Consider the following 263,482-nt stretch of genomic DNA (forward strand, 5'->3'; position numbering starts at 1 on the left):
GCTAATTTCATTGAAGTTTCTATGTGCAATTTCTTAGAACCACTGGATGTTGCTAGAGCATCGACATCCCAGAACATAAGTCCATACCTGCCTTCATGTTTCATTTACAACCAGAGAGGTTCAGTAAAGAGAGCCAACAGAAATAATCCAGCCATGCCCATTATGCCACACTAGGACAGTAAATCTTACATTCAGATAGTTGTTTGCTGCTATATCAGTGCTAGGCTTGTGTTCAAAATCTTGCATATTGCACCTTTAATGATGGTTCAGGTCCACCTCAGTTCAGAGCCAGCATGCACAGTAGCAGCACGTTGGATTTAACTCACTTCAATTTAATGCAGTTGTTGATATGATTCATTATAGCTTTTCCTGCTGTGTTCTCTGTCTAGCGGTGACTGAGACATTACATGAGCTACATCTGTCTTCCTCAGGCAGTCTCAGAATGCAAATTCTGGCACTATTTATTCACAATATTTAAAGGAATGAAGTGTTAGCTTCAGGGTGGACACAGAGCAATATCTAAAAATACACACAAAAAGATAACCTAGCCAAAATTAACAAAAAAATACAACAGTTTACCTTCCTATCCATTTCAACAACAACAAAAATGGCTGTCTAACTCTACAAAATCCTCACAAATCTACAGAAAACGAGGACGCATGCAAGTGTGACCATTTGGAAGGTGAGGCAGAAGGACTGATGTCTGGCGTCCAGGTGGTGCCATCTTGGCTCCTATGTTCTATCATCATTGGTCCGGAGCCAATCACCTGCAGGCCATCAGCTGGTTCACCAATCACAGGATGGCACTGGCACACTCTACTTTGCATCTCATACGTGGCATTCAGCCGCTGCTTCATATGTGGAGATAACATGAAATGAACATAACAGAATCCGACAGCAGTAGTAACATACAGTGACAACATGCCTGATGTGACAAATGTCCACACAGCCAAGCTTTTGGCGGATGATAAGCATCACCCATGGCTAAACCACAGAGCTGTGAGTGGACAGTTGGCTGTGTCATTTTCTCACTGATCAATCATCTCAAAGTAGAAAAAGCTCCACTTTAACTCCCAATAAAAAATAATGATAGTGCCTTCATGCAACCAGCTCTGGTCTATGATGTTCCCAACTGGACATTTCTGAAACACAATATATTCTTTGACAATGCCTTGAAGATTTAGACTGCACAGATGTCATTATGACATACACTATATTGCCAAAAGTATTCGTTCACCCATCCTAATAATCAGAATCAGGTGTTCCAATCACTTCCATGGCCACAGGTGTATAAAATCAAGCACCTAGGCATGCCGACTGCTTTTACAAACATTTGTGAAAGAATGGCTCGCTCTCAGGAGCTCAGTGAATTCCAGCGTGGAACTGTGATAGGATGCCACCTGTGCAACAAATCCAGTCGTGACATTTCCTCACTCCGAAATATTCCACAGTCAACTGTCAGCCTTCAGATTAGCTGAAGAACAGTGCTTCAGCAGAGAGCTTCATGGAATGAATTTCCATGGCCGAGCAGCTGCATCCAAGCCATATATCACCAAGTGCAATGCAACACGTCGGATGCAGTGGTGTAAAGCACGCCGCCACTGGACTCTAGAGCAGTGGAGACGCCTTCTCTGGAGTGACAAATCACGCTTCTCCATCTGGCAATCTGATGGACACGTCTGGGTTTAGCGGTTGCCAGGAGAACGATACTTGTCGGACTGCATTGGGCCAAGTGTAAAGTTTGGTGGAGGTGGGATTATGGTGTGGGGTTGTTTTTCAGGAGCTGGGCTTGGCCTCTTAGTTCCAGTGAAAGGAACTCTGAATGCTTCAGCATACCAAGACATTTTGGACAATTCCACGCTCCCAACTTTGTAGGAACAGTTTGGAGCTGGCCCCTTCCTCTTCCAATGTGACTGTGCACCAGTACACAAAGCAAGGTCCATAAAGACATGGATGACAGAGTCTGGTGTGGATGAACTTGACTGGCCTGCACAGAGTCCTGACCTCAACCCGATAGAACACCTTTGTGGGATGAATCAGAGCGGAGACTGAGAGCCAGGCCTTCTCGTCCAACATCAGTGTGTGACCTCACAAATGCACTTCTGGAAGAATGGTCAAAAATTCCCATAAACACACTCCTAAGCCTTGTGGACAGCCTTCTCAGAAGAGTTGAAGCAGTTATAGCTGCAAAGGGTGGACCAATGTCATATTGAACCCTATGGATTAGGAATGGGATGTCACTTACGTTCATATGCGAGTCAAGGCAGGTGAGTGAATACTTTTGGCAATATAGTGTATGTTACACACAAAATGTATCCATTAAAGACAAAATACATACCATGATGTGTGTTGTATCTTGCTTTAGTTTCTTGTTTGGCTTGTTTTTATTCAGGTCTTTTAAGTTTACCATAGAAAGTGATGCAAATATATATATATATATATATTTTACCTTGTTTAGATGTGCATGTGGTGTTTTTTACATGCTGGAAGACACATCATGAGTGAAATAAGCAGTCAATGCCATGACTGAGCATTTCCACATTGAAACTTGCAGCATACTGATGACAGTCTTAAAAACAAGGATTCAGATTTCCAGGGTTTCATATGTATCAAATCTCAGGAACCAATCTTGTCAACTTCCAGGGTGGAACTTTCTGTATCATTCTTCTTCTTCAGAATTGTGTTATTGTTCGAGCACGTATGTCTGTATTATTCCAGTATTCCAACCTGGTATTGTGTAGTGTAAAGTAGTTTTAAAAGATTAGAGCAGAGTTTTAGGTGAGCTGAGGTCCTCGTCTTGCAGTGAGTAAGGAGGGATTTGTGGAGAGAGAGGCAAGGACTTCAAATATCTGCACATTCTACAAGAAGCAATGGTGACAAGTTGCTTATTAATCATTTTAAAGCAGGAAGGGATTATTTTAAGGAAAAAAAGGTCTCAATATGTAACTTTAATACACAGACATGACTGTTAAATCAACAACTGCGAGAGACTTTAACACAAGCCAAAAACCAAGCTAGTTATCATGTTGCAATTGAAATGTAAGACTGGAACACAATCCACAATGACAAACCATTGGCCCTTCTACATTGTTAAAATCATGGATGTCGGGTACATCTCTACTCTATGTCAGAATGTACCAGACAGTACTGTTAAAAACGTTTTTAGGGACATATTAATGCATCATTCAAATAACAGCACAGGGAGTATTGGGGGAAACACAGAACAAACAAACTGAGGGACAAAGAGAAAACAAATGCAATACTCCAGACCAACTTAAATCATCTAGCAATGTGCTTGACAGAAACATTACAATACTAAACGATAGAAGATCAGTTAAAAGAAACTAACCTAAAAGGTTTTATAGTGGAATTAAAATTACACTATAAAATTAAAATTAATCAAAGTCTCAAATGTCCCCACAGTGTGTTTTTCAGCTCAAATTACTGAAAATATGGATTCCAGCCCAGTTCTAAATGGGCTGTTTGGCTCTGAAACCAATGAATTTCTGCTGTTCCTGCCTCCTTCAGGGAGAACACACTGTCTGACCTGTAAAGCTAGGAAGCTTACTAGATGTCTGGGAGCTTTAGGAATGGCAGAGGTACTGGTCTTTGTATTTTAACAGCCTTAATTTTACACCCCCTAGTTAATAACAACCACAAAACACAACAAAAATGGATTTTGTCATATCAGACCGTTAACAAAAACACATGCACAAGTCATTTTTTTCAGTGAAAAACATAACAGGTGAAAGAGTTAAAAATGTATTTTATTAATTATTATTGTCAATATATATTTGTTGTTGTTATGTTGAGTATTTGTGAGTTTTATCTCAATGAGTTACTTGTATTTGCCATTGTGTTATTGATTTTTGTCTGTGGGAATTGCCTTTCTGCACTCTGCCTTGTCTGTACCTCCCGGGGTAGCTTCACCCGTATACCCTCCGTTGCATTGCTGAGGGAGCAGAGCGCATAATGAAAGGTGACCACAAGGAGATTAATGTGTTTTAATCTCTTCTGCCGGACAACATTCAGTTGAGTTGTCTTTCTTGACGCTCCAGCCACACTCACACGCCCGTTACACATGCATAACGTAATATCAAAATTGATTAAATTAAATTAAATTAAATTGAATACATCTTAAGACGTGAAGACGGGCCACTGTAACGTCCGGAATCTGGTATAAAAAAAAAAAAAAAAAAAAGTTGTATATGACGTCAAACGTCTGCGCCGAACATGACCACGTGGGGACGTTTTTGCAGAGGTAGCAAAACATCCGCAGTGACGCTCGCCTGTCCGTCAGTGAGCATGGAAAAACTTTCTTTTCTTTCTTTTTGACAGTAAACAATCGCAAGAAAAAGCCGCAGAGCTTTCGCTATCTCGATCCCTTCTTTTAGACCATGCCCCACGACCCGGAGCCTCCTCCGGCTAAAAAATTCAAGCCGGGCTCAGTGTTTTTCCGCCTCGATAAGAATAAACCTGGAATGCTGCTGCCAAGGAAGGGAAATGTAACCACTCCTATAGACGTCCAGAGAAAACAGCTGCCAATCTACCAGGCCAAACCTCAGCTGCTGAACCAACTGAGACAGCTTCACAATGCTATTCTGATAGGTAAAGAGCTGCAGCTACAGTTAGCTCACACTGCCACATCATTAGCTAATTATTTAAAGGGAAACTCTACTCTGAAATCCACATTTCTGTAGAGTTTTAATTTATAGTTCTGTTTTGAATGACTCCAACATTAGGCTCAAAATATTTTACTAGTGTGTTACTCATAAGTGAACAGTTTGTTCAGAAAATGGCATTTGTAGTCTTCTGACTCACAGTGTAACACTTAATGCCTAACTTCTCTGTCATGCATCAGGGGAGACCGGTTCTGGGAAGACCACTCAGATCCCGCAGTATCTGTATGAAGCTGGTATTGGACGACCGGGTGTGATTGCCATCACTCAGCCCCGTCGAGTTGCTGCTGTCTCACTGGCAGGAAGAGTGGCAGAGGAGAAGAGGACTCAACTGGGAAAACTGGTATTGACAGTTGATTGATTTCTCAGGTCTACATAGTGTAGTCTTTAAAGGTCTCATATAGTGCCCCTTCTGTCAGCAACTCTAAATACTGCAAAAATGGTTCACTACACTGGGATTGTATACCTTCTGGTTTTAGTCCTGTTATGAATGAGCTGTTTCATTGTCTAGAGCTCTAACAACCAGTGAGCTGCTGCGGTCTATGTGCCTATCCAGAAGAAATTTTTCTGTGCGTCCGTGATTAACGCCACAGAGAAAAATGATTGGGTGGACAAGGACAGTTGACATAGACATTAATGAGTGTGACACCATGACTTCCCATTGCTTTTAACTTTCTCTGTGAGTGATGATTTTACTTCAAAATATTGCTGAATTTAAGTCATGCGTTGGTGAGTTTGTCAGACAACATTGCGGCTGTATAGTCAGTAGTTTAGGAGAGAAATACCAGATGTAAATACTGGCTGAGTTGAGGATACACTGAAGCACAGCGTGTGACATAAAGACACAGATACCCACACAGTCCTTGTTTACAGGTCTTAAAGTTTCCACCATCTCTGAAAGGTCATCAGCTTTACAATTTCCACAGAGCTCTGATGTGCGGGCAAAAGATCAAAACTAATTGTAAGGTTAACCAGATAAGCTGCACAACATCCTAACGCTAAAATTTTTCTATTACTATGGTGACATTGCCATAAAATATATATATATATGGATCTCGACTTGCACCTATGTTGAGAGTGCATGAAGACTTATGTGTTCTCTGTTGCAGCCTCATGACTGATACATTTTGAAATCAGCAGACGCAGCTCTAGAAAGTAAATAAACTTGCTGAGTTATGAGGCAGTGGGCAGTGAGAGGACAATTATACCAAATCTGAACTCAGTGACTGTTGGTGGTGATATGCAGCATCTAGGTCAAATTATTACTGACTTTTAAAGCTAAGAGGCTTTCTTAGTTGTGAGGGGCTTGAGGAGTGGCTTAAGTGAATGTCTACACATCTTAACAACTTTTAGTTTACATCTCAAAATTTATGATAACCAGAAAACAATAAAAAAGAATTTTCACCACATGGGACTTTTACAACATAGGTAACATAACACTCAAATTCATGTGACATGTCACATCCTGTAATGTTTTGTAGTAAATGAAATTTGTTTTTAGGTTGGTTACACGGTGCGTTTTGAGGATGTCACATCCTCTGAGACGAAGTTGAAGTTCATGACAGATGGCATGCTCCTGCGGGAGGCCATCGGAGACCCCTTGCTGTTGCGCTACTCTGTTGTGGTCCTGGATGAAGCTCACGAGCGCACCGTGCACACGGATGTGCTGTTCGGTGTGGTTAAGACCGCTCAGCGCAGGCGCAGAGAGCTTAACAAGATTCCTCTCAAGGTAGGTGGACAGTTCTGTCTTGTTTTCTTTTATAGTTGTAGATTGTCATTAATGTAGGTCATGGTAATCCTAAGTGCTTCAACATAAGGCAACCAGATTTCTTTTCTGATTCTTTAAGATGTTTCCCCTCTCATCCAAGAGGCCTTCTTAGTTCTAACCTACTGTTGAAGAGTGGTAGATATTTAATTTCACCCCCAAATCACATGGCTCATAGCTCGTTACCAAATGAGTGCACAGACCTGCTATATACAGTATATAGGGGAGACAAAACCTTCTTCACATGAGCATGATACAACACTGGAAAGCTCCACCTGCATCTTAAGCATAAGGAACACTCATTTAAAGACAGTAGTGTTCACACTGTGGACAGAGGAGACAGATGGTTTTTAAAAGGGGAGTGAAGGAAGCTGTCTATGTTAAACTGGAACAGCCAATGTCTAAACAAAGGAGGAAGTCTAGTTCAGTTTTCTTTTACTGAAGTGTTTAGGATTTTATCGTTATCACAGGGCAAAACAACTCACTGCATTTGCTCTGAATTTATTCCTATGCCATAATTTTCTCTTTAAACATCTAAAACTCAGCTTCTTTCTTTTGTCTGAACTGCACAGGTCATAGTGATGTCAGCCACGATGGATGTGGATTTGTTCTCAGAGTACTTCAACAAGTCACCTGTATTGTACCTAGAGGGGAGGCAGCATCCTATTCAGATCTACTACACTAAGCATCCCCAGTCGGACTATCTGCAAGCTGCGCTCATTTCTGTCTTCCAGATCCATCAGGTAGTCCTCAATAATCCGCTGTATATCCAGTTTAAAGCAGATCAGGTCACCATTATTTATATAGAACTTACCTAACAAAAGACGTCGAGCCAAAGTAGTCCTTTGCAGATGTTCTCACAGACAGCGGACAACACTGCTGTTATACTGCTTTATAGTCTGCTGAGAAGAGTGTTCAGCACAGGTCATATTTACATAACCACCTATCTATCTATCTATCGATCTAGCTATCTGTCTAGCTATCTACCTAGCTACTAAAGATGTCTGAGCTAGCTAAAAAACAAACTTTAGACGTTAGTATTGTACATGGTAAGACCAACAAATCCAGCAATTTCCCATGAGCAAACACATCGACAACAGTGAAGTGGAAAACCTTCCTTTTAATAGGTGACACCTCCAGCAGAACCAGGCTTTTGGAGGGCAGACCTCTCTCTTGCCCAGTCAGGGTGAGGGTAAAGGGGAGAGAGAACAGGGTAGCAGAGAGAAACGCAACAAACAAGAGCGCATAAACACTGAAAAGGTTGGTGAAACCAGTAACTGTCAGAAATATATTCATTCAGAGAGCTCCAAGGACAAAGAGGATGAAGTACAAACTACAGGAAAAGACACAAAGTTAGTAACATTCAGTAGTGGCACCTAAGTGCAAGCCAAGTGCAAATCAAAGACAAACACACACTAGAGTCCTTTTATTTCAGCGTTATGAGGAACACAGGACTGTGAGTAAACATTCTGGGTGCATGTTTGTGCACTGTGATGATTCTTTCTGACACTCGGTCTTGCTGCTTGCGTGCAGGAGGCACCTCCGTCCCATGACATCTTAGTCTTCATGACAGGCCAGGAGGAGATCGAGGCCCTGGCGAGGACATGCCGGGACATCGCCAAGCATCTGCCGGATGGCTGTAGTCCCATGGTAGTTATCCCTTTGTATGCCTCGCTGCCCCCAGCACAGCAGCTCAGAGTCTTTCAGCCAGCTCCTAAGGTAAGTGCAACAGTAAACACATGGGAGATCAGCAAAGTAGTGCAGACAACAGGACAGGATGTCTCTATGTGCACGGATGTTCTCAACAGTGTTTTCAGTTTTAGACATTTGATATTATTGTATACATCTTGCAAAATGTTTGTCCTGTGTAACTTTTTTCAGGGCTGCAGGAAGGTCATTCTATCAACTAACATTGCTGAGACGTCAGTAACAATCTCTGGGATCAAATACGTTATCGACACGGGGATGGTGAAGGCCAAACGTTTCAATCCTGGTGAGATGATCCAGTCTTCATACACACAAATCCCATATCGGCAGGTGGAAAGTAGCTAAGTTCTTGTATTTTACATAAATAATTCCATGTGATGACACATTATTGTTCAACTGTACTACATTTCAGAGGGAAATTTTGGGTTTTCGCTCTTTAGCTTACGACCATCGAGACCACTTGCTCAGACAAAAAAAAAAGTTATGATGGAGTTATAAAACACAACACCAACCTTGTTTTTTTCTTTTCCTCTTTTATCCTTTGACCCTTCACAAAACATTGGGGTCCTTTCTCCTACTATAAATGTCTGAGTTGTTGGCAGTTCCACCAAAAAGGTTTCCCCCTCTAAACTTCTCATAGGGGTTCATGCAAAGAACTTTTTGAGGTCAAATTGTTCAATTTTTCACCGTAAAACTAAAGAACAGTCGCAAAAATTGAAGTAGATTTCTGAAATAGAACTTCTTAGATTTATCTTGTGACCTTTGGAAGAGCTAAACTCCTAGGTTGGGAACTACTGGCCTTAACTAACTTACTGTATGTAATACTTCTATTTTATTAAAGTAGTATTTAAAAAGCAGGGCTACCTTGTAATTCGTATTTTTACTTTGCTGGCTAGGGATTTTATTTAACTAAAATATCTCAGTACTTCTTCACTGACTGTAGGCGGCATATTAAAGTGATACAGATTACTGCCGTTCTGTAAACAATTAAGCTATTTACATTCATGCAGTTATCTTCTAGTTATTTTATCTGTCTCTTGACTCATGTTTAATTTGATTATTAATCCCACAGTGGGGACATCTGCAAAAAGTCCCACTGGGAGTTGAACCCAAGATCTCCTGTGTACTAGACAGGTGCTTTAGCCAACTAAGCCATAGCCTTGAGGCAGAAAAGTAACTACAAACCATAAAATATGAAAATGGCACAAAATGTCAATTATATGTCATTTGTTTGATTGTGTATATTATGTAACTTTTGCTGTAGGTCCTGTTTCAAGGAGGATTAAATGTTTGCTTGTTCAGATATATTGTGAAAGGCAACAATTTCCAACTTAATTTTTCCATGACTGTACACAGTGTTTTTGTTGTAAGATGTTCTCATTGTATTCTTGTTGTGTCACTCTCAGACAGTGGTCTGGAGGTGCTGGCAGTGCAGCGGGTTTCTAAAGCACAGGCGTGGCAGCGAGCAGGCCGAGCTGGAAGGGAGGACTCGGGCTCCTGCTATCGTCTCTACACTGAGCAGGAATTTGACAACCTCATCCCCATGACTGTACCTGAGATCCAGAGGTAGGACTTCACACAAATACCTGATGCAGGAGCCTCACCTACATGTTGCTCTATTTAGGTCAGTGTGATTGAATGGACTGTTCTTCTGTTATTTCTGTCCTCTGTGTGTGTCCTGCAGATGTAACTTAGCCAGTGTGATGCTCCATCTCATGACTCTGGGCATTCCAGATGTGATGAATTTTGATTTCATGTCCAAGCCATCTCCTGGTAAGATACTATTGACCATTAATCACTCTGCATTTCTGGTCATCCTGGAGGAGATGTTGTCATAGTAACACATTATGTTCATTGCAGAGGCTGTCAGGGCTGCTGTAGAACATTTGGAGCTATTGGGAGCTGTGGAGAGGAAGGAAGGACAGGTTTCTCTCACTGCTCTGGGAAAGAAAATGGCCAGCTTCCCTCTGGAGCCTAGATATGCCAAGGTAAGATGGGCTGTTTCTAGTCTTGTCATGGGTTTTCTGTCTAATTGGCTGTATTAAAAGATGGAATTAACCCTCTGTGACATCATTCACTAGTTTCCAGGAGGGCGGTTGTGAGGTTCTGTGTGGTCGTTCCAACCATCCCCATCTTGGCAGTGCCTGACTCCTACTTACTCTAGGTTAACCTAAAATCAGCAACAAGGTGGTGTGAGGGGAAGTGAGGCAGGTCATGCAATCATCCCTGGACTATGGACTGACATATGACGACACCCACCGTCACTCAAATTGGCCATTTTGTGTACCACAGATGGAAAGTATGTCCAAATCAAGACACCTACTATTTCCTGCAGCAGCTACTTCAGTTACAACTTTGTCAGTGATGAATTATAAAGGTGTTGATGACAGAGAATTTCCTCCCACAGTCTCTCCTCACACCAAACATTTGTTCTTAGCACAACTTGTTTTTGTATGTATAACATATTTATCATCGTACAAATGTGCAGTAGGTACACTTGCAATGCAGGCAGTCTGTGCAGTTGCATATTTTAGGCTTTATGCGGATGTCTGCGTAGGGGTCCACGTGGACCCTTGTCCTTAATGGGGATTGTGTTGCTTTTGAAGCAAGCCCCAAGTTTTCATTAAAGGAACTCCAGTTTTTGACACTTAGGCATTGACTTTAATGGTTTCCACTTGATGCTTTCTTACATCAGTCCCATTTTTGTGAATGCGATATCTCTTGAATGCCTTGAAGGAATTTCTTCAAATTTTTCACCACTGTTCACTTGCACTCAAGGATAGTTGATTAGATTTTGGTGGTCAATGGTCCTTGTGACCTGACCAAACACATATTAAGTCATTATTCAGGAATTGGTTTGCTAATTATGACAAAATGTCACACAAGGGTTGGAGTGGATAAAATTCTTAAGTGAAAATATTTAATATCCAAAAATCAGCTTCATTGTGACAAAACATTTTTCTGGCCATTATTCAACACTATACGGAACAGAAGGGGAGATTATGATTATACTTCACAGTTGGTTGGACAGTGATTTGGTGACACTCGCCTTGGTTGACCGTCTGTTAAAATCCTTTCAAGTCTTTACTAAAAGGTTATGAATCTGGACAGACATGAATGTAAACCGTAACGTTACTGGTTGGTGGACGTATGCAAAGCAGTAACGTTAGTTGTAGATTCAGTCAAAGATGATGGGACAGACTGTAGTCCACAGTGCCACATGGTTCTCATGCATAGCAAAGAGTGTGTTTGATACAGTGTAACATGTCCCTACCTTGTTTGCTTTGTCTCACAGACCATCCTGCTGTCCCCGGACTACTGCTGTTCAGAGGAGGTTTTGAGCATTGTGTCACTGTTGTCAGTGGACAGTGTACTGTACAACCCTCCAGCGCGACGGGAAGAGGTGCTTGCTGCACACAAGAAGTTCATTTCTAGCGAAGGAGACCACATGACGCTGCTCAACATTTACAGAGCATTCAAGAAAGTCGGTGGTAACAAGGTGGGTATAGCTGGTTCAGTAGGGGAAGAAAAAGACTTTAACTAAGCAAACGCTGCTGAACTACTACTGCTGAGCTACCTTATAACCTGCTGTATGTCTCCTGTTGAAGGAGTGGTGTCGGGAGAACTTTGTCAACAGCAGGAACATGAATCTGGTGAAAGAAGTCCAGGCTCAACTCAGAGAAATCTGCCTTAAGGTACCCATCTGCTCATCTCTACAGCGTGAATCTGAGAATCCTGAGTGGTTTCACCTGCAATCAATATCACAGTTAAATGTCACATTTACTGTGGCAGTGATTTATGTAAAAATGCAGCAATGTTGCCTGTCTAAGTACAGCCACACTGCCTCTCAACCTGTGTGAATGTGTGTGGTGAGCAGTCATCCGGTGGTGTTTACGTTTAGATTAACTGTCCTGTTAACGTGCTGACTGGAGCAGCCACAGGCCACACAAGACAGCTTTTCTGTGCACCAGCTGTTTCTCATCTGCAGCTGGACATTCAAGTTTTGTACACACTTGATTTGTTACATGTTTTTATTGCTGCTTGAACAATCCAGAATTTGCTTGTGAAATTATCCTGCAAACGGAATGTGTACTTAGACTTATAGACTTAAAATGGGTAGCTTATAGCCTGTGTGAAGAATTCAATTTTTAAACTTACAGATGGGAGTGAAATTAGGTCAGATTTACTTACTCATCATGAGCTCTGTGTGCAGACATGAGACATCATGAAAACTAATGTGATATGAGAAGTAATATTATTTGTTATGTAAAGTGTAACTTTGCTCAATAAAATAGCCAACCATGTCATTAAATTGTAGAAGATTCCCAAACTGTCAGTTGTGTTGGTCTCATTTAGGATCAGAGTAGCTCATTTGACCTTAGTGATGACTAAACTCTTGTTTTCCCAGTTGAGTCTGAAGTTGGAGTCGTGTGGTTCAGAGACGGGGAACGTTCGCCGCTGCCTCGCCCACGGGATGTTCATCAACGCTGCAGAGCTGCAGCCTGATGGCAGTTACTTGGCTCTGGACACTCACCAGTCCGTGGCCATCCACCCCTCCTCCGTTCTTTTCCAGGCCAAGCCAGCATACGTGGTGTTCAATGAGCTGCTGCACACGTCCCGCTGCTACATGAGAGACCTCTGTTTGGTTGATGCCGACTGGCTGCTGGATGCAGCACCAGAGTACTTTGGCCGCAAGCTCCACCTCACTAAGAGCTAACCAATGGAGCAACAGGACACCTGCCACAAAACACAATGTATTCAATGGATTAAAACACTTTTTGTGTACTAAACTTCTCTGGATTCCACTACCTCCCAGTTGACGAGCATCTGGCATGTGTCACTGCAGTAGAAATCTGCATATAGAGGCCTCACAACTCGAGACTAATTCAAATTTTATAAGCTGTATTTCTTCTGCCTGACAACATTTCATCCCAACATTCGACCTCGTTTGACACCTAGACAGGAGATTTTTTTTTGAGGCATTGTGCTTCAGTTCTTTCAGCATTTGCATGCATTTTAGCAGCTCAAGTATCCTCAGAGGAGCACAGTTAGCATAGAACTTTAAAATGTTACTCTTCATGTGTTCATTTCACCGATTATTGTACTGAACTTGTTATGCCACCTGCATAACAGCATTCAGATCGCTACAACAGACTGGCTCATGGCTGTTCTTTTCAATGTATTTGTGAATTATAGTGAGGACCTGGTTTGCCTCAAATATGAGTTAAACTTTGCCACCACTTAGTTCTGGGGTTTACACAAAGGGATCTTAAAGGGTTTTCTATTTGCAAAGACATTAGATTAGTTTGACACGGAAAAACACCAGCGTTTCAAGTCAAAATATTATATTCTCACATCACCATGACATAATTTCACTGTACTGGTCTACATGCAGCACTTAGCTTGTTAGCTTGTGCATGCTTATTTTTCTCATCTATAACTTTATTATCACTTCTTCCCCATATAATATGCACGTCAGGAGAAGTAGCATGCCTTTTTCTCCAGGTTCTGCTCTTTGCTGTTGTGTGTTGCACAGATCCTTACTTACCCCAACGTAGACCAACCACACATGTATACTGACAACAGATGTATGCAATGCATGGAGATTATAGTCAACGATCTGATCACTCAGGTCCTCCATACTATTTAGAATGTAAGTCACACCATGTTGAGGAATAGGATAGATGCTCCACTTGTCTTTTTCCACTCTGGACTCAGGATTGTAAAATATACTCTGTAATCAGAATAAATTGTACAAAGAGCTTCTAACTTTGCAATCGGATGCATCTGAGGTTGCTGTAGAGAATTGTTAGACTATGCTGTTTTTTCTGTTGCTGAATTTCTTAGAAATCATTCTGCCCATTTGGTTTCCAGGTGCACCATTTAAGATCCGCATGTACTTTACATGATGAAATGCACGCCTTTGATGAGGAAATGATTTGTTACAGACTTACATAACCACACTTGTTATAATTTCTAATAAAAAAAATCCAACCACCTGCCTATGAACACCAATATACTTGAGTAAAGTTTCAGTAAAGCACAGGGGAATTTCCATCTGTTTGGTTGAGACACGGGGCTGCACAGTGGCGTAGTGGTTAGCACTTTCGCCTTGCAGCGAGAAGATCCCTGGTTCGCGTCCCGGCTTTCCCGGGATCTTTCTGCATGGAGTTTGCATGTTCTCCCTGTGCATGCGTGGGTTTTCTCCGGGTACTCCGGCTTCCTCCCACAGTCCAAAAATATGCTGAGGTTAATTGATTATTCTAAATTGCCCGTAGGTGTGAATGTGAGAGTGATTGTTTGTCTCTATATGTAGCCCTGCGACAGACTGGCGACCTGTCTAGGGTGTCCCCTGCCTTCGCCCGAGTCAGCTGGGATAGGCTCCAGCCCCCCCCCGCGACCCTAGTGAGGATTAAGCGGTGTATAGATAATGGATGGATGGATGGATGGTTGAGACACAATCAGTATAATAATAATAATAATGAACTTTATTTGTGTAGCGCTTTTTAGAACACTCAAAGACACTTTACATGTAAAATCAGCAAACATTAAAAATAAAGGAATATAAAACAAGTCATAAAATAGAAATCTAAGTTTGTATTATGTGTTAAAAACAGTTCTGAACAGATGGGTCTTGAAGAGTGATTTGAAGGTGGTCAGGTCTCTGCAGTCGCGAATGTGTTGTGGTAGGGAGTTCCAGAGTGTAGGGGCAGATATGGAGAATGTTCTGTCCCCCCCAAGTTCAGGGATTAATTATACTGATGGTATAATTTTTGAAGATATATATGGACTTTCGATACCAGTAGATGTAACTTATTTGAAAAGAACAGTGTGTTCTTGAAATAACTGCCAAAAATGAATAATCTGTCTTAACATCTGCTGGCCCAACAATCAAGAAGTTGTAATTCTCCCCATCAGGCTGAGGCAGACAGCTGCCCTCCCTGAATCTGGTTCTGCTAGAGGTCTCGACCACTTGTAAAGAAGTTCTTCCTCTCTGCTGTCGCCAAGAACTTGCTAACTGGGAATCTTTGGGTTTGTTGGGTTTTCCCCGTATAACTTTGTTGAATCTAAGCTAGGGCAGAGAAATGTGGGGAAAATATGTAATTGCAAGCATACTAACAAATACTACGATTTGTAATGGATTTAAAAAAAGACTTTAGTTCAATGTTCACTGTATATTAGATTTAAAATGTGGTGAATCATTACCATATGAGACACTTTCAAAAACACTTCTAAATTCTAATGTAGTGTATTATGTTTTTTTTTTAAATATGGAATTGCACAGGAGAAAGTAATGTTATTACAAAAGCTGTAAATGTGTTAAAAAATTCCATAAGAAAGTTTAATTTTTACAGGGTCGCAACCCTAAAATTTACAATAATCAGCTGAATTTACATAATAATTTTGAATGGTCTCAGCATTTAAACCTGTTAGTTAAATGGGTTACATTAATCCTATTTCTCTATTGGGAAGGACTTTGTCACCACGTGTTGTTTTAAATGTACAACAATGATGACTGGGCTGAATTTGAAACATGTTGGGAAACAGCTCCACCCTCTGGCAGCAGGACGTCATATCTAAATGATGCAACTGATTCACCTCCTTAGGCTGATGGAACCTACTTTACTGTGACTGATGCAACTCCCTCCTCCAATATGACACTGTCCACTGAAGGCCAGACTCTGATGTTCAAGGATTTGATCCTTGGGGAAAAAATGTGATTATTTCAGACATTGGCAACCTGTTGTTGTTGATGCTGATTTTATTTCTCTGTTGTTGACAGATGTTGCATTTATTTTCTATCAAATGCAGGAAGAAAATGAGCTGAGTTGTTGTTTCAGGGTGAGAAAGAAGAATAAAACCTTTCCATCATTCTGAGGGCAAACCACAAATCAACGAGTTACATGCTTCAGCCACAGGGGGCACGGTTATGCAGATTTTGTCAACATTTTCTTTATAAAATTTTTTTTTGTTTGTTTTTACAGTTGTTCTAGATTCTGTCATTATTGATGTTACATAGATTTTTTTAAAATTTAGTCATCATAAAAAAGATAAATACAGAATGTTTCTAATTTCTTTCGCTTTACCAGTACTTCTTCCGGTGCAGAGGTCGTAGTGACGGTAGGTCAATGTGCCCTTCCACACGTGTTGTGTCTTGTAGAAGTAGCTGTAAGTGGGGGAGTCACGCTTATATGTGTGTCGGCAAACTAATTTATTCTGTTGTCATATACCTGATTATTTTCAGACAGTCATGCTAAAGTCAGTAGTCCGCTCGGTGGGAGCTGCTGTCCGCCTCTCTTCAGCCACCACGTCCACAGCCCGGGCTCTGCCGCTGAGCTGCCCGATGCTGCGTTCTCTGAGCCCGGCAGTAACACGGCCCTTCACCCGGTCTCTGTGGATGCTGAACAGCAACTCGTCAGGATACAGACCCAAACTGTTCAGCTCCAAGGTGCTGAGCCCGTCGGTGTCCTGTGGATGTGGAGGACTGCACACAGAAGGTAATGCTTCATTTTACACGTTTTTAGACCAGCTAGCCGGCTAGCTAATGAAAGCTTAGCTTAACGATAGCTATAGAGGCAAGACTTTAAAAATAATGCTCAGTTGATCGCGACATTTTTTTCATTGTTACAGACGTGCAGCTGTTAAACAAGTAATTTGCCTCATTAACACTCAGCATCTTCTCATTGTAAAGAGCTAGCTTCACCTTGACAGACCATGAATGTCTGTTTCTAGAAAGACTGCCAAACCAGCTAACTATGAACACAAAGATGTGATCAAAACTAATAATTGCCATTAGAGGCCTGTTTCTGTGTGATATTAACGTGATACAGTCGGTATCGAGTCTGAGGTTTAAAAAAGGAGTTTTTGATAGATTAATGTCAAATGTTGAGCATCTGTAAAAGTCAAACGATATTTATAACAGACGCAGTTACTGTTTAAGTTTAATCCAAGTCAATTGTCAGTTTATGTTTAACATGTTGGAAAAAGTTCAATTTCTTACTTCAGTTGTGAATAATAAACGTATCCTGACAAAAGAAAGTTTAACAGCACTGCGTGATATCTTCCCATGATGAAGTTATATAACCTGTCCTATACTTTCTTCAGGTGACAAAGCGTTTGGAGACTTTCTGTCTGATGAAATCAAAGAAGAGAAGAAGATCCAGAAAAGCAAAACTCTACCCAAGATGTCTGGAGGATGGGAACTGGAGATGAACGGCACAGAAGCTAAGCTCTCAAGAAGTGTATCTGGAGAAAAGTAAGTAGGGGTCTACCACTTGTTGGATGTTGCTTGTTTTCCAATTATCAGTATTGCTGTTGTTTATGGATGCTCAGTGGGGAGGAAGGCCGCCCTCAGCACTGAAGACCCCTCACATCCCCTCCACCATTTCTTCATGCTGCTGCCGTAAGGCAAATGCTGCAGAACCCCACTGGCCAGGAAAAACATCTACAAAAACTTTGTCACCCCTCTGCTGTAGCTGCGCTTAATAACACAAAATAGACTGTACTGCGTTTTTAGTTATTTTATGTGCTTTACTTGTTTTTGTTTATTGTACTTTTTTTTATGTGTGAGGGTGTTTTAAATGCTTGGATGTGATTTTTAAACTTTGTCTTACAGCTGTGACAAAAGATGAATTTCTGTTTTTACTTGGAACAGACAATAAATTTATCTATCTTACTAATACCTAGTAAAATAACATAATTTTTAAAATTTCAACTTTGGATCTGATGCAGCCATCTCTGTCTATAGTAACTCTGTGGTTTTGAACAATGTCCCAGCCACAACACTTTCTGATTAATTACACCTCTTAACATATACATTTTAATACATAAAAGCATTTCACATTTTCATATTTCATTTTATATTGGTTTTAAAAACACTACTTTTTGTCTCTGTAATTACTAACAATACATATTGTACTGAAAAATCCATGTCGTTCGAGTCTTAAAAGGCAGGCTGCCCCATTTACGCAATGATTGTAGACAATATAATGCACTGAATGAGCTTACGGAGGTACCTTCTCTTCACAGAATCACTGTCACATTTAACATCAACAACAGCATTCCTCCAAACTTTGAGGAGGAAGTAGAACAAGGACAGCAGAAACCAGCAGAAGAAGAGGTGAGACACAGAAAACATTCAGACAGTATTGATGTAATTGTTTAAGAGATGTACTTAGAAATATAAGCAGTTCATTGGCCCAAAAACTTGACTCATTAAAGTTGTTAACCTTGAAATTTGAATGTCAAATCACTTATGTTTCTCTTTATAGTCTGAAATTGTGTCAACACCCAACTTCGTTGTTGAAGTAACGAAACAAGCTGCAAAACATTCCCTGGTGTTTGACTGCCATTTTCCTGAAGACGAGGTAAAGAACACAAAAAAAATGTCATGTGAATATGTATCTTACGATAACTGAAATTTGGTAGTGCTTACCAATGCCACTGAAATTCAGTGGTTTTCTAAACCATTTTCGATACCACAGTATAAAATACACTAATGAAATGAAAGTGCTGTATCATCAACTCTTTAATTTAAAAAGACTTGAAATGGAGCTTTTGACGAATAAATCGTAAATATGAAGAACTGAAACTTAAAAAAAATTTTTTTGATTAGAATCTTTACTACAGCTGCAGTGGCAGTATAGCCACTAGCCTATGTGTAATAAATGTATAAAAAAATGTGAAGATTACAGAAACCCATGACATGTAGTGTTTCAAGTATTTCAAACAAACCACATTGTGTTTTAAGTCACTCATCCAGTTTTCTTGTGAAGACTTTAATGTAAATTTTTGGAGTATTTTCTAAGCTTCTGAAAAGCTTTGCATGTAGTTGGCCGTGTGTGTTGGTCAGCATTTCTTCTGTCTTTCCTGCTCAACATCGTCCCCATGTCATATTATAAAAAGACCATTAGTGAGACCACAGAAACTGCTGCACACATTATGCTAACATAAACACATATACACCACTACATGCTGGTAGCCTGCTGATGTTATCAGCAGCACCCAGCCCACATTATAATCTGTAGCCCAAATAAGCTAATAATATGTTTTGTGTGGAGCACTGCTGCAACAGATGCAGCTATCACAGTTCAACAGATCACAGACAATAATGATAATATTTCAGGATTTGAACATTGTGCTGACAGGTTGGTAATATGTGGGGCAGTGGTGGTGCAACGGTTAAGTCTCTGGACTGTTGATCAGAAGGTCAGTGGTTCAAACCCTGATGTGGCCAGTGTCGGGCCCTTGAGCAAGGCCCTTAACCTTAACCCTTCCTGCTCCAGGGGCGCTGTACTGTGGCTGACCCTGCGCTCTGACCCTGATTGGGATATGCGAAAAGCAACATTTCACAGTGCTGTAATGTATTTGTGACAAATAAAGGCAATTATTATAATTAATTATTTATATACAGTAACAGCTGAAACTCTATCAGCTTGATTTCTGTGAACAAATCTGGATGTCTGTCTTTAAGCTGCTGGTGTTGCTTGTGTACTATGTTAAGCAACAGTAATGTGTCTCAAGGCGACCTCTCAGATAATTAAGTGTTGGAGTCAAACAGACAAGCTGAATTTACATTTTGTAGATGAGTCATGGAGAAGGAGAAGAGGAGAGCGATATATTTGCCATTCGGGAGGTTAGTTTCCAGCCAGAGGGAGATACAGAGTGGAAGGAGACCTGCTACACACTCAACACAGACTCTCTGGACTGGGTAAGAGCTGAGACAGTCAACAAAAATACCACTAGTTTAGTAAATAGCTAATGAATCTGAGGGTAGTTGTGCTCAAGGCGCTGTTCTTTTCCAGGCGCTGTATGATCACATGATGGACTTCCTGGCTGACCGCGGGGTCGACAACACCTTTGCAGATGAACTGATGGAGCTGAGCACCGCCATCGAGCATCAAGAGTACATTAAGTTCCTGGAAGACCTCCAAGGCTTTGTCAAATGTAATTAATGTTAGACATAAGCTTTATTTCTGCTATTCTTCAACACACATCCTGGCAAAGTTGAAAGTACAATGATACAATAAAACTGAAGCACCGAGTGATTTATTGATGCACATTCAGTGCCACAAGCTACTAAGGACTTGCTTCAGTGTCTGTGACAGTTGTCACGTTAGTACTTGGCTGCAAATGTGTTCTCTTTGTCAAAATGTGACTATTTTTCTGTAAGTTAAGATAGTTTAAATATATGAAAGCCACAAATAATGAAGGTCATAATGAGGTTCAGAAATCATGACTGTCAGAAATGTCTAAGCTGCAGTGGTATAATGTGACATTTGTGAATGTTCCAACCATTGTTATGCCACTAAAGAAAGAATTGGTCAAGTGAAATCAAAAGAAAACCTCCATATATATATATATATATATATATATATATATATATATATATATATATATATATATATATATATATATATATATATATATATATATATAAATATATATATATATATAAATATATATAATGTTTTACAGTTTGACAGTCCTGTTTGAGCCTTACTTATGGCTGGTTGACTGATACTGATTAGACTTTGTCAAACTGATACATGTCTTAATTCCACGTGTTCAGAGGATGGAAGGTCAACATCTAATAAAACAGTTTAATACAAACATTTTTTTTCTTGTTTGTTTTCCACACCAAATAATTCAGACCATGTGTTCATGCTGCATTTAATAGAACAGAAAATAAACTTTACGATTCTAATTTGAATTTAGCCCAATTTATGACTGGCAGAGTTTACATTTAAGCTTTTAATATTGGGGCAGAGAAGAAAATGAGAGGTGGCATTTCTCTTCCTCAAAAAAATTCTGTCACCTTTGAAAATGTCTTCATTCAAGAGGAGCCTGTAAATATTTAAAAATTTCTATTAACTAGTTGACCTTCATTCAGGTAACGTGTAGTAGCAGGTTGACGTACTTATTCATGATATGTGAATGTATTTCACTGTTTATAAATTACAGCCATTTGTGTGTAAAAGCTGCATATGTTCAGTTGTTTCTCATAGAAAACTCTGCTTTAGGCTTTTAGATTTGGGTGATGACCTGTTGGTGTAAGTCTGTCTTAAACAGCTACAGTCTCACTGTGAAACTTGCAGAAGGAAAGTGAGAAGCACTGAGTTTGTTCCTCCCTCATTAACTCCACTGTGGGGTCTAGGAGCAAATCCTTCAGCCCCAACTGGTCCAGTAGAGCTGCTCAGTGAGCAGCAGTTCAGTCAGATGTACTGTGCAGCTCCCAGCTGTGAATGTGATCACGGTGGTAAAGAAAAAGAGGTCTCTGAGTAAAACAATCCTTCAATAAAGAAAGGTTAACTTTTAGTACTGTACTGTAGAATAGGCTGGCTAAGCGAGACTAAAAGTTAAATCACTTTTAAATAATGGTGTAGATCATGGCTCTAAGCAATGGTGGAAAACTATTGAGCTGCATTAAAGAAATGTACCTTGGCAAATGTACACAGGTATTAACAGCCACATGTACTCCAAGTATAGCAATAGTTCACATACAATTTAAAAATTGTAGCAGGCTGTTATATTATCGGTATTACTGAGGTATCAGTGTGTAATCAGCATTTTGAAATTTTCAAGGAGGAGCTAGTAACCAAACCACATACAATTTGTGCGTTTAATCTATGAGTGTATCATAATTTATATTGTTTTTTCATTTAAAACTTTAATTCCTGTGTCTCTAAAATAAATGCAATAGCATCAGAAGTACAACATACATGTCTGACATGGAGTAGAGGCATAAAGTAAAAAATGGAATTACTCAAGAAAAGTACAAGCAGTTGCAGTGTACTTCAGAACTTGAATAATTGTATTTTGTAGTTACATTCCACTCTTGGTTGTTTAAAAATAAAATGCTATCCAGGCTAAGAACAGCCTGACATATTGGCAGTCCCACTTCAAAAGCTTCATTTTATGTTTTTAGAAGTTGGTCCTCCTGCATTCTAAAGGAGTCTGAAGCCAGCCGTTTTCCACTTTCTTGACTGTCTGTATGACTCAACCCCAAATCAGATTTTCCCCCTCATGCTAAACGGTTGGCAGTGTGTTCTTTAAATCCACTGTTGCAGTTTCTGTACCCCAAAACATATGTTTGGTGGCAAAGAGCTCAGTTTGAGTTCCGTCTCTCCACAGCACTGACTGGCTTTGCGAGACTTTAGTGCTGATATGGCAGGTGAGGTTTCCCTCTGAAGATTTTCATGCAGACCCTGTTTGTGAATCATGGCTGCAGAACAGTTGACCATCACCACTGCTGTGGCAGATAAACCTTCCTGCAGATCCTCTGCAGTCATGTGGGGTATTGCTTTGTCTTTCTGGCCAGTAGATGTGCAGTTTTATCTGAAGATGTTGTTGCTCTTACAGATTATTCTCTTGACTTTCACAGTTCTTCTTAACTGCCATGGCTTAGTGATATTTCATACAGCGCAACCTCGAATTAGAAGTGCTTTTGAATCATTTCATAGCTTCCTTCTGCTTTTCAGGCTAATAATTAGTTTCATTTTCAGATCCTCGGTCGGTTGCTTAGAGAAGGCTGTTTAGTATTAACACAAGCAGGGACACGGAGTTTGTTTGAACACTGGAGGGTACATTAAATACGAGTGAAGGCGTTCTTGGGCATCAACAGTTTTGAGCATCAAACACTTAATTTTTTGTATTTTAGTGAATTTTCTTAGCCATTTTGTGCCTTTTCTGCATCACTATGGAGAAATGTCCTTAAAAGAAAACAATTTACCCAAAATTGAGCATTATTCAAGGAAAAATTACAAACATTTGCTACTTTCACCTTTTAATTGGGGAAAGTACCTTATTTAAGTATATGACCTGTACAATTCCAGTTGGAACAAATTCATATTTAGGAGTAATTTACTTATGAACTTGTGTTCATGCTACCTGTTCTGTCCTCACCAGATGTAACGATATCTAGCTACGACAGACAGTGCACATGAGATTTCAGTTGCTCCAAAATCTCTTTATTTTAAACTGTAAAACTGCAACACACAAAAACACAGCAGTCAGAGTGTGAATTACAAATACATGACTTGAACAAAAAGACATCCACACGCCACACCCCACAACAAACCATCATCAGGGCTTCCCCAACTCTGAATTTGTTGACCAATTTAACTATTGGAATTAGCCTGACTAGCATCAGAAAAGTCCGCTAGCTTAAATGCTAAAAAATGCTAACACTTCCAAACTGTCACCATAAAACTTGCATTTACTTAAAATAACTTCTTAAAACTGAAATTTCTGACTTTTAACTTATTTATAGGTTCCTATGTAAGATTGTATTCAATTTAAACTTAAACTTACAGCCTTATGTGGGCCAAGACGATGCGGGAACGACTGCTCTTCGACCATGACAGTTACACTGAACTTCCTGTACTGAGCTTCCTGGAGTGAACATAAAACTCGCCACAAGTGGGCACTGCGAGCCCACACAAAGGAAACTTATCTTTATATTACACTAGTCATCACACTCCCCGCCTGGTATAAACACTTTATACCATTTAAACTAATCAGTCTTTCTTCCACTGTTTGGAGAGAGCAACAGAATGAGTTGAGTTACAGGTCGAAGATAGACACGTGGAGACCCTTGTTTTACCACTTTTACCTTCACCTTTCTGATCCTTTTGTCTTCACTTGGGATGCACTTAGTAATGAGTCCAATGGGCCATTCGTTGCGCTTCACCAGATCATCCTTTACTAAGACAACATCTCCTTCTTGGATTTTGTCCTTGTCATGAGTCCATTTATTTCTGACTTGTAGAGTTGACAAATATTCTTGTCTCCAGCGTTTCCAAAAAGCATCTGCGAGACTTTGAACATGTTGCCATTGCTTCCTGTACATATCCTTAATGTCATATGACCCTTCTGGAGCAGGAGCAGCTCCTGCCTTTTGAGTTAGGAGCATGGAAGGGGTCAAAACGGTTGGAGTGTCTGAATCTGTGGTGATGGGAACTAATGGGCGGGCATTAATGATAGCCATAACTTCCGCCATTAACGTTGCGAGGACTTCATGCGTGAGGCGAGTAGGACTTGACTGCAGTAACATGGCGTCAAGAATGCGGCGAGCAATGCCTATCATCCTTTCCCACGAACCACCCATATGTGATGAGTGGGGGGTGTTAAAGGTCCACGTGCAGCCTTCTTTACTCAAGTAGTCTTGGATTTCTGAGTCGTCAGATCTGATTTTCAACTCTTTACAAGCCCCAATAAAGTTAGTTCCACGGTCTGATCTGAGAACTTTGGAAGGGCCTCTGACAGCAAAAAACCTTCGCAAGGCATTAATGAAGCTTGAGGTGGACATAGACTCGATTACCTCAATGTGAACAGCGCGTGTGCCTAGGCAACTGAATAAAACTGCCCAGCGCTTGCTTTCTGCACTACCACCCCTTGTCCTGCGGGTGACAACAGTCCATGGCCCAAAGACGTCTAAGCCCACCCTAGTGAATGGAGGCTCCATAACAAGACGGTCCTCAGGTAGGTCAGCCATTTTCTGATCAGCAGGTCTACCTCTAAGCTTGCGACATGTGACACACTGATGGATTACACTCGAGACTAGTTTCCTGGCACCAATTATCCAAACACCTGCAGATCGTAGAGCTCCCTCTGTGAGGTGGCGACCTTGGTGAGCGACAGCTTGGTGATAATGTCTCACAAGCAGAGTTGACACATGATGCTTTTTTGGAAGTATCAGTGGGTACTTTTCGTCATATGGAAGATCAGCTAGGGATGTGCGACCTCCTACTCTTAACAGCCCACTTGAGTCTGTGAATGGATTTAGAGTCCACAATGGGCTTGGTTTTGAGATTTGCTCCCCTTTATGCAACTTCTTTATATCCTCTCTGAATGCACATTGTTGGACACTTGCAATGACTGTCAGTTTAGCCTGAGTTTGCAGATTTGTCGTGTTTGGGTCTGTAGCTTTTGTTTTGATTCTGGCTACTGTGATGAGTTTTTTCATACCCCTTATGAGATGTTCCCACGACGAGAATCTTTCGAAGCGGTGCGAGCTGAGAGGTTTGTTGCTAACTTGAGTAGCACAGACGGTGACGTCTTGGCGAATCTCTGCATCTTGTTCTGGATCGACAAGTTTGAAGTTGTTTGCATCCGGTGTACGAGGCAAATCTGACAGTTCTCTTGTCAGGAAAGGTGGTCCAGTGAACCAGTAAGTTTGGGGCAATAGAAGTGCTGTTATTGGACGTGTAGCAATGTCTGCCGGGTTGGTTTCTGATGAGACATGATGCCACTGTGATGGCACAGACGACTTTCTGATTCTCGAGACTCTGTTTGATACATAGACATAAAACCTTCTTGAGGTGTTGTAGATGTAACCCAGCACGATCTTACTGTCTGTGTAGAACTTGACAGCGTGCAGGTTAATGTCTATTTCTTGAGATATGAGTTCTGCCATTTCCACACCAAGGACGGCTGCACACAGCTCAAGACGTGGGATAGTGTGCGCTGGCCTTGGTGCTAGTTTCGATTTCCCCATGACAAATCCAGTGAAGTACTGTCCATGCTCATCTTGAACTTGTATGTAGGCGACAGCTGCTATAGCTGTTGATGAAGCGTCGCTGAAGACACAAAGTTCTCTGTGTTGCATTGAGGAGAGAGACAATGGCACATACGATCTGGGGATGTTTATGTGCTCTAGCTCCAGAAGTGAATCTTTCCATGCAGTCCATAGCCTTTCTTTGTCAGGGGACAAGGGATCATCCCAGTCGCATGGTTCGGTGATGAGTTCTCTAATGAGTGCTTTTCCCTGTACAGTTATAGGTGCAACAAAACCCAAAGGGTCGTACAAACTATTAACAGTAGATAGTACACCCCTTTTGGTGAAGGGTTTTTCCTCTTTGCACACTCGGAAAGTGAAAGTATCCGAATCAAGACTCCAGCTGATGCCTAAACTTCTCTGAACAGGCAACGGGTCACTGTCGAGGTTGAGACTTTTAATGTCTTTTGCCAAGTCACTTGTGGGGAACGCCTCCATAACTTTGCTGCTGTTTGAAGCGATTTTGTGTAGGCGCAGATTTGACTCGGCCAACATTTTCTGTGTATTTTGTAGGAGAGTGACAGCTTCCAGTTCTGTTGGTAGTGAGATAAGACCGTCGTCCACATAAAAGTTCCTGGTGACAAACTGTGATACATCCTTGCCATGTTCCGTCTCTCCTACCTCAGCTGCTTTGCATAGCCCGTAGATGGCGACAGAAGGAGAGGGCCGATTCCCAAACACATGAACTTTCATGCGGTACTCGATAATCTCCGCTGTGATGTCATTGTCTTTGTGCCACAGGAATCGCAGATAATTGCGATGGTCTTCTCTCACTTTGAAACAGTAGAACATTTGCTCCACGTCTGCTGTTACTGCAATAGGCTCTCTGCGGAATCTGATGAGCACTCCTAGCAAGGCATTGTTAAGATCTGGGCCACTCAAGAGGACGTCGTTGAGTGCTAAACCCTCATGTTTGGCGCTTGAGTCAAAAACCACACGAATTTGATTGGGTTTCCGCGGATGGTACACCCCAAACATAGGGAGGTACCAACACTCTTCATCAGGCTGCAAGGGAGGTGCAATTTCTGCTTGCTGATTGTCTAGGATTTTCTGCATGAACTGTAGGAAGTGCTCTCTCATTTCAGGTTTTTTGTCAAGACTGCGTTTGAGTGTGAAGAGTCTCTTTAAAGCTTGTTCTCTGTTGTTTGGTAGAGCTCGTCTGGGTGTCACAAATGGAAGGGGCGCAACCCAGCTGTTTGTTTCATCCTGGTACATTTCATTTTGCATTATTGTGAGAAACTGTGCATCTTGTTGTGAAGGTGCTAACATTTCATCATCTTCTCTTCTGAAGAAGACTGTATCCCCAAGATTGCCTGTGTGTTTTGTTCGGTACATATCTGCGAAATTTTGAGTTTCATCTGTTCTCTTTATCCTTTTCTCTTTTACTTGAAGGACGTTAGAGCAGGGACTTAGATACGATGGACGTCCGTTTTGCAAGGTGTTAGTTTTGTAAGCTGTGACAGTAACTGGTTTGTGAGCGCCGCTTATGCATACGTCACCCACAATGACCCAGCCAAGGTCAAGACGTTGAGCGAATGGTGCATTACTGGGACCATTGGATTGCTCTCTAACCTTGTGCAGCCTCAGGATGTCTCTTCCTAGCAGCAGAAGGATCTGTGCATTTGGATCCACAGGATGAATCTTGTGTGAGAGCGCCTTCAAATGTGGGTGGTGTTGGGCAACTTCAGGTGAAGGTATTTCTGAGCGATCCTCTGGGATCATGTCACATTCTAGCATAGAAGGCAGCGGGACTTTAACTTGACCATCAATGGACTCAATAGTAAAGTTTTTAGCTTTTCTCCCATTTACTTCCATGACGCCTGAACATGTCTTCAAAGTATACATCTCGGTGCTTTCATTTACTCTGAAGATTTCAAAAAAGTCTGAGCGAGCAAGTGACTGATTACTCTGTTCATCCATGACCGCATACAAGTTTATCGCCTTCTCTCTTTGTCCTGTTGGATAAACTTTAGCGAGACATATCTTCGCACAGGACCTAGGACTACGCTGTTTCCCACATACCTCAGTGCACATTGTAGTAGCAGAGACGGGTGGTAGACTTGATTCAGGCTCCCCGCCGTGCTGTTCCACATCTGCCGGTGGTTTGAAGTCGGATGAAGGAGGTCCTGGATGCAGAGCTGTATTGTGCCTTTCACTCTGACATTCTTTGCATGTGACTTTGATAGGACAGTTTTTAGCTTGGTGTTTACTTGATGCACAGCACTTGAAGCATATCTTTTTTTCCTTCAAATATGATTTTCTCTCTTCAAGAGGCTTGCTGCGAAAGCTGCGACATTTTCTGAGAGGATGTGGCTTCTTATGCAGAGGACATTCCTTGTCCGGTTCTTCACTTGCTTCTGTTAAGTCAGTACCTTGTGCTATTTTAGTCTTTTTCACTGATATCATTGGGCGAGTACTGCTTTTAACTGGTTTGTCATACTTGGGCTGAGTTGCTGATAGAAAAAGGAAGCTAGGGTCATTTCTTATGCGTGCCTGCTCTTGCACAAATCTTGAGAAGATAGAAAAGGGTGGGAATGTCGCACTATGATCTACCTTGTATTTATATGCATGCGAGATCCACTTCTCTTGTAAAGAATATGGCAACTTCTCTATTATAGAATTAACTCCCCGAGCTGTATCTAGGAAGGCTAGCCCTGGAGAATAGCCCTCTGACTTTGCTAGTTCAAGTTCTAGTAAGAGGTCCCCTAACTCTATCAATTTAGTATTGTCTCTGGAGGTAATTCTAGGAAAGTCCTCAATCTTCTTAAAGAGGGCGTGTTCGATTACCTCAGGTGCACCGTACGTTTCTTCCAGGCGCTGCCACACCATGTCGAGAGCAGCAGGTGTGTTGTTGATTAGAGCCGCACTGATTCTCTTTGCTTGTTCAGTTGACTTTGGCCCAAGCCACTTCATCAGGAGGTCTAGCTGTTCTTTGGATGACAGGGCTAACTCTGCAGTGACGTTTAGAAAGGATGCTTTCCAGCCACGATAATTTTGTGCATTGTCATCAAATTTCTGCATAGTGCCTGTAATAAGTTCACGTCTCATTAGATACTTGGCTACATCACTCACGTTTGATGTCAGCTGAGCGCTGGGAGGACATGAACTAGATGGCTGATGCTGGTAGTTTGCAGTTGGGTACGTAGTGCGAGGATTGGGGGTTGATACAAGGTTGTAAGAGAGGGGATTTTGTTGCTCCAGTGTTTGCTGGGGTTGAAGATTTGTAGTTTCTGCTTGGTAGAAAGGGTTTGTGCTTGATATTGGAGGCTGTGTTGATGCTTGGTTGTCTAGCTGGAAGATTTGACTATCAATGTAGTTTTGAACCTTTTGCCTGGAGTCCACTGAGCTGTTGGAAGAAGGCTCTTGGCAGAGTGGTTGCAAATCTTCATATTGAACCGCTGCCTCTAGGATGTTTGCTTCCGCCGCTGCAGCTGCTGCTTCTTTCCTTACCTTTAATATGTGCAGTTGAGCTTGTATATGAGCTTGTTGCTTTATGGCTTCAGCTTCCTCTTCCGCATAGGCCAACTGCGCTTGTGCAGCCCCAGCTTTGGCTCTCGCTTTGAGTGCTGCAACGCTTGCTGATGACCTCGTGGACCGCTTGGAGGAACCGGAACAACGAGACCTTGTTTCCCATAGCTCTCCTTGACTGTCAGACTGGCGGCTTCTCTGGGGACTTTGAAGACGAGCATCTGATGGCTGCAGCATGATGACTGGGTGGCTGAAGTAACAGCTTCTGGCGCCGTCTGCTGATTATAAGGCTTTTTACTGTTCTGTCCTCACCAGATGTAACGATATCTAGCTACGACAGACAGTGCACATGAGATTTCAGTTGCTCCAAAATCTCTTTATTTTAAACTGTAAAACTGCAACACACAAAAACACAGCAGTCAGAGTGTGAATTACAAATACATGACTTGAACAAAAAGACATCCACACGCCACACCCCACAACAAACCATCATCAGGGCTTCCCCAACTCTGAATTTGTTGACCAATTTAACTATTGGAATTAGCCTGACTAGCATCAGAAAAGTCCGCTAGCTTAAATGCTAAAAAATGCTAACACTTCCAAACTGTCACCATAAAACTTGCATTTACTTAAAATAACTTCTTAAAACTGAAATTTCTGACTTTTAACTTATTTATAGGTTCCTATGTAAGATTGTATTCAATTTAAACTTAAACTTACAGCCTTATGTGGGCCAAGACGATGCGGGAACGACTGCTCTTCGACCATGACAGTTACACTGAACTTCCTGTACTGAGCTTCCTGGAGTGAACATAAAACTCGCCACAAGTGGGCACTGCGAGCCCACACAAAGGAAACTTATCTTTATATTACACTAGTCATCACACTACCAATCATTAAGCGATACCTTTAAAAAAAAGCCAATTTCCCATCTCAGTGGAGTTTACTGATAAAACATAATTTTAAGTTATCAAATGCGAACAGGCTGATGCAAACTGTGTTTCTTTATTTGTTTATCTATTTATTTTTAACCCAAACATCCCTTACAGGAAAATCAGGAATTGTTTTTAGAGTGTTTCAGTACAAGTTTTATCAGCTAAAAGGTGTTAAATTTTATATACGTTAAGTTGAAGAAGAAAAAAGTAGCAGTGCATTGCCATTTATAGAAAGGCACATTTTTAATATCTATTTGCTGCAACGTTGTTTCCTTTTCTTTCAAAGAATAAATAAATAAAATAAAGCTAAATGCATAAGTTTGGCACACAACTGCATTTTATGGTACTAGTGGAAGTTAATCTGGAGCAATTCAGCCACAGTAAGTCCTACAATAGTCATAATAATAGTCATACTTAGGTTGACCTATTAATAATTCACCCCCAGTGGCTTCCCTTAAGGACTTTACCTCCAGGACAAGTTGACATAATGATAGTCTGTGGTGTTGCACAACAGTCCACATATCGTGGCCCAGAGTAGCTGAGCTGAGGGGGACAGCTGACAGACGAGGCGCTTCCTTCAGGAAATACTGGACCATCTGAAGACAACAGCGGAGGGGGAGGACAGGGAGGACAGGGGGGAGGACGCGGGAGTCAGCTGAGGAGAAAGTTCACAGTTTGGTGGACAGACTCTGCTGAATGAAAGCAGCATGGCGGGGAAAGCGGAGAGCCCGCTGCAGGACTCCTCAGAGTCGGACTCTGATCCGGAGGTTGGGCCGTGCCGGGCCGGTCCGTCCTCCGGTCCTCCGCCCCGCAGCCAGGTCATCCACAGCGGACACTTCATGGTGTCTTCGCCGCACAGCGACTCTGCGCCGCGGAGGAGGAAGAGCGGTGGATCCCTGAGATACGACTTTGACACGGTGAACAGGACGTGGTGCCAGACGTATCGGTACGGGCCGCTCAGCTCCGGCAGCCTGAGCATAGACCCCACCCTGACCCGCCTGTTCGAGTGCATGTCCCTGGCCTACAGGTGGGTCCCTGCGGTCCAGTCAGGAGACACAACTGCTGCAGCTGCTCTTTAATGCCAACTATTAATCAGTGCAACCATCTTTCTATCCATATTTATCCAGTGTAGTTCCTTTACATCTGCCCCAAATCTGAGTGCCTTATTTTGAGCTGACCTGCAGTTCAACAAGAATAATCCTCACAGTGCATTTTTCTTTGTCTAAACAGTCATCTAAGTGTTAAAAATGCATCCCACTTAGTTGTTATAGCATAGAATTGCTTTGCTCCGCTGTATTTAATGCATGTTTTCTCAGCTGCAAACAACCCACACAGCTGTCAAAAGTTCTTAAAATGTTACATGTTCCAGCAGATTTCCTTTCAACACTGATCATTAGGTTTGTGTGTTTGGTCAGCCTCTTGCACAACAGCCTGGAAAGTCTTCACTCAAAACTGGACTTTGAGTCTAGTTGGCAGGACTGGAAAGATTACAATGTAACTGAGGGAAAGGAGATCAAGTCCTGAAATGATGCCCTAGACATGTTTTTACAGCCAGCCTCTTGTTTATTAGAAGATATCAGATAGCTACAGCTATTATAGATAGAAATATATTACACAGAGAGTTGTATTTAAAAAAAAAAAAAAAAAAAAATTATTTCTTGCTATGTAAATGTTCTTCATGTCGTCATCAAGTTTTTAGGTTTCTGGTTGCAAATTACAAGCGATATGTGTTTGAGGAAATTGTAAGCTGTTTATATGCATTGTCATCGACCTTTGGCCCAAAAAGAACATCATTCCTGCCAGTCATTGTGCCAGTTTTGTATTTTTTTTATAGTTTGATGGTAGTTACAGAGTGAATTCTGAAACAGCGATGGTTGCGAGTAAAACTGACCACTAAATAAGCATTTCCATGAAGAACTGTACAGACGACAATCTTGTAAACTGTATTTATTCATCGAAGTGCTTTATATGTACTGTATCATGTGGAACCTACTGCTCTGCTGCACAGCGTTTGTCATTGTCAGACTGGTGTTAATTGATTCTTCTCCTAATAGGTTTTTCGCTAATTTGCTGTCTTTGCTGTTTGGGAGCAAGTCACATGCAGCCATGTCACTCCATTAAAAGCATGTTGAAAATGATTCTCCTGGCTTCCTAGCAACTCCCTGAGCACTTCACATTAGGAGCCCTCTTCTCAGCACTCAGCAGACAGAGGGATACTGGAAAAAAGAGCAAACAGTCTGGCAGTGTAGTAGGGAATAAGCTGATTGGGTGCTATTAGTCAAAATCAGGACAGGTTTCAACAGGGCTGAGGCAGTGAAGCTACTAATTTTTTTCCCTATTGTTCTTCTAAAGAAAGCTTTCTGCATGTCCGTTCCTCATGTTCCCTTTTTATAGTTTGTAACATAAAGAGTACAAAGAGCAGGGCCTTGAAAGGCTGCAAAAATAAAATAATATTACATTTATTTTCACAGATGTTGAGACAGATATGAGTCAATTTTAGTGGACTTTTTTTCATTTCTTTTCTGCTTAAATTTTTTTAATGTGATTTTTGCTGCAACCTAAGCCAAACAAGCATGTTCTTTTACATCCTGGCAATATGATTTGTAGGCTAGCAACACAGTGCTTCATCTATAATGGTATTTACTGATATATTATCAGAAATGACAGCTCCTTTGATCGGGATGCTACATTTTGCAATATTGCAATTTTGATAATATTTCAATTAATTGTTCAACTCTACTTTGAACATTTCAGATTTTCCATTAAAGGCTTTTTTTGGTCTTTTTTCTTGCAGTGGTAAGATAGTCTCTCCCAAATGGAAGTCTTTTAAGGGTCTGCGGTTGCTATGGAGGGATAAGATCCGTCTCAATAATGCGATCTGGAGAGCTTGGTTCATTCAGTGTGAGTGCACCACTCTTAACTCCACTCATTGCTGCTGCTACCTACAGGGCTGAAGCTGATGATTATTTTCATTGTCAATTATTGTGTTCATTAAGTTTTCAATTAGTTGTTTGGTACTTGAAATATTAGAAAAGATTAAAAAAAAAAAGTCAGTGTTTCCCAAAGCCCGACATTACTTCCTCAAATGTCTTCATTTGTCCACAATCCAAAGATATTCAGTTTACTGTCATGAAGAAACAAACCAGAAAATTTAGACTGCTAGATTGCTTGAGTCAAAAAATATGTTTGTTTTTTTTCTTAGGAAATAATCGATAGCTACTTGATAATTCATGTAATAGCTGGTACCTACACTGTAACTCCAGCTATGTACATCATCTTTTAGTGTGAGTGACCGAGTATAAATGAGCAGTTGAAATAATAATCCACATTTCTTCCTGCAAACACTAAAGCAGCAGGAAAATGTCCACAGCAGCTGTAAATGTGCTGATTCTGTTGCTCTGTGTCTGCTGTGCTCAGATGTGGAGAAGAGGAAGAACCCAGTGTGTGGGTTTATCTCTCCACTGGAAGGCTCAGAGGCAGATGCACATCGAAAGCCTGAAGTGAGTGATTTAATGAAGTGCTTAAGTACGGGCTAGCATCTTTACCACTGTGTACATTTTACCTGAAAACATTTCTGTTTGATTTTTGGATTGCGTGCTGATTCAAATGGACCTGTGTATGATTTCCTGACTTGCTGTTTCTCTAATGTCTTGTCAACAGGCAATTATATTGGAGGGCAGCTACTGGAAGCGAAGGATTGAGGTGGTGCTCAAAGAGTATCACAAGTGGAGGATTTACTATAAGAAGAGGGTGAGCACTCATCTTTTGCTCACTACATGTTCATTGTGTTTCTGTCTGAAATAGCTCAGTAACTATTGAAATGATAGCTGTGATATTTGGTTCAGACATTCATGGTCCCCAGAGGATAAATCTTAATGACTTTGGTGATCCACTGGCCTGAGTGCCACCACAATGTGAGTGATGTGTGTGGTTTTGAAATGTCACAACTATTACAGAGGTCTACAAACTTTTTAGCCCCTGAACCCCAAAATAATGGTGCCAGAGATTCAGGACCTCCACTGGGTGAAGCATACAAACACAAGGACAACATGAAAGAACGCAACAGCCTTACAACCATAATATCTATGTACAGTGATTTACTATATGGTGTTGGCAGAATACATCAGTCAAGAGTAATCTCAATGCATAAGTGCTGTAATTAGTAAACTTGGGTGCTTTTCAGACATGAACTCTTTTCAGTGAACCTGACCGTATCTGAACGCTTCGACTTCATGTGTCAATGAGCAGCCTGCTCACTGTTCTGTAAAGGTTTCATCAGCAATCTTCCTAATTAAGATCAAGTAACCTTTCACTTTCAGCACAACACAACTCTGAACTGCATGCCATCATGGTTTTTCCACATTTCAGCACCACTATTGGTCCAAAAACATCACAGAGAGCAAATGTTTATGCCAAAATCACAAACACTTACTTTGCTCTAAAATGTATTTGCCTTCCTAAAAATAAAACTTCACTGCAATGAAATCAGAGACTAATACTAATCACTATGAAATAAATGACAGTCGCTGATAATTAAATGTAATTCAGATTTTGACAAAATCTTAACATGAGCTGAGGCTTAGTAAGTTGCTTCCAGCTGTTTGTAGGAGTCTTTCCTCTGACTTTAGTTAAAACCCTCAGCATCAAGCAGTGCCAGTAACGTCATTCATTACTTGATTATAAACAATCCCAACATGGAAACAGGATCTACTGAGATCTAGCAGCAGGTCACATTGTGCATTTTTCTTCACCTCAGACAGGTGAGCCATTTTACACAGTCACAGTTTATCAGCTGCAGTTAAATCATTTATTACATAGTGGCTGTACTCAGCTTGATTCCTGAGCTCCACCAGGCTGTCAGGATTGTGTTATTATGTAATATACATTACTTGATTTTCTATCCAGTCTCATGTGATTGACAAATATCATATGAGTGTTATGACTGTCTCAGACTTTAGTAGAAATGTCTAAATGATACAGAGAGGATCACTACCAGAAAAGAGACCTAAGTCTGAATGACAAAATGGCATCGCTTTAACTGATGGATGATGTAGCCCTGTTACGTATCCCTTTTCTGAAAAGGGCTGTATGGTATTGAGGAGCAGCAAGTTCACATTTTTTTCTTTTGTAACAATTATAGTTAAAATGGGCTATTTTAGATAGATTTAAAATGTTTCTTGACTTTTGGAAATCATGTTGCGAACCCTGTTGGTGTTTCATTAGGTCCTGACCCTCACTTTGAGAACCATTTTCATATTTCCTATTTGGTGACCGTTGGGAGAATAACTTTGGTGAATTCCAACTCTATGTTTCCATATGGGCTGCACTTTATGTTTAGTGCTAATTAGCAAATGTTGCTATGCTAAAACATGGGACTCAAACGGTAAACAGTGCTGCATACATGACTCTTGACTCCCAATCAAACTGCTCACTGTTTCTCTTATTTTCTTTAACAGCTTCAGAAAAAGAAGGATGATATTCTGTCAATGCTGCAAGAGGTATGTAAAGTCCCGTTATTGTTATTAGAATGTGTTTATCTGTTATTTGTGGAAACACATTAAGGTAAACAAATGTTGACTGTGACCTTTAGCGGCTGAAATTGACCCACTGATCCAGCCTACATGGTGTGTGTTGATGACATGCTAGCATTTTCTACTTTTGAATGCAACTAGAGTTAACATATGATCATTAAAGTCATCCAAGTATCCTTATTTAGCATGTGGAATTAGCCTCCCTCAATTAACTGGAGAATAAAAGAGAGCAGAAAATCATTGAAATAGGCAACAGCTTCCGCCATTCATCACATTTGGCATTTGTAGACAATTGACACACACTGATTGTCAGGGGTGACAATACCTCTAACACCCCTTCATGTTTTTTTTTATATCTCCATTCAAGCAAAATAGCTGCAAAGTTTAATGTCATTTAATCAAATCTGACCTACTTCCAGCAGTGCTTTGTAAAAGCCGAGCTGCAGAGGAACACTGGGTCAGAGTGACGCAAAGAGTGGCAGAAACAAGCAAACAAAGGTTTGGAGGTAAAGAGGAGAGTGAGCAGGCAGTGAGAGGGAGGGACTGTGGGGAAGCACCTCATTCACTCAGTGAGTGATGCAGCAGTCCACAAGATGAGCCCCGCTTTATATTTGTTTACATTCTGTAAAATGAGGTTTGCCATGTTCACAAATAGTTTCTGTTTGTAGGATTACTTTCATTTAGACAATGGTGGAATCAATAGTCAAATACTTTAAGTAAAAGTACAAATACGCCAAACTAAAAGTACTCCTGCTTGAAAAATACTACTTAAATAAAAGTACCTAAGTATTAGTAGCAAAATGTAGTTCATCCCCTGAACACCAAAACCCGCCAGTGTGTTTGAAAATCATGTTACCTTGATCACGCCATTTATCAGAGCAGGAAACTGTAAAAACAGAAAGAATCATTGAATTTTCAACTTTCTGGTGGTCCATGAACGTATCAAGTGGTGTGCTGTTTCATCAGGAAAATTTATTAGATGTCAGCTTAAAATCGTGATATTACATCAAAAATGCTTTATTCTATGTCACACCCAAAATACTGTCAAAAATAAACCCACTGGTAACCATTAATCATGCAACAAAAAAATGCAAAAATTAAAAAATATCTTTTATTTATTAGTGTTGGTAACACCAATGGACACTTGGAAAAATGTTGGACATATTGATTTCAGTTTTCAAATTCTGTAAAACAAATGTGTCCTTTGGACTGATATGTTCTTATATATGTTCTCATTAGATTATTGATAGTAAAGCCTCAGTGTGTGAGCAGCCTTTTACTATTGCAGCTGCTGCAGGTGGAGCTAGTTTACTGTACTTTATATAAAATTTTATCATAAATGAAAGTGTACACTCGGATCTCAAATTTATGGATGTTTCATTGCTAACAAAATGTAAACATGGAGCCTAAAATATTCAGCCCACAGAGTAACTCGTTATATGTGGTGTGGACTGGGACAGGAATACCTCAGAACCTGTAATTCAGTGATAGATGTCAATGCATCATGTGGCACACAGCAAAACATCGCTTGTAATTGTTATTTCAACTGACTTCATTTTCTAAAATGTTAGCAAATGTAAAACAGATACCACGTTGCTGCCAATGGTGATGTTATATTTCCTACTTTCTGTAAAAGTTCACATCTGTTCACAAAAAAAAAAGTTCCTTTCATGTTCCAGTTCAGATTTATTTAGTTAAATGTGACTATATATATATACATATATATATATATATATATTCATTACTTCATATGAATTCATATTAGAAATTTAAGTGGGACTTACTGTATTTGTACCCTCTAAGTACCGTATTCTTTTTAGTTTTTTTACACCCATCACATCTCTGCTTATGACTCATTTCACATTATGGTAAATTTAAAGCCATGTTCCACCAGTTTGCAGAAATCCCCTGAAAAAGTACCAAGAATGAGAGATGCGAAAGTGCTCGTATGCATGGATCATTTTTTCTCTCACCTACGCAACAGCAGTTTACGTTGGCAGGAACCTCAGGTCTGTTTGTACGCACGTGCAAGCAAACAGAATTAGGTCAGGGACAAAAGGCTGCCACTGTTATTGAAATTGTGAGACATCAAAATAAAGAAATGAACAAAGCCGATGTTGATGACTTGTAAGGGGCTAGTGTTTTTGAACAATATGTCAAGACTGCACAGTTTCCGGCTCAATCTGGGCTTCTGTATAAATGTGGCTTCAGATTTACGAGTCGAGGGTAAAGACGAAGGAGGAGATCAGGCTGAAGCAGAGCCTCCCAAACGGAGGGAAAAGGCCAGTACTGGAGCTTATTTTTTTGTGACTGTTCTTTTTGCTAGGGTTCAAAGAGAGAATTGGAAAATTTAGCTGTAACTTGTTTCTGGCTAACTAGAGCAGATGCAGTTACTGTATGTGTGTAATTTACATGAAATCTTTTGCTATTTTTATATTGGCATTTGAGAGGAGTTGATTTTTGAAGATAAGCACATCCACTAATTTTACCCAAAAACTAACAAATCAGTCTTTTTTTATTGAAACAAATGTGTTCTACACCTTCTGTAGAACAGATGAAGAGAAGCAAATGCCACTAATGCATCACTTTGCTTTAGGCCTGTTCAGTCCTTTCTGTAGGGAGCCCTCTAATGGAAAGATGGAGGATTAACTTCATAAAGCCTGTACGCGTTTTAATTTGTTGCTGATGTACTCCAGGGTCAGATCTGCCAGGCCAAACGTTCCAATCAGATCCACCAGGAGCCTGAAGCTGCCCCGGTGGAGGCCCACATGTTTGACCTGGACTGCCTTCTGTCTGACATCTCCGACACCCTGTTCACCATGACGCAGAAACCATGTGCCTGGGCAAGTGACCGACACAACAGTAAGTAATTCCCACTTTGAAAATGACTTTCAGCTGTGGCTTTTGACTCAAATTTAGCAAATGATGAATAATTTGTTTTGATTGCTCATCATCTGGTTGAAAATAGCATTCTGTGTTCACTTTATTTCCTATTTTAACTCTGTTCAGTGAGTTCTTGGAGCGGTTATTGCTAGCCCATTGTCATCTCTGGAGACAGAACATACAAAATCAACTGCATATATGTATATAATATAGTGATGTGAAAGTTTAGACCTTAAACTTTATGTGTTAAAGCGCCTGAAAACTTGTTTCTCAGTTAGTGTCTTGCTATGAATGAAAATTGCTTACGGTAATCAAAAAACACCTTTGTTACGGAGCAAGCTGGAGAACCCAGGCGCAGACACAGAGAGACTGGCAAACAGGTGAATAATGGAAAGAGTTTTATTTAATAAGATAACTAAACTAGTACATAAATGGAAAGCTGAACTGGGGAAACAAAACTAAACGTAACTATTCCAAACCCAACAAACAAACACTACGAATACAGAAACGGAAGTCAACCAATACTAAACTGGATTAACAAAACTAAATTAAGGAGGGATACTCACAAGACAGGGGAATTGATAACAGAGGGGAAAACAGGTTGGGGAAATCCAGGAGCAGGCAGGAGATAAGACTGATACCATGGGCTGGTGGAAATCCGGAAGATCAACAAAGTCCAAATGGGGGAAAGGAGTCCAGAAGTAGGGAAGCAGAGTCCATGAGGGAGCAGAGTGTGTGAAGGCATGTGAGTCGTTATGGGAAGCCGAGTCAGGAGGAAAGCAGGTATCCAGTAGTTTATGGTCCAACAGGGAATGAGTGACTGAGCAGAGTTTAAATAGTGAGCAGGTGATATTGAGGGCAGGTCAGCTGATTACTGCAATGTGAGTCACCTGCAGTAATCAGCTGAGTGCAGGCAGGTGAAGCAGGGAGAGACAGAGACACAAGGACGAGAGAGACAAGAGGGAGAGAGATGACAGACAGAGGGAGCCAAAGGGACAGGTCAAAACAGAAACAGATCAGGAACCAAGGGAGAAAGGAGGAAAAAGAGGAAGAAGGGGGAAGAAGGGCAGGGGCTAGAGCAGGATCATAACAACCTTTTTTTCACGAGATTGACTTTTCCTTCTAACTTTTGAATTAATGAATGAATGTTTTTATTTCAGACATGTGAGAAAAAAAGCCACAAAAGCAAATTAAAATATTCAAAACAACAACAAAACAAAATCAAACAAACAAAACAAAGGAAAGCAAAAAATAACCCAACATATGCGAAAAAGAGAGGGCTGCACAGTGGCGTAGTGGTTAGCACTTTCGCCTTGCAGCTAGAAGATCCCTGGTTCACGTCCCGGCTTTCCCGGGATCTTTCTGCATGGAGTTTGCATGTTCTCCCTGTGCATGCGTGGGTTTTCTCCGGGTACTCCGGCTTCCTCCCACAGTCCAAAAATATGCTGAGGTTAATTGATTACTCTAAAATTGCCCGTAGGTGTGAATGTGTGAGTGATTGTTTGTCTATATATGTAGCCCTGCGACAGACTGGCTACCTGTCCAGGGTGTCCCCTGCCCGAGTCAGCTGGGATAGGCTCCAGCCCCCCCCCGCGACCCTAGTGAGGAATAAGCGGTGTATAGATAATGGATGGATGCGAAAAAGAGTAGGACGAAGTATAAGCTTATTTCCTCCTACCCCTTTTCCATCTCCACCATCAGTCACTCAGTACCCCACTCCCATAGTTATTTATGTACATATTTACAAACAACATAGAAAATAAATAATATAAATAAACAAATATTAATAATCAGTGATATACCCATGCCAAACTTTAAACATGGTCATCAGTTATTTAGTTGAGTATTTTTGAAAAAGATGGACGTTCTGGAAAATGTGCTTATTGTCATGCTGAGCGCTAGACAAGAAGATGACACAACTCTCTTAATTGTCTGTGTTCAACATAAGCCAGCATGCAACAGATGTTTAGCTTAGTTTAGCATTAAAACTGAAAACAGTGGGACCTGGTTACTGCCTAAAAGTAATTTTTTTTAAAAAGTAGTTTAATAGCATCCTTTATAGCTTAACTAAGGTTCAGGATTATTCAGTGCAGTTCATTTCTGGAATTTCCACTGATTGTCGCGTAACCTCACAAAGGACTTTTGATTAAGTTTTAGACATTTTGACCAAAAATTGGTTGTTTCTGAACCTAAAATATTTGTTCCCAGTGAAAAGCAGATGCCAGCCAGATCCGAAGGGGAAAACAAATGAGCAAAATGAGCAAGTGTGTTGTTTTTCCAAGGAAACACAACTTTAAGTGTCATGGCCAGGGGACTACAGATGAAAACTAGCCTTCCGGCTAATTCTGGCTTTTTTTTAAACATGTGTGATCATGTGTTGTTGATCATGATCATGTGAAATTGTGCTGTCCCCTTTCAAATAAACTAAATTGAATTGAAAATTGAAATATGGGTATCTACTGTCTCCATCTTGGCAGTAACAGACACATTCTCACTCCTGACTAATCCAAAAATAAGCAAAAAGGTGGAGCGTGAGTGGAACAGGGAATTGGGACTGCAAACATCTTTGGGCCATGGACTGTCCATGCACTTAATTATGCATAGCCTTCATACAATTTAATCAGGTGACTTATGTAAAAAGGCCCACCCTGTACAGTTGTGAACAGGGACAATACAAAGACCCACACATTTTACTGTGCCAGGCTGTAAACGTGTTTATTTCTGCTGTAAAGCTGGACATTTTACCATTAGTGTCTATGACGGCTTACTCTCTTTTGGAGCCAGTCTCAAGTGAAAATTCAAGGGACTTCACTTGTTTTACTCTTCTGTATTAGTTTCAGTGGTAGAGTTTTGCCTTTTTGTATGAAATCAGCAAGATATAAAATGTTGATTAATGATTTCAAGAGGTGTTGGTGGGTAGACTTGCTTTCAGACAGAGCCAAGCTATCTGTTTCTCCCTGTTTCTAGTCTTAATGCTAAGCTAAGTTAGCAGCTACCAACTCTAGCCTTATGTTGACAGACACGAAACTTTCTGCAAGAAAGAAAACAAGCATATTATGTTAAAATGTTCTTCTAATATTATATAAAAATACTAGAATTTTCTGGCCTCTGCCACATTTTTGAGACTTGGTGCTGCTGATGGTCACATGTATCAGCAGTTCAACCAGTGAAACTCACCCTACAAATCAGGAAATTCCTTATGATGTAAGATGACCTTCCTAAAAAACACACAATAAGACAGAGTCTCTCTCATGTCTGATATTATGTTCTTCCTCCTCAGCATACACCTGCAATGCTGATATTATTCAGCCTGGTCTGACTCCTCTGCAGCCCAACCTGGATGATTTCATGGACATACCAGGTATTCGTCTGTCTGTCTGTCTGTCTGTCTGTCTGTCTGTCTGACTGTCTGCCTGCTTGCCAGTCTGCTTGCCTGTCTGTCTGTCCGTCTAGGAATAGACAGCAGATATTCATCCAAATACTAGTTAATTAGTCACTGACAGTGTCATTACAAAAAACATTTTCATGATAACAGCTAAAAATGTCTGGACTCAAAGCGTGTAATTAGAGGTATCACAGTTTTTATGTCATCAGATTTGTAGCCTGACTGTCAGTTTCTCTATTTCTGACAAACCATAATTTTAGGTTCTCATCCTGCTTGACACACTGTCAAAAAGTCCAAATAAAATGTGAATAAGAGCCTAAACCTGAAATCAAATTGAGGTACTCAATGCAGACTTTGTTTATAATGCTTTTTTTTTTGTACATTTGTGTCGCATAATTAGTTCTTGAGTGACACTCAGGGACCTCAGAGGTTACAGAGTGGTCAAAGGCAGGGTTGAGCTGTGAGCACTAGAATAGGGAAGTGGAACAGGATATGTTTAACCGCTATTGCTGGCTTTGGCACCACCTATTTTCCAAATGTAGAAAATAAAGAAAGTGATGGGCTGAGATATGTGAAATATGATGATGGTTCCTCCAAAAATTAGTGCTAAATGTTCAGCTATAGTCAATATTTCTTTAACAGTGTGGAATGTGAAAGGGGTCGCTTGCTGTGACAAACCCACAGAGAAATATCACCCAGATCTGCAGTTCCCTCATTATGCTCCCTTGTTGATGAGCACATGGGCACATACAGTAGGGACACCACAGATGTGTGTTTGTCTTCTAGTCAACTCGGAGTCTGCTGGCAGGACTCCATTCCATCCATGCACAGTAGTTCAGCTCATACATATTCCACACATGCATATATATATATATATATATATATATATATATATATATATATATATATATATATATATATATATATATATATATATATATGCATATATATATGCATATATATATATATATATATATATATTCTGCTCTTGTAAATGTTGGGCATTTACAAAGAGGTTCATGTGGACTCTCATGAATTTGGACTGATGGCAAACTTTATGTCATGTGAACTCTAGGGAACCTTCACACACACACTGCTGCTTTAGGCTGCACACAAACATGCAGCAGATCCTTGCTTACTTAGTCAAGTTCACAGTTTTGATTATGCTCCCTTGCAGACACAGACAGTTGCGGACATCCCAGACGTGTAGTTGATATTTTTATATTACCTTATAGTCTGCTTGACGTACGCTGCTCCAAACATGCATCATAGATTGGCATCTGCATATTTTGAATACATACACGACTGTCCTTTTAGTGTAGCTGCCTGCAGTGGAGACATAAATTTTGGGCTGCCAATGTCAATAAAGGGGCCTGTGCTGACTCCAGTGGGTTTTGGCAGATGACAAAATTCACGTGACATGAACAACCTGATGTACTCGTAGATAATACTGGCCTGAGCTTTGCTGAACTGTTTTGTTTTGTTTTCTGTGTTTGGTTTTTTGGCTCAACTTTTTGGTTCACTGTCACCACTCTCATGTTTTTTGCTACAGAAAGTAAATTCCGAGTGTACACTACCTACTCAGCACCAAACAATAGACAAAGTTAGCAACTGTGTTTTACGTTGGTGGAGACCAAAAAACAGAGATCAGAAGAAATTAATATTGCATTCATATTCACCAGATGGACATAAACATGACTCCAAATGAATTTCAGTGTTACTTTGTTTCTGTTTAATGTGAGAATATGCAACTATTGGCTAACTCATCAACTTTAAAAATTATAACATCATTTCATTTGTTAACAGGTTGCATCAGCAGCCTCAAGTAGAAAAAACATAGTTAAGGCTAAATGCCTTAGTGAACTATGATATAATGTTTCACACAGAAGTTGAGAGATCAAATGTGAGTAAGATTTGATCCAACATTATTCATTTTCTGATACTGACTACTGAGTCCTTTTTCAAGTGAATTTTTATTGATACATCCCTTAGGGTGTGATAGACTAGTAAAGGTTCTAATGCTCTGGCTGGCCCCGTGAGAGCCAACAGCTTTTGATAGCAAATGGCTCTCTTGCGACAAGAGAGCAGAAAAGCTTCAGGCAGAAGAGGAGAAGCACACTGAAATTTAGTTCCTTGCTCAGGGGCACAATGACTGTGTTTTTTTGGCCTTTGTGTTACTTTCAGTGGAGCAGTCCAGCAGTCCTGTGGCTACAAGTCAGCCGTTGTAATCGACAGGCAACCTGCTGCCCATTTATGTAATGTGTGTGTGTGTGTGCACGCACGCGTGCACATGCGTGCATGCATGCGTGTGTGTGCATGCGTGCATGCATGTGTGCCTGTGTTTGTTCTCAGCTGTCTGCCTCACTTTTGGTCACAAGGTCCAGAGAGCTAAAGATTGTCAGAGTAACACGGCCGTGAGATTAATTCATGCATAGTTGCCTCTGTGCTTCTACTAAATGGACATACAGCATAATGCCAGATGTTTCTTTTTTCTGAGATGAAAACACAAACATTCTGGTATGTATTTTCAGCACGAGATATCATGCTGAACACATAAATGCTAATGACAGCCAACAGTGGCCAGCGATTTGCAATATTTGTCTGCTCAAAAGTATGTGACCTGGCAGATACAAAGCACACACCTTTAGTGACCAACACATACAGAGACCTTAACATTGTTTGATGTTATGGCTCTGTGTTCTTATTCTCTGTTTGTATTTTTGACACTCAGCCACGTGTGTAATACTGAGCAGCAGACTGACAGGAAAAATTCCTCTGATGTGATGTGACATCACTGAAGGTAGCAAAAAGGGGCATCATTTAAATGTCAGCTAATTAAAAGTTCAACTTTTCATCTAGATTAAGTTTAACACCAAAAAGTCATCAGTAGCCTCTAGATCTAATTTTGAGGAACTTTTTTCTTCACATTTCTACTAGAATTTAGCTGTCTAACATCAAATGTTTGTAATAACTACATAGACTCAACACTTCAGTCAGGCCAGATACATCTGGAGGTGACTACACAGTAGATTATCTCCTACCTGAATAAACAACAATGTAATATGCACTGACCAGCCACAACATTAGAACCATGGGACCTCTTGGGGGGTCAATGTGGTGTCAGAACTGTAAAGTGGAAAGCTTTGGGACCTGTGGCCGTCATGGATCCTGCAGATGCTTGATTAGATTGAGATCCAGGCTGCTTGGAGGCTCAGTCAACTTCTTGGGCTCTTGGTTGTGTTCCTAGTTTCCAGTTTTTGCAATGTGGCCTGGTGCATTGTCTTGCAGGGAGAGTGTGATGTTGAGTTTGCAGTAACGTTTAGGTAGATTGTGTGTGTCAAAGTAGCATCTACATGAATGCCAGGACCCAAGATTTTCCAGAAAAACATTGCATGGTAATTAGGTGACATTGTTATTTCCTTAACCTGTCAGTAGATGTAGTGTTATGAATGGCCAGTATATTCATCTGCATCTTAAGTACAAGGTGTTGCTTTTCTTGATCCGTTTAAGTGTTTTTTATTAAATTGTTTTGCCATAGGTTAATTCGATTTTGTTTGCCAGGTTTTATCTTGTTAAAGAGATTTTTTGGTTAAATGAAAGACAAAATGTGAATTGCTTATTGCAGTCTTGTGTGTGGACCAAGAACGACTGAGAAATCTGTATATTTTGTGCTGTAAATAGTTGATTTTTCAATATATGTCCAAATCAGCTGATGTTATCTTATTCCAGATATACTGGTATCCGATGTCCAATAAGTAACAAGAAATTGCAGCACAGAAATGTCAACATTATGTCTGGGATCATCCAGAAATGTTATCAGCATTACATAGTTTTTCCAGCAGAGAGCACTATCCCACTTGAATGGTGTCATACTGAAAAAAAATCTCAGTTGTCTGTATGGGGATTAGTTCGATTTTTTTTTTTTTTTTTTTTTAAGCAAATACTGTCAGTCAGTGCAGATAACCCCCAAATTTCAATATTGGTATTGTCCTCAAAATGGTAAAATTCTCCCAGTTGTGTCAGTGTTGTGATTAGCAGTCTCTGTGTGTTTTGTCAGATATCTTTATGAACTACCGGGGCCAGCCCACTGACCAGACTGCTTTTGCTGACTGTGGCTATTATGATAGTTTGTCCAGCACAGCGTTTGCTCCAGGTCCCTCCCCTGTGGTGACAGATCCTCAACTGATGATCGACACCCAGCTCGCTCAGGTACTGCTGCTGTTACTGGCTCCTCCTGTTTGTTTTTTTTTGCTGCAGGAACATTTCATCCGCAACTTCTGTTGTGAAATTGACTGAATCTTTCTTTTCCAGCCTAATCTAGCATCCAACAATTTGCCCTCCACATCCAATACCGAGGCAGACCAGACCAGACCTGGCCAGGATTGCAGTGAATACCACACATCCCCCATCATATCAAGAGCTATGCCATATGGACATCAGTCATACCAAGATGCACCTGCTTCTATAGCATTTGCCAGCAGCACCGAGCAGCCGGACCCTGCAAGTGTTCCTTTTTTGTACCCACTACCATGCCACAAATATGGCTACTACACAACACCCAGCATGACCTCCACTGTCATCACTCACACTGCCTCCACCATGGGAGCTCAGGGCTCTGTTCACCAGACTCATGGCTACCCTCATGCGGGGGACACATACTCCCAGACTCCCTGTCACTCTCTCAGTTACTCAGCTGCTGTATCTGACCTGGTCCAAGCAGCCCTGCCCTCTGTCACCACAAGTCACTGCTTCTCAGTCCCAGAGCAGGTGGCTGTTACAGGGGTCAGAGGGAAGCACAAGCAAAAGACAGGAGGACTGAGGCCAACTGGTCCCTGTGCAATGCCATCCAGCCCTCCATCTACTGCCCCTACAGCCACTAGCTGCCTGGCTAAGCTGCTCTCCTCAAGTACCCATGAAAGTGAGTCAGTTCTGACATGTCTTCTGTCTCCTGCTACAGTTGGAACTAGTTAGTGAGACTGTATTTCTGTCCCCCCCCCAAAAAAATGACTGTTTTTTTTTCTTTCAGGAAAGCCAGCATTAGAATTTGATACTGCTTTAGCAACAGCCAAAGGTCAAAGGTCGTCATCTCCCAGCTCCTTGGTGAGCCTTTCCTAAAGTATCACAAGTGTCATTTACTGGCTTGGCACAGCATCTCTGCAACAAACAACTTTATATTTTTTCATTTTCAAAAATTGTTTTAGTCATTCATTCAGCAGCAGCAGCAGGTTTAACCATGAATGTTATCACTGCTATCACTATGCCCTGTGACTACTTAATAGGTACCTGCTATATATCAGAAATACTTCAACACCCATTCAGTGTTTTGTGTATCTTAGCTATCTTTGCCATATCCTTTGCCAATTTGTGCTATAATCTTAAGCATTACCATGTCTTTCATAAAGGAGTTAAAATCTGTAGAGCTGGTAGATTCTTTGTGCTCCTGTGACCTCTGCTGCTGGTCTGATTTAAATTGAAGTTGTCTAAGCAAATTGATTTTATTCATACTTGCAGACACTTATAACTGCATATTATGTGTTATTCAGCAGACAAGCAGCGGCTCACACGTTGGTGCATCTACATCACAGCTGCAGTATGGAGCTGGTTGGCCTGAAGGGATCCCAGCATTGACACCTCTGCCCTGCCTGAGCGCCTCCCTGGGCCACAGCGGAACACATGGCAGCGCCTCCAGAGGCTTGACAGTGTCGGCCCTCCTCGCCCACGGCTCCACACACACCAGCACAACTCTGCTCATCCCCAAGACAGAGAAACTATCACCTGTCCAACTATACAGCACAGACAGAAGCAGCTTAACCGGTAGGCCCTAACTGCTGCACTGCAACATGTCTCACTTATTTAATAAATATACAGTACTGTAGTATGACTCATGGATGTTTACATGCTAAGCCAAGGTTTTAGTGTAGAGACCAAAATGATCCCTGATAGACAGGGATAGACTCTGGGACTCCATGCTAAACTTTAGTATTGAATATATGGAATTTGAGCAGGCATCTCGTAATACACAAGAAGAGTACACAAGAATTTGAAGCAGCTGTTAGAATAAGTAAATTTAAAAAATATATGACATGCAGCTCAATCTGACAGTTTCATGGAAGAGAACATGGATATTTATCAAACAACAACATGATTTAATGAGTGAAGAAGATGTTATACTTCAGTGCATTTCTGTGCACAGGCAGCAAGGGACATTTTGGCTTTGGAAGGATCAAAACCAATTTTTCAATTGGATATGCCTCAACTGCAATACCTACTCAAAACTCATGGGACTGCATGGCAGCTCATGGGCCTGACAGCTACTGAAGAAGAAAGGAAGAACAGAAGAGCCGCCATAATTTGAAAGCGATAATAAAATGGACAGTCAGCGCGTTAGAGTGCACTTTGTGTGTGGAAGATCTGCAAACACGAACAACACAAACACTCTCCACATTCACTTGCCTACACGGACAAGGTCATGCCTTGTCCCGGTCAAGCCCTTCAGTCATAAGAGCACTTGCAGCTGTAAAAACTAGTGTGCAGCAGATGAATGAGATTAAAGATGAACAGCAGTTTTGAAGTTCAGTGTCATGGCTCCAGCTGTCGCCATCTTGGTGGTCCCTGACTTCATCTAACTCCTAGCTCATCGAAAAATGAGCTAAGAGCTCTAAAATTAGAAGAGCAAAAGTGAGTCTTTGGACCATGGACTGTCCTATGACAGCACCCACCTGTCATTTAAAGTGGCCATGCTCGTAATTATGCATAGCTTAAGCCTTAGTACAATTTAAATGACTGAGTTATATAAACATTCATCTTCTGTGCAGTTGTCATGAACATGGAATTCAGCTGTAGAGATTAAAACTGTTGTTTTTTTTGTTTTGTTTTCTAACCTGTAAACATGCTTACTGCTGCTATAAAGTTGGATATTTTAACACGGAGGGTTCTGAGGACTGACTCAGTTTTGGAGCCACTGTCATGTGCCCATTTGAGGTAGTTTTTGGCACATACTTAATTTTTTCTTAATTTTAAAAAATAATCCTTGTTGCATGAACAACAAGGATTTTTTTTTGCTGAATAAATCATTAATCTGCAGCATATAACATAAAATGAAAAAAAGAATAACCAAGTCTGAAAGGTTATTGTTATTGTTATTCGGTTGAGTGCTAAAATTACAAAATGTATTTAAAGGTAATCAGGAAAGCCAAACCTGTAACTGAATAAACCAAATGGTAAGAGTAATGTAATTTTACATCACATTATAATTAGGGCTGGGACCTTAACGCGTTAATTCCGACCAATTAATTATCGCGGACAATAACGCGTTAAAAATAATAACGCAATTAATTGCACCCTCCTCAGTTCCCTCATTTCTGGCACACCGGTAACTCTGATGAACACTCCAGCCCAGTAGGTGGCGGTAATGAACCTAAAGTCTGTTTGTAGCCATGAAGAAGAAGCACAGGAAGTACTGAGTGAAGTCAGGCACGGGTGAACAGTGAAGGAAGACGAGGTTGAGCTTGTTGGGCAGAAAGTTTCCTTTTAAAAATCTTCCCGATGGCAGCTTGGATAAAAGCCTGGTTGTGTGCAAATTGTACAACAAAGAGTTTTCTGATCACTGCGTCACTTCAAGCTGACAGTATCACCTCAATGTAAAACATGTTGCTGTTAGCACCAGAGCTAACGTTAGCTACGAGTCACGTTAACGGCTAACGGTGTAGCCATCCCATAATAGACCACTTTTCTAGACAGTGCTTGAGTTTACAGAAATTCTTAAAATGTTGAATAAAATCGCTATAATTGCACTTAGATTTGCAGTAATCTGTGAATGTAGCAGACAGATGAAAAATGCAAATAGAAATGAAACATTTTTGTTTAAATTTTTACTCCGTCGAGGCTCTGCCTCCTTGGAGGAGGAATAACCTAAACAACAAAAATATCTCTTTTAATAACTTAATTATAAACTTTTTGTTTATAAAAAATTACATAAAAATTAATATTCCTATAAAAAAGAACCATCAAAATTCCACCATTCATCAGACCCAGAAAAGATGAAAACAGAATGAATCTCTGGATTTTCAACTTTCTGAAGCTCTTTGAACTACTTATGCTGATTTTATGTGCCATACAGTGGAAAAAACAACTAAATTCAGGCTTTGTCATCGAAATCACTTTTTTCTATATGTCCCTTTTTTTTAAAAAAAATAATTTTAAATCATAAACACGTATGTCTATTCATTGATTCAACTGTCAACCACAATTTTATTTGAATTGAAAAACTTCACTTATTGTGTCAAATATTGCTATTTGACAAAACTGCAATTAATTGCGATTAATTAATTACAAAGCCTGTAATTAATTAGATTAATTTTTTTAAAATCGCGGCCCACCACTAATTATAATTAAAAAAAATTTAATTAACAATATTATCTGTTTAAACTATATATTTCATGTAATTAGGGTTTAATATATTTTGTCAGTTCTGGAGTTCTATGATTATCACACAGCATATTCAAAAACCTCTGCATTTTTCAACGGCACATCGACACATGGATGATTTGGGATTCTGCTTTATGTTCTCAACAGTTGTGGTTGAATCAAGCAAAACGTTAGGTCTGATACAGCTTAAAGTAGCAGCCGGAATTACACCCATGCATGCCATAGCATGTATGACTAATGTAATGGAACTCAAACTTCATTACTGACCTGAAGAGATTTGAGTGCCTAGAAGACATTTAATTTCCCGCAAATAAAATAAGTAAATGTTATCTTTTATATCTTTGTTTCTTTCAGTCAATTTCCCAGCACATCCAGGCCAAACATCACCACCAAACCCTCTAGACAAAACCTCCAACCCTGAGTCCCCACATTCAGGCTTCTCAGGACATGGAAAAATAGAATCAAGTAAGGTAGGACAAACTTTCTCATTTATTTTACATCTATTTTACATTTATTTTTACATCTCTGATTTTACAAATACTGCAGTCTTTTGAATTTAAATTTAGTGCAGGAAAGGGATTGCTAGCTCAGTATGTGGATGTGGGTGTGGAGTGTGCTGTACATATTTCTGAGCTGTACTGTCTGCAGCAAACAGAGACCAGGAGGATAACTCACATCTCAGCAGAGCAGAAGAGGCGTTTCAACATCAAACTGGGATTTGACACTTTACATGACCTTGTGACAACACTGAGCTCTCAGCCAAGCATAAAGGTACAGTGAAAAGCTGTGCAGCTACATTACAGATAGATGGTGGTGGAGGGGGAGGGTTGGAGCATCAAAGAGTAGCTGAGCTGCTACAGAGTTTAAGTGCTGAACTGTAGTGTTTGACTTGTAAATGCAACCGAGGAAACATCATCAGGTAGAAAGCAACCGCAATAATACTGAAATTTTGTGAATTGTTATGGCATATGACTGACCTGCAGTAATCCCTCTGTCTTCTGGCATAGATCAGCAAAGCCACCACACTGCAGAAGACCGCTGAGTACATTAGTAAGATGCAGCAGGAGAGAGCTCAGCTGCATGAGGAGGCTCAGAGACTCAGAGAGGAGATCCAGCTGCTAAACTCTGCCATCAAGTGAGACCGATAGCTCGACCTCTGCATATGTGTATATGTATACATGTATGTGAGCAGGGATGCGAGTGTATGTACTGGGTGTTATTTTGCCTTAACGTTCTATCGGGGTCATTATAGAATTTAATTTTAAGAACAAGTTCACAGTAATTTGGATTTTGCCCATCAGTACGTGCATTGTTCATAATGTTCCTCTTCTTCTGTTTGCATGAAGATGCTCTCCACTACTGTGTTGATTCAGTATGTCTCTTTATGCAGTGCGTGCCAGCAGCAGCTACCAGCCACCGGCGTTCCCATCACACGGCAGCGCTTTGACCATATGAGGCAGAAGTTCAGAGAGTATGCCCGAACCCAGACTCTGCAAAACTGGAAGTTTTGGATTGTATCCTTCTGAATGTAAATCTGCCAAAGGTTCAATAATGCATCACACAGCCACACACTTTAAAACCTTAATTAAAATTTGACAAGAGTATAATAAGTGTTGAGTAAATGTCCCCACTCTGCTGTGCAGTAGCTGGCTGTAGCATCATCTGGCATCTTCAGACTTTCAAGAAATATCAAATTACCTTTTGTTTTCAACCCCCTATTCTTTGAATCCAAATGAACTAATTACATCAAGCATTACGCCAATCTGGATGGATACTTTGAAAGATGCTATTTTTGTTCAGTTTAGCAGAAAAAATATTCTTAGAGCTGCAGCCTTTTAGTACAATGCATGCTGTAAATTTCTAGACCTGAGCTTTGTGTATATTCAAATTTTAACAATGTAGTTATAGTTCAAGAAACTAAGCACATTATTTGGGGTGTCTCAGAGTAACTATGCAGATAAAATAACTGTGTAGTGCATAAAAAATTATCATATAAATTTAATCCCTAACTCTACCTATTACTGCTGCCTTTATCTTGTAGGCAAGATGAGATGAGATGGCAACTTTTTTATCTTAGTATGTTGCACAAAAACACCTTGAGGATGTTTCCTCTTCATTCATGAAGAGGAAGAGGAAATTGAGGTGTTTTTTTCATTATTCCTGAAGACACTGTGCAATTATCTCACTACAAATGTACTAAATTGAAAACATCTAGTTCACCAAGAGTATTTACTGCATATTTTCTGGCCTCCCTATAGGCAATGACAGTTGAGTTTAGTTTTTTTGGTTAACTGAAATAACCAATACAGAATAACTCCGATGCTTTTCTATATTTTTCTTGTTGTTAACTAATTCCACTAAAATTCCAAAACAAGAGAGACATACATGCTGCAGACAAGTATTATGTATGCTTCCAAAGTCTGATATATCTCAGTCCTCTGTGCTACAGAGCTGCACTGTTGTCCAAAACTATTAAAAACACATTTGGGATCTAGATGGTTGGACAGAGTGACATGTTGCTTTATTACAGTGAAGGTGGGCACTTTTGTTTCCGTCATTTTATGCCCTATCGACTGTACTAGAGCAGTAAATAATCACTGGTGCACCAAATGTATGTTAATCTGAAGCTGAAAATCCACAGCAAATTTACCATTCACTCAAGAAACTACAGGAAGTTGCTGAGACTTTAAAAATGAAGCTACATATTTATGATCTGTTTTTAAAGATTTATGTCTGCAGTAGGAACCAATCAGATGGTTGCCACATGTAAAGTAAGGAGGTCTGACAGTATTATCAAGTCTGTATTGTAGGATTTGTTATTTCTGGGGTTTTGTTGACAATGTTTTTGTGAAATATACAGAATAATACCAACCTCATCCTTTTAACACATCTTTCCTCAACTCAGTGTTAGTTCAGTATCATCATTGAGCCACTGTTTGAGTCCTATAATGGAATGGTGTCCACTGCTAGTGTTGAGGAACTGTGTCGATCCACTCTGTCCTGGCTGGACCAACACTGCTCTCTGCCTGCACTCAGGCCCAGTGAGTCCAGCGTAAATCCATCCATCCGCCCATTATCTATACCAACTAGGAACTAGTCATATTTCACCTACAAATGTTACCATATTTCCTTTGTATCCCTTCAGTGGTTCTGAGTTCACTCCGTCTCCTGAGTACAACCACGGCCATCCTGACGGACCCCAGCTTACTGCCGGAGCAGGCCACGCATGCTGTCACGCAGGGCGACCCCGTTGCTGCCCTGGACCACTCCTTACAGCCCACCGCTCAGCAGTAACATAGACCCCATGTTGAAGAACAGCGGAAAACCATCATAAGGCACAAGAGACTACAAGTCAGAGGAATGATTAATAAAGACTCAGCTCAGAGACTGCTAATAGCGCAGAATCATATTTCCGATAAAACTCTCCAACTGCAAAAAGAATGTATTTTAGTACACTCGAGAATCAGAGGAGATACTGTTATTTGATCAATGCTTAAAAATAAATGTATGGATAGCATAGAGTATAGGGGGCTGCACAGTGGCTTGGCAGTTAGCACTGCAGTCTTGCAGCTACAAGATCCTTGATTTGCATCCCAGCCTGGGCCTGGGATCTTTCTGCATGGAGTTTACACATTCTGCCTGTGCATGTGTGGGTTTTCTATGGGTTTTCTGGCTTCTTCCCACAGTCCAAAAATATGCTGAGGTTAATTCTAAATTGTCCATAGGTGTGAATGCGAGTGTGATTGTTTGTCTCTTTATGTAGCCCTGCGATAGACTGGCGATCTGTCCAGAGTGTCCCTGTCTTCACCCTAAGTCAGCTGGGATACACTCCAGCCCCCCTGTGACCCAAATGAGGATTAAGCGGTATATAGATAATGCATGGATGGACATAGAGTATTTGTAATATAAACTCATTTCTAGGCTTCCAATATTTTTTTCTCTAAAGTTCACATAAAAGCCATGATGTCATTTATCCGTTACATACATGTTCAATTCAATTCAGTTCAATTAAATTTTATTTATAGCGCACCAGTTGCAGTTCAGATTGTCTCAAGACATTTTACAGAACCCATGTGCCTAAACCCCCAGAGCAAGCCCTAAGGTGACAGTGGCAAGAAAAAAACTCCCCTTTAACAGGAAGATACCTTGAGTAGAACCCAGCTCATATGGGAGGACCCATCTACCACTGGCCAGCCAGGTTGAGAGGGACAGAAGAGGTAGAGGAGGTGGTGGTGGTGGTGGTGTCTATAGTACATACATAGGTAATGAGAGAAGGGCTCAATACATCGAGAGAGGTCCACCAGCAGCCTAGGCCTACAGCAATAACTAGGGGCAAGGAACTAAGGAACGTCTGAGAAGAAGTCAGTTGTGCCCCGTACATGTCGACTCCAACTGACCCACTCGGGGTCACCCAAGTCAGCCCTAACTATAAGCTTTGTCAAAAAAGAAGGATTTAAGCCTGACCTTAAAAATAGACAATGGGTGGCTTAGATCATAATGTTTTGATCCAGTCCAACACAAAGAGACAGACACACATGCTCACACATCTACTGCCATTTTAAAATCACCATCTAACCTACCATGCATGTCTTTGGCCTGTGGGAGAAAACCTAGCAAATGTAAACACCACACAGAAAGGCCTCAGCAGACCAGCAGGTACGAGCTTAAAAATGTAGACAACAGTGCCAATCACTGTCCACTGTGCTGCTCCATTATAACTGTGAGAATGACTTCATTTTATACCTATATATTTCTAAAGTAATTTGAAGAAACCACCTGCATTTATTCTCATTTTCTTTGACTTCTCAAGTTATCCTTTCTGTGTGTGATAGTATACACTGAATAAGTGCAATATCTCCTGCTACTACTCACGTTATCTCATGATGTATTGGGTCCTACACACCACTGCCAGTGTTGGGAAAAGATGAGGAAGTGTCTTCTTGAAAAAAGAATATCTAAAGTTTTGTAGTTCTCAAAGTGGAGCCTCTCTACCAACATGACAAAAAGTTAATTATACTATATCTACTGACCTGCTCATTATGTCAGAAAATGACTGTTTAAATAGGAGATTTAATAGGAGTTATTCAGATGTGCAGGTTGTAATAACCATTCCCATACTTACTATGGCAAAACACAGTGCACTGATATTAGGCCTTTTCGCTACTTGACATTTTCATAGAAAATGTTACTAACAGTCGGATTGATACATAAGTAAAACCACAACCCCGCAAACAATGAAGCCAAATAGCCATCATGATTATCCAAAGTTGTTTAAATCAATCCAACGGGACTTTAAGAAGGAACCTTCTTAAATTCCAGTTGGATTGATTTAAACAACTTTGGATAACCATGACCTGAATGAATGAGAAACTACACAGACATCTAGCCATCCTGAGTTTTTTCCACTAGTATTTTTCCATTTGTGATATGTCAAAAAGTCTTCTGTGAAATTTGGCTTTTGGGAGACATGACTTATAAATTAGAAAGTAAACTTCCCCGCTGAAGATAAACCCCCTCTAGAAGCATGGGGGAGTTGCCCCTCTAGAGGTCTCTGTCCCGCTGCGTTTGACTCCGTGTCTCTGCTGCAGCGGGTCCTCCGCTCCGGCAGGCGGCGCTGTGCTGCGGGCCGCTCGGAGAAGCGCAGTGTAGGGGTTTTGTTCTCGCAGCTCCTCGGTGCGCTGTCCACTTCAGCACCACAAGTCGAGCGGAGGCAGCGGGCTAGCTAACGCTGAAGAGGAGGCACCGAAGATAGGGCTCAGCATCAGCACCAGCCCCGAGCCGAGTCCCAGATATACAACACACCGAAAAATAAAACCGATATCCGCCAGAAACGCCGACAGCGACGAGGCAGAAGCACGCAGAAAAGGTAAGAGTTTCCGAAGATCTCAAATGGGATCAAGTTGGTGGTTAATAACAAGCATCCCCGAAGAACAACACGCTCCCTTCCCTTCCTGGTTCATAAACGCTGGACGGTGTTTACGTTAGCTTCATCCTGTGCTCAGTTTGTTACAAAGAGGCACACTTTAGTAAAATGAAGCTGCTCAGCCTCTTGTCGCTTTGCAGATGGTGCTGTTTTATAAGTCGTCGATATCCGTTGCCTGCTCCACTGTGGCCAGCTGCTGTGTTTTAGATCCTCTATGTCCGGGCTGCGGGACATTTCATGTCTCCGTCACCATTTTTGTGAATTAAGGGACGCATTGTGCGCTTAAACCGCCTCCGTTCAGTTTCCATATCGTGTGCATTTCCCGAATTAGCCAGCGTGTAAAGGTTGACACAGACTACACAGCAGAAAATATGTAAATCTATAGAGCTTTGTCTAAATATGTGGATATTTGTTTTAGGTAACAGAGTTCTGCAAAATAAGCCGGAATTTGTATGGACTTTGGTTTAGATGGGTTTTGAGTTGGCTTCGTGAGGCTTTCTAATGGACACTTTATGAGGTGATGGGGAATACTTTGTAAAATTCATACAGCACAGAACTGTTTTGTCAATAAACTGAAAGGGCTGTATTACATCACAATTATTCTAGTTTTACTTTTAAGAAATCCTTTAAAATCATACTGCTTTCACAATCACTGTATATATATTTTTTATCAACTCTGATACTGTTTAGGCTTTATATTCACAATCATCTCAGTTTACAGGGTTCACTCATTTTATTAACATTGTGTGAATCCTCTCCTCTGGGTCATTAATATTTCACACACATTGCACTCAAAGGTGCATAGGAGGAATGTTTTTTTATTATTATTTTTGTGTACATTTTATAGGGAGTGATGGATTTTTTTAAACAAATAAGACGAATCTATAAATATGTAGCTCACATATAAAATTCAGAGCTAATGTAGCATTTTGTCTGATGGTCTCTGCACCTCATCTAGGTAATGTTCAATCCCACTGTACAATATAGCAAATATCAAAACAAATGTATCAGCGAAATCTAATATTTTAATACTGCATTTATAATGCTGCAGATGGAGATAAGACTACTTCAAAATATGTGGTAAATCCCTGTGGTGACAGTTGTACAGTTGCTCTGACTTACCTCTTTATGGATGAAATGTTATATTGTAACGTCACACTGGTCATGAAATTATTAGTCATCTGATCCATTACTTGATTTAACAAAAATAAATCAGCAATTATTTTTGACAAAATGTAAATAGTTTGAGTTTAAAAAATTCTCAAATGTGAAAACTTGCTGCTTGTTTCTGTTTTACACCATTGTAAAACTTGGAACATTAGTTTTTTTCACAGTTTGTCAGACAAAAACAGCTTTTTGAAGATGCTCCCCTACAATTTTGGAAAATGCGATAGACATTTTTCTGTGTTTTCTGACAACGTAAAAAACAGACACTAGAGTAATTGAGAAAATAATTATCAGTTACAACCCTATCTGATGACAAAAACTCACAATCCATCATGCTGCTGCAAATTATATTACAATAGGCAGCTGTGAGGGAAAATTCACGAATCACTCTGCAGTCCATGCCCATATAGTGAATGGCTGTTTGGTTCAGCCGCTATGAACACCCCATGAATCATAATCAGTGCTCAGTTCATGACATGCTGCTTGGTTGAAAAGGAAAAGTCAGCAGGAGCTGTGTGAGTGGCAGGACAGTGACAACAGTGATCTGATACTCAGCTGCATGGGACTTGAGCACCACTGTGCTGGCCTGGACAAACTCAAATGCTGAGTGTATCTTTGAAAGCAGTCTTCCATTTTGTCACAGTGCTGCCGTTGGCGCGATAGGCCCAGGTGAGGTAAGAGGCTGATAGAGGGATTAGCTTGTATTAGGATGTGGCTGCTCATAGAGGTGTGCGAGAAATGTCAGTCACTCTCGCTCTATCTTCCTCTGCCGTCTATCTCTCAGCCTCCTTTTCCACAAAGCATCTGTCTCCTGCCTGCTCTACATTCACATTGTTCCTAGATGAGCAGCGATACCCATCGCCACCCCCCCCACCCCCCCCCTGCAGTGTCTCAGTGGTTCTCCATGGTGTCCCTCCTTCCCATCGGTGCATACCTCCCTGCGCTTTCCCCTTCTCTCATCCCTCTGGCAGACACACTGCTCCTCCTCCTGTCCTACTTCCTCCTTCTTCTCTCCCGAAGGGCGAAGCCTGAAGGGTGGGAGGTGGGTGGGGTCAGAGACTGGGACAGCTGAACAGGCGGCAGTTGAATGATGGAAAAATAGCATTTTTTTATTATTATTTTCAGGCCTGAATGTTTCTTGGCATTAGCCAAGCATCAGAGCACCAACAGCCAGACATTGTCTCATGATGTGGTCTGCAATGTTAGAGCACAGTGGAGGTGTCTCTGCTTATTCAGGAAGCCATGCCAGATAGATTTGGATCCTTAAGAAACATTAAAAATCATCCTGAAACATTACATTCAGATTTACCTTGAAACCATACCTCAGCTGACCGGTGCCAGGCTGTGGTTTCACTGCAGGTGGTAGTGCTTTATGTTTTATTTAAAAGGCTTGTCAGTCTGTGTTCCTGTCTCAAATTCAAATCCACATATTTGTAGCTAAGGAGTTCAGTTTTACTGCTGCATCATTTGGCCATGGTGTCTTTTTTGTGCATTTTCTAAGCAAACTTGTCTGCAGGTGATGATGAAATGAGCAGGAGATTGAGCAGCGGGGAAATTAAACCCCCTTCAGTATTTATTACAAAGACACTAGAGACATTTAAATATTAAAAAGAGCCTTTACCTTGATAAATTAAATGGCACCATCTTAGTTTTTGTTCCAACTCAATTCCATTTTCCGGCTCTGCCAGTAACAACTTTTTGACCATTCACACCAATTTTGTAGCACTCCACATTTCTTATTTAGTCACAGTGTGTTCATAAATGATGATTCTGATAATGACTAGCTATAACTGATCTCCTACAGATGTGTGAAAAAAGCAAATAAGTTTGTCTCAGTGGTATCAAATTCAGTTCCTGCCATTAACCCGCTTTACTGTAAGTAAGACAATGCACAAATCTAATAAAACTGCACCAGACATCCCTGGCTTAAAGTAAGCACAGCATAATGTTACACTTAAAACTGACTGGAGGAAGCTGAAACAACGTAGAAAGTCAGCATAGAATTTTTAAACTGCTTCATTTATTTTAGTCTCTTATTTTTGACCTCTAAACTAGATCTGCACTGTAATATTTTTTCTGTGGAGGACAAAATCTAGTCTCCATCCTGTGTAAAAGCAAATTGCAGAAGGTAATATGAAGTTTCAGCACTCTCAATTAGTGAATATTGTCCAAAGTATGGTCCCTCTTTGTGTTTCCCCAGATAGTGTTTCATTGCTGAACTGTGGTGGAGGGATAATAACCCGTTTGATTTATTTGGCTGCGACTGCTGAAGCCTCAGCTCAGCTTCAGATAAACTTTGGAAGGCATTTTTACACAGAAGGAACACTGTGCATTAGTGAGTCATGTACCCCATTACTTCACGAGGAGACACATTAAAAAAAGCATCTCACATAGGCCAGTATAAACTAGATGAAGAACTGTAACAGGTAACATTAGGCAGCTTTCCATTGCAGAAACTCAGGGCAGGAGGAAGGTGGCACCAACATTTACAGGAACTGTGACATAATCGTCCCTTTAAGCTTTTCTGTTTCCAGTGCAGTGAAGGATCTGCTTGGACTACAACATTAAGTTTGATTGCACCAATATAACAGCTAATTAGTAGTTATAAGCAGATAGAAAAATGGAGGTTTGTTATGTTAGCCTATATAGTGAATTTTATGTTGTTGATGCTGATTTTTATGAGGAGACTCCAGTGCAGCAAAGACACCGAGAGGACAGAAAAAATGTTGCTCATTGTCCTCTTCAGGTTTAATCAATCAGTGTTGAGACTTGTACAGCAGTTTTTTTAGGGCCTCTCTGAAGTCCCTGCCCTGGAGTAGGTTATTTTTTCCCTTCTGAAACATCTCTGAAAAAGGTTCTATACAGGTGGTTCTTGCAGTTGCACTAAGGTTTCAGGCCCTAAATCAGCCGGAAGACTTAAAGACAGAACTGTGAATCTATCCCTAAATAACAATTAAACCAAAAGTGAAACATAACTAAATGTGTGACACAATTTGCCAGTGGTGATTTGCAGGCATTAAATCAGAACATTAATTTTACAAGTTGAAACTATCTCAGCAATTTCAGTTGATTATGAGACATCTTGTACTTGAAGAACTGTTAGCAGCAGCTATAAGATCCTGTTGTGATACAGATCAATATCTAGCTCAGTCTACACTGGCTGTGGTCCTTGAGAGGCTGTTAGGGGCTACTTGTTGTGGTGTGCTGTCACCATCATCAGAACCTGCAGCAGCCCACTCGCAGACACAATGCAGCACGTTCCTGTCTTCCATTAAGGTTACCTGAGATAAATTATCCCCGTAAGCGAATCCCCCACCCATCCTTCGACTTTGCAGCAGGGCCTGTGTCACAGCACTCAGGGTGACAAAATAACCCACCACTCTAACCATGTTGAGGCACATCCATTTTTAATCCTCCCTCTTTGAATACGCACAAAAACAGGTACACACACTCTCTCTGGGTGATTTTTCAAGGAGTTTGCTTTTGATTTTTTATCCCGTTTCTCACATCGTTGCAGTAGAGCACATGTATCATCATGTGTGGTTTGTTTAGTATATTTTCAATACAACTGTCCATGGGATATTGTATTGTTTTGGTTACATTCTGCTTCCCTTTGGGTCTAAGTTAGCTTACACTGCATCCACAACAAATATTGAGGCGGGCTTATGTAACCGTAGGGTATGACTCATCTTGATAACCAATCAGACTGTGAAACTCTTGTATGGTGATGAAATTACCTTCATACATCTATTTACAGTCCTTTCTGATCACATGTCCTCTCGAAATCACACTTGACATTCAGAGGTCATTAACTCTTAATTCCAATAGTTTGAGTTTAAAATGCATGTCTGTAATATAACTTCAGGTTTGAGGTCAGCCTCCCACTATGAAAAGCATTTAGCAACTTGGAAGATCAAGAGATTGCCTGCTTCATCTCCTGATCAAAGGGAACTTAGCCCCAGATTCATCCTCATCAAGAAGCAGAAAAACATTAAAATTTACATCAAGGACTACGATCTGAATAATTCAACCTAACTTTTTTTTGTGAAAATTCAAGGCTATTTCTGATGAACTTTGTCCTCTGCACTATGATAATTGTTAAATAAGACAATGATTTATTCATTAATTTTGTCTGATGTATTATGACTAAATTAAATATTAGCCTGATTATCCATTAAAATCTGGGCTTCCGTTTGCACCAGACAGACGTGCTTTTTATCAGATGTACAGATTATGTGCATGAGCATGTGCATATCAGTGTACGTGTGATACAAAGAGGGATGTGTGATAAAACACGTACAGTACATGAAATTGCATTATTGAAGTCAATGCTGTCATGAGAAACGACTGCGCTCTTTTCGACTCTGGCCCGTTTGAAGCTGTCACACAGTTACTGCTCAAAGGGCACTGTTTGACTGCTTCTTAGACATCTTTGGGCTCTGTGTGTGTGTGTATACTCGGCGTATTTGTGTGTGTGGTACTGTCCCCTAGGGATCCCCTTCCTCTATCCCACTGACTTCAGAGCTTCTTTGAAGTTCGTTCTTAGAAGAGAGGTGAAAGGGAGGGAAGTGAGAGAGAGAAAGAGGGGGAGAACCTGAGACAAAGATGAGTGGGGGAGGAAGAGCAGTTGAAATGCTTAATTTTTATGCCTGCACTCACTCTGCCTTCAATGAGTCTTTTTCCCCTCATAATTTGAGGATGATGTCATAGTCTGCATGGCACTTTTTTGTATGACAAACTGTAACTGTGTTAGTGAAGTGAGAACAAAATCACAGGAGAGAGAACAAGAGAGAACGAGAGAGAGAGCACCACTGTGTTAGGAATTTACAGCATATTAGGGTGGTCATGTAGCTGCCTCGGTCAGCTGATGAATAATGGAGGGGATCAGTGTCTGGTTCCATCAGGTGATCCCAGCGTACTTTTCAGGAGCTCTGTGTGTTTATCAGTGTGTGTGGGAGGGTGAGAAGAATGGAGAGAGCAGCTGCTGCACCCAGCACAGCCTCGAAAACACAAGACCATCTGCCATGCTGACTCCACACACACGCACACACATACACACACACACAAACACACGCACACACACACATAAAATCTATCTATCTATCTATCTCTCTATCTATCTATCTATCTATCATCTATCTCTTATTCATTTGTGATCTTTTCTAGATTTAGATTCTAAATTAATTTTTAGCCAACTATTTTCTAAATATTATTTTTAGATTGGCTTTTACTATTCCAGCTGTTGTTTCTACCTAATAAGTATAACAATTATTTTTTTATTTTAGCTATTATATTCATACCGCAACATTAAAGTTAGCTCTTTTAAATTACTTATCAAATAGATTTTTGAACAATTTTTATCTAACCGTTCTAAAATTATTGAGAGCAAACTATTCTAACCATTATTTTCAGATCACTAGTTTAACCATTTATAAATTAGTTAACTATTTTAACAATTTTTTTTTTTAGCTTGCTATATTACATGGAAGCTAACTGTAAAAATAACTATTTATCAGATAGCTATTTTTACAATTCTGACTCATAGTGTTAGCCAGCTATTGTAGTCATTATTTTCAGCTAACATGTTTAACCATTTATCAGTTAGCTAACTTTTCAAACTTATCCATTTTTTTTAGCTGACTATATTCTGATTATTGTTTTCAGTTAAACGTTTTAACTGCTTGTTGAATAGCAAACTGTTTTAATCATCAACTGTCCTAACCATTGTTCCTAGCTAACTAGTCTAACCAATATTTTCTATTTGCTTTATTATTTTATTTAACTAACGACATTCTAACCATTACTTTCAGCTAACCTTTTAAAACTGTTTATAGTTTTATAGCTATTTTAACCATTAATTCTAACTATTCTGAGCATTATCCATCCATCCATCCATCCATTGTCTTCCGCTTATCCGGGGCCGGGTTGCGGAGGCAGCAGGCGAAACAGGTCATTCTCAGGCCAGACAAGATATATAATCCCCTCTGGCGAATTCTGGGTCTGCCCCGGGGTCTCCTCCCAGGCGGACGTGTTCAGAAAACCTCCAGAGGAAGTCTCTCCGGACGCATCCAAATCAGATGTCCAAACCACCTCAACTGGCTCCTTTTGACGCGACGGAGCAGCGGATCTACTCCGAGGTCCCTCCGGATGTCTGAGCTTCTCACCCTATCTCTAAGGCTGAGCCCAGCCACCCTACGGAGGAAGCTCATTTCAGCCGCTTGTATCCGTGATCTTGTTCTTTCGGTCACTGCCCAGAGATCATGACCGTAGGTGAGGGTTGTGACGTAGATGGACTGGTAAATTGAGAGCTTCGCCTTACGGCTCAGCTCCCTCTTCACCACGACAGTTTGATACAACGCCCACATTACTGCTGATGCTGCACCAATCCGCTTGTCCATCTCACGTTCCATTTTCCCATCACTAGTGAACAAGGTCCCGAGATACTTGAACTCCTTCACTTGGGGAAACAACTCCCCCCCCAACCCAGAGGGAGCAATCCACCGGTTTCCGGCAGAGAACCATGGCCGCGGACTTAGAGGTGCTGATCCGCATCCCCGCTGCTTCACACTCAGCTGCAAACTGCTCCAGTGCGTGCTGAAGGTCATGATGTGAGGAAGCCAAGAGAACCACATCATCTGCAAAAAGCAGAGATGCGATCCTGAGATCCCCAAACCAGACACCTTCCTCACCCCGACTGCGCCGAGAGATCCTGTCCTTGAACACCACGAACAGGATCGGAGACAAGGGACAGCCCTGGCAGAGTCCAACACCCACTGGAAACATGTTTGACTTTGTGCCAAGTATGCGGACACAGCTCTCACTTTGGTTGTACAGGTACCGAATGGCTCGTAACATTTGTTAAATAGCAAATTCTTTTAGAGATTAATAGTGGACAACATTTTAACCATTATCGATTTAATAGTTAACAAATGTAGTGATTAGCTATAGCCAGCCAGTTTAAGCATTTCTTTTAGTGAACCTTTTATGGCTCTGTGCTGGCTACAGGCCAGGCTAGAGGCATTGTGTTTAGTCTGACTGTTCATCCTCGCTTTATGAATTTACTATTTCTTGAACACCTTTAGGGAATTTATCAGATTTGGCATAGACATTCACCTGGACTTCACTTTTTGCCATATGTCATACTCTAATTATGAATAATTAAAATTCCACACAAATGTCTTATACATAAAAATGATGGAGTGATGATGTTTCATATTGAAAAGGTCAAAGATGAATTCTGGGCTGTCATGGATTTAAACTACAGCTTGACTAGTTGGCAGAGGCATATAGCCTTAAGACAGCAATTCTATCCATCCATCCATCCATTATCTATACACCGCTTAATCCTCATTAGGGTCGCGGGGGGGCTGGAGTCTATCCCAGCTGACTCGGGCGAAGGCAGGGGACACCCTAGACAGGTCGCCAGTCTGTTGCAGGGCCACATACAGAGACAAACAGTCACTCTCACATTCACACCTACGGGCAATTTAGAATAATCAATTAACCTCAGCATATTTTTGGACTGTGGGAGGAAGCCGGAGTACCCAGAGAAAACCCACGCATGCACAGGGAGAACATGCAAACTCCATGCAGAAAGATCCCGGGACGCGAACCAGGGATCTTCTCGCTGCAAGGCGAAAGTGCTAACCACTACGCCACTGTGCAGCCCAACAGCAATTCTAATTTAACTTATTTTTCTAGCCATTGTTTCCAGCTAACGCATTATATTTTTTCTAAAATCATTTATTAGTTATCTACTTTTGGCAGTGATTACCCAACTGTTGCAGCTGTGTACACATTTATTTCAATAATTTTTCCATTGCATTGATCTGATACTTCTCTGGTTTGTACTACTTGATATTCAGATTTAATATAAGGTTGTATGTTTTATTATTATCAAACTATTATTTGTATTTTTGTACATTACATAAAACATTTAATTATAGTTTTAGGAGTTGTGTTTAATAACAGCATCTATGACCAAATGATCCATGGGTCATCATCTACTCTGTTATCCTCTCCAGTACCCTGTTAATGATGCATCAAACTGCAGTTTGAGTGAAAGCGTTATCTCAAAGAGGACAAAATTAAAACTTCCAATAAGCAAGATGGCAGACAGCACAGGCAAGACTAAAATACTACTGCTTCTTTTAGATTGACAAATAAATGAGTGCATATAGTACATTGACTTGCATTCTCCTTTTTTCTTGTACAATTACGCATGTGTAAAAAAAAAAAGAAAAGTAATTGTATTTGAGCTCCTTTTAAATAACAGCAGACTATATATTTTTATATGGGGTCAGGAGATCATCGCTCCCAATTTTGCAATATTGTAGAAGACGAAGACATATCAGCTAATTAACCTCCAGTGTGGAAAAAATGTAGAAACTAATGACTGAGCTATGTTTTAATTAGGTTGTTTGCTTTATCCAAAAGCCACATAAGACAGAACATTTAAATTAGCACCCTAAGGCTAAATTCAGCTCTTGAGCTCTGCAGCAACTGATTATAGACACACAATCACAAAACACATGCACACACAGTAAATGTGTTATTGATGACGATGCTAGCCACGCAGTGACGGCAGGCGATTGTTTTTGTCTCTTAGTATTCCTCAGAAGGCCTACTAAATCCAACAGCTGCATTACATATTGTAGATAAAGCAAAAGATCAAGTGGGAGAAATGATCCTCTCAGTAGCCCATCCAGTACTGTCATAATCCTGAGTGTGTGAGGCGGTGGAGAGGATCGGGCAAAGATAAGATGATAACTCAGGGAACAGCTATCACTTGAGGAAGTGAGACAAGCCTTAATAATGGCTTGTTTGGTAAATTACTAACCACTCTCTTTCACCCATTAAAAACAGTATTTACAACTGATTTAATCCCCCACGAGCCTCCGCCTGTAGGTTTATTTAAGTCATGTTGAATCTTTGAGACATTTATTTGAATGGGATTTTTAATAAACTGGGTTTTAATTGCTCTGAAGAAACGGTATGGATTGACAGTAGTTTACTATGAGTGAAACCAGCAGATAGCAGTAAATGACAAAATGTCACCGGCATTGAGCTTCACTGCATGGCAGAATTCCATTTATTTACCCCAGAGAGATGGGAAAAAGGCCAAGGACACAGAGGAATAAAAGCAGGAAAAGGTGATGTTGCAAGCAAAAACTGTGCTGAAAAGATGAATGCAGACTCTGACCTTTTCCATCTTTTCTTTGCAGAGCATACTGGGAATTCATATCAGCCATGCCTACTGCAGACATTGTGCCACCTTCTGCTATTTAGAGCAGGCCAGACCTAAAATACAGTTTGAGTTTGTTCCCTTTATGCTCAGCTCAGAGCTAGGGCATGTACTAGGGGATGCGCATAGTAGACCGACCTCGGTGCTCGGTTTTAAATTACACTCTGTTTTGTCGTCAGAATAGTGTGTATTCAAATCAGCTCATCAGCTCAGTCCCCGATGTTACAGAATCATACAGCTGTTATGGGGGAGGATGGATCAATCATTCTCTCTCTCTGTGATTATGTAAAACTGTGCATGTGCTGCCTGATGAACGTCTCTGAAGGACTCAGCGTTACATGATTGTGTGCTTGTGTGCGTGTGCGTGTGTGTGTGTGTGTGTGTGTGTGTGTGTGTGTGTGTGTGTGTGTGTGTGTGTGTGTGTGTGTGTGTGTGTGTTTTGGGGGGTGGGGTGGGGGGTGGGGGGTGGGGGGGTGATCCATAGTTGAACTAATGAGCAATTGCCTGTTGTAAATAATAAATAGCCTGTTTAGCAGAAATATCTGCTGAGTACAAGCAGGTGTATTATTCGCAGCTACTTCCCCAGCAGCTTGACTTTTACTTTGTTCTTTGATTGCACTCATAACTTAGACTTTATTGGCCACTTAACACCATCTGGTCACTGTTTATTTGCACAAATAGGCTTTTAGAAGTAAGGATGTTCAGACACATTGAAACACATTTGCACATACATAAATGTTATTAATTGCTGCTGTGGCAGCCAAGTGGGGATTTGACTGCAACTTTTATTTTTATTGTTTGAAAATTCTTAACTTGACTTAGTGTATTTATAACATATAATAAATAAATAAATAAAATAGGCAAGCAATAATAGGAACAGGGAATAAAAGGAAAATAAATGCCACAATCACACTGTGCTGCTGATAGATAAGCTACAGAAATTACACGTCCTTTTAATGATGGGAAACAGGTAGCCAGGCTAATGCTACTTTCAGCCTATGAGTGACAAAGTTATAAAAGATTGTTAATATCACAGTCAAGAAAAATGGATATGGTTAAATAGCACTGGGAGCTGCTTAACAGCAGGAATATGTTTTTTTTCAGACAGGAAACAGGAGGTTGTTGTTAGAGTGAAACTAAGTGAAAATTGTTGAAACAAAAGTATATTACTTACTCATGCTTGATTAGATCGTTTTTTTCAAAAGCACCAGTCTATTCCTCAAAATAACAGGGAGTCCCGCTATGTGTGGACATTCATACTACCAACAATCTGAGAAGAACTGGTAGCAGGCTTGTGTTAAAATGGTCAAAATAAGTCGGAGTAGTTGCACACAAAGAGGAAGGACACCATCCATAACATGTACTTTGAGTCTGTAAAGAAAGACACTAAGAGCCCAACATGGCCGTACCCCTGACAACGCCTGCTGTGATCTGGTAACTACCCTCTTCTGAGAGAGAGTTTGCAGGTAATGGCTGTGGATAGTGGATAGTGAATTATTTAGGAGCTCTATCAGACACTGTCTGCCACACAGTCCCAGACTGTCAAACCTGATATTGGACTGATATGCATGCAGGGACTGATGTAAGGTGGCATCCCTGCTGCTTCATAGACAACAGCTGAGACCGAGTAGTATGAACAGATCATGTATGGTTCCATGCACTGTTTCATTGTAAATGTTGTGACATTTTGAAGGTTATCATACAAAAAGCATCAACTGTAATTGTAGCCAATACACATAAAGTTGCTTTATAGTTAAATGCTTTTATTCTAACTATGTTCTAGTCTCACTGGGAATCAAGCACGACTTAAATGTCCCCACAAAGGAGAGTGTGAAAGTTCGTGTTTATTCAGGTAGAGTCTTAGTTAAGGATAATGATGTCAGATGTGCTCTGTACACATATTTGAACGCCTTCGCTGGTGAGTGGTACATGGTGAAGAAAACATTACTGCTGGCAACAGAGGACATTAATATCTCATTCTGTCACCTCCATTTATGTCTCCAGACCTCTGTTACTACTTTGATCAAGCAACCACAAGCAATTACTCTGACTAATTGTGTCAGGTTTACAGAATGAAAGCATCGGTAGCAGGGAGGCCTGTTCATTAATACCTTTGAAAGGAATGTTGCTGTTGCCATCTGTAAGACACTGCCCAGATTACTACAGTTTGAAAGTAACTGAGTATTTTCACACAAGTACCATGCCCAAGTATTTTTTTGTGCTACTTCTACACTGTATTTTTCATTATCTTTATTCAAGGCTGGATGACTAACTGATTTCAAATCAAAATTACAATGTGAAACAATACAATTTGTAAGTTGAAAAGGATGCTATTTGGGATATATGTTACACAGTGCATCTGACCCAGGATTTAAAATGTTCTGTCAATGATTTTATGAATTTATGGTGCCCTCCCTGTGTGACAGGCGCACTTTTGATGGTATCTCACGTGGCAATCTTCATCACCTGTTTTAAATCTTTTACACAGTAAAAATTGAACTGAAGCTTGGCTTTAAAAAAAAATTGTCACAGACCAAACTGCTGCCAATCAATCAAGTGCCATGCCATTCAGCTTAGACAATCATTTCTCTCCATATAATCTGATCTTTAGCCTTCTGAATTGTGACTGTTGCCCTTTCCATGTGTAGCCATGATGTAAGTCCATCTATCATTTTCATTCTTTGTCTGCCTTGTCCTCTCTTCCCATTAATTTTTCGAGTTGTGACAATATATTTCAAGGTCTCTTTCTTATGATGTGTTCAAAAAATGTTGCTTGCAGTTTCCTGATTTTGTTCAGTAGGCTATAATTTGTGTTTAGTGTTTTTAAAACATCTTCATTGGTTATTCTGGTCGTATAAGATATACGTAGCATGCGTCTGTAAAACCACATCTCTGCTGCAGTGATTTTGTTTGACATTTTAGTATTCATGTTTTAAGATTCACATTCGTACATCAGAACTGGTAGGATATAACAGCTGCAAGTCCTCATACGGATGCTAATTGCTTTTTTCTTATTTTTCAGTATATTTTTAATTTTCGTAAATGCTGTTCTTGCTATTGCTACTCTACATCTTATATCTGTTTCACACCTCCCATCTGATGTTATCCATGAACCGACATATTTGAAATGATGAACCTGCTTCAGTATTTCTTGGTCTAATTTTATGTTACAGGTTGGGATGACATGTTTCTTTAAAAATTACCATTACTTCTGTTTTCTTTTTGTTTAAAGACAGACCAAAGTTTTTGGCTCTCTGTATTAATTATGGATACTATGGTTTGCAAGTTTTCTTCACTGTTCGCTATCAGCACTGTCATCTGCATAACGTACATTATTTGTTATAATATCCGATGGATACTCCCAGAAAGCCTTGTATTTTCTTCATGATGTTTTCACTGTACAAGGAGAACAGATCAGGTGATAGCACATATCCCTGTCTGAGTCCTCATTTTATTGGTTATTCTTCACCTTGATATTTTACTGTGTCGAAAGCTTTGGTGTAATCGAGGAGAACTATGGTGTAGGATCTTTGATTTCATCATGAATGCGTTTGGTGTTGTTTTTTCTCTGCAACTCTTTGATAAGTTTGCATTTTTCTGTAAGCCACCTTTATTTAGCTTCTTTGCACTTTGTTGTAATCTGAGTATGTAGTAGTTCATAAGCTTCTTTATCCTTTTTGACTTCACTTTTTTGTTCCACGAGGGTCAAGATTTCATCTGTCATCCATTTCCTTCTCCTTACTCTCTCTTGTATGGGGGATAACCTTCTCTGCAGTTTTTGTTATATTTTCCTTCTTGTTTTTCCATTGTTGTTCCATATCGCTGATGTTTTGCAGTAGTCCATATCAGGTTTTTTACCTCAACTTGGAACTTACTTTTGATGTCACTGTCTGTTCTTAGAAGCCCCAGATTTAATTTCAATTCTGGTTTAGATTTTTTTTTTTTTTTTTTTTAGCTTTTTAAGTTTTAAGTGAACCACACTTATTATTGGCCCATGGTCACTATATGCATCTGCACCAGGATAGGTTTTGCATGTTTTAAGGGCATTCTTATACCTTCTTTTTATGAGTACATAATCTATCTGATTTCTGACATTATCTCCAGGACTTTTCCATGTCTATAGTCTTCTTGGGTCCTGCTTGAAAATCTGCGTTGCCAATTATGTAATCGTTTTCTGTTACCCAGGCTGCTAATCTTTCACCTCTCTCATTTCTGTCTCCAAGTGTTCATTGCACAATATTGTTAGATTCCACTGTCTTTCCAACTTTTACATTGAAATCCCCTTGTAGGATCTGTCAGAAAACCTACAATGCATGATTTTTTTCAATACAGAAAAACAGAGAAAATATCAAGGGCTTGTACACCCCACTTTTATACACTGTGGTTTGTGACCACCTCCAAAAACCAGTGCCATATTCCATGTTAGTAAGCTGTTACCAATTCCACCACTGAGACATTTCTTCTTCAAACATTATACATAATTTCCTTTAAAAAAATTATGTGAGGCCCTTATGATGTCAGATTATTTAGTATTTCATGATGAATGCAACAACTGGAGAAAGTGCTAAACTGCTGCTTTTGTACTTCCACATTAATCATCTTGCAGCCTCTCACATTTATCTGGAAGGGCCCACTGGGAATCACCTATACTAATTGCATGCAGTATAGCTAAAGTAGTTAAAAATTGCTCTAACAATAAAATGTTACACAGTGATGCATCAGTGTTAGTCTAATCATGCCATATATAATAATATATCAGCCAAAAGTGAAATTTTTTACTACCAAGCTTCTGCATAAGTAAATATTGCTGATAATACATAATTTCTTATTATTAGAGGACTGTAACATGCGTATATCATAACAGTCCTATGGTCTTTGGTTATTTTATTTCTTTCCTTCTTCCTCAGTGTTTAAATCGGTTTGTTACATTACCACACTACACAATCTACGTGGTGTACTGCAAACGACGTTGGCTTTATAGACAATTGGAGCTCTTTCTGGGGAAAACCTGGTCTGATTAGGAGAGACGGCATCCATCCCACTTTGGCTGGTGCAGCTCTCATTTCTAGAAATATGGCTGATTTTATTAGAACTCCTAAAGCATGACAACCCAGAGTTCAGACCAGGATGCAGAGTTGTAGTCTTCCACACCTCTCTGCAGTTTCCTCTCAGCTGTCACCCTCCAGGAATTCAGTTAGCTTTACTGAGACTGTGTCTGTCCCCCGACCACCAAAATTCAATAAATTAAGCAAATCAAAAATAAACAAAAGACATAGTAACCATAAAAATCTAATTAAGATTAATACCACTATTTCAACTGAGCGAAGAAACAGGACAATTAAATGTGGTCTGTTAAATATTAGATCTCTCTCGTCTAAATCTCTGTTAGTAAATGATTTGATAACTGATAACCAGATTGATTTGTTCTGTTTGACTGAAACCTGGTTGCAGCAGGAAGAATATGTTAGTCTAAATGAATCAACTCCTACTAGTCATACTAACTGTCATGTTCCTCGAATCACGGGCCGAGGAGGAGGAGTGGCAGCAATTTACCTCTCTAGCTTAAAAATGAACCAGAGACCTAAACCTAGTTACAGTTCATTTGAAAATCTTACTCTCAGTCTCTCTCATCCAGATTTAAAAGCTCAGAAACCAGTTTTATTTGTTGTTGTATATCGTCCTCCTGCTCCTTCCTCTGAGTTTTTATCTCAATTCTCAGACTTTTTATCTGATTTAGTGCTCAGCTCAGATAAAGTCATTATTGTGGGTGACTTCAACATTCATGTTGACGTGGACAGTGACAGCCTTACGACTGCTTTTAATTCAATATTAGACTCAATTGGGTTTTCTCAACATGTAAATAAACCAACTCATAGTTTTAATCATACCCTTGACCTCGTTCTGACTTATGGCATAGAAATCAAACAGTTAACAGTATTTCCCCGGAACCCTCTTCTTTCTGACCATTTTATGATAACATTTCAATTTACAACAATAGATTGTATAGGAGTTAAGAATAAATATCATTACAGTAGATGTCTGTCTCACAATTCGGTGACTAAATTTAAGGAAATAATACCCTCTCTATTTAGTCCAGCACCACTTACTGATATAATGGAAGGGAAATATTATAATTTTACCCCCACAGAAGTGGATTATATTGTTAATAATGCTGCAGCCTCACTGCGTACAACACTTGATAGTGTTGCACCTGTAAAAAAGAAAGTTCTATCTCAGAGAGGACCTGCTCCTTGGTATAATTCCCAGCTGCGGACTTTAAAGCAGGCGTCCCGAAAGCTGGAAAGGAAGTGGTACTCCACTAATTTAGAGGAAGTTTATGTAGCTTGGAAAAAAAGTCTAGTAATTTATAAAAAAGCTCTTCGTAATGCCAGGACAACATATTATTCATCTTTAATAGAGGAAAACAAGAACAACCCCAGGTTTCTCTTCAGCACTGTAGCCAGGCTGACAAAGAGTCAGAGCTCTGTTGAAACTTGTATTCCTTTAGCTTTGAGCAGTAACAACTTCATGAGCTTCTTTACAAATAAAATTATTACGATTAGAAAAAAAATTAATCTGGCCCTTCCTGCAAATGTCACAGATGTATCATCGAGTACAGATACTTTAGAATTGGCTGTAAGACCAGATGGATATTTAGAATTTTTCACCCCCATACATCTCTCTGAACTCATTTCAATAGTTTCTACATCCAAACCATCAACATGTCTTTTAGATCCTATCCCAACTAGACTGTTCAAGGAGGCTTTACCTTTAATTAATTCCTCAATGTTAGATCTGATTAATCTCTCTCTAGTAACAGGTTATGTACCACAGGCTTTTAAGGTTGCTGTAATCAAACCTTTACTTAAAAAGCCCACTCTAGATCCAGATGTTTTAGCCAACTATAGACCAATTTCCAACCTCCCATTTCTCTCTAAAATTCTGGAAAGAACAGTTGCAAATCAATTATATGAACATTTACAAAGGAATAGCCTGTTTGAAGAGTTTCAGTCAGGCTTCAGAGTGCATCATAGCACAGAAACAGCTCTGGTGAAAGTTACTAATGACCTTCTCATAGCGTCAGATAATGGACTGGTCTCTATACTTATTTTATTGGACCTTAGTGCAGCATTCGATACAATCGACCACAAACTTTTATTACAGCGACTAGAACATTCTATTGGCATTAAAGGGACAGCACTGGACTGGTTTAAATCCTACTTATCAGACAGGTTCCAGTTTGTGCATGTCAACAATGACTCTTCTGAGCATACTAGGGTTAATCATGGAGTTCCTCAGGGTTCTGTCTTAGGACCAATACTGTTCACATTATACATGCTTCCCTTAGGCAACATTATTAGGAAGCACTGTATTAATTTCCATTGTTATGCTGACGACACTCAATTGTATTTATCTATGAAGCCAAATGAAACTAATCAGCTAGCTAGACTGCAAGATTGTCTTAAGGACATAAAGACCTGGATGACCTATAATTTCTTACTACTAAATTCAGACAAGACTGAAGTCATTGTATTTGGCCCCAAACATCTTAGAGAATTGCTTTCAAAGCATATAGTTACTCTGGATGGCATTACATTGGCCTCCAGTACTACTGTGAGGAACCTCGGTGTTATCTTTGACCAGGACATGTCCTTTAACTCGCACATAAAAACAAATCTGTAGGACTTCCTTTTTCCACCTGAGAAATATTGTGAAAATCAGGAACATCCTGTCTCAGAGTGATGCAGAAAAACTAGTCCATGCATTTGTTACTTCTAGGCTTGACTACTGTAATTCCTTATTATCAGGTTGTCCCAATAGCTCTCTGAAACATCTACAGCTGATCCAAAACGCTGCAGCCAGAGTACTGACGGGAGTTAGCAAGAGAGATCATATTTCTCCTATATTGGTTTCTCTTCATTGGCTCCCTGTTAAATCTAGAATAGAATTCAAAATCCTTCTTCTGACATATAAAGCTCTTAACAACCAATCTCCATCATATCTTAAAGACCTGATAGTACCATATTACCCTAGCAGAACTCTTCGCTCTCAGACTGCAGGCTTACTTGTTGTTCCTAGAATCTCTAAAAGTAGAATGGGAGGCAGAGCCTTCAGTTATCAGGCACCTCTCCTGTGGAACCAGCTCCCAGTTTGGGTTCGGGAGGCGGACACCCTCTCTATTTTTAAGACCAGGCTTAAAACCTTCCTTTTCGACAAAGCTTATAGTTAGGGCTGACTGGGTGACCCTGATGGGGTGAGCTGGTGTTTTCATTTGCACAACTGACTTCCCCTCTTGACGTCCCTTTAGTTTGCCCCTAGTTATGCTGCTATAGGCCTAGGCTGCTGGGGAACCTCTCTGGATGCACTGAGCCCTTCTCTAACTACCTATGTATTTACTATATATACCATTATTGCATTACATTCACTCTGTTTCTTTCTGTGTCCTTTCTCCGAGTGTCCCTGGTCCCAGAGCTGGATGCTGGATGCTTCAGATGTGTGGCTGTGTTTTATGGTCCTTGTGTCCCACCCCCCCACCTCTCTATCTCTACCCCTCTATCTGTATCCCTCTATCTCTACCTCTACCCCTCTATCTCTACCTCTCTACTTCTTCTGTCCCTCTCAACCCGCCCGGCCAGCAGGCAGATGGGTCCCCCCACATTAGAGCCGGGTTCTGCTCGAGGTTTTTTTTTCCCTGTTAAAAGGGTGTTTTCCTTGCCACTGTCGCCTTTTGGCTTGCTCTGGGGGTCAGGCATATGGGTTCTGTAAAGCGTCTCGAGACAATTTGACTGTAATTGGCGCTATATAAATAAAATTGAATTGAAAAAAATTTTGCCATAACAACGACCAGCTTGATTTGCCTTTTACACAACTGCAACTGATTGTTTTCAAGCAGCTGGGTCATCATTCTGTTTGTTTCTTTTTGTTTTTCCATGTATGTACACTGATAAAGAAAGAAATTACTGTTTTGTTTCAGTTTTGCAATTACAGAGGGGGTTTATTAACTTTAAAAACAGTTACAGAAACAACAACACTTCATGCCTCATTTGTAGTCTAAAAAGCAGTGTTTGGCAGCTTTTAGACCACTCTGGAATCCTAAAAAAAAAGTAACAAAATTTTGTTACTGAATCAAAGTTTCCTTTTCTCTCCATCTGCTCAAAGTATTTATAGTTGTGTAGTAAATCAGTATAGCGTTTTGGAATTCATAGTATATTCTTAAATTAAAAAAAAAAAAAAATTCAGAATTTATCACCAGTTTCTGTAGTTTTCCAGTCCTTCTTGCACTTTTATTACAATAGATACACATATTAAAATTAGGCCTGGGCATGTTAACGCATCATTAACACATTAATTAATTAATTACTGCCGACAATTATTTTATCGCGCATTAATGCAGTTTTTTTAATTGTTATTATTGTGAAAGTACATTGCTCACTGGCTCTGAATACACATACAGACTAACCATGGATCACAGGAGGGCTGGATGTTGATCAGAACTTGGGATGGGCATCATCACGTCTCACTCAAACTAACAGTGGAGGGAGACTTCAGCAGACTGGTTGCATGCAGTGTGTGGGAGAAATAGAGATAAACTAAAACAAGACAAGCTAACAAATGCCGCAGCAAAGCAGTTAGCTATAGACTGCAGGCTGATTAGTTTTGTGGAAGATGGCGGTCTGAGGAACGTTCTTAGAATTGCAACGAATGACGGCATGTATGAGCCTCAACCTGCATCACTAGCGGGCGACCCATACACAGTGGCTATAGTCCCCGACAGATGCTCTCTGATGAAAGAAAAAGGTTTCTTTTGGTACCTGTTCTGAAAGAAATAGGAATACAGATGTATAAATATTAACTTGCTGTTGCTGGGAAGGTTCCTGTTATAATGTTATGATGGTGACTTTGGACTCTGAGGGTAACTTGTTTTTCCATAACAAACTAGATAAAACGTTAATGCCCTTGCAGTGGCAAATAGTTTTGATATGATTTTATTTGATTACATTAATGTTTAAGTTGAGATTTACAAGAAATATGTTAACTTCTACTGTGTAAAGGCAATACTGCTGTTAAAGAGCACTTTATTTGTTTAAAGTGTTTGCAAACCAAATGTTTCTGCATTTTTGTTGATATAGCAGTACTTTTAAAATAAAAGTACAGAATACACTACTTTTGAATTCATTAGTTAATTTTATGCATAACAATGCAATTAACTGCAGAAAATCATGTGATTAATCTCGATTAAAATTTTAATTATGGCCCAGCACTAATTAAAATAGAAGGAATATTAGGAGAATCGTACACTGTAGTGACTCCTTCATAGTAATTTTTTGCACCATGCTACAATCAGCTTCCTTAATCTTGTAAGCAATTTTAAACTTCTGCAATCAGGAGAATTTGCTCTTCAGTCATAAGTAAAATTATGCCATTGCCTGTGCCTTATGCTAATATGGCTGATTAAACTAGATGGAAAAAGTTTTCAGCAGAAATCACTTTTCAATTTTTTTATTTCAATTCATTTTTATTTATATAGCGCCAATTACAGTCAAACTGTCTCAAGACGCTTTACAGAACCCATATGCCTGACCCCCAGAGCAAGCCAAAAGGCGACAGTGGCAAGGAAAACACCCTTTTAACAGGGAAAAAAACCTTGAACAGAACCCAGCTCTTTATGTGGGGGGACCCATCTGCTGCTGGCCGGGCGGGTTGAGAGGGACAGAAGAGGTAGAGAGGTAGAGGGATAGAGGTAGACAAGAGGAGGACAAGGAACATAAAACACACAATTTGATACATGCATGATGAGACAGGGGCTGCACAGTGGCGTAGTGGTTAGCACTTTCGCCTTGCAGCTAGAAGATCCCTGGTTCACGTCCCGGCTTTCCCGGGATCTTTCTGCATGGAGTTTGCATGTTCTCCCTGTGCATGCGTGGGTTTTCTCCGGGTACTCCGGCTTCCTCCCACAGTCCAAAAACATGCTGAGGTTAATTGATTACTCTAAATTCCCCGTAGGTGTGAATGTGTGAGTGCGTGTTTGTCTATATATGTAGCCCTGCGACGGACTGGCGACCTGTCTAGGGTGTCCCCTGCCTTCGCCCGAGTCAGCTGGGATAGGCTCCAGCCCCCCCGCGACCCTAGTGAGGATTAAGCGGTGTATAGATAATGGATGGATGGATGATGAGACAGATGATACATGCAAAGTACAACTGACATGGAAACTGATTATAGTTTACTGCTATGGTGTACGGCTCTGGCATTAAATATACTGCATATATAGCTGTGGTAAAATTCAAAAATATGTAGAGGAGCATATCAAGTATAGTAAGGGCAATGCAGAGTAGATTGGTGGAAATGGGCAACTGGAAGCAGTGGGCTAGAGGAAGGTCAGCAGCAGCATCCCACAGATGGAGACTAGGCCAGTTGGTGGGAGAACAACCACACATCTGAAGCATCCAGCTCCAGCTTCTGTATTGTTAAACCAGAACACAGAATAAAGTTCAGCTTTATCTACATACCTATGGGCATTAGGCTCAAGAGAGTACAAGAGAAAAAAAGAAGAGCGGCCATAATGAGCTAGCCGACAAGAACACAAAGAGACTAAACTTCAAATAACCAGGACAGAAACACACATAGAGTAAAACAAAGCTATAGCTGTTCTGGGAGTCCAGCGAGGCCAAACACCCACAGCAGGCTGCAGCAATTCACACAGCAGCGAGCCGCTGAACATTTATGGAATAGGTTTTTTTTGGGGTGAATGTTTGGCTTCATTGCTCCCTGTGGACGTTTGCCGACAGAATTAGAAATGTGTGTGTTTGTCGCATGCAGAGGCATGATGTCAAGGCTCTGCGCTCCTTTGAGGCTGACACTTCACCCTCATTTAGTTTTGTGGGTTGTGATAGCAGGCAAGGGCTTTAGTGAGAAGATGGAGATAAAGTTGGACATTTTACCCTTGCTAGTGTGTTTGAGTCTGCATTTGTCTCTAGCAGTGTAGCATTGCTGTTTACAGGGACTTTATTATTAACCAATCTGATATAAGAGACATATACCTTCTATCTCTCTAGCTGCTACTAGCCATAAAAGGGCATTTGTTGACTCACATTTTGAACAGGTGTTATTGTGAAGACAACTTTCTCAACAGTAGGAAGTTACAGACTTTATAACCGTCTTCAATCACCAGCACAGACCTTATAGTCCTTTGATTGTCTGCAGTGCTGTTATTGGTTCATGATTGTTTAGTAGCAAGGGTGAATGTGAGCCTGCTCTCATCACAGAAAAGTTCAAGGATTCAATGTGTATCTTGGAGAGGCATTTTTTGAAGCTAATTATTTCTTTGCTAATTAGTTAGATCTGGTATCATGTCAAGAACTATGTGTCAGATTGAAGAAAGGGTTTGGTTTAATTGAGTGTAAGCAGAAGATTATTGCCAAACAAAAGCAGCACTGTTTCCAGCAGAAATAAACTAAAACCACAACCACAGTATGCTTCACATTATATTTTACTGTGCAAATACTCTTTTAGGGGAGAAGTCTTTTTTTTATGACCTGCCCTCCTCCAGTGTTGCGCTACGGGAAAAGTGTCTGACCTTGTGAGGGCAAATGGCCAATAGGTGCCATGCTTTGACTGAATGAATGCTAGCACCAGACTGCTCAGCATGCTTGCTATCTCTTTGTCTGGTTCCACAAAAGGAAATGTCCTTTGTAGGTCTGGAGCTCTAACACAGACATGTAGCAGCCAGAATAAAAAAATTAAATCTTTCGGGTTTTCAGAGCACTCGTAGAGACAGGTGGTGAGGGAGTGGGATTCATCCAATGATGTGCCTTTCCTCTTCTACACTTTTGACTCTTATCTGTATTCCGTCCTCCAATCCAATCGATTAACCCTACAGTTGTAGAGCAGATCTTTGTTCAGGTTTAAAGGAGTCAGCTGTCAGGGGAAATTTCATGCCCAATGCCTTTTCCATTAGGGAGAAACAGGAGAATCCACCTCCTTGGGGGCATGCATCTAAAAGTTGTGGACCATGAACGATATAGGCTCTTTTAAAGCTCACGTTATGAATCACAAAGTGTGCAAGGCCATATAGCTCACTAGAGACAGACAGAAAGCAACACAAGACGCTATATTCATCTTATCTGCAGCTCAGTGATGAATATACAATTCAAGGTGCTATAAAGCACTAAAGGCCTTCTTTTCTCCTGTGCAGTTGTTAGAAGTGTGGGGTTTGTGAGGATGTTGGACATTTATTCTGTGGCAGCAAATATGATTACCAAACAGAAAGTGGGAAATGTGAGATGGACACGATTAGAGTGAGTGAGTGAAGAAAGAAATGGATCTGTGATCTAGTTATTGTCAGGGTAAGTGTGTTAGAATCTGACACTGAATTCATGCTGCAGGTTGACTGAAATGGGGGAAAGTGAGCCTTGACTTGAATGGATGGTGCTGAAACACCACGACAAGGATTAGTGTAACATTTTGGAAAATACCCTTATTTGCTTTCTTACAGCTTTTAAAATGAGAAGGTAGATATCATAGATACATATGAGGGCCAGCCACTGGCTAGCTTACCTTAGCACAAAGACTTTTAACTATGGGAAATGGGTAGCCAGGCTAATGTTACTTTCAGTCTATGAGCGACAAAGTTGCAAAAGATTGTTAATATCACAGTCAAGAAAAAAGGATATGGTTAAATACCACTGAGAGTCGGCTAACAGTAGGAATATGTTTTTTTTTTCTTTTTTCAGACAGGAAACTGGGTTTTAGTTAGAGTGAAACTAAGTGAAAATTGTTGAAACAAAAGTATACAACTTAATTCAACCATCGCTATTTTAAGTGAACACCATTTTTGCATGTTCTTAGCTCTGCACAAGATGAATACAAAGCGTTTTTTGTCCCTATAGCCAATGGCCAATGAGTGGCAGTCAGACCATTCTACATAGTACTGTCAGTGCTAGAGAATAGTCTGGCAGTGTGAGACCATCTCCCCGGTAGCACACTACAAGCCTCAGTAAATTGCCATCTCGCTCCAAAAATCAAAAGCAATAATTCACCATTTTACAGAGGATTATGTGCTTGACTATTTCTGGGCAACAATCCATTGACAGGCAGCCAGCCGACATTCATATATTCTTGCTCACAGCCAAGAAGAAGTCTGTCACATAATCCTCTGGTAAAACCACCAATTGTCATTTTACACTTGATTAGTGTTACTTATTTAAACATAAGATTAGAAACTATGAGCCTTTGTGGTACTGGTGGGGTATAGCACCTATTCCTCCCTGTTTGCAACCTACATTTTTAGCTAACCATTAAAACCAAGAGGAAAAAAGGAAAAATGGTAGAGCATTTTTCCTTTGCAGCTTTAATTAACTACAATAAACTGGTGTCTTGCTCGTCAGTTGTCTCTTAAATACAAAACATTGTTTCCTTAAGTAGTATACACTTGAGGATCCACAGTCATTTACTGAAATGTGTAACTCATTGCAGAGGAGTGCTGAGGGAGGTAGTGTTGAGAGGATCTACAGCATGCTAGCTTCACAGCTGGGGAGCTGAAATGACCACAGCATACCTCCTGTGGATTGGAAACGGGGCCCCAGGAGACGCATGGGGAGAAAGAGAATTCTTTTGGATTAAAACAGCAGCCCAGGTATACAGTGTCCACTTTCCTCATCTTCTTACCTTCTAAGAGATTCAGTCCACTTTAAATACTTGCAGTACCTTTCAGTAAGAAGAGATGATCTAAAACTGATGTGGTGATGGCTGTCCAATCAGCTCATCTAACTGTCTAAGTTTTTACCTTTTTGGTGATTCACAGTTAAAATTATACAATAAGCAACACAGAAAACAAAACAGAGCTTTCGGATTTTCTAGACCTGATGAACGTTACATAACAGCATAGATAAATTTTACATCAATTAACAAAGCAACGTGTCTACTGTCTACTGAATGGTTAATATTCAGACCAGATTTTACATTTAGATGTCATTGCATCTGACCAGGGGAAGACTAGGAGAGACCAAGGCTCAGCAGGGATTTAAGCCAAAGTGCTGTGCAGGAAACAGATGGCATTGGTGGAGGGAGTGGGGGTGGTCGGTGCACAGATAGACGCAGTGAATAGCCAGAGGATATTACAGTGAGCCTGGACACACTCATCCTCTGTCCCCTGCCTCCCAGGGGATTAATAAGCCCATCATGGCTGCTGCCCATATGGGGAGCCACAGAAGGCATGCAACACTGAGGGGTGATTCTGCAACTGGTTAGCCATTTTGTAATTTACCATGTTTCTGTTTCAGATGTTAGTCACTTTGCCTGTAATAGAGGGCAGAAGGGAGTCACACAGAGGTGAGGGCTTGTTTTGGTCTGCTGAGAACACTTAGAAGGCTGCATTTGTTCATCACTGAGGTTGTTTTTACACCAGCAAAGTTGAACAGGTGGCCTTACTTCTAACAGGCACAACAACAAGGACTGTCCCTTATTCTGTTACTCCTCTATCCTGCCACTACAGACATTTCCCTTCAATTTGACTGAAATGACTGTCTAACAAAGACTCTAGCATTCTGTGTCGCTGCTGCTGTGTCAGTATCGACTTTGTCTGGAGCTTTACTGGTGTTGGTGACATTTCTTGTATCACCTCGGGTGCGGCCAAGGGCTCTGTCTAACCTTTGAGGCGCCAAGTGGCAGCTCACTGGAAGGGCAAAAGCCAGCTCACCTGACCTTTATAAGTGCTTTCATAGCGACCCCCTCCTACCCCATTCTCCAGCTAATTCTCAGTATGCTTGCTCCACCTCACCCCTGTGTCTAGTGCTGACGAGCTGGATCTGCTGCTGCCCTCGGCTCCCCAGAGAGCTGGCTGGTCTCCATAGCCTGTCTCTAGATATAGGCTTGCAGAGAAGGAGAGCAGACAGTGCAGCTCGACTTCCCGACAGGGAAGACAGATAGCTTCACAGCAAATAGGCCAGGGACTCCTCTCCACTGGGCTATGAGCTAAATCACTGACACTCTTTGCGCCTGTGTAAGTCTGTGTGTGCATGGACATCAATATCCTCTCAAACCTCTTAGAAAAGTTTCTTTCTAATGCAACAACTGCCTTCAACCTGCTATAGAAGACTCGATTTTCACTTTCCCACAAGGAAAAGACAATTTTGTAACCTCATTTTAGTAGCAAAAGCACTATATGCACAATTGGTACCTTTGTTATTTAGCTGAACTGTCAAACAAGGCTTAGGCAAAGGTGACCTCCAGTCACAGCCATTACTGCATGTCCCATTGACTATAGGCTAACATGAAAATCCACAATAACAACAACAGCCACACTGTTTGCTGCACGAATGCGCTTCTTGCTCGTGTCGACAATTAACAGTCCTGAGGTAGTGAAGTGAGGAAATTAATTTCCTTTGACCCAGACTGACCGATTAAAATTCATTTTGATATTCCCATACGGAAAGTCAACCTTGCTGCACATTTCATGGATAAGAATGATGGTTTTAATGTTATTCAGATAACCCACTTGGAGTTAATGTATAGATATTCATGGTCACTGCTCCTTTCTGGTTACTTTTCCTCACTGCTAAGTTCACTTCATGCACAGAAGTGATCCATGGCTGCTTCCCTTTCCAATCTGAGTATGAATATATGAATTGTTGTTTGCATTGAGGCTGGGGATTATAGCAGGATGCCTCCTCTGAAAGGTGCCGTAATCCTGCTCCCAGCGAACAGATTAGAAGCCACTGCTTTTTGAAGATTTTACCCAGTATCAGCTCCCTCCTCAGGCATGTAAGCACATTTCACAACTGATTAGGCTGCTTTGCCCCCCCCCCCCCCAAAAAAAATACAGCCCCTATGAGATATCAAAGGAATTACTGCATTCATGCATGCATGCATCTATCTTCTCCAGGGGCAATGCAGTGGAGCCTGTGCTAATGCTAGAGTATCTGCCGCCTCATAGCCCACTTGCACGTAGTCCTTTCTGACAGATGGCCTGAGGAGATATGAAATCTGAGCAGGCACCAATAGGTGGGATGTCCATTATGGCATCATGGTTTGTCTCATGTTATCTCCTTTTTGCCTTGACCTTGGCATCTGACACACTGCCGCCGATGCGGCAGCACAACAGATTAAGATGTAAAAGCACAGAGAGGGCTAGGTGGGCAAGCTGAACTGATCTCACCTTGACAGTTTGAGAGAAGCTGCTAAAATCATTTTTTTTAATCCCCGACTGCGTCCAGCTGCAGGTTGTGTATGTGAATGCATGTGCGTATCCATCTGCGTGCCTTTGCAGGGCACTGAGGTGTGTGAGGAGGTGATGACAGATGGTCATCATCACTGTCAGCGACATATCTGTCAGCATGTCCTCGTCTCCACCTCGCTCATCCTCTGATGGACGCCTGTTTTTGTCTCTGTGATCTTTTTTTTCCTTACAATATAAGGATGGGCTTGAGGTCACAGATCTGAGATAGGAGTGACCTGTCTGTTGTCTCAGTCCTTCATCAATCAATCAGCTTCTCTTTCACTGCCTCCCTCCTGCTTGACACTTTGTCGTTCAATCCCTGTCTTCTACAGTGTTTGCTTTCAGCCCGTCAATATCAGTGCCAGATTAATTTTGTCCTCATGTGGCTCTTAACTGTGTAATTTTTGCCTGCACTACCCACTGCCTGTCTGTGGAAGTAGGTCCATTACTGATAAATCCTGTCATAACAGGGCCTTTTGCAAGTTGACCTTGATTTAGTGGAAGCTATCTGTCCTCTAGTGTTAGTTAATCACTATGTGTCTCCTTTCTATGAAGAGAATACTTCCTTATCCTGACAGGCAGTGGACCTGTCAGTGATTGTGAGGGGAAAAATACACCAACCAAGTGCCAAAAATATCGGGAAAAATGACCGAACCTTCCCTAATCACTCTCCTGTGGTGCAGTACCAGACAGCATTCCTGATCTGTTAGCTGTCTCTAGTGGACGTCCTCAATCCCCCATCTCATCCTTATATACACACCACAAATGCAGAGAGGGGAGATGGTGCAGTGCACAGTCCTGTCTCTCTGCTGTGAGTGAACTGCGCATATGGGGCTGCAGAATTAGAAAGTAGCAAGAGACATTTCTGTTTGTGTTTGTATGTCTTATCTTGGAGGAGAAGGGCAGTGTGTGACAGCCAACAGAGAGTGCTCCCTCTGAAATTTAGGCCTCCACCACTGACACTTGTTCCCTCTCATATCTTGCCTGGTCCATTATTGTCATGGAAGCCGGACTGTAGATAACACCAGCCGTCATCTCTAATTGGAGCACGCATGCAAACTATACCCTTGTTTATTCTTTTATATGATTACATCCACAAGCAGCCAGCCGTGAAATAGAAACCTTTATGCTACAAGGTCAAGCTAGTCATCTCTGAAGAATTTCATTCGACTGGTTACACCATGAGTGTGTTTGTTACAAATGTGTTAATAATACACAGACAAGCTCTTCTTATTCACACAGAGAGACTTTTACTACAAATGTAGAAAAAGAACCACAGGTACCACACAAGCATTTTTACCATAATCATCAAACTACCACAATCAAATAAATCACGTCTGCAGCTGTGTTCAGACAGTTGCCTGATGATTTCAAGAGAACACAGCGCAGAGTGTTCTTTAGTAGACTGACATTTTGCCCTGTGTCTATTTTCCCCCTTCATGATGAAATGAAGTCTTCGCTGTGTGCTTGACTTATAGAAGTGCTACTGTCCAAATTAATTTGAGATGGAATGTCGGGGTTGCCTTGGAGACACTCTGAGGCAGAAACCTGCTATTGTAACTCACCTGGGCTGTCACAAGAAAGGCCACCTCTGCATTTTAAGAAATGAAATAGGCACTTCATCGTAGGTTGCAGTGTGGAGGCTGAATATTAATGGGAAATAGTTAGGATTTGTGATTGCCATTGATCTGTCAAGGCCTTTGTGCATTTACAGCACCTGCTGCATGAACCGCAGAGGGTTGGACACTTAGTCACGTAGTTTAACAAAACACATTGAAAACGTATTTTCTCAATCTCTGTGTTCTACTGACTGGTTTGAACTGGGCTCAGTTAGGAAGACATGATATTGTGTATGTTTTGTGTACAAATCAAGATTAGCAACATTTGAACCAGCATCTAATGACAGTTGGTGGGTGCTTTGTCAGTTATTTTCATTACCAGTCAATCGGCCAATTCATCAATTGTTTGTCTGCAAAGCATCAGAAAACAGTGACTCATTCTCAGAATCCACAGTGATGTCACCAAATGTCAAAGCAGCAAATTTCCACATTAAAGTCATGACATATTGGACATTTTTTGCTTAAAAATGCTTTAAAATGAGTAATCAATAATCAAAATAGTTGCATATTATTTTTGGTGAATGGCCTAATTGATTTATCGACTAATTGTTGTGGCTTTGCTATCAGACAATAAATCAGGCCCACACAGCCTTTAAAAAGCACATTACACACTTGAACACGAGATGCTGTTTTGTCTTTAACTTCTACTATTGCTTATTTACTTACAGTTGTGCTCATAATTTTACATACCCTGGCAGAATTTATGATTTCTTGGTCGTTTTTCAGAGAATATGAATGATAACACAAAAACTTTTCTTTCACGCATGGTAAGTGGTCGGGTGAAGCCATTTATTATCAAACAACTGTATTTACTCTTTTTAAATCATATTGACAACAGAAACTACTCAAATGACCCTGATCAAAAGTTTACATACCCCAGTTTTTAATACTGTGTATTCCCCCCTTTAACATCAATGACAGCTTGAAGTCTTTTGTGGTAGTTGTAGATGAGGGTCTTTATTTTGTCAGATGGTAAAGCTGCCCATTCTTCTTGGCAAAAAGCCTCCAGCTCCTGTAAATTCTTGGGCTGCCTTGCATGAACTGCATGTTTGAGATCTCCCCAGAGTGGCTCAATGATATTGAGGTCAGGAGACTGAGATGGCCACTCCAGAACCTTTACTTTATTCTGTTGTAGCCACTGACAGGTAGACTTGTGCTTTGGATCGTTGTCATGTTGGAACGTCTAAGTATGTCCCATGCGCAGCTTCCAGGCTGATGAGTGCAAGTTTTCCTCCAGTATTTTCTGATAACATGCAGCATTCATCTTGCCATCAATTTTTACCAAGTTTCCTGTGCCTCTGTAGCTCACACATCCCCAAAACATCAGCGATCCACCTCTGTGTTTCACAGCAGGGATTGTGTACTTCTCATTATAAGCCTTGTTTATGGTTGTGGCCAAAAAGTTCAATTTTGGTCTCATCACTCCAAATGACATTGTTCCAGAAGTTTTGAGGTTTGTCTCTGTGTTGTTTGGCATATTGTAAGCGGGATGCTTTGTGGCATTTGCGTAGTAACGGCTTTCTTCTGGCGACTCGACCATGGAGCCCATTTTTGTTCAAGTGCCTCCTTATTGTGCATCTTGAAACAGCCACACCAGTTTTTTTCAGAGACTTCTGTATTTCAGCTGAAGTTATTTGTGGGTTTTTCTTTGCATCCTGAGCAATTCTTCTGGCAGCTGTGGCTGAAATTTTTGTTGGTCTACCTGACCGTGGTTTGGTTTCAACAGAACCCCTCAGTTTCCACTTCTTAACTAATGTTTGAACACTGCTGATAGGCATTTTCAGATCCTTGGATATCTTTTAATATCCCTTTCCTGTTTTATACAGTTCAATTACCTTTTCCCGTAGATCCTTTGACAATTCTGTTGCGTTCCCCATGATTTAGAAGCCAGAAACATCAGTGCAGCACTGGATGAAAAGATGAAGGGCCTGTCAAGAGACCAGAAACTCACTGGCCTTTTATACACACACACTGATTACAAGCAAATAGATCACAGGTGAGGATGGTTACCTTTAGTAGCCATTCAAACCCATTTGTGTCAACTTGTGTGCCTGTTATCAGGCCAAACCTCCAGGGTATGTAAACTTTTGATCAGGGCCATTTGGGTACTTTCTATTGTCATTATAATTTAAAAAGAATAAACAGTTGTTTGATAATAAAAAACTATAGCACAACACTAACCATGAGTGAAAGAAAGGTTTTTGTGTTATCATTCATATTCTCTGAAAAATGGCCAAGAAATCATAAATTCTGCCAGGGTATGTAAACTTATGAGCACAACTGTATGTTACAGAGGAATCCTTCAGATTCGACACCATATTTTCAGGGGCATTAAAGGATCATGCTGTGGGCTTTTTTTGCAGGTTATGATTTTGCGAAATATGCTGCTGTGTTTTAAACAAGCCCAGTCACCCAAAATTGCATTCCTATACTATTAAACTGCATTTTTATTTGCATTTTAAAATAAGTGTATTTTCTCACCAAAACATAACACTGTGATATAGTAGGAAAGGCTTCCAGTTTGAAAGTGCTACAAAGTCTGAAACAGTGTAAAGCCAGGCTCACACTACCCGGTTCACCCTTCTTTTAACTCAACCAACTATCAGAGAAGAAATCTGGTCTGGGATCTTGGTATAAACTTATGTTCAGCCCAGATTTTCTGGTAATGTGAAGGGTTTACAGATCCAGTCCTAAACCTCCTGAACTGCTCACAGATTGGGTGGGGCTGCCTCGATTATTAGCAAACATGAAGATATTTCAGAGTAAAAATCAGGATGGTTTTGAATATCTTACTAACACAGATGTTGTTGCCAAGCAAAGCCACTTTCACCCAAGGAACAAGAATCAGGTCCAGAGTAGGACACACACTGTCAACATTAGCATTTTGTTTTTAGTCACTGTTCGGTTAAATTTAGGCAACAAGGCTACTTGGATAGACTTAGGAAAATATTATGGTTTTTGTAAAAATACGACTTAATTATTATTATTATTATTATTATTATTATTATTATTATTATTATTATTATTATTATCCGTTTATTTAAAAAGGGACGATGTACAATATTAAACATAAATGTTTCCATTTGATGTATTGCACCAGAGTTAGCTTTAAGCTAATTTCCATCTGCAGTCCATTGGCAGTTTTGTCACAACATGTTTGAAGCTTTTCCACCACGTTCTGGGTTGCCAGGGTCCCAGCCAATCTAATTAATGACTGGTTGGCTGGTTTTAGCAAGTGTATGCAGATTTATCAATTTCCATCTATTTCCATGTCTTCACACATCATGGAGTTGTGTAATTTAGCAAATCGACATGTATTTTTGTCAAAGTTCCTATATTGTTAAAAGAGTCCTACAATGGGCTTTCATTTTGTCAGGAAATTATTTCTGTCCTGTTTAACATGAATTTTATCCATAGCATAATAAGTCACTTCCTCACATCAGTATAATACTTCTTCTCATGATTTTCAGTATTAACATAATATTGAACTTAAAATGCATAGTCAAATTGGAATCTGGAGTGGGAGAGAGAGAGGAGACATCAGTAACAACAAGACAAACATATGTACATTGCAGAATAGTGTATGCAGAATTAAATGTCAGAATTTCCATGACGATCAGGCATGGGAGGAGCAGTGGGGACAGGTTCATATTTAGCAGTGGGAGACATCAAAAACAGTTGTGTGGAAACCTGGGTTGAGACCAAACGAGCAACCATATCTCTTAGGCAGGGCAGAATGCAGGAGGTGAATAAACAGAAGAGCAATAATACTATGAAAAGAGGTGTCAGAATTTTAAGGAGCACTTGTTGCCAGGGGCCAGAAGTCAACCAAGCCAGGAAGTCACCTTTTGCCACATGATCTCCTTCAATCGCATCACGCAGAGCAGTCAGATTTGCAATTGCCTAGTGTATCATACCTCTGTCTGCGTCGTTAGCTACAATAAAAGAACAACATGCCGCACCCACAATAGCGCAGACACCGCCTGCTGACCTCTGTCAGCTGGTCTAACACTAGGCGGTCCTGCAACTCCATCAATCTCAACACCCGCATCTCCTCACGCACTCCAGTCCAAGCTTTGAGTGACAGATTAACAAAAGATCCCAACCTGTAGTCCAATGTTTCTACCCGCAACATCGCCTTACCGACACCAAGCCATGGGAAGCGTGAGAAAACAACCTTCTGACCGTCAGACCACAACTTATGGTCAAGTGGGACGTTAGTTCCCCAAACAGAATCATGTCTCTGAAAGGAATGTCGAGTCCTACTATTTAGAACAGTCAAGACATCAGAGACCACAATGTAGAAATGGTCAGAGGGAATGACAGCTGCACAGTGGACAGACCAGCCAGGCGGCAGGTTGAGAAAAGCATTGGTACCGCACATTCAAACCACATCTGACCATGGATGAGTTCCCATAGCATCTGGAACAGTAAAATAAGGTTTACAAGTTGTACCTGATGGAGCCTCGGAGGAATTGAGCGAGCCTTCCGAGCATACTGTACATGGGACATAAGTGACCTTACAGTGAAACTTAGCCACTGATCCCATGTAGGTTGGTTTCTGTTGCAGGAGTGTTACATGATTCTTATAACAGACAAATTTACTCTGAGGCGGGACGTGCAAGAGCGGCTTCTGCATCAAGATCTTCAAGATCTAGTGTAGATTTTTGTGTGAGGGTGGTTAAGCCTTTTAAAACTTTTTCAGATTTCTTTTGTTGCTGTGCATCTGTTCTCTTTTTCACATCCATACTAGCAGTGGAAGCCCACATTAAGGCACACTGGACTTCTGGATGTGCCCCACCCTTTTTCTTATGTTTGTCTTGGAGTTTAACAAGAAGTGCATCACATTTGGGTTTATCCAATGTTCCATCAAAAGGAGTATTTGGATCTTTCAGTCATGGTTTGTAATATTTGCAGGCTTGTGCACCATATTCACTTTCCATACGCTTGCGATCATAATCCTGTCTGCGTTCCAATTTAGATTCCTTTTTGGAATCTTATGGTGTCTTATGCTGAATTCACTGGCATGAGAGAAGAGGAGGTTTTTGATCCGGCCTTCTACACACGGTGTGGGATCAATTTTACAGAGTGAAACCAACCTCAGGCAACAGCCATCAGCCCTGTTCGCACCAGTATAGAAGTCAACACAATATAAAACAACAAACTGTAATTCCGATACCACTTATTGTGGCTTCAAACCTCAAGGAATTACCACACTCACTCTCTCATTCACTCACAGAAGTGTATGTGTGTGTGTGTGAGGCCTCAGTTGTGTTCATAGAACACAAATCTCATATTAGGAGGTTAATTCCTCTGTCCAACGTGAACCAACACCGTCTCTATAACGAGATTGGGTATTTTACGTGGTTGAGAGGTTGGATTACCTGCTAGGAATCAACACAATTCACCCGGTAAATTCTCCTAATCAGCGCATTCCCGTCCCGACGTGACTGTGTCTGCCGGACTCACAAGCTATTTTATGGGACTCAAACCCTTCTTAGGAATTTCAACCTATCTTGCGCTGTCACTGCAGTATCTACTCTTTCATGTACTGTGTCTTTATGTGTCTCTCTACTCACCAACGAAGTGGATGTGCGTCACCGGGCACCCTCGGAGAGCCCTGTCAGCTATCGTGGTCCCAGAAAAGGATGACCAATACAGACTGTGGTCTGACCGTGCACGGATTTTGCCCCCTCAGGCGTCCAGATATTGCACATCCGGCTCGAAGGACCAAATATGTCAGGAAATTATTTCTGTAAGACAAAGACTGTATTTTCGCTGTTAGTTCGTACCACAAAATTTCCCAACACAAAATCAAAACTCAGTGAGGCTTTAAAGTCTTTCTAATGGTTTACTTACAGCAAGGAGTACAGGCAATGCGTTACACCTGCACTGAGGCAGTCTCAGTGTCTTCATGAATACATATACAAGAAATCTCCCTACCCAGGCCCCCCCCCCCCAAGCGTGGTCTCGGTCATCTCCACTTTCACTCCAAGGTCCTCTTTATCTCTGGAATGCTAGCTCAGCCGGATACATCTCAAACACTTCACTCTTTAGTCAGTATAAGGGTCACAACAATTATCACACAGTTCAACAGATCAGGCTATAATAAAATTTCATGTTAATAAAGCTGAAATGTTCAATAATGGATAAAATAATGATAACAGTAATAATGATAATACATTTTATTTATAGGCACCTTTCAAGACACCCAAAGACACCGTACAAAGTAAACAAAGTTGTGTACTCAGAAATCTAAAACTGCACAGAATGCGTCAGATGATCTGTACATAAGTTTACTACACATTGTCAGTTACATTGTAAACACATTTAATTATTCAGGAAGCTAAAGGAAGTAATTTGGGCTTCACATGTATGGCATGCTGATTAAAGAAGTCTAATGAATCATATAGGTCTTATGTCAATGAGTTTATGTGAAGAATTCTTTCTCATTGTTGTACCATAGCACACGACTCTCTCAAGCTTTTCTGCTGAAAAAAATAACTGACTTTTAATTAAGAGGAAATGCAGGTTCAGCTTGTTATACACAAGCATCAGTCCCATCCTTCTACAGTAGTTTATTGGTGTTCCAGGTGGTACAATGTTGTTGTAGCCTTACCTTGACATCCTGAGCATCTTCCTATGTGTAGCTCGTCTCACTGTTAGCAAATTAAGTAGATGCTGAGGCAGTGCCACTAGCGCTTGACGTGTTAGCTTTAGCTCTGACAGCCGCTGGTTAATTTTAAAAGGCATTATGTGAACTGCTTCTGTCAGTGCAATTCCAGCAATGCAGCACAGAGGAGTAAATTGTGCTCTCTGAAGGTCTTTCATCACAGAAGAATGTTCATACTCTGCCTTTGATTTACTCTTTTTCACTCAAACTGTCATTTACTTTTTCTCCTCTTCCGATTAAATACTTCCATCTTGTGTAGCAAACCTCATAAACCCATCTTTTCTTTTCATTCTTCTGTTTCATGTTCTGCCTTTGTCTTGTTCAGCACACTGTTTCCCATCCTTCTGTTTCCTTTGTCTAGAGCAGCCTGTTGGAGCTTCTTCAGTGAGAGAAATGATAGCGAGTGTTGTGTTTCTTCAACTTTTTTTATGTTTGACCAGCAGACCTACAGATTCTATGCCAATGTGACTCTAACCTTCTTCATGAATCCGTGTATGGTTCGCTCATTCGTTTTTCCGTTTCAAAATAAAATGAGAAAAAACAAATAATCGCTTTGTTTTTTTGTTTAAAAATTTAATTCGAAAAACAAAAAGTATAGAAAGAAAAAAAATGCTGTGTTTTTACAAATTTTAAGGTTTAAACAAAAGAAAAAGCCGTTTCCCATTTGGAAGCTGCCAGCAGAACCGGAAATCAAAGTCGTAACTCCTGGCGACCTGACTTCACTTCTCTGTCCCAAACTCCGCACCACGTACTTTGAAAACAGCGAAGACATGTCTTATTGTCTTATTTAGCGGAAGTGGATGCATCACACTGAGAGCTGATGATCTTAGTGTGAACAAAATTGCTTTAATATTCCAAGTAAGTATTCCTAAGTATTAAAATGTGAAGACCTCGGGCGATTCCGACCTGTTCCAGTTTAATGAGGTTAACTGGTGATAGTTTCCGCCTCCAGATGTTTCGTCGCAGATTCGTCCTGACCACACCTGACTGTGTGTGAAAAAAAGATACCATATAAAGAAGACCTCGCCGAAAAACGTCGGCATCACTACTTAATAAAGTCTATATCCATGTAAATAACATCTGCAGACAGTAAAAAGAAATGTGCTGGTCGCAAAAAAACAAATAAACAAAAACTTATTTTTATGAATGCTGAGAGGAAACGATGGAATCCAGAGATAAAATTAGAGACCACAGTCTGACTCATCATTCCATCGATCAGTCCAATAAACATCCCGCTTCATCCACATAGATCTTTGTCATTCTGCCAGGTGTTGAACACCTGGCGATTGTTCAGGAAACACGCCCAGGTTAACTGGGGATAATCACAACTTAACACAGGCTGCCTGGTTAATAACGAGCCACAAAACTAATTATTGTCTCACCAAGAAAACCCACAACGTAGAAGCACGTCCACTGCTGTGTGTTAGTCTGAGTTCAGTGGAACAGATCCAGAGCAGAACTTCAGGTTTATCTCGGGTTTGTTCACAGAAACACTCAGACCCTCAGCAGCCTCCCATCATAACACGCAGCAGAACATCAGCTGGTTCTGATAAAATACATCAGAACAGACTGAGACCATGTTGTCAAAACTTGTCACTCAGAAAACAATAAAAATATGTTCAGTTCTCCGTCCTGACCGTCATGTCAGAGCACGTTAACCGCTGACAGTATTAAATAAAAATGGAAGTAAAGGGATCCGATCTGGGCAAGACAAACAATATATTTGTGTGAGTTGTGTCTTCACAAAAACCCTGGCTTGTTTAGAAATGACAAAAAGATACTTTTAAAGATGTCGCAGAGGAAGACTAGAATACTTCCAGTACTGTACAGTCTGAGTGATTAAACTACGCAGGTAGTTTGTGTTATATTTTTGTATTCCTTTTTACATCCTTGTGAAGATGCTTAACGGACTGATCAGTGGTATGATGAGTCAGACTGTGGTTTCTAATTTTATCTCTGGATTCCATCGTTTCACCGTTCATAAAAATACGTTTTTTTTTTATTGCGACCAGCACATTTCTTTTTACTGTCTGTAGATGACATTTACATGGATACAGACTTCATTAAGTAGTGATGCCAACGTTTTTCGGCAAGGTTTTCTTTATCTAGTATCTTTATTTCACACGCAGCCAGGTCTGGTCGGGACAAATCTGAGGAAACATCTGGAGATGGAAACTATCACCAGTTAAACTGGAACAGCGGCACAAATAGATGACCAGTATCCCGTCATAAACTTTCATCCACATGTCGGACCTGACTGTAAAACACACAAAAGTGAAACGTAACATTCTACAGTTAATAAAGTATGGCACTGAAAATAACATATGGTTAACAGAACAAATTGCAGCTCTCTCCAAATCAGCATCGGACACATGATTGCGTCTTCTTAAATTGTTCTCCACGCAGAACCTCCTGACACTCATTATAGAACAATGTGAAGCTCCATGATTTCTGCGTGGGTTTTCCACTCTTAAAGAGAATGAAATAGGAAAAGGGCTCGAGGACAGCCATTCTCGATGTGTTCACAGTTCACCAGCTCTAAACTGTTCTTTCTCGACGACTGTGTTGCTACAAAATAAAACAACAGCCGTATTTAGTATTTCGGGTTTAAAAAGCTAGAGCAAAAAACCAACATTGTGGCTTTTTCATTAGTTAAATAATACATTTACATTCGACAACCTTTGGCTGAGAGCTGTGAGTTCCGTGACTCAGAGGATGAGCCAACAGCTCATGGCCCTTATGATGTCTGATTTCACCCGCTGAGCAGGGTGATGCTCCGTATGATGGTGACTATTGGACGAGCTCTGTGTATGCCCATAATGAAATAAATGGCATTTCAATGATTGTCAGATTCCAGGATTAAATTCATCTTCAAAGCAGCAGATATGAAAGTTGATTGATAGATTTATTGTTATGATTAGAAAAAGGATCATTAATGTAGACTGAAAGTGGGAAAAAGCAGATCTTACATCCCTCTCTGTCCCATAGGAGCTACATTGTTTTTTAAACACTTCTGGTGTGTTTCAGTCACAAACTATCATGGCCTTAGGGAAAGATTCTTTAAAGCTTACTCCAAAGCCAATTCAGAAAATGTTTGAAAAGAAATTCAATTGATTTACAGTTGTAGAGATTTGCAGACACTTAATCTTAACATTCATTTTTATATTACCATAGCAACCGGTGCACAGCATTTAAATTCTAAGCATCAGCAACAAACATTTGGAATAAATAGTTAGCAGCACACACAAAGCATAATTATGGCTATTATTTTGTCTTGGTAAATGATGGTGAAGCTTTGATCACTAATTTTCTCATCCTTTCTCCACTTCTCTGCTAAATTAGCTCATCAAATTCTTCAAACTTCCTGCTTGTCAGGTTTTTTTGACAAGAGTGAAGAAGCATCCTTTCCCCTTTTATAACAATGGCTGTAGTGGCGCCCAGTAAAGCACTTTTTCAACACCTTCACACACTGTCTGTTGATAAATGGTGTGTGGTTGCCCTTGTCTGACCTGAAATCCACCACCGATTTTTCTTTGTTCTTCCTCCCACTATTTTCAGCTCTTCTGTAGCTGTGCAGAGCTGTTTGTGTTGTTGTCCATTACAAACTCTATGACCATGAGGGCAGTCCTTGTAGTGTAATATTCTTCTTTGAGTATGATGTGCTGAAAGTGAATGATGATGTAATCCTGACAGATGCTGTTGATGCTGTTGATGCTATTGATAAGTAGTATAAGTGTGTTAAGTACATAATGTTGAATATTCCAATTATGATGAAAGTGTGAGGGAAACGAAGGCCTAGAAAGTGTGTGAGGAAGAAGGATTGAAAGGAGATCACAAAGTACAATTAATAATTCTTGAGTGAAGATGCATGCTTTCTAGGAGATGAAATGTGGCATATCCAATGCATAAAGATGCATACTCAAGGTATTTAAACTTTTAACATATATTGGAATCATAATAAACACACAAGTATGATATGCATGGAATCTATCACAAAATAAGAGGGGTAAGATGTGGATTAAAAGTCTAAACATGTCTGCGCACATTCTCTGTGGTATGTGACCTAATGATAACCTAATACTCATGCCCACTGTGAAATATAATCTGACAATGAAACATGATATTTGGTGACAAGACCTGACCGACAGATTAAGAAAGGCATCAGGGTGTCAAAACGGTCCCTCCTATAATACGCCCTATAGGCATGGAAAAATGACCAACGCTCACAGCATAAAAGACAGTGCACAGCTCAATTTCTTTAGTTCTTCTTGGGGTGTTATCACTGCTAAGAATTATTCCTGGATTTTTTGCCGACAAATAAATCCTGCTGCCCTCCGAAAGCACACATCTCTTGGTGGTTTTTTGAAGATTTGAACATGGTCAAGTCATAGACTCTGGCCTTGATTTGTAACTTAGTTTACACTTCATCATCCCACTGGTGAATTTAATATGTATAGGATATAGAGGGCCTATTGGAATGATACATAAAGCAAAAATAGTGATACAGCAGCAGGTTGATAATGAACACTGTATTGATTCTAGTTTTAGCTTTGATCAATGACAAAACCTTGAAAATGATGTGCTCAGGGGATCCCATATGTTGCATTTACGGCTTAAATGTGCACAGGCTGTAATTCAATCTTCTTTACTGATCAATATTCAGCTGCTTTTGACCATGACATGAGAGCAGAATTGATGGATATTTCTGTCTCTATTTCGGTTGAGTCTCCAAATGTGCATCATGACTTTAGATCTAACTATCTAAAAGACAAAATGTATGATATTTTCTGAGCATCATTTAAGCTTGTAAACATGTTAAAAGATCAAGGAGCCATCTAATTAGTCGGAGTAGAAAATAGAAGTACATATGGACATAGTGCACAAGGCTGTAGCTATAAATAAGAATGTAGCGTCTCAGTCAACATGCCAGATTTAATAAGGACTGAAATGCATTGTTGGCTGTGCTCCATTTGGAGTCATATGTTATGCTCCAGCAGCAGATGCGAATATTACAATTTTACTAGTCTGCAAGGAAATGGAGCCGTGGATGTCTTTGCTGTCGAATGAAAACATGAAGTGGAAGAATGTTTCTCTTCCATTTAACAGCTTTAGTAATTGATGGATTAGTGTTTCATCAGCTTTCATCTGTGTCTGAGAGCTAAAAGAGCTGTGCTATGGTTCAGGATCCAACAGTCAGGTAGTTGTCATGCTAGTGATGTGTTTCTATGCTTGGGACACTATTTTAGTTCAGACTGAAATGTCTCAACAAGTCCTGGATAGATTGCCATTAAACTTTGCACACAATCTTGTTCCAGTTGGGATGATTTGTTTTGCTTTTGTGACACTGACTTTTCATCTAATGCCATCATCATGAGGTCAATTTATGACCAAATATCTTCAAAACTAATGACTTTGTCTCAGCTGTACTTTATGTTTACGATGGATTGGTGTCGCATCAGAAAAAGAAAAAAGATCATTTTCACAATAAAACATGAAATGTTCATTGTTAAAACAAGATGTTATTCACCTTTTAGCAAGATATATATGTTAAAACAAGATATTTTCCCATTATTATGACATACAAATGTATTACATTATAGAAATATGCTATTCATCTTTTTATAACCTGATACCTTTCATGTTATAAGGGATTTACCCACTGTTATAAAATGTTTAATAACGTAATAACGTATACTGTAAAAATGTAGAGAATTGTTAAATTGAGGAAAATCCCTCTTTAAGTTCTACTTCATGTTGTTATTGATCATGATGAATGATATTGTGAAAAGTTATTTATCCATGGAGCCTTCAGTCTTCCTCCAGTGAGAAAGGATGCTACCTCCAGAGTCAGACTCATTCTTCCTTCTGTTCAGCCCTATGCATGTTAAAATCCCTTTTTGTGTATGCACACTTATATCATGCATTATTAATATCATGCTTAATACCAGCAGGTTCTTACTGTGTTTCAATTCTCATATGAAGTAGAAAATAAGTTTGATGTAAAAAAAAAAAAAATACCATGCTGCAGCAAGCTAAAAATTATGCCATTTTAGCAAGAACAGTTTCTTAGTACAATGTGATAAGTTTGTACACTGTAATAACTTGACCATATCATGTACTAACCTAATTGTTAACATCTTGTTAGAAACAATAAACTTCTCATATTGTAGTGTGATACTGCTGTAATTTACTGCTACAGTAATTAGCAAACTTCCGCATGCTGCCACAGTAAACTAAGGTGTGAACATTGGACCATTACACCTCTAAATTTCCTAAAACTAACATTGTCATTGTGAATAAGGAAACTGTTTTGTGACATAATATGACAATATCGCAAAACTTTTTTTTTTCCTTAAAAATTTAATATTTTGGTGATAAAAAGGATATTATAAAACCCAGATAAATCTATACCACAGTGCCCAGAAAACGTATTTATCCCCCTAGAAAATTGTCCACTTTATTTCTTTTCAACATAGAATCATAGTCAATTTTATTTAGCTTTTTGAACAAGAATTTACAAATACAGATTCTTTTGTGTTAAAGTGAAAACTAATTTCTACAAAATAATGGCATTATGAAAAACAAACAATAAAAAACATTTAATTGAGTATGATTTAATGCTGAAAAGCAAAATGGGGAAAATCTCCAAGTGGGTTGAATAGCAGTGTATAACACAGAGCTATTGCATTTCTGTAGACTCTTAGTCTTGTCATCTAATACTCATTTTCAAAGGCCACTGACACTCATGTCAGAAAATATCTATTTATTATTATCAATGTATTTAAAAAGGGCCCATGTACAATATTAAACATAAATGTTTACATTTGATGTGTTGCACCAGAGTTAGCTTTAAGCTAATTTCCATCTGCAGTCCCTTGGCATGTCACACAAAAAACATCACAACATTAAAATGTTACAAAAAAGTACATGAATCAGTGAAGCAAAACATGATACACACACACACACACACACACACACACACACACACACACACACACACACACACACACAAACACACACACACACACACACTCTTAAAACCACACACGTACACACACTCACACACAAATGCCAATTAAAAGGACATTGCTGGACTAAAATACATGACAGTGAAACAAAACATTATGCACACACATAGGATAAATATCTGGATTGAAAGGTGCATTTTAATTATCATACTTATGTTAAATGCTAAATTAAATCTTTCTTTCTTCACTATAAATGGTCGGTTCTCACTGTCGTACTGTACAGTCTGATGCAATGTCAGAAACTGTTATGTTGTTGGTGCAAAGTGGTTAAAGTGGTTTAGAGAGTCAGTAATGCAGCTCATGGTATCCTTTTACATTGCAGCTGGTATAACTGCAGATGTAAACTCACATGCAGGGGGTCAAGAGACTCACCGGCTATAAGGATGGTCAGACACTGTCAGACTCCATAGACAGCACCCTACCAGACACTCTGAACCAGTTCTTTGCCCGTTTTGACCAATGCTATGGACAGGCCCACACCTTCACTGCTCTTCCAGAGAGGGACAACACCCCATCCAGCTGCAGCAGCATCAGGTCAGAGCCACACTGAGCAGAGTCAACACGAGAAAAGCACCTGGTCCAGACGGTGTCACAGGAAGAGTGCTCAAGTCATGTGCTAAACAGCTGGCTGAGGTTTTCACCACCATCTTTAATCTCTCGCTACTACAGTCTACAGTCCCCACCTGCCTTAAGACAGCCACCATCGTCCCTGTGCCCAAGAAGAGCACAGTGAGCTGCCTGAACGACTATCGCCCTGTTGCTCTATCCACCGTCATAACCAAGTGCTTTGAAAGACTCATATCTTCCCATATTAAGGCTGCTATTCCTGCTGACCTGGCTCCACATCAGTTTGCATAAAGGGCAAACAGGTCAATGGAAGACTCCATCATCACATCTCTCCACACAGCCCTCACACACCTGGAGGGAGTAACACCTATGTGAGGATGCTGTTTGTGGATTTGAGCTCCGCCTTCAACACAGTTCTCCCTCAAACTGGTTATGAAGTTGAGCAACCTTGGGCTCAGCAGCTCACTGTGCTCCTGGATATTAGTCTTCCTCAGCAACAGACCCCAGAATGTCAGGATCAGAGACCACATCTCCTCCACTCTCATCCTGAACACCAGTACTCCTGAAGGGTGTGTCCTCAGCCCCCTCCTCTACTCTCTGTTCACATAAGACTGTTCTCCTGTTCACTCCAGCAACACACACTCTTTGGCAGTGGTGGTGCAATGGTTAAGTCTCTGGACTACTGATCAGAAGGTCAGAGGTTCAAACCCCGATGCGGCCACTGTTGGGCCCTTGAGCAAGGCCCTTAACCCTTCCTGCTCCAAGGGCACTGTACCGCGGCTGACCCTGCGCTCTGACTCCCCTGATTGGGGAGATATGCAAAAATCTGAATTTCCCCTCGTGGGAATAATAAGGGATAATAATAAACACCTGTTGTCAAGTTTGCCGATGACAACACCACCACTCCAGGTGGGGAGGGCCCAACACTTCCTCATGCCACAGGTGTCATTATATCCCACGAAATTTCACACAGCTAACAAAAACCTTGTGAAAACTGTGAACAGAGAAGAAAGTTCGCTGATTGTAACTATAAATCTATGGAATTAAATACTTTAATTGAAGAACATTTTCTGATGAATGGCTAATTTTGTACTGAAATAAGAAATGTCATGAATCAAATCAATTTTAAACGTTTAGTTTGGAATGTTTGAAAGAAAAACAAAGACATTTTCACTAAATCATGTGGTTCATTGGCCTGGAGCTAAGTGACAGAAAGACAGAGTCCAAAGTGTAATTAAGAAGAGGTTTGAGCCCATGACTCATCAGCCTGCATGAATTTTGATGTGCGTAAAGTTGTGTGACCGTGATGGAGGACTGCTGGCTGCTGGTGATTTTGACTCGAGATTTTGTTGTTGGTTTGCTGTGATTGGGAGAAGGTGGTTGAAAGTGGGTGCTGTACTTCGGATAAGTCTCAGAGGGATGTCCTCACAGTCCAGGGGTGATAGCAGTCAGGGAATGAATGTCTGCTACTAACTGACAGGCATCACTTTATATCAGGAAGCTGATCGCTCTGCACTCAAGAGTGCTGTGTCAATTAAATAGCAGCAGGCCGAGCAGGTGGAAAAAGAGGACAGCCTCATTTCTGTGCTGCAACAGTCTGGAGATTGGCTTCAGATTGCTGCAGGCACTGACTCTATTCAGTCAGCTCTCAGTTTGACTGGCTCAATCACCCATACACTGCAGGCAGGTGGATAAGAGAAAGATTTCATCCATATCAATACCATGTCTTCTGGTATCTTCAAAGCATACAGTGTTCAAACATGATGAAATAGATGGGGTGCTGTGGGGTATTGTGAGAATTCTTCACAGCAGTTTTATGTAACAGATTGAAATCTGACTAGGAAACGCCACCTGTGATGAAAATGCATTTGTTTCATGGAAAAAAAAATCTGTACATTCCTCCAGGCCAAGGGTTTTCAAAGTCTGAAACTGTGACAGCTGTGGCCCCCCAACAGCCTTGTTACCCTTCAGTCTCATTTTACATTGTTGGAATGATTGTCTGTACAGTGCCAAGGAGAACTATTCCACCAGCTCCTGATTTCTTCTATTTTGACATGTCTCATCCTAAACTGTATCAGACCTTAAAACTAATTTTAACATAAAACAAAGGTACCATGAGTAAGAAAAAATACAAATTTAAAAAGATAATTTTATTTCTTGTAGCAAAATGGTTATCTAACATAGTCAACATTTGCAACAAAACCTTCCTGACAGCTGTGACAGAGATCATCACTGTGATGATCATTGAAATCATTGTCTTGTTGCAGAAGCCGTGGCCTTCAATCAACAGACTGATGACCTGACCTTATTCAGAGTTTTATGCCTGAGAGTGGAATTTACGTTTCCCTGAGTTATGGCACATTGTCTTACTGAGGCACCAAAGTCATACAACATTCTCCCACACATAATAATGTGAAGACCTTACAAAATTTATACAGAGAACTCGACTAACACAATTTCTCCTTTGGATTTACTTTGCGCAAACACTTGGCAACAGAAAAAAAAATTCTCCAGGAAGGAAAATAAAACAACTTCCAGTAAAACCAGACTAAGCTCCCTTAGTCTGGTTTTACTGGGGTTTGTCTGGTTTTACTGGAGGGCCATCTGCCTGGAGTGGTTGGGGTGAGGTTGAGGGGATGAGGGAAAGGGATAGCAGATGGAGAACAGGCACAAACAGCACATAAGATAACAATAAACATAAGAGAGGCCATCAACTGCAGATCAGAGGCATGAAGCTCTAGATCCAGAGACACCTGCAGAGGCAACAAAACACAAACTACAGGAGAGAGACAACACCAAGGTAGTGGCATGGAATGATGGCATAGAATTGTATCAAGAGAGTAAGAGGAGAGTAGGTCTCCCAGCAGTCTAAACATACAACCGCATAACTAAGAGATAGATCAGGTGACGCTGAATCCAGAGAATTTAATGTGGAAGTTTTTTCTGTTTGTCATAAATTTCTCCTACTGTGAATCTGTGGACCCTCAGATTATAGAAATAGATTCCCAGACTGGTGTATTTCCATCACCTTCTTCCTCATTTCTTCTGAAGTTTCTTTTAATTATGTTTCATTGTGGCTATGCTTCTGAAATTAGTCTGCTGAAGCCACCATTTGATTGAACAGAGCTGGAAGTCAATTTTTTACTTTAAGTTATTATTAAATTTTGTCCTTCCTAATATTGGTCTGTTTCATTTTGATATGAGGAATATTAATGCATTGTAGTGTTTGAATTACAGGTCTCATAAACTTTGTTCATGTTGCCACAGAGTCAGTGGGGTGCAGTGTTTATTTAGACTGCATTTTTTACTGAAATAAATACAGGCTTTACCAGTATTCTGAATTAGCTATTAGCACCTCTTATTTGCAGTGTATCCATGGCTGTACAAACAGTTGTGTTACATCTGTGTGTTCAGACTTAACAGAGTTGCAACTCGGAGAAGAATAATTTTTGATGCAAATTGAATCAGTTGGGCACAAAGTGTTTCAAAGAACTTTATTTCCTCCTTTTACCTCATGCAATATCTTTTGAAGTTTGGAAACCTCTGGGCTGTAAACTTAGCTACTCATACTTTGGCCCTGATGTGAACCTTTGAGGTGGTACTCTGCCACTTTTACTCAGAGCATGCTGTTCCAAACTTTTTAAATAAGATTTTTCTTTGAAGCTGACTGTGCCATGGAAGTTTCCAAGTGCTCCAGCATCCTCGCCTGTATGAGAAACCTATTGAAGGTTTCCATCTGAGCCAGAAGTTGCGGTTCATTTTGATGATCATCATGCAGGATGACGGTAATTTTGGAAATATTTATGGATGAATAATTGTACCTGATGAGTGTTGTGAAGTTCAGTCATTGGGAGATACTTTGGGAAGATGAATATACATGTAAATGAAAGTAATGATTTTGAGAGATGGCATGAATCAGTGAGGACACATCAGTCACTGGCTGCATGCACAGAAATGTTTGCTTGTATGCTGATGAGCTAATCTAAGTGGAGTATTGATGAATCCTATAGTGGATGGTTCATTTGGATGGAGAGTGCATGGGGCAGGCTAATCTCTAGATGGCTCTCTGACATTACCAGCATGGCAGAGAGGCGGAGATGGAAAGAGGGCACAGTTGAGGAAACTGCTTTTATCTCTATCCTTAGATAAAAGAAGATGTTTGTTTTTCTTCTAAAATTCCACTGTCCAGTCTCTGCTGCATTCTAAGTAAGATGAGTCACATGGAGACGTTTGAATGAAATTTTGCAAACATCACTTTACCCTCAGGAATTGGTTTGCACTTGAATAAAAAAAAAAGGTAATTTATTGCCTCATTCTTGAAAATCCATTAGAAAGGTTAAAAGGTGCTGACTAAAAGAACATTGAAGCTTATAGTAGTGGAACAAAGGCCATACTGGCTGATGAAACCTGAAATGCAACTTATGGTAAATCTGCTGTGTAAGCAAGGACACGTGATAGAGGCTGAATCCATTAATACAATCAACATGGACAGTATTGAAATGGCATCTCACAAAATAAGTGTGACTTTTTTTTTTGGAGATTAGTTAAGTTTCAACTTCAGCCCTACACGAACAGTCAGACTACATTTCTAATGAGATCTCCTGACTTTTATGTAAATTGTCCTCCAGGGATAGCGGGGTTATTAATTGGTAATGGAAGCCAGTGTGTGGTAAATTTAGAGAGGGTTCAGTCTGAAATGCTATAGAGACAATTTGCTTTTTTGTAGAGCAACCACAATTAGACAGGCGGGTACTTCTCTCGCACATGGAGAATATGAAATCCATGGGACGGCGGTGGCTCAGGTGGTAGAGCGGATTGTCTGCTACTCGCAAGTTTGGTAGTGTGACTGAAGGTCCCTCCATGTGCCAAATTGTCCTTGGGCAAGACTTGGAACCCCAAGTTGCTCCCCGTGGCAGGCGAGTACCTTACCCGGCTGCTCCATCACCACTGATGTGTGAATGGATGACAGAGAGACACGTTCCTTTCTTCTCATTTCTCATTTTATGCATTCTTGATTCCTTTCCTTGACTCCTGTCCTCATGTCTTAGTCTCTCCCATCAGAGATACGAGGAGAGAGGTGTCGAGGCGTTTAACAAAATGACACATCTTTGCCTCAGAGCAGTTTTAGAGTGATGTCAGTTAAATCTGATGTGGGGCACAATTCCATCATTTTTCCTTTGTTTTGTTAAAGCCTACTGCTGTATGTTCTAATCTTTTTTGTTTCATTTAAAGCACACACATGTACAAAACAGTTGTGATGCTAGATATTTAAACTGTTCCATATATTATGATTGAATGATATATACACTAACACATTTGTCAGTCCTGCTTGGGCAGTGACCCATATCTTCCAGCTGTGAGTTAGGACTCTTTTATACCTAAGTGCAGAAAAGACTTCCACAAAGAATGCAGTGAGGATACACCTGTGCATTCTCACTCATCGTTCCTCTGTCCTCAAGATGCATTTGAGGAATTGAGACATCCTTCAAGATGGCACGCTGAGATCATTTTCACAGGCAGGAGGATGGAGGAGAGAGGCTCAAAATAGAGAAAAGAGATGAACCTATTGTAAAGACACATCTAGCTAAGGTTAAAGGGTTAGATATAAATGAAGACCATTGACCATAGGTGCTCTTCAAAATATAAAGTGTAGTTCAGTAGCTGAAGTCTTTACTATAAATCTTTATATTGTTCTTTTTGAATTAAGTTCAACCAACTCTATGATCTGCAGGCATTTTTTTAAAATGATGTTTGATTTAGAACTATGCATCTTAGTCCATTAAGTATCAAGATGTTTTTTGCACTTTTTCCCATATGATTTGTACACATACTGGAGACACATATCTTAAGAGAGTTTTTTCTTGCCACTGGCTTAGGGCTTGCTCTGGGGGTTCAGACATATGGAATCTGTAAAGCATCTTGAGACAATTTGAATTGTCATTGGTGCTATATAAATAAAATTGAGCTGAACTGAATTATAGTTTGGCCCTTTGCCTATGAAAACGCAAGGTAGCTTAACAAAGTACCACAAATTTAGTCTTCTGCCCCTATAACAGTTTTTAAAAAGATCAGAACCAGTGCAGCAGAACCAGAATAGGTTAACCCCAATACAACCCAACAACAGCTCTATCAAAACCGTGGGTGTGTTATGTTATTAGCAGTAGTTTGTAAACTCACGTCTTTATCACTCCATGCAACCAGATTTTTTTCTTTCATTTTCAAACTGGCCGAATTGAATTTACTCCACACAGTTTCTCCAGGATACACAAATACATACAGTGACCTTGATAGATAACACACTGCAACACACATACATCCTTCATGAAGATACTTACAAAGGATATCCATGGCTATTTAATTAGTAACAAACAAATTAAGCAAAGTATGTCTAATTTTAACAATCGTGTGATCCTCGTTGATTAAGTTGTTCTCCATTGTGAATTCTGAAAGTAACTAACAAGATCAAAGAAGCTCACACAGCCTGGATTACAGTTAATATATATTCCTCTGATTACTTCAGTTGACCGGCTAATCATAACCAAAATGCTGGTTTACAGCAGATACCTGAAGTGATGTATGAATCATACCATTATAATGTTAAAACTTACATATCTCATTTTTCAACACCACTGATGGATAGTTGACTTTAGTAACATCATGAGTCACCATAGCAACAACAAGTGTGTCTGAGCCCTTTTTTTCAATGACTTGCAATAATCACTTCTGTTGCAGTTTGTGCTATTTGCAGTTAATTTTTGTATTTGGTTGTGTTTTCTGTGTTTGTAACATTCTGTCAGGATGCTGTGCCTCTGTTGTCAAATTTGTGAAGGTGTATTATTAATTGTGTTTTTTTTTTCTGAAGGACAGTGATTTTGACAGACTTTGATGCTTAAAATCATTAATATTTACAATTTCCAGTTAAAAGCCTAATTTACTGAAATAAACTGCTCACTGATGCAATTTTTAAAGAAAATAACCTCATGACACTTCTAAGGTCATGCTTCTGTCATGCAGAAGAGATTACTGAGATTATTTAAGATGACTTAGAATCAATAATCCTACATGATCAGTTTCATTTTTGCATTGCCTTTCCATTGCTACAGTTCTGTTCTGTTTGCTGAGGAAGATGTGTCCTGACAGGCAGGGAATGACTCAGGGACAGACCTGACCCTATCTCCCCTGCTGGTGACCCCACTAATCACATCAGGAGCACTCCTATGCTAATCATGCTGCCCACGGCAACACAGTGGCGTTTATGAGTTTGAGCAGTGCAAATTCAGTTGTATCATGAGCCAGTGGGACCAGACTTAAAGCTGTGAAACAGTCGAGGAGAGATTTTTAATAAGATCTTTTGATCCCCGAGGAGGGAAACTATTACAAACCCTGTTCCGAGGTCAAGAGTGCATTCCTCTGGATTGTCAACCCCACAACTTAACTGTGTGCCAGGATGAGGTGCCACCTTATATACAGCTTCTCTGTCTTCCTCTGAGGTGGCACTCAGTATTTTCTCTGAGTTGAAAATGGGACAGGGTTGGTTTATTTCTGTCACACACTGTCTCTGAGGTTGCCAAGGATGTTTCTCCACCAAAGGCCAAACTTTTTCCGCCACCTTCTCGCATAAATTCACACTGCCACGCTCTCATAGCACTCCTTAATTTGAAACCTGTTGATGCATGATGTTTTTGTTGTGTTATTTTGGTGCCAAATGATGCATAAAGTGGCACTTGCTTGTAGTTCCACACATGAAGGTGGAGTTTTTGCAAAGCTCTGCATCTAAGAGAGGAGATGTTTGCAATTCTAAATGCTATCTCTGGAATTCTTTAGCAGTATCAAACAGGCTTCTGCAGTCATTCCTGTGCTTTCACCCTCTTTTTCTCCCTGATAGAGTTGAAATCTCTCTGGTCTACAGTCAAAACCACATTTTTAATTTTGCTCTGTGCTGTGTTTTCAAAAGTGGCAACAGAGAAGCTAGTGGAGTACTTTACAGAAGCGACTCATTCAGTCTCCAACACCATGTGTTCTTTTGTACAGTTAGTTGCATGGTGGGCTGTGTCTGGCAATGAAATAACCAAATCACAGCAGCTGTTTGTTGAAAATGTGTACAAGATATGCACCCAAACCTTAGATTAAAACAGCAAGTAATTGACTGTGCACTTCTACCTCATCTTTCCTATTACTATTCCTCAGATCTCTGCTGCTCATTTTGTATGCACCCTCCATCCTTCTAGGACTAAACAAAAAAAGGGAAAATAAAAATGAAAAAAAAAAAGTTGAGACCCCTTGTTTCCTGGCACCCAACAGCAATCCAACGTGCCTGGAATGAAGACAGCTGACCTTGGGAAAGCTAAACACATCCTCTGGGTGCCAAAGTGCTAAAAACAAACACAAGCTTCCAGCCAAGGGGCAGATTGTTTTGGAAGGAGGAGAGGTGTGATGGAAAGCAGGAGCTAGAAGAGAAGATGGGTGGGTGGGGTGTGGGGGTGGGGGAGGTGGGGGACCTTCTTTGGTGAGGGGTCTTACTATGACAGGTGCACACAAAGTGTATCCAGAAGGAGATAGCCACCCAGGATGTTTTTCAGCTACTTTCTGCCAGTTGCCATCAAGGTCAGGCCCCCTGTTACTGCCACCCTGTAATCATGGCTGAGATGCATCCACCACTGAGTGAGATCCAATCACTGGAGCTTTTGTGCACAACACAGTGACCTAGCATGCTGTGGGAGAGGGGTGAAGGGTTAGTGAGGGAGAGAGAGCCTGCTTTTAGAGAGAAAAATGGTTCCAAAGAAACCAGTCCCATCTCTTAGATTTTGTTTTTCTCTTGAGTGTAGCTGCTAAAATGCAATCCACTTATACAGGACTAAAATTTTCTAAAGCACAGCAGGAAATGCGGTGTGTTTTTCCACTTGGATGACAAAGTCAGCTCGATTAACCTATCAGTTGATTTAAATTAGACATTAAAATAAGGTGTGGAAAATACAAGAAGATGGATCTAGCCAAGGTACATTTTTACATTCCTTATTGGTGTTACGTCTGTGATAAGAATGATAAACAAATCAGTTTGCTGGAAAACAACCTTTTCCATCTTACAATGAATTCCAGACTGCACCCATTCACTACCTACAACACCCAATAATGAATGCTAACTGCAAAGAATATTAATTAGAACGAAGACTTCTCTCCTAGTCATACAGCCTGCACTATTTACATTAGCAGATCTAACAAGACTAAATGTACTGTACAGATGGCCATACATATGTTCTGTGTTGAAGGAGCCCTGCTGTGCAGATTTACCCTGTAAGAAAAACTGCGCTAGATTCATATATTCAGATCCAGAAAGCATATTGTATGAAAAAGGAGCAGCACATTTTCCAACAACTTCCACCAAGCAAATCCATATGTAGAGAAAAATGACTCAGGCAATGAAAAGTCAACAGTACAATCATTCTAAACTCAGTTGAGTATGTACGCCATTTAAAATAAGGTGCAGCTTGATGTTTTTTTATAGACAGAAATGCTTCATTTGATTGCAATCAAATAAAAATCAGCTATATGCACTACAGTGCAGTTAGGCACATTGTTGCTTTGAGCTAAATGCTACATGCAACTTTGCATTTTGTACTTTATTTCTATTTTACTACTAACCTCTGTGTAATTGTGTATATTCCACTACACTTTGTTTATTGTTTGTTGTACTCCCGCAAAATAATTTCCTCCAGGATGGATAAAGTAGATCTGATCCTATCTTAATGTTGTTATGCAAATATTTAGGCAGTAGTGATGCTGACATGTTGACGTTATGGTGTACCGTTAACCGTTTTACCTTAGCATGTTAGCAGACTAACATTTGTAAATAAGGACTATGGCTGATTCTAACCTCCCATATTACACTGGGCTGATAGAAACAATAGATGAACAACCTATGTGCAAGGTAACCCAGAGGTCAGAGAGCTGGGTTAGTAATCATGCAGTTGCTGGTTTGAGGCTATAGACTGCGTATAAAAGATAAACATATCCTCTGAATAGCCACCAGGGGTAACTCCTGTGATTACATAAACACGATTGATTGTATAGAAACCTATGAGAAAATGAGCCTACTTTGTACTTCTTTTCTTACCTCAGTAAATGTTTTCCAAATTAGTTTATGGTCTCAATCGCTTGTTTCAAATTTCCTTCAGTACAGCATGGCGTTAACTCTCTAAGTTATGGTCACAAAAATTTTGTCTAAGTAACATCAAATTTCCATCTAAAAGTGTCTTAATTTTCAATAAAATTACCAGAAAATGCAAATGACTCTACCTTTTTATCCTCTACTGTTAGTTAAACACAAGAGAAGAGGGTGTGACATAATTTAATGATGGAAAACAATATGCAAATATGGTACTTATGTTTGTCTCTTGCATCAATTTGAGGAATGTGAGATGTAACATTTTTAATCACATGCTTTATATTCTTTACTATCTATTTATTTTCAAAATCAGTTTCCAGCTTTGAAACTACTATTACAGTATGCTTTAATTGGATTTTGTGTCATCAAAGTAAAGATGTGAAGTAGGTTTTTTTCATCAGTTACATTTTTTGCAGTAATAAATTGTTGGATGCCTGACGCTTTCTGCCTCTGATTCTCTCAGTTTGGGATCTCCTGTGGTTTATTTTGTTGTGAAGTATCTCTTCACCAACTATCAATCCACTGAAAGAGGCAGACAAGCAAAATAATCCTACGTGCCAATAGATTGCAGCTCACAAAGACTGCAGAGTACAATACAAATATTGTCATTTAATTGTTGATCGTGAAATATTTAAAAAAAATTCCCCATGGAAAAAGATAACACAAATGAAGATAATCACAGTGCGACTCACATCTTGGCAATCTCCTATCTAATGTCTAACATCTCATTAGCCTAATGCAACATTAGATTCCTAATGAGACTACGATTTTTTCACTGTCTCTATGGTGAATGTTATCCTTATTAATTGACCTTTAAGTGCGTGATCCATCTACTGCGTGTATCAGATGAGTCAGCCCTGCGTGGGCCGCCAGCCACCGTGTAATTGACAGATCATGATGCTTGCATGGAACTTATAGCAGCCCTTCAACATTTAGTGAAGACTAACACCTTGCACATCCACTGTGTCGAGATGTTATTTTCATTGCAGGCTTGTTTAGTTGCACGAGGTGGGATGTCAGCAGAAGATGGGCTGTGGTGCAGACACAGCAGAATCCTCACTAGCGGCAGCGTCCGATCAAACAGACAGCACAGCAAACCACAGGCAAGGTTAAGAACAGACAACAGGAGCCATCTTCTCTCACTTGATGGAGAGAAGACTCAACTAATGGCTCTTTTATTTCTAACAGCAATCAGTGTCACAGCTCCAAAGCTAATTAATGAATGTTCAATTGTATATTATCTGTTTGGGATTTGAAATAACTGATGGTGACACTTAGAGCATGTGGCTAAACAACTTCACTTAGCATAGTGACTAATTACAGACAGTGTTTGTGGGGATGTGACAATCTTAGACACCCTCACAATAATAGCACAAGAGCTTGGTGCCAGCATTAATACAGCAGCTGGAGATAACCTTCAGTCCCTGTAGAGGACTCACACAATTAACTGTGTGCTCCGCTGCCTTATCAGCTCGCTGACAACTCACCCTTTCTGCTCGGAATTTTTTTCTTTTCTATCACACAATTAAATGATTTAGTTATTTTAACTTGATAGGAAACATATTTTGCGCCGTTCCTGTCTTGGGGGGAACGATGCATTAATATAATGAGGTGGCTCTGTACACACAGCACAGTTTACCACAGGCTTGGCCACATCTGGCGTTGTGGAGAATTTCATTTGTGATGGGAGGGTCCTCACCTTCCAACTTTCAGGTGATAACTTCATTTCATTTGAGCTTGTTCCAGCTGAACCTGTCTTTAACTTGCTGTGTATGGTGTGGGGGAGTGTTACCTGCAGGGCCCCAGCAGGCCAAGACATGATGTCCAGCACCAACCTGATTATCCATGGTCCTCCCCTCTGGCTGGAGGAGGCAGACCTGAGCAGGCCGGCTTTACATCTTCAGAACTATTTACCACCTGGTCTTATTAAAACAATGTGGAGGGCAGGCAGCAGTAAGAGCATTAGTTGTTGCATTAGACTCACAGCAGCAATGTTTTCATATAATTAACAAGAGAATTTTAAGCAATCTTGGTCTAGGGTTTCTACAGTGGTAAAGTGGGCTTTGGTATGTGTGGCCACAATAAGCAAAGTAGAGGAATATGGAAACAAAACTTAATGGTTGGCCAACTGCTGAAACACCTAGAAGAGGCACACAAAACTTCACCTGTCTACAACCTGGTTTGTCCTTTTCACAGTGTTTGGTCCCACTTGACATTTTTACTAAAATTGAGGATACCTTTAACCTTATAGACCATGAAAAGTAGGTTCTGTGTTTCAAAAACAATCAGGGTTTATGTTGATGTACTTTTATGCACATTTTTAAATTTTACCAAAAGTTTTTACACTCAGTTGAGGTGGTTTTAAAGTTTTCAAAAAAAGTTACTGCACTTTATGACTGATGGAAATGCCTGTTTTGCATTAATTCTGACATAGACAACATTTAACTCACGTGACTGATCAGTTTCTGTTTCTTTCATTGTCTTTGTCTCCGGACAGCATGAAATATGACCAACACCAGCTGACATGAAAAAATTATTACAACTCTCCTGACTGAAAACAATTCCATAACTTTACATTTTTCTCTTATAGATGAACAGAATTTTGCTAATTTCTTCTTTTTCTTTAAGGTATTTTAGTGGTTGGTAAACAACTGGTTATGTGTTTTATTTGTGGCTTCTTGTACCGTTTATTGCAGCCATGTGTAATGTAGCCAAGAACACCATTACACTACCTTGTTTATTTGCTCCTGAACAGTTAATAAAAGCAAACCAAATTTGCATTTTCTTTGTTTTTTCCAACCTTTCAAAAGTCTACTGCAAATTTGCTTCACAGTTACATAGAAACACATCTAGCATGTCCAGAGGTGGGCAGTAAAGAGTTACATTTACTTGAGTAACTTTTCGAAAAAAAATTAACTTCTGAGAGTAGTTTTACTCTGCCATACTTTTTACTTGTACTTGAGTAGATTTGTGAAGAAGAAACGCTACTCTTACTCGGTTACACTGGGCTACACTCGACTCGTTACTTCTTTTTTTACCACGTTAGATATGCTTTATTTTTTTCCAGAGAGATGTCCCCAGTGGATCTACCACATGACTGTGTTTCACCAATCAGACGACGCAACAATCATCACGTGACTCCGTTTCAGCAGACGTCACCCTGCGTTCACATGACCTCATATGAACTGTGGCAGCATAGAGGCACAAATTCTACACACGTAGCAGACAGAGAATGAAAAAAACAGGGGCATTTTCGAGAAATTTGATCTTGCTTCGCAGTCCGACAACATTAGCATAGCATTAGCATGGATATCTTCGTCTTTTGTCTTTTGTTTACTAACACGGCCGAAGTGAAGCGTGACGTCACGCTTGGTAGCCCCGTGTGATACAGCCGGGGAAGGGGGGGTGGTAATCCGACGACCGAATATTCGGATATTGGGGTCCAGCCAGAGTTGTAATGTTATTTTCTATCTACTGAGCCTGTGCCATTTGGAGGGAAGTGAAATACAGTATATCTTGTCACTGGAAGTAGTTTACACTGTTCAAACATAAAAACGTTACCTTACTACAGGTATTTGTTTCAAAAGCTTTATGTTGTGAAAAACTGAGATTTGGAAATGTGTGTTTCTTATGCCTTAACTTGTCATTTTGTAAAGATGTTATTTATTTTTGCTATTTTTTGAATTTTATTATTTGGAAATACCAGAATTTGCTCATTTGCACATTATTTTACATTTTTGTCTGTCTGATCACATCATTTCTAAAAAAATATATCTGACATTACAATCAAACAGTTACTCAGTACTTGAGTAGTCTTTTCACCAAATACTTTTTTACTTTTACTTGAGTGATCTTTTGGATGACTACTTTTTACTTCTACTTGAGTGATATTATTTTGAAGTTACTCTTGAGTACAATTTTTGGCTACTCTACCCACCTCTGAGTATGTCCCTTAGATATAGAGAGCATCTTAACTTCACATTTAAATGTCTGTATTTGTTTTAATATTTGATCCTATGTTTGTTATTAGCAACAATGAACTATTTTGGCAGAGTTCTTCATAAATTAAATCCAGTCCTTGAATTCAAATGCAGTAAATTATTCTCTGTATTCCTACATTAGCATATACTTCAAGTTTAAATTTTACAGGGGTTGATTGTTCTGCTTAACTTCTTTTCTAAATATATTGTTTTGAGTGACTCGTGACTACATTTTACTAGCTTCTTGCCGGTGCTCCTACAAAGGTCCACTACAGTCCTCCCGTCTACCTGAATGTCCATTTAAAGTCTCTTTTGATAGATGAGATCTTTTCTCCCCACAATCTCCCACAGACGAGCGTGTGCAGATGAGAGATTGCTGTCATGGAATATCAAGTGCTGATTTACTGTATAATATATTCAGAGATGATGCCTCCTGCTGTCCTGCCACCTGTTCTGTCAGCCGAGAGCAGTGTCGCTACGCACACATTCACGGCTCGTTTACCAGCGCATAGCACTTCAAAACACAAGCACATCCCTATTAACCAGTCACAGACTACCAGAAGCAGCTCAAAAGCACAACCGCCTCACTATACTGCACTAGCTGCTTGCACACTCTCAGCGATCAGATAAAAGAAGCAGGAATGAGATGGAACTGTAGTTGTAGAGGTCTGTCCGTCCAGTCTTCCTGTCTTGACTGGTCCATGTATGACAGTGATGGAGTACCTCAGCTGGCTTTTTTTGGCTCCTTGGTGAAAAATGAAGCCATTAGATGTGGAGAGAGAGGAGCGGCTGAGGCTCGTGGGCACATGAAGCCCTTCCTCTCCTCCTGCACGTTCTGCACCGGTCTTAAAAGAACAATCCATCTTAATCAGAGCCCAGTCCACACAGCACTTGTACCAGATGCCTTTTTATTCAACAAAATGAAAATCTCATCATTTCAGGAGTAAACGAGCCAGAAACAGAAAGGTCACCAGAGTCAAAAACCAAGAATGCATTCGATGTATATTAAAGATGAATCAATACCGTTCACATTCTCCTCGATCAGCTGTTTCATTGTGACATTCTTTTCCCAGTTTCTTTTCTTTAAGCTGTTTTGCATCCGTCTCTCCCATCCTCCTCCCTCTCTCGTGCTGTTTGTGTGGCAGAACTCTAAACAAACGTCTTCACAAGTAGCACTGCTGCAAGCAAATTTCTCAGTTGGTTACACTAGCACATGATTTGGTCACCCCCCTTCGCCCCGCTACACCTTTATTTTGGTGCAACATTGCCAAAACTAATAATCGACTTGCATGCTGATGAATAGTTGTATTTGCAAACCCTAGTTTTGCAGCGATATAAAGATTATCAGTGATTCAAGGCTTAAAATTTGAAATATTTTTGTCTAAAAATATTTAAACTTTGTCACTACTCCTTTTCTAACATGTCCTATAAACTGGTCAGGCCAAACTTCTCACTTGCTGAACATCTAGCTATTGGTAGACACTATTATTAACCAATGTTCCCAATGTGCCTCACATGCAGGTTATGGTTCATGCTGTGAGACCAAAAAATTGTTGGAAAAGAATAAAATAACACATTCTACTAGTAGATTTGAAGTGTTTTAATCTACGTGGGCTGTTTTCTATGAGCGGACGTTTTTGCTAGCGGACTGCATTTTAAATGTCACTACCGCAGTCAATCATATTCATCTGATTATGAATTGTGATCGCTGTTAGTAATAGTTACAATTTTCAGCCCTAGCACTAAGTCAACTATCGTGGTTGAGTGTAGTATCAGTCTGTATCTCCCTGCCTGCACCTGCACTCTTTATCATCAGGTGTGTCTGAGTTGGAACTATCTCTCTCCATATTTAGTTTTTTAAATAATCTGCCAGAGATTGCATAATTGTTGGGAACAGGGAAATGGCAGAAGGAGACTGACTGAGAACATGAAGAAGAAAAGGTTTAAACCACAATATCTTACACAGTAGCTGCCCATCATGGCTTGAGTGTCTTGAAATCAGCCTGATCTTAATACACTGGCACATGAAATTTTCCCTCGAAAAATGGTTGCAGTCTGAAGTCCTGTGTTATATACAACCTTTACAGTTTACACCTTCAGTTTTCTTCCATAGATAAGAGTTTTAAAGAGGAATCACTCTCTTCATCTTAACCTGCCTTTGGGCACTCACTGGGCTGTTGAATCATGGAGCAGAAGTTGCTGCCAGCACTGTCTGGCTGCACATGTCTACATGCACTCAAGATCCAAATTGTGTGTGTGTGTGTGTGTGTGTGTGTGTGTGTGTGTGTGTGTGTGTGTGTGTGTGTGTGTGTGTGTGTGTGTGTGTGTGTGTGCGTGCGTGTGTGTGTGAAAATGTTTGTGAAGTGTCTTGCTCAGTTCAGGCAGAAGCGCTGCAGCCTGCCCAGACATATTAGCATCAAACCGGTCACCTCTCCAAATGTTTGTATGTTACTGTTGATTCAGATGCATTCTTGCACAGAGGAAATTTAGTTACCTGTGTGTGGGAAAAGATTTGCAATAAATTGGCTGCTCTGCGGCTGGACCATAAAAAATCTTTCACGCAGCATTACACAGTGGAAATGAAGAAGATCCTACTTTTATGTTTTATTTTACTGAATGTGTGCCATGTGTATTAGAATTACTCACAGTTCAGTAATAAATCGAAGACAGACTCCTTCCAGATGTCAATTCTAAGAAAGATTTGACGTGAAATCATGAACATGAAGTGAGTGTCTGAGACTGCCAAAGTCTTCTGGACTACAGTGTTCAGATGGAAGTTTCTCCCCTCTCTCTTCTCTCTGCTGACCTTTTGTCTCTCTATCATGTGTGTCTCTGCAGAGTTCAGCAATCATGTATGATGCAGCAAGGGTACCATCTCCAAAGGATGGTGCAAATGGGGTGGCTCAACCTGAGGTCCCTGCAGCAGGAGCAGGAACAGCTGTAGGATCAGGAGGGCTGACACCAACTACAGCGCCGCAAACTAAAACCGAGGATGGACAGCCAGGGACGGAAGAGGAGGGGCAGCCCAAAGCAGAGCCAGTCATGGTGAAGAAACCACACAGAGAGATCTTGGATCATGAGAGGAAGAGGAGAGTGGAGCTCAAATGTATGGAGCTCCAGGAGATGATGGAGGAGCAGGGGTGAGTGGTTGAGTAACTATGAGCCTCATACAAGAACCACTTGTACAGAGCAGTATGTACTTAGAGCTGCTGCAAGAGATAATTTTATAATAAAAATGTGTCAGATGTGAGAGAGGTAACTCTTTGTGAAAGAAAGAATAATCATCTAAATCTGCAGCTGAAGTGAAGAACTCCCAGCTTCTGTTCCTGAAGTAAGAAAAGCTCATTCAAAATCTCCTTGACATTTATAACTACACTAGTGTACAAAGTTATAGCTTTGAAAGAGTATGAAGTATTTGTTGAAATACAATATAATGTAATAACTATATATATTCAGAATGTATGTTTTAGAGGCCTTGTAATCATTACTGTTTCCCCAAACCCTAGATGTTCACTGGGGTCTAACTAAGTCAGGAGATGAGAGCATTTAAGAGAGTTGAGGGTTCCATTGTCATACTAACTGGTAAATCATAGGTTTCAATTTTAGGTCAAATTAAAAGTAAAATCCAGATACATGCCTCATTTTGCATATAGACCAATGGAAAAAAATGCTAAATGTGAGATTGCATTGAATAGAGAAGCTGGTAAAACAGAGGCTGGATGTGCCTTTGACATACTATAGTGAGTTTCAGATCATTGTTTAACTGTCCAGCCCACCACTTTACTGTCTCAGGACTCTCATGAGATTAGTTTGGGCTTCAGCAAGCAGTTGTTCACAAAGAAAAAAATAAAAACTGCCATGCACTACCGGATCACCAGAAAACATCAGATAGACACGGTTAATGACTAGCTGGTGAACATAATGAAGGATCTAGTATCTATCTAGGAGTCACATATTTCCCTCAGGACACAGAGCTCATAGAGAGTGAATATTGTACTAGTGTTTCCACCTACTACTAGACACATCTGCCATTTTCAAATTGGCAATATTGTGTTCGCTGCCCCAAGTAGCAAAAAAATCAGGTTCCAAATGTGAGTGAGGACCTGGTTACACTTCCTTGTGGACCATGTGACAATTTGTGAGGCTGAAAATTTAAATAAACATAAAATAACCATTTTTTTACAGCCTGGCACAAAAGATAGTTTTAGTATCTATAGCTAATTTCCATGTTCATGGCAATTGTATGGAAGATCAATTTTATTAAAACTCATCATGTTAATGCTTAAAGCTAAAGTTGGCAGCTTTGAGTGGGCCATTGTCACTGGACAGTCCATGACACCAAGACATTTGTATAGTCCAACAAAATAGAACAACAGCTCCTGCCAAGATGGTGATAGCCAGAACCAGTTCACTTACCTTCAAAACCACCAACTGGTGAGTCTTGGCTCATCCCTCTTTGTATACAGTCAGTGTAACAGATGCACACATGTCCAGCTTTGGACACCATGGACATATAGTTGTTCTCATGATACTACTTTCTAGTCCCCTCGGAGGACACATTCCATACATTTGTAGTAAATTTGCAGTAAAGGCTGCGAATGTATTCTGGGCATGTGCATTTGTTGCCTTTGTAGCATTGTGACTGGCTGCACAAAGTGATGATGAAATTTACGGCTCTTGAAGTCTGGTGGAGCCTTACGTATTCGCAAGGACAGAAATGACAGCACCAGCCAAAGAGTGATTTAAGTGAAGTTGTGGTGTCACCAGTTTTCTTGTACACAGTGTGTTGAATGTACAAGTGTGTCTACACAGCCTGCATAGCTAAAGCAGCATATAAGCAGCACAGCAGCAGCTTTAGTCCCACATCTTTATCTGCACAGAAGGCATTCAAGTACAGTACTGCATGTAGGTCACTTATTCTTCTCAGAGCTCAATACAAAGTCACTGTAGTTACAGTCATAAAGTAACAAAAATACACTCAGGGGATCTCGGTTATGCATACAGTATACAGCATGAATGAAATGCAAGCTGTTTTACAGCATGTGTAGACAGCTGTTCTCTCAGATGCACATTAAACAAATGAAAAAATGAATTGTTTTTCTTCAGATGTTATAATAATTCTTTGACTTATAATGAATGAAAAATATGTTTAAATGTGATACAAAAATCAACTACAATAGGCATAAAAACTTCTCTCACTCTAAAAGAACAAACATCTGTTGCAGTATCACATACAGTTTAATATTCTCCCGTCTATTAATGCCATGACAGTCACAGCCCCTTGAATATCTCCCATCGAAGTCATTGACAGTTTTTCACCATCTAACTTTATGTCAAAACCCTTCTTTATATATTTCTGTCAGTACGACACCTACTGCTATGATTACAATCCTTGTTCAAAGAGAACTGTTGGGTTGAAATATTATTTCGGTATTGTCGCTACAATATATTAGATATAAATGTAATATTTTGTTATTAGCTCTTGACCTTACTTCTGTGAAGTCCCCTGAAGAGATTTGTGTTGTGAATTGGTGCTTTATACATACAATTTAATTGAATTGAATACAATTGTTGCAGCTTAATTAATATTTCCTCTTTTTCCAAGTCCCATAATTTCCTTGCTGACACTGCTACAACCATTACACTGGTTTCCACCTGCAGGACTTGAAGCGCTGCTATGTGAACTATTTCTTGGGAATCTTGGGGGGCTTTTTTGAAAATAAAACCCACAAACACAGTGGAACAGGTAGCCTCAACATGAATGTAAGTAATCGTCAAGTTTGGTTTGACTTAATTTTAGAAGGCAAACCACACAAAACACACACAGATGTTGAGAAATTTGATCCAGTTTGAACCCTGGTATGCAAACTTCACAGAAAAAAAGAAGAGTTGCATTGTTTTCTGATGTCAAGCGGGATTACTGTTTTCAGAAAAACTGTAGTTCTTTATTTTTTCTTCACCATTCTGTTATTGGGGAGCTAGATTGGGTGCAAGCCATGAAAGCTTTAGTAGTCGAGAAGCTGACGCTGGCAGGTATGTACCTGTAGGGGTGCTGAGTTCACAAGCTGCACCAAAAAATTACATTCAGAATCTGCTACCTGTCAAAAGTCATTTTCTTCGCAATATTAAGAGAAAGAAAAAAAAAGAAGGCCTCTGCAGAGGAGTGGAGTAAACATAAGGGGCTGTGTTTTTTATGAGGAAATGTTGCATAGCAGCTGTGTTTGGATGATATTGACAGTTTTGGCAATATGATATGGAAATGTTAGCAGTAGCTGTGATCTGTCATGACACAATCAAGTCATTTTTTTCATTGCATTCTCTTTAAAACAGGTAATTCTTGTGAGATGCTGTGAATGAAACTGCTGTCTTTATATGAAGGGTTGCTTCAATCCTCAAAATAACTATTTTCTGGCATAAGAAAAGGTTCAGTATTAGGTAAAGGGCACTACAGGGACTATTTTGGCAAAGACCTGGGTGCTTTCTGCTTGGCCAGGTGCCTCAGTTCACATAATTGGCAGTGTTCACAATCAGCAGCCAAGTGAAGGATCATGTCCTTGTGACTAGAGAGTCTCCTGCTTGCTAGATTAGGTGAAGTAGGGAGGTGTGGAAGATTCTTTGCATATATAGCATTTGTGTCAGGGGATTCTGCACTGTCCCCGAAGTCAGAAGTGGGAGTTACTGAAAGGAAGTGTGTGGGAAATTTGGCCTGAGAAAAAAGTTTTAGAATATACGTAGTAAGGTGGGAGCAACATATCCTGGTAATCCCCAAAGCAGTCTTCAGTGACATCCATTTGTTCTTCACAATCATGTATATGTCACCGGGCAACATTACTCATCCTTCATATATTTGTATTCCTGCATCCAGCACTTGAACTTTGCATTACTGTCTTAATCCTGAGTAGCTCTTGTTAGTGAGGTTGCTGTAGAGACATTGAAGAACATAGGCCAACACATCGTACTCTGTTTCATTAGCATGACATCCAGCACAAAGTTAGCAAGAGCTATGGAAACTGTAGAGACTGGAGTCGGCTCTAATCCAAAATCTCAGGGTTTCTCTCTGGTGGATTTGCTCACACACACACATAAACACACACTGCTGGTTGAATAACCACAGCTCGCAGGCAAACTCCAGGCTAGCTGAGACCGTAATTAACAAGGAGCTCTGTGATCCTATGTCAGTGCAGAGAAACTCACTTTCCTACTGATACCTCATGGCATTTTACTCAAATCACATTTGTCATTTTCAGAAAATTGGCTAATCCTTGATATATTAGGGGAGGATGATTTAATTGAATAAAAGGCAAGCTAATTAGAGAGGCTTTTTTAGGGGGTAAGTCCAGATACGAACAGCGTCAGGCACACTTCAATGTCAGAATGTGGGACCTTTCTTACTCAAGAGTATTGAGATTAATTGAATCAATGCACTAGGTGTTTTTTTTTCTTTAGAAGGTGGAGCTAGATTAAGGTTTTCTTTTCTTCGACTCATTTTTCTCCCCATCCCTCCTTCTCTGAGCATGATTGCTCATGTCAGGCAGTGGGACCTCATTAAGACTGCAGGGAAAATGGTGGAAGCATGGCAGATTGATGTAGTTGAAAGGGAGCTGCTGGACTTTGCAATAAAGAAAAAAGATAGAAAGAAGGGGGTGCACTGTTGCCATCTGTCTAGCTTCACTCCTGCCTCGACTAGACATAGTAGCTCCTGGTTTGAGAGCGATGTAAAAGAGCAATGATGTCTAGTGGAACAGTAGTGGCAGGCAGTAGCTTGGCTAATGATGACGGAATACAAGGAGATCTGACACCCGCGCTGACCAGCTCCACTCACTCGTCAGACTTGCATAGCCTCGGCTGGCAGACAGTCGCACATGAAGGATGGCGACCACTCAGCTGAGTGTTAAAGCTCTGGACGGACTCAAGTCATCTTGTTAAGCTATAATAAAAGGAGAATCTCATTTGCCAGCTTGGCTCAGCACGGCTACCCCTGCCTCTCCAATTTCTAATGTGCCTCTTTAAATGAGAGAGAAAGTGTGCATGTGTGCAGGATTAAGGGATAGAGTGGGGGATGAAACACAGCGACAGAGAGGGAGAGCAATGCCAGGCATTAGACACAATTTAGATGGTGGCTAGAGTCTGTTTTCATTTGTTGTGGATTCATGCCAGAGGGTTCAGCCTCTACCTCACCCCTTAGTCTCTGTCCTGACTGAAGACGTGCTGAAGGATTAGGCTGGGGGGCAGATTGGATGTCTGCCCCCTTCACTAGCCCTGCCAGCATGGCAGACATTCCCATCCTCCCTTTACACGCAACCCCCCAGTCCAGCCATGCTCCTCTCCAGAGATAAGACCAGGATAAATGGTCTGTCATGAGTGATGGCTTCACCCTGGGAGCCAATTAGATGGGCTCAGCGATTAAGAGAGTCTGTTCATTTAGTTATCCATGGCCTGGCAGAATCCTCCATTCATTGTTGCACTGAGTGCTCCGGCGCTGCAGGGAACATCGCCATTTTATGTGTATTAGATGGCCTAGAGGTTCCATACATCAGTCCATTTATACATGGCATCTGTCTGCGAGAGCAGGAGGTATAATTGTCACACTATAATAAATTATTGAAAAAATACAGCCAAATAGAGTAGTGTACTGTTTTTCCAAAATGCAGTCAGTTACAGAAAAATCTGGTGCTTTTTTTGAGCCATGAACAAGAGTAACCATTAACAGCAAGCTAGTTCACAAAGCAATAGACCAGCATCATTTGTTTTTTTCTTTTTTACTGTAAGTTATTATTGTTGAATCTTTGATTTATAAAATATATTAAACAAACTACAATTTGTCATACATTTCTGCTTTGAATAAACATCCTTGATCAATAAAAATGCAACTTGCTTTATCCTTTTATTTATTCTTAAATTATTATCCTATCTCAATTCTGAAATGTAAAATTCAAGACACATTGTTAGTTATGGCATATGTCTGTTGTTTTTTTTTTTTTTTCAAATTCTATATTACTGCAGCAACATCACATAAATACAATTGTTGGAGACTCTTTTTACAATATTAAACAGTAAACCTCATATTTCACTGTAGAGTGGTGTAAATAAGCATACAAAAATGAAATCTTTACATAAATTAAAATTGCTACTATAGCAGCTGTGTTTGCCAGTTTTATACTGTAATTTTACAGGAATATTTACTACATTGTAGAGTAGCTCGTGAAGGACATGACAAAATAGTATCTTGTCCTTTTCACCATCCCTGCTGCGGGATCAATAAAGGTTTAATCTATCTAAAATGTGTATGTACTGAATGTTTCACACAAAACTGTTATCTAAACTTTGTGCCACTTATGATAACATAGCTCTCTGACTGATTTCAAACTCAAGAGCTGCTGTGCATGCAAAGGTCTAGACTCTATTTCAGGGGTGTTTTTCTATGCTAATTGAGGCATAATGAGTGTGCATGGTCTGAACTCCTGTGGCGTCTAAGCTGTTTTTCAGTCCCTTAATGAGTTCTGTTCACTCATACTAAACTACAGATTTCACAGGTCTCTCTTTAAACATGTGAGTTCCACATATATATCTGCACAATTCATGCAGAGACATACACAGGTTGTCTTTAGAGAGGCAACAAAATCCATCCAGAAAAAAGTGAGTCTAAGTCTTCCTCATGCATGCTGTTTACCACCTGTAGTAGGAGCTATTTAAATAAAAGACTGTAGATTTTACTGTTGCTGCTTCATCCAGCAGAAACAATGGATACGCATGTGTGTATTGAAAAATTTATATCTGTTGTTTTAAAGTCAAGCAGAGAGGTCTGGCCAGACACAAGCAAATAAGACATAACATAACTGAATTAGTGCTCTAAATGTGGGTGCTAAAGAACCAGTTCCAAGGCAGAAAAGTAAATTTAGGCAGAAAGGAACAGGATTATTATAGTCGCTGAGAGCTAAATTGCTGCTACCACTACTGTGGTGTTGCTTTCGGAACATCAGCAATGACACTTTTGAAATTGCAGTAGATGCAAGTAGCTTGGATCTTATTAGAATAGCTCCTCTCATATTATTTGACGCCAGAGCAAATAACTATCTCTGCTCTGGTGGAGGTTTTCCTGCAAGCTAGAGCCTGCGTCATAAGACATAAGACGATAAGCCAGCTTCCTAGAAGACTGAAAATTGGAAGGGAAAGCATCATAGGGAGAATGACCCATTTTATACATTGTCACCGCGGGGCTCCCAAGTCAATATAGAAAGTCCATGCTAAACAAAACAGTTTCAAATCCTGTTGTTACAGGAGATCTTAGAGAAGATGAGCAATCAGAAATGTCAGATTGTTCTGCTCCAACCATTGATCTGCTTACCCTGTGGTGAGTGAAGAGGGCAGCTTTATAAAGTGAGAGAAAAGTGTACTCTTTCTTTGCTATTCTTTGTCTGGTCTAATATCTGTTATCTAACCAGAAAATCTATGATTGTAGAGAGCATCAATTGAAAATCCTCTCCACTTGAGAGTTAAACTATCTCACTGTGGCACTCGGTAGGTCGTTTTAATTCTGCCCCTGAAATAGAAATGTGTGGGTGCTCAGATTTGGCTTCCCATGTTCCCAGTGCCATTCAATCTTACTAACTACACCAGCATCGGTTTGCTTCTGTTCTCTTTGCTTCAGGATTGATGGTTAATGAGTTTCAAAGGTGTACAGCAGTGCCTGGGGACAACTTGTAGAGAAAAGCTCTTCAGACATCAAACACAGAGACATCACTTGTAGCTGAATGAGAGCATGCACGCCCCACACATAGGCATTCAAATCAATGACTATCAGCATAAGGATGGTCTTGGGGCCACAACTAATAATTTTCCAGGATCATGAGTTAATGGGGAAAATCTGTGGGTGCTTGGAGCTGTCTAATTACTCCAATCAAGTTCTTTAATCGTGGTGATTTTTCATGGCGGGGAGGCCCTCTCTCTGATCGATGTCCCCTGTCTCTTTCTGCCCAAATCCCTAGGACTTTGCATGCTACAGGCAGTGGGCCTGGACTAAATGGCCTTCATTTGGCTGCACTTGGCTAACTGTGACTTGTGAACAATCAACTTCATACTCAAACACACAAGTTCAGCTCCTACTCAGCACTGTGTTTGGACAGAACAGACGGTGTGTTATGTAGTAAGCAGGTACCTTTACAGCTGCAAGAAATGCTAATTAAATGTACAGAGGACAGATGTGATGTTTGAGTGTGCTTGTCCTAATAGCTTCTCACAAACATCCAATATGTAGCCATTTACAGAGATGCATTCAAAGTTCACTGTGAATTTTAACAGAACCTCTCTTGAAATGCAACACAGGAGTTTAGCAGTCCTGAAAGAAGGCATTTTTTTTAGCTTCTTTCTTCCCCGCAGGCATTCAGGTGCTGTGGGGGATTCTCCCTGCCCAAACTTCTGAAACCTCCAGCTCTTTGTTGAAGCAGGACCACTGCTAGGCACACACGGTCTGACTTTGGTTAGTAAGCTAGACTGATCAAACAGAGCCCAGCTTTGCCTCACTTCATGCAGTGAAGCTGTGCTGAGTTTTTGAATCGAGCAATTCAACAGGAAGGAAGAGGAGAAAGAGAAGCAAAGAGAGGAGGTAGAGATTCTGTAGGTCATGTGCCAACCAAGCCTTTAGCCTCACAACTTGTGACCCTCTTTTCTTTCTTCAGATGGGGTCTTATCAGCGATAGCTGCAAGCACTAACATCTTTACTATCATCAGCACAATGGGAAGTGGAGAGTCCTAAAGTCATGCCTTCTATTTGGCCAGCGCATGTTTCATGTTTCTCAGTCAGTATTTTACATTCTTCTTCAATCTGCAGCAGACAGCAGGGGGAACATGGGCATTACTGTAGAGTTGTCGGGTAGAACCTAACGTATGGTGATGGCCCCTGCGCTGTGAATGGAAAGCCATGAATATAAAGTGCATGTTTGTGGCCTCCATTGTGCTGTGTTGACAGCTGCTGGGCTGAGAGACTGCCGTACAGCAGGACCTGATGGCACTGTCACATGGGCTGGCTTCTTCTCTTCTGGGCCATGTTCCAGCTTTTTCAGCTTTCCGTCATGCTTCTCCTAATCTTATTCTCCACACCATCAATGCACTGATAGCAGTCGACTCAGAATACACAGTATCGGCTGCTATATTTAATCTGAGAAAAGCAAACAGTCTTCAAACTAATGCTATTTCCATGCTGGAATGAGCCACTGGTTAATTTACAATCCAGTTTATGGAACTGGTCCTGCCATGAGCTGCAAGTAAAGAGAAGGAAGGAGGATCTGTTTCTATAAATGGTGAACTGTTTCCCTTCACTTTTACTCGTGGCACATGGAACTCATACTCCAGATTGCTTTTTTAAAACAGTAAACTGGCAAATTAACTACATAGTCACAGTCTTTTTGTGTACTTCAGATCTGTGACTGTTATTCATGCTGTGGGTCAGGACCCTTAGTTCCAATTAAGACAAAGGCAAGAGCCGGAATTTTCAAAGACTGACTCTGTTTGCCCCCTTCAGACAAAATTAAGTGAACAGCAGTGGGATGTAAATATTTGTTTTGTCAAATTGGTACCATCAAGAATAAGCTGAATTTGCTACAATGTGTGATCAAAAAATTGTGAAAACTATAAAAATCAAAAACTATAATGAAACTAACCAGTGCATAATCTCAACGCAGTGATCAGGTGCACAATGCACTGGAACACCCACAAAACAAAATAAAGTAAGAAAAAAAATTAAGATAGATTTGGAGCAAGTCATTTGCGCCAAATCTTCTTCATTGACAGTCCAATTCTGGGGGATGAATTTGCAGTGCACAACCACATGAATGTTGAAGAAAACAATGAGCATTCACCTGGGGCTTCTGACCTGTTATGTCTCTCCCAATGTAAAAACTGCTGTTTCTTCCCTTGGTGGTAGCCACAGACCTCACATGAAGGTTGGCTCATCCTGACACAAAACATGATGTTTCTTTGGTTGGTTTCAGTTTACAATTTATTGGTGAAATGGATACCCACCAGTGGCCACAAATATGTTTTAACACAAGTTATGCTGTTGCTGGTGCATTGTTATGTGGTCTCCAGACAGTTACTACTCACATAAGTTGCGCGCTTGTGACCTTGATGTGCTCCAAAGAAGGTTAAACTACAGTAACCGTCTTGTACCTTCCCTTATGTTATTATCCAACATCAACGTTCAAACCAAGTGGCAACCTCTGGGGCTAAAAGTTAATTCAGGGCAGGAATGCAGTTCCTCAAACTCCAAAAGCAAGTCAATCCCCATAGACACCCATGTTAAAGTGTCCAACTTTACAATAGAAATAAACATGTTTACATGGTTCAAAATCAAACAAACAAAAAAAAAGATTTTCCCATTTGTGGGTTGTGATTATTTTTTATATAACTCACCCAGTTCAATAGCTTGAAGGCTTCATGTTATGCATAGTTAAGTTTGTGGTGGGCATCATTATAGGATAATTTATGGCCTCAAGATTGGGTATGCAAATTTTGAGCAAATTTCTTGTCCAATAATTAGTAATCTTATAAATCAATAATTAAGTGGTAACACAAAATTAATTTTATGGATGTCATCATATCTTGATATAGGCATCAATAATGTCACATGACATTTTTATAAATAGTTTATCTTGCAACAAAAGAATATGCGTGGTATCATGGAAGAGTTTCTCAAGGTGGCCTTTACTGCTAAATATGAGCAGATTTTGATGTTAGAGGGCAAGAGGCTAGTGAGGATCAGGGAGTATCTGTGGCCTTGTCAACCGGGAATGAGGGGAATATGTTATGAGGAGGCATAGAGGCCAAGACCTCATCAGAAAGCTGGGTTGGTGTGAGGGACAAAGGTTGTGGTGGAAGGAGACCATTTGCAGAAGAACAGGAAAGTCTTCCGATAAGGTAACAGTGAATTAAATAAAATAATGATCTGACAGATGAAGTGGAGTGATACTCAATTTTGGCAGAAAATCAGGTCAAGTGTGTTCCCTGTTTTGTGCGTGGTAGGGGTGGAGACCTGCATGAGATCAAATGATGCCATAAGTGACAGAAAATCAGTTCCTTGGGCTTTTTCTGTGTAATTTTCATGTCTCCCATGACAACAAGTGGTGTGTCATAGTCTTTAATGGCTGAGAGTAACACGTCCAGTTCAACTACAAAGTTGCCTAGTTGACACCCTGGAGGGCGGTATATGACAACAACAAATAGCTGAATCGGTACAGTAACACTGATTACATGGTATTCAAATGCCGACTTGTTGTTTGGCAGAGAGAGCTTAGTGAGCTTGCATTTTTTAGAAGTGAGGACTCCAGTACCACCTCCCCCTCCAGCAGCACAGGGTGTGTGGGAGAAGGTGTAGTCAGTAGAGAGTGCAGCTGGTATAGCAGTGTTTTCTGGACGGATCCAGGTTTCAGTCAATGCTAGTACCTGAGTATCTGAAGAATTAACCAGTTTTTGGATTAATTTAGTTTTGTTTACAGCCGTCTGGCAAATCCATTGGCCAAGGTTGAAGGAGATACCAGTAGGGGACAGAGCAGATTTTTGCAGAGTTGTTTTTTTCATTTTTTGTAGCAGATGCATTTTTTCAAAAGCCTTGGATAACAGGGATGGTATTGTAGCACATGGTAGGTGAGGCAGGTTACATGTATAAATAGTGGGAAAAGACTACCCAGTCGGTGTCCTTGCTCGGTGGACTCGCACAGGTAGACTTGTAGGTCTTCACCCAATTCGGTCTTCACACACACATTGTGAGAGGTGACACAAGAGGCTGATGCTTCTGCTGATGCTACAGTGTGTGTTTAAATACCAGGAAGTATTATGGCTTAACCCACCCCTTTTCATATTTTCAGCCAGGTAACAATAGAGGGAACCACCCACCTACTGAAACTCAATTTGTGCAGAAACCAATAAGTTTTCTGCACAAAGTCCGACTACTACCTGACAACAAGTCCTAATCAAACTCAAAAAACAAAGTTCCAAAAACATTGACAACTAACTGCCTCCTGTTGCACAGCTCAGCTTGCTTGATGTTGGCCATTACTGCAGCAGAATGACGCAAAATTGAAATTACATTTGTGCATTATCTACTTTGGTTATTGCAAGGAGAGCTCATGTTTCAGATGTAATCACTTACCAAATTGGAAACTATCACAGATTAGTATGTTAAGACTAAGACTAAAAGATGCTGGCTTTATTCTTTTTTGTACTTACTGTGAGAACAGAGCATGTACATTTTCAGTTGTGGGGTAATTTGTGAGTTTCTATCTGAACACACTCCTAGATATCTGTTGTTAATTTTTATATACACATTACAGTTTATTATTAATGATAGTTTCCCTTTCACAGCTTTATTAATTCTCCCCCTTTTCCCCTCCCACCCTCCTCAGCCTTTCTGCTTTCATGTTTCTCTGTCTCTGTAACTCATTACAGCTCATTACATAGCCTAAGCACCGCATGTAGATGGTTTGAAGGTGGTGTGACTACACCAAGAGATGGACTCTGTGTACAGTGCGGTTAGGAGGCCATGTACTCTCAAGCACAGCTGTCCTATGAGAATCTGTCGAATCGAGGAGGACTTGGTCAGACAGGCTTGTTGAATTATTGCTGTCTCTGCTGTAGAGATGTCGCTGCTCTTGCAGTGGCAGCTTGTGGTGGATGCTCCTTGTGTTATTCACAAACTGGGAGGATGTAGCTGAAAGCTGTATGCATAAACATTTTTTGCTGTTTGTCAATCATTCATTATGTTTTGCACTGTTAAGATCACAGTGAAAATGCAATATAACTGATCATTTTACTGCTCTTCTGTTGCACCCACTGACAGGCACAACACAACTGAAATTAAAAAAGCCAAAGATGCAATATTAGAAAACATGAATACAAATCTACAGTGTGACGCAGACTGTTCTTTTCTTTCTATGCCTCTGCAGCGGTCCGCAGTAGTGTGCGTCAGCTTGTTAAGAGCTCCTCATGCTGCCCACAGTTCCTCTCAACTCAGCGAGTTATGGCGCTCACTTGCAGAATAAAACATGACACGCAGTGGGGGCCTGCTTGGGGCTGAACAGGTTGACAGTGAAGGATCAGAATGTACATCATTTGACTGAGTATTATTTTGGGTCAGGTTGCGGTCAGAAGACAGTCTTTGCCATTTGTTCGGACTCTGAGTGCTAGTAGGTGATGACATGGCTCCAACACAAGCATCTGGCAGTTATGACGGATGACAGTTAGCCTCACCAGTGCGCCTGCTGCGTTCAGTGCTGGTATTAAAAGCCGCTACTAAAATTTGCTCTATGCTTATAGTAGAGGTATGATATGGAGTTTTTAGGGACAATACCAATTATTAGGAATTAGGGAAACTGATAACGAGGACGCTCGGAGCCTGAGGTCTTAACATCAATAAAGAGACACAAAACAGAAATAAATTTGCCAAAAGGTGTATAATGAACACACTTAGTGCAGGTTAACTGTACAACAACAAAAACATGACAGTACAATTAAGGACAAAATAACAAAGTGCGCACAATGACCTAAACAAACAAAAGTGTCTGAGTCCAGTCTTTTAGTGTTAAGTCGTTGGATCGATCATTGGGGCCCAATCCAGATGTGTGTGTGTCATTTATCTGTCCTACCGCACTGTGAATGCAGTAAATCCTTTTGTAAGAACAATCTTCCTTCTCTCTGTCTCTCAAGTTCTTGTAGGTTGGCTCGCCATCCAGTTTACTGGAATCTCGGTTCTCTGCTGGATGAATCCTTTAATGGATGCTATGCTGGATGCTGGACAGGTCCAGAAATCCACCCTTTACCAAAACCTGACCTATAGACAGGTCATACATCCATATAAAGTGTTATCCACATTTCATCAAATTAGGCTACACCTTACTTCAACACTTGGCATTGAAACACTACCAAGCATCAGTATAACCTTTACTTGAATTTGCAAGTTTCAATTAGATCTGTTGTACAACAAATATCAATTTCTCAAACTCAGTTGCATCATAAATCATCACTGTCACAGTTTTAACAATATCAACGACATGAATTACCCTGGTTTAAGGTTAGAGATAATTTATTTCCTTCTATAAGGCAAATTATGGCATTTTATTACACCTAACACACTTTAAACTGCTGAAGCTCAGTGTGAAAAAGCTAAACTCTATAGCAAGACAGTATAACTGACTAAATACAGTTAACATTCATCAACTTAAAACTAACTTATTTACAGAAGCTCAGTTACACATTATGACTGTAACAGACTCTCTTTTAACTTCATGGTACTAATATTCACACTTCTACATGCTAAATACATTGCCAAGCACATTTTTCTGCGATCTAAATGCTATTGCTATTAGCATAGGCCTATGGGATTTCCCATTATATCCATTAGCGTCGTCCAGCCGACTATTCAATTCAAGTCAATTTAATTTTATTTATATAGCGCCAATTACAGCCAAATTGTCTCGAGTCGCTTTACAGAACCCATATGTCTGACCCCCAGAGCAAGCCAAAAGGCGACAGTGGCAGGAAAACACCCTTTTAACAGGGAAAAAAACCTTGAGCAGAACCCGGCTCTTTATGTGGGGGGACCCATCTGCCTGCTGGCCGGGCTGGTTGAGAGGGACAGAAGAGGTAGAGGGGTAGAGGTAGAGGGTTACAGGTAGAGGGTTAGAGGTGGAGGTAGAGGGATAGAGGTAGAGGGATAGAGATAGAGAGGTGGGGGGGAGGGGACAAGGACCATAAAACACACAGTTTAATACATGCATGATAAGACAGATGATACATGCAAAGTACAACTAACATGGAAACTAATTATAGTTTACTGCTATGGTGTACGGCTCTGGCATTAAATATACTACATATATAGCTGGTGGTAAATTCAAAAATATGTAGATGAGCAAAGCAAGTATAGTAAGGGCAATGCAGAGTAGACTGGTGGAAATGGGCAGCTGGAAGCAGTGGGCTGGAGGAAGGTCAGCAGCAGCATCCCACAGATGGAGACTAGGCCAGTTGGTGGGAGAACAACCACAGATCTGAAGCATCCAGCTCTGGGACCAGGGACACTCGGAGAAAGGACACAAGGAGAAACAGAGTGAGCGTAATGCAATAATGGTATATATAGTAAATACATAGTTAGTTAGAGAAGGGCTCAGTGTATCAAGAGAGGTCCTAGGCCTAGGCCTATAGCAGCATAACTAGGGGCAGACTAAAGGGACGTCAAGAGGGGAAGTCAGTTGTGCAAATGAAAACACCAGCTCAGCCCATCAGGGTCCTCCAGTCAGCCTTAACTTTAAGCTTTCTCAAAAAGGAAGGTTTTAAGCCTGGTCTTAAAAATAGAGAGGGTGTCCGCCTCCCGAACCCAAACTCCTATACTCCAATCTCCACAGGAGAGGTGCCTGATAACTGAAGGCTCTGCCTCCCATTCTACTTTTAGAGATTCTATGAACGACAAGTAAGCCTGCAGTCTGAGAGCAAAGAGTTCTGCTAGGATAATATGGTACTATCAGGTCTTTAAGATATGATGGAGATTGGTTGTTAAGAGATATGTCAGAGGAAGAAATTTGAATTCTATTCTAGATTTAACAGGAAGCCAATGAAGAGAAACCAGTATAGGAGAAATATGATCTCTCTTGCTAACTCCCATCAGTACTCTGGCTGCAGCATTTTGGATCAACTGTAGATGTTTCAGAGAGCTTTTGGGACAACCTGATAATAAGGAATTACAATAGTCAAGCCTGGAAGTAACAAATGCATGGACTAGTTTTTCTGCAACACTATGAGACAGGATGTTCCTGATTTTCACAATATTTCTCAGGTGGAAAAAGGAAGTCCTACAGATTTGTTTTATGTGTGAGTTAAAGGACATGTCCTGGTCAAAGATAACTCTGAGGTTCCTCACAGTAGTACTGGAGGCCAATGTAATGCCATCCAGAGAACTATATGCTTTGAAAGCAATTTTCTAAGATGTTTGGGGCAAAATACAATGGCTTCAGTCTTGTCTGAATTTAGTAGTAAGAAATTATAGGTCATCCAGGTCTTTATGTCCTTAAGACAATCTTGCAGTCTGGCTAGCTGATTAGTTTCATCTGGCTTCATAGATAAATACAATTGAGTGTCGTCAGCGACACAATTGTATTTATCTATGAATTTATTGTTTAATTTATTGAATTTTGGTGGTCGGGGGACAGACACAGTCTCAATAAAGTTAACTGAATTCCTAGAGGTTGACAGCTGTGAGGAAACTGCAGAGAGGTGTGGAAGACTACAACTCTGCATCCTGGTCTGATCTCTGGGTTGTCATGCTTTAGGAGTCCTAATAAAATTAGCCATATTTTTAGAAATGAGAGCTGCACCAGCCAAAGTGGGATGGATGCCGTCTCTCCTAATCAGACCAGGTTTTCCCCAGAAAGAGTTCCAATTGTCTATAAAGCCAACGTCGTTTGCAGTACGCCACGTAGACAACCAGCGGCGAAACGACAACATGCGGCTAAACAAATCGTCACTGGTCAGATCAGGCAGGGGTTCAGAGAAAACTACAGAGTCCAACATGGTTTTGGCAAAGTTACACACCGATGCCACACTAACTTTGGTGACCTCCGATTGGCGTAACCGGGTGTCATTACCGCCAACATGAATAACAGTCTTACTGTATTTACGATTATCTTTAGCCAGCAGTTTCAAATTTGCTTCTATGTCGCCCGCTCTGGCACCTGGGAGGCATTTTACTATGTTCGCTGGTGTCGCTAGCTTCACGTTTCTGACTATGGAGCTGCCAATGATCAGAGTTGGTTTCTCAGCGGATGTGTCGTTGAGTGGGGAAAAACGATTAGAAACGTGAAGCAGTTTGTGGTGTGCCGGGACAGCGGGCTTGACCTTAGGACTACGTTTCCTACGAACTGTCACCCAGCTACCCTGACTTCCCGGCTGGTCGGGAGCTGCTAGGGGCCGGCTAGCAGAAGCTACACTAGCAGCTATACTATTGCGGTCCGCACCGGCTAAAGGGGCCTGGCTATCAGCTAGCAGGGTGTTTTCTATGGTGCGGAGCCGTGCTTCCAATTCAGAGAGCCTCGCCTCCAAAGCTACAAAGAGACTGCATTTATTACAGGTATCGTTATCACTAAAGGAGGCACAGGAGTAACTAAGCATGTGACACACTGAGCAGGAAAGAGAAGGAGAGGAAGAGGGAGAAGCCATGCTAACTGCTAAGTGCTAGGCTAGCGGACAGAGATAACAGATTAACTTAGAATTAAGTACTGAGAAGGTGCTTGAAGAAAACAAGTGTATGTTACGATTCAAATATTACCGCTACACACAGATTTAATGAATATCAAATTAGATGGAGTGGATAAGCTACATCAGTCACAGAACACAACACAGCGCTACAACAGGAAGTGACGCAATACGCTCACCGTAATGTCAGACGTCAGCAGGATCTCCCCCTAGTGTCAACTTGTGGTAACACTGGTATAAAAACACCACTAATACAGTTCAACAGCTCCAACCAGCCATTCATCTGTTTTTCTTTATAGCCTGGGCTACATTTATTTATATTCTACAAATGTTTCATTAAAAGATTTTTCTTAAAATCTGTCAAATGGTACTGTGAGTTGGACATTGCTCAAGATCACAGAGTGGTGGATATCGAGAAAGATGGCTGCATCAGAGCCAAAGAAGAGCATTTTTAAATGAATTAGCTCCAATAATCGGTCATACTTGCAGTCAGTCAACCCCTAGTTCATAGGCCTTCACACAGTCTCAGGTTAACACCAACAGCAATTCATTTTCATCCTTGTTTGCTGACAACTGAACCCAGCAGTCTGTAGACTGCTAAGTTATGCATGTTTCTTTTCTAACTGTTGTGTCTTTATTTCCTCAGGTACACAGAGGAAGAAATTCGACAAAAAGTGAGCACATTCAGACAAATGCTGATGGACAAAGAGGGCGTTATCACCAGAGAGAGCTCACACACACAACCAGTGTAAGTTACTTCACACCAGATTTGATATATGTGGCATGTGCATAAGGGGTGTAAAACAAAGTTACTCTGTTTCTGTCTCTACTTATATCATGAAAAACATCCATCAGTATCTGAGATATATTCTGATTTATTCCAGAAGTTGTTAGAAATTTTCTAGTCTGCATCATTTTCTGCATGAAATTATTTTCTATTGCCATATATATTTTAATAGGTTGCGGTCCCAACAAATTTTCTCCAACAAAATAACCATGTACATTCAAGCATAGAGGTGATCAATTATAAAATATGACTTTTATTGGAAGATTCCTTTGAAGGAGCAAAAAAAACCCCAAAACATCTTAACTGTGACTAAATAGAAACTGGGTCACTGCTAAAGGTCCAAGGGGAAATCAACAGTGGAAAGAGAAATAAAAAGTATAATGGAAAAATACAGGTTAGAATTGCACTGCATGGTAGAAGCAGAAAAAGCCAAACACACCTACAAAAATTTTAATCCTGGATTACTTTTTAACTAAGGTGACACTACAGCAGCATATACAGCACCAGTCAAAAGGTTTTCATATTTTTTAAATGTAGAACAATAATAAAGACACATTTGAATTTAAGTAGTAAGCAAAAAGAAAAGGGCAATCAAGACTGAAATATGTTTTACATCTTAGATTCCTCGAAGTAGCCTCTGTTTGCTATAATAACAGCTTTACACTATCTTCATTCTCTCAGCGATCTTCATAAAGGCCCACATATTGTGTTTCTTGGCCCAGACAGTTCTCTTTCTCTTCTTGCACTCCCTCAGTAGTGGTTTCTTTGCAGCAGATACGCCATAAAGGTCTGATCCACACAGTCTCTTCCCAACAGTTGATGTTGAGATGTGTTTGCTGCTGGAACTCTGGGAAGCATTGATGTGAGCTCTAATCTAACGTGCTTGTAACGCTAATGAACTTCTCCTCTGTAGCAGAGGGAACTCTTGCTTGTCCTTTCCCCAGGCGGTGCTCACAAGAACCAGTATCATCAAAGTGTTTGATGATGTGACTATGAGTTTTTGAAATTTTCCAAACTGACTGACCTTCATGTCTTAAAGTAATGAACGACTGCTGATTCTCTTTACTTGGCTGAGCGGTTCTTGCTGTGACATAGCTTACTACAGCAGCTGAAAAAGAGTGTTTGCTGTATGTACAACATAGCTGATGCTGTCAAACACATAAAGGCTGTGTGTTTACCAAAGTGTTTTTTTTGCTGACTGAAAACACCAGACTGCTCCCAGCTGAGCGCATGGACATACGTCGTCCTTTCAGCTTCAAAGATTTGGTTGCTATTATACGGAGTGTCTGTGGAAGCAATGTGTTGCAAGTACTGATCAGCTGATTGACTCAGTTGACTGCTGAATACCTGGCAGGCCCACAGCATACAAAATGTTTGTCAAAATTAAGTATTTTTCATATGAATATTATGGTAGTTCAAGGAAGTTATCCGATACAGACATGGATACTCAGAGACCAAGAGTAACTTCTTCTTCACTGTTATTTAGCTTCAATAGTAGAATATGACATTTGGCTGTTGTAGTATTTGTCTTGCTCCTCCTCCAGTGTGATTGGACAGCTGGGTAAAAAGTGACAAAGGCAAGTTATATCCCAAAGCGAGATATTTTTCAGCTCATGGCAACCAGAAAAAAATCAAATGCACCATCTCCGCTCCATATCCTATATATATATATATATATATATATATATATATATATATATATATATATATATATATATATATATATATATATATATATATATATATACATGTCAACGAGTTATCAATGCGTTGATTTATTTTTTTTTACTCCACGGGGTGAATAAGTGGAGGTTGTGCATGTAGAGAACAGAGATCTGGATGGAACTGAAACTTATTTGACATGTCACTGAAGACAACTAGAAAGCAACTGGCAAAAATCTGAAAAGCTACCTTTGATCATCTGTATGGACTTTTGATATATTCCCTAACTTAAAATACCACCTGTGGAACATTAGTGAAGCTTTATTATACATGCAGTCCACAATTAATCTGGTGAAAGCTGATGAAATTAATGAATAGTTAAATTATGCACAGTGTGTCTTTTTCGCCTGAAGCCTACACACATCTGTCTGGTAAAAACTCATCCCAGTTTGATGCTGAAGGAACATATTGGAAGTTATAAAGGCTGCCTTTTTATTATTCTAACAGCCACAGTAAAGAGTGCATTCCACTGATTGCATTGGGGTCTGTATGATGGGTGTGTACTTAGATTGCTTGTGGTAAACTGTGTCTGTCAGGTCAGAGAAGGAGAGTAGAGAGGGTAGAAAATTCTGATGCATTTCAGATCCTTTCAGGGTATTTTCTGTGCATATCAAAATAATGCATTTGTATTCATTTAAGCCTTCTGTGTGCATGCATCGTTTTTCACCTTACCTCCCCTTTCTTGCTCCATTCTGACACACAACTTTCATTCAGGTAATTTATTAAGCCAAACTCAAAAAGTTTTGTGTTCTTAATAACAAATTAATCAAGAAATAAATTCAAATGTTTTTTAGATAAATGAATCTAATGAAACTAGACAGCAATAAGTATCAAATGCAAACAAATTGATTTTACAAGAGGTTATGAGAAATGGCTTGCCACTCTAATAATGTCCTCAGGCAGCAGAGTCGAACGAATGTGGACCATAGCTGCAGAAGTCCAATAAATTTTTATTTTAATCCTTGACTTCTGCCTGCCAATGCCTTTATCTGGTTCCACAGGGAATGGTTAAACCCCGGTGCTTTTAAAATAATCAAGAGCATTTTAAACTCTATTCTAAACTCTGCTGGTAGCCAATGAGGCAAAGATTGGCATGATAATTGTCAATTTGTTTAGCGTCAAGCCTTGTTCAAACTTTGAGCATGAGGTGGGAGGGAGATTGGCTCATCTGAGGCACACATGGATGGAATTGAAGCAATCAACAAGAATTAATGTGTGTATAGTTTTCATCCAGATCATAGAGAGACTCACACATGCTTACAAAGGCCACTGCCACAGCCCTGAAAAGCATGAGAAACGGCAACAGCAGGATGTAGGCGTGATGGTCCTCCTGACTCAGTTCATCATACTGAATCCATGAGTGATTGAGAGAGGCGGTGTGGTGGTGACCTGACCTGCTGTCTGTGAACTAATGACTGGTAATGATGCTGATGCTTCCTGTCTCACAGACATGACTAATGATTCTCCCTCCTCTGCACCTCAGCTGGTGTCTGACATTTAACTAGACCATGCTGAAGTGAGGAGGAAGGCTGAGGGAGAGACTTACACAGGATGGTTATGTACAGTATGATGAATATAATAAACATGTAGGAAAAAATATAAAGAAAGCTTTGTTTTGCGGTTTACATTAGTTCACTCTCAAGGGCACTTCTGAGTCAGGTCAATTTGGGATGTCAGCACTTGCCTCAAATTCTGCAACATTCCCTCTGCAGAAAGGCCTTGATGTGGAAAATTGAAGAAGCTTGTAATTTGCAGGGTTGTTATCCTCCCACTCCTCCTCATCCTGTCCACTCACCCAGGTCTGCAACACATACACACACATATACACACACGCACACACACACACACACACACACACACACACACACACACACACACACACACACACACACACACACACACACACACACACACACACCTAGGCACACACACACACACACACACACACACACACACACACACACACACACACACACACAAACACACACACACACACACACACAAAAGTAGACCCCTGTCTAAAGTAGTCTATGTCCCTGAGTAATACCTGAATCTGAAAAATTATAGTAAGCATGCCTCAATTAATTTGCAGGTCAACCCCGTTGATACTCGCTGCTACCAATAATGAGCAATCAGGAATACACTGCATTGGACATTTGTCACTGTGATACACAGTGCAATTAAAAGCTATAGAGACTCTTCCTGTTGTTTTATTGTAAACACATTCATGTTCCCTTCAGGGTGAACTACACTCTTCATCCAGTAACACCTCTGTTCAGTTCTTTGGTACCTGCACAACTAACGACATTCCCATCAGCCTCAGCTGTCCTACGTTTTTGTGCTCATTAGGAACTGATAGCATGCTAACATGCTGAACTATGATGGTTAAAATGATAAACCTACTATGTTAGAATGTTACAGTGGCACATTGTAAGCCTGACAGAGCCACTGATATGACTGCAGACAAACTACATATTTTGGTTGAAAAGCAGAGGGTAGTCCAGATTTTTAGAACATGCATGAAGCCATTTTTACAAAAGAAAATATAAATATGATACATTAAAGTAACACAAACTCAAGTGTGAAGCTAATAAGTGTTAAGCTATTAAACTGATGGATGGTGTAATAGGCCCTTCACCCATTCATTTAAATAAAATTGATCTTGTTATTTTGGTACAAACTAGTCTGATTCACCAGATTTATACTGCACTTACATGTCATTTCCACATCTCTTTCTCCTGTCCTTCGGCTATCCGTGCGTTAGCATTTTCAAAATTCCATTTGCAATGAGACAAATAGCAACAACTTTAAATCATGCATTAAGGCAAGCCTGCTTGGTTCTTTTGGTGAATTAGTCATTTTAATGACAGCACTCGCCTCCCTACGTGCAAATTTTCCACAAAAACAAGTTCTTAGCATCACTATTTTGCAGAAGCACTGTAGAATCCTGAGCTCAGCACTACCCAAGACAATAGTGAGGACAGAAGACTGCGTTCCTTTCCCCTATAGCTGAATAACAATAAGGTACAGTCAGACCATTCTTCAGTGCTGACACAGTTCTGTGGAGATAAGTTTGGTGAAGCAAAACTAGGTACAAACTGATGCTACACAACTTCAAGCAAAAACTGATATACATACATATAGATGTGTAAATTTGCTAAATGACTTGTGACTCCATTACACTCTGAAATACACCTTCAGTGTGTTTGAGTTTGCTGAGCTGAGAGGTTTTATTCAGGTTTTATTGATAGGCTAGGACCCTCAGCTGTTCCTTAATACTCTTATACACTGGCAATAAACAGCCAGCAGTAAGCATGGATGTGCTGGCTCATAACTCTGTTTACCGGTGTCCAACATTGATTTCCTGCAGAATGGATGGGAACACAGAGCGAGAGAAGGAATGCGGTGTGTAAAGCCTCTGTGAGCCTTTCTGGCTTACACAGAGAGACTGACCCTGGGATCCACAAAACAGTTCAATATCTGAAGAAATACCTGAGACTGACCACAGAAACAGAAATATATCTTGTTTGAGTCGAAGCAGATCGACCATTCAACTGTTGCTAATCATTGTGCATCAAGGTTTTCCTTATGATCACAGATTGATCAGCTCAGCTTAAACTCACACCCATAGTCAGTCCTTCATGTTAATATAGTCACTTTTAAACAACTACTGGAATTGGCCCCACCCTCGTGATGAGGAGGAATCAATCCAGCCAGCCTCCTCCCAAAACAGCAGACTATAACCTCTGAGTGAGGATATGAATGAGTTGCACTACTTTGTGCAGCAGCCCTGAGCAGGCCCTTGGCCACAGTCCATCACTGCCAGGTCCCAGGGACAATTCTGAATTGGGAACCTCTTACCTCACCAGGGCAGCGTTAAACAGGCCAACACTCACTCATCTGTCAAACTGTCTGGCCTGGACAGATATCTCATGCATATTGTAGCATGGCATTCATTGAGAGATTAGAGACTGGATGGGGAATTAGTTGATTCATCGCTAATGACTAAGCATGGGGAACACTAGATAGTTTAAATTGTTGTTAATTGCTCTTTTTGGCAATGTGCTTCAGGCCTACAGGGCCACTTAGGAAAAAGGCACAAAGACTGGCAGCTAAAATGCACTTTTTGGTTTTTAACAGGCAAAAAAAATTTAATGCAAAGGTCTCATCTTCTTAAGAATCTTCCAAATTATTTTGATTGTAGCGTCCTTGTTGCTTAAAAAATCTGAAAAGTCTCCTGAGTGTGTCAGCACAAAATGAGAACATGGTTTTGGTTTCAGAAGTAAGTAAATTAAAAAAAGTATATGGATGCTTATTATTGGCATTAATGTAGAAAATAGCAAAATTATAAGAAGGGGTTGCATCATACTTTGCAAATTAATGGTGGTTTAACTAAACAAATGAGAAATGCTATATGAATAGCACATTCTACATCAAAGACAATTCAGTTTTGTTTATGAAAACCTTTCTGATGGTTGAATAGTGCATCTTCACTACAAAACATACCACCATTCCGGGTACTCCGGCTTCCTCCCACAGTTCAAAACCATGCTGAGGTTAATTGGAGATTCTAAATTGTCCGTAGGTGTGAATGTGATTGTTTGTCTCTCTGTGTAGCCCTGTGATAGACTGGTGACCTGTCCAGGGTGTCCCCTACCTTCACCCTTAGTCAGCTGGGATAGACTCCAGCCCCCTGCGACCCTTACGAGGATTAAGTGGTGTACATAATGGATGTTAATGGATGTTAAGTTTACTTCAACTTTATTTTTTGCCCATATTTTTTTTGTCTGATTACCTGTGGAGGTTAATTTAGTTGATTTTTTTTTTTTTTTTAGATAAGTTCATAGTAGACAGTGCAGAGTGGAAAATCTACATCAGCAAATAGACAAAATGGATGTTCATTTAAGTTCAGCAGTTTTGTGTCTCATTTGTTATTACATGTATATTGTTGTTTTGTATCAGCTGCAAAAAAGAGAAAAAAACAACATGTTATTAGCATTTTGTATGAGCCATCAGTTGCCCTGCTCATCAACCACTCAGAGACAGTCGACCAGCATCTCTAACTCAAACAGCTGTATAACACCCACTCTGCCTACAGTTGGTTACTTCTCTCTGCTTTCTGAGACTGTTGTTTTTGTTGCTCCAGTTCCAATTAACTTGATTTTTGTAATGCATGTTTATTCATCAGAGTGAGCATTGCAGTGTGTCTGTGTTTTTCCGTGTGTGTGTGCAGAAAAGGGTTGTCATTGTGAAGTGAGGTTATTCTGCTGGTGCCTGGCTTCCCTGCTGTGCCCAGTGGTGCTCAGCCAATTAAGGGTTCTGTTGCCTCGTGTCTTCCTGACAAACAGCCAGGTCTGTTCCCTGTTCACATCCGCCCCACTCTGTCCTTCCACATACTTATTTTCACACTTATTTTTGTCCTTCTTTTCTACATAATGCCTCCTCTCCCTTATAATCTGTTGTAAAAATTTCCTCTTATGTGGTGCTCGTGTGTTTGTTGTCCTAACTCAAGATGCTCTCTCCATTGCTTTGCTAAATTGTAAATTGATGCTTGAGCCTCTTCATCTCATTACTTCTGCCTGTTTTCATCTCTCTGCTGTTATTGAGGTTGCATGGTCAGTCATTGAGATTATGTCTCTGTCTTCATCACTCTAATCCAGATAACCTTTACACTGTTCCTAAATGCTGCATTTATGTGCAAAAAAAAAGCATCAGAAAGCCCAAAGCAAGACATGCTGCTGAGTTTGTAACAATTCTGAAACATGACAAGGTCAGAGAGGTGAGACAGCATGAGGGAAAAACAATCGGTGTGGTGTGTTTTTTATATTGGTCTCTTAAGCCCACATGAAACTGGCAAGGTCAGATTTGGTGGATCAGAGGAGGCCACATAAGAGGGAAGGGGGCAGTGGAGCAGGGAGGATTAGGGAGAAGGCTGCAGCCATCTGTCAGCATATACAATACAGTATGTGTGAGAAACAAGTGGGAAAATATGAATCCCACAAGCTGAGGTGTAAGAATGTGAGAGCTGATGATATTCTCACTGCTGGGGTGAGGGAAAATTGCAAATGTCAGTATAGGAATGAAGTCACAAAAAAGTTTGAGAGTAGCACATTTGTGTGCACTTGGGTCTTTGGTAATTTAAAAAAAAAAAATTTATTGTTTTTTTTTTACCCAAGTTAGATCATAGCATCAAATGAGTAGGTGGAATGATTTAAACTACCCTAGCAGAACAGGGCTGTTAGTCAGCCTTTCAGTGTATTCTGATATAGTTCAGATATGTGTTGTACAAGAGATATGTACTGGATTGGTATGAAGCATTGTATGGAAAGATTAAAGAGACTTTATTGTCATTGTCCAGAAATACAACGAAATTTGTCTGGAAGAACACGACAATTAGCAGCAGTGCAAATAAGAATAAAAATAGATAAAAAATACTCTTAAAAAATAAAAGGAAGAATCAAAGTACTATATACAAACAAAGTAAAGTGGTCAGTGCTGATAAAGTGGGCCAGTGTTGAAGTAGAGTTCTTATTGCACAGATGAGCCGGGAGGGGGGAATGTCTGTATGGGGTGGGTGTGATGGTGGCAACAGCTCTGGGGAAGAAGCTGTTTCGCAGTCTGCTGGTTTTTGTTTTTAATGTCCGGAATCTTTTCCCTGATGGAAAGGTGACAAACAGTCTGTGTCCAGGATGAGTGGGATCTCTGGCGATGCTGCTGACCTTTTTCCTCAGCCGGCTAGCATAGACAGAGTCCAGGCTGGGAAGCTGTGCACTCACAATCCACTGTGCAATTTTTACCACACGGGCCAAGTCCCTTCTGTTTCCAGCGGTGCAGCTGGAAAACCAGACCATGCTGCAGTAGCACAGAATGCTCTCAGTCGTACTCCTGTAGAAGTTCATGAGAAGCAGTGAGGGGCGCTTGGCCTTTCTCAGCTTTTCTCAGCCAAAATGCATGGTTTGTAGCAGATCAGTATCAATGACTTCAGTGATCTTGTTTTTCCTCCAGCGCCAACAGCAGAATGACATTTTTGATTTTTAGTGAAACTATTGAATGAATAAACATGAACACTGGGTGCACACACTGGCCCTCAGGATGAATTGTGCTAAACTGAACTTCAGTGATCTCCTGACTGTCCATCCAGCACTACCAGCAGGTCAAAGTTCTTTTTCGGACTCTGGTTATAAGACCTTTCTTGTTAAGTTCATATTCTCCTACAAACATATTAAATGTGGCTGCAGGACAGAAGATCTACACAGGACTTAAAGGAAACATAGAGGGAGCAGGTGGGGATTAATGGGGGCCCACGGTAAATTTTTGCCCAGAGGCCCTTCAATAATTTAAGCCAACTATGCGCTTTAATCTAATGACAAATTTCTATCAACTGCAGCTTTACTTTGTGTTTAGTACTAATTAGCAAATGACAGCATTTGAGCTAAAATTATAAATTGTACAAGTAAATGTGTAGATGTTCTGACTGATATGTTACAGGAAATTGTAATAAAAATTCTTAAAGAGACCATATTCTGCTTTTTTGGTTTTCCCCTTTCTTTTAGCATGTTTTATAACTCCCTACCTAAAGCCCAAGCTTCACGCCAAAGTGAGTTATTCTCGCCTACTGATCTTCCTGAAACACCTTGTCTGAAGCGCAGGCTTTTCCTCAACATTTATTACTCCGCCAAGGAGGCGGAGCCTCGGCCGAGTTATGTGATGATCGGCGTTGGTTTGTCTGTCTGTCTGTCTGTTTGCAACATTACTCAAAAACAGACTAACGAGTCTCATCAATTCCCTCGGCCCACTTTAGGTCACGCAATTTGGTATCCGTACATAACATACACTTGCATAACACACACCTGTGCTCAGCGCAAGCTAATTTGTTTGTGGGTACATCTATATTAAATGGCCACTTTCTATAGTGCAGTGATTTCTGCCACGACTTTTTTCAAGAATTCAGCCGTCGGAAATGATACAATGACTGAGTAGCCTTGGCGGAGTACTGATTTCTCTGAGTGCTTTTTTTTTGTTTGTATCATGTCACACATTTGCATTAGGCCTGCCTAGTGGTTAGTTTGGTCCTCACAAATGAGCACCTGCCTCACTGGCATTATGTCCTCACAAGGGACCCCTCTACTGCCGCTACATTTCTTTGCCTATACTCAAATATATTTGGTTACAGAAAATAACCAACATTTAAAATGATAAATATTATAAATGATAATTTTTAAAACTGTACGTGTGCATTTTATTGGCTCTTTAAAGTGTAAATTAGGTTTTAGATGATTTAGAAACAGTTTGTTCTCTAGAATCAATGAGAAGTGGATTTCTTTAACTGTAAAATATCCTGCTTAATATGTATGCCGATGACAATTTTAAAAATACTGTAAGCTAATATATTATCAGAGCTTTTACTCTCAAATATTGATCAGAATAATCTATAAAAGTCCAGTATAAGTCCATAGTTAGCAGGGTAGGCCATCCATAAAATTCTGACTTCTGCTTCCTGAGTTGCTGTCATGTTATGAGTGATTGCACTGCCAACCGTCAACATCACTGTTGTCTGTTGTGAATCAGAGGTAGCAGGATGCATCTGCTGCCTCCAATCCAAACACGGCTAAATAGAGTAGGCTATAGCCTAAAACATGGGAAAAGGTTAGCAATATGATGAACATTGTCTAGTTTGCTAACTAGCATCATTAATCGTCTTAGACCGGATAATCAGACTTTAAAGCTGACGTTGCTCCATTTCTCTCCATCAGTCTATCTGCAATCCGCTGATGAAGATGCGAGTCATTCAGATGCCTGTAAGATCAGCTCCTGTATCGTTTCCCCCTCAGCAGTGTCTATGGTTGCCATGGTCACACAGGCCACAGCTGAAAAAGTTGAACCACAAGGAGCCTCAGTACAGACGCACTGCTGTCTGTAAGATTTCATTGAAAACAATGCAGACACACTTGACCTCATCATCCTCGATCTTGTGCTTTCAGGGTCAACCACCTCCACCATCAGCCTGATGAGTATGAAGAGGACCCTGAAGTAGTCGGTTATGAAGATGGAGGCTATGACCATGACTACCACAGTGACAACAGGTAAGCAGAAACTTGTTTAAATACATACACACACACACTTAGGCCACAATATAATAACAACCACATCAAATTTTGATTCATGGTGAATTTTGTATTTGGCCTTTAAGTTGATTCTGGCTGGAAATGACATCAACAAGTAACAGAAGATGGTAAGATATTGTGTTTGAGAAGTTAGTGATAGATCGTAACTATTTCTACATTATTTTACAAATTTACTGAAAATGTCATGTCCGGAATTATCCATACCCCTTGTTTTGCCCTCACTGTTCAACCTGAGCATAGCTAAGCTGAAAGATAAACTCTTCAACAAATGACAGGTGTATTGTCTTCTTTAATGAAACATATCCTTCACAAGCTAACAGAGTAACACTAAGAAAAACAAAATCACATTTTCAGGCAATGGGCCGTAGTATAATGAGCATGAAAATAACGTGTGTTTTAACTCTTTATAAATAAATGCAAATACAAGATTTAAAAATGTAGGCAGCCAAAAAGACGCTTAGCTTATCATTTAGTTCTGTGTAATAAACATATGCCTAAACAGAATACAAACCTTTGCAATGTCAAAATAATCATTGCTATAAGTGAAAATACTCACAGGCAATGCTTTCCTTAAGACAAGAAGAAGGATGGATGCCGATCTAACCATGATAACTCTGACCTCTGTCCTTGACAACTGAACACATAGTCCACTCCCTTCCTGTTTTTTTAAGGGGTTTTTTTTGGCCTTTTTGGCTTTTATTGGATAGGCGTAGGGAGAGACAGACAGGAAATGGGGGAAGACATGCGGCAAAGGGCCGCGAGCGGGAATCGAACTCGGGCCGCTGCATCGGGGACCAGCCTCTGTACATGGGTTGCCCTGCTTAACCCGTTGAGCTATACGGGTGCCCCTCCCTTCCTGTTATTTGACTAGGTCATTCCTATTGGCTGTAACAGTGAACAGAGAATGAACACATCTAAAAGATGTCACAATCACCTTAATTTTTAACAGGAGGAGTACAGTGTCTGTTAGGGTTGTCAAGAAGTTCTTGCATGTTCCTAAAGAGGAAACATTGACTTCTCTCTTCACTTTCCCATCATGACTGGGGAAAGAACATCCATAGGCCAGTGGTTCTGCTTAACCTGGCTGTCCTTCAGTAACACAAGGTCCCCTTCTTCCCGGATAGGTCTCTCTAACTGCCATTTCCTGCGGCCTTGTAGGGTTGAGAGTTATTGGTTCTTCCAATGTTGCCAGAAGACATTTGAGAGACTTTTTACCTGCCTTAATTGGCATTCATACATCTCACTTTCATCGAAATTGCCGGGGGGAATTGATGGCACCCATATAATAAACACCCATGTGTACTTAAGCTTAAGAACCTCTGTATGGTCCAGTTGTTGCAGTGTTTTCAGTCAATAGAAAAGTCTTTGCATGCGACCAAGAAATTGGTCCCACAGTAAGACCTCAACTGTTTCACTGGGCCATGGATGGAGAGGAACTGCCGCAGTGCATTAATGAAACTTGAAGACTCCATCGACCTGATTACCTAAATGTGAATTGCTCTGGTACTCATACAGCTAAAAATGACTGCCCACCATTTACTGTTGGTGCAGCCTCTGAGATTGATGAGAAGTAATTGTCCAAGGCCCGAACACATCCAACACAACATAAGAGAACAGGGGGCTGGTGGTCAGATGGTCCGATGGTAGTTCGGCCATCTTTTGTGTCTCTGTTTGCCATCGGAGGTCGCGGTAAGTCACACACACATGCAAATGATGGCGCTGATGCACTACTTTCCACTGATGATCCATAGACCTGCTGACCTCACTGTACCCTCTGTGAAGGGGCGACCTTGATGTTGGACTTTTTGGTGGTAGTGTCGTACTAGTAGGGTTGTTAGATAATGATGATGAGGAATAATGAATGGTTTCCTTTCGCCACTTTCAAGATCAGCCTGTGACAAACGACCCCCAACTCTGGTGCAACCTGTATCATCCAGGTATGGACACAACTTACTGAGCTGTCACTGTTTAGAGAGCTCTTTCCCTGCCTGATTGCATGCAAAGGCTTCAGGGAACGCCTTGTATTGAAAGCAATGTATGATGACACTCTTGGCTCTGACAAGTAATTCTGGACAGAGACTTTTGCATATGTGCCAGCCTCAACAGTCATTCTTGCTATTTTCTTGTTTGAAGGAGTTATCTGTGTGAATCAGCCTTGATATAGTTCTTACAAGTGATCTCCAGGAGGAGAATGACTCAAAGTGTCTTGGATTCAAAGGAGTCTCTCAACCTGAGTGGTCCAAGTTACCACAGAAGGACGGATCTCAGGGTCAGACTCAGGGTTGACTAGATCAAAGGATGCCTTGTTGTCAGCCTCATTTGCTTCTGGTTTCAACAGGAAGTTTGTCCCTTTAAGCCACATGCTGGATGATAAGGTGTTTGCAGGGATCGACCTTGAAACATTGAAATGATGTTGATCTGAAGGTGGATGTTCATCAATGAAGAGAGGACACAGGTAGATCAAATTAAGAGTACATTTAATACGGACGAGCTCGTGATTCAAGCATCATGCGGTGAATGAATGAAGAGAGTTACAATGACTAGATCTTTATAGGTTTCAACATCTGGCATACATTAGGATACATCGCGTGAGAAGAAGAAAGAGAGAAAGAGGGAGCCAGGAGGTCCCTAGTCCCTTTAGGTTAACCCACAGGTCAACCTGTGATGGATGATAGCTAAAGTAAACGTTTCAACATATGGTTTCATTCTGTTTAACATTCTTGAGCTAAAGAAAATATATGGAAAGCACGTATCCCAGAAAAACACATACTATCAAACATGGTGTGCAGGATATGCATCTGTGGGAACATAATACCACTGTTCCGGTAGGGATGGCTTTCTGATCTTTGCACACGGTCACACACGTAGATGTAGAACGTCTGGGATTTGTTGCATATGTAACCGAGGATGACTTTACTGTCAGTGAAGAACCTTACAGGATGGCACCGGACACCCAGCTCCTCTGCAATTTCCACAGCCAGGATGGCTGCACAAAGTTCAAGCTTGGGTATGGTCATCTCTGGTTGTGGTGCAAGCTTGGCCTCGCCAAACACAAATCAGGATCTCTGTAGCTGAAGTTTTCCTTTACCTGGATGATGTTTTAATATGGGAAGAAGTAGCTTGGTCGACCATCATCCAAGATGTTTGTCTTGAAAATGCTTGCGTGCTTAGGTTTATGAGCCCCGGAAAGACAAATGTCACCAACAATTACCCACCCCAGAGCCAAGCTCTGCATAGGGAGCATTTGGAGGCCCGTTTCACTGATCAATCACCTTGCGGGCCTGAATAACATCTCTTCTGAGTAGCAGTGGAATGTCTGCCTGGGGTTTCAGTGCTGGAATCTCTGGTGCAATGTCCGTGAGGTGAGGATAGGAATGAGGCCGCTTCAGGGGTTGGAATTTCATTCCGATTGTCAGGACGCATGTCACATTCAATCAACGCAGGCAAGTAAAGCCTGGATCGCCCATCTGCTGATTCCACAATGTAATTGCTCGTTCTTCTCCCATTCACCTCAGACACCCTTGCACAAGTTTTCGGAGTGTATGGGGAAGAGTTTCTTGCAATGCCAACAATATTGTCCACGGCCTCTCTCTAAGAGGGCGGCAGGGGTCCAGGTCCTCACTCGAGGATGGCTGAAGGGAAAGGCAGGCTGCTCCAGTGTCGCATCGTGTGTCAAGTGGAGAACAACAACAGGAGGAATGATCCGCCAGTGCCGTACTGCACGCAGCGCTGGTCTTTATAGCACAGGTGATTGAGATGAGCTGCAGGTGTGTAGACCTAGCAACTGCTCTACATCCCGGAGACCAACTGGCAAAGGGGAGGATGGCTGAAAGGGGGCGTGGCTAGGCTTTGGCCATGACAGATTTCTTGTTTCCATGATGAGATGTATTGCACAATTATTGGGGAAATGAGAAAATATATGGAATTGAGGAAAAGAGAAAATATACACTTATCGTGTCGTTATCTGCACAGCAGCAAATAACTATAATCTGAAATTGAAAACTGAAATGATTCTAATAACAATCATTTCTAGATGATTTCTGCCATTCTCACTCTCCCTCCTGTCTTCCTCTGGCCAATTCAGAGTGAAGAGGAAATCAAGCAGCTCTCCATCCCCTCGTCCAAAGAAGAGGAAGAAGAAGAAATCTGGTCGCCGAAGGAGTCGGTGAGTGGAAACAGCTTCCACTGATGAAGTGGGTCAATTTTCCTCTTTTCTGTTTTTTTTAGCCCCGCTGACAGAATAATTACACTGTTTACGTGAAACAGAATTCCAATTATTTTTGTGTGAATATTTGAAACGAGCCATCAGATACTGTGGAGAGTGGAAGGGGGGGGGGTGATCTTTTCTTCATCTTTTGAGATGAAGTCAGGAAAAGAAAGACAGAAAGCGAGAAGAAAAAGAATATACGTGTGAGAGAGAAGAGAATGTGAGAGGAGAATAGCAGAGAGATTAATAGAGCTGGGGACAAAGAGAGCTGAGAGAGGAATCCACTGGACCTATATAAGATCACACCTATAACAATGCTCCTCTCTGAGGTGTAATGTAGTGAAACACAATGATGACTGAAGAACCTGGACTTCAGCAATCTGAGGCTCATTTTGCGCTCATGGCATGCATCCCTCTCCTCCTCTTCATCAATAGGTTTGGCAGCTCCTCACCTACTCGCAGAGAGAAGAAGAAAAAGAGTGGGAAGAAACACAAGCGAGACAGGTAAGAGTGTCATCAGTGACATGTCATCACAAGTAAGAAACCCTGACTCATCAAGGGTGTACCCTCACACTGATGGATGTTCAGAGATTTCAAAGTTACAGTTCTAATGTTCCCCTTATTTGAAATATGAATAAATAGACGCACAGTGAGAGGGATAAAGCAACTACTCTGTTCTTTCATTGTGGAGAGTATTTCAGACTTTACTTCATGATGGTTACATTTTATTAGTGTACTGATTTGCCACCTGATTGTCAAAGAAAGAGGGAAAGATGGAAGGACAAAGGAGGGAAAGAGAAAAGGAAGAACAGGAAGAATGAAAGGATGAAGGACAAGAAAATGCAACGAGAGAGGGAAGAAGAAAAAGTAAATTGATTCAAAGAACAGAAGAAGAAAATTATTTCCCTTCAGTTAGGAAGAAAATGTGAAGAAAGGAGGAAAAATAGAATTCTAGGAAGAGATTCATGAAGAGAAAATGAAAGGAAGAAAGAAAGAAAGAAAGAAAGAAAGAAAGAAGAGAAGAGAAGAGAAGAGAAGAGAAGAGAAGAGAAGAGAAGAGAAGAGAAGAGAAGAGAAGAGAAGAGAGGGGAAGAAACAGCTGCAGAAAGCAGGATGAGGGAAAGACATCGAAAGAAGAAGAAAAGACAAACTCCTGAAATGTAAGAGAAGAAAGAAAGGAGGAAAGATGTGATAAAAGAAGAGAATAGGACAATGAAGAAAAATAGGATTCAAGTAGTATAAGAAGAACAGAGGAAAGATAGGATGAGGATTAGTAGGGAAGAAGGAAATGAGGAGAGACAGGATTATAGAAAGAGAATGAAAGGATGAAAAGGGAGGAAAGATAGAAAGAAAGCAGGAAACCATGAAAGAATGGAATAAAATGACACAAAATGAAAAAATAAAGGATGAAAATATAGACAAGATGAAAGTGAAGACGTAAAGGAGAAAGACTTAAGGTGAAAACGAAAAGGGACAAGGAGGGAAAGAAAGAAAAGCAGAGTGACAGGAAGATAGAGAAGAAGAAAGAAATGAAGAAGAGGTTAGGGAAAAAGAAAGGATGACAGACTAAAACAGGAAAGAAATATGAGACTTGAAAGGTGAGAAGAATAAAAGATTGAAAGACAAGAAGAAAAAGAAGGAAAGAACTAAAACGTGAATAAAGGAAAGAGGTGAAGAAAAAAATTTAAAAAATAAAAAAAACAGGAAAAAGAGAAGGAATAGGGAAAGGTGGACATGAGGGGCCTGTGAAGGAAAGGAAGAACTGCAGGAAGAAAAGAAAGATTGCCGATAAGAAATAGGGAGAAAAGCTGTAATGAGGAAAGGCAGTAAAAAGCAGATGGGGTGAAAAACTAGAAGGAAAGAGGGGAAAAGACAGAAAGAAAGAGGAACTGGGAATATAAACTGAAAGAACAAAAACAGAGGGAGGGAGGGTAGGTAGAAAGATGCAATTCAAGGAAGAGAAAAATGAAAGAACAAAAAGAAGAGAAGGAGGAGAGAGTGAGAAAGGATAGAGAAAATGAAAAGATGAAAAGAAAAGATGAGATGGAAGGGAAGGGAAGGGAAGGGAAGAAGTAAGGGAGTGAGAAAGAAGATGAAAAACAAAAGGAAGAAGGAACAGGAGAGGGAAAGACTGTGGAAAAAGATATGAAAAATGCAAAGGAGAAAAGACAGAATGGAAGAGAAAGACAGAAAGGAAATGAAAGAAAGAAAGAATAGAAGAAAGGGAGGGAGGGAGGAAAAATAGGAAAGACATTAAAAAACAAAGCGAGAGAAGGGAAGAAGAGACAGAAAGAGAGCAAGAGCTCATCAACACCAACTTGTGCAGTGCCCTGGGATATCATAGCAACAATAAGAAATTGTAGAGTGGTCTCCTCCTCCCCCAGCCTCCTGCTCTCCCTCCTGACTCACTGTGTTGCTCTAATAACCCAGCCTGAATGGCGGCGCACAACACAAGAAAAATGAGCCTCTCACCAAATTGCTGAGTATCAGTGTGCTGCCCCGCTCTGGTTTCCCACCTCTCATCCATCCACCAGCATCCCACTCCTCCCTCACTGCCTCACACCCAGGATGCTCTGCATTGCAGGTACAGTTGATATATGAATAATGTATAGGAAAAAAAGCCGGGAGGGGTGGGGGGGCAGCATGAAGGGTTCCTCCCCATTGATTCTCCTTTTTAAGGTCCACATTAGGAGGGGGAGATTACTGCATGCTTCTGTCCTGTAAAATTCTGCTGCTTTGTGATTCATACCTGACTTTGAAATAACAGCTTACAGGTTGGGCTCATGCCATTTGAATTCATATTTGTCTCACCTAAAGCGTCCTTGCAGCAGAGGGTATGGTGAGGGACTGAGCTGTGACCAGAGAGTGTAAGAAAAGTGAAGAATAATGTCCTCTCCAGAATAACACCTCATATGCAGCAGTCCCCAGCTGATTTCCTCCAGTGGGGAAACATGGACAACTACTGAGGCTCTGAGTCACATATCAGCCACATACATTACTGTGACAGCTTTATTACTCCCCTTTCAGCAAATCAGCACACTTAGCACTGCCGCTGCCTCTCACTCCATGCTGCATGCTGTAGGTGTGTAAAACAGCAGGGGAGATGTAGGGCTCTTCAGGAAAATAGCAACAACTCTCACAGAACAGCCTGACTAATCACCATGGAAACTGCAATGAGGGTGAAAGTGATATGAAGGTGAGGTGTCAGTCCAACGCTGAAGACTGAGGAAAGGCCGACCTCCCCTTCATTACACTCTAAAGTGGATCTGCCACTGAATGTGATTTCATTCCTGCTTTGTGGCAGCAGCAACATTTTCTGCAGTTGGAAATAGAAAACATTAAGCATGACAGCCAACACCTGGAGACTATAAACCTACTACGAGAGCTCCCTGAGGATCTCTGCATATATGGACCTTTGTGATTCAGATTCATTTGAAAGAAATGTATGTTATAAAATGGAATATATGCTGAAATGTTCCATAGCTGGAGCTTCTTTGTTGAGTTAAGGTATGGAGGTGTATTTATCATGAAATATACACTAATATTTGACTTTTCTGTGTACACTGACCTGTTGTAACTTTAACACCACTAGAATAGTAGTATGTTGTTCCCCTCTTGCCACCAAAACCATCTGGATCTGTCGAGACTCCACAGATCTCCAAGGCAAAAAGTATATAACACCAAGTATACAAGCATGCAAGCATACATACAAACACAAAACTGAATTAGCCAATGTTATGAGCATTTGGCCGTGGTTCAGAAATCTGAACAACCTAAACAACCACTATAACACTGTTAGATCTAGCAAGAGAAGGAGTTTAGCAGCTTACCTGTCCAGAAGAACAACTGTAAGCTCAGCATATAGTAGTTAGCAGTCTTAACTTTGCTGCTATAGACACACTTTTTACTTTCTTATGTTGTCAGATTCTTTTTTATTAAATGATAACTTCTTGGGTTGCTGTGCTGTGTTGCACTTGTTGCCAAAGCGGGAACTACAACTTTTCCTGTAAAATTTTCCATCATTTAATCCAACACCTGAAAGGACGTACACAGGCATCTTTATTTGTACAACAGCCAATAGGAACAATGTCTCTGTCTTTGAAAACACCTGTGATTGGTCAAAGCCTCCTCTCATGAGTTAGATTTTGTACAGCCTGAAAACAGAGCCAAGAAGAGGTGCACAAGTCTGGTTTCCTCTCAGATCGATTAAATTACGTGTGTCGTAAGGTTAGTTAGAATTTTTTTGGCACCAAAAAATTCCTGCCTAGTTTGGTTGTTAATCCCAGTGGTTGGAATGGGGCCTCCACTTGTTTTCCAGCACATCTCACAGATGCTCGGTCAGACTGACATCTGTTAAACTTCCAAGTCCAAGTCAACATCTCCAACTCTTTTTCATTTTCCTCAAACCTTTCCTGATCAATGTTTGCAGTGTAGCAGGGAGCATTACGTTGCTGAAAGAGGACAGTGCTATCAGAACATCATCCAGAGCATCACACTGCCTCCACTGGCTTGCCTTTCTTTCCCATAGTGCATATTGCTGCTATCTCCTCCCAAGGTTAATGACACACTTGGACATAGTTGTATAACTGATCAGACCAGACCACCTTCTGTTGCTTCATGGTCCAATTCCAATGCTCATCTGCTCATTAAAGGAGCTTTCAGTGGTGAACAAGGAGCAGTGTGGACGCAACCTTCTGCAGCTACACAGCAAGTCGCAGTGCACCTTCTGACACCTTTCTATCATTGCTACATTAAGGTGTTCAGCATTTTCTGCTATAGTAGCTCCTCCTTAGGATCAGACCACATCGATGTCAAGAACTGACTGTTCACTTGCTGCTTAATGTGTCACATATCACTGGCAGGTGATAGCTGTAATGAGACACCTACTCTTAATCAATTCACCTGCCAGTGGTTTTACTGCTGTGGCTGGTTCGTGTATGTTGTCAATGTAGTACCACTGCTGCTAAATAAAGGTTTTCTATGTGAAGCTACACATGTTCAGCTACTTTATGTAGTCTCAGCACTATTGGGGTGAATGGAAAAATTGAAACAACAAATATATAAAGCTGGTACACAGATTGACAACAGTACAGATACGATTTTGAATTCACCCTTTTAACATTTGTCTAGCATACAGCCTCTGATGTCCTAGAATTTATTCCAGGAAGCAGGTTTAGTAATTCCCAGAGCCGCCTCAGATTTGGAGCATAGACTTAAAAAATGAAAAAATGAAAAACCTTTCTGCTACAAGGAAAACATGGACATCTTATCCAGATTACTCAGTGAAGTTGCTGTTCCTAACAGGTCCCTGGTCCACACTTATTGCATCCTGTGTATGAATTTTTCAGGCCAGTATTATGTGATTTTACTGACATTAGAATGGTCTTGTTTTTGCAGATCTGCATCTGGCTCCAGGAAAAAGAGAAGATACAGGTGTGTATGGAACAAGACTACAACAGATAATAATGTCAGTAACCAGTGTTGGCAAACTTGTGATAGTGTGCTTCAAAGCAATATGCCTCAGATGAGTTTTCTTATGCAATGTGTGTTATTGTCGTTCCTGCCTTTTGATTACCATTTGTTCAAACAACAATGCAATCCATGTAGGTGAGTGGTACACTGAGTTCCCTGCTTTATTACACACAACTTTATTTTCTTATATATGACTTTTGTTTCAGGTCGGGCAGTCCAAAGAACAAACACAAAGACAAGAACAAACAGAAAAAGAGGTGAGATGCACGTGGAATGTCTCCCTGGTAAATCTCTAATTCATGTTAACAGAAGTGGAGCCCAGATAGAAAAGCCTTTTTGTCTTCTGCTATCATAGCAGTGCATACAGAGAATAACTAAGTTTAATTCATTTTAGGTACATATACTGTTGCATATGCACTATGCAGGAGTCATTTAAACACAATTTGTCCTCTGTGACCAGTAAAACAAACAATGAACAATATTCTCACTGTCCTCAACAACTGATGCAATTGGAGTCACACTCAGTCTCTCATAAATTTATATTGGTATTTTACACTCATTATCTCAGACTGAGACTCACAGAGAATATGAACAAGTGTAAAGCATTGAATGCATCTTCGAAGCATTATGTCCGAGTTCAACACAATTTCCATGCAATACATTGCACTCTGTCATAATTAGAATATATATTGTAAGTGTTTGGCTGTGCATGAACAGTTTTACATATCATGAAATTGACTGCTGCGCTCACTGTGGCATGTGTCCTCATGATATATCCATGGTTTTGTGTATGTATGCATGTGTGTGTGCGTGTGTTTGTCCATTTGCTGTCATTCATCAGGTCCCCTGGAGAGACCCCCAGCAGGAGTTCACAGCATCAAGGCAGCTGCTGCAGCTCTCGAAGCGCCTCCCTGTCCTCCACTCGGAGCACCTCCAAATCTCCTACCAGGTAGTGTCCTCAGCATCCACACACACACACACACACACTTAGTTTTGTCACACACTGATATTCCTCTGCTGACTGTAGTGCAGTTGCCCTGGTGACAGTCTGTCAGTCTCTAGGATACAAATTCAGTAAAAATTCTGTAAATTCAGATTAGGATACAAAGGGGGCTTCTCAGCATGTCTTATAATAAACCCCATTAAATGGGTGTGATATCTCACTCTACACTTATGTTTTCACTTTGATGGAAAAATAGTTTGTTATTGTTGTGTTTAAAAAAGATGTTGATGTGTTACACAGTTTCCTAGGTTTTTGGCCTACAATGTGACAGATTACAGTGGAGTAAAAGATTTCCTACTAATATATGTACTGTGCAGCAAAGTGCAGAGGAGAGGAAAATTCAGACTAGTATATCATGTCCAGCTTATTTAGCCCAGACATAAATTTAACAGTCGGATTTAAAAATTTGTGTCAGAAATCAACAATTTCCTAGATTTCTTTAATTCAGCTGCTGAGAAATGGCCTCCCCTTGACTTAGCCACATGCCAATTTAAGATATCTGGAGAATAGTATTTTTCAACAGGTAAATTATTGGGCAGATGGATTATATCTGGTTATTCCTCCTCTGTTAATACATATGATTAATAATGTGATCACTGGAGACTGCCCACAGGGAAATTCCACACTGTAGTAATTTTCTCTTTTCTCATAAGAAATAAATCTTATTTGGAGATAACAGCAGATTTAGGATCACCGATTAACCCAGAACACATGTTGCACATTGAGAACATGCAAACTCCACAGAGAAAGACCTGAGCTGACCAGCAGGTTCACTCTTGAGATAAGGACAGCGCTAACCACTGCATCACTGTCCCACCCCCTGAAGTTTTCATATGGCACACCATCTTTATTCTAAATTTAAAAGAACTATGAGTAAAACTTCCATACCAAGAGATGTGCATTGAAAAGGAAAATATAAAGTATGTGCTTAGCATACTAAACATCACATTTAGATGTCACCATTACATCTACACAGGAATCACACAGAAAATTTAAAAAAAAGCGTGTGCAGTGGCAGATGTCAAAGTTGTTACAGCGGGTACAGAGGCTCAAGTGCAGGAAATGAGATAGTCAAACGATTTTTAAATGCCTTTATTTACAATAGGAAATAAGAAATCAAAAGAACTATAAAAGTAAACCAGAACCGGATCAACCAAGGCCACTGAAGGCGGAGCGGATCGAGATACCTTCTATTGGTTTGGCGGACTAAAGACGGGATCTATGAAAAAAACTGAAATAAAGGTTAACCCACGGTTGGTAACACCAAGGCAGGAAAACAACTAAATATTAACACCAGAATAACGATTCAAAACCCACAGCACTCCCATTTCTGAACTACTGACATAAATTAACCCGCAGTTAAATATTAAACAAGCAGAAATACAATACTTAATCAGAGGTCTAAACAGAACTGAAAACCAGAAGCTGATCAATAAAGTAAGTCTGGTAATGTCAGGGCTTGTGAACTTCAACACTAGGTGCCCTCATCCAGCCAGTCCAGACGGGAGGAACGAATCGCTTCCCAAGTGTTCCGATAGCCAGTGGTGGATTGTCGGCATCCGTGGAGGTAGACTGGTTGCCAAACATTGGAAGGTGGCGTTAATGGCGTCTCAGGTGGCGTGGCAGGTTTTAGAGGAAGCCAGGCTGGCAGCAGGTGTTTTCCTTCCAGAATACAAAGAACTTCAACAGAACCAACTGGAGCCAGAAGTAGAACCAAGCGGGAAGCCAAACAGCAAGTAAGCAGAGAAACCCGGAGATCCAGGTGACCACAGCAGGCAAGAGTCAGTTTGGAGTAAGCTTCACAGTCTGGCACAGGAAGTAGAATGGCCTCAGGTTTTATAGAGGATCCGGAGTAGCTGATTAGATGTCTCCCACCTGCACTTGATCTGCTGATTACCGGATGAGCTGCACCTGCTGCCAAGCCTGCACCAACGCACACCTAGGAGAGAGAGAGAACCCCAGACCCGGAGGAGAGGAAAGCACTGCCGCTAGTCAAAAGTCAGTGGTTTCACTCTGAAAAAATACTCCCAAATGGTCACTGCTTATCCAATGTCTTCAAACTCAACTCTATACGTCCTTGGGTCTCTGGCACCCACCATGTTTGAAGTAGATCCATACGGAAGATATGTAAAGAACAGGCAGTCAAAAATACAATGTCTCATTTTTTAATGAGATTGTTGCCAAATCAATGAGAAACTAAAGTTTTTATCTCGATCTTAGAAGTAATGCAAGTCTGACAATGGATAAATATACAGTTGAGACTTGAATTACTTTGTCTTTTCTCAAGAGTGAATTATTTCAAATAAAGATCAGTACAGCAAAAGAAAGAAAAAGATCACTCTAAGACATTAATAAATGCTTGTGTGAATTCAGTATCTCCTCTTACTATTTGCAACTTCAATTAACAGAAATCTATTGTTTTTAATGAAGTATAAATAATGAAGCAGTAGTTAAATAATAAGAAATTGGTTGGAATGAAAACAAAAATGACAACAAAAGCACAAAGAGAGCGCAGTACTCCACCAAGGCTGCTCAGTCATTGTATGATTTACGACAGATCAAATCTTTAATAAAAAAATTAACTTATATTATGTATGGATACCAAATCGTGTGAGCAAAAATATGTAACAGGCAACAGGAATTGATGGGACTCAGAAACATCCCCACAATTTAATCAATTGTTCCTTGTATCATTTCTGAAAAATCTGCAGCAGTGGATTTGTAGCAGGATCGCAAACGTGATTGTCAGCAGGCAGCTGATGTAGCGTTCACTTGCTGTCATAGTTACAGTGACGCCGTGCCACTATCTCACAATGATACAGAAATCTTAAACAAATCCGTGGATCCAGACTATAATCCACATCACTGCCAAAATCTAATCACTTGGTCCTTGTGTCATGTCTGACCTTCCCTGAAAATTTCATCCAAATCCGTTTGTCCATTTTGAGCAATGTTGCTGACAGACAGACAGACAGACAGACGTATACTGATTGTCACATAACTCTGCTGCATTCAGTAAATCATAGCAGCTTTATTGTTATTTTCTGTTGTTGTGGCACCTCTGATAAAGGGTCTGCTGTGTTGCTGTGCTCTTCCAGGCTGAACAAGCACAAGACAGATGGACAGAAGGCGTCCGGCACCTCGCTGTCTCCGGGCCCCAACAGTCCCACATCGTGGCACAACGGCGACCACATCCAGCGGAGCCGCAACGGCAAGGCCGGCAGACTCAACCAAGCCGAGGGCGAAAAAGGGAACGATGTATGTACTCTCCTCTATTCTGCTGCCACACCCCCACCCTCCACACCACCCACTCCAGCGGTATCTTCCACAGTCTCTGCAAATGAGTTTTAACTTGCTCTCTTGTGTTGGTTCACATGACTTCTCATCTTCTTAGATACTGAACGACTTGTTTTGTTCTTCTATCAGTTGTTCCTAGGTTATAAGCCAGTTATTATTATCAATAATGGTGTTATTTTTGACATGTGAAAAACACTCCTGTCCTGTGTACAACTTGCTGCTCCTGCTGCTTTGTTTCTGGCTCTCTTTGAATCCTCTGCCATCTTGTTTTTTTTTTCTTTTTTTCTTTTTCTTTTCTGTTCTTGTTGTTTGCCAGTAACAGAGCGAGGGAGCAAAGAGAAGAAAGGTTCTAGTGTTTCTGTTCAGCACACCTCCTCTGAGTTGGAGCACAACATTAGCATACCACACCTTAGACGGAAATCTGAGCAGTACCACATTTCCAAATGAATGAACAGAAAGATGTGTTGTTTTTTCTAAGCGACTGCCTGCTAAGGCATGAGACAAATAAAAGCAAAGTTGTGCCAGGGACACATTTACCTACTTCAAACATTTGCTCCCACCACAAAAAGATCCATACCCGTGAAGAAACATCAGAGCAAATGTGTCTGTCACCAGTGATAACTTCTGCAGTTTTACTGCAGATAAAGTCTTAATTAGCTTGTGTTGCAAGAGTAACAATCAGATATCTGATGGTGCTTTAAAGTGATTGCAATCTGCGATTCCTCCTTGAACTGACTAATCCAATTACTTAATGGAAAGTTCTGATCCAAGCAGGCCAAAATGAATTGTAACATAGTATGCCAATGAGTAAGTGACAGCTCACTGTTCCAAGTATCAGTTTAAAAAAATACAGTTAAATTAAGATGAAATCCAACATGGAAATAAACAGAAATACAATAGTTATATTTATACAGCTATTCTTCATGAATTTGCTGTATCGTAGTTAAATAGCAAAATCATATGTTTAAGGACAGACATGTCACTTTTGTCTTTTATAAATGAATACATTTTTTTTTCATTGATATCTGTTGATATTCTTCCATTTAACTTCAATGAAAGTTAGAGCATCTTTACTTTTTGTGATATGACATATTTCTATTTGCTGCTGCTTATGGGATCAGGGTTATGAGAAGGTTTTAAATCAAAATGTACAGATTTGATTGGACTGCTTTAAAGTGGGTGTGGCTCGAGCCCACGTAGTGGAGAGATGCTGCGCCAACCACCATGTCAGCTTTCTCACGAGAAAGGAGATATGTCAAAAACGTATTGATATAATCAATTGTACCTCAAGCACATTATTCAGAAATTTAAACAGTGCTTTTACTGGCTGAAAACCAAACACCTCCCACTAAAATATTGCTCTGTTCGTTACCACACAACAGTCGTGTGGTTTTGTATGATGATCACAGTTATTTAATTATCCTAACTCACATTGGCAGTAGTTCATGAAAATTTTCCTATTTTACAGGAAGACAAATAAGAGTGACTTGTATAAAAAAAAATACATATGGACATGTTTAAAATATAGAAAATGTATTTTTCCATTTCATTCTGCCTGTAAAATGAAATGAGCCTATATGTGCATTGGCACATCTATGCTGAAATGCAAAACACCTCTTTGCTTTCTTTTACAACTAATGACAGTGCTTTATAATTACCACTGGGTAATTATAAAGCACTGTCATTAGTTTCCATGAGGAAACGCTAGATAGCATTTTCTATTTTGACAACTAGGCATCACATGCCAAAATGATGGACACAAAACTGTTTAGTTAACCTACACTTTAGGTTTTTTAGTTTTTTAACCCTGTGAGCTGCACATACACACTACTGACTTTACATTTAGTTATATTATTGCAATAATCAGTGATGTACTAGATAGCTCCATTTTTACCAGAATTTTTCATTTAAATATGACACAGTAAATCCAAAGGCTCCAAAAAAGAAGACTTGCCCAGCAATGTTTAATTTGTTCTAATTTAGGCCTTTTAAATCTTTCATAGGGTGAGTCCTGTCATACAAATGCATTGTGCTGTCCAAAACATGCCGCAAGATGGATTGTTTTAGAAACAGAAGTGTTATTTTTCTGTTGTTCAAACAAAACACAGTACCATATGCTCACAATAGGCTCACAAAGCATAAAGTGGTATAAAGCACACTTCACTCCTCTCTACCTGTTCAATCTGGAACTGCTCCTTGTTTGTTTTAGCGTCTTTGAACATAGCCATTTCTGTTAGTCTCTGATTACCCAAAAGACAATTCCTCTGAGTTTAAAATTATTTAATACTGTAATGGAAACAACCTTGCTTCCCCATGTTGCAAATGGATCATTGGAGCTACGGTAGGATGACAGATTACATTGGAATAGAACAAAACATATTTGTTAAACCAAAGGGATCGCTTGTGAAATAAACTTTCTCTGATGAATATGCATCTAAATGGGCTGCAGACACCCTGTTAACAGTCACTCCTGAGAACTGATGTCTCCTATTTTCCACTCCAGCTTGCATGTGTCGATGAGGTCTCATCTGATCTCTGTGTCTCTCTTTCTCTCTCTGCTTTTTTCATTCATTACTGTTGTTTCCTTCTCAATTTAAATGGTATTTACCCATGAATAAATGCCCAAATCTTTCTGTCTTGTTTATATAAAAAGCACTCAAATGCTTTGGAACTGGAGGCAAGTAGGTTAACTGGGTATGTGTAATAGTTTCTTCTTGTCAATTCAGTTGTCTTTCTTCTCAAGCACATGCTCTGCTCAGTGATAGATCCTCTTCTCCTCCAGGCGTCCAACAGCTGCTGCTAAACCACCAGGGGTTAAACACAGCGCCACTCTACTGCTTTATTTACCATGTCGTTGTGCATGTTGCCCCTAGGTGGCAGTATTTCTTCTGTCCCTGACTTTGTTTCTGCTCTGTGTGTTCAGGCCAGTGGGGAGTGGCAAGTGACACTTGTTTGATCATTTCATTTTGAGCCACTTAGTCGTGATGAAGTAAAAGAAGAGCATGTAATTGGCTGTCATTCTTTAAAGCAGCATCTCTGTAGCAGAAAGTGATGCTGCCACTCTTATTATTTGCCATCAAAAGCCAAAATATTTTAAATGAATCAAACTGAAACTATGCACAGGAGGATGGTTATGTGTGACAGATCATGGATCTAACTGAAGTTTGATTCTACTATAGCAGTTGTGTGATTTAGCAAATGTTTACGTAGAAGCTCTGGTTCTCTATCTATCATCTCAGTTTGTGTTCCTGTAGTCATCCTCTAGCTCTGTTTGGAATTGTCTCATTCACTGCGTGGGAGGTTAAACCCACTGATGTCCTGCAGAAAAGCTCAGGGCAACAGCTGTGTGCAGCTTGTCAAACTAACAAGTCAGTTCTTCTCCTTAAAGCCTTTTCTCCTGGAAAACTGAAACATGGTGCTAGAAAATCATTTGTTGAGGGATAAATTTGACCTTCATGCAGCTTGCTGAAGTTAGTTTGTGTGTGCGCAATGGACTCCTTGTTTGTCCTTGTGACCACAGTTAAGAAAAACTCTCACGTCAACCGTGGCTGCACCAGCAGGTGTTGCAGGTCGTGGACTGCAATGACCACCTAAATAAGGATTGCTACATTGATGGAGGCAGCTAAACATATCATTGAGCTAATTTTTATATAGTTTTGCTTAAGAAGCATAACATATTGCTGTAATGGACACTCTACAACAAAGAAAGTGTAGTAGTGAATCAGACACCTGTCTTTATTCTTTCATCTCAATTTAATTTTAATAATTTTTTTGCTTTAAAGGTAACATATGTAAGATTTACTTATTAAAATGTTTAAAATCAATAGACTTGTTATGTATTTGTACATACGTCTATTGTTACCATTTAGATTGAGATACCCCAAATTGCAAAAAAAGACCTAGTGCAATATATTTCCATTGTTGTGTTGATATGACAAGTAAGGTGTGGATCTCACTGACAACTTGAGGGCAATATACATGTCCATACAGTAGTAACTTAGTAATCACGGGGTAGCCCCACCCTCAACATACCCTATTTTGTCATACACTTTACTCAAAATGGGACAATAATTCACAAACTGAACACTTCTACTGAAGGAGACTTGAAACTAGTGGTTGGGACCATGAATTCAATTGGAAAATATTTTATATACAGTCTGTGGTGGAGAGTTGACTGGGTGTTTGCTGCTTTCCAGCCACAGGGAGCATTAGTCCATTCAGGTTGGCACACCAGAATAAATCTAAAAACAACGCAACACAAACTTTTTAAGATGAGTTGTATTTTGCCTCATGTGCTTGACACCACCATGTTTCTTTTTTTAGAGAAAGTACTTGCAGATAAGGACCCACCTCTGATAGAGTGCAGCACACTGCAGCTTCCCTCTGCTTTTCTATGGAGAGCAACTATTACTGCCACTTACACAGTGGATGAAAGAGTCTCAAACAGGGCCAGTCGTCTTCTTGCTCATTATTAATGGATGTCTTCAAACACGAGTACATGGACTTTTAAGAATAACTGGGACAAACACACACATATTTATTAATGATTGTTATTTTAAAAAGGGACCCAAGCCATTTTGAAAGCAAGCTCCCTCTTCACAACAGTTTGAACAGAGGATTTGACAAGGCTCCCTCAGACTCCCTCTTGCTCTACCTGTGTTTGTAGTGATAAACAAATACAAAAGAATGCCTGGAAGAAAGCTGGGCTGACGTCCAAAAAAAAGTACAGAGTAGAGAAGTGCTGCTGCTGGAGAAGACCTAGACCAAAATGTGACTGGGGTCCCTTTGAAATGTGCTTATTCTTTAGTTTGTCCATCTTAGCAGTGACTGCCCCTCCAACACTTCTTCTACCCTCTTCTTCTCCTACCTGTCCATCTGTGTCCTGTGTGATTCACGTCTCACTCTTGGTGTCCTGGCATTTTTCTTCCCACATATCTTTCACATCGGCCAGCTCTGCATGCCTTCCTCCTCCTCCTCCTCCTCCTCCTCCTCCTCCTCCTCCTCCTCCTCCTCCTCCTCCCTTTAGCCACTCTTCTCTACATAGATGTCACTAATATGACAATTAACTCTGTCCACTTCCCTCTATCCTCCCTCCCCTGTTTTGATACAAATATGGCTGCATTTGTACAAGCGAAAAAGACAAAGCGAATTATATAGCTGATAGATTCATCCTTTGTTTCTATTTTAGTTTGAGTTTAAATTCCATCTGGATTTTTTATTTTTCTCCCGTCTATTTTCTTTTGGTTTCATTTATTTCTCCTCAGTCTCTGGACTAAATATGTAGCTTTGATACTAAAAGAGGTCATTGTCTTTTTCCCATTTCGCTGCGGAGAACATTCCTTTCTCCTTTTTTTCTTTTTTCTTTCTTTCCTTTGTTTTGTTGATATTGCATACGTGTCACTGATTGAAATGGAAGGTAGGTAATGCTTTGCCTACGCACGTGATCTTTATGCAGATGAGAATGTGACAAGCACCCTAGCCTGAGTGACGTCAATGTTTCTCTCTTTCTCTCTCTCTCTCTCTTTCTGTTGTTTACCAGTGGTCTTCAACCAAATTAATTTGACTTCATCAATTATGATTTGACTCTTAAAAGATTGGAATACGTAGAGCTCTGGTTTTTCTCTTTCCTCCTTAACTTCATTCTGAAGTCCAATATCCCGTTCTATCTTCCAGGTCCATTTCATTTTTCTTTTCTTTCTGTTTTGGTAGAATGCATTCCTGTTTGTCCAGCATCTCTCTGTTTGTTGGTAAATTAGTACATTCGTCTTCTGATTTTCACCAAATTGATTTCTTCAACTGTTTCTAACAACTGTCATAAGCACCAGTGGTTGTGTTTTCTTTTTATACCACTTAGTTATCTTCTCTCTAGTGGAGAACGGCTCGTCTTTGTGCAAGAATCAGTCGGTGCTTTTGTTGTGTCTTTAGATTATGAAGCAGTCCAGACAGCACATGATAATGCATGCGGAAGAGCCAGCTGTATTTGCTTTCACATAAAACGCCTTTCGGAGATTCACCGAACGAGCAGTGACTTACTGTGCATCACAAGTTTCAGTCTCTAAACTCCTCCTGAATCGCTAATGTAAGTTCTATTTTTGTTGAATGCCTAAAATAGAGGTTCCCTCTACCTTTCACTGTTTGAAGGATAAGGCTGGCATTGCTCCATTTTCTCATTCCTATAAAGAAATTCCTTGAAAAGACCACAGCAAACAATGTGTTCATTCTGTCAATACTTCTCTGCCTACAGGTATTGAAGTATTGACAGACTGCATTCTGTTACACTGAGCCATAGACCCACTGGTTCTTATAGCTAATGGCATTTTAAAAATAGGCTTGCAAATATGTGATTTACAATTACAACAAATGCAAAATAAAGACTGCAAAAACAACTCTATAAGCAGAATAGACACAGAGATGCAGCAGTATTTTGAGCTTAATGCTAACATCAAGCAACAACATCTGGGACTGAAACATGAAGCTAGTGTCAAAGACTGCAGTTTCACAAATGCCTTCTTGAGACTGGTTCCAGAAGTCAGTCAATCCCTATAGACTTCAATGTTAAAACAACCAACTTCACAACAGAAATAAACATGTTTACAGACTGGTACAAAAAATGCTTTTGGTCTCCAGTTTTACCATGTTCATCCTCTTAGTTTGGCTAGTTAATATGGTAAGATTCGCTAGTTAGCACTAAACACACAGTACGGCTAGTGCTGCTGTGAATAACTGGATGATGATTTTGAGTATAGGCTTCTATTTCTACTATTTCCGTGTTACAATTTTCAAAATCCCCTTCACTGAGGGAAACAAGAGATTTGGATGATGCAAAGTCACAACTCTGTTACTTGGATGAATGACCTAATTTAATGCCAGTTCTCACCTCCCTGCGTGAAAATGTTCCCCTAAAACAATTCCCTCATCACTGTTTTGCAGCAGCACTGATGCTGCATCCTGGGTTTAGCACCACTCAGGACGATTGTGGCTGGTTTAAATAAATACTAACAAACCAAAGCATTTTTCGCCCAATAGCAGAATGAGAATGAGGTGCAACCAGACGCTTCTCCAGTGTTGAAATAGTGCTGCAGAGAAAAGTTTCGCTGTGCGAGGCCAAGCTGAGGATGGTGGCAATGTTGTCAGTTTTGCAGGGATTTGGTCACAAACCAAAGTGCTAAACAAAATGGAATTTTGTTGGAAAAGTCAAATGGATAGCAACCATACTGTCAAGACAGTTCAGTTAAGAAACAACATCAACCTCATGGTGGTCCTTGTGTAAAATGCATGGAAATCCATGTTTAAGGTATTTCAGTCTGGACCAAAGTGGCAAACTGACACTGATGTCATTTTTGCTTGAAGGTCTAGGTATTAATCATACAAAACATCTGGGCACTGTGTTTTTTGCATGTGTAAATCAAACAAGGGTAAACAGTGCATCTTTTGGGGACTATTTTCAACTGTACATTAATACACATTTTAGGTATTGTAATGAGTATTTACTCCACCAGGATCATCTGTGTGAGTCCAAATAAAGGAACATAGTACTATGCCTGATGGTGTGGCGCATAGATGTATGTAAGCATTGTTGGACTACAATACAATAGAAGAAGCTTAATAATTACTGGTTTTGGTCTTTTCATGAGACATTCGGGGCAAATATTCTTAAATTGTCTGCCTTATCCTTTAAAACACTGGTAATTTGGAAAACTACTTTCTTCAAGGTGATCAAGTGTATTCACAACTCTAAAAGTAGCTTTTTACCTTAAATTCCCAAATGAGCCAGTCGTATTGCTCCTGTTTTAACGTTTAGATGCAATCTCACAGACTGAAGGCTTTTTAGGCATTCTTACATCAGGCATTCCTCCCAAAAATCCCTCCTGATTGTCTTGAAATGTGGAGACAATCTCAAGAATAATCAAACTGTTATTATGCAGCAACAACTCCCTGGAACAATATTAATGTGAACTGTTGTTATTGTGAGAATGATCCTGTATCAAGGAGCCCAGGAGCACAAATACCGAAGTAGTTAACGTGTAAACATGTCAGGCAGTAAAATAACACCTGCCCCCTGGTAGATACTACAAGGAGAGACAAAAAAGGTAAAGAAAATACCTTTAACTCTCGCCAGCCAGTTGCTCTGTGATGTTTAGGAAGGCGACTGGGCCCAGAGGATTTACTCTCTGTGTGAGGGACTCCCTGCACATTGTGGTTTTCCTCTTTGCTTTTGAGTTCTTTTCTATTGATTTCCATGTATTGTCTCATGAGTCACTGGCAGGGAAGGGTTTTGTGTCTTTTTCTCTTGCATTTTGTGAATCTAATGATGCACTTATGTTGCCCCACTTTTCCCTTTTCTTCATACCTTACCTACTAAAGGAGGGAATACCACTTTATTGGTAAGTGGATGTTAACCAGAAGGGAGTTAAACAAGAGTAACCATTAAAAAAACAAAGAAAATGGGTCGCTGTTCACATCTCAGCAATTGTCTTCAGGAAAAAAAAAAATCCAGAAAGAGAAAATTGAGTAACAGATGATTTGTTTTCTGATTCGATTGATTCAATAATTGTGATCTTTATTTTGTTCCTTCCATTTCTGTGATGTTTCGTCAAGTTGTCTTCTCTTTCTGTTTTGTTTAATTTTTTTTAACCATTACTAAATAAACTGAAGAAGTCCTCTTTTTCTACTCTACAAAATCTGTAGCTCTGTACTTTCTGCCTTTGCTCTTAAACTTATTTGGTTCACAGTTTTGTTTTGTTTTTTTTCCCTCTCTTCCTCCTCTTCCTAGTTTTTTTGTTTGTTTTTGCGATTTTGATTTCTTCAACTCATTATGGTTTTGCATGCCAAGTATTGCATGCGCTGCACCATAGAGGACTATCTATAAGCCATATGGAGAAAACCTAGATCTTTTTCTTTTAGATGTTTACCTTCTTTTGGCAAGTACACCGTAGCTCTCAGTCACCAGCCTGAAAACACTCTGATGCTATTTTTGTCCTTTTTCTTTTTTTTTTCTTGTGTTTTCCTTTGTTGGTCATGGTTTCTCTACAGAAGCTCCGTCTGCTGACTGCTAGCTCTGCAAGCATCCAGTCCACTCTGCTGAGAGAGCACAAGCTACACAGCGCCCCCAGCAGGAGCCAAGCAGGACAGATGTGTGCAGCAGGAGAGACTGGGAGTGTGGACAGCAGGAACACAGCTGTAGGGAGCTCAGCCACCCAGACGTCAGGGAGGAGAGGGGGCCAGAGAGGCCAGAAAAAGAGCTCCCACTCCCCTGCTCGCAGCAGCGACTCGGCCCACTCCCAGCACAACCACACCCACAGAGGGAGAAACTCTCGTCACCAGAGAAAGTAAACTGTCATTTGTCTCTACATTTTCAGGCCTTTTGCACTTTAGAGAGACAGTTATTTGACATTTGTTGCATTATCTCAGGACAAAAGGCGGCCACTCTTCCAAGCGTCACCACCGCTCTACTCGGGCTCAGGCACACCAGCGAAGCCAGTCAGCATCTCCAGGACGTCACTCCCACACATCAGGCAGGAAGACTGAGGAGTCTCGGAACAAAGCCAACCTCCGGCAGCGTAGCAGCTCCTTCAGCAGCGGGCACTCATCTTCACGCTCGGCCTCCAGAGACAGAGGCCCCAGCAAGGCCAAGTCCCCACACAGCAGACAGAACAACTCCAGGTGAAACTTCACTGATTTCTCAGCCTCAAATTAAAATTATTTTCCTTCCTTTAGGCAACAGCATGGTCCTTCAGTTCTAGAGCATTATTTCTTCATTTTACATTCAGATTTTATAATGCTTTTTCTCAAAACTCTGCCGTCTCTCCCTGCTCAGTGAAAATCTGCTCTGCTCCCCCCACTTCCGACAGAAGTTGCTCCACATTTGTCGCTCCACAAATGTCTGGAGCAGGGATCCTGTAGGAAGTAAAGCAAACAGGGTCACTGGTCATAGTTGGCATTCTATTAGCTGGAGACAGGGTTGTTTCAAGATCCAAGAGTGAGAGCACATATCTGAGAGCAGAAGTTTTTGTGAGTGCATGGAATCAGTCTGAGGAAATTTGTGCAAGCAACAGTACATCTGAGTACAGGAGCAGAACAGTGTTCAATCATTTATACAGAGCAGGGCCGATGTTAGCATTACAAACTCTAAAACTAAAATGAAGAACTAACAGTCTGAGAGTGAAAAAGCACATTCTCGGCTAAAGATACTAAAGTACTAGATGTATTTTGATGTTGTGTGTGTTGTTGCCGTGTGTGGTGCAGAGAGAGGGACAGTCCTAACCGCTCTGACACTGACAGCCGAGCTCGCCGCCGCTCACGCAGCTACTCACCCATCCGCAAAAGACGAAGAGATTCACCCAGCTTCATGGAGGCTCGCCGGATCACCAGGTAGCATTCCATAATACAACAGTTCCTGCTAGTTTAAACTATCTGATGAACATGAGAATAATACACGTGTTTATCTTGCTGTCTTGCTTTAATTGTATTCAGCAGCCCTTAAATATGACCCACTTCGATGTGTGACACTGAAGGCATGTCCCATAATTTTGCAGCACTGCACTCATGCTGGTGCAAAAGGCATTCTTTTATAGCTTTAAATTACACCATTGACAAATAAAAGGAATAAAAGGATGGAATTTGTTCCTGCTCTAAGTCACAAGTGGAAATTTTAAGAAGCCCATTCTGATCCATTAAATCCTTTGTATAACATAAAAATGAAAAACTGCAGGTACAAATTGAGGCAGTCATTACAAGGGTGTAGGCTTGGTAGACACAATGAAGTCAGACAGAAAATGTTATTACCTGAATTTATAGTTTTACATCAATCTGTCTAATAAGTTATGATGAATGTGGTAATTGTGCTTACTGCAGTAATGGTGGATAAGAAAAAATATTAGGAATGTTACATATAATCGTGTTTTCTTTCCTTTACACACTTGAGAGTTTCTGATTTCTGTATTTGCTGCATTATAACCTTGGAGAGTATTTATATATATAAACTCTACTGTATATATTAACCCTTCCAGCTGTAGGCTATGTTTTGAAACTTCCACCTAAATAAACATGCCTAAATCAGTCAGTGATGTCAGAATGGACAACTGTGGGCTCCATGGATTAGAGACAAAAAAAAACTCCTCATCCCATCACCAGGTCAGAGTGAGGCTTGAGAAAACAAAAAACACAACGTTTTTACTTCTACCAAACCAAAATTGTAAATGTGAGCTAAACACAGCCTTATAACAGTGAGTCAGTGACACTGATGTTACTGTATCTGTTCTAAAAAATATATTAGCTGCAACTCTACCAAAGTCGATTAAGCAGAAATGAGGCACAACATCCATTTGAGTCCCAGTAGCACCAGGTAAACCTCTTCATTGAATGCGCAATGCCTGGCAGCCTTTGAAAAATGGCACTGGTTTACAGCAGATATGTTCTGGTCCCAGTACAGGGACCTCCAAGGCAGAAGGGGTTAAATACAAACATGCAGAGGAAGAACTTTTTCCATCCCCGAATGGCGCCTCCAGTCTTTTTGTCGGGGTGGCCAACCACCTTTAGGAATAAGATAAATTAACCTCTGTGTTGCCTGAAACCCAAAGCAAAATAAAAACATGCAAATGACTTGCTGCTGCTCCTGCAGTGTCCTGCTCACTGCAGTCAGGAGCTTTGTAAATGTTGATTTTAGTAAATAAAGATTCCACCTTCGGGTGATTGTATGGTTGGTAGAGTGACACCTGGTCTAATGTAATGTTCAGTGCATGAAAAGAAATTAAATAAATACAGTGACCAACAGTGTCAAGGCCTGCTGCCGTGTACATATTAAACTGTACTTTTCTCATTAAAAACAGGCTGGTACTTATATTCGTGCAGAGATTTGCTCAACATGATCAATAGCATTCTCTTCTCTGTGCATTCAGTGTGCAGCTACAGCCAGGAGACAGTCAGCTTAGTGCAGAAAGGGAATAAACAAACCAGATACACTATATTTGTCACTTTACAAACAGCTGTGTTGGAGCTCAGGTCAGCCTGAGGACAGCTGCAATATAACAAATGATTTAACGGCAGTTGGTCATCTGTGACTGTGAGACAGCTCACCTGTCTGAAGTCAACAGAAGAACAGTGTCATTTACCGTTAGACCTTGTCTCCATGTCGAGAATATTTTATAGTTATAATTAATTTATGAGGTTACTGTTTAATGTGTGTAAATGCTCATTACTCTCCCACTTTGGAAACACATATATGGATCCTGCTGCTGTTTAATGCTGCAGGTTTTTTAATGAACTAAAAAAAAACTAGTACAAACAGCTGAAGGCAACAAACTAAACTTTAGCTCACCTAGTAAGATTGGCAACCTGCAGAAAAGGGACCAGGGTGCTCATTCAGAACCAACATGTTGGGATGCTGCAGGATTACTTTGTTAACTAGTAGTGCTATTTGCCTCGTGTTTCCAGTCTTTATTTCAAAGCTAAGCTAACTGTGTCCTGGTTCTAACCTCACATGTAACTAGCAGATATAAAATCTTATGTATGTGTCCGTAGGTAAGTGAATAAGAGAATTTGCAGAAATGTATGACTCATCCTTGAAATGTATCAAAATTTATTTAGATATTAAGTAATGTAACAATGATGATTAGTGTTGAAGTGAACAAAGTGCTTCAGAAGTGGATATAACAAACCAAAGCAATGTGATACACTGTGCACAAGAAGAAGGATAGAAAACGAGTACAACCAGTAAATATGATTAAAATTGGATTGAATTTATTTATTAAGTCTGTTTGTTTTGATTTGCTGTTTCAACAGTACGGTGCTATTTATCGTTCCATTAAAAGTGCATCAAAGAATTGCTTCATAATGATTTTTAAGTCTCCTTCCCGTTGAGAGCATGTCTGCATTTTGTTTCTGCCTCATTTTATAGATTTAGTTCTTATTTATCATTTGATCATTTTATGTTTTCCCACAGAAACATATTTGGGACTCATTGCACTTGAAATGTACTTAGCTATTCTAACAAAACGAATGAAGAAGAGAGTCACACATTCCTGAGAAAAGTCTTTCTGTGGGTCCCTGTGTCACCTCTGTTCCTTCTCATGCAAGTGTACATAGACATGGGTGAAATGTGTGTACCTTGTTCTCTTTTGCTCCAGTCCCAAAGGTCCTGATGCCAAGACAATGGGATGCTGCTGAAGTCAGCTTCTGCAGGCTAGTTACCCTGGTAACAGTTGCCATGCAGCAGGACCCTGCTAGTCTGACTCCTGAAGCTCAGCTGAACAGCAAACCATCAGAGCTCCCCTGAGTAAACCTGGCCTCTTCCTGTTGTTTTCTGTCCTCTGTCGTCTCTCTACACCTTCAGCTTCTGTTTGAAACTCACACCAACTCTAAAGCTGCACCTCACTGTGGTTAGGCGCCAATGTTGTAACTCATGGATGCAGAGATTAAAATGCTATTAAGGTTTAAGTGGATACCCCTGTTATTGCATAGGCTGTGGATTCCCAGGGCAGATATTGAAAACAAAAGGTGGTGTTATCTACAACATTGCAGGAATGACAAGGTGAAATACACCTTGTAGCAGCTCGGATACCTTGATAGCATTTATCTCTCCCTGCACAGTTGACTCTTGATTTGTCTGGGTGTTGGCGTCCACTGAGAAAATGGGGTTCTTTGGGGAACTAATGGCTAATTACCTTACAGGAAGCACTTGCAGCACTTGCTATTAACCAGGCAATCGCTCTTAAGCCCCAACTAACAACATGCATTTTTCTGCTGAGAATAATGTGTGTGTGTGCGTGCGTGCGTGCGTGCGTGCGTGCGTGTGTGTACTGAAGAGCTTGTTATTAACCCACATAGCTGCTCTCTTCCAGATCCTGTACTGATCATAGGTCTACCACTTCTATGGCCTAACACTAATTTGTTCTAACCAACCAAATCCTAAAAGTCTGATTATGTTATTATGTCTAAGATGTCACTGATTCTAAATGGTCTCTCCCCAGTGCTCGGAAGAGGCCCATCCCTTACTACCGGCCCAGTCCTTCGTCGTCCAGCTACGACAGCAGCCCGTCACGGTCCAGCCGCAGCCGTAGTCGTAGCTACAGCAGCTACAGCCGCAGCCGGAGCCACAGCCGGAGTCACAGCAGGAGCCGAAGCCGGAGCTGGAGCCGAAGCCGCAGCCAGAGTCGGAGCTGGAGCCACAGCAGGAGCCGATCCCGAAGCCACCACAGCTACTACAGCAACAGCAGCTATGACAGCCCCGGCTTCTGAACACAACGGACAGCACAGGAGAGCCAACAAAAGCAAGGAGAGGAGCAGTGCTGTTGAATTTACAACACTCCAGTTCAGTCATTATGTATCTTTAACAAGCTATCAACAGTGGCCGCACTGCTATACAGTCCAGGGTCCACACTCCTCCAGTCTGGACCGATAAGTCTTTTAACACAGACCCTGGATCAAAGAGAAGAAATGTATTTTGATATAGCACATTACTATGAAATTGGTTCATGTCTTCACATATACAAGGTAGTCAAGGAAATGGTTTCCACATGTCAAATATTAATTGGCTGAGCCCAAAGAACAAATCTCGCTGTATCTTAGCACTTTCTTTCTCATCTTCCACAAAGCAACCAAAAATGAATTCATTAACAACTATATACTAAATAAATATATATGGAAATAAATATGCTAAAAAGAGGGCCTGAGTAGGAGATGTAAAGAAGGGAGACACATCAGAGGAAAACAGCTTACTGTACATTTCAGAGAATCAGACTTTTTTGTTCCACTTGTCATGTATTCATCCCCCCAAAGACTTCTATTTTATCGAAGCACAGTGATCAACAAACGAGAGAACAAAAGAGAAGTCAGCGAATGAATCAGGAAGCAAAAAAGATGAGCTTTTTTAATGATACAAACTGTATTGTATAGGTTGGTCTGTATAGATGTAAACTCTCTTGTGTTCTGGCTTTGTAAACTATGCACTGTATATTCCATTTAGTTTGAGGAGGCTTGGTTAGCATGATGCATCAGGGGAGACTCGCTGCTCGAAGGAAATGGAAAGTGTCAGGGTGCATCTGTGGGCCCCTCTGACTTTCTTACAGTATGTCAGACAGCTGTATAGAGCTGGAAGGGTGGTGGGTGGGTTGGGGGAGGGACTGTATGTGTTATGTACTTTTACTCTTTTCCCTGTTTAAATACTCATGTTCATTTAGCTAATCATGTGTATGTGAGAGTGTGTGTGCGTGCGTATTTACCTCCTCTGCAAGGATCAGTGAAGTCATTATTTATGTGTACTGCACTGTAGCCATCACCTGCGGCTGCTGTTTGGTACTGTACAGGTAAACTATCTGCAAAAAGTCTCCATGCACATGTGTGTTGACCTCAGCTATTTATGAATTTACTGTATTTATTTGTTTATTTATTGGGTTATTTATTTTTTAGTTTATTTAGCATTTTCGCTGTAAAGCAGTTGGATCATGCTTTGAAGATGAGGTTGCTGCAGATAAAAAAAAACAAAACATACTGTATCTGTCCATGTTTTACTCAAATATGGCTTGTTGTGGCGAAGGCTTATTACCATGATCAGATTAGTGAGCGGTGTCTAAAATCACTGCTGTGTGTTTAAGATGCTCTGATTTTACCCAGTAGAACTGAGTGTTCACCCACACTTATTCCCATGACTGTCATTATGCATCCACAGCTGATTGTAATGGTTAATTTTAAGGCAGGCCACTGTGGCTGTTCCTGTATTGAGGATTGAGGAATCAGCCTGGAGCAGAACATCTCCTTGCGTGGGGAGGAGAGCCCATCATTCTGGTCTGCACACTGGATACTTTACTCCCTTGTGTAGTGGGCCGTGGTTACCAGCTGGTTACCAGCTTCAAGACAGTATGTGTGACAGCAGCAGATCTGTCTGCAGCTTCAGTAGGATGGCGAACAAACTGGCGATACAATCAGGGATCATGCCTAAGTCTTCCTTACCATTTATCCAATCTCATGGCACTCACACACTGCTGCAGTCCCAGTGTAACCAGACTCAACCTAACTATGATACTCTGTAAATCATTTATTCCAAGTATAGCATTGCCCCTTTAGTTCAAATCATTCTTTGTATTGTACAACTTATTATACCTGACAATAAACCGAAACAAAAGGGGAAATGATCAAACTCTTGTGCTGCTCTTTTTCTTATCTAACTGCTGGCAGGTTTGGGGAGTAACGGAATGCATGGAATGGTGTCATGTAATTACAATATACAAAAGGTAACTGTGTTGTGTTAAAGTTACAGGAAAAAAAGATTTGGTCTAATTGTTATGGATACATTTAGTAAAAATTGGGATTTCTACAATTCCAAAACACATTTTAAATGGGATAAAGAACAAATGACCATATGAAAACCATATGAACATATGGTTTTCCAACTCTAATGCTTTGAGTGTAGGACACCTGCATTTCAGTTTCTGTCACCAACATAAACATCACAGACAGCACATGAACAAACCCTCAACAACAGATCCATACAGGCAGGCATCTACCGCAGCACACAGGACCCCAAGTGCAGGCTGATGCCCCTGAGACTGTCCAGCAAATAACAGTAGGATGAGGCACAACCAAATTGCTGGGACAGCGTACAAAAACATCTGTGCCGAGTTTAGGTTACAAGTCTCCAAATCCCAATAGGACACACCACGGACCGCCTGAGAACATCAGGCTTTATAAAAGCCATGTTGTAAGCCTGAGCTAGACTTGCACTTTACAGCCTGCATTTTGTACATTATCCCTGTCCTTTTCACTCCTGTCCATTTATCTTTTTAGTGTTTTTATTCCTTTTTATTATTTATTATTTATATTGTACATCCATTGTTTACACTATTTTACATGCTGCTGTGACAAGGAGAACTGTCAAACGAAATTGCGTTGTATAGGAATGTGCAATGACGATAAAGAATCTATTTCATTTCAGAATACGTGGAGCCCTTTCAGCATGTGGCCAGAGGTCATGGTGGCCCATCCATCCATCCATCCATTATCTATACACCGCTTAATCCTCATTAGGGTCGCGGGGGGGGCTGGAGCCTATCCCAGCTGACTCGGGCGAAGGCAGGGGACACCCTAGACAGGTCGCCAGTCTGTCGCAGGGCTACATACAGAGACAAACAATCACTCTCACATTCACACCTACGGGCAATTTAGAATAATCAATTAACCTCAGCATATTTTTGGACTGTGGGAGGAAGCCGGAGTACCCGGAGAAAACCCACGCATGCACAGGGAGAACATGCAAACTCCATGCAGAAAGATCCCGGGAAAGCCGGGACGCGAACCAGGGACCTTCTCGCTGCAAGGCGAAAGTGCTAACCACCACGCCACTGTGCAGCCCGTCATGGTGGCCCATTGCTAGCTAAACCCGGACAATGCTCTCAGCAACAGAAACACTGAAAACCACCTCACCAATCCATAGCAACCAAAATTCAAAAATACTCAAACAAATAAAACTCACAAAATTACTCAATGAACTATTTGGATTTGAGCATTAACAACCCTTTAGTTTTTCATGCTGCCAGCATAATCCTCCTCGATTTGCTACACAGCAAATGAACTGCAGCTTTCCATTTTATAAGCAATAAGAGGCTCCATCTGATGGCACAACTAGATACTACGGGTCATATACAGTACATTTCCTGACATGCATGTCCATCATCTTCTGCCTCATTAGTTAATATATTTTCAATTGGTTAAACTATTAATAACAAATTTATTAAATGATCATTAAGATTCCCATTGTTAACTAAAAATGTCCAGCAACCAATATCTCAGCATCTGTTCTGTTGGCCTGTTTAAAGGGTCAGATCACCGAAATGACCTTTTAATTGTATTACAGTTAGAAATGAGTTAGATGAAGTCTATTATATGACCTCCTATCCACCTAGCCACACAGTAATCCCTCTTTCCCCACCACCTTCTCACTGTCATTCTAGCTGGTTACATTACAGAAGAGCCTACACTTTAGTAAAAGTCATCTTAATGATAACTCTTTGATTTTTCTTTATACATATTTGGTACCATAAATTACTTTTTGTGAATGCTATGATATTTGGATTAGGTAACTGACTACGTTTTCAAACAGGTAATTAGTAATTGTATCTGATTTATTTATTTATTTAAATAACCCTCCTAACCCTGACTTCAGGGAGTGATGGATTTTAGGAGCTGTGCTTGCATTTTCCTACAGATGGCACTGATGAGATCCTTGCAGACCTTGATATACATGGCTCACCACTTAAACCTCACAAAAATGGGCTTGAATGTTCTCCAACCATAACAAACTTCCGCAACCTCTAGTCAAAGGACTGAGGGAGGATGTGGTGTCATTTAGAGACAGATATCAACATGGCATATTTATGCCGTGGTATTATTGTTTTAAATCTATTACATTAAGAAACTAACCCTCCAACAATCAAATAGATAAAAGATTCAAATTAAGAGTGACAATTAATCAAAATGAAAATAGTCCAATCAGGAGTTCTCTTTTACTTTCAGTGTTTTCAGTTGCGCTGTCAGTTTTTTTTTTATCAGCTTCTCCTCTTCTCTCTGTAACACTGAGAAAAACAGAGTCACAGTCCTGTAACACCTGCTTATGAGACCTTGATGTCAGAACTCTGAAGCCCAATAGAGCATTTTGACTTGTCATAGCAAAGGAAAAGTACTGGTGACAATACATTTTATTCTGCCAAGTGTCCTTGTAAAATACGATAGTGAACAGCATGCTCAATACCACAACCTCTAAAACTGATTTTAATGTTATATTCCAAAATGTCTACCATTTAGAGGTATTTTAATTCTTTCTCAATCCAAAAAGAACGGCCTTGGCTTTTACTGTGTCTGATTTATCTGTGGAGTTATTTACCACGTTGCTAAAGTTGCTAGCAGTGTATTCCTTCTAGGCATTTTGTAACTAACCTACTTTGTTCTGGAAATTCAGAAACATGACTCAAATGTTTTTCATTCATCTTCGCATTCAAGCAGTGGTTGGCTGCACCTACAATGATCAGTTCATCAAATATAAACTTTTGGTAAACCACGCTCTGGTCATGGTACATATAGCAATGAAGGTGGTAGGTAAGTCAGTTATCTCCTTGAGCACTTGATCAATTGTAATTTATCTGTGCAGTAGTAGAAAGATTTTGCTTTTACCTGCTGATTGCGAGAGCATCCACTGTCCACCCACAGTCCTTGACTGCAACTGGAGCAGCAAAACAGAAAGAAATGACAGCAAAAGAGAAAGGAATAAGTGACATTTTCATTTAATCTTTTTATTTCCTTTTAAGGAATTACACAACCTCTGCTGACTCCCACAGTGAAGACAACACAGCTCTATGGCAGCTTTGCAGGGTCTGCTGGAAACTGTGAACCCTCTCACACACTTTCTATGTGGATCCTATAAGCGCAAGGTGACAGGGCACAATGCAAAAGCCTTTTTAGCAGAACATCTCATGAGAGTGCAAGTGTGAAATCAACGGTAATGTGTGCTGTACAATAAAGCCAGAGATGGTGGCAGTAAAAGTGTGCTTTGAGAAACCCTAGCTTATTAACTCTGCATTCATGACGTTATCAGCACTGACACTGATCTGATAACTGCCAATTGCAAATACTTGTGAACATTGAAGATTTATTTCTCCAGTTAAATTTTAATTTAAATATTTTTGTGTGTGGATGCAATGTTCATTTACATTCAGACCACAAAGTGACATTTCACTGTGTATTTAATAAGTAGTACTTGTGCTGCAAAGTGCATCACATCATAGTCTATACAGATCCATGTTAGAAATAGCATATTTGTCTGGGTTGTGCTCGGCAGGTCCAGCTGACAGCAGCCTCCCAGAATCTTCTGGCTTTTTGGAACGCCCAGACAGGGTAGAAGGGGGATTACACATAGCATGGGGGAGGAGGGCTTAGTGCACTGGGCAGCTGCTACTGGGGAGGGCCTTCCTGTTGGATTCCATTCGAGTGCTACGCCTGCCACAAATAGATATTCTCGTACTTTCCTGAAACATTTCGGGGGTGTGAGCTGGGGGCTTGAGTCAGAGGGGAGGGTTCTGTCGACAGGGGTGGGTTCAGTGTGTATATAAACTCCCAGCTGAGAGGCAGACAGCACATTGGGTAAACATTTTCAGAGAGGCCAAAGAGCTCTTCATTTGCACACAGCAGCACTCCTCTGCCGCCTGAACACAACCATCATGAGTGAGAGACATATTCCTTTCACCCTGCTCCGCACCCCCAGCTGGGACCCATTCCGTGACTGGCACCAGAGCAGCCGCATCTTTGACCAAGCCTTCGGTATGCCGGCTCTGCCCGAGGACTTCGCCACATTCCCCAGCACCCACTGGCCGGGGTACCTGAGGCCCTCCATCCTGGCCCCAGAAATTGGAGCCATGATGCCCCACGCTCCCATGATGTACGCCAATCCCATGATGGCCCAGCAAGCTCGGGTCCTGTCCCGCCAGATGAGCAGTGGTATGTCAGAGATCAAGCAGACCCAAGACACCTGGAAAATGTGTCTGGATGTCAACCACTTCTCACCTGAGGAGCTGGTGGTGAAGACTAAGGATGGTGTGGTGGAAATCTCTGGTGAGCTCTCAATCCTCCTTCACCGATGCATTGTTTGTACTGCACTTACCTACTGCATGCTGATTGTTTTTAGAATAAAACCATGAAGTGTCAATCTTCAGTCAGAGGCCACTGTTTGATAGGCCTGCTCCATTTAACAGTAATTACACCTGCACAGAACAGGTGTAGTGGCAGGGTTAGTCACTCACATAAAATACAACAAGAGAGACATTTGTTGTACTTACTGTAAGTGCATCTCTGTCTAATGTAAAACACAAATTGCGACAGGGCTGAACAATAGACACAAGATAAAAGCCAGGAAACCTTTTTGCTAGGTCAAGTACAAAGCAGATGCATTGCTGCAGTTACATAACATCTTTAGACAATAAACTGAGTTCCAGGACACAGGGGGGCGGGGGCTTGGGCTGCAGTCCACTAGGTGGAAAACAATACACAATTCAACACGTGGGAGTCAACTTTTACACCAAGGCCACGGATAAACACAGAGCAAAAACAGTTTCACTTTTTGCCATGAAATGTTTGCACTGTCCATCCATGCCCGTGAAGGATCACAGCAAAACCGAGGAAAGTGTAGAATGGATCATATAATAGCTTAGCTCTCTGAAGCCTCGTGCCCCTTTTTCTCTGACTCTCCTTCTGTGTCTGCCATTTCACAAAGAATCGTACTCTTAGCGCAGGGGATTTAGCCACAACTCACCCACTGCTGCTTTAAAAGGACTGCTGGATTGTGTCCAGGTCCAGGGCCTGGCTATCTCTGCTAAGAGACTGGACCTCATCAGGAACAGAGAGATAAACAAAGCATAGGATTCAGTCCAAGTGGAATTTGCCACCTCATGTTTCTCATATGCCACTAGGGAATTAGGACGATGAGTGTGAAGTTGATATCACAGGCTTAATGAAGAATTTTGTAATCATATATCTGCAGTCTCCCTTCAGTCATATTCAAGCCTGAACAAAACTAATGATGCTTCCTGTAGTGGTCAAAAAATTTGCTGCTTGGCCCAGCCAGACACACTCGCACTGGCAGTTTGGTCCTGTTGAAAAGAGGACAACTCCCTGAGGACAGCAGCCTTTATCAGCCTGTTGTCACAACAAACATATTACTGCATTTAGAGCCATGATGAGGAGCAGTGTTTCAGCCTCACAGCCTGGCATCTCAGGGACGAGGAGAAGCTGACTGATTAGGTCCAGGGATGGTCTTCAGTGGCTGTGTGGCCACATGGGTAGCAGCTGTACAAGATAAAAATAAAACCCCAACTCAAAATTCAGCTCAGTTATATTTATATAGCACTGTTTCACAGCTTATGACAGTGTTTCTCAAATAGTGGGGCGCGCCCCCCTGGGGGGGCGCAGAGGCATGTCAGGGGGGGCGTGGGAGACTGGGAGGAAAAAGGTCCTTCAACGCGGAACTAGTTAGCTGAACTATTGTTTTAACGTCGGCCTGTTTTTCGCGGCGTACAACAATACTGAAATTGTGCTGGCCCATAGACTGTATATGCCATAGATATAAAAAAATATTAATAATAATAATCTTGTATATATATCTATGGTATATGCACTGGCCGTTCAGACTCCGAAGTACAGACTCCTGAGAACGGGAGAACGCATCGTTAATGTGCAGACGGAACACCAGCGTACTTGATCAAGTCACATACTCGGCTCATCTCCTCCGATTATTTTTACCAGCAATGTCAAACATACGGCTTGCGGGCCAAAACCGGCCCACCAGACGGTCCATTGCGGCCCGTGGGACGACTTTACAAATGATAAAAATTACAACAACATTAACTGTAAATTGTAAATTTGTAAAATTGTAAATTTAAAATAATTTCTAGAACTTGACAAGTTGTTCTGATCATGAAGTAAAATACTAGATTGTTCAGTTCCAGAAACCTGTGACTGAATGTTTTGTGTTTTTGTAGATAAACTGTTACCTGGCAGTTACAATGCATGTGTAAATGATGAACTGAGGCATAATAGGCTACTGTTGAAATTGAACTTGTTTTCCTTAAGAAATTTCAGGTTCATAATATTTTGTAAAAAGATACTTCATTAAATGTGAACATTTTCAGAATGTACTATTTTTGAACTAAAACAAAGGGGAAAAGTTGGAATTGTGGTTATTTATAGGTTATTATGCTGTGATTTTACTGGTGGGGCCCACTGGAGATCAGATTGGGTTTATGTGGTCCCTGGACTAAAATGAGTTTGACACCCGTGATTTTTTTATTTATATATATATATATATATATATATATATATATATATATATATATATATATATATATATATATATATATATATATATATATATGTATATATACGCACAAAGTTATTGGGGGGGCACGAAAGTTTTTTGTCCTCCGAAGGGGGGCCCGACAGAAAAAATTTGAGAACCACTGGCTTATGACATCCAAACACACTTCACACAGTAGGATGAAGACCTTACAAAAATATAAAGAAGAACCCGATAAATGGTTCTATTTGAGTTAGCGCTCGTGAACCAGGCTCAGGGACAGCAGCCATCTGCCTTGAATGGGTAGGTGAGGGCAAAGGGTTGACAGAACAGGATAGCAAACTTTGGGACTTTGCTTTAATGGCAAAAAAATTGTAAAATAGGTTTAATATATGTTAAATGTGAAGCTAGCTTAGGTAATAAAGGTAACCAATCTGCTTAGCATGGTCACATTTATCTAGTACAGCTTTGTAAAATGCCAGGCTAGCTGTTTCACAATGTTTCCAGTCTTTATGCTATGCTAAACCAGTTTCTAGTCTTCATGCTAAGCTAAAACAGCTTCTGGCACTAACTTAATCATTATTATTTTAATAGTTAATGAGGAAGCTGTGTATCATCATTTTTCAGTACAAAGATGGCAGGCATCCGCACAGTTATAGCAAGACTCCAGGAGGTCACTGTACCTTGCCACAAAATTATTTTAAGCAAAGTTAACTACTAACAATACATATTTAGCAACTCTAAAGCTCCCTGTATAACATCCCAGACCTCTAATAACTAGTACAAAAATTTGAAAAGACATCACAACACCTAGTTACAAAAATCATTCTAAGCTAAGCTAACCATTTGTTAGCTCTATTGCTTTGTGTTTAGTATTCAGGCATGAGAATGCTACGTTACACTGTAAGTTTAACAGTAACTTACAAGAAGCTAGAGCCACGAGCAGGTTCCCAGTGTTTCCAGCATAAGGACTGGAAACACTGCTAAACACTTACCTTTGCCCAAAACAAACAACCTCCCACAAGTGAAACAAGAAAGTTTCAGAAGTGCTGGCTAACTTATTTTCTTGCAATCTCTAGTCTTTTTGCAAAGCTAAGTTAGCGGTACAAGCATACAGTCATGAGTGGTATCAGTCTTGCAGTTTGGATCCTTTATGCAAGTAAAAGTATCAATGCAGCTGTATTGTTTACTTTGTGTACAAATAAAAGCACAACATTAAAAATCCTACATAAGTAAAAAATATGCAAGTATCAGCAGCAAAATGTAGTTAGAATGTTACAGTGAAAGTACTGGTTTTGCATTTCTGACTGATATATTATTATATATGAAATAATTTAACCAATAATAGTCAAAGAATCTTTCATTTTTGCTGAGATATATTTGAGAATTTATTGAAATAAAACCATGTGATATGTTTAGAGGGGGGAAAAAATCACTATTTGATGGAGCTTTTAACAACTCAGATATCTGAAATACGAACCCGACTACACACTGCTTTTTTGACAGAAGCCAAAATAGCTGGAAACCACTGGTTTAATCTTTAACAATATTTACTGTACAATGTATTTTAAAAGAGTGTTAAACTGAAATAATATTTTTAAAAGTTAAGTAAATCTGTAAAAAAAAAAAAAAAAAGGTAGTGGAATGTAGAAAGGTAGAAAGTGCAAAATGTTCTTCTGAAATGCAGTGTAGTGAAAGTAGTGGAAGTTAAAATGGGGATACTCTAGTAAAGTACAAATACTTCAAAACTGTAATGAAGTACAGTAAGAGAGTAAATGTACTTACTTACTTTCCACCACTGAAATCTTCTCATCTAATACTCAATGTAAAATTGCATGGTATTCCTATAAGTATCTACATTTGGTTGAATTATTCATGGTAGCATTGCATTTAGGTCTATTTCGTACCAAGGTTCTGGCTACAGGAGGACATTTTGAGAAGGAAAAACACAGGTGAAAATAATTTAGTCAGTGATAGCTCCGTTCCATCGAGTATCTCAATGAGTCATGACAGCGAGCCAACATGATGCCATCTCCAGCTCACCTAAAGGGCATGCAGCTGTTGTTAATGTTATGAAAGACACCTGTGCTTTTCCTGCCGCTGTCAAAACAATCCATTCAATAAAATGAGTTTTTCAATATAATAATTGAACTAAACTGTAATTATACACCTGTGCTTTTTAGGCTTGACAAGACAAATGAAAAAGTCCTAATAAACATTTCATTTCCAACAATCCATTTTAGCTTAATTATTTTAAAAAAAAATGCAATCTACCTTCATTTTAAGTTAATTGTTAATTATAATGATAGTTTAAAACAGCAGAAGTTCACACACCTGCAATAGTTTCAGTGTAGGTGTACAAATGTGTGCAGGTGATAAGAGGCTCTAGACAACATTATTATGTTGTTATACCATAGGTGGAGGAATCTTTAAAAGTAGGGCCACATTTAACTAAAAGTACGTTATGTATGTCAACAGGCAAACATGAGGAGAGGAAGGACGAGCATGGCTTTGTTTCCAGATGCTTCACCAGGAAATACACGTAAGTAATTCATTCTTTATCAAAGATAATGGTGTAGCATTAAGTTGTGCCAAAGTTACGTTTCTTGATCACCAGTAAATACAACAGTTTATGATATCGGTCATGCAATGTGTCAACAACGTACTTCAAAACCTTCCAAATTTGTAACTAAAAATGATGTTTTGTGGTGGTGGATTTGCATTAAATTTTCATAGAGAAAAGGCATTTCTCAGGCTGGGTTCAGATTCTTCTGCTTCTTTTATCATGGCTCTGTTGCCTTCAGTCTCTTTAGTTTTGGCCTGGTGTGGCCTGTAGATGGCTAACTGCTGCTGATAGCTGAATTTCATGCTCTGAGAAGCAGCAGTAGCAGCAGCAGAGTTGTCTGCTTCATAGGACTCTGCTGCCATCCAGGGGCCGCAGTGAGAGGACAACCTGAGCTGCTCCTGCATTTCCTTTTACCTCATCAAGTATAGTTCAATATGCCAGTCAGTCTTTAAGTAATGGCAGCAGCTCTTACTCAGATTTAGAACCTAACTGTGCCGTATTTTTCCCCTCCAGCCTCCCCCCATCAGCAGACATTGAGAAGGTGACCTCCTCCCTGTCTCCTGAGGGGCTTCTGACCGTGGAGGCTCCTTTGATCAGGCCTGCAATTGAGTCTGCAGAGACTACGATACCTGTCAACGTGGACAAAGGTGGTGTGGTTAAGAAGTAGGACGAAAAGCAGCGCAACGTGTCGCACACACACGCACACACTCACACACACACACACACACACACACACACACACACACACACACACACACACACACACACACACACACACACTCAATGAAGCATTTTATTTCTGCTTTTAGAAAGGTGAAGAAGCAGCTTACACACACACACACACACACACACACACTCAATGAAGCATTTTATTTCTGCTTTTAGAAAGGTGAAGAAGCAGCTTACTGCTCTCACTAAACCAGGCTTGCTGTCATGCCCCGAGAGAGAGGGGGATTGCCCTTGCTCTTCTCTCTCCCCTCTGTCTTTGGTAATGAGCCAACCCCAGCTGAGTGCACTGTGTTAACACATCTGCACCAGTGCCATATGCCAGCTCTTTGTGCTGTAATTACACTCTTCATCTGAATAAGGGAAATTTCAACTTAGCCCTGTTTAAAGATTCTTTTTGCTGCCTTTCCCTCACTTAACACACATGCTTCACATGCTGCCTCCTCACATATGCTCAAGACAACAGCAAAGCAGACTGTAATAGCAGAGATCTTGAAAATTAAGGAATCAATGTCCCAAGATAGCATTGTAGACCACCACTCTAAGTAGTGAACAGTGCCTGTTAGCGATCACACTGTGGTCTCCCTGGACTGGAAAACAACTGATTTCTGGTGCCTTTGGAGACTGTCTGTTCAGCCATGCAAACAGAGAATAAAGAACACAAAACAAACTGGGTCTCATTTTTTCTGCTTGAAATTCTGCTATTTGTTTGCATGATTGGCCAGTCTTCCTCTATAGGGAAGTGGCATTTTTAAGCAGTCACTGTGACCTGTGTATTTTAACTCTGGAATCAGGGAAATAATAACTAAATGGAAAAGCTAAGCTGCTTAATGTTGTGGTATCTTATGCTAAATTATTCATCTGATGGTCATCCAGGCAAAAGATAGCCAGTGAAACATGTTAGCCCCCATGAGGTAGGCAGGCAGCTCATGCCCAACAAGATGCTTCATTACTGGTGACTTTTAACATTCTGACATTTCAGAATAGCACCCCCATCAGGTTGTGTGAGCCCTCTGTAGTGCCACAGTGGACAAGGTTTAATTAAAATTACAGCAAAATGTACTTATACATTGTTTCCTTTACTTAGAACTTAATGAGTATAAAACCTATACTTAGAAGAAGGTAAGATCATAATATTCATAACATGTATTCAGTTTTTATGAATGAATCCCAATCAATCAGTCTTCACCAGACAGGACTGATTCCATGTAGACTGCTGGGATGGGTCCACACTTCATGAAGTTGATGGAAAAACTCATTTGACAGTTGATATATGAGACAGATATCAATTGTACAGAGAAAGAGAGCTGCCTTTTCTACTGTGCATCTGCACTGAAATGTGTCATAACTTCCAAATTACATAATTCCATCATACAGAATGTCTCTAATGAATTATTTGTGACCAGATAGATGCATAATTGATGGAGATTTGCTCTCTATTCCTGACTCAACAAGGTCATTTAAAACAATTGCACCAGGAATGCTACTGAGAGACTGAAAATGTTAGTGTCTGCTGGAGTACAAAGATGCTTGTTTGTTCGATACTAGGGGTACAACTAATTATTAGTATTAAATGACTGAATCAGATTGCCATGTCGTTTTGTACAGACATACCTGGTTCCAGGAGGATTTTTGCTGACTTCAGGAATCTGCTGATTTCTCATGCAGTACCCCAGTGAGGTTGACATGTGTGATTTAAAAGGAAATATCTTGACAACAAGTTAATGCAGAGGGCTGCACAGTCGATCTGTGGTTAGTACTGTTGCCTTGCAGCTCGAAAAACCCCAGTCCGTGTCCCAGCCTCAGCGTGGGATCTTTCTGTGTGGAGTTTGCATATTTTTCCTGTGCATGTGTGGGTTTTCTCCGGGTACTCCTCCCACAGTCCAAAATGCTGAAATTTCTGTGGGTGTGTTTGTTTGCCTCGCTGTGTAGCCCTGTGACAGACTGATGACCTGTCCAGGGTGTCCCCTGCCTTCACCCTCTGTCTGCTGGGATAGACTTCAGCCTGGCCTCAAAAATTAAGCCTGTGTAGGTATGATTTAAACAGCCAGTAGGGGGCAAAGAGAAGTCAGATTGTATAGAAGTCTAGGAGAAAATGATCCTACTTCTCACTTTATTACCTCACTAACCGTTTTATAGAGTTTATGTCAGTCACTTGTTTCAGGTCTCCTTCAATACAGCATGGTGTTCATTCTGTAACTTATTTTCTTATTTACAGTAAAATAGATTGGCTATGTCACTGTAATTGACAGCAGAGTATGTTTTAGAGCAGGACTACTTTGTGACTTGACTGACAGGTCACTACCGTCACGTGAGTTCTCAGTCTGCCCATCACTCATTACTCATTTTCTGCTTGCTTAACCCCTTAGACCCACAGTCAGGTCAAGCTTTCAATCCCTACAATACTTTGGTTTATTTCAGGTGTCTGACTTAAAAAAAAAAATTGTGACTTTCTCAGTTGCTCACTTAGTGTTTAGTGCTACTTAGCAGATGTTAGGAAGCTGACATGGCAAAAGATGTCAGATGTAGCTGGAGTCTATCACAGCTGACTTAGGCTGAAGGCAGGCGACACCTTGGACAGGTCACCAGTCTATCACAGGGTTACACATAGAGACAAACAAGCACTCTTCATGTATTATTTTGACCTGATTATTAACTTTGAATTTGACTCAAGGTCTACATTTTTTCAACATACATTAAACTAATTAGTTTTACTTATTTAACAGTCACATCTGGAGATAGCATATAACATTCTGAAATCTAATTTGTACCAGTGTTTCCAGCAGATGATGTTTATATATGAAACTTAAATTTGTCATCAACCTTGATTCTTGTAGTATATTAGTATTAAAGGTAGGGTCTGCAATTCTCGAGAAAGATCGCTGATATTTAGTTAGCATGAGTGTACAAGCACTCAGCTTGTTTATCAGCATGCACACAAAACAGACAGACAGCAGACAATTAGGAAATATTCACTGAACTTAATAAAAAATTGTATTGGATTAGACTGGCATACTGCAACATTAAACACAGCATTCAAATATAATATAATGTAACATTTAAATGTGTATGGCTCATTGTACATTCTGAACAATGTCACAAGTCATTTAACCTTTTAGAGTATGGTATACTTTCATATATGTACCTGATATGCCGGTTTTAAGAAAAGAGTATGACGGGCACAGTCATGAATGTGTGTATTCACAGTATCTCATTGAAGCATGATTGACATCACAGGAACTCTGGCTTTTATCACTGCCATGTTCCTTCACAAGACTTATGTAACTCAAAATGCCATAAGCACCGATTCAGTTATTATAGCTCCTCTCATTAGATATGGATGTGATTTTGTCCAGCAGTTGAGAAACAGACTTGGATTTGAATGCCAGTGTGATTTATTGTATATAAGTGAAAACATTCCATATGTTTTGTGTCTTTACAAGGTAGACATTTCCATCAAGACAAGTGAGAAAAGTGTCCAGATATCTGAATCGTGAATTTCTACAGCATCCTGCGGATTTTAAAAAACGTAGCATGTATACTAAGATATATTAGATGCATAGAAAACACAATAATCAGGATATACAGTAAGCAAAAGAACTAGGCCAGAGGCAGACATCAACAAACCATATAGAGTTCTGTTACAATCAATACACAGTACAGCTGCCTGAATGAAGCCAACTCTACATTTTGTTAATGTTCATCTTCTTCCAGTTAATCGTCACCCAGTGCAGGAGGAAATGAAAGTTGCAGCAGCACAACTGTTGACGTACTGAGTGGCTGGATGTCTTCCTCACCTCTTTTTCTTCCTCTCTGTCAACTTCCAGTCATTCATGTTGCATGCCAGCTCACTAATGCACACACTAACTCTACTCTTGACTCCAAAGCTGCAGGGGAGATCTATTTATAGAGCGCTCTGCTATGTACTGAGCCTCCAGCATGTTGGTGGTTACACAGGGTAGACAGCAGACAAGAACTGGTGAGGGTATTTTTCTATGACTGTAGACATGTAGTGACTAATACACTGCTTATTAGCTATCATTAGCTTGAAGTCAGTTATTTCTGCAACATTTGACAGTCTGAGCCAAAACAGATGCATGTTTGCTGAGCACCATATTCAGTATATACGCATTATGCTGTGTGTACGCTGCACCATATATATTCTGTGCTTGTATCTGCTACACAGGGTGCTCTGCAAGCCATTCATGCAAGCAGACACTGACTTAAGACGAGGCAACAATCCCTAAACCACTTAGCATTTCAACTTTTCCTCTTCCATGAGTCACCATTTCCTTCCAGTTTAATGCAGACCTAAATTATTCATGCCATTCCCCATCAATCCAGGAGCTATCCAGTCCTTAACCCGGGAAGTGCCTCATGTGAGGAGCCGTTAGCTACAGCGCTGCTGATTGGACTCTTCTCTGTTGACTGCATCCTCCCTGCACTCAGGCTGACAGGCTCAAGAGGGAAGGCTTTTATAAAGAAGGTCTGCTGTGATATTTAAATGTATCAACCTCAGATAACTAGAACAACAAAATTAAAAAAATCCAAACATAATCAAATGGATCAGGGATCTGAAACTGAAGCAGCTAATTGGAATTCATCCAACAGTAATTGTATTGTTTATACTTGTCCAAATGGTGCCACCCTGGTTGCATTATTATAAAGTGACACTTGTGCATCCCAGGCATCACACTGTTATCAGTGGGGCTACGTGCATACAGGGAGTTTGCAGATGCCTTGTTGGTTGTTGTTTACATTCCCCCCCCATCAACCCAGCAACTGTGTGTGAGACATCATCCACTCTGTAACTATGAGACTCAAGTCTTTGCACCCCAGTGTTTTCCTCATGATCTCCAAGTGCACAGTACCCACACTTTCTATCGGTTTGTACACTCTTCCACTAGATGGAACAGGATCTGTGTCCATCCACCAACACAATTTCTCATTTTTCTGCTGAAGTTAGGTCACTTTACAACTCCCACAATCTTGAGCAGCTGCCGCAAAGGCATTTCGCTGCAGGTATCAATGATGTTTTTGTGATGCTGTGACTTGTCAAAATATCTTCTGTAAAAAAAAAAAAAAAAAAAAGCCCCCTGTTAGTATCTCATTTCAGGCCAAAATGGTTGTTAGCATTGTACATTCTGTACAAATGTACAATTATGTCATGACAGAGACTCAGAGCTTATTTTTCACAACTTATTTGCTTGCACAGAGTCAGCTAACTCTTTATTGATTTCAGACCATAGCCCAAACGTACAGAAGTAAAAGCATCTTGAAAATGGTGTCTGCCATCTTGTGCTGATGACTTCATTTATAGCGAAAGTCTGCAGGTGTGGGACACTGATTTTGTTAATCTTTATTTACAGACCTGCCACTCCCACTTGTTCTGCTGTCTTACTGTATAGCAATGTTCCCCCACCTCCTTACTCACCCAATTCTACTTCCCTCATTATTTCATTCCCCTTCATGTACAACAATCAAGCATAATATTATGGACACCTGCCTAATATTGTGCTGGTCCCTCTTTTACTGCCAGAACAGCCCTGAGGTGGGGCCTCCATGGATTGGACCGGTTAGTCCAGCACATCCTGACAGATGCTCCATTGGATTGAAATCTGGGGAATGTGGAGGCCAAGTCAACACTTCAAACTCATGCTCCTCAAACCATTCCTGAATCATTTTTGCTTTGTGGCAAGGAAAGAGGCCACAGCCATCAGGGAATACCGTTTCCATGAAAAGGTGCACATGGTCTGCAACAATGCACACCTTTTGGTACTAGCGTCACCCCCTTCATTCCATTTCTCACAGTTATCCCCAGTTCTGTTATCTTTGTTTTGTTACTGTCTGTCAGACCCCCCCACACCCCCGCAAACTTTCTCTTTTGTTTCAAAAACACATAAGCGAAAAGTATTTCTGAAAGCATTTGATGCGGGAAATAGGCTGCAGCAGCTAAATCTGTCCTCGTTTTAGGTCACCGACGCCTAGTTTAGAAGTTTGAGGACAGTTTCACGATGCGTGGAATCTCCGCACGCTGCATCCAATTTGCATAAAGTAGAAGTCCAGTCTACTTTATGCAAATGAGATGCAGCCCTCTCCCGGTAAACGCACCGGATCGCAGCGGGAAACGCACCGCAACCGGACCAGCATGCCACATGGAGGGTATTTCCAGCTGCGATCTGGTGTGTTTACCTGGAGAGGGCTGCATCTCATTTGAATAAAGTAGGCTGGACTCCGGCGTGCGGAGATTCCACGCATCGTGAAACGGTCCTCAAACATCTAAACTAGCCATTGGTGAAATGAAACGACAGATTTGGCTGCTGCACAGCTTATTTCTCGGCTCAAATGCTTTCAGAAATACTTTTCGCTGAAGTGTTTCTGTAATAAAAGACAAAGTTCGCGGCCGAGCCCCCATGTTGGTCCTGCTTGAAATCCAGGAGCAGACCAGCCCCCGAGTCGGTGCGTTTGTCCAATCAGGGGCAGGCAAGGTGCTTAAGGAAGGTCAGCAGGTGTTGAACACAGTTCGCCACGGAGAAGCTTATTACAGCTATATCTGCGCACGCATTAGTGTTTTTCAAATAAAAGGGAAAGTTTGCGAGCTGCTGTGTTTATCCGACTCATCTGCCGGACTGTCAAACTGAAAGCGCTGTCACGTGACAATATTGTGGTCCGCTAGTGACCGCCCACCTCTGTGCCATTTTCAGATGCGGTGCGTTGCCGTGCGGGGAAATCGCATCTAGTGGACACACACCTTAATAGGCCGGTGCAGGACATGATTCGCTCTCCAAATACTTATAATTACTGTTCTTGTGAGGATCTGACTCACTCTCCTTACACCAAGGGAATAGCGTTTATATTATAAGTAGTATGTTGATTGAAGGAAGTAGGAAAGGGCAAAAGGTAAGTGTGTATTTATGGTTTCTTTGAAGAGATTTCATGTTTAGAGGGAAAGTGGTAGCGAGTTTAGCAGAGGGGTAGAAGAAGTTGTTACAAGGGGGAGCTGGAGAACCCAAGCGCAGACAGAAACTGGCAGACAAGTGAATAAAGGAAAGAGCTTTATTTAACCAGATAACTAAACCAATAAATGAACGGAGAACTGAACTGGACGGACAGAACTAAACTAAACTACCCAAAACTCTACAAACACTATGAATACAAAGATGGAAGTCTACAAAACTAAATTGAATTAACAAAACTAAGCTAAGGAGGGGTACTCACAAGATGGGGGGAACTGACAACAGAGGGGAAAGCAGGCTTAGGAAATCCAAGGGCAAACACAGACGAGACAGAAGCAGGGCTGGCAAGAATCCAGGAAAAGAACTGAGTCCAGAAATCCAGAGGAGGGGAAAATGGAGTCCAAAAGGGGAGAAGCAGAGTCTATAATCTAGCAGGGAGCAAGTGAAGGAACGAGGTTTATATAGCTGAAGGTGTGCTTGGAAACAGGTGAGCTGAATGGGCTGATTGCTGCAGATGAATCTCATTGTCTCAATCAGACTGCAGACAGGCAGGAAGCAGGGAGAGAGAGAGACACAGGGGCAAGAGAGACAGGGAGAGGGAGATGACAGACAGATACAGGGAGCCAGACAGGTCAAAATAGATACAGAGGGATGAAGAAGGAAAAAAAGAGGGGGAAAGAGGGAGAGGAACAGAGCCTGGAGCAGGGATCATGACAGAAGGGTTGACTGGTCCTGTGATGTATGTGCACAAGTTGTCTTAAGTTGAATTGTTAAGTATGATTGTGGCCCAAAGAGTTAAAAAAAATAGAGAAATGGCCATAGGGAAAATAAGAGTGGGCCTGTGAATAAAGAATAAAGAAAGATATAGAGATGGCCCAAAGAGTTAAATAAGTAGAGAAATGGCCAAAGAGAAAATAAGAGAGGGCCTGTGAATTAAAGAGTAAGCCAGTGTAGGACCAGATGAGAAGTAGGGATTTGATTTGCTCTCCCAGGGATGACTCGCTCTCCCAATACTAGAAACTATTTGTGTTTAGGATTTGACTAGCTCTCCTCATACCAAGGAATGACTTGTATTTTCTCAGTAGGATGTTGACTGAAAGAACCATGAAAGTGAATTGTGTGGGAAAAAGTAAGGGTGTATGAAAGAATTTTAGAAGGGATTTTATAGCGTGAACATGAAGGGTTATTTTTGCAGAGAGGCACCAAATGGATTTACTGGTCCTACAAAGTACATGCATGAAAATAAGAAAAATAAATAAGAAACATTTTTAAAATGTAAATTTTTTTAAGAAGGAAAATTAAAAGGAAATAAAAATAAACACGTAACATGAAACAAAATGATAGAGAAAACAGAAAAGTTGTCATAATGCTAAAGGATCATAATGCTAAAGGATGAAGGAAAAAATCTCTACTGAGAAATAAATAAAATAGAATAAAAGAAAATAAGAATTTAAACTACTTGAGCACAAACAAGAGCAAATATCAAAACACAAAGCAAAACTAGCACAATTTCAGCTATACAACACAATGCAGAGCAAAGACAAGTCTTCTGGAAGAGCTAAGGTAATCAGAAATGGTTGAAGAAACATCTCAAATTTAAATGATCAAATCAATCTTGTTTATGGTTTTGTAAGTTTTTTCATTAGATGGGTGCTTGCCTATTGGCATTTAATGTTTTCACTGTTCTGTTAATGAAGACAACATGTAACGTGAATTTAGATGGAAATGTTTGTCTGAGTATCTCACTACACAGGTGGGGCAAAGCTGAGGACAAAGTGGCAGAGGAGCCTTCAGAGGAGGAAGTGAGGCCAAGGCTGAGATCTTACACCACAGACAAAGCCACACTTCACCCTTCTTAAACAAAGGCATTGAGAACTGCACTTAATGGGGTAATCCAAACCAGTGGGTAAGAAACTGCCCATGAAAATTTACCAAAACTGAACTAAACCCTACCTATGGCACCTCCATTAAGCAGTCAGAGGGAAAACCAGCAATCTCCACAGCACAATCTTTAGAGCTGCTAGGACAGTAACTAAATTGAAACGATTGTGAATTAAGGTCCACTATTTCAAATGGCAAAGATAAATGAAGAACTGCATTGTTTCCTTAAAGTGAAATCTCATTGATCTGAAATCATCAAAGGAAACTAATAGCTGTGGGGGTTGGAGGCATTTCCATGTGTTAACTTGTACCTGATCCTTTTTTCCCTGTAGGTCCTTCCATTGAGAGCATGTCAAGTTTCACATCTTCATACTCTTTCTAACCCTTCTATATATCATTGCATGTGCATCTGAATCACATTCTGATCATACTAGCCCAGATTTGATTTTCTACTCTGATGTAGTTTATAGACAAAATGGAGTGCCATAGACAGGGTATGCAATTTCTGTTAATTCCCAAATTATTCAAAGTGCCAACCTCCAACTCCACCCAAGTAGCTGAATTACATGCGCTGATAAGAACCTGCCAGCTAACAGAAGATAAAAACTGTTGCCATCTAGACAAACTTTATAGACATCAGGCATTGACTGACTTTGTTTATTCTACTGAGGTTGCCCTCACACAAGAGAGCACTGATGTAGAAGGGAACAGGTTAGGGACCCTCCATGTATATATGTAAATAGTTGGTGTCTGCAATGTCGGCTGCATTGTGGACCCCACATTTTAGACGATGTAGTTTTTTAATTTTACTCTTATTTTTGTAAGATTTTTTTTCATCATGTCATATATTTGTTTTTTATTTGTATTTTCAAAAAATGATAAGACAAGCCAAAAGAAAACATCACACAAACTGGTTACAAAACTCTGTTGCATCCAACCTCACTGACAATATCACCAAGATCTATCCCAATCAGGCAAAAGTTGTCCAGGCTTTTTTCCAGCGACAGTCTGCACCATGATATCCAGCAAGAAGACTGGGACCTCATCAGAGAATTCCATCACAGGACATCCTGAACTCCTGCTGGTCTAAACCACACAACATCCTTCTCACCAGCAACACAGCATCAACTGTGAAAGGACACACTTGACCACAGAGGACTTCAAGAGGACAGCTTCCCCACCTCCACCAGAGATCAGCAGGAGGGCTCATCACCACAGGGGTCCTCTTCCTCATCACCTGTGGACACCTAGAATACTGGGTCCACCCTTCAATAGAGCTTTGTCAACAGGAGCAGCGCAGGCACGAAGTCCCAGAAGCAGACGCAGGACATCTACAGCTGACAGAACAACAGGGGCGCAGCATGGACACCGGAGTCCCAGAAGCAGACGCAGGACATCTACAGCTAACAGAACAACAGCGGAGCAGCGCAGGACTGGCGTCCCAGAAGCAGACGCAGAACACCAAGAGCACAGGAGCAATGTGCATACTGGAGTTCCAGTTCCAGAGATCCCATAAATAACCAAAGTACAAAGAGGATTATACCTGCAAAACAGAGGGAATCACAGACACCACAAACATGACACTACAGTGCACGATGGGAGAAATCCACCTCAACCATCAAGTAACATGAAGCTCCAGCTGGCCAGTTTGATAACTGAAAACAGCCCAACCCCTAAAACTGCTTTATCTGTGGTTACATTCCACACAGCACAGAAGACTACAACCTCTAACACCTGCTTTGTCGGTGGCTCCATTCCACATGGCACAAAAGAAGGACTTCTAGTGATGACTTTACCTTGTGACACATGCCATTTACCACACTCACTCAGTTCATGAATTTTATTGGATTTGTGGTATGAACGCCTATGAATATTTACCAAAGTCATGGTCTAGTATGTGTGATCTGGGTCATGTGATACCAGCCATGAGAGTCCTTACTTTGCCTCCTGAAGTCATCATTGTCAAGAGAGATCTATATACACACACACACAAACACAATGGACAAGATTCTTTGGAGCCCTCATTCCATCCTATAGAGTGATGTCATCTCTAGACCAAATACAAGATCTTTTTCATGCTGTAGAAGATCTTACAGGTTCCACTGCATCTGGTATGGCCATGTCATAAGAAATGACTGCTGTAAGAATGATGACATTACAAAATCACACTGCACAAGATTTTATACTGGCATCCTAAGGAGCCATTGGAGCCAAGTGTTGACTATCTTTCCTGATCACAACGCCACCATACAGGAAACAAGTGATCACTTGGGCAGCATTGCAAAGACATTACACAAACCCATTCCTACTAGATCATTCAACTGGATCAAGAACACAATTGGTCTATTGGCATACATAATTTTTGAATTCCTACTGCTTGGTTTTGTTATTTTGATGACTGTTAGTTTTGTGATTTTTGTTTAAGTGAAATTCAGCCTGTAGAAGAAAACCTTGATTTCATGTTTACTATAGAAGCTGATTATGATTAAGTGTACACAAGCACACACACACACACACACACACACACACACACACACACACACACACACACATACATGCACACACACACACCAAAAAAAGAGAAAAAAAGTGTGGATTGATGAAGAAAATAGCACACCTTGTGCCACCCCATTTATTCCATTTCCCACGGTTATCTCCAATTCTGTTATCTTTGTTTTGTTACTGTTGTCAGACCCCCCCACCCCCACCCCCACCCCCACCCCTTTTGGTGTTACACCTTATCCATTTGCATCTGTATGCTAGATCCTTTGATCCTTTGATTGAATTGCTCTTTTCTGTCTTACCCTCTTTTACTGATAACCAACCATATGCAAATTAACCACTATTCACCCTTGTGTTTACCTACGACCCCCTCCCTACCCTCTGGTCCACCCTCTGACATCCCTAAAATGGGTACTCTCAAAATGCTCTGGGTCGGCTTACCTTCACAGACTCATGCTCTGTGTTGGTAAGCCCACCGTATGCTGGACTACCAATAAATACCCCACTACAGCAAACTTTACAGAACTAAGAGTGAAATTTCTTCAACAGTGTCAAAGTAACATCCACATGGATGACTGGACCAAAGGTTTCCCAGCAGAACATTGCCCAAAGCATCACACTGTCTCCATCCACTTGCATTCTTCCCAAAGTACATCCTGGTGCCATGTGTTCCCCAGGTAAGCGACGTACACGCACCCGGCCATCTACGTGATGTAAAAGAAAACGTGATTCATCAGACCAGGCCACCTTCTTCCATTGCTCCATTGTCCAGTTCTGATGGTCACGTTCCCATTGTTGGCACTTTCGGCGGTGCACAGGGGTCAGCATGGGCACCCTGACTGGTCTGCAGCGATGCAGACCCATACGAAACAAACTGCGATGCTCTGTGTATTCTGACACCTTTCCATCAGAACCAGTGTTAATGTCTTCAGCAATTTGAGCAACAGTAGCTCGTCTGTTGGATCGGTCCACATGGGCCAGTAGCATCAGTGAGCCTTGGCTACCCATGACCCTGTCGCTGGTCCACCACTGCTAGTTCCCTGGACCACTTTTGATAGATACTGGCCACTGCAGACTGGGAACACCCCAGAAGAGCTGCAGTTTTGGAGAAGCTCTGACCCAGTTGTCAAGCCATCATAATTTGGCCCTTGTCAAACTCGCTCAAATCCTTATGCTTACCTATTTTTCCCGCTTCACATCAACTTTGAGGAAAAAATGTTCACTTGCTGCCTAATATATCCAACCCTCTAATAGGTGCCATGATGAGGAGTTCATCAGTGTTATTCACTCCATCTGTCAGTGATCATAATGTTATGCCTGATCAGGGTATGTAAAACTTAAATTTTACCATATTATAAGCACTTTGCTGTAGCATTCCAACATTTCATTGTTTTTTGCCTGCCTTGAGCTTGCCTGAGTCCGGGACTTGGATTTTTTGTTGCTGGTTTTTGTACCTTGTAAGGATAGATAGATAGATAGATAGATAGATAGATAGATAGATAGATAGATAGATAGATAGATAGATAGATAGATAGATAGATAGATAGATAGATAGATAGATAGATAGATAGATAGATAGATAGATAGATAGATAGATTTTGAAGGTATGACACAGAATACATGACACAGTAAGTATTATACAATAAAAACTTAATTTTTAGCGGTAGCATGGCATCTTCAAAGAAAATTTACTTGTCAAAGGTTACTATACATGGCTGACTACGGAAAAGTTAGGACACAATCTACCACATCTAAAATGCAGAACATTTTCAGCTTTGTGGACGAGATTTATTTTTCCTAAAACATGAGCAGGATAGTTTTTCTGCTCTTTATCATGAAAAAAATAAATTTTGAGTCTACAACCATGCTAATGGTTTTGGATATAGCAGTGCTTTGAGCTATTTATTGCTGACACACTTAAGCAGCATTTAGAGGAAGAGCATCACTTGTACTTAGCAAAATAAGGTACCACTGTTTTTTGACCTCTACTTGTCTATAAAAGTATTGCTGGAACTCTATCACTTGCTGTATCTCTGACTGTTGGCTTTATTTTTGATGGATTGCTGTTCTAAATTATGTTCCAAACCTGCTTACCAGAACAAAGACATTAGTGATGTGTGTTCACAACCAAATCAGCCATAGGTAACAAATATTCAAAGAAACCAAAAGATCTCAGTATTCTATGTGAATAATTTGATCTTATTAGCTCTTCAATCGCTCCTTGAGTTATCACAGAACATTTTATCCCCTTAGGGTGCATTCACTCACTGAATAGCAGTACAATGGCAGTGTCACAATGTCCGCTGCATGTTCTGACTGAGCCAGAGGCAATCGATCATCTGATTATACATTCAGTGAATATGTGACTGAGCAAGACTAATGCAACTGACTGACAAACCTAAGAGTTGCTGGGAGCCAGCAACTAACTGAGACTGGCAAGACTGACTCACAACAATGGGTGCTGCTAGGAGATGCTGACTGACCATGACTGACTGACCGATACTGGGAGCTGCCGGGAACCACCAGCTGACAGACTAATGAAGATGAATGACGAGAGTGGGAGTCTCTAGGAGCCACTGACTGACTGAGACTGGCAAGACTGACTCAAGACTGGGAGCCAGTGGAACCGAGATTGGGAGATGTAGCTGAGCTGAAAACACAAAACATGATGGCAGTGACTGTAACCAAAAGCCAGGCCTAGAGACTCTAAAGAAGAAGCTAAATTAGCTCACAATTGTTTTTGCTGAGGGAGACTGATCACCAATGTCTCACTGTACATTGCATTTCTGATGTGTGAGTCTAGTTGATGAATAGCATTACTTTACTGTGTAGTTATACTACAAAGTAGACTACTTCCAAGCAGATCCTGTTATTAGAAACAGAAATATTCCATAAAAAACTAATAGACTTTATCTGCTCTGATGATTATTTTCCTTTTCCTCTGTGTGAGTGTGTTTAAAGATCCATCCATCCATTATCTATACACCGCTTAATCCTCATTAGGGTCGCGGTGGGGCTAGAGTCTATCCCAGCTGACATAGGGTGAAGGTAGGGGACACCCTGGTCATCAGGTCATCAGTCTGTCACAGGGCTACACAGAGAGACAAACAAGCACACTTACATTCACACCTATGGATAATTTAGAATCACCAATTAACCTCAGCATGTTTTTGGACTGTGGGAGGAAGCCAGAGTACTTGGAGAAAACCCACACATACACAGGGAGAACATGCAAACTCCACACAGAAACAACCCAGGTCCAGGTCGGGATGCGAACCGGTGATCTTGTAGCTTGATCTTGTGCAAGGTGACAGTGCTAACCACCAAGCCTAATTAAAAGATTGCAAAGGATTTAATTAAAGGCAGGGAAATGAGACCTGTATGTTAAACTGAGTTCTGTTGGGTGAAAATACAAAAAGTTTATGATATTATGAGACACAATATGAGCCGAGCAAAGAGCAGGGGCTGGAATGAATGACGACTGTCGAAGAAATGTTTCTGCACAGAAAATACTGAATGATAACTGAACCATAGCTGTTAGCAAGAGGGTGAGGGAAACGAACACTGGCAACACATGAATGGGAGCTGACGTCCTCAAGTCATGGCGAACAAGCTGTCAGCAGTAAATAATAAAGTAAATGACTGAACGATCTAAAGAACAAATCTTTGAACTGAATAGTATGAAAAGAACCTACTGTGTCAAGTGAACAATTATGCCCATCACTGACAATATAGCAGCCTTTTGTACTGCATACTCTACACAACCCTTCACCCATAAAAGGGTTTGTAAAGGCGATTACTCAGTCAGTGCGTTTAACATTTTAAATAATTACCACGTCCCCACTGAGTTGACACAATACCCTGTGTGCATTGATAAGACCTGTGTGGTGATATATTACTACAGTAGGTGTATGGACCAAAGTCCAGCATTGATAAGAGTAAAACAACAGCTGGGGACCAGAGCTGCATAGCAGGGCTGGCAGTGGCACTGAGCCACTAGTGACAACATAAATCACCTTGACCAATAACTAATGTTATGCTTGTCATCTTTTAAATAGTGCTGATTGGTGGTCTGTGCTGCACTTTGCACTGTGTTGGGCGACTCAATTCTATCTTCATAGACTACAACAAAAATATTTTAAAAAATTATATTAAATATCATTGTCATTGAACTTTCAGACAATTAAGTTTTAAAGTTAAAGTAATTGCTCCACCACATATATTGGAACCAGACAACTCTGTAAATCATTTGATTGGGATCTAATGTAAAGTGCAATAAATTTTGTTCTGTAGTGAGACTACACAATACTTACTGCCATTTAGAGCCCCACATTTAATGATTGTGTCTACAATAAAATCAAAAGCTGACTCCTTGAATGTTCAGCAATAATTTCTAATCATAAAAGATGTACTGCTTCGATAGGGAGTGATCCACTGAGCATGCTCTGATGAAAGCAGGTGCAGGGTTTTTTTCTCCTTAGCAACAGCTCAGCATTGTGTCAGTGTTAAGTGTCTTCTGACCAATTAGCAGTCACCAGCTGTTTCCAATAATTATCTCTCCCTCTGTGACTGAACATGTTATTTTGACAAATTGCTGCTCTTCACTGACATCAGATTCTAGTGTTTCCAGCGCAGTCATTCCTGGAATAATGAGATGTACTGTAATCAGAGACAGAATATGTTATTTCAGCTGACTTACCTGCACAAACATTTATGTACCTATGTAATGAGAAAACCTTAAATTGAAAAAGTTTCCGCCCAGCTATGTAAGTATAAGTGTAGCTCTCAACACATGTTGTTGGCCCAGTATGATGGTAGTAATGTGCTTGTTCTGTGTTTCCCAGTAATTCTTTGGGGTGATCTGTGTTTTGACTAAATCTGTTGCTGCATTTCTGCCACCTAAAAACACCTCAGCTCTCATCTTAATCACACATGCTGGTGGCACAGCTGGAGGTATGGTAATGTCAGTTTAAAGCCTTGATTATGCTCCCTTGAGCATGCACACAGACAGCTATGGGCACCAGCAGATGCATAATTGTTACTATAGTTGTGCTTGCCAGTCTCTGCTTTGAAGACTCCATTGCATATATGCATAGTTGTGTCCGTGTATTTTGCACAGGACTACCACTGCTAAGCAGTATTGTCCTTTTAGCATAATTGCCATGCAGGATAAGGCCTATGTATGGTCAATCCCAAGGCCAGCATAATACTTTCAGCATCCATTATGCTTAGCATGATCTCCTGAAATTTGTGACTATGCTATATGGGCAATAGTGCACATGCTCAGCATTAATGAGCATGTATGGAATACATAGATACAACCAGAGACATTACAAAGGAGCCACCTGCCACATGACACACATCCCTCAACTCCCTCCCAAAAACCAATCATCCGCTTTGGAACAGCTGAAATGGAAAACATCCGGCCATCTAAATGTTGCACTGATGCAAGCGTGTGTATCATGAAACTTGTGGTGAAAAACCTTGCCCAAACCTTGTTTTTAAATGGTTTTTTAGCAGAGTTGACTGGTGATTCTATACATGTGGATTAGGGGTGGTTTCAATGTGCTGATGGAGGCCATTTGAATTGCAGTTATGGCTGTCTTTCCATTCATTCAGATATAACTATCCAAAGGAGTTACCAAAATGGCTGATGAGTGGTGAGGCTTGCTTTATGACTTTGATACAACCTGTGCATGTATGCAACAAAGTCTTTAAGTCCCACAAACTTGAAAAGTAGTGTCATACCAATAGTTACACATCGGTATTGTTGCAGCTATTTGTGTGTACGTCCACAAGGGAGTATAATCAGAACAACTGGCTGGTTGGTCTTCCATTTATATTCACACTGAACCAGTATTGATTGGGCAGACATAAAATTTGTCACATTCCTGTTTCCCAAAGGTTGAAGACGTACTGACTGTGGTAATTAGATTTTTCCACTTTTTCCACCAAATATTAGCATGCTAACATTGAAAACTAAGGCAGGGGACATAGAAAACACTGCCTTCAAGTGTAAATTGTCATTACCATATAGGAGGTGTAGTATCTGATCTGATATGAGTTCTGATAGTTGTTGACCATAGAGTGAACTTTTAACTAACAGGTGGTAGTAAGTACTGAGGAATGTGTTTTCGGCTCCAGAAACTCTATGCTGTGTTGACATTGGGGTCCACTGTTAACCTATAGCTGACCTGTGACCCTTAGGAATGTGCAGAGTAGGGGGTTTTTGTCTGAGGAGGTGTTGTTCTTGAGTAGGGGTTTAAACCAGATGTTGTAATTCTATCCTTTACCAGAGGGTATAAAATGACCACCAGCCCTTTGTTCAAGTGGGATTTTCATATTGGCTGGGAAACTCTCCACAGGCAGACCATGGTGCCTGTTCAGATGCTGTCTTATTTATGTAATAAATTATATTATAAACGTAACAGTGTCAATGGACGTTTTCTTCAACATCTACACATCCTTGAGGTTTAAGAGAAACTACGACAAAAAGTGGCGACGAGGATGGGATCAGTTTGTGGTCTCCTTTGAGGTCACCGACAGCTCCAGCGCACTTTTCCACCGCTTCAGAGAGGAGAAGAGAGAAGGACTGGTCAGAGAGAGAGGAGTGAGTATGTTTCTCTCACAATGTGGGGTGCTGGTTAGTGCGTGGAAGCTGGGGGTGGTTGGCTGCACTGTAAAGGATCATGTGTGCATATGCCAGGATGTGTTGAGGTTTAGGATAGCGTTCGGTCTAAATTGGGGGGTTTATTGATAGATAAAAGTTGAGTTACAAGAAAAAGAGTTTATAGAGTATAAGAGAGAGAGTTCAGAAGTGAAGAGAGATGAGGCTGCAGCAATAGAGTAGAGAAGAGAAATAGAAGTTGAAATGTTGAAGTTGAAGCGGTAAATGTAGAATAGCAGAACTAGTAACGATGGAGCAAGCTAAATAACCATGCAAGTTTAATGAGACAGGCCTGAATCTTGTTAAGGGTAAGACATGTGTAAATTAGATGCTTTAAGTGCAAGTTGGCTTTTGAGTAGTCGAATTGGTGTTTAGAAAAAGAAGAGGACAGAGTGGATTTTACCTTTGGGGCCCAGAGGTCAATTGGCAAAGTGAAAATATAGAGATGAAGAGAGACCAAGTGAAGAAGAGGAAAAGAGGCCTGAAGAAATAGAGTTTGAGAAGAAGAGGAATGAGGATGACAAGGGAAGCCGCAGATTTGGACAAAGCCCTCTGGGAGGCAGGTAGCTCTGGCCACAAACCCTGTTATGTGAATAGCCTACATGTAGCAGGTCAGTTCATAGAACTGGGGATATAATGATTATATTCAATCGTAAATAAGTTCCCTCTCAAGTTCCCACCGAAAGACGTCACGGTGTCCGAAGCAGCTTCTCGATTGGATGATTTATATCCCAGAATGGTAGCACAAATTTAGATGATAAGAGAAAGAGAGAGTTGAAGGAGCGGCTTAAGCATGCTTTTAGGATTTGTGTGAATGACTTGATGCTGGGATTGGATGCTGAGAGTGTTGTGGATGAGGTTGAGTAGGCCTATGTGTTTTATTTTGTGAGGTTGATTTGTTTGATAGTGTGTTGAATGTGGGTGCTTTATTCTGTGAGTTTGTGTCGGCGCCTATGTCTGCATCTGGGTGTGGGTCTGGAGTGCACGCCAGCCCCTCCCTGATGTGTGTGTCTGTGTCTGTCTGTGTGTGTGTATGCTGCAGCGACTGTGTGCGTGGGAGAATTTTGGCCAAAATGAAACAGATAATGAATACATAGATGAATATAGGGGATATTTCTGATTGAGTCGACTTTTGTAACTGATATATATATATATATATATATATATATATAGAGAGAGAGAGAGAGAGAGACAATAGACTTCTTATTAAGTAGATAGATATAGAGAGAGGTTGTTGCCTCCTCAGTGTTGAATACCTATGATCCCTTCTGCAGGGGGGACGTTTATGAAGTTGCTGAATCCGTATGAGCCTTATGAGAGGACTATTGTGAATTGATAATATATCTGAGCCTTATGGTGGATGTGTATACATCTGATGAATATAAGGGAGCCTTTGCTGAGTCTGAGGAGAAGTAGAGACTCTTGAGGGAATTTATTAGTTGGGGGACAATTAAATGACTTAAATGTTGATGAAGAGATGAGTGCAAATTGCAATGAGTGGTTTTTTGGGGTGATGTGGAAGATTGATGGTGATCATATGACATTAACCCTTTGTTTTGTTTTTCCAATGTTCGACTGTGATGTGTGAGAATTGTGGAGGAGCCTGAGGAGATGGAATGCGTCTGAATCCGATCCTCCAAGAGGACAGATGAGAGGACAGCTGATGGTGCTCTACATGAGCTGAAGTTTTGTGGATGACAGCATGTGTGGCTCTGGTGTCTGACGTCATCAAGGCTAGTGTGATTTTATCCACAAACTGTTTTTGATGTTATTTTGCTTATGTACACATCTGTTTATTGATGATATTGGGGACATATTTAGTCTGTTCACATATCGGTCCACGGTGTTTCCTTCAGTTTGGGGTTAATGAAGCACATCTGTGTATACATAGAGGGGATGTTTTGATTATTGGAGAGGAAGCTTGGCAACAGACTGACCATCTGAGGCATTTAAGTGATTAGTAGATCATTAGTGATTGAGATGATTGTTGAACATTTGTAGAGAGGTTGATTTGGCTTGAAGGCTGTTGAGTGCATGATGTCAAAGATGGAGCGTGAAGTTAGGGGAGTGATTACGCCGGTTGATGTAGTCCAAAGGAGTAATCCGCTTGTTGAAGGTATTGCAGAGATGTCGCGGAAGTGGAGCAAGCGATGGCCTGATATCGACCGACCTTGGCCGGTAGAGGGGACTCTCAATCCTGATGTGATAGAGACGATGCAGGTGCTGGTGTCCACCCATAAAGCAGGCCAGAAGAAAGGGAAGAAAGGACAGAGACGCATGGAGAGGAGACAGATGGAGCTGGGTATGCTGAAGTTGTTTGAAAATGAAGGACAGAAGTTGTTGAAGGCTGTGAAGGAAAGGAGAGAGCAGAAGGTCAAGGAAGCAGAGCAGCTAGTGGAGAAGATTGATGCACCTTTCTCACATGTGGCTTCAATGAAGAAGCCCCCACCTAATGAGAGGGGGGTGACTGTTGCATCAGAGATGAGGCTGTTGGAGGATATGATCCAGTAGTGAGAAGGATTTTGGCTAGAGCAGAGATGAGAGAGTGCAGAGAGGAGGTCTAGGAGAGAAGGAGACTGATGAGAGTGAGGATGGAGACAGTGATGGAGATTCTGAGAGTGAGAGACAGTGGGCTTTAAGAGAAGTTGAGAGAAGGAGAGGAAAGGTGTCAGATAGGATGTGTCCAGTGGTTGTTAGAGGCCAGAATCTGGAATACAAGCCTTGGCAGAATACTGATATGTCAGATATACTTGAGAAGTTGCCGACTCTTCATGATGGGGCATATCCTTGGATTTCGAAGCTTGAGGAGGTCCTAGTGGGAACACAACCTGCCAGGGGAGACATTAAGCGACTCTTAGCTAGTCTCCTGGGAGTTCCTGTGATGGAGGAGATCCTACAACAGGTGGGTCTTAACAGATATGTTGCAACTGCAGTGAATGATGCAGATCTCTTTGCTGCAAGTAGAGGTAGGATGTGGAGAGCATTGAGAGATACGTTCCCAACGAACATACATCCTGATAATATTTTGGTTGAGCCACTGGGTCCAGAGGAGAATCCGAGGGCCTATGTGTTGGGGGCTCATCAGATGTGGAGAAATGTCACAGGAAATGACCCAGAAGTGAACCAGATGGAGAAGTTGATTCTGCGAAGTAAAATACAGAGGGGGTTGCCACTGCCAGTGAGGAGTAGATTGGCAGAAGTGGTTTCTCTGGGGAGCATGATGAGAGCTGCCTATACTGATCATGTGGCTCATCTGGTGGAGCTACACAGGAAGAAGGAGCATGCTCAGAAACAGCAGGACGAGGAGATGCTTAGGAAACTACATCAGATGCAGCTGGTGGAATGTAGGAGAGAAGCTTGTAGTGAGTAGTGGTTATAGAGGAGTGAGTCTGAATCCTGAGAGCAACATATATCTACAGTCAGTGAAACAGCCAGAGGATTCTTATTGTATGATAGATGATTTGAGAGTATAGTGCCTGATTTTGTAGTAGATTTTTCAGTGTTCCGCTAAGTGTGGAGACATTACATAGTTCTCATATTTGTTATACATATTGGAAGATGACTTGGATACTCAGTCCGTTGCTAAGTTGTTGCTAAGTTTTTGTTAAGTTGGTTGTTAAGTTTGATGTTTGGGGTGTCACTTACAATAGAGATGTCCAAACCTTAAGGGGATTTAGTTTGATCAAAGGGGGGACTGCAAGATGTCCTATGTATGATGTTGTTGGTTGCAAGATACTGGTGGATGATTTGTTTCTTCCTAGAACACTGAGGGAAGAGAGTGGCTGTGGTGCAGAGATTCCTGCAGCCGAGTGGACTCAGATGTTCACATGTGGACAATGGAATGGACAAAGAGAAAGGAGGGAGAATCCTGAATGAGGACACTGCAGTGAGAGCATACTACGACATCAGAAGATGAAGCTGCTGAAGAGCGACAGTTTGATATATTGATGTGTTCTTATGTATGCTTACAGGATTGGATGTTGTTTCATCATGTATGATCTGTTTTATTATGAGAGGTTTACTCTTGCTTACATTTTCCTACATAGGGGAAATATTTGAATTGTGATAATGCTAGTATGTCTAGTTTAGGGGGTTTCTATAACTCTATGATGGCTGTGAGTTGTTTATGATAAGGGGATGTTTTCTCCTAGGAGATGAGTACTTTGGGATCTCAGGTGTTTTGTTTTTTTCGATTGTTTAGGGACAGTGATGTTAGGCAGGAAGAGGTCCACTGAAGGGTACGATGGGTCGACCAGCCTGACTTTGGACACTTTTTGAGTTTTATTTCTGTGATTCCCAAATGTATTTGCTTTCACTTATTTCACAGAATCTTTTGAACCTCTTTTCTGATTGGCTTGGAGTACCATATGTGGTCGCCTAGGCAGAGGGACCGTGGGAGAATTTTCCTGTCTTGATTGTTTGATGGATAATTTGGGAAAGATAGCTGCCAGGCAGGTTTTTCGCTCTCACACTCCATAAATTTACTATGTTGCTGAGCTTGTGCCATGATTAGCATGGACAGAAGAAAAGTCATAAACATTCTGTGTGTGGCTCTTATGTACTCAATATTACGATAATTAGCGAGACAAATGTCTCGAAGGGGGGAAATATGTAGTATCTGATCTGATATGAGTTCTGATAGTTGTTGACCATAGAGTGAACTTTTAACTAACAGGTGGTAGTAAGTACTGAGGAATGTGTTTTCGGCTCCAGAAACTCTATGCTGTGTTGACATTGGGGTCCACTGTTAACCTATAGCTGACCTGTGACCCTTAGGAATGTGCAGAGTAGGGGGTTTTTGTCTGAGGAGGTGTTGTTCTTGAGTAGGGGTTTAAACCAGATGTTGTAATTCTATCCTTTACCAGAGGGTATAAAATGACCACCAGCCCTTTGTTCAAGTGGGATTTTCATATTGGCTGGGAAACTCTCCACAGGCAGACCATGGTGCCTGTTCAGATGCTGTCTTATTTATGTAATAAATTATATTATAAACGTAACAGTGTCAATGGACGTTTTCTTCAACATCTACACATCCTTGAGGTTTAAGAGAAACTACGACAGAGGTCAAGTAGATACTGTTTGGTGTTCATGCTCAGCTGTGAGTCATCAGAACACTGCTAGGCAATGGCAACATGAACATTACTGTGAGCATAGAGGCTAACACAGCTAACAAGATCACCAACATGTCAAAATCCTTCCACACCAGTCAGCAACCATCTTTGTAACACTCCTGGGCAGATATTTAGTGCCAAAATGCCCAAGTAACAACATGAGTGGTCTCCCGGTTGAGCTGATATACAGCAGATCATCGGCTTTTCTCTCACACACAATGTCATGAGTCTCTTAAGTCCCTAATAATGTCCGTGGTGATGTAATGTCAGAAATGGAGTGAATATCAACATTTTCCTCAAACATAAAACTACAAGGAAAAACTCTATATGACTAACACTGAAATACATTTACTTACCATCCACAGAAAATGAATTTACATGGCCTCCACTATTTCTGAAAATGTCACAGCTTGTGAACTTTCAGAAAAATTTCATCACGCAAGGTTGTGAATATCATGACACTGAGGCGTTCTTCTTGTTAACATGGTGAACACAACCATAGCTTAAGGCAGAAAAACATACTTAATGCCAGCATGTTAGCATTTAGCTGACATTAGTATGTTGTTTAAAGTGCTATTGCATTTAAGTACAGCCTCGTGGAGCTGCTAGCATAACTGTACTTAGTATTTACTTAAGACCGATATATTTAAAATCATCCATATCTGAAGCTCAAAATGGAGCAGCATTACTTTTGATATGTTTTTGGTGAAACAGTCAGCGATGCTGATCAACCAACACTATGTTCTGCTGCTGACCATCATCTGCATTTTATTTGTAATGATTAGATCGCATTCCAGCCATTTAACACACTTTACATTTGTTTACTCTTTGTCTTGTTTGGTAGTTGTAAATCATTTCCTTTTAACTGTCTCTCTTGATTCCTGGCCAGCACTGATGGGGAAACAAAAACAGTATCACGAGAGGGAGTAATCCACTCAGGAATCATCAGCAAACAGGGAGAAACGAACGGCCTAAATTTAAGGTGGGTTCACTGAGGTATCTAATCAGAGACACTGCAGTTTTAGGTCAGTGGAGCAGATTTTCCTGACCCACGTGAACAGATCACAGTTCATGTTCTGTTGAGGTAAGTATAAAATATATTTCAAGACCGAAATTTTATTTTTTTTTTTTTTAATGTATTGTAGTTCCTAAGTGGTCAGTATCCAGTAAAAAATAAAAAAATATGACGGAAGTGGGAATGTAACCTGTTTTTGCATCTATATGCCAAACTTTCGGATACTTCTTTGTAGCTGTCTGTTATATAATGATGTAATTGTTTACCTGTTAATGCACACGTCAGTTTCTCTCTCAATCTGAAACGTTATGCATGCTGTATTATTCTGTTAAAGAGCTATTGAACTTACATTAAAATAATGTTATAAAGGATATTAATACAGAGGCCTCGATATCCAAAATTGGAACCATAATTTAAATATTTTGTGCACCTGACAAATGTATTTTTGTAGTTTAACAGTCTACAAGGGGAACTGCTTTTGGAAAAGCTTCTGTACTTTCGGATTTAAGCATGTTCTCACTGCAACATAAAATTCTCTACCTCTGTTGCACTGATTAAACAGCGTTTCACTTAGTTGAATCAGCTTTGTTTACATGGACCCTAATATTCCATTATTAGTTGGAATTAAAGCCTAGTCAGGCTAAAAATGCCTCATGTATCCACCTTAATCAGAACTTGCTGGGATTGGACTGGACGTGTAAACCTTTTGATTTGTTTAGTAGTAAAATATTAGCAAGACCATGCCATTTCTTTCTGGTTGGGATAATTGTATTATTTCTGCTCTCTCTTACCCCGCATTCCACTCCTGATCTCTGTATGTTCAGTCTTTGCTTTGAAATTTCATTATGTTCCCCGTTGTTTGGTGGAAGAAAGGGCACCAGGTTTACCTTCTTAAAGAGCCATGAAGGTCTTCTGTTTAAACATTGCAGAATTATGTGCTGCTGAGGTTGCTGATTAATTGAAAAGAACAGCAGAAACAAAAAACTGATCAGACTGAATGAAGTATTGTCCATGTAAACGCAGTTGTCTGGTCAGTCGATGCTGTGCAGCACTAAGCAAATAAAAGGTTCTCGATGGCACACAATAGATGAGGATTGGGAACCAACACGTTGTCTTATTTTTGTCCCCCTTACCAAGAACTGTATGTCACCATAGCGATGTCCGTAACAGATCAATTTATTGTTAACAATCACTGTTTTGGTATAGCGTACTTAAGCAAATGGAGTAAAGAAAACACAGATTAAAATAAGGTCTAGCTAACAATTGCAATAAAAAGAAATAAATAGAAAATAATCCAATTAAGGTCTAGTAATTCCATGTTCATATGAATACATAACATCTACAGTATAAGTTAATAAATTGAAGCTACTGTATAAATACATCACCAGCATGCACAATATTGTATTATGGAGAATATTGGAGCAGTTATCATCTTACACTGAAGAAACAGTATAATAGGCAGGTGCAATTTCTTGACCAAGAGGAAATTGAAGACAAAGTAAATCAACAAACCTCAAACCCACTTTTACAGCTTCTGATTTAACATTGCATGTGCTCTGTCCAAGAATGATACTCATCGGGTCTGTGGTTCCAGGTGCCGTTTCCTACCTACCGAAATGTTGTGAAGATAGCATTAACTGGAGAATACTGGTGGAAATTTTCAATTAACACATTGTTAAAATTTTATTCATTTTATTTATTCTGCTATCTAGATCAAATAGTTTCCCACAAACATGAGGATCCAATAGAAGTTGTTATAGTAACGACAATACTGACAATAAGAATTAGGTGTCCAAAAACAGTTAATTTATTTAATAAAGCACATCAGCACATGAGAGGGACAAGCTGCACTAAGTTTACTTTATGAATTTGTATTTTTAGTTACAGTATGACTGTGTGACTGAGCTGGACACATACCTGACACAAAGCAAACAAAAACTTTTTTTCCATGTTATCTTCAATAACAGAGACAACCTGCTTTTCATTTAACGATCATGGGTGAGGTGCAACTAAAGATGTTTGAAGTTTTATGCAATGACACCCCTAACAGCTCTTTCTTCCTCTCTGCAACCTGTCTGCTCTGACTCACTCCCTCTCTGTCTTCCTCTCTTTCTAAGCAAGGCCATGACATTCAAGGTTACTCTAATTTTCTTGCTGCTCAAGCACTGAGATTGAATTTCTGAATTCTTCTCCCCTCACCAAATACAATAAAACAGCTCAGCTTCATTTATGCGATAAGACCAGTCTCTGCCAGTGTGAAGGTAACGTTACCCAATAGTCAAACTGTGATGAATGACATACCTCTTGCTTCTAAAGTGGTATTTTGGCAAATGCTGCAGAGGCTATCAAGGAGGGAGATTCATTCTTTTATTTTTAATTGTAGGTTATTTCTCAAACTAAAATTGTCTTCCCTCCTCTTACTTTTTTTTCACTTTTAATTTGTGGAAAAATAAAGAACAGCAGCCGTGTCTACCATCGGCTAAATTGGACGCCGATGTCCCCCACCGCCCCACCCCACCCCACCCTCCCTTTTTTATTTTTAAATTTCTAAGAACTTTTTAACTATTTTTATTATTTTGTCATCATCTGTGAGCGAGCGCGTTGTGTTGTTTTGGCAGAATGAGGTTATAAGCTCTTTAGTTGTTGCCCTCTCCTCCCTCGTCGTCCTGCTGGTCGCTCGTCCACAGCGTCAAGTTGTCTCGTAGCAGCTGCATGATCAGAGTGGAGTCTTTGTAGGAATCCTCGTTGAGGGTGTCCAGCTCGGCAATGGCGTCATCGAAGGCGGTCTTGGCCAAGTGGCACGCCTGCTCCGGGGCATTCTGGATCTCATAGTAGAAGACAGAGTAGTTGAGCGCCAGGCCCAGGCGGATGGGGTGGGTGGGCTGCATGTGCTCCTTGCTGATCTCGTGGGCCTCGCTGTAGGACTTCTCGGAGGACTCCACCACTGTGGCTCTCTTCTCCCCTGTGGCCACCTCAGCCAGGTAACGGTAGTAATCACCCTTCATCTTCAAGTAGAACACCTTGCTCTCGTGTTGTGTCTCGTTGCAGTTCTTAATCAGGAAGTTGTCGAGGAGGTTGAGCACATCCTGGCAGACCGCCTCCAGCTCCTTCTCGATCTTTTCCCGGTAGGCCCGCACCATCTCGATCTTCTTCTCATTACCGTCGGCCGACGTCTTTTGCTCAATGCTGGAGATGACACGCCAGGATGAGCGCCTTGCTCCAACCACATTCTTATAGGCAACAGATAGGAGGTTCCTCTCCTCATTGGACAGTGCTTCATTTAGCTCTGTGACCTGAACAAGAAAGAACGAAAAAAAAAACATGCAGCCATTAGCCTCATCTCCATTGTTCTATTCATCTCCAATATGTACATATTAGGGTTGGGATTTTAACGTGTTAATTTCGATTAACTAATTGAAGAAAAAATAACTTGTTTAAAAAAAAAATAACACATCTAATCACACCTTTCTCAGTTCCCTAATTTCTTGCACACCGGTAACACTGATGCACACTCCAGCCCAGTAGGTGGCGGTAATGCACCTAAAGTCTGTTTTCCAGTCGCGAAGAAGATACACTGGAAGCACTGATGGTATGTGTCCACAGAATCCATTTTTTTGCATGGAAATGCGCCGCATCTGAAAATTGCCCGCTTGGTGGGCGGGTCACTAGCGGGCCACTACGTGGTCACATGACAGTGATTTCAGCTTCAGTCCGGTAGATGTGCCAGACCAACATGGTGGACCAGTCACAAACTTGTATTATGAAAACAGTTCAGTTAAAAGTATTTCTGAAAGGATCTGAGGCACGAAATAAGCTGCTGAATCTGTCCTGGTTTTAGTTCAACGACGGTTAGTTTAGACGTCTCATGAAAGTTTTGTTTTCATCAGACGTCACCGCACTGAATTTGCATAAAGTAGAAGTCAAGTCTACTTTATGCAAATGAGCTGCTGACAGCTCCTTGAACGCAGCTCGCATAGAAACACGTACCACAATACAACCAGCATGCAACACGGTACACTTCACATAGATAATGAATGGGATGTGAGAAACTGACGGATCCTGAGGGCACAACAGTCCTGGTACCGTCAAACAGTGTAGCTAGCCCACAATAGACTACTTTAAGATATTGAAAATGCTTGAGTTCTCAAAAAGTCTTAAGATGTTGAATATAATCACTATAATTGCACTTTGAGTCTGCAGTAATCTGTGAATATAGTAAACAAATGAAAGATGCACATAAATATAAATGAAACAAACATTTTTGTTGTTTAAGCTTACTTATATATTTATTCTTCGATTCAGTTGACAACCAAAATTTATCTGAATTGAAAAACTTTGCTTATTGTGTCAAATATTGCTATTTGACAAAAATGCGAATAATCGCGATTAATTACAAAGTTTCTAATTTATCAGATACATTTTTTTAATCGTAACCCACCACAAATAAATATACGTGTCATTATTATGCAATAATAATGTGATAAGTATGATTATCCACAAAAAGCTATTCGGCTATCTTTGCATATGTCAAGCTACAGCAGTCACAAAGTGCTGTAGAACCTACACATACAAATAAAGAACGGCACAAATGCAGTTCAGAATGATCTCAACTATAGCCAAGACAGCAGTCCCTGGATCCAGCAGAGTAAGCCACACCTCCACCACACTGACATCATCTTCTGAGGTGACTACTGATTGGCTGTCCGCAGCTCTGAAAGCTGGTTTTGTTTGTTTTGACAGGCCGGTGTCTGGCTGGAGGATTTAATCCTTTATACCCCATGGGGACTGTGCACCAGAGGCATCTTTACAGACCTTTTTGGAGTATAAAGCCTGTTGTTACTTTCTTTTTCAGCACAGAATTCAGCTCCATGAGCAAAGCAAAGCAGGGGGCCCTGGCCGATCACGTGGAACGGCTCTTCACAATGCCCACAATGAACGCTATACTGGTCACCATAAAACTACATTAACACTGATGGGATTGTGCTGTAATTGCTTATATGTTGTTTTTTTTTTTTACTATTTACCAAGAAAAAGAATACAACAAAATGACTTTGGGGACAAAGTGTTTCAAAAGCCCATTAGCTAACGCTGGCTTTAACCTTTTGTTACATACAAAGGTCTGATCCATAAATAAGGTTGGTGATACTACACCTTCATTCAAAATGTAGAGAGCATGTGACTTATCTAACAAGGCATTTACCTATTGTAACAACAATCTTTGGGTAAACAGGAGCAACTATATTCAGTACATACACCACAGTAATATTGCACCTTAAGCATTAACCATTGTTTTATGCATATCTGTCCCAATCTCTTAGCAGGTTAAGCTTTACTAGCTTGACTTCAGTGAGACACCATGGTGTAAATACAAAGTACAGCTGAAGTTGATGAGAATTTCATCAGTTCTGCAGAAGTATTGAAGCATACATACAGTAAAGGCACTGAGACTGTGTCACCTTATTTGACAGAAATCTATGGATTCTGTAGTTATTTCCAACCATTTCACAAACAAAAATGTTTAGATGTCTGTTGATATTTTTATGCTCAACTCTTATCATTCTGTCATTGGCTAAAACCTCATTGAGGGTGCCAAAAATTCTTGTATGCCAGGAAAAACTACACATATTAAAAACATACAGCATACATGATAAATTTAAGTGTTACATGTACAGCATTAATTTAGTCTTGTGTGAAAGGTATGAAACTATGCTTAAATAATTAATAGGGTGGGGCAAAAGTTTATTATAATTTATCCTAAGGAGAACATAAATATGTCTACTAATGGCACTCTGTCTCATGGTTGTGGAGACATTTCACACAAAACCACAAGTCAACGTCATCTTGGTGCTCCTTAAAAAGTCAACAACTGGGAACCAACAGTCCTGGTACTAAATTGTGTGTGAATCTCTCAACTATATGTTATAAGAGATAAGTGAAAACCTTGACCTGCTGTTGGCACAAAGTGAAATGTTAGCTAGATTTATCCTTTGGGCACCATGAAAATCTGTAACAGCTGTTGACATAATCTAAGCAACAGTTGTTCATATCTTTCACTAAAAACACAAAATGTCATTGCTAATGGTGGTGCTAAACATCAAAGTCCTCACTTCAGTCATCAATCAAAGTCAACTGGATTCATCCTTTGGAGATCATGAATGTCTGTAGAAAACTGAATAGCAATAAATGCATTAATAGTTTAGATATTTTAGTCTGAACCAAGACTTTTTTATCTACTTGTTTTATTACAGGTAAGTCTTTTAGCTTTGTTTTTGTATCATCTTGTCTTTTTTTGTCTTCTCCTAACCCACTCAGCTAGGTCACACTCTAGTGTGTCAGTGGTCGAAATGCACTGACATGTCACTATTGGAGGTTTTTAATTGTCCAGTATGACAAGACATTGTCCCACCTGATAGTGTGCATGCAGCAACCTCGACACAAGGTGGAGCTTCACACAGTGGAAAACTTAAACCTGTGACCTCTGAGGTGCATCACAGTCACTGAGCTAACAGCAGCTGTGTCACTCTGCTTTGCTTTGACTGCAGAAGCACACAGCAGCTGCTAATCCCTGTTCCAGTTGTTACTACAGTCACTGTTGAAACAAACATATGACTAACCATGTGCTCATTTGACATATATCTCCACCCAACTTTCACTGTAATTCTGCACTCTGTGACACAAGGTAGCAGCCAGTCTGGGCTGCACTTGAGCTATAAAAGGGAGGGAGTGGAGGGCAAAGAGCAACCTGTGATGCAATCTCCAGTTTCCATGGAAACTGCAAAGTCTCCTTTGTTTGTGCGAGCCTCACTATCGCTGCTGAAGATACTGGCCGCAGGCTGCTCATGGCAAGGATGCTGACATGGCTGATGATATGGTGAGAGCCGCACCATAGTGGGTGGGGATAAGTGGCAATGGTTAAATCTAACATTTTTAGCGCTGCTGCCCAGAGGATTAATCCTGTCCATTTTGAAGATTCCAAGACCCTTCCTTGACCACCTAAAATTTGCTAGAAACAAAGCCCAGGGTTTCCTCTACATTCATTCTGCAGCGGCGGCCCACCGCTGCTAAAATCCCAGCGCCACTCCTTTAAATTTTTATTATTTTTTTTATTTAATCGTCGCAAATACACCACCGCCGCATGTCTCCACCTTCACAGCAGTCCTGCACTGTGTCGGGTACTCGCGAGTACTAAGGTAAACTACAGATAGCTGTGGTGCTCTCAGTATTCACTCTTTTGTTGTGTGTGTGGTGGTGGTGCGGGGGGGAGCCTGCCGCCGCTGCAGGAAAAAATCCTAGAGGAAACACTGAAGTCTACGCCTTTTTTGAACTAAATGTTAGCCACTTTTCAGTCCATCAATTTTGTCAAACAGTGGGCACTTTTGAGTTGGAGAGAAATATTTTAATAAGTCCTTTTTGACTGTCATGGCTCCCACTGAATGAACACATCAACTTTAGGGACCCCCCGCTTTTTCACCACAAGCTGATATCTTGACAACTATTGGTATGGACTGTAGTGACATTTAAATTGAATATTCATAGTCCCTGAGGAATAAATTCCTACTGGTTTTGACAGCCCCTAAATTTTCCCCATTACCATTATAGGGTCAAAATTTCAACTCATTTTAGTCATTGGTTTATGACTAAATACCTGCAAAAAATGGCATTCCCATCAGCCTTAGCTGCTGCTATAAGCCTGCTATTGGCAGCTCATTTTAGTCAGCTTTGTCTTTCCCTTCTGTTAAGTGCATTTTACCATTTTCAGAATGCACTTCACATAAAATAACAAGAACTACTTCCAGGCTAACAACCAAGACTCAAGGAGACTGTGATTGGTTTACAGGAACACAAAGAAAGCAGACTGGCTAGGATATTTCATATGTACAGCCTTACATACTACTATAAATGTTTCCTTGGAGAACTTGTCTGAATATGTATGTTGTTACATCTATGGTGGCTGGCTTTACACTCATTTTAATAGAGTAACCATTCAGAATGACTATAAAAATTACATGAACTCATGCAGGGACCACAACCAGGCCTTTCAGTGGATTTTCATGGGAAAGCCTCTTACTAAACTTAACTGAATTTAGTAATGTTACTTCCTGTTGTGCCTGGCCCATCCTAAGTACAAATTTGATATTTTTTAACACAGTCAAAACCATCAGTACAAACTTCCTTCCTGAATGCAGTGAACACTGAAGCCTCCACAAGCCCACTAGCAGAGCTGTACAAGTTTAAACATGTTCACTAAGGAGTGTTTCTACACAAGAGGTTGTAAAACTTACAACTGTCATAAAAGAAATGACCTTTGTACTGGGAGTATGAGGACAGGCCAACACTAAAAATGACATCTATTGCGTAACAATCCCACTTACAAGCCTGGAAGAAAGTTCCCTAGCCCCCCATCAGTTCCTCCTGAAGCACAGCCTTCGCACTCTACATCTCTGCCAATTAAATTACAATTAGCGTAAATGAGTATCTGGCTTACACGGAATGCAACCAGCAAGAGTGGGTCAGCGCTGGAGCAACAGAGAGGTCAGAAAAACAAGGCCTAAACAACTCATCTGTACATACATGGCTGCCTTTGTTTCAGAAGGCTGCAGGGCGAGCAGAAAGCCCTGACGGAAGCTGCGGTGCAGTGATGACAATAGAGCTCTGTCTACCCATAAAGCTCATCAATTGCGCCTGCTCTCTCGTGACTCATCCTTACACAAGGCAGTCAAACTTCCAAAGAACTGAGTGTTAATACAAACAAAGACCAGGCAGGACAATCAATAACTTCCTCTTTGACAGCTCTCTGCATGTTCATTAATATCACAGCGAGGGCCGCAGAGCTGGGACAGAGTTGGGCTTAAGTACAGCCTCAGTTTTAACTCTGTGTGCACCGCCTTACAATTTCATTTAGTAGAGTACAGTCGGCAGAATGAAGGCTTGCCAGAGTCCCAGAGCTCCCCTTTTTTCTTTATGTTTCTGGCTTTCCTTCTGTCTTCTCCTTGCTCATTTGCTCTCACACCCAGTTTCTCATAACTTGATGTGACAACCCCCTTGCAAACCCTCTTTCTGGCAGCAGAGCACAAAGGCGCCGTAGATTACCTGACGTCACTGGTGGTGTGAATAGGGTTAGCTGCTTTAGCCACGAGCGTGGTGCTAAGAAAAGGGGAAGCAATGCAGTGTACGCGTGCCTCTGTAATGATGTGACGAGGGGGGCTTCCAGTAGGTCTTTGTTGCTATGTTACCACATATGACAGTAGTGCTTTAGTGATTACAGCTTTAAACCCAAATATAAAATGCATAAAGGGTTGGTCACTCAAAAGGGAATGAAACCCTACTTAGGGTGCTTTGGTGGAGCCTCACTGCAAGTACAGGCAACATACAATGGGCCTAAAACTGAAAGATAAAAAAAAACAAAAAACAGCTCTATCACATTCCAGTACATGAACATGTCAAATACTCCTTTAAGTAGGTAATAGCTTATCAAAAAATGGGGTGTTGAAGTGTTCAGCCAACATGATTAGCTGTCAGAGCCAGATGTGTTCTGCTTCAGAGGTCAAAAGTGATCTTCTGATTCACCGCTATGAAAGCACAAACTACAGAGCTGACTCGGTATGATAATATTACACTGCTATACATTTTTTATTCAAGATTATTTTATATACAGCTACTACTCAGTCACAATAAGTAAGGCCAATATTGGATTTTCTTTACCTTTCGCAGTTTAGAATCACTGGGCACTTCTGAAATGTTGACAAAGCATTAGCATTACTAGCAAAATGGCCGTACTGAGGTTATTGTACAACTGCATTACTAGTATTTGGTCATAAACTGCCAGAGAGGTCCATGCTGACATGTCACACTTATATTTTTAGGATAAGTCCATCTTCTAGGAACCCAGATCTCTTCAAAATGTTCATACTTTCCAGGTCTGTAATAAACCTGTAAACTCATTCAGGGGCATGAAAATCCCCAACAAATAATCCACATTAGGGTGCCAAAGCAATAAAGCAAAAAACTTTTTATATTCTTCCACAAACATGAAATGTGGTATGACATTTCATTCCACAATTATGAACCACTATTCAAAATTTAAACTGGGTGGGGATTTAGAAACATAGAACTTTCAAATTCTAAGAGGAAGTCGACCTTTCTAAGCTAGAAACATCTACAGATCCTGTTGTCACTGAAGCCTGAAATTCTTTTAAAAGAAACACTTTTAAGAAAAGTGCCCACGTTAATTTTTCCAAGTATGCATTACAGTGCCCTTGAAATTGTGTCACAGCCACACTGATGAATACTGAGAAGTGATTGTGTCTTCGTATAAAATTATGTAAATTTATTGAACTTCTGAACATCCATCGTTTTTAAAGGAATTTTAGCCTATTTGGTACACCCAATTGAAAAAGCATACATATGAATAGCAGGACTTTACTTGAAAGATCTTCTAATTTCTGCAGATGTGCTTGTGTAGCATGTGGTTAAAACACCCCCTAAACTACATCAGTTCAAACATGGCTCTTAGAAATTTTTTTCTCCTTGTAGACAAGTCATACTTGATTAACTGTAAGTAGGACATGTTCTGTGTCTGCTATTTCCTTCTACATCTCGTCAACCACACCTCTATGGATTTCCAGACCTCTTGGCTTGCTCTATGGGAACTAGGGACTTTACATAAAATGAACCGAATGTTGGAAGCGCAGAAAATAACCAAACTAACTACGTGCAGATAGACAAAAGGTCAAACATTTATATCTTTTGTATGTAATGCTAAGCTGCTTTGAACTAACTCAAATGTATGACCAGCAACCTGCTGGCTGTTAAATATCCATTTGCCTCATATCCAGTGCCCATCATCTGTGGGCAATGGATATGAGCACAAACTGCTGTTCTCTTATTATGACGTTCATGTACCTATGAATAGGATCTCATCTGAATGTCGAAATAGAAGATTTTCAACTTAGGAGTAATAGGACATTTAATCGTAAACTGCCTTTCGGTGTCAAACTCTGCACATACATCAGTTGTTATGCTGAAGGTCAAACATTAAAGATAAGTAACAACCAAAAACCTTATACTGAGTGGTGGGGGCTTTAAAACTAAATGCATAGAGCTGCGTTGATGGAAGCATGTTTCTTCAAGCAGTGGTGAGACAATGTAATATGATCCTACAAGTTAAGCTCGTCAAACAGGTTTATAAGTATGGATTCTTATCAGACCACAGGAGGAGGATTTTACAACTCTGGAGAGTTATCACAGTGACAATGACTCTAGAATACAATGCTAGATTTGTTGAATGACAGTTAATAAGTAACTGTGGAGTAACTCAGTATAAATGTAGAGTTTGGGGCAGAGAAAAGTGAATGTAGTAAAAGCAGGCATCAAACTGTACATTTTCATCCATTATAAAGGAGCTACATGAATGTTCCCTACTTATGTAGTACCGTTTTAGCTGTTCTTCCCTTCTTTAGAAGCACAGTCTAACCAGAGGTCTGCTAGATGTGTCAATGAGGTGCTGTGTAATACAGCTAGCGTTAATGTCCGCACACTGTGACAGTGAGTAAACACAAGAGAAAGTGAACACATAAAGGACAATGAGGTGCTGAAGTGCACGTATTGCTATACATGTAAGTAAGGCTCTCGGATATAGTGAAATGAACCAGATTATAGTGTGTGGAGGTGGATACAGTGGGCGTTGTAGTCGTAGCGCCTTTGTGACTCATCACTGAGTCAATACTCATTACGGGCCATCCTGAAATGTCCTGAGATGACACTGGTTGCATTCATGCTGGACTGAGGTTTAGGAGTATGTTCTTGCTTCAGAAAGAAAGTAGTTTGATGCTTCTTATGGTCTGCCAGGCGAAAACTACGAAATGAGAATCAACTAGACAACAGTAAAAATGGGGACTGACAGGAGACAGGCATTTTCTGGGGCCAGAAGTGAATTTCCTAATTTAGCACACTGATTTTATTTATCTAAAATGAAAGTCACTGTAGGTGTAAAATAAATAAAAAACCGGCCTCCTTTCACATCATGGACACATGTTGAGACTATAAATCTCATTCGATCTCAATGTATCTCCCACTCACACCCACCACTATGCAGATTTCAACCACTCCCGCTGACAGCAATGTTTTTTATTGAAAATGTGGCCTGCAGCAAAAGATAGGACGCAGGTATCCCAGGGATTTTGAGAAGTCAAAGGGGGTAGAAATATTACAGACCCTGCTTGTTTCTCTGCCAGCTTGTGCTGTTTCCCATAGCAACAGACAAATCAGATGCTGGACTGTCAGACGTCAGCATAGCGTGACAGCGGAATTGTTTATTGGCGTGTCAGCAAAGTTTATGTAATGATCCCCATGAGAAATGTTAGTTTATTTCAGTATGAGATGGTATACAGCTTTTACAGCATATTGATAGTGTAGTAATAACAAGCTGTCACATTTTTATATATGTTATATTTCTGCACTCATCCCACAATGAATGATGCTGACCACTCAGTCCCACCCGCACTACAGCAAGCATATTCACTGTAACACAAACATAAACTACAATGATGACATTTAAACCCCCAACACCCCGAACTCCCATGGTGCACTGCAGCACAACAGTTCAGTCATAACAACCGGCTCTGCGATTGCTACATTATTTTAATTATTTTTGTGGTAAAATAAGCATTTTCTAGCCAAACAAGTGAACTTTCCCCACTGTGGGATCAATAAAGTTTCTTATCTAAAAAATTTAAAACACTATATAAAAATACATGAAGAATAATAATTAAAACATATTAAAAGAATATTTAATCAAAATTAACGCGTTAAAGTCCCAGCCCTAATATATATATATATATATATATATATATATATATATATATATATATATATATATATATATATATATATATATATATTAGGGCTGGGACTTTAATATTAATATATATATATATATATATATATATATATATAAAAGGGCGGGGCACGTTAACGCGTTATTGTCGCGTTAACGTATCGATTAATTAACGCCAACAATCATGTTATCGTGCGTTAATGCAATAAAAAAAATATTATTGTAACGGATTGACGTTGTTGATGTTGAAGTTTCAATGTTTATTGTTCAGTTCCAGATTTACCTAATGTCAGTGAACGTGCCATGCTTAGTTACCTCACCTCTGATTGGCTGAGAGTCAGCAGTAGCGTGTGTGTCCAGTGAGAGAGAGAGCTGGGAATGGCGGCTAATTCTGGAGCCAAGGTATCGGGTTTTTCTAGTTATTCTGGCGTTAGCTACGGCCCACAGCAGCATGTGTGAAGGTTCAATAAACCACCAGAGAACCAGATAAAGTCTCACTCATTCATCACAGAAACATCATCACGTCTCATCCAAACTAACAGTGGAGGGAGGCTTCAGCAGACTGGCTGCATTCAGCATACGGGAAAAATAGCGATAAACTAAAACAAGACAAGCTAACAGCCGCAGAGAAGTAGTTAGCTATAGACTGCATTCTGATTAGTATTGTCGAAGATGTCGGTCGGAGGATCAACAAATGGCGGCACGTATGCGCCTCAACCTGCATCACTGGAAGGTTTTTTGTGTGATGACATAAACCAGGATGAGAGTCCCCGAAGCAGAGTTCGAGTCCGACACACGGCCATTTGAGCTTCTCCCCATGATTCCTGTCACTCTCCACTGTCCTATATAATAAAGCCTAAAAAGGCCAAAAAAGAAGTCCAAACATGGATTTCACAGACTAAAGGTCTTCTGCAGTCAGTCACAGTTAGGGTTGCCACCCGTCCCTTAAAATACGGAATCGTCCTTTATTTGACAATCAATTGTTTGCGTCCCGTATTGAATCAATACGGGACGCAAATTGTTCCGTATTTTCATAAATGTCCCATACACGTCTGTCACACACTCATCAGAACTGTATAATGAACAAAATAAAACACAGGAAATATTAAGGCAGCCAATTTCATCTTCGTAGGACCTATGTAGCGAGGACCCGATGCGAGGTCCAGCAGATAGATCTCAGACTTCTCTGCATACCCGGTCCTGCCCGGTCCTATGGTCCTGTCTTAGGGGCTTTCGACCAAAGAGCACCAGGTGCTAGGTTGGTTCAAAGTTGAGAGCCAGTGCTTTTTTGGTTCAAATCTCATGCCGCCCCAGAACGGGTTTGTGTTTCCATTCATAAGGAGCAAAGTTGGAGCTGCGTCATTGCGCCACCACAAAGTGTGTACGTACTGCGTACGTAGACGTTCAACAGCGTTCGCGCAGTACGGAAACCCACACAACAACAATGGAGGACTTCACTGGAGTGGTGTTCATGGCTTTGCTAGTGTGTCTCGCCATCGCTGAACAGCAAAACCTTCTGTTAGGGGTTACCCATCGGCGTCGCCGTTCCAATGCCCGGCGATCACGTTTGAGAAGAAAGGTAATTATCAAAGACGTTTGGATACTTAACAGTAAACATGCTAGCGTTAGCTTAGCTACTTAGTTTCGACTACGCTTGCATTGATTACTTAGCGGTTAAACACGCACAATAAGTTGATGATCATATCTATGTTTATCTTTTTAGATGTTTTTAGATGTCACCCCGCTCCCTGCCCGTGACATGCTCGGCTCTCAACTCTGGCCAAGTCTGGCCCAGCAACGAGTTGGTGCCCGAAAAAGCCCCAGTGTTTGGAGCCCGGAGCCGCAGCTCCGGTGGTGGAAAGACAAAAAACCGGCGCTGAGTCGGGCACCGGCTCCGACTCCGAACGGGCTCCACCCCGGTCGAAAGCCCCTATCTCTGGTTGCCTGGTTACAGACGCTGCTGCTCCTGCGCGTTTAAAAATGTCTACACCTGAAACTCCACCACGTCCTAAGAAGCAAAAACATTTGCAAATGTACAGACGTGAGTGGGAAGACTGGAACCCCAGGCAGTGGGTACAAGGCAAACTGTGTTTTCTGTTGCTCATGGACTGGCTGAAGTAAGGCAGCATCAACATGTAAGATACATGAGAACAGAGAGAACCCAACCAGCAGGTCACAGTTTATCATCCCCCAATCTTCTCCTGAAGTCCATATGGTAAGGGATGTCATGATGAGATCAGCTAGATTTCCATCAGTATATGGCTGTGAATTTACCAGACGATGTTTATAATAATGCTGATGTGGTCCTAGACTCTACAGCATTTTAGTGACTCAATAAATGCCTAAGTTGTTTGTTATTATTTTAAATGTTTCTTAGTTTTTAATAAACATTTATTTAATAGCATATATGTGATCAATAAATGGCCTTTGCGTATCTAAAGAAAAACTCACTCAGAACTCTGATATGTTAAGAGTACAAAATAAATCAATAAATACATGCATACACACATAAATAAGTTTATGCATTAACTGTGTTGAGATAAGATTTAGACTGTTGAAAATGATGCCACCTCTTTTCAGACAGAACCTGTGATCATAAAACAATACAAAATTTTTAGTTCCATGTTAACAAAGCACTTAAAGCTTTAAGTATGGCTAAATGCTTTTTTTCAAAATTACATATACCACTCCTTGAGTGGCAGTGGCCCCGAGTTTGGTAAAGTTCCAAAGACATTCACAGATTCAGACTTCAGACATCAATAACTCATTAGATATAGGTTGTCAAAACATAACAGATGCCTCTTTCCCGTCGTTGTAAGGTGGACAATGTGCTACAAGCCCAGTTTTATCAAAAGCAGCCGTCTTTCAAGCTGCAGAAATAACATCGGTGTCTATGAGCAGCCGGCTGTGAACAGGTACGGTCTGCAAATTGCAAAACTGCTGCAACAGTGAAGAGAGACACAAATATTCAGTGACTTCACTCTGATACACTGTAGTGTCACCAAAATCCCTGCAGCCTTCAACTGGCTCCTGTTGACACCAATGTTATTCCTGCAGCTACTTTAGATCAAACTGGGCTTGTAGCACATTGTCCACCTTACAACGATGGGAAAGAGGCATCGTTTATGTTTTGACAAAGTATAATTAATGAGTTATTGGTGCCGGAAGTCCGAATCTGTGAATATCTTTCCAAATTTACTGAACCGTGGCCCCCAGGAGCCGTGGTGGGCGTCCTTTATTTTCATTTCTGAAAGGTGGCAACCCTAGTCACAGTTGTGGACTTTTTCACCTCACTCTAAAACAGGGACTATTGCTAATGAACACAGACTGTTTCTGCTGCTCCCTGATGAAAGAAAAATGTTTTTGCTGGTACCAGAGAAAAAAATAACAATACAGATTTATAAATGTTAACTTGCTGTTGCTGGGAAAGTTCCAGTTATAATGTTATGATTGTGGCTCTGGACTCTGAGGGTAACTTGGTTTATTTATATATATATATATATATATATATATATACACACACACACACGTTTCTTGTACATTTTTATTCTTTTTTCTTATTGTTTTGCATTATACTATGTCTAATTGTGTTTGCAATAAATAAAGGTCTTGAATCTTGGAATGTTGGATCTGTATGGCATCTTTAAGATCACCACTGTAAAACTGGGCAAACCAAAGAAATATAAACAAGTAGTAATAGTAATTGTGTAAATGGTGCAAACCTAGATATGAAATTTTAGTTTGTATTTAAATGCAAACTACTGAATTCTTTGGACACTGGCCACCTTCGGAGAATCTGACTAGACGTTAATAGAAAACGAGCAACACAGAAAGGTGAAAGTAAGGGAGAGACAGAGGCCGTAACTATGGAATCAAATTTAAGCCTGCGTCTCATTGGTGCAGTTAATTTCGGTAATTTTCTTTAATCATCTCCATTAAAACTATGTTTCTGTTTTTCATTTACACACTGATTTTAATGTGAGACTAAAATGAACAGTGAATGATGGAAATAAACACATTAAGAAATCTAATTGAATACTGAAAAATGTAATGTGAAAGTGTGGAAGTGAATTCGCCCCAACATGCAGAAACACTGGTGTGCTCCTCTAACAAGCAGGAACACATTCTTCTGACACTCTAACAGCACATCTTACATTAAAATTGGTTGTGCCAGCCTTTAAGAATGAAAAATTGCAACGTCAAAGGCTGAAGCTGTTTGCCTGCATGTGTACTATGATGTAATATTCTCATTACAAATGCATACCATAGTACTGAGATCTTTTAAGATGAATATTCATTGTTAAAATGTCATCATCTAAGATAAAACCTCAAGGTATGTACCTAACAAAGCAGGTGTTTTGACATATTTGCAGTATTACTATAACAGCAGCACCGTGCACGGTGACACCACATACTGTGCAGTACCAGGCCTTTGGAACACATGATTTGTAATGAGTACTTCTACATGAAGCCATGAACTATTAGAGACGACGACATAGACTGTAACTTGTAATGTGGAGTTCCTTTACGACATTTATAGCATTAGCTATGTGGGGTGAATGAAGGGTTTTTACTGAATACAGGCATTCTTGGCACCCCACAAAGAGGTTTTTAGCCAGAGCTAAAGGAAACTCAGCAGCGTGAAAAAAAGAAGTGAGAATTTTTTAAAATAATTTTTTTAACAGTTTTGTTAATTGAGGCTCCATTTACATGAGAGATATAGGCATTTTTGTTCACCAAATGGACAGAAGTAACAGGAACATTCAAAGATATCAGTAAGGCAGCACAGACTCGGCGCAATGGTCATGCTTACTGTCGTGCATAGACATGCCCCAAAGGTCCCTTCTGAGCCTGTACTGGAATCGAGAGTATGCCAATTATGTGGTAGTTACTAAAGCATGGAAGCATTTTCCAGGTAAAAGAAACTCATGGATAGACGATGAGGTGTCCTTGTCTTCCACAATATTTGATAGTAGGATGTTTGAGGTGCTAAAAGATGCTGAATTCTTTTCAAATTACTGAGAGGATTTTCTCTTAAGCAGTGGTTGTGAATTTCTTTGGCTTTCCAGGCAAAGAGAATGTAATGCTGCTCTCCAATCTGTAAAGTCACATTTCGCTTAAGAAAATTTATTTGGACAAATAGAGAAGACCTGACAATGACTCTCATGGGATATTTTTGCTGCACATCTAAACATTAGACAAATAAAAGTGTCTCACAGACTGCTTTTTGATTTCTAGCTCCACTGTGGCTCTCGATAAATGGATAGATTGTCCCAGATAATAAGAATAATGTAAGGCTACTCTATTCATGACTAACTGAGAGATTAATTTATTGATGCTGTAAAAGCATAGCTGATGTTGAGGCAAGTTTTATTTCTAATCTTAGGAAGACAGTGGTAGAAACTCAGTGTTAACAGCATCCCATCAGCACTATCATCCACTCTGGCTCGGCCTGCTCCCTGAGTCTGAAGTCTCACCATCCTCCCGAGGACGGGTGCAGTGTCATGCTTCACTATGCTGGTTATTTGGTTCTGTTGCCACCAGGGCAGTTGCCATGTCTGCAGTGGCAAGGGATTCCCCTCAAATGATGGGCGAGGCAGCAGACACACCCCGCTGCCCAGTGCTGCAGAGAGACTGGCTTGGGTGAGGGGCCGCTCTCTCTCTCTGACTCGGCATAAATGGGAAGGGGTGGAGCCGGGCCCCCCTCTGGCATTACCACTACAGGCCGGTCCTGGAGAGCAGCATGGCCTTCAAATACTGACAGCCTTCTTGTTGACTCTTGGAGCTGAGGCTGATGCCTGAAGAGCAGCTTCTATTAATCCTGCTGTGGCCTTGTTAACAAAAGCAGACAGATATGAGTCTAGAATGACTATCATCATATAAAATGTGAGAAATATGACACCAAAACTACTATTTTCTGAATGTGTAAGTCAAACTGGCAACTACAAATTCCTATATTCCCAATAGGAAGCCACTATTCATGTACAAAGACTTTATACGAGTCCCCCCACAAAGCTACTCTGGTCATTCTTCTACATGAAGGTGCAGGGCCTCGTTACACATCACTGCATTCCTTGACTTCTTCTGTCCATCTGCTCATTCCTGCTGCTCTTTTTGTCCACACAGTCCTGCTACAGTGAGATGCAGCCTTTGTGAAGCTGTGATAAAACGCTGCCTATGAAATGGTGCACTACGGGTGGGCCTGTGCTGCATCTTGGCAGATGCTGCGGCACGCCTCTGTGTGGGAACCTGCTGGAGAGATGGAGGATGGAGAGATGGAGGATGCAGGGATGCGGCTGCTACACAGCATCGATTAAAACAAGCGCTCCGTCATGCTCATGGCTGTGCAGATAAAAAAAAACTGGACCATTTGCTGTAATACTGACATCTACGGAGATAGTTCTGGAAAGCTGTCCGTCCACCAACACCCACGTCTGAAAGGTGAACGGCTCCTACTTTGTGCGCTGCTTCTGCGCAAAATCGATTGCGATCAACCTTCAGCCAACATTGCTCGTTTCCCAATGCGCCAAATGTGCAGCAGTATAACGGAGCCCAGCTGTTTCAGCACATCAGGATAGAGAAAAGCTGCATTTCACAACAAATCGACGGCTCATTATTCAGTGTAAAGCCGAGCAGCTGAGCCTACCATGCCCTCTCTCCTCATCATGGTACCACCTAGAGCTCGTCCTCTGCTCCGGTCTCTGCGTATTTTTTCGACGGGATTCTGTTCATTCTCCGTTATTGTTGGGCTGAATTTGATCCAGACAGACGATGATTCAATCAACTATCACTCTGAGCTTTATTTTCTCTCAGTTCTTTTACAACCAAAGCAGTCTGACCGGCTATGAAGTAGCTCTGTCGAAAGGCACCGCCCCAAGATCAAACAGTCCGCATTTCAGACAGCCTCAATCCACCGCAGCATGCCACCGACCGGAGCCCGCTTCTACCGCAAACTGTTAATGGCTCATCCATCCACTGATACCTCCCATATGTGAAATGAGAACTGTAGGCTGGACGGGCCTTCCAGAGCTGTTCCTAACGATGCTGCCCAAATCTTATCACAGAAGCCAACTATCACGCTCCCGGCCGTGTCTTTCTCACAAATGCGTTCTTTAATCATAACTTTCATACACCAATTTTGCGTCGTTTATCCGCTCATGTGTAAATGTGCTCCGGCAGCCAGGCTCGCCCTCCTGTCCGCCCCGGTGCTAGCTTAGCACGCTTTCACGCCCTTCTCACCAACACACTGACACACACGTCGACAGCACTACTTGTGTTAATTAAAAGTGATAAAGAAAGGAGAGAGGTCATGAGAGAGGAAGCCTACTCACCGATTTCATGGCAGCTGCCATATCATCATACCTCTCCGCCTGCTCGGCCAGCCTGGCTTTCTGAACCAGTTGCTCGCGGTCTACCATTTTGGAGGTCGTGTGTACGTTGCTGTCTGGTGTGTTTCGGAGCTAAAGAATAGGAAGATGAATGTTTTAATGCGGTACTGAAAGCTGGTTCCTGTCGCTACAGCTGCTGCCTGCTGTCTGTGAGCCTGCCGACGGGACACCCCTCCCCCTCCGAGCACTTTCTTCGGCTGTGTCACCACCCAGAAAGGCGTGTCCTCCCCGAGTGATGTAACGAGCCTGGCAGCCCGATGACACTGCCCGACACCCAGCCCGCTGGCAGCAAATGTGCAAAGAGGAGCAGGCCTTTCCATGCACTGGAGACATATAGAGCTGAATTTCACTTTTATTGTCTCAATGTTCAAGCGTATGTACACCCCAAATGGAGAGCTTTATTGTGAACCAGGGAAATACTATCGTCCCTGGGCCCCATACCTTCAGGGCCCCCTCAAAAGGCCTGATAAGGTCGGGCTCACACAACAGGGTTTACAGACGGATTTACGCGTTTCACTCTTCCCGACAATCAGAGTATGATCTGTGATTTTGGTATGAACTAATGCTGGGCCCAGATTGTGTGGTTATGTGAGAGGATTACACATCCAGTTCTAAATGTTTCCTATTGGGCCCCTTTGGAGCAAATCAGTGCAACTCTCACACGTCTTCAGAGTGTGTCTTTCAATTTTTCAGCTCAAACTACTGCAAAGATGGTTTGTTTCACCATGACATCATAACCCTTGTGCTAAATGAGCTGTTTCTGTGACTGCCTGTGACTCCACGATCCCCTTCAGGAAGAAGACTCTCCCTGCATCCGTAATTGACAGCACAGAGAAAAACAGCTGACCACAGGACAGCTGGCATATATGCAAATTGTTGTGTGAGACAAGGACTGTCTATCACAGCTACCTCTCTTTCAAAGCAATCATTCGACATGCGACTATTAGAGCATAGTCATTGTTTTCAACCCATGTCATTTATGAGTTTGTCAGACAACACTGCAGTTATAAAATCAGTCGTGCAAAGTTGCAGCTCAGAAATGGCTATGACATGACTGCTGGTTAACATGTAATAATGAGCTGCCTTTCAGTCACTGTTTTATGCTTGTTCTTTTGTCTGACAACAGAAAACATGTGTAATTTAGATCAGCTTTATTGAGAATTCAGCTGTGTTAAAATGCAGTACATGTGAGCACACAGAGCAGAAGAGATGCAAACAGATGTAAACAGCTGATCTTAGGTTGCAGTGAGGCACAGCAAACAACAGGAAACCCCACACAGTCCTTGTTTACTGGTTTCAAATCACTTTTTATGCTTTGACCGTCTCTGAATATCCTTTAGCATTACAAATTCCACATTGTTTTGACTAATGGGGATGCAACTGAAGCTGATGGTAATGTTAGCAACATTAGCTGCATAATGTGCCAACACTAAGGATTTTCCTATGATTGTGTTGACATTGCAATCAATAATAAAAGCAATCCACTAGGACTTCAGTTCCTCAGATGCTGGGAGTTCATAAAGACTATTCTGTTCACTCTTGTTGCCAGACATTTGGTGTGCTTTACTTGTGGCTAACAACGGTACCACCTGAAGCTGCAGATGCTGTCGCTAAGCAAGGATAAACATCCTAGCTTTTGAGGTTCACGTTAGGAACTGATATTAAAACTGATAATTAAAAAATATCATCTCCAGTTCTCGCTGAGGAATAAACAAGGCACGCTGATCACATCTTCTCAATCATTATCTGATACATATTTGTTTAGCCTTCTGTTTTATTTTTTTCCTCATATCAATCTATTATTAAGATTACAGCAGTCTATTGCTCCAGTCTCTAAATTTTGTTTACATCTGTTTCACCATGAGATCACATGAGGCAGTGCTCTGCTCCCTGACCGTTGACTCTGACATGATAATCTTAATAACAATCATGTAGTGTGTAATGCACCTTTATTTTCCAATATGTAGTGTGAGCATTGCATTCAGATTAGAGAGAGTAATATCCATGTTTTTCCTTACACAGTCATGGAAAAAATTATTAGACCACCCTTGTTTTCTTCAATTTCTTGTTTATTTTAATGCCTGGTACAACTAAAGGTACATTTTTTTTGGACAAATACAATGATAACAACAAAAATAGCTCAAAAGAGTTGAATTTAAGAGCTGATATCTAGACATTTTCCATGGTTTTCTTGATAACCAAAATCACTTAAGTTCTTCCATCAATAGCTATGGCATTGTACTGCCAAAAACAGTGGTTTTAGGCATTCCATGTTTTCTTTTCTCTCTGTTTTAGTCACATGATACACATAGGAGTTAGTACTTGTTTTTGATAACTGCAGCCGTGCATCTTGGCATGCTGTCCACCAGCTTCTGACATTGTTCTGCTGTCACAACAGCCCATTCCTGTTGCACAAATTCAAACAAATTTGCTTTGCTTTTGGGCTTGTGGTTCTCCATATTGCATTTGATGATTTGCCACAGGTTTTCAATTGGATTTAGATCTGGTAGATTGAGCAGGCCAAGGCATGGTTCCAATGTTCTGTTTCTCCATTCAGGCTTTATCTGACCTTGTCGTGTGGCAAGGGGCATTGTCTTGTTGGAAAATCCTGTCATTCGAGGCAGGAAAGAATTTTCCAGCTCATGGAGGAAGACTGTTTTCAAGAGTAGCCCTGTACATGACCTGGTTCATTCACGCTTCACACAGTTGCATTTGCCCTGTTCCACAAATACTGAAACAACCCCAGATCGTCACTGATCCACTACCATGTTTCACTGTAGGGGCAAGACATTCTGGTTTGTAGGCTTCTTCCTAACCAGTAAGTTGGCTGGAGTGGGCATCAGCTGAAAATTGGATTCATCACTGAAGAGAACCTTAGCCCAATCATTAACAGTCCAATCCTTGTGATCCCCAGCAAAGAGTAACCAGGCTTTCCTCTGCCCTTCATTGATGAAGGGCTTCTTCCGTGCTCTGTGTGACTTCAGACCAGCTTCAAGAAGTCGGTTTGGAACTGTCCCTGCCAAAAAGTGACATTTCTCAACAGTGCCCACTCATTTTTAAGGTCCCTGGAGGTCTGATGACGATTCCTGACACAGGAACGGATGAGTGCACGGTCATCTCATGAGGTAGAAAGACATTTCCTGCCACGACCAGTTAGAAATTTGGTAGTACCATGTTCAGCTTTTTTTTCTTGATGTAATGAATAACTCTTTTGGAGATCTTTAGTTTTTTCACTACCCGTCTCTCACTCGTGTCAATTTCCAGCAATGCCAAGATGGCTGCCTTTGTGACTTCACATAATTCTTTTGTTTTAGGCATTATTTGAGAGCCAACAACTTCTGAGTTGTGCTACAGCTTGAGTGTAAGCTGGAAACCACTCTAGGCCTTTGCATGTGCAGTGCTGCTTATGACATGAAATGGCCTCTTAAATACCCTGGGAATGCAATTAAGCTGAAGCATGTCATATAGCACATAAAGTATTATGTAATCAGTTGCATTTTTTGTCGTGTTCATTGCAATCTTCAAGTAATATACCTTTAGTGGTACCAGGCATTGAAATAAACAAGAAATTGAAGAAAACAATGGTGGTCTAATAATTTTTTCCATGACTGTATGTGTGATGCACCCCATTTTATAATATTTTAGGATGTTTAAACTCCTGTATTATGAGCCCAGTCTGAGGCTGCTTTCCCCTGCAGGAATCCAGGGCAGGAAGGAGGTGCTAATGAACATTTAAGCAAGAGGAATGGCTTCATAATTCACTGTTTTATTCTTTCTTTTTCAGTGTAACTTACATGGTCAAAGATTTCACAGCTTCAGTTGCGACATTAACTCCAAGTTGTGTCCCTGCATGAAAAAGGGGCCCTGTATCAAATTTTGCTCGTTTGATTGTTTTATTGGCCAAGTGCTCAAAAGCACCATCACAAAATGAGGCCCAGCTCATTTTATTGAAGGAACCTCTTACCAGGTTTATCCATGCATGACCAGGTGATGCCACTTTCCATGCAGCCTCACCTACAGTGAAATAAGAATACACTGTCATGAACTGGCACAAGATAATGTTGCCATGATAAATTCAATTTGCTTTCACAAGATTCTGGAGTAACGTGTTACAGCCACAAAAACACCATCTTTCTTGTTTGTGTTGATGCCTTCTGAATTTGCAAGTCTACTGTGTTAAGCAACTAGAAAACACCAAATGTTCACTTTGAAATTGTTAACTGTATAAGGACATTGTTCAATGTGCTCTTATACTGATGTGGAGAACTACAGGAAGTAATTACATGTGCGCATGCGCAAAAATAAAGTGGGCGCGAGTTGGTTCTGGCCCGGCACCAAGACAGACTGGTTGTGCTGTTTTCCTCCGTAATGTATGGTATGATTTACCGGTATTCCGACCTTAAGTATGGCAGCACCAACAGAAATATCTTACACTGGTCCCCTTTTAAAAAGGGGCCTCGATAACATCTTTGTCATCAGGTAACATAATCTGTGACTCTGACAGCACCCAGGCTAATCTGACTGTTGCAGGTAAAACATTATGTTTAGGTTAACTTTTAGTCTTCTGGGGAAATTATTGTAAATGATAAATACCCTTAAAACAATCTTTAAACATTCGGTTGAAATGTTTTCTTTGATTAAATTGTAGGTAATGTTGTTGAGGTAATGTTTTAGAGACACACCCTGCTAGCTGGCATGATGTTACAACAAGGGGTGCTACAGTACACAACAGAAGTAAGTACACTTTTGTACAATGTCATTTAAGTGTCAAACGATTCTATATTTTACAGGAACTGCACCAATCTCATTTGTCCACCTATATTTTTGATGACAGACTAAATCCTCCCCTGCACGGAGAATGCCACATTTCTCAGGAGACGTTCTGCCACATCTTACAGGCATTTTTTAGCTGCTTTTTGCTGGAGTGGGTGTGTTGCTCTGCCTGTCTGATTAAAATACCACAAAGTTGTTCAATTGGATTCAGGTCACACAACATGCTTGACCAGGTCATAGCTTTCACTTTTTTGTTCTTTAGAGACATTTGTGTGATTTTGCAGTGTTCTTTAGATAATTGTCATACTTGACTACTCATCTTCTGCCAAGCTCCTGCAGACAGTGAGTCTGCAGTGTTTTGGTATATACACAGATATTCGTGGTTCCATCTGTAAATGTCACCTCCCCAACACCTTTTGCACTCACGCAGCCCAATATCACCACAGTCCTGTGCTTCACTGTCTGGATTATGCATAGAATGTGGTGGTCCTGGTCCTGGTTCATTTGAAACATACTGGACCCCATCTGAACTGAACAAATTCACCGTGGTATCATCTGATGAAAGAATCTCTTCCCAATATTCATCAGGCTTCGTTCACGTTCTTTTGCAAAGTTTCCTCTTGCATTTCTGTTGCCAACAGCAAGCAAGGGTGTTTTTCTTGGCAACGGTCCATAGACGTTGATGTTATAAAATGTCCTGCACATCGTCCGAGCTGCCACAGAAATTCAGTTTAAAGTGATACCTCCTGTGCCAATTCTGGAATCACTGCTTTAACTGTATTTCCACTGATTTTTGGTTGATCACTACTCTAATGTTCAAATAACGCAATTAATGAGAGGTGCTACAGTTTTGAAGCATTTAACATTTAAGTGATATTGCACAAGGGTGTCACTTTATCATATAAATGAAAAGTGTAACTCAATACCAATAAAACTCATTCTGGCTTATTCCTGTATACAGAGTTTAACTGCTGTTTGTATGACCGTTAGCTTATTGTGACTAATGTTAGCTAACATTAGCAAACTCTAGATTGATACTCCTGTGTAAATGATAAAATTGAATTATTTTTCTGACATTATTCTTAAATTCTGCTGCTCTTACACTACATCTTACCTTTATACTTAAATTATTCAGTTCAGTTATTCAATTATTCAGCTCTGCAATTGTAACTGGCTCATTTGAAAATTATATATCAGCTAAATAATTTTTGGAATATTATTTTCTTTGTTATATGGCCTGGCTAAGCTAACATTGCAACATTATTGTACACATTTGCTTGACAGTTAGCTTGTTTTCACCGGCTACAAATGCTAAATAATTAATGGAGAGGAAATGGACTGGCTTGAGTAGTAAGAGAAAGGGTTAAAAGCTTCAGTTAAACAGAGCAACTGCAAATCTCAGCCCGATTCTGTCCGATAAATGAAGACATCTTGTTTTGCCTGTGGCACATTCCTCTGCTCTTAACGAATTCAGATGGTGAAGTCACCATATTGGCAAATATGTGCCACTAAAGATGAATAACAATCAAACAGATACATATGTTTTGGTGAATGACCATTGCAGATTCACTGATTTGAACAAGTCTGTTTTTACACCAAAAATATGTTATGTACAGAAAAATAGGAAAATTTATTTTGTCACATATAAATGATTATTACATTTATGTATATTGGAGTTTACAGAACACAAGAAGCACATCATTTATTTCATATATTCACAAGCTATAACACATTTATTCACGGATGTATCTGTTTCCTTGTATTCATGTTGTTTATAGTATACACTATCATTTTCTTCATTTATATTTCTATTTGTTTTATCATACATATTTTTGGATTGTGGATCTAAATTTTTCCTGTAAAAATATGTTTACTTTTATCCATACACTTGTGAACTGATGGATTTCCTCCAGTATGTTCCTTACTTAATCATCAAAGTATAACATGTGCAGTAAATATTTTAACAATGAAAGACAGACGGACAGTTAAAAGCTTATTTTTTCTTCATTTATCAAATAAAAAATGTGTACATTGTATTTTATATAATATATTTATAAAGTGCTTAATAGGCATATATAGTTATAATATCTAATCATATATTGTCATATTAGTTGTTTTTGTATGTTGTTGAGGGCAAAGTATTCCTTCAGCAATGTGAAAGCTGTTATTTACATAATGCATACAAGTCCCAGGATGGTATGCCCACTTCCTGCTCAGGAGGTGGGAGTGTGGCTCTGCTGAAATCATGACAGTGAACAAGTGACGCCAGCATCTTCAGAGTGGTCACAGTTGTGCATATTCCAGGATATATGGGAGCACTCCTGCAGAGATGCCTCAGCACCATTGCACTTGAGATTATCCAGCTGGATTGTTCCCGTGCCTGGCCCGAAGAAAGCTTCTACCCGAGCCGCCGCGGCCTCTCCACAGCCCACTTGTTGACACACAACCTGGGCATCGGGCAGGTCCCAAGCATCATCGCACACTGTGCCCCATTCAGAATTTAGGTACATCTCCACTCGACCCTCACAACGGTGCTGGCCACCCACCAGTCTCACCATTCCTGCAAAAAAACAAAGAAAGGTACTGAAAATTCAGAATCTTAACTGTTTTTGAGTGTTGTTCTAGAGGACAATGATGCAGCTGATTTTGAGCTCGGTGAAGATCTAAGTGACCTACCTGCGGTGGGTGATGGGGTGGTAGTGGTTGCCTTTTCTGTCACTCCAAAGTCACGCGTGTTTGTAAATTTGAATTCAAAAGCTAAAAGAAATAGAGGGAAGCAGAGAAAACAGAGTGACACTCCTGCTCAGGAAATATCAGGCCACAAACACATTAGCAAGGCTCTTTTCTAATTACCCTGCTGATCAATAGAGAAAGCCTATTTACCTCCAAGGTTCCTTTCAGAAAATAATACGGAGACACACTGTGCAGAAATAATTTCAGCAACTGTAATAATATTTTGTAATAGTTTTAATCCTTACAGCCTCCACGCATAAATGATATCCACTTTGCTTATTCTAATTACCTACTGAAGGCAAAATTACTCAAAACAACTACAAACTGCTTCCGACAGAGAACAAATATATAATATCTTCCTATCGATCTAAAACCAAGAATTTACTGTATGAATAGCAGCAAGTCTATGTGTGCATTTGATTTTGCCTTACAGGAGTTAAATTTGGCTTGCAGAAATGCAGTGACACTGATGTGCCTTGACTCATCCACTGTATTTTTTATGCTCTCTGGGCTGTCTCCTCCTCAGAGTACTACAGTCATGCATTGCAGCTGGACAGCTCAGCAGGGTGGGCATAGATGACTAGATAAAGGAAAAGTATGAGCTTTATGTGTAATTGATAACTTAAGATAGATGTTTATGTGACTATAGAGACAGATATTCCCTATGCTTGTGTTATGAATTTATGTCTAATGAAGCCTGGTTTAGCCCCACATGAAGCAAAGTCAGGTCTTACATGCACAGATAACTCCAGCATCCTCATGATGGCCACAGTTGTGTTGACCCCAGCCCAGATGAAAGCAGTCAGGGAGCTCAGCTTCGTCGCCATTACATTCCACGTTGTCCAGCAGGATCGGACCTGAACCATAGCCGAAGTAGGCCTGGTTCTTGGCTGCAATAGGCGGGCCACAGCCAAGCTGCTGACACACTACTTTTGCATTGGGCATGGTCCAATCATCATCACACACCGTCCCCCAAACATTTCTGTAGAGGACCTCTACACGACCCTGGCAGCTACTGTTCCCATTCATCACACGAATAGCTGGCTTGCCTGTATAGGAATAAACAGACAAGTACATTATTGCAAATTCACAGTAGAAACTGTCTTTTCTTGTGCATTATGAATGAGTGATATTTGCATAAAATGCAATAATATTCTCTTGAAGTGTCCGATTTTAAAACAGTGTATTTGTGTCTATCGAGCAGAAATTAGTAAAATAGTGTTACGTTTTGTCTGGACAGTTGTGGTAACAGTTGTTGTTGTACTTGTTGACTCCGTGACTGGAACTTCATCTGTTGCTGGAGGGAAGATGAAAAAACAAAACTGTGTGATGAATCAATGCACCAGACTACCTGTTTGTAACTATCATGGCAGGGTTTGTGCCTTGAACACTTTCCCCACCATGTTTTGTGCCACTGTGGTGCAGCCCATTTAGAGACAACGGGGGAGAAATGGCGCTCCCTGTTGGTCAATTGGCAGAAATGCACATTTCATCTCTACTGAGGAAAAAATCCTGCACAAAAAACTGGACATGCTGGTACAAAGAACTAATAATCAGTGTGTGGTTGTTTGCACATATATAAACACAATCTGTAGTGAAAAGTATGATTTTACCTTGAGTGTCAACTGTTCCCCTGAACCCCCTCTGGTTTATAGTTGCTATAGGCGGGGTGGTAGTGGATCCTGAAGTGGGCAGAAAATTAAAATTAAATAGTCTTTAAATTTACAAAACATCTTCTGCTTTGTAGATTTCTGCTTCTGCTTGTTGCAAGCACTGATACTGATACCATAAACTAAAGTGTTATGTTAAATTTTTAGTTTATCTACAAAAACTTAATACTATTTTTTCAGCTACTACATGACTGGGATCAGCATACCAGAGCAGGTGACCCCAGCGTCCTCATGGTGGCCACAGTTGTGTTTGGCCCAGCCCAGGCTTCTGCATTTTGTCAGGTCTGGTTCAGTGCCGTAACACTGGACATTGTCCAGGAGAATCAAGCCGGTACCGTAGCCAAAGTAGGAGTTAGTGTGTGCATAAATGGCACTACCACAGCCGAGTTGTTGACACACCACCCAGGCATTGTTCATTTGCCAGTCATCGTCACACACTGTTCCCCATTTTCCCTGGTAGTGGATCTCAACCCGGCCCTGGCAGGCGTTTTGTCCATTCACCAAACGGATGGTGCCATCTCCTAAACACAGGGCAAGAGGGAGGGATTTATATTGACTGTTGCTGAATACATCTTTCTATACAGAACATATTTTTAGAGTCTGTAGTTTTTATTAGAATCTCTATTAACATCAGTTTGGGGGTATCAAAGGAAATGGTGACTGCTAGGATTTATGTTTGAATGTGTGTTGAGGACAGAAGAAAGATGTCATCTTATGCCTCCTCCACACAAAAACACAGACAATAGACATTCTCATGTGTCCATCATTTAAAAGAACCATGAATCTGCTAGACTTCCCTACATCCCCAGGGGACTGCATGACTGCCACCACGTAGTAGCTAGATACGTCACTTGTTAACTAAATTAGATTCTGCTCTGGTCTCTCATGATCCTCTTGGGATTTCGGGAGAAAAACAACAGGCAACCACAACAAAGGCAAACCCAGCAAACAATAAGGATGACCTGGAACTCAAGAGGCCTTTGGGGTGTGTTGTACAGTCTTCTTGAAGTGTGCAAAAGACACTTCTCACTGCACTGGTATGTCTTTGATGTTGTCTAAAAGCTACAAAACTGAAATAATATATAACCTCAACTGAATTTTGATATACTTTGGAATGATTCTGTTGTTTTACGAAGATTCCTGCATTTTGGACCCAACACAATGACAAAGCAAGTCATCTTTCATTATTTGATTAAAACCTGCCCTTGCATTTTGTGATAACATCTGGTATGCCACCTGTCAGCTAAATCTCTGTATGTTTCATCCCAGACCATGAAAACCATGCAGAGAAATGCTGGCTTCAAGTTAAAGATACAACATTTTCTAGAGTACCCTATATGGTCTGTATTTTAAGGTATATCATCATCAAAATATGCATCAGAATGAGATAAGCATACAAACAGCGTGATGTAATTATTTAGGATGGAGACAATGCAGAATCTGTCCTGAAAGCTTTATGCAAATCAGCCTGGCATGAATCCATTTTTGCAGGTGGTGGATTAATTTAATCAGCTGTGCTTGATGGAGATTAATTCCACACACAGGTGTAGTTTGTTTCTCAAAGTCAAACGCTTAGACCTGCAATACAATATTTGTTTGACTCCATGACTGCAGCAGGAACTGGCTGTTAAAAAAAAAAAACACTGCCATATTATCAGTTGCCAGATCCCACAGCCTTCAGAAACTGAGTAACATTTCCATTTATTTAAAGACATTTTTCTTGCTACGTGATGAATGAAGTCCAATATTTGCTGGTAAAATTGTGGCTCTTTAACTAATAACCAGTGTATAAAACAACATGATTTAAACTTCTGCTACGCTTCAACTGTGCTGAAAAGTGATGTGCACCTCCCCAGAAATACAACTGTATGTAACCATTGTGACTTGTCAGCTTGATCGCAATATGGTGTTTAAAATGGCTGTGATCAAATATGGCAATATGAGAGTGGATAGAGTGAACCAAAACCCAAATGATGAACTGAAAGTTGCTAAGAAACTCCATAGAGCTGAGAAGAAATGCAGTTTTGGTTTTCACTGTTCTGTGGGTTCTTTAGTACTGTGCTAAAGAACCCACAGAGCTCATTTACATGCAAGTGGCTTTGTGATCCACTGAATGCAAACTGGTGTAGCTTTAAATATGAACAGATACAAAATTTCAGTAGTCAGCGTGGAACATGGAAAGTTTGGTATACACATTTTCAAGTTGTCCTGTGGTTTCACTGTGGTCTAACATTTTTACATAGACCCTAGTTTAAAATCTTAAAATTATAATATGTGTTAGTGAAATTTAGCCATCTGCATTTATGTTTTTCTTCTTTTAAGGATTAATCTATCCCTCTCACATGTCAAGTTGGTAGAGGATCAGTGTCATTTTGATAAAGGCAGAACATACTTACGTAAACCAGAGCTCTCCTGTGGTGGCGTGGTGGAATCCTCAAAACCTCTAGATCCCAGTGTGGCCTTTTCTAGCAGCCAACAAAAAGAGGAGAAATCTCAGTAAGTTTGTCCTCTTTTTCTTCCCTGAAAACATCATTCACAACTACAACTACCAACTTAAAATTGATATAAATGCTTTACCTTTGCAGGTAACACCCACATCCTCATAGTGGTAACAGTTGTGGATGCCCCAGCCCTGACTACGGCATTGGCTAAGGTTTGTTTCATTTCCTCTGCAGTCCACATTGTCCAACATGATGGGCCCTGTGCCTTGTCCAAACGAAGAGGTGCTGCCCATTGCTGCAGCCACTCCGCACTCCAGCTGCCGACAAACCACGTTGGCATCCACCATGTCCCAGTCGTCATCACACACTGTGCCCCATGAGTCATTGTAGCGCACCTCCACTCTACCTTCACACCTGTTACGTCCATTCACTAGTCGTACTTTGGAGAGACAAGCAGATAATATCAGTCAGGATTTCTCTCTGTCAGATTTATTTAACTTCCAGTGAAAGGTGAGGGTGTTCAAACTGGTTGTAAATGTGCCAACAAGGGTTCATAAAAGCTGTACTGTCTGAGACACATTTTGATAACGTCTGAAAAAAATGATATAAAGAAGACAGACTGGCAGGCTGTAATGTAATAACAATTAATGGGAAGAAAAAAATCCTCCTGGAATAATCCTACTAAGTTAAGGCACACAATAAGCCACATGACTCCTTGGAAGAGAGTGAGATGGATGCAGGAGGGTGGGAGGTTACATAGCAAATAAGTAGGGATTAGGGAAATGGAGAGCTGGGAAAGTGACCTTGTTTAAAGAGCCCCAGGTACTGCTCTGCCTCTTGTACTCTCTTTCACTGACACACTGCCAGACACTGATAGGTTTTCATGGTGTGACTGGGATGCAAACATGTTTTTAACTGAACATGAATGCTTTGGGCAGGTGAGGAGATGGACGTGGATGTAGCTGTATAGCTCACACTTACCTTGATACGGTGTCATCACTGGACTTTGCTCGCCATCAGCTGAAACGGGAGGGAGGAGGGATATGGGAGAGAAAGCGAGAGTATGGTCAAATGATTTGTTGAAAGGCTCTTCTTGGCCTTCCATAGTTACTGTACTCTATATCTACTATATCCTTTTTCCTGTAACACTAGACACAGACTGAAACCACAACAGGAGGCCTTTTCAGACTGTAGCAGCTACAGTAGAAATATGTTAGCCACCTGTGGCTTTGTTTGGGTTCTTAGCCATGTTAGCAACATGGAAGAAAGGAAGAAGTCAACACCTATTGGATGGATTGCCATTCAGTTTTGCACAGACATTCGTAGTCCTCATTAAATTTGCTGATCTTCCTTTGTGGTGCAATATCTCAGCAGCTTTTGGATGGATTACAATTAAATGTGTTGTACACATCCATGTTCCCCAGAAGATGAATTGCAACTTTAATTGTATTGTTCCAGTAGCAACACTGTCAGATCAGAATATCGGCTTGTCCAATACTTGAGGTTCTGACCAAATGCTATCTATCCATTCATTTTCTCTGGCTGCTTTATCACGTGGAGGGTTGCAGGAGGCCTGGACCACTCTGTCACCTGTGTCACCTAACTGGTCTGTGACCAGATACCAACAAATCAGATTATACTGGCTTCAGCTGTACTTTGTGTTGCCCTCCTCCTGGCTACTGGCAGAGTAGAGAGTACAATGTACTGTAATTTGATTCTTTTAGATCTGAGTGCAGCTTTTGACACTGTAGAGCATGCAATTTTAATCAAACATCTCAGAACTTGGGTGGGCATCAGGGACACTGCACTTGATTGGTTTTACTCTATCTTTTAGACTTAACCTATTCAGTCGCCATGGTAATCATTCCTCCTCTTCAGCTCCAATTACCTGTGGTGTACCGCAAGGTTAAATTTTATGTCCAATTTTATTTTCTATTTATTTCTATTTATTATTTATTATTTATTTAATGGCCTTTTAATCCAAGATCATGATGTGTCTTTTCATTTTCATGCAGATGACACACAGATATACCTTCTGCTGAGACCTGATGATCCAGGAGACCCAGCTGCTGTTTTTAACTGTCTCAATGACATCAGTTGTTGAGTGGCTCAAACCTTCTTCAACTAAACAAATCTTCATCTGAAATATTACTTTTTAACCCTCCTAACATACACAGCAGTCTCATGGCCCATTATCCACCAACGTAAAGCCTGTTGCCAGAAATCTTGGCTTTTTATTTGATCCAGACCTCAGTATTGCTATCCATATCAAAAAGGTTATCCAGTCTTGCTTCCTCCAAATCAGAACAATCTCCAAGATTAAGCCGATGCTCTCACACCCAGACCTGGAAAAACTTGTGCATACACTCAGTACTGTAACTCCCTAATTTCTGGCATTCCCGAAAAGTTCATCTGTCACCTCCAACTTGTCCAAAACGCAGCAGCTGGGTTTCTTACTGGTTGGCTTCCCTCCACTGACTCCCTGTCCATTTTAATTGATTTTAAGATTTTGCCCCTAGCTACATTTGTGATCTGTTAACCCCTTATGAGCCTGCTGGTAGCCTTAGATCCTCAGGTGGATCCCTTCAGGTCGTTCCAAAGTCGAGGCTTAAATCTAAGGGTGACCAAGCTTTCTCCATCAGGGCCTCGGCTCGGCATTGGCATGACCTGCCTGAGGAGACAAAGCTTGTGGAGTCAATAACTTCTTTTAAATCACTCCTTAAAACCCACTTTTTTAGACTCGCTTTTATGTTAAGTTGACTTTTAGCTTTAAATAGTTTTAGTGTCCTATTCTGTATTTATGTACTATTTACCTGTTTATTTGATATCTTCACTCTTGCTGTATTTTAATTTTAGCTGCCTAGTTCTTTGGTGTGATATCATCTTTAATTCTTAATTTTTAAAAAGTTTTTAAATTTTTTAATTTTAAACTGCCTAGTTCATTTGTTTGATATGAATCCTAATCTATTTAATTACTCATTTAACCTATTACTATAATTTTTAATATTTATTTTATTTGACTGCTCTGCCTTATCTCCTTATGCTTTGCTTGATTGCCTGTGTTTGCATGTTTTAACTATCAAAGCACCTTGTGAATGTTGTTCTTATGGGTGCTATATAAATAAAGTTGAAATGAAAAAATGAAATTTTCAGGGAAGATCAGACATGACACAAGGACCAAGTGATTAGATTTTGGCAGTGATGTGGCTTATAATCTGGATCCAAGGATTTATTAAGGATTCCTGTATCATTGCGAGATAGCAGCACAGTGTCACAGTAACCATGACTACAAGTGAACACTACGTCAGCTGCCTGCTGACGACATAAGATTGCGATCCTACTAAAAATCGACCATTGTGGACTTGCTGGGACTTATCCATCGGAAAGTATACAAGGAACAATTGATTCAGTTATGGGGCTGTTTCTTAGTCCCATCAATTCCCACTGCCTGCTACATATTTGGGTCACACGATTCGGTATCCATACATCACGTACACATGCATAACACATTCCTGTGCTCCTTGCAAGGTAATTTTTTTATTAAATATTTAATCCGTCAGAAACGATACAACGACTGAGCAGCATTGGCAGAGTAGTGCACTCTCTATTATATTGGTTGTACAAGGACGGGTTGGCGCCTAACAGAGTCATGGTACTCCATACTCCTGTGGTAATCTGTAGAGGGTTCCCTGGGGGGCACCATTATAAGCATTCTCTATGTCCACAAAACATATGTGGACTGGATGGACAAACTCCTCAGCAACTTTGCCAGGCTAACATTTAGTTAATGCTTTAACTTTGGAGTTAGCAATACAATAAGTTAAACCAGTTAAGACATATTTTATGCAAAATATAAAAGCACCATGTGTCTCAGGTGTGAGGGTTTTGATGCAACCTGTTTTCCCAAGAGCCAAGCTGGAAATAAAGGGCATTCTAGCATCTGAAGGGTAATATCTCAAATTTCAACAATCCACAAAGACACCAGAGAGATGCTTTTTTAAATCATTACAACCAGTGTGGGTCAATTCAAATGCTTCTCCACTTTGTGACACTGAAACATGAACAGTAGGTATGTAGATACTTTAGATCTGTAAATACATCAGTTTACAGTTTCACATGCAGGTGACACTCAGACTTATATTATGTGGAGGATCATAAAAGTAAATTGTGGTCAACTTGAATATTACTTACTGGATACAGCCCGTCTGCTCACTTTCATGTCTCCTGAAATTAAAGTACAAAAAGATTAGCAAGGCATAAATTTGGACAACTATTAAAAGATATAATCAATAAGCTAGTGTCAGCACATTTAACTGTTACAGTTCTCCCTGTACATTTGCAAATCAAGTGAGTGGGATTGATCCTGGCTCACTTCAAAACAACTTCAGGGCTTTTAGCCAGTTGTGACTGGGGCAGACAGTAACTGTGGACACAAAAGGACACACTACAGGGAGTTCACTTGCAGGTACGCCCGGTTCCTCAGCATTATTACCGTCTCAAGCATGTGTTTAAGCACTGACACACAAGAAATAAGCTCAAGTGTCACATTATGCTCCAGTTTATAACTGTAGCAACTGTTTCTCTTTGAAAATATGGAAAATCTCAAAGGGAATTTAGTAAATAGGACGCGATATTAATGGCCCTAATTTAAACTACAGATAGAAAGGGCCATCATATTTTTTTTCAGAAACAGGAACACTTGAACTTTATGGTATACTCATTTTCCATACATACTTCACATTGCTAAATTTAATAATAACACACTACAAATATGAATTAGGAACTGTCCTTTTAGATAAAAATACAAATGCAAATAAGACTAAAGGTTTATACTGTTTGACTATGGTTACTCCAACATCTGTTATATCTTTACTAAATTACTGTTATGTAATTGTAAATGGCCATTTTTTCACTAATCACATGCAATGTTCTGTTAGTATACATTCCGGTTAATGAAAGAAGTGGCCTTGACCAGTCGCAATCTTTGGACAATCCCAGAAGGCACCAGTGGCCCTCATCCACACACACTCACCAAGTCGCAGCAGAACACTGACAGCCACCAAGATGAGGGACCCCAACAGGGACACCAGGAGCCAGACGGCCGGGTTCCAGCACCTGCACACGCTCTCCACCACACGCTGACCTCGCATGGCTGTCTGACTGACCATCCGTCTGCAACACACACAGTCACACACACTCTCAGTCACTCTCATCAGGCTGCCCAAAGTCCTCAACTGGATGACAAACTGTATGGAACAGACCAGAGTGTAGTAGATACTTTTCAGCTCCTACAAAACAATCACTATTTTTCATTCCTCGTTCAGAGTAACCTAATTATAATATTGGATTGTTTTGTCCAATGGAGCCTGCAGCTGTTGTTATTGTGCTGCAGCAGATATTGATGGTAGTCTGAGGTCAGGGCTTGGAAAATGGAAAATGTGTGGCTAAAAAAGAAATTGTTTCCAGAGATCACGTCGCACGTCCCTCCCCATGGTCAGAGAGCTGTAGGGAAGTTCTAATGGTGAACACTGACCCAAACTTCACAGATATGAGCAACCAACTATTTATGCTGTTGCCAATGACAAAAAAACAACAAAAAAACCAAGAAGAGGGTTGAGAACATCACCATTTTATAAGCACAAAATGTCTGCCGTGCTGCAACCTGGAGGTCTGGTAGTCTGGAGCAGGGAAGTTTAGTTTGTGAGCATCATCAGCAGCTGTGTTACAGACAGAGCCAGACACCTGTTTCACTGTTTTCAAGGGGATTTTCCTTCAGACATCGAATATTGGGATTCACTGACAATCACTCAGTAATCAGAATTAGATAGTATTGTGGCCAGACACTGAATACCCTGCATTCTTCTCATCTGAGAAGCTGGCATGAATTACATTTATCTAATATTGCAAAATAATTCAAGATGCTCATTCTCTGAGAACCCTTTAAAAAGGGGCATTTTAACTGACTGGAGAAATGCAATGTGGTGCTAAACATACATGCACAATAAAATTAAACTTAAACTTCTAAGCATGCGTGAAAGATGTGACTTAAAATATCAGGTTAAGTCGATTAAATATCTTATTTTTTTTAACTTATATTTGTCTTAAACTGCTTAACTGGTTGTTTGAACTTGCAAATCTGTGTCAGTTTAATAAAAGTAGACTGCCGAGTAAACATTTATCTTTTAAATTGTTTCATTTGTTAATAATTAATTAACTCTTTTAGGGGCTCTTTGAACATCTATTTTCTCTGAACTAATGTGGCCTAAAGTGTTTTCTCTCAGTTTTTCAGTTTGAAGAGTTCACTCTTCATTTAACTGGAAGAACTTGCTGCTGATTTCCAAATCGTCTTCATTTAAAGGAAATGTCCAAGAAACAAATTAAAGAGTGTTGGTAGCAGCATGTGGTTGTTTGTCCCTTTGCTCATGCAGAATTCCCTCCTGACCTTACACAGGAATGTGTATTAGGGGATGATGAGGAGAGAATTTGATATTGGCCCCTCGAGATAGTGGACATTCCGGGCCCAGGGGGCACAAAAAGACATTTCTGCTTTCTGTGGTCCCCATCGTCAGGCATAAACGCGGCTTCCTGCAATCTGTCACTAGAACCCTCCAAAACGCTTAGGCACCTGATGACACTGCAGGGGCACCTCTCATCTCCTTGGAGAACAGGAGGCAAGGGGAAACATGGGGGATGTTAAAATATTAAGCCACTCTACTGTATACATACTGTGATTTTCAGCTGGTAGAGGTAAATTTACCTTTGTGGGGTGGCAAGAAAACACTTAACAGCACAGGAATGGCTCGAGACACGTTTTCATCCAGGGCAAGTCAATTACATTGTGTGAAAAGGTGCAGCACAGAAGGCCAAAGGCCCACAGAGAAGTCACTGTACGTCCAATTGGGAGGTGGTTATTTTAACACCAGCACAGCGCTCGAGAACCATGGCTGTCTCATTTACAGACTGTACCAACAAACCACTCGAAACTCTGGGACAAATGGCTCAGTTATGAGGGATGAAAAATAATCTAGTCCCCAATGTTATGTTTTTCAATACTCCATTCATGGTGGGATGTAGCGCAGATCCGCTGGGGAATAATGTTGCCTTTTGTGTCGGCTCTGCTTCCCCTCCCTTTTCACTTCCCTGTGCTGAGAAATAGCTGAAAGATCTCAGCCCACAAAAATACCCCTTAATGTCTGAGATAAAGCAGAGAATAACACTGTCAGTCCCTTTTACAGAGAGAATTTTGAGACATTTCAACAGAATCAATGCATTTGTCAGCATGTAATCTGACCATACAAGCAATATTTCTTTTATATTTTGTGACACAATTGAAAAGAAGAAAAACATTTTGGAAATCGTGTTCAATAACAGTACAAAATTAGAATTTGCACTAGTATTAGTCAATACAATAGTACTTCAATAAATCTGACTTCATATGATCTCAACTGTTCCCAGCAGCAGCATACAGTATGAACATCTTACACATGTGTTTCTATGGGTCGACACTTTCACATTGTTATAAATGCACAGTTATACAGAAACAACTTCAGTGACAGAAAAAAGGTAGATTTAAAGATATTACCATCTCTTGATTTGTCACAGAGCCATGTTCATGTTAAAAATGAATATCAAAAAAAGAACTTAAGTAAAGCAAAATAAACATAGTACTTCATGAAAAAACAATACATACCTGTTGTAAAAGATTTTATCTTGGCCACAATAAAAAATAAATAAAAGCAAAATAATTTCCACTTTCCCACCAAAAAAATTAAAAAATCTGGGATCAAATAGCAGGCAGGTTAATTCCACAAATCACATAGAAAATACAAAAAGTTTGCATAGAAATGGAGGCAAGAACGTCAGAGTATCCAGCGCTACGCGTTTTAGGTCTTTCATCTCCTTAACCCTGCATGACTATAAGTACCTGGCTTCAGTGACAGAGGTTACGTAAAACAATAAATACCAGAGCATTGTATGTTAATAATCTAACGCCCTGTACCTGTCTATGCTTAAAAGAAGAAGGAGGGGCAAGGGGGAAAAAAAGACAAAGACAATGAAAGCTAACCCTTTACTGGTACCCCTGCATCTCCAGTTTCAGGTAGCGCTGGCAGAAGGTGTGGTCCTGATCATCCCTGCACACACAGACAGATACCAGGCTGTGGCTGAGGTCCGGTATGTGTGTTGGTGAATAGGACTCTCCCACACAACGGTGCTCTACAGCAGAGGACTGTGCGATTACGAGGCAATGAAGCTGATGAATCAGAAAGTCGCGCGCAGTCGTCTCTAGAGACTATCAGTCTAATTTTCATGTGTTACCAAAAATGATCACCATGTGCTTCCATTAAAAAAATATTCTTAGAAATCCTTCCTTCTCCACAAATTACTGCTGCCTTTGTAGTATTTCCAAAGCATTCCAGTCAGCAGTTTCATGTGTCAATACAGTTATATTTCAGACACCTAGAATAATTTATAGCTCTTTCAGCTGTATGACAAGGAGAAGCCCAGGGCCTCTCTGAATCATGCAGCAGACTAATACTAATTGTTTTCAAACACTAATCCTTCCTGAGCTGTGGAGAAATGTGCAGGCTGTCCATGGCCATCGTTTAGGTTTTCAAGGATGAATTCAGAATTCCTTCCCAAGGTGTCATCCCAATCTGTGGCTGAGCCCAAATATAGGGATTCTGTTACACTAAGCTAATTTTCAGAGCCTTCTGGACAGGATTAAGGAGACACAATACCACACACAAAGCTATATATTTACTAGTAACCTAATTGAATCAAAATTTGTGCTATTTTTTTGTGTGTTTGCAAATTTTTTACAGAACCCACAGCAAACAGGCTGAGGTAGGAATCGAACCGATATGAATATGAAAATGAACGTGTTTTTCTGTTAGAAAACAGAAATAGGTAAAGCAATGAGTACAGAGGCTATAGTATGATATTCGTACAAAATAAACCAGTACTACAGTGGGCCATTAGCACTAACTAAATCCACTGCCTGGCCAAAAAAAAGTTGCACACTCTAATATTTTGTTGGACCACCTTTAGCTTTGAGTATGGCACTCATTCACTGTGGCATCGTTTGGACAAGCTTCTGCAAAGTCACAGTATTTATTTCTGTCCAGAGACATTAATTTTTCACCAAGATCTCATACTGATGATAGGAGAGTTGGGCTGCTGCACAAAGTCTTCAGAGCATCCCAAAGATTCTCAAAGGGCCTGAGATCTGGACTCTGTGGAGGCCAAAACCATGTGTGAAAATTATGTCTCATGCTCTCTCAACCACTCATTCACAAAGTGAGCCCCATGAATCCTAGCATTGTCATCTTGGAATATGCCCGTGCTATCATGGGAAGAAACACTCCATTGATGGAAAGACCTGGTCATTCAGTGTATCCAAGTAGTTAGCTGAACTCATTCTTTGGGAACATTACGTTGCTGAACCTGAAAAACCCCAGATCACAACCCTAAACCCCACAGGCTGGTAGGCACTAGACATGATGAGTGCATCACTTCATCTGCCTCTCTTCTTATGTGCCCATCACTTTGGAACAGGGTAAATCTGGACTCCTCAGACCACATGACTGACCACATTTGTTCCTCAAAGACGGTTCACCACAAGCCTTCCAGGTTTTAATAGTGCATTGAACGGTTCTTAACTTGATTTTAGTCATTTAAGAAATCTCCTTAGTTGTTTTCTTTGCTTGATACAGGCCATTAATTTGACCCTTCTGAGACAGATTAACATCCTTTCCATGACCACAGGATTCGTCTTCTGATATATTTGCTTTTTTTTGTTTTTGTTTTTGTTTTTTTTAGCCTTTATTTAACCAGGTCAGTCCCGTTGAGATAGAATGATATCTTTTTCAAGGGAAGCCTGGCCAAGACAGCAGCCGCAGAAACATTAGTATTGCAACAATTAAAAACAGACAACACCAACTCACACAACAAAATAAATAAAATACATGCTAGATAGAAGCACAGGATTAAGAATTTATGTTAAAACAACAAGTGTGATAAGTAGCTTGTTTAAGAAATGAGAAGCTCTTCACTGGATCAGCAAGAGTTAAATAAGTTGTTGCCAGCTCAAACATTTTAATAGCTGCAGTAATTATCCAATGGAAGACTCTTACCTATTTGATTAGTTAAATCCAGATGATTTTTTTTTTTTTTTTTTTTGGCCAGGTGCTGTACTTTCACTCATTTTCAGGTCTTTAAACCTATATGGTATCTGCAGTGTGAAACTTTTGTCTGGCACCATCCAGCAACATTATCAACACATGTTCAACCCTTGCTGTTGAACAGTTTTTTGTAGTCCTTCCTCTAAATGCACAGTTTCTTTGTATCTAAAGCGTAAGAAAATGTTTTTGCATGCTTCTCAAGTTTCTTCTCCATACTGACTCACATACTGGGTCTCTGTTGCAATATAGTTGCTTCCCTTTTCAGCACTGGCAAACCAAGTATTGTTAGTGAACATAAAGTAAGTACAGGAATTCCCTCCTCTTCACCCTAAACCCAGCAGGTTGTAGCAGGTGCCTGTCCTCCCTGAGTCTGGCTCTGGTGGAGGTTTTCGTCTTGTTAGGGAGTTTTTTCCAGTGTCCTCAAAAACTTGCTCAGATGGAATTGTTTGGATTTATTGGTTTTCTCTCTGTAATATGCTGTTGCATGGTCTTTATGTTACTATATGAAGCACCCTGTGAATTGCTGTGAATTGACCCTATAAAAATAAACTAAATTGAACTGAACTCAACAGACACTAAATTCAAAAGTACTCTGGCACTTAATAACCTCAAAAAACTCTTTTAGGAAGGAATTGAATTTAATGGATTTTCAAATTCAATCTCATGGATGCATTTTGGCCTGACAGGATTTTAATTTTGGCAATTACAATAGTGTAAACTTAGCTACCTAACGTTTTAAGGGTTTCTTCTCAACCTTCGAGGAATTTTGGAGAAACTCTCAGAAACATATTAAGCAGTAGCTGGAAAAATCTGACAGCCATTTTCAGCAGTTTTTTGAAGATTAAAATTAAGACTTCAGCAAGCGTTATTTAGTTGTTATGGAATACAGCAGAGTTTTCTCCATATAGCGGCCAGAACAGATGCCTTATTTCCACATTTGTCTTATGTTTGGGACCTGAAAATCATGCAAGGCTTTAATTTCTGTTTACACATTCAAACTGAGGCAGAAATAAGCCAGTAAAGATCATGCCTTATATAAAATCAAATCAAATCAAATCAAATCAAATCAAATCAAATCCAACTTTATTTATATAGCACTTTTCATACAGTTAAAAATGCAATGCAAAGTGCTTTACAACATTAAAAACATTAAAAACAAGAAAACCCGTCCCTCCCTCCCTCCATATATACATATATGCACACAACTGCAGAAGCATGCACACGTACACACGTCCACACACACATACATACACACACACACCCATACATACACAGACACACACACGCCCACAGACACACACTCCCACCACTGACAGTAGGGAGACATGGCATGGCACTGACGATTGTGTTATAGCCAAAACAATCAGCTGAAAGATGCTAAAATGCTTCACAGAGTTTAGGGGGACTACAGATCCGGTAAAAGTTTGTGATTATTTTACTCTCTTGCCACCTTATGGACATTTTGAGTCTTAAGGACCTCTGTGTGAATTTTCAGAATGGATACCTAAATGTTAAATGCCAGTTCATGGTTTCTACAGTCCTGTTCACCAACTGATGCAGACTTAAAAGCAGGAAGTGGACAGATATGCAGTTCTCTTCAAACTGTAATGGGTAAGACAGAGGGGCTCATACGGACCCCCGCAAAACTTGGGCAGATGATATAATTTATGTCATGTGTTCCTTGTGGACCCTTGTGGACAAGCAGATACAGGAAACAACAACTGGCCGTTACTATGAGCAATCACTTTCCCCTAAACATTGTCTATAGTCTCTTGTGGACACCATGGATAAGTAATGATTGCTGTTATCATACTTTTCTACTCTGCAGGAGTCCATCTCATATATGTGCAGTAGGTTGTATCTACTGTATGTATTATGTGCATACACACTATTGTTATTATAACAACATCACACAAATTATAAGGTTTGGTGGGGTCTGTGCAGACCTTCATGGACTTGGGGAGATAATGATTTACATCATGTGGACCCTCTCAGACCCCTTTGTGTACTTGCAACAAGTATAAAGCCAGTGTTATACTTTTTGCATTTGTGAGGGTTTTCTAGGGTTTGTGTGATGAAATTTTGTCATCTCCATGAATCTGTCCACACAGCAACTACACTACCAGGGCAATAGTGCACATGCTCAGTAGTAATGTGTATATATGGAAAACAGCCCTCTGAGTGGAATAGTAATGGCCACGTTATGACCTGTGACAGTCTGCAAGGAAGTATAATCAAGGCTTAACAGCAGCCTAACAAGCAGTCAACATTAGAAGCACTATATCAGTGATCTACATAATATCACATTAATGTGCCACAAGCTGTGCAGTAACTTGTAACAATATGTAATCTCAATACACAAGTACATAATAAATATAGTACTAACAGCAGTATTAGTAATACATTACACTCATTGTCTGTTTACTGTGAAGGAAGTGAAACCAATCACTCGAGCCTTGTTACCAGATATCAGACAGAGCATAAAACGTGAAGGGAAATGATTCACCAGACGTTTTTCTGCCCGTAAAGTGCTGATAAATTTATGATATTTTTTTTTCTAAGGGTTTTTCTTTCCAACGCAATATAAAAGAAATCCCTACAGCCAGTGCCTATAAGACCCAAAGGAATCAAGGCAATTACTGTAAACATCTTGAAAATGATATTGGTTGAACTTCATGTTTTTCTTTATTGCTGCCCACCATTTCTTGTTCTGCTTAAAGCCTTACATGCAGCATGTGTCAGAGGGTTCACATGTTGCTGGACACATTCAAGCACATATCACCTACATTCCCAGCTAAGACATACAGTGATGGGAGATGGTCAGCAGTGATTAGCTGGAGTATGAGCATGACCTGGTTAATCTATGAGTGTGACTGAAAGTTAAAAATCCCAGTGGCTTTCTCAGCGCTTTGAAAATGAATCTCTTTGTCAGCTCCGACTACATTACTTTCTCACCTCTGGGGTTGCTTCTTTGCGTTGTGTGAATTTTTGTGGGATCAGCTTTTAGCTTTATTGACCAAAGTGGCTGCTGAAAAAAAAAAAACTCCATAGTTTTCCCTGTAGTTCTGCAACATGTTTGAAGTTTGTAAATTTATTGCAGAAAAGTTCAGAGAGCTCAGATATTTCTGTTGGTCTGTGATACATTTAACAGAACAAGGGTGAAAAGAGGAAACAAAGCTGCTGCAAACAAAAGCCCTGAAGGAAAAAAAGGCTGAAGGAAGAACAACCACATCCTTTCCCTGCTGAATTTCCGAGACAAGACACAATGTGAGAAAATGGGCCATGGGAATTATGATGTTTCTGGAAGACAGCTTGTTGGCATATTTCTGATTTTGTGGGGTTAGTCGTACTTGTCCTCTGTGTCTGTTTTGCGTAACTCTGCTGGTACACACTCATGTAAGGAGTAGTAATTCATACGTCTCCTATCAGGTTATATGTCATATCATCTGGTTTTCACAAAAGTGTGGGTTATCTAAAGGCTCTTGTCCTCCGGCTATGAAGGTCCTATATTTGAACTTTACACAAATAGCACAGCATGACATTCTGACACTTTTGTCTTGGACAGTCCCTTGAAGTGGGTCATGAAGACAGGTTGCATTCTGTGTCCCACAGGTAGTGACACAGTTCACTAGTATCATGTACACGTCAAGACCTAGACTATATGAATATTTTGCCATGTAATTCATAAATTCCTGTTAGAAATGAAGAAAAGCAGCAGGTCTTGTCTGTGATACACTCTATAGGCTTAGAAATGAACTTGACAAGACATGTTTGTCTTAAAAATTTTGGTTTGTGTTGTTAAGTGTTCTTGGTATATTATATAACCTGAGGAGTGTTACGTTCACCGAAAACAGTAAGGAAATATCAGCTTATCTTTGGCATGCAAAAATCTTGGTCGCAAATTTCAGGTCCTCTGAATAGTTATTTACGCAGGAGTTGAACTGATCTTCAAAGAACTTAAAGCCAAAGAGGAAATTTTCTTTTCAACATTTTAGGAAAATCAGTGTTATTTTTGCTTTATATGCTTTCAAAATGAAAAAAGGAAAGAGCACCATACAAAACTTTAGACACCAGAGGAAACTTGGGTTTTCAGATGACTTTTACCAAGACCTCAGACCTTAATTAGTTTGGTAGGGCTATACTTTGGTCAAAGTCACCATTGGGAATGACCAGTGAATTTCAAAGCTTTATAAATACTCTGACTCCTCCAATCTCGTCCTAACAATCAGCAGTCACGGGCTCCTACATGTAGCTGCCTAACACTCTGAAAATTAAAATAACTGATACTCACACAGCTTATAAAGGCTGTCATAAGACAGCCAAACATTTTCAGGTGGCCATTTCTTTGATTCTTAGTGTAATTAAGAAACGGCTATCAGCAGGGACAGTGGAGTTCAAGTTGAGGTCTGGAAGCAAAAGAATGGCACTTTGCCTTGAAAAGTGTGGGGGACATAAGGGCTCAGATGAAATAAATATGATTTTCATGTAAGAGTCATCAGAAGAAGAATTTTCTGATATATAAAATTTTGTGTCATAGGTTTGCAAATGAACATCTAAATGAATCTCAGTGAGTTCAAATAGGATCTTTAGCCACAATGATCAAAAGTATGTTTGGAAGAAAAGGGGTGCAGAATTTTATTAAAAGAACAAGGGTGAATACATCATGCTTTGGCTTGTGTTTGAAATGTTTCACTGGTAGATTGAAAAATGGATCCAATTACAATAAATAATAGCAATATCAAGAATTTAACACCTGTTAAAGCTAAAGATGAACAAAGGAGGGCTTCTGTAATGGTAAAATCATCGAAAACACCTCAAAATTCACTGTGGTCTATGTAAGAAGATACGTGTTGCAGATGTTGCCCCCATGGTTTCTTGACCAGAACATTACAGTGAATCTGTTCATAGACTTTCAAAGATCAGTGCATGTAAGATAGCACAAGATTCTCTCAGAAACCTTCTGCAGGAAAAAGGGTTGAAAATCCTCCAAACAAGAACTGAAAGTCTAGCAGCATCTACAAAACGTATTTAGAAGCTGTAGAACTTACTAAGTGCTGACCATACAGGATGCATGGTCCTATTTTGCTGTTTTGAAACTGTAAAAGATGGACATAAAAAAGAAATTTTGCTTTAAAAATTAAAGGAATGCATCATCTTTAGCTTGATGTCTTTTGGGAATTGTGCCATGTTTTACTCTCAGAGCTATTCAGAGTAACAGATATTTTGATCCTTATTTTTGGCCCAAACTTTTGCATGTGACTGTATTGTATGTCCCATTCCATGTTGCACAGATAGTCTGACACAGTGCCAATTCATGACAAACAACAACAGAGGAGAATCAAATCTCTCTGAAATAAAATACTGTAAGGCAGCACCATGCATGCCTCTGGCCATTTGGCTGAAGCAGAATTTCCAAAAGGAAATATATCATGTAGATTCAAGGCTGATGTAAACTACAACAACAAAAAACAACTGCCACACAGTAAATTAGTTAATACAAAATGTTGATGTGTATGAAAAATTCACACCTGGAATACGCACTGGTGGCTTCACAAGGAGATATACAGAAATTAGCACACACAAATGGGAGCTGCTAGTATTCACAGATGGTGCTGAGATGTATCCAAAAGTGCAGAAGCCATGTGTACCAGAACATCCTGTATATGAAAATACAGACTCAGATGTATTTTCTTATGATTCATATGTTTGTGTCATGTGGATGGCCTCAGATCAAAACTACAGAAACTGGGCTGATGCAAAAAATGTGCAGACAGATGTGTGTCCAGAGAAGGGAATGCATTCAATAAAGATATAGGATGAATACAGTTTGCATTATAATCAAGGCAGATGCACAGTATACTACAAAGAAGAGATGTATTTTCAATTCAATTCAATTTTATTTATATAGCGCCAATTACAGTCAAATTGTCTCGAGACGCTTTACAGAACCCATATGCCTGACCCCCAGAGCAAGCCAAAAGGCGACAGTGGCAAGGAAAACACCCTTTTAACAGGGAAAAAAACCTCGAGCAGAACCCGGCTCTAATGTGGGGGGACCCATCTGCCTGCTGGCTGGGCGGGTTGAGAGGGACAGAAGAGGTAGAGAGGTAGAGATAGAGGGGTAGAGATAGAGATAGAGGGATACAGATAGAGGGGTAGAGATAGAGAGGTGGGGGGGTGGGACACAAGGACCATAAAACACAGCCACACATCTGAAGCATCCAGCATCCAGCTCTGGGACCAGGGACACTCGGAGAAAGGACACAGAAAGAAACAGAGTGAATGTAATGCAATAATGGTATATGTAGTAAATACATAGGTAGTTAGAGAAGGGCTCAGTGCATCAAGAGAGGTTCCCCAGCAGCCTAGGCCTATAGCAGCATAACTAGGGGCAAACTAAAGGGACGTCAAGAGGGGAAGTCAGTTGTGCAAATGAAAACACCAGCTTACCCCGTCAGGGTCACCCAGTCAGCCCTAACTATAAGCTTTGTCGAAAAGGAAGGTTTTAAGCCTGGTCTTAAAAATAGAGAGGGTGTCCGCCTCCCGAACCCAAACTGGGAGCTGGTTCCACAGGAGAGGCACCTGATAACTGAAGGCTCTGCCTCCCATTCTACTTTTAGAGATTCTAGGAACAACAAGTAAGCCTGCAGTCTCAGAGCGAAGAGTTCTGCTAGGGTAATATGGTACTATCAGGTCTTTAAGATATGATGGAGATTGGTTGTTAAGAGCTTTATATGTCAGAAGAAGGATTTTGAATTCTATTCTAGATTTAACAGGAAGCCAATGAAGAGAAACCAATATAGGAGAAATATGATCTCTCTTGCTAACTCCCGTCAGTACTCTGGCTGCAGCGTTTTGGATCAGCTGTAGATGTTTCAGAGAGCTATTGGGACAACCTGATAATAAGGAATTACAGTAGTCAAGCCTAGAAGTAACAAATGCATGGACTAGTTTTTCTGCATCACTCTGAGACAGGATGTTCCTGATTTTCACAATATTTCTCAGGTGGAAAAAGGAAGTCCTACAGATTTGTTTTATGTGCGAGTTAAAGGACATGTCCTGGTCAAAGATAACACCGAGGTTCCTCACAGTAGTACTGGAGGCCAATGTAATGCCATCCAGAGTAACTATATGCTTTGAAAGCAATTCTCTAAGATGTTTGGGGCCAAATACAATGACTTCAGTCTTGTCTGAATTTAGTAGTAAGAAATTATAGGTCATCCAGGTCTTTATGTCCTTAAGACAATCTTGCAGTCTAGCTAGCTGATTAGTTTCATTTGGCTTCATAGATAAATACAATTGAGTGTCGTCAGCATAACAATGGAAATTAATACAGTGCTTCCTAATAATGTTGCCTAAGGGAAGCATGTATAATGTGAACAGTATTGGTCCTAAGACAGAACCCTGAGGAACTCCATCATTAACCCTAGTATGCTCAGAAGAGTCATTGTTGACATGCACAAACTGGAACCTGTCTGATAAGTAGGATTTAAACCAGTCCAGTGCTGTTCCTTTAATGCCAATAGAATGTTCTAGTCGCTGTAATAAAAGTTTGTGGTCGATTGTATCGAATGCTGCACTAAGGTCCAATAAAATAAGTATAGAGACCAGTCCATTATCTGACGCTATGAGAAGGTCATTAGTAACTTTCACCAGAGCTGTTTCTGTGCTATGATGCACTCTGAAGCCTGACTGAAACTCTTCAAACAGGCTATTCCTTTGTAAATGTTCATATAATTGATTTGCAACTGTTCTTTCCAGAATTTTAGAGAGAAATGGGAGGTTGGAAATTGGTCTATAGTTGGCTAAAACATCTGGATCTAGAGTGGGCTTTTTAAGTAAAGGTTTGATTACAGCAACCTTAAAAGCCTGTGGTACATAACCTGTTACTAGAGAGAGATTAATCAGATCTAACATTGAGGAATTAATTAAAGGTAAAGCCTCCTTGAACAGTCTAGTTGGGATAGGATCTAAAAGACATGTTGATGGTTTGGATGTAGAAACTATTGAAATGAGTTCAGAGAGATGTATGGGGGTGAAAAATTCTAAATATCCATCTGGTCTTACAGCCAATTCTAAAGTATCTGTACTCGATGATACATCTGTGACATTTGCAGGAAGGGCCAGATTAATTTTTTCTCTAATCGTAATAATTTTATTTGTAAAGAAGCTCATGAAGTTGTTACTGCTCAAAGCTAAAGGAATACAAGTTTCAACAGAGCTCTGACTCTTTGTCAGCCTGGCTACAGTGCTGAAGAGAAACCTGGGGTTGTTCTTGTTTTCCTCTATTAAAGATGAATAATATGTTGTCCTGGCATTACGAAGAGCTTTTTTATAAATTACTAGACTTTTTTTCCAAGCTACATAAACTTCCTCTAAATTAGTGGAGTACCACTTCCTTTCCAGCTTTCGGGACGCCTGCTTTAAAGTCCGCAGCTGGGAATTATACCAAGGAGCAGGTCCTCTCTGAGATAGAACTTTCTTTTTTACAGGTGCAACACTATCAAGTGTTGTACGCAGTGAGGCTGCAGCATTATTAACAATATAATCCACTTCTGTGGGGGTAAAATTATAATATTTCCCTTCCATTATATCAGTAAGTGGTGCTGGACTAAATAGAGAGGGTATTATTTCCTTAAATTTAGTCACCAAATTGTGAGACAGACATCTACTGTAATGATATTTATTCTTAACTCCTATACAATCTATTGTTGTAAATTGAAATGTTATCATAAAATGGTCAGAAAGAAGAGGGTTCCGGGGAAATACTGTTAACTGTTTGATTTCTATGCCATAAGTCAGAACGAGGTCAAGGGTATGATTAAAACTATGAGTTGGTTTATTTACATGTTGAGAAAACCCAATTGAGTCTAATATTGAATTAAAAGCAGTCGTAAGGCTGTCACTGTCCACGTCAACATGAATGTTGAAGTCACCCACAATAATGACTTTATCTGAGCTGAGCACTAAATCAGATAAAAAGTCTGAGAATTGAGATAAAAACTCAGAGTAAGGAGCAGGAGGACGATATACAACAAATAAAACTGGTTTCTGAGCTTTTAAATCTGGATGAGAGAGACTGAGAGTAAGATTTTCAAATGAACTGTAACTAGGTTTAGGTCTCTGGTTCATTTTCATTATTTGGAAGTATCATCACTTTAAGTGAAATATATACTTAGAAGAAGAGCTTTTCAGGAGATGCAGAAGAAGGAATTTGTACTGTTACAGCAGATTTGCCCTCCCCTTGTCAGCTTCTGCCTTTTCTCCCAGTCTGCCACACGTGAGCAGACGGAGATGGGAGTGAGAGAGGGAGCAGCCCAAGGACACCCTGATAACACAGACTGGTATGCTGAGGCTCTCTCTATCGCTCTATCTTTCATCCTCACAGTGAACACAAACCATTACAGATGCTGTCAGCCATTGCACTTGCATTAGCAATGATTAAAAAAGGAAGAAGAATCCTACAAATACAGAGCAAGTCTCTACTGATACCAATGCCACCCAGTGGTCAGACAGTGTTTGATGGATTTGGGCAACATGATATTGAAAAGGTATGTACATACCTTTGAGGATTTATACATTTCAATATCACAGCCTTTGCCAAATAATGAAATCTCAGGAAGCATTTTATCAGTGCCCTGTGGATCATATTAAACAGTGCATTCCTGTCGATTTTATCTTCCTGACATTGGACTGATTTCAATGGTGGCATGATAGTAATTATAGCAATCACAGCTCACTATGCGTACTGTTTAGCCAAGCTTATATGATCCTATTTGTCCTGTGGTAAAATATTACAATGGACAGAGTGTAAGCCTAAATGCATACAGGAGGGTTTTTCTTCTGCCTAAAATACAACGTGAACTGATGTTAAATCTATTATAAAATTAACAAGACTCCATGGTGATATCTACACATAGATGTTCTATCATCAGAATATCTCTCCATCCTCAGTGTGTATTTGCAGTGGCCTCATGCTGCTACCTCGTACCCGTCCACTAGTCTCTGCTGTTCCTTCCCCTCCGCAGTTGTTCCTCATTTTCCACTTAGTTCTCCTCACTGTGGACATATAAACCCTGTGTTTAGCTGACTGATTGTTTTCAGCCATTTCCTGACTCAGTGTGACAGCTTTTTAAAGTCGTCTGTGACTGTCATATCGCAGTGAGCTTGACTTTGAACTTCAATTTAGTGAATTTATTTTTAGCTCAACCTGCTGTGCCCTGCTTCTGCCTTCCCTTTCCTTCATCCTGTTTGCCACTTATCCAAAACACAAGGGAAGGTTTGTATAAATATCACACATATGCATACAACACAGATATTGCTCTTTTGTTAAGCCCCCTGTTGAAATGGCAAGACAGTAAAATTATAGATAGAAGGCTCATTGTTCCTGTTGCAGTTCACATGAGGATTGGACTTTAAAGATTAGTCTGGTTTTACATCAGACACTATGACGTGATAGTAGAAAAAGCACAAGTGTTAATAATATCATTAACAAAGACTCTGTCATATTAAAGTGTCCAGCAACATAGAACCAGCATGGCAGTAATCATATACAATATCTTGATGCAGAAAATGAAGCTGGAAAATGAAATTCAGTGTTGAATAATTCTAGTGACATGGGGACACTGTAGGCATTCATATGAAATGTACAACTGAACATATCAGTTATATAAAGTAAAATCATATAATTCTTGATGAATGTAGCTGTGTTAATACGATTTCCTGGAAAACTTGTGAGCAGCTGTTTTTTCTTACAGGAAATACCAGTTCCACAAAATGAGCATATATTCATACTGACTTAATAGGAGGACATGTAAACTCTTCTTCTTCTTGTTAAATTGCATGTAATCTTATCAAAAATGTAATAAATTCCAAAAATACATCAACTTGACAAGTATTATAGTAATGTTCTAAACTGTTTCAGTTTACAATTGAATCCTGACATAATATTTTTTTTGTCACGAGTTGGAACAAGCATTCAAGGCTGGTTATGTATGTTTATGTCAGGTGTCTTGTAGTGTATATGCTGGTGTAATAAATGCTTCGTGTAAACACCCTTTAAATGAGGTGTTACTCAAAGATATTTATTTGAATTGTGGAAGTTTTCATGAAACAGTGTTTTCATGGAAATCTGTGGCTTAGATAATAAAGATGAAGGTTTAGGGAACAGTTAAGTAGAGTCTCCAGTGTTGATCAGAAGTTTATCTGACCTGAAATAGTGGATGGTCCCAGAAGTCCATCGCCCACTAAAACCATGATTTTGTTGCATCCCTGTGCATATGGCTGTATGGTGCACTACAAGTCAACACTGTAGCTTAACAGTGATTCTTTTATTCCAAACCGAGGTATCCATCCATCCATCCATCCATCTGCTAGACCCACTGTATCCTGTAAATGGGCACAGGGGGCTGGAACCTAATCCAACTGACATAGGGTCAGAGGTGGGGTACACAGT

At 40.5% G+C, this 263,482-nt stretch overlaps 7 protein-coding genes across 10 annotated transcripts; 5 read left to right on the forward strand and 2 right to left on the reverse strand.

The window, feature by feature from the left end:
• The first annotated feature begins 4,233 nt into the window (after window positions 1–4,233).
• dhx33 (DEAH (Asp-Glu-Ala-His) box polypeptide 33) lies at window positions 4,234–14,148 on the forward strand. The gene is made up of 12 exons (XM_023264788.3): window positions 4,234–4,608; window positions 4,862–5,022; window positions 6,181–6,408; window positions 7,017–7,187; window positions 7,978–8,163; window positions 8,326–8,437; window positions 9,558–9,717; window positions 9,836–9,924; window positions 10,012–10,139; window positions 11,447–11,650; window positions 11,760–11,846; window positions 12,560–14,148. Exons 1-12 carry the CDS (start codon window positions 4,398–4,400, stop codon window positions 12,866–12,868), a joined length of 2,046 nt encoding a protein of 681 aa, XP_023120556.2. The 5' UTR covers window positions 4,234–4,397; the 3' UTR covers window positions 12,869–14,148.
• Window positions 14,149–16,273: 2,125 nt separating this feature from the next.
• c1qbp (complement component 1, q subcomponent binding protein) lies at window positions 16,274–20,195 on the forward strand. Its single transcript, XM_023264808.3, has 6 exons — window positions 16,274–16,649; window positions 17,257–17,407; window positions 18,181–18,271; window positions 18,423–18,518; window positions 19,736–19,861; window positions 19,956–20,195. Exons 1-6 carry the CDS (start codon window positions 16,403–16,405, stop codon window positions 20,103–20,105), a joined length of 861 nt encoding a protein of 286 aa, XP_023120576.1. The 5' UTR covers window positions 16,274–16,402; the 3' UTR covers window positions 20,106–20,195.
• Window positions 20,196–30,635: 10,440 nt separating this feature from the next.
• Window positions 30,636–55,122, forward strand: LOC111564926 (carbohydrate-responsive element-binding protein). Of its 3 annotated transcripts, none has more exons than XM_023264803.3 (17): window positions 30,640–31,138; window positions 32,906–33,012; window positions 33,529–33,611; window positions 33,772–33,861; window positions 35,568–35,609; window positions 38,339–38,504; window positions 41,806–41,886; window positions 45,968–46,119; window positions 46,222–46,828; window positions 46,937–47,010; window positions 47,454–47,724; window positions 50,692–50,807; window positions 50,986–51,108; window positions 51,345–51,472; window positions 51,728–51,851; window positions 53,249–53,378; window positions 53,483–55,122. In XM_023264803.3, the coding sequence occupies exons 1-17, from the start codon at window positions 30,819–30,821 to the stop codon at window positions 53,629–53,631; spliced, it is 2,763 nt and encodes a 920-aa protein (XP_023120571.2). In that variant the 5' UTR covers window positions 30,640–30,818; the 3' UTR covers window positions 53,632–55,122. The 3 variants fall into 3 exon arrangements, 2 of the variants coding, with proteins under 2 accessions (XP_023120571.2, XP_023120572.2); XM_023264804.3 differs by having other exon boundaries at window positions 47,457–47,724; XR_008604010.1 differs by lacking the exons at window positions 53,249–53,378; window positions 53,483–55,122 and having other exon boundaries at window positions 30,636–31,138; window positions 51,345–51,539.
• Window positions 55,123–55,768: 646 nt separating this feature from the next.
• On the forward strand, window positions 55,769–175,886 carry srrm3 (serine/arginine repetitive matrix 3). 2 transcript variants are annotated; one of them, XM_055017533.1, is made up of 14 exons: window positions 55,769–56,203; window positions 116,751–117,052; window positions 134,788–134,889; window positions 145,632–145,733; window positions 149,860–149,940; window positions 150,418–150,486; window positions 155,380–155,415; window positions 155,661–155,711; window positions 156,296–156,403; window positions 159,556–159,715; window positions 168,791–169,083; window positions 169,166–169,417; window positions 170,000–170,125; window positions 173,722–175,886. In XM_055017533.1, the coding sequence occupies exons 2-14, from the start codon at window positions 116,763–116,765 to the stop codon at window positions 173,987–173,989; spliced, it is 1,938 nt and encodes a 645-aa protein (XP_054873508.1). In that variant the 5' UTR covers window positions 55,769–56,203; window positions 116,751–116,762; the 3' UTR covers window positions 173,990–175,886. The 2 variants fall into 2 exon arrangements, with proteins under 2 accessions (XP_054873508.1, XP_054873507.1); XM_055017532.1 differs by having other exon boundaries at window positions 55,777–56,203; window positions 168,788–169,083.
• A 3,981-nt stretch (window positions 175,887–179,867) lies between these two features.
• hspb1 (heat shock protein, alpha-crystallin-related, 1) lies at window positions 179,868–186,544 on the forward strand. Its single transcript, XM_055017338.1, has 4 exons — window positions 179,868–180,346; window positions 185,061–185,124; window positions 185,662–185,961; window positions 186,038–186,544. The coding sequence occupies exons 1-3, from the start codon at window positions 179,956–179,958 to the stop codon at window positions 185,813–185,815; spliced, it is 609 nt and encodes a 202-aa protein (XP_054873313.1). The 5' UTR covers window positions 179,868–179,955; the 3' UTR covers window positions 185,816–185,961; window positions 186,038–186,544.
• A 24,620-nt stretch (window positions 186,545–211,164) lies between these two features.
• On the reverse strand, window positions 211,165–230,415 carry ywhag1 (3-monooxygenase/tryptophan 5-monooxygenase activation protein, gamma polypeptide 1). Its single transcript, XM_023269328.3, has 2 exons — window positions 230,173–230,415; window positions 211,165–213,299 (listed from the first exon to the last, which is right to left on the reverse strand). The coding sequence occupies exons 1-2, from the start codon at window positions 230,257–230,259 to the stop codon at window positions 212,643–212,645; spliced, it is 744 nt and encodes a 247-aa protein (XP_023125096.1). The 5' UTR covers window positions 230,260–230,415; the 3' UTR covers window positions 211,165–212,642.
• A 6,189-nt stretch (window positions 230,416–236,604) lies between these two features.
• Window positions 236,605–249,770, reverse strand: LOC111567933 (scavenger receptor cysteine-rich domain-containing group B protein). Its single transcript, XM_035947729.2, has 12 exons — window positions 249,537–249,770; window positions 246,879–247,018; window positions 246,038–246,070; window positions 242,828–242,866; window positions 241,983–242,285; window positions 241,802–241,870; window positions 239,612–239,926; window positions 239,349–239,417; window positions 238,961–239,032; window positions 238,470–238,784; window positions 237,679–237,759; window positions 236,605–237,562 (listed from the first exon to the last, which is right to left on the reverse strand). The coding sequence occupies exons 2-12, from the start codon at window positions 247,012–247,014 to the stop codon at window positions 237,246–237,248; spliced, it is 1,749 nt and encodes a 582-aa protein (XP_035803622.1). The 5' UTR covers window positions 247,015–247,018; window positions 249,537–249,770; the 3' UTR covers window positions 236,605–237,245.
• Window positions 249,771–263,482: the final 13,712 nt, after the last annotated feature.

This window comes from Amphiprion ocellaris, chromosome 14, assembly GCF_022539595.1.
Source record: "Amphiprion ocellaris isolate individual 3 ecotype Okinawa chromosome 14, ASM2253959v1, whole genome shotgun sequence".
In the NCBI taxonomy this organism is placed as follows: domain Eukaryota; kingdom Metazoa; phylum Chordata; class Actinopteri; family Pomacentridae; genus Amphiprion; species Amphiprion ocellaris.

Coding starts and splice junctions, on each gene's coding strand:
- dhx33 (XM_023264788.3), top strand. CDS start 4,398: ATGCCCCACGACCCGGAGCCTCCTCCGGCTAAAAAATTCAAGCCGGGC. Junction 7,188..7,977: donor CTGTCTTCCAGATCCATCAG/GTAGTCCTCAAT, acceptor GCTTGCGTGCAG/GAGGCACCTCCGTCCCATGA. Junction 11,651..11,759: donor AGAAAGTCGGTGGTAACAAG/GTGGGTATAGCT, acceptor CTCCTGTTGAAG/GAGTGGTGTCGGGAGAACTT.
- c1qbp (XM_023264808.3), top strand. CDS start 16,403: ATGCTAAAGTCAGTAGTCCGCTCGGTGGGAGCTGCTGTCCGCCTCTCT. Junction 18,272..18,422: donor AGAAACCAGCAGAAGAAGAG/GTGAGACACAGA, acceptor TTCTCTTTATAG/TCTGAAATTGTGTCAACACC. Junction 19,862..19,955: donor ACACAGACTCTCTGGACTGG/GTAAGAGCTGAG, acceptor GTTCTTTTCCAG/GCGCTGTATGATCACATGAT.
- LOC111564926 (XM_023264803.3), top strand. CDS start 30,819: ATGGCGGGGAAAGCGGAGAGCCCGCTGCAGGACTCCTCAGAGTCGGAC. Junction 33,013..33,528: donor GAGAGCTTGGTTCATTCAGT/GTGAGTGCACCA, acceptor TGCTGTGCTCAG/ATGTGGAGAAGAGGAAGAAC. Junction 38,505..41,805: donor GGCAAGTGACCGACACAACA/GTAAGTAATTCC, acceptor CTTCCTCCTCAG/CATACACCTGCAATGCTGAT.
- srrm3 (XM_055017532.1), top strand. CDS start 116,763: ATGTATGATGCAGCAAGGGTACCATCTCCAAAGGATGGTGCAAATGGG. Junction 149,941..150,417: donor TCTGGTCGCCGAAGGAGTCG/GTGAGTGGAAAC, acceptor CTTCATCAATAG/GTTTGGCAGCTCCTCACCTA. Junction 170,126..173,721: donor GAGGCTCGCCGGATCACCAG/GTAGCATTCCAT, acceptor GTCTCTCCCCAG/TGCTCGGAAGAGGCCCATCC.
- hspb1 (XM_055017338.1), top strand. CDS start 179,956: ATGAGTGAGAGACATATTCCTTTCACCCTGCTCCGCACCCCCAGCTGG. Junction 180,347..185,060: donor TGGTGTGGTGGAAATCTCTG/GTGAGCTCTCAA, acceptor GTATGTCAACAG/GCAAACATGAGGAGAGGAAG. Junction 185,125..185,661: donor TGCTTCACCAGGAAATACAC/GTAAGTAATTCA, acceptor TTTCCCCTCCAG/CCTCCCCCCATCAGCAGACA.
- ywhag1 (XM_023269328.3), bottom strand. CDS start 230,259: ATGGTAGACCGCGAGCAACTGGTTCAGAAAGCCAGGCTGGCCGAGCAG. Junction 213,300..230,172: donor TGGCAGCTGCCATGAAATCG/GTGAGTAGGCTT, acceptor TTTCTTGTTCAG/GTCACAGAGCTAAATGAAGC.
- LOC111567933 (XM_035947729.2), bottom strand. CDS start 247,014: ATGGTCAGTCAGACAGCCATGCGAGGTCAGCGTGTGGTGGAGAGCGTG. Junction 241,871..241,982: donor TGTGGGTGTTACCTGCAAAG/GTAAAGCATTTA, acceptor GTTGGCTGCTAG/AAAAGGCCACACTGGGATCT. Junction 239,418..239,611: donor CGCTGGGGTCACCTGCTCTG/GTATGCTGATCC, acceptor TGCCCACTTCAG/GATCCACTACCACCCCGCCT.